This window comes from Xiphophorus hellerii, chromosome 8, assembly GCF_003331165.1.
Source record: "Xiphophorus hellerii strain 12219 chromosome 8, Xiphophorus_hellerii-4.1, whole genome shotgun sequence".
Taxonomy (NCBI): Eukaryota; Metazoa; Chordata; class Actinopteri; order Cyprinodontiformes; family Poeciliidae; genus Xiphophorus; species Xiphophorus hellerii.
Genome location: NC_045679.1, coordinates 28,513,576 through 28,782,787, shown reverse-complemented (window position 1 = coordinate 28,782,787; position 269,212 = coordinate 28,513,576). Strand labels below are relative to the sequence as shown.

At 39.9% G+C, this 269,212-nt stretch overlaps 11 protein-coding genes, 2 long non-coding RNA genes and 3 other non-coding genes across 22 annotated transcripts; 12 read left to right on the top strand and 4 right to left on the bottom strand.

The window, feature by feature from the left end:
* Positions 1–5,016: 5,016 nt before the first annotated feature.
* On the bottom strand, positions 5,017–47,002 carry ythdc2 (YTH domain containing 2). 2 transcript variants are annotated; one of them, XM_032569255.1, is made up of 31 exons: positions 46,904–47,002; positions 43,450–43,615; positions 41,550–41,640; positions 39,463–39,659; positions 39,004–39,206; positions 38,285–38,451; positions 37,363–37,465; positions 36,933–37,089; positions 33,222–33,329; positions 32,996–33,141; positions 29,615–29,750; positions 28,824–28,950; positions 28,532–28,597; positions 25,629–25,807; positions 23,341–23,437; positions 22,556–22,643; positions 22,242–22,322; positions 22,059–22,141; positions 18,722–18,827; positions 18,192–18,311; positions 17,786–18,058; positions 16,486–16,612; positions 15,667–15,872; positions 13,988–14,177; positions 12,016–12,107; positions 11,009–11,128; positions 10,763–10,914; positions 7,944–8,103; positions 7,375–7,584; positions 6,078–6,260; positions 5,017–5,619 (listed from the first exon to the last, which is right to left on the bottom strand). In XM_032569255.1, the coding sequence occupies exons 2-31, from the start codon at positions 43,607–43,609 to the stop codon at positions 5,548–5,550; spliced, it is 4,200 nt and encodes a 1,399-aa protein (XP_032425146.1). In that variant the 5' UTR covers positions 43,610–43,615; positions 46,904–47,002; the 3' UTR covers positions 5,017–5,547. The 2 variants fall into 2 exon arrangements, with proteins under 2 accessions (XP_032425146.1, XP_032425147.1); XM_032569256.1 differs by having other exon boundaries at positions 13,988–14,174.
* On the top strand, positions 8,112–32,388 carry LOC116723994 (uncharacterized). The gene is made up of 3 exons (XR_004340093.1): positions 8,112–8,973; positions 27,605–27,609; positions 32,198–32,388. It is a non-coding gene; the product is annotated as an uncharacterized LOC116723994 (long non-coding RNA).
* Positions 47,003–55,589: 8,587 nt separating the features above from the next.
* Positions 55,590–83,388, bottom strand: dcp2 (decapping mRNA 2). Of its 2 annotated transcripts, XM_032569253.1 has the most exons (11): positions 83,159–83,388; positions 68,800–68,951; positions 68,497–68,624; positions 67,656–67,754; positions 67,414–67,566; positions 67,213–67,325; positions 66,361–66,462; positions 65,083–65,191; positions 60,321–60,410; positions 57,946–57,997; positions 55,590–56,060 (listed from the first exon to the last, which is right to left on the bottom strand). In XM_032569253.1, exons 1-11 carry the CDS (start codon positions 83,224–83,226, stop codon positions 55,930–55,932), a joined length of 1,197 nt encoding a protein of 398 aa, XP_032425144.1. In that variant the 5' UTR covers positions 83,227–83,388; the 3' UTR covers positions 55,590–55,929. The 2 variants fall into 2 exon arrangements, with proteins under 2 accessions (XP_032425144.1, XP_032425145.1); XM_032569254.1 differs by lacking the exon at positions 60,321–60,410.
* A 3,568-nt stretch (positions 83,389–86,956) lies between these two features.
* On the bottom strand, positions 86,957–92,059 carry cenpa (histone H3-like centromeric protein A). Of its 2 annotated transcripts, XM_032568893.1 has the most exons (6): positions 91,925–92,059; positions 91,506–91,661; positions 90,287–90,424; positions 88,719–88,840; positions 88,204–88,278; positions 86,957–87,427 (listed from the first exon to the last, which is right to left on the bottom strand). In XM_032568893.1, exons 3-6 carry the CDS (start codon positions 90,417–90,419, stop codon positions 87,299–87,301), a joined length of 459 nt encoding a protein of 152 aa, XP_032424784.1. In that variant the 5' UTR covers positions 90,420–90,424; positions 91,506–91,661; positions 91,925–92,059; the 3' UTR covers positions 86,957–87,298. The 2 variants fall into 2 exon arrangements, with proteins under 2 accessions (XP_032424784.1, XP_032424783.1); XM_032568892.1 differs by lacking the exon at positions 91,506–91,661 and having other exon boundaries at positions 91,925–92,056.
* Positions 92,060–93,778: 1,719 nt separating this feature from the next.
* psmb10 (proteasome 20S subunit beta 10) lies at positions 93,779–101,178 on the top strand. The gene is made up of 8 exons (XM_032570993.1): positions 93,779–93,949; positions 94,067–94,160; positions 94,404–94,501; positions 95,126–95,266; positions 96,500–96,615; positions 98,110–98,168; positions 100,213–100,364; positions 100,996–101,178. Exons 1-8 carry the CDS (start codon positions 93,885–93,887, stop codon positions 101,105–101,107), a joined length of 837 nt encoding a protein of 278 aa, XP_032426884.1. The 5' UTR covers positions 93,779–93,884; the 3' UTR covers positions 101,108–101,178.
* Positions 101,179–101,741: 563 nt separating this feature from the next.
* Positions 101,742–104,517, bottom strand: LOC116724155 (uncharacterized). The gene is made up of 3 exons (XR_004340114.1): positions 104,171–104,517; positions 102,647–102,892; positions 101,742–102,565 (listed from the first exon to the last, which is right to left on the bottom strand). It is a non-coding gene; the product is annotated as an uncharacterized LOC116724155 (long non-coding RNA).
* Positions 104,518–104,743: 226 nt separating this feature from the next.
* Positions 104,744–121,977, top strand: il6st (interleukin 6 cytokine family signal transduce). Of its 2 annotated transcripts, XM_032569583.1 has the most exons (16): positions 104,744–104,887; positions 105,174–105,248; positions 109,220–109,525; positions 110,691–110,835; positions 111,632–111,789; positions 111,876–112,036; positions 112,345–112,507; positions 113,435–113,508; positions 113,968–114,208; positions 115,424–115,594; positions 116,840–116,941; positions 118,353–118,496; positions 118,575–118,718; positions 119,270–119,366; positions 119,635–119,716; positions 119,922–121,977. In XM_032569583.1, the coding sequence occupies exons 2-16, from the start codon at positions 105,182–105,184 to the stop codon at positions 120,528–120,530; spliced, it is 2,664 nt and encodes an 887-aa protein (XP_032425474.1). In that variant the 5' UTR covers positions 104,744–104,887; positions 105,174–105,181; the 3' UTR covers positions 120,531–121,977. The 2 variants fall into 2 exon arrangements, with proteins under 2 accessions (XP_032425474.1, XP_032425473.1); XM_032569582.1 differs by lacking the exon at positions 109,220–109,525 and having other exon boundaries at positions 104,777–104,887.
* A 1,543-nt stretch (positions 121,978–123,520) lies between these two features.
* purg (purine-rich element binding protein G) lies at positions 123,521–133,548 on the top strand. The gene has a single exon (XM_032570591.1). The coding sequence runs from the start codon at positions 124,066–124,068 to the stop codon at positions 125,101–125,103; it is 1,038 nt and encodes a 345-aa protein (XP_032426482.1). The 5' UTR covers positions 123,521–124,065; the 3' UTR covers positions 125,104–133,548.
* Positions 133,549–136,847: 3,299 nt separating this feature from the next.
* Positions 136,848–157,512, top strand: slc38a9 (solute carrier family 38 member 9). 2 transcript variants are annotated; one of them, XM_032570404.1, is made up of 15 exons: positions 136,848–136,946; positions 139,810–139,953; positions 141,204–141,333; positions 141,566–141,684; positions 141,772–141,835; positions 141,960–142,053; positions 143,575–143,745; positions 144,430–144,489; positions 146,573–146,779; positions 147,802–147,909; positions 148,351–148,457; positions 149,601–149,714; positions 151,276–151,424; positions 152,009–152,098; positions 154,274–157,512. In XM_032570404.1, exons 2-15 carry the CDS (start codon positions 139,856–139,858, stop codon positions 154,437–154,439), a joined length of 1,677 nt encoding a protein of 558 aa, XP_032426295.1. In that variant the 5' UTR covers positions 136,848–136,946; positions 139,810–139,855; the 3' UTR covers positions 154,440–157,512. The 2 variants fall into 2 exon arrangements, with proteins under 2 accessions (XP_032426295.1, XP_032426296.1); XM_032570405.1 differs by lacking the exon at positions 136,848–136,946 and adding an exon at positions 136,953–137,096.
* Positions 157,513–159,140: 1,628 nt separating this feature from the next.
* Positions 159,141–196,126, top strand: nrg1 (neuregulin 1). 2 transcript variants are annotated; one of them, XM_032570403.1, is made up of 8 exons: positions 159,141–161,196; positions 161,279–162,234; positions 179,638–179,776; positions 185,567–185,625; positions 188,141–188,243; positions 189,132–189,285; positions 189,367–189,482; positions 194,041–196,126. In XM_032570403.1, exons 2-8 carry the CDS (start codon positions 161,541–161,543, stop codon positions 194,636–194,638), a joined length of 1,863 nt encoding a protein of 620 aa, XP_032426294.1. In that variant the 5' UTR covers positions 159,141–161,196; positions 161,279–161,540; the 3' UTR covers positions 194,639–196,126. The 2 variants fall into 2 exon arrangements, with proteins under 2 accessions (XP_032426294.1, XP_032426293.1); XM_032570402.1 differs by lacking the exon at positions 185,567–185,625 and adding an exon at positions 184,793–184,860.
* An 871-nt stretch (positions 196,127–196,997) lies between these two features.
* Positions 196,998–223,511, top strand: mfhas1 (multifunctional ROCO family signaling regulator 1). The gene is made up of 3 exons (XM_032570401.1): positions 196,998–200,346; positions 220,279–220,575; positions 221,449–223,511. The coding sequence occupies exons 1-2, from the start codon at positions 197,382–197,384 to the stop codon at positions 220,401–220,403; spliced, it is 3,090 nt and encodes a 1,029-aa protein (XP_032426292.1). The 5' UTR covers positions 196,998–197,381; the 3' UTR covers positions 220,404–220,575; positions 221,449–223,511.
* Positions 223,512–225,539: 2,028 nt separating this feature from the next.
* Positions 225,540–230,527, top strand: rpl17 (ribosomal protein L17). Its single transcript, XM_032570650.1, has 7 exons — positions 225,540–225,606; positions 226,035–226,084; positions 226,266–226,306; positions 227,171–227,305; positions 227,477–227,575; positions 229,557–229,748; positions 230,449–230,527. The coding sequence occupies exons 2-7, from the start codon at positions 226,045–226,047 to the stop codon at positions 230,494–230,496; spliced, it is 555 nt and encodes a 184-aa protein (XP_032426541.1). The 5' UTR covers positions 225,540–225,606; positions 226,035–226,044; the 3' UTR covers positions 230,497–230,527.
* On the top strand, positions 226,130–226,195 carry LOC116725118 (small nucleolar RNA SNORD58). Its single transcript, XR_004340326.1, has one exon. It is a non-coding gene; the product is annotated as a small nucleolar RNA SNORD58 (small nucleolar RNA).
* LOC116725116 (small nucleolar RNA SNORD58) lies at positions 227,344–227,410 on the top strand. The gene has a single exon (XR_004340324.1). It is a non-coding gene; the product is annotated as a small nucleolar RNA SNORD58 (small nucleolar RNA).
* Positions 230,316–230,383, top strand: LOC116725117 (small nucleolar RNA SNORD58). The gene has a single exon (XR_004340325.1). It is a non-coding gene; the product is annotated as a small nucleolar RNA SNORD58 (small nucleolar RNA).
* A 3,355-nt stretch (positions 230,528–233,882) lies between the features above and the next one.
* nkx6.1 (NK6 homeobox 1) lies at positions 233,883–237,839 on the top strand. The gene is made up of 3 exons (XM_032570649.1): positions 233,883–236,265; positions 236,475–236,647; positions 237,094–237,839. The coding sequence occupies exons 1-3, from the start codon at positions 235,701–235,703 to the stop codon at positions 237,337–237,339; spliced, it is 984 nt and encodes a 327-aa protein (XP_032426540.1). The 5' UTR covers positions 233,883–235,700; the 3' UTR covers positions 237,340–237,839.
* Positions 237,840–269,212: the final 31,373 nt, after the last annotated feature.

Sequence of the window (269,212 nt, the reverse complement as noted above, 5' to 3'; positions counted from 1 at the left end):
CCATTAAGTCTAGCAGACTAATAAGACAGATACAGTATGAGACCTGTTCTTCAGAAGTGTCCAGGGGACTCACCTGATCACACAGACAGGATTTAACTAAACTGTTTAAAACTGTAGAAGAGAGAGGAAAAAAGAACAATAATAACAACTAGAAAATTCCTGAAGAAGTTTAACCGGGGCCTGCCAAAGTGTCTCCGTCGGTTTGGACCCAGCGTTCTGAAGCTAAAAATTAGCATCAATGCTAAAGAAAGCTGCAATAGTATGAGGAGAATCACAAGAATGTCGACCAACATGGACTTGCACCATTCAGTATAATAAAGTAAGTGTATCAGCTAAAATTAGCGAAAATGCTAATGTTAGCTTGAATGCTGTCAATAGCATGTGGGGCATCACTGGGAATGCCCCACATGCTGTCTATAATTGTCTATAATTGACTTCCTCCATTCAGTATATTAGACATGGCTAATAAGTCAGAAAAATAGCTAATAGCTTATGTAAGCTAAAAGGCTAGTGCTAATGAACTGCCTTGCTGCGCAAGCCAGTTCCCTAACCTGAGAGAAAAATATAATGCATTATATTTGCACTGCCTATGGCGGTGCATTAACCTGAGGGGGATATGGAGGCTTTTATTTTGAAAAAAAAAGAAGTAAACTTCATTTTAAATGGCCACACTAATCCAATGTCTAACAGTGTTTGGGTTAAATCCTTTATTTACTGGCCAAAACAGCCAGTAGTTCTAAATGGCAGCTCAGCCCTCTGTTTTAACTGAGTGTTAATTAGAACTACAGATATGGCGTATTTGTAGTCCTAACCAGCAGCCCAGCCCCTGCTGTGTTCCGTTGCTGTGGTTATCAATTCTCTGCTAATTGTCATGTGTGTGTGTGAGACAGAGAGGTGGAGATATAATTCTATCTTTGTGAGACACCCAGTCAGTTTATATTAAAAAAACAGTCCAAAAAACTCCTTCCCGTTCAGGAACCAAGAGATGTATTCGAAATCCATTTGAAATGTATTAGAGGGCTATTTGTCGTCTCCGATAGTACCGCGATTCATATCTCTACCTCACTCACAGTAATAGCAGTGATGAGAGAAAGATGGTGTGCGCTGAGCTCACAAATTTTTCAGAAATACATGGAAGTCAATCTGTGACTATCCTCAGAGGCATATAGAGGCTTTTATCTTGAAATTTTCAGTAAGCTTCATATAGAATTGTTGTTTGGGTTAAATGAGTTATTTACTACGGAGCCCCCTAGGGGACATGGGGAATTTTTTTTCTTTTGCGTTACCTCGCAATACTTTTGCGTTCCCTCGCAAAACTTTTGCGTTACCTCGCAATACTTTTGCGTTACCTCGCAAAACTTTTGCGTTACCTCGCAATACTGTACTGGTCAGTTATGCAGCATAATTAAATACTGCAAGCCTTTCTTACGGTGGGCGCCGTACTTTATGCTTTAATATAAGGTTATGTAAGGTTTTTCCGTGAATGTTAGTATCTTTTTGTGAAATATCTGAAGTTTTATATCTTTCTTTAGGAGTATTCAATTATGCTGCATAACTGACCAGTACAGTATTGCGAGGTAACGCAAAAGGTTTTGCGAGGGAACGCAAAAGTTTTGCGAGGTAACGCAACAGTATTGCGAGGTAACGCAAAAGTATTGTGAGGTAACGCAAAAGGTTTTGCGAGGTAACGCAAAAGTATTGCGAGGAAACGCAAAAGTATTGTGAGGTAACGCAAAAGGTTTTGCGAGGGAACGCAAAAGTTTTGCGAGGTAACGCAAAAGTATTGTGAGGGAACGCAAAACTTTTGCGAGGTAACGCAAAAGAAAAAAAATTCCCCATGTCCCCTAGAGGGCTCCGTAGGTTTTCGTCCTGGTCGTGGAACACTAGACCAGCTCTACACCCTCGGCAGGGCCCTGGAGGGTGCATGGGACCAACCGGTCTACATGTGTTTTGTGGACTTGGAGAAGGCGTTCGACCGTGTCCCTCGGGGAGCCCTGTGGGGGTTCTCCGGGAGTATGGGGTACCGGGCCCTTTGATATGGGCTGTCAGGTCCCTGTATGACCGGTGTCAGAGTCTGGTCCGCATTGCCGGCAGTAAGTCGGGCTCGTTTCCGGTGAGAGTTGGACTCCGTCAGGGCTGCCCTTTGTCACCGATTCTGTTCATCACTTTCATGGACAGAATTTCTAGGCACAGCCAAGGTGTTGAGGGGATCCGATTTGGTGGCCTTAGGATCTCATCTCTGCTTTTTGCAGACGATGTGGTCCTTTTGGCTTCATTGGGTCGTGATCTGCAGCTCTCGCTGGAGCGGTTCGCAGCCGAGTGTGAAGCGGTCGGGATGAGGATCAGTGCCTCCAAATCCGAGGCCATGGTCTTGAGCCGGAAAAGGGTAGAGTGCCTTCTCTGGGTCAGGGGGGGTGTCCTGCCCCAAGTGGAGGAGTTTAAGTATCTCGGGATCTTGTTCACGAATGGGGGAAGAAGGGAGCGGGAGATCGACAGGCGGATCAGCGCAGTGTCTGCCGTCAAGCGGGCGCTGTACCGGTCCGTCGTGGTGAAGAAAGAGCTGAGCCAAAAGCGAAGCTCTCAATTTACCGGTCGATCTACGTTCCCACCCTCATCTATGGTCATGAGCTTTGGGTCATGACCGAAAGAACGAGATCGCGGATACAAGCGGCCGAAATGGGTTTTCTCTGTAGGGTGGCTGGGCTCTCCCTTAGAGATAGGGTGAGAAGCTCAGTCATCCGGGAGGGACTCAGAGTAGAGCTGCTGCTCCTTCACATCGAGAGGAGCCAGTTGAGGTGGCTCGGGCATCTGGTCAGGATGCCTCCTGGACGCCTCCCTGGTGAGGTGTTCCGGGCACGTCCCACCGGGAGGAGGCCCCGGGGAAGACCCAGGACACGCTGGAGGGACTATGTCTCTCGGCTGACCTGGGAACGCCGTGCGATTCCCCCGGAAGAGCTGGAAGAAGTGGCCGGGGAGAGGGAAGTCTGGGCCTCCCTTCTGAAGCTGCTACCCCCACGACCCGACCCCGGATAAGCGGAAGAAGATGAAGATCCATTAGCATTAGGTCAAAGGCTAATGCTAATGCACTGGCGTGCTGCGCCAGTGCATTAGCATCTCAAACAGAGGACTGAGCTGGCCTATAGAACTACTTACTGGCCCCAAATGTTGCTATGGGCTGTATATAGCTGATTTACCTCAGTCACTGTTACACATGGGATTAGTTTGGCTCTTTGAAATTAAGCTTACTGAAAATTTCAAAATAAAAGCCTTGAATATTTTTACATCATGTAATTGCTCTTTTTGGCTTTATGTGACTGGTTTATCCAAAGCACTGTTACACATTGGATTAGTGTGGGCATTTAATATGAAGCTTACTGCAAATTTCAAAATAAAAGCCTCAATATGCCCCTCAGGTTAGTGCACTGCCACAGGCAGTGCAATAATATTGTTTTGCATTATCTTTTTCTCTCAGGTTAGGGAACTGCCTTGCTATGCAAGGCAGGATTAGCCTTTCAGCTTAAATAAGGTATTAGCTATTTTTCTGACTTATTAGCCATGTTTAGTATACTGAATGGAGTAAGACAATTATAGACAACATCCTAGTGATGCCCGACATGCTACTGACAGCATTCACGCTAACGTTAGCATTTTGGCTAATTTTAGCTGATACACTTACTTTATCATACTGAATGGTGCAAGTCCATGTTATTCAACATTCTTGTGATTCTCCTCATGCTATTGATTACATTGCAGCTTTTCTTTAGCATTGATGCTAATTTTTAGCATCAGAACGCTGGGTCCAAACCGACGGGCATACTTTGGCAGGCCCCGGTTAAACTTCTTCAGGAATTTTCTAGTTGTTATTAGTGTTCTTTTTTCCTCTCTCTTCTACAGTTGTGCATTTCTATCTGCCTAAGCACAGAGGGCCCCACAGCTTTGAAGTCAAGTGTATAGTAGTTTGAATTCATGACTGAGAAACTGAGTTTTTGAAAACAATGATGTCATGTGAAAATGTTTGTTCCTTCCCATGTTTGAGCGTGATCATGTAAAATGAACAGTGCTCCTATAAGCAGTGAAACAGATACTGGAGCAGCTATCTGAGTAGAACTGTAGAAGTTGTAAAGAAAGACTAACAGAGAAACACTGTAGCAGGTGTTGCTGTGACTGTGTACGTTAGTCTTTCTTTACAACTTCTACAGTTCTACTCAGATAGCTGCTCCAGTCTTCCAAATATCCTAAAACATAATCTCAATGCTTACAAGCTGTTCTTGGCCTTGATTCATGGATGAACCTGGCTGGGGTGGTTTTAGAAAAAGTAGGACAACAACTGCTAAAGATGTAACATGTTAGGAACAGTCTACTGACTCATTAACATTTACAGTCTTTTACCTGTCTCTTAAAAGACTTGATCAGCTGTGGTCATACAGGGCCAACTGATTACTGGGGGCGTATTTAGTCTATTTTGTTTCTTATTTTATTTTACAATCATCCATTCTCAGTCCCTAGAAGACAGTGTCATACCTAACGATAGGGTGAACCACACCTTTTCACTAAGATGGGAATGAATCAGTCTTAAGCCAGGACTTAATCAATGCTTAAGTCCTGGCTTAATCAATGCATTTTAATCAATGCATTTTAGCCATGTTTGGCTGAAATCTGGGCCCAAAATCTGGGCCCTGATTTTGAAGACATATTTGAATAAATTTGACATATTGCTTATGTTAATATTGTAGCGTTTCGCAAACAGAAATCATTTTCTTAATTCTAACTGAAGCTTACTCTGATTTCATTTCAGACAATGGAGAATAAAGGTGCATCTGTCTTAACTCAGTGAAAGTAAATCCTACGGATAATGCTTCCTTATACTTGTGATGGGATTCGAGGAGAGATTGAACATCAGCACAATTATGTATTATACTCTGGCTCTTGGGGATAAAAGGACATTCATTCAATATTAGGAAATCTCCAACAGGAAAGTTACATCTTTGAGGCAATAATAAGTCATAATTACAATAATGCATTTAAACAGATCTTTAATGAACAAATAAAGCAGACTTTGAGTATTCTCATAAAAATAAGTAATGTGCTTTAAATAGAAACAAGTCAGTTGGATAAAAACAGGGCAATTACACCAATTAGAATAAAGCATAACATTGAAAAACAACAGCAAGAATAAGGTTGCTGTCAGATGACCATGAATCCTGTTTACATCTACAGAGCCACATCCTTTTATTGTAAACTTATTGTATGGAGACCTTATACAACAAATCCCATTTCAAAAACACATTTAACAGAATGAGAAATTAATGAAGAGGTGAAAACTAAAGTTTGAACTGAGAGCAGCACAGAGGAGACATTTCTCTGGTTATCAGGTCTGAACTGGTGGTGGAGGGCACTTCAGGTGGAATACAAACAAAACATGGCACATGTGCAACATTGGTGCCCTGAGTGCCCAGTAAACATATTTTCTTCCATGGTCAGTAAGTTTGGGGGTTCCTAGCCAGTCACAGAGTTAGAATACCTGTTAAGTTAATGAGGAGTCCAACATTAATGAAGCTGATTCCCAGAATTCCTCTCCCACAGAGAAAGCAAGTGGCTGCCAGCCTGGGGCTCCAACTCCTACACAACACAAAATATCCACATAATCACAACATCAGTTTTCATTTTATTGGCATCTTTATGTTTGCTTCCTCTGATATAGCTGTCTCAAACTCCAGTCCTTGAGGGCCGCTGTCCTGGAACATTTACACGTGTCCCTTGTCCTAAACTCTTGAATTAAATGGATAAACAGCATCACTAGAATGCAGACAGGTTCTACAGAGCTCTGCTAATAAAATAATACTGGATCCTGGTGTGAAGAGGCAGAGACTCATCTAAATGTTGCAGGACATCAACTAGAGTTTGATACCACTGGTCTAACACAATGTAAGCCTTGGTACAGAGAAACTGAGTGGTGTTAACCACCTCATGATGTAAATCCCAACACTGCTTACTGTTTCTGGCAGTTCTGCCAGTCTGAGACGACAGAATCTGCAGCAAGCAGCTACAGTATGTTTGAGATTATGATGCAGTCTCACCTGTCCATCCCTGCTGACTTGAACTCTCTTGTTGTCATTCCATGGGTTGAGGATGTGCTGAGTGAAGGGGAAAGGAAGACTCTCTTTATGGATCCACTCTACACTGAAAACTCCTCCGAGGCCCATGAAGCCCCAGTCCTGGCAGCTCTCCTGGCTAACGACAGATGTCATGCGAGCGTAACCCTGCAAACCACACACCTTCAGTGGAATGCTTTTTATTAAAAAAGCTTATTGCAATGCCATCTTCATATATCACATTTCTGGGACAATCTTCACACTTATTTTTGACATGTAACAATAAAGTTGTTATTAATCTCTTTAAGTGACAGCATGCAGTCACTAAGACACTGGATACATTCCAGAAATGTTCCTGTTCTTCAAAAGTTTTGAAAATTAGAAAGCCTTAAAAGGGACATATCTTGCAAAATCCACATTTTTAGTCTTCGGTACATTTTTTGCATACTTTGAGCGTGTAAGAGTGTAAAAAATGTAAATTTACTCTTTCCCAGTGCTGCGTAGATATCTTTATACTCTTTTTGGGTTACATTTTTCAGTCTGTTCATTTTTCTCTTCTCCCTATTGCATTTTCTTGTCTGTATTGCATTTTCTTGCTAAACAAGAAAATGTTTAGCCCGAAGCAAGCATACTTCAGGCTAACCAATTTTGTGAATCCGCCATTTTTTTTCTTGCAGCAATTTTGTAGTCCAAGTTCAGTTATGCCAAAGTTGCAAGCAAACAAGTCAAATTGTTTGGTTGTAGCATGTATTAACGCACATGGCAGTAATAACACCACTGTGATGCATTTATGTGAATACGTGGTTCTGCAGGATGGTCGTCTTCATTCTCCTGCTCTGGGTCAGACTCTGGCTCCAACATGTAAGGTTGGATGGACAAGTTTTTCGTTGCTGACATCTTTAATAAACTTTGGTATAAAAAATTTCTCTTCTGGTAGATCATAGTATCCCTGCTATGATTTAAAAATGGCTCTGTGACCTGGAGGTGGGTGGGTCTTGAAATGTCTCATTCACATTTTTAAAAACCACAGAAAGCGAGTTGCTCTAAAACGCCTCAGAACAGAGGTAAACCAGGGGTCTGTGGAGCTACAATAGCAAAGAATTCAGGCCAAAGCATTGTAGTTCTACTTAATAGATCATAAGGAAGGATTTAAATCTTCAAACTCACTGGTGGCCTCTGTCTCCAACAAGCGGATCTTACCACAAACCTCTACACAACATGACAGTCTCATATTTAAAGACATGTACAGAGGAGACCAACAATGTCAACTAAAATCAGATACCTGGAAGTGTCCAGATCCCTGGACAGAGAAGATGAGAATTATGAAGCTATTTGCCAGGAAAGCTTGGGTGAGTTTGGTCTCGTTGCTTGGTGTAGTAGACCAGATGCCTTTCTGCTGAGAAATCTCTATGTTTCTGATGCTGTTGCTCTTCATAATGAAGTATCGGACTGATGACACAGTAGGCTTCTGAGACACAGACTTTAAGACCAGCTGGGAACAAAACAAGTAAAACAACTTCTTTAAGCTCACACAATCCTCCTTTTATTGAGTATACACTTTACATTAGTGAATGAGATTACAATGAGTAAAGTTTGTGTTGGAATATGGATAAAAATAAGATACTTTGTTTCAATTGGGGTAGGCAATTATCTCTGGGGCTACATAAACAACTGATGTCTTTTGGCAACAATAGACCTGTCCTCACGTCTTGCTCACTTAAATTCACACAGAATAAATACTTAACGCCTGCTTGATATCGAATTTTTATATCTGGGACACTGAAGGACATCTTAAAGGTCCAGATGAGACCCATGGGACATTAAATGTCCTATGTAGCGCCTATGTCCTACCTTTCCTGAGGGAGACTCGGGAGGCCCATCCAGAGTTACAGAGCAGGAAGAACTACTGGAGGAAGACGGATAATCCCACAGCTTCTTGATGGCCTGTGAGACTTCATCTCTGCTGTGGGAGTTAGTCTTCAGCAGGTCAGAAGACAGCATTCGACGAGGCCTGTGGGGAAGTAGTCAACTGTTGAAGAGGGCTAACCAAATGGTAGGCAACTGTAAGGCTTGATATTAATTGTAAATACTTTGAACATACTACTTTCTATCTGCCCTGGATATAGACTTTTATAAAAGTAAAAAAAGATCAGACACTGTAGAATACATGATGTGATCTCCAGCTGAATCAGACTGCTGCATTTTAGTAGTATGTTGAAAAATTGTATGACACATCTATCACCTGTACTTTAGTAAATACAGTAATATATTTATTGGTTTTTATGTTTATGCTGTCTAATTAGTGTAATTTTAGATGTTTGTTATAACACCTCCTCTTTTTCTCCTAGCTATTTGTCAGACCAAAGTTGTAAAAAAAAACAAAAACGTTCTTGATGTTTTTTTTACATGATTAATAATAACTGAAAATTGCTGAAGAAATTTGCAAATAAATAAAATGCTAAATGCGTCAGTTGCATGTGGCATATCACTATGATGTTGACTCCAAGAGTGAGTCAATGGACTCAGTCTTGTCCATTGACAGGATCTTTAGATAATTTTGAGAAGCAGATTACCTCTTTTGACCAAATATTTCTTCAATGAGTGCAAAACAAAGGAATATTGACCTTGACCCTTGACCTTTCATTTAATGTCTGATTGCATGTTGCTAGTGTCAGTGTAAAGTCCTGACTGAATGAAAATCATTATAACCTATTTATGTCACACGAAGAACAGCTGAAAAGTTACCGGGTTTATCAACTGCGGTAGCAATTTAGCTCCAACTCCTCCCCTTGTTATTTCTATATTCTTTGCATGTTGAATAAACATTAATGTTGTTTCCACATATCATCTCCAATGTCTGCTGGACTTCAGGTTGCATCGTGTCAGCTGTAATTTCCCCTCAGAAAACACGGAGGAGAATCCGCGCTTTCTGATTGGCTACCTGTCACATTCAACAGGCTGCGTTAACTCTCCCAGTCGGGGAAAACCCCTGATTTAGATCGGAGCGGGATGATCTACCATAACACACCACACAATCTTAGAAAGACCAAAGTTCTAAGATTGTTGTAAGGGGAAAAATAGGAGCAAAAAATCATGTAGTGTGAACTATTGGATCAGGTAGTCGATGTGACCATCTTCTTTATTTAAATCTAATTATTACTGAAGGGCAACATAATATACAGACTTCATAATCTGCACTCTTTTGGTTGAATGCAGTATTTATTTCCACTTTTACTTTATGTTGTTTAGTTGTTTTTTTTCAAGTGAGTTTTTTGTTAATGGAGACTGAGAATCCATTTTATTTTATTTTTGTTTTTGGTTGTTTTGTTTATTTTGTTTATCAGCTCAAGTGTTAAGTGTTCTTTTGAAAATAAAGTGTATCTATCTTTGGCAGGAAATCACATGCATTATTATGTCATTTTCATTAAATCAGTGTAAAAAGGTCTTCAAACAATATTATCGTTTATCGCAATAATTTTTGAGACAATTAATCGTTGAGCAAAATTTGCTATCGTGACAGGCCTAATAATAATGAACTGGAATCTGAACAAAATCCCCTTCTTAATAGACAAACATCCTTAATCTAAGATGACTCCCATCATGAATCCCATCATGAATAATTATTGTTATTTGAATTTTTTTGAAGCATCTGTATAAATTTGGACATAGTCGTAATATTTGTATTTAGATAAGATTGCACTGAATATGGGTCTGAAAGGTTTTTTACGTTTCTCCAACAAAGTGAAATTAACAATACTATTAGATAACAGAGATGGATGAACTGGTGATTCAGGAACTGTTTGACATTTATGTGAGATAATCAAAATCCTTTAAAAAGCCTCACTAGAATGCAGACTGGTCTGTAGGGCAAAACTACAGTCCAGCCAAAAGAATTTAATTTCTTTTTTTCCTTTTCCCATCTAGGTTTTAAAAACTCTTGACAAACTCAGCTTGCAGCAGGGCAACAGTGCAACCAACTGTGAAGCCCCCTGCACAATGGCATGCAATTCTTGTTTTAAAGCCTTTAGAGCAAATGTACATCATCATATAGGTATGATGAAGCCCCTACGTCCTACCATCCTAAATCAGTATGGAATATATGTAGATAATTGAGAGCCCATCATCCATCCATCCATCCATCCATCCATTTTCTGTTCACCCTTTGTCCCTAATGGGGTCGGGAGGGGTGCTGGTGTCTATCTCCAGCTACGTTCCGGGCGAGAGGCGGGGTACACCCTGGACAGGTCGCCATTCTGTCGCAGGGCAACACAGAGACATACAGGACAAACAACCATGCACACACACACTCACACCTAGGGAGAATTTAGAGAGACCAATTAACCTGACAGTCATGTTTTTGGACTGTGGGAGGAAGCCGGAGAACCCGGAGAGAACCCACGCAGGCACAGGGAGAACATGCAAACTCCATGCAGAAAGACCCCGGCCGGGAATCGAACCCAGAACCTTCTTGCTGCAAGGCAACAGTGCTACCAACTGCGCCCTGTGCAGCCCTGAGAGCCCATCATAAATCAGAAAATTGTATCTAAGGACCTACAGAATGATTAGGTCATTTTGTTACCATGAATAGAAAACTGAGAAAAAACAGAAAAATCAAAAGAAGAGAAACCAGCACAAGACACTACCATGAAACATGATAGTTATTGGCCTACTTGTCATTTGTGTTATGAGAGGGCAGCTGGGGGCTGGCCTTGGAGTTTCTCCCTGTTGACCTCGGCCCATCCTCTGATGTCATAGGCCTAGGCCTCTGACCAATCCCTGTAGGCTGCTGCAGGCCGGCTTCCTGCTCCTCAGCACCCAGCACCTGGAGGTAGTCAGCGTGAAATGCAGGCATTAAACACAGGAATAATTCCCATCCAGAGGCAAACTGCAGAGAAACGATGAAGCTGAGCACGTACAGACACTAAGGTCTGGATGACTGCCTCGTCCTGCTGAGACCAGGGTTTGGAAGGACAGCGGATCCTCTTTATAAACAAGTTCTGCCACTTCTGTCTGAGTTCAGATACCAGTGCTGCAGTCTGACAACAGTAGAGCCAACAGGAGATAAGCATAAGGACACGTCTGTCAGAGGCTGGGTAATCTAAACAAACATGAAGATTGTGTGATGAGTCAGTAACAAAGGAAAATCTTCACAGAATGTTCTGATAACATACATGAAGTTTGTCATCCTATGCACTGATTTCAAAATTTTAAAACAATAAGAAGAATTCACCATTATGCTGGGTCCCTTCTGCCACATTTACATTTTGATTCACCAGATAAAACGTTTAAGAACTGATGAAACGCATGAAAAACTCAAAGCTACATGTAAAAGTTTTAAAAACTGGTCTTAAGGCCTCGACATGCTTCATGTGAAGTGCTAAAACCACTTCTCATTAACATAAACGCGTGATGAAAATTGTGTGATTTTGTTTGCAGAAAGGCATCTGCCTGTTGAACTAGACATCAGGCTCAGGTCAAAGTATCTTCACAGAGCTCTGTGCGAAGTGTTGTCTGATTGTTCAGAAGTTTATTTGCTGTACTTACAGTATGCAAATTAGGTATATTTGTACTATTCTTCACTAAATTACTATGATAATAAGACTGGTGAATGGTTAATCACTCCTGGCTATGAACCATCCAGGAGTTAATAGCCAGGAAATCCGTTGTTCACGGAAGAGGCTACCTGGAGAAAAGTGTGGCGCAAGCTCGGTGACCATTTCCTAAAAGCAAAATAGAGAATGTATGGAGGGAGGAGAGACCTCCGCGGATAGAGGCGTGACGTGTACTGAAGTAGGAGGGCTGCCACAGGTGGTCTGCGCTGTTGCATGAAAGGTGTCTGAGAATACGAACAGTCCGAAACCACGTGACTGTGTGTCAGCTGTTCGGCTTTGGATAAAGTATGTCTGGGCCTTTATTTCTTCACCTCTCTCTCGAGCCCAAAGACAAGCCAGTCGTCAATCTTTATCTCCACTAATTCTTCTGTGTCACTGTCACTCATGTCATCCAGAGGATTTTCTGCAGAATAGAACACAGAAACCTGCTTAATTTGCAGAGGCAAGCTTTGTAAAACATCAGAACATTTGATCTTTTTAGGCTTAGGAAGAAATGTTGACGATTTCATGGAGTAATTAACAAATAGATACCAAATCTAATAGTTATTTTTGTTTCTCAGCAATTTGAGACAGAAAGTCGATCAATTAAAAGAAGTGATTTTTAGCACATGAAAAAAATCCTTAACTCAAGAAGAAGATGCAAAGTGATGGGACAGCATATTGATGAGAAGTTAATTTGTTGGTACAAACACCACAAACAGGACCGGTGACAACAAGCTGCCCAAATGGAGGTCCTTAGGTCTTATTTAGATTAGATGGGAACTAAACAGCCCTCACCACAGATCCTGGATTCATATAGTGGAGGAACCCCCACAAAGTCCCACACTGCTCAGAAACACAAAACACATGTGGATGGAACTATCAAAGTACCACAACCTCAGCAAAAACTCTACAAGGCAAACAGTTTGGTGTGCTATTCAAACACCTGGATGAAAATCATCATTTATGTTTCTGTTGGCCAATCAGAGACTTCCTTCTACCAGTAGATCTGTGTAGCTGTTTCAATCATCTATGCTACACTGAATAAGGTCAACCGTGACAGATACCTTCAGAGATACATAAAGACAATTACAAAGTCAATCACCTGAAGAACATTTTTAGGATTAGAGTACTAATGTTCCAGCAAGATCTAGAGATACTCATCCAGGTGTTTATCTTTTTATTACAACTTTCTTTGTTGAATTTTAACAGCTTAATGTGCAATATTAATCATTAGGACAGTGAAAACACAGTAATCATAAATGAGACAGATGTTATGTGCTCTCGTTTCCGGGTGCAGGTTAAAAGTCTAGTGGCATTTTGAATCATTTGGAGACGCTGTATCAAGCAGTAGAGTATGCTCAATTTGTTATTCAAAGTAGCTTAGTTTCTACTTAACTTTTTTTTTCTCGATTTTCATAACTTTATTTAAACATCACAACTTAACTTTTTAAACTAAATATGCTACAGCATCTATCAAGGGGAACAGGAAGATAAAATCCCATTTTGCTGGGAAGCTTTGTCCCTAAAAGTACAGAAAAGAAATTAGTTTCTTTTCTGTACTTTATGCAATTTATGCAATCTTGGACAGAAGAAAAACATATGACTTATGTCGCAAGGTGAGGTTTGACGTCTGTCACCTTGGTCTAGAATTGAAGGAAGCATTTTTAATTAATTGGATTTTGAAAACTGAACTTTCGTTGCTCTAAACTGTTCAAGCTGTAACCTAGCATATGGTGTACTTAGTTGTATGCTGAGAATCAGTGTGATTAAGACTGTACTGCACCTAATTCACCTACAAAGGCAGTTCTGATTTTACCAGATGAGGAAAGTTCAATCACCATTAGTGTTCCATAAATATTACAGGGGGGATTTCTGATTAGGCGTAAGAAATTGGTGGGTCAGCAGGGAAAGTTTTATCTTCTGGAAACAGTGATGTTAAACAGTGTCTAATATGAAAATGACCAAGTGAGAAGTTAGAAGGAGACAAGTTAGATTTTAAAGACAGCTCTGAAAAACTTTAAAAAAACATCTTTGTGAAAATCTCTCATACTTTTAATATCTTTCATGTCAAATCATACGTATGTGTATCATATTAAATTAAAGGATTTCCCAAACATGCATGAAAGAATGAAGGCGACTTTCAGGTATGTTTTTGATGATGGAATAACATTATAAAATGATGTAGAGCTCAAGTCAATTTTACATTCTGTAATTCTGCCCCTTTAAAAAGGCAAAGTGCTTGAAATATAAAAACTTAAATAAGAAAAAAAGATTTTAAAAAAGTCTGACTGATTTACTTACCATTTCTTTTTTGCACAGCACTTTCATGGAGTGTGGAGCTGAGAAGTTTGGTACCACCTCCAAACATGGCCACTGTGATGGAGGTCACCACGGAGCAACAGCGGACACTGGCCATCCTGTGACCTCTGCTCATCTCATCATAGATCAACCAGTCTGTGGGGAGGGTCTGACCTGATTTGGAGCTGTTGTTCTAAACACAATGAACACAAAGGATCATATGCCTAAGAATCCTTTCTTTAACACAGTTCATATCTCATAATCATAGAAAGAATGATTAACCAGTTTCAGACAAGCACATACTAACTCAAAAATGCAATCTGATTAAAACAGCTGAATATTAGGAGGAAAGGTTCACCATATCAAAGTCTTTCTTTGGACATTCCAATTTTGTATTCTTAGACAGCCAATGAATCATTCAGGTAACAAAAGGAAGTCTTGAATTTTACAAATGAATGGAGAGAAAGAGGGAAGGGTAGCTTTAACAAGAACAGTTGGAAGAGGATCTAATTGGCAGGTTGAATATTTTGATTTTTAAATTAATTTGGAGACGTCACTGACTGAGGGGAGTGTGAAAGTGAATTAGTAGGGGCAACTAGAAATGGAACATCTTATATTAAAGCAACAGTCAATAGAGGTTGCTAGTGGATATGTGCTATTTTTGAAGAAATAAATGACACAAGAATGTTACAAAAATCAGAGGGATACAGATGGGGAGGAAGTGAATCTAGTGGTTTTGTCAGTGGTGGGATGTACTTGATTACATTTTTCATGTATCTGTACTTTACTGGAGAGGATTTAATTGTCGGTACTTTTGATTTTTACTCCATTACATTTTACAGTACAGTAAGTACCTGTACTTTCAACTTAACTACATTTCTATGCAGCATTTCGTTACACATTACATCCAAGTCACATTGTGCTTTTTTTTATTTGTTCATTAGTTTGAAAGTGACCAACGGCGAGAGGGGAATTGGTGCTCTGAACCACTGCAAAGTGAGAAAGTATAGTTAGGCCCTCCTTCAAGAAGAGCAAGGCGGGTACGTGACACCTGCAGAATCATTAAAACCCAAAACGGAGTCCACCAATGGTAGTCCTCCAGGAGATCTGAGTCACCCATGGCCTTATTTAAAAGATTTATTCAAGTTAATTGGGTCAAAAAACAACTCCTGGAGATTCCAGTGCCCTCTTTGTCTCCCTGAAAGCATAAACTTCTAGTTTTCAAAAATCCACCGTCGAATCTGAAAAAACATATCGAGGTAAGTTAAGTTGCTAAACGCTGTCTGACTTTTGGGTGTGAAATTGATTTAGGTTAGTGAAGTTTTATGTAATTCTGAGTGTATGTCTGATGGGGCGGGTGGAAAATTTCTCAGTGTAGGAACAGAGCTGGTGAGTCATGCAGATGTAAGCTGATCTTATAATGCTCTGTCGCAGAGTACTGGAGCAGTGCTGTTGTTGGGTGATGGACAATTCAATTAATCTGAAAGTCATTTTTGCATGCATAGGGAGAACATGCCAATTCCATGCAGAACGAACCCAGACAGGGATTCTAACCCAGGACTTTCTTGCTGCAAGGCAACAGTGCTTTAAGCCTTAAACACATCAAAAACAGAGCGGCAGCTCCATGTGAACTTTCTCTCTCTGATTTTTGTGTTTCGGTGTTGGCAAAATTAAATTCCTACCTCCTTCAACTGCAGCTGGCTCAGGACTGATGTGGGATGGAAATGAACCTTCTTCTCTCTGTTACTGGAGAGCAAAGAGGTCTTCTTGTTGACATGAACCATGTTTGGATACATTCCAGCCACCAGGGCTGCTTTCACGACAGCCCAGTTTTCAGAGTTTAGATTAACATCACGGATGTCGCTGCCCCCACGGGCGCGCACAAAACCTGGCCGACCAAAGAAAAGGCTCCATTAGCAAAAATAACCTAAGTGCTTATAAAATTTATAAATATTGCATATGTCAACATGCCAGGGGCTAAAACACAAAGAAATGGACAGGAGGAACATTTCTAAGGCAAACTATTGCCAATTCTGAATTTTTGATGTCCCTTCTCAAGTAAAAAGTCCAAAATGCTTGAAAATTTAAAATTAATTATTTACTGTGTGAAACATCCATCCATCCATCCATTTTCTAACACTTGTCCCTTAGAGGGATCGGGAGGGCTGCTGGTGCCTATCTCCAGCTAACGTTCCGGGCGAGAGGCAGGGTACACCCTGGACAGGTCACCAGTCTGTCGCAGGGCAACTGTGTGAAACAGTTCCCCACAATAATACTACGACACCAAAGTTCAGATCAGACAGTTCGACATAAATGTCCACATACACCATTAACTTAAGATCACACAAAGTGTTCCTAGAGAAAAGATGCAAAAAACCTCAAATTACATTTTAAGTACCGTATTTTAAGTATTTTTGCTGTCACTGTTCAGTGGTTTTCATTTGATTCTAACACTTTGCAGAGTATGAATAAAATGAGAGGAAAATAAAAGTCAAACTCACCAATAGCACGAAGTTGTCCTAACAGTTGTGTCCTCATGCCAAGAATCATGTCCATGGTAGACTGGGACAGGAAGTTCCTTTCACAGAAGGATCTCTCCCAGCCTTCACTGCGAGCTTTCTGCCATGCCTAACACAAGGGAGGTTTAAATTTCTCCCACTGTGACATTCAGCTCAGCTTGACATATTTTCATCAAATTAGAGCAGAGATTGGAAAGACTACTAATAGTTGGTATGGTGGACCTCATCTCTTCTCAGGGTACGTCACTATTAATGTAACTGGATAACACGTCTGGGACAGTTTCTCTTTGCAACACACTTTTTGTTTGGTGTAAGAAATCGAGTCTTTTCAAGTTGAAGGGGTAAAATTACCATGAAGTCATGAGTCATTGGTAGAAATTAATGACTCATTCAAAATGACAATTTTATCAAGATTTTAGTTGAGTTTAACCATAATTTCAATTCAAAATGAAATTATCATTTTGAATTTTGATTTGATGAAGTTGACATTTTGAATTTTGATTTGGTGAAATTGAAATTTTGAATGTATCCCTCGACTCCAACGCACATGACCCAAGTCCACATCTGTGCTGTTTAGCACAAAAGTATTCTGGAGGCTTTTGTCACATCATAAATAACCTCACTGACCCTTTACTCTTTACTGGCTGCCTTCGCCACAGTAGATGAGGAGGATTAACACATTAGTTCCGTAAAACATTTGGCGATGTCCTGGTCAGCCATGTAGAGATGGAAAGCTGCAGCCTATCTGACATATTTAAAGGCTTTCAGGCATCATGTGTTGTTTTAGTTTGGAAAAGATTAACTGCTGTAAATCACTCTCAAGTATTTTTTATGAGATCTGTGGTCCATTGCTACTCTTCAGGTCAATAATATGTCTACTGTGATTTGATACATGTTGTGTTCGTTTGGTCATGTGTCTCCCAGCATGTGTCTTACAGCAGACTAAAGAAGTAAACTTCAGCTGTTTCATGATTTAAAAAAAAGAAAAAGCACAAATTTCTGACTTCTGTCCTAAGCTCAGCCAAAATCATTTGTTTTAGGTTGAATTTATTTACATTCTGAGTTTAAACACACTTTCAAAGTTGAAACACAAATTTCTAATAATAATAATAAAACTTACAATACATGACAACTTTAATGAGAGCATTCTTTTTAGCCAGAAAGAAAAAATTCTTTGTTTTTACTACATTGTTAATTTGTTGGTATTCCCCTTGTACTTTATTTTCAATTGTGAATAAGAAAAAGATTTAGCATCAGTAGTGAAAAAGGCAAACATCTGTACCTGGAAAGCTCTGAGCAGGGCCATGTGGTCACTGAAGGTGTTGGACGTGAAACGTTTGCGGCTCTGCAGAGCAGCTCTTTTCTGGGAGCTTTCAGCAGGGAGGGTAAAAGGGTCACGATAGGCCAGAGTACAGGCAATGGTGAGAATGGGGTCCAGACACTTGAGCACAACAGCACACAACACCATTTTGCCCAGGTGGGGCTCCACAGGTAGATCAGCCAGGTGGAAGCCCAGGTCGGTTAAGTCTTCATTCTGGTCCAGAGCATCTATTGTCTGAGAGAAAGGTTGGCAAAAGCAATGCACCTTTACAGGCTGGAATACATAAGTGGGCACACCGGCTCATTAGCATGCATTCACAGCCACTTCATTATCAGTAGAATGATAGATCTTGGGAAAAACATTTTACTTTTAGCATCTGGACAGCACTCTGGATTGCATGTGTGGGAGGTGGCTGTGGAGCTTTAGATAAGAATTCAGCAACGGGGCAGGATGAAGGAGCCAACAGCTTGGTCTGTAGACACAATTCCTGAAAAACACAATGATACCTTTCACTTAATGCCCTGTCTGTTCTAGAGCTTCTGAGTTTGCATGACCTGCGAACAACTGCTAAAATCCTCCAAACTCTCACTATCAGAGTTTATTCTTCATTTTTCATGACTCAGCTTTTCACATTTTCTAGTCATTTAGAGCACTTTTTACATCCTAGAAAAAATCTCTAGACATGACATTCCTTGTAAGGGGTCCGCTGTAAGAAAATATGTTTTAACCCTGCATTTTTCTGAAAATGTTCCTACTATAGACTTTTAATCTGCTGAGTAACCTGAATAGCAATCACAACAACATTTCACACTTCCACATGATTGTATCATATTAGGAGCAAATAAAAGCACTGCTCAGAGTTGTTGCTGTACTGATAAATATAAAGGTAGTGTGTACCTGTAGTGGCATCCGCAGCAGCTGTGGAACCTGAAACTCTTGCATATTGTTGAATCTGAGACGACTGAAGAGATGGAAGCAAACCCCAGGTCTACAGCGGCCAGCTCTGCACAGAGACCGAACTGAAACTGAGCTGGAATACTTTTTTAAATTAAAATGTTTACATAAAGTAAGATTACTATGCCTAGAAGCACTTATAGAAAGGCTGGATGATTTGTTGTGGTTTTGTATGACTCTTCTTGCTTCTGAATCCAGAACATCTGAGTGCAGGCACAGCAGCATGGGCGGGCATTGCAGACCCACAGAGTCAGCTTCCGGACTGGAAGCTGTTTGTTGTTTTTACCTTAAAGTGGCCAACTCTCTGTTATTCCTATATCGATTTGATACAGCAGGACAGTGGTGCCCAAAGTCAAGTCGAGGACCGGCATCCTACATGTTTTAGTTCTCTCCCTGGTTTAACACACCTGGATCAAATGATAGCTCATTACAGGCCTAAGAAGAACATTGACATGCTAAAAAGGTTGTTGCTACAACCAGGGAGGGAACTAAAACATGCAGGATGCCGGCCCTCGAGGACCGACTTTGGGCACCCCTGCAGTGGAAGCTTCCGCACTTCCCATATCTGTGCCTTCTGACACTTTTTTTCAGCAGTTAGCACTGTTTAATCTGTTGTTAACACATCGTAACATGTTTTTCCGAGCTGCCTTTAAACGCAACATGAGCGTTAAGACGCTCCTGCTGGGTTTATACTTGTGCGGTAGTGATGGGCTATCTGAAGCCAGGCTTCGAGGCGTGTACCAAGTAAAAAGGAGGCGTGTCAGATGAAGCCCCACTTCGATGCTTGTGTCGTCTTGCTGAAAACCACTTGACTGGCAACAAACGACGCTTCGCATTGCATGGGTAACATGACTGTTTCATTTTGCGTTTCGGTTTTCAAAATAAAAGCTTGATGAGCCGTGCTGCTTCATGACATGGGTTATTGTATTTGATCGCGCATCAGAGGAGTATTTGTCTTCAGCAGTGGCCGAAATAAAAGGAACCTTTTATAGATCATGTGTATTAATGATTTTGATGATGGCACTCATCAAAATGTAATGTTTGTTACCGGTTTTCTCAATTGTTGATTATGGTATAGTTTGTGACTTTATATTTGTGTGACTTTACTTTGAAACTGCATTGTTGCCAAAATGTGCTACACAAATAAACTTGATTGAAATGGAGCCAGCAAGAGGAAAAATCTGACACCTGGGAAGACTTTGAGATGATCACTTGCAATAAGATTCTTAAATAAAAATAATTAACCCCTTCACCTCCAAAATTATCACCTTTTTGAAATTTCCGCTATTTCGTTGTTCTACAAAGATATATCAGTCTTGCACAGCAGAAACAGACTTAAAGCTGTTGGAAGAGTAAAATTCTGGCCTGATAAATAAAAATATAAGGGATCAGAGAGCCAACTAGAAATCCAAGAAAAAGAGAATTTTTGAAGAATTTTAGTTTTTCAGGAGGCAAATCAAAACTCAAAGAATACTGTCTGCCCAACAAGCGCCGCACTCCAAATACACTAAAACAAATGTCTGTTGTCAAATCAGTCGATGACAAAAGAAAACAACCACTGACAGTCAACATACAGTACAGACCAAAAGTTTGGACACACCTTCTCATTGAATTCAATGAGAAAGTGTGTCCAAACTTTTGGTCTGTACTGTATATCAGGATTGGCTACAAATGATTTTAACAACTAAAAAAGATTAGTTAAATAGGATTTAATTGACTCTCCTGTTACTAAACATGAGTTTGACAAAAACTTTGTGACAATATTGCATTTACTAATTTTTTTAAGTATGTCCATCTGAGTGACAAGGCTGCCACAGTTTCAACAGCAGATGTTACTACTGAGAAATGAACCACCGAGTAATGAACCTTTGGGTGAAGCAAAGGGCTGGGATGCTTCATTGCTTCACGAGGCTTCATTTGACCATCACTATTGTGCGGCAGCGAAGGAGACCTGCTGTTACGGTCACTGACCTCTAGGGGCTCTCTTCATGAGAGAGCTCTCTCTTTGTGTTTCAGTTCTACCTGGCTGCCAAAGGTGCAATGTGTTGGAGCTCGTCAGCCATCCCATAAAGAGCTTCATACCAGAGATGTCAGGGCCCTTTTTTCCCTGGGAATTGATCTGAAGTGATCCTGTCTGTGAGCTGACTGTTTGTGGGGACTTAAATGATTTTGCTGTGAGCATATTGTGAAGAATCAAGTGTCTAACTAAAGTAGTGTTTCTATTCACAGTGGAAGCTGGTAGGGGTTCTCTGCCATTTTGTTTAACTGTTTTCTCCTGTTTCGTGGTTAGCCAGGGAGTTCAAGTTTTGTACTTTTTTTTTCAGTTCTCCTCTAAAAAGTGTTTATTATTTTATAATTAAAAGGGGGGTGTTTTGTTTGTTGTTTTGGCCTTGGAGACCCTGAAGCTTAAAGCTTCACTGTGTTTGCTGCCTCCTGTGATTGAGGTTTTACCTGAACTGTAAAATCTTTTGCTACTGAAACCAACTGTTTAGATTACTGATTTGTGTGTTACACCCAGTGCCAGAATTTACCCTTCGTGGTCTTGGCGAGGGGTTGTAATACTTGCTGCTGCTGTGCAGAGCTGCTCAGGTGTGTTAGAATCATGGCAGCAAACCAGCAACCAAACCAGACTTTGGAAAAAGTCAGTTAAAAAAATGATCTCATTATACTGGCTCTTAGCAAATTATTTTGATAATCCTAACTAGTCTGTTATCAATTATCAGAGACATGACCACCACTGAACAAGAAACTAAAGTTAAAACATTATATCCATGTTGGCTATAAAATATCTGAAGACAGATTTTTCTAAGGGTTTTATGGATTGATGAGAAAAGAGTTTGTTTTACTGGAAATCAGTTATCTGGTGAGGGCTGACCATTTTGGGAATGACTGGAAGCTCTCTAGTTGTTCAATCATAAAATCAACCCTAATTGTGCACACAGTGTACACACACACAATACACATAAGCATGCAAAAATAACATGGCAGGTTGTCCTGCCACAAATGACTAAACAAGAGCAGGTTGTAGCATAGAAATACAAATATGTGCATTTCCCTTGTTTCGTACTTTTATGGATGACGTAATAGTGATGCTAAATTTAATGTACAACTTTCAATCATAGTATTCCAGTGGTTAGTTTGCCACATGTCAAAGTCACCTAACACCAAGTTGCCCACTTATCAGGGTGTTGGTGTATGGTCTCACACAATGCCAATTTTTAAGATTAAGGCAAGGTTGAAATGGGATTCAGTCTAGGAAAAAGTAATATTCCAATCTTACCTTCCTTTTCTTTGCAAAACACTGGCTTTTGAGATCCAAACCGTCTTTAACATAGAAACCCGACTCAGTGTATCAAAGGACTTCTACAACAGAAAAACCCACACAAACAGAATTAAAACAAACTAAAACAACCTGGTTACCACTGGCTTATTATCTTTTTCAGTGTTTTTCTGGGACCAGTACCTCTTTGATCTTTCCTGAATCAATAACGAAGACCACATCATCAATAGTAATGCTTGTTTCAGCAATGTTAGTAGAGAGAATCTGAAAAGAAGAGCAGAAAGAAAGCTGGTTAATGCCCATTCATTTGTTTACTCAAAAGCATATATATACAGTATATATACTGTATATATATATATATAGATATATATCTATATATATATATATACTAATACAGTATAATATAAGCTAAATTAATCAGTAAGTATAGATAGATAAGTATAGATGTGCTTCCATTTTCCAGCATACAGCAGAGAGGAGTGAACAAAGTGACTCACTATCTTCCGGACACCAGATGGAGCTGGCTTCATGGCTCTTTTCTGATCCAGAGTCTGCATGTCAGAATGCAGAGTGAAAACCTGGTAACTGAGAGGTAAGACATATCAACCCCACAAGCAAGGCCTAGTGGTGCAGGTCAATACACTCAGAACAAACAGTGATAAAACACCTTATATAGAAAGATTTACAAATACAGAGAGTTAGTCCAATTCAGAGAAACTTGCCTTGTGCCACTAAATGTGTCTGGCTCTTGAGTCAAACATTGTTCAGAATAAAACTATATCCACAGTCCAGTATATAACAACTGGTAAAGAACTAAACAATTAACAAATGTATTCCCTAATCTGCAACAGTAAGTGGTAATGTCCTTTTTTCAAATGGTTTTGAGTTCATAAATCACAGCGGATTATAACCAGTTCAGCAGGTGATCAGTTGTTACTAAGTGAAGAAATGATCTTTACAGACCTGCACATTGCATTAGTTCAAGTCCCTAATAATCTCTGTATAGTTGCACTTCTCCTATATCCTTGATGTAGAGAGTGGGTGTGCTGCGAGTCCCTGAGGGAGTCCCAGTCTGTGTCAAGAGAGGCTACATGTACGAATCTCTGCAGCATTGCTGCTCATGCAACCATCAGAGCATTCATTTAATACTTATCACTGCCTGACTAAAATCACTATGATTAAATTTAGTTAAATTACAGTAATAACCTTTAACAGTTTTTGACAGGTTTTTACAGCTACAAGGTATTATTAGACCTTTGCGATGCTTTCTTTGCCTAATTACCTCTCAGGGTGAGTGGAGAACCTCTTATCATCAATGAGGATGCGATCCTTCAATGACACAATTTCATCATATCCAGGAAGAAATACGAGGACAGCACCTGCAGATCACAAGATAAATTTCACATTACTGCACAGTTTATGTTGTGGTGACTGAAGCTGAACACTAAAGATAACTCACAAACCAAGTATTCTTTACTACCAACAAAGAAAGAAAAAAAACTTCTAAGGGGAAGCGTTGAGAAAGAAAGTAAGCAGAACATAAAGTTAAATTGTCAGAATACTATGCATAACTCCCAAGGTCTTCTGAGTTCCCACAAACAATTGGAAAACTCAAAATCAGATTGAGGAAAAAACCAACTGGCTTAGACTGTGCCTCAGATTTGGGAGAAATTATGAACATTTTAGGAGTGCACCGATAATTTGGCCAGCAGAGAAATTTTCTCCAATTTCCTTAATTTTAGGAGCTTCGCAATAGGCTGATACATACTTACTAACACCTGGACAAGGAAAGTGGCACTGCCAGGGTTAGGCTCTCTTCCTGCAAAAACCTACCAGAATGAGAGAGGACTCCTGCCTGGTTGATTGGTTTTCCAGCTACCTCTCCGACAAACTACAATTTGTCCGGATAAAGGACATCATGTCTGACACTGTGGTCACCACCTGAGGGTACGATACTCTCACCCATCCTCTTCAACCTATACACCTGGGACTTCTGTAACAACTTTGAAATGTGTCACAACCAGAAGTATGCCAATGACACTGCCATCATAGGGCGCATCAAAGACAACAAAAAGACTAGAGGAGTCTGATGTGGAACTTTGTTGTCTGATGTCATACAAACAGCCTGCAGCTAAACACATCCAAGACAAACAAACTGGTCATTGACTTCAGGAGGGACAGAGGCAGCCCAAGACCGGTTCTGACAGGAGGGGAGGGAGTGGAGATCGTGCAGACCTATACATATCTTGGTCTGTGTTTGGACAACAAACTTGACTGGACAAGTAACACCAAGCAGCTACAGTATATAAGAAAGCCCAGACCAGGATGTACTACCTGAGGAGGCGGAGATCTTTCAACATCTGCAGAAAGATGTTGAGGTTGTTTTATTAATCTGATATTGCCAGCACCTTGTCATACACTGTTGTGTATGACCAAGCTTGGCCAGACTGGTCAACCAGCCAGTTTGGCTAAGCTTTTAATGCTCTAATGTTTTAAGTGTTTTTATGTATACCTAGGAGTGTTGTACATGGGAAACGGATGACAATTTTCCTGAGGGAAAATCTTAAATCTGTCTATCCATCTGTTTGTCTAGAGCAGGGGTGCCCAAAGTCGGTCCTCGAGGGCCGGCATCCTGCACGTTTTAGTTCTGTCCTTGGTAGTACTAACAACCTTTTCAGCATGTCAATGTTCTTCTTAGGCCTTCTAATGAGCCATCATTTGATCCAGGTGCGTTAAACCAGGGAGAGAACTAAAACATGCAGGACGCCGGCCCTTGAGGACCGACTTTTGACACCACTGGTCTAGAGCTTATCCATTGATCTTATAAAGGATCTGTAAGTAAGCAACTACCCAATTTTAAGAAGGCTGATTGACAAACCTGCCCACCAAGTCTCATCTGCATGTACTGTAAATATAGGCAACTATAGCTTGCAAACTTAGCAACTTTGTTGCTACATTTACTGGCTCTTCAGACAAAAAAATTGTAATCATAATCTCAAGGTCAGGCTTTTTAAAGATCTGTGTTCAGCCAAAAAACTGCAATCGGTGCACCCCTGAAAAATGTAATTGTGGTCATGAAGCAGATTAATGAATGCTGCCTTTGCGTAAAGAGTTTCAAGTTCCACCATCTCTAGACCGTATTATCGCTTTTGGTATATGATGAGCAAATTACCACTACAAAGCAATCAATACTTGAAAAGTGAAAACCTACAATTTTCATGTTTGTTTGATGAAAAAACAAAACTGTACAAAGAAAACTCAGAATAAAAACTGTAGTCATGAAATAAGTATATACTTCTTATCTTTTTTCAGACTGATTTCATCCTACCATTATTTTATGTATCCATAATCAGCTACTGCATATAGTAGTAGAGATTTTTCATTATGTGCATATTGTTCAGTTTTTCTGCAGTCACAGAACACAGAACAGTCTCAGGCATAACACGTTTTTACTAACTTGTAATACAGAGGTCCAAAAAGCAAGCTGTGAGATTGCAAATGAACCCAGAGTGTAAAAAAACTGTTCAAACTGGATGGAAGGGGTTTGTCTGCCTCAATGCTAAACCTCACCCTCATTAGTGGTGGTGCAGATGTTGTGGAGCAACGTCATGATGAGATCCAGGTCCACCCGCTGGTCATCAAAGCTGTAGTGGTACTGTTTGAGGAGCTCTTGTTCTTCACTGCTCAGCTCTGTAGGACTGTACTGTACCAACGCTGATTCCTCCAGGCTGCTCACTTCCCCCAAAGGTCTGCACAGAAACAAAATAACTTTTTTGCTTTTAACTGTTTATAGTATTTACAATTATCCTAAAAATATATATAAGTAAACATTCATGTACTTCTGCAGAAACCAGGCTTGTGTTTTGTTCATGTGCTGATGTAACTCCAGGAATCATCCCAGCAATATAAGAGGCAGATAGGGCAGCAGGCATGACTAGCGCAGATCAGGGATCTTCAGTTTCTTTGAAAATGGTGAAATACATGGTTGCTGAATTTGGTTTGTGATGGGGGAGGCAATTTTAGGAAAGGCCAGAAAACACACATCCCTTTCAGCCATTTTTAGGTTAACAACTAAAAAAGCTACAGTTGGCTCACAGGCTTAGTGCAAAACAGATAATCCCAATGTTTAGATTAGAACTGCTTTCTAATCTTGAGATTTCCAAAATCTCAAGATTTTACTTGAGATTTACTTGAGATCATATTCCTGCACAGTTTATGCAGGAAAAACTGCATAAACTATGAAGTTTTTTATTCCAGCGTTTTGTACCTGTGGCACATCTAAAAACTACAGGACAGTGGCCCTTGAGGACTGGAGTTTGACACCTGTGCTGTAGTTTAACCATTATTTTTGGTGTAGCAACCCAAGATCATCATTGACCCCCTTTTAGCCCTCTTTAAAAACTTTCTGGATTCACCCCTGCTCAATAGTTTTAACGGGGCATTTAATAAACATTAATATTCAAGCATTAATTCAAATTAAACCTTACTTAAAGGTTAAAAACAGTGGGTCTGATGCATCATAATAAATATCATTATTAATTTAATCTCTCGTATGAGTCTCTCTTTCTGATTTTTCTCACTTTTGTTCTGCAGTAGAGAAATCACTAGATATCTCAAATCCACAACCTGCCACTCTTGAGCGTCACCGCGATGTGCACAGCATTGATTGTGTTAATGTGACCAGAACCAGTTTGCTTTGCCCCTTAGTGTCACCAGAACCTGTTGCGCTAACTCCGACATATGTTTGCTTTTATCTTGCGCAGCAGTAGCAGCTTGCTCTGCTTCACGTTATGCTGCTTTTTTTAGTCCTGCCTTCAATGAGTGTGAGAAATTTTGATATCAAAGAGATATGATCCGTCAAAAAGCTGCATGCGGTTTGAGAGCCGCAAGTTCACCACCCCTGGACTAGCATTCCATTCTGGTAGAATTGGTTCCAGAATGGTTTATAATTCAGTTGGAAATTCACAGTGAAGAAACCCCTGAATTCTACAATCGGAGGCCAGTGTCAGACACCAGCAGCCAGTCTGAGGTAGCTTTTCAGAATAAAACATCTGTGCTGCGATCTTAATTAATGAGCCTCTAGGGTTAAAGGTCCAAACTCTGTTCCAAGAGCGGTGACACCAAAGTCCTATTCAGGACCAAAAGTGAATCCCTTTTCAGTTGTATTGTGTTAGTTCAAAGTGGCCAGAGCTATCGAACCAAAGGAGGCTATTTAGAGTTCATTCCCTTGTTTTCCTCTCCAAGCGTAAGGTCAGATGTTTAGATCTCCAAAATGTGCACTGAAAATCTCAAGAGTTCATTTCAGAAAAGTAGAAACACCAGTTCCATCTTTATGAAGCATATAAAGTCATTCTGAGTTCACTTCAGATTTTCTCTTTAACTGATTAGATTTCATGTCTGCTGATGCTGTTTAGGTTTCTTTCCTTAATTAATTAATTCAGTTAATTATTAAACATCAATCCATCCACTATAAAACACACTTGGGTCACAAGGAGAGCTGGTGCTCATCTCCAGCCATCAACTGGTGAGAGGCAGGATCCACTCAGATCAGGTCGCCAGTCCATCGCATAACATAACAGTATCATTTCTAATAAGATAATTAGTGATTCTATTAATCGCTGGTAGGCCTGTCATGATAAACAATAAATCAATAAGTGGCATTATAAATGAAAATTATCAACCTCATTTTAATTTATCGGTTTTATCATTTCTTCCTGCCTTTTTCTCTTTCTATTGATGACACTGAATGAAAAAAGGCTCAATTCCGGTGCTCTCCATGACCCCTCCTGTAAGTGAGTAGTGAACTGTTGCATCAGGTACTCTGATATGCCCATCTTCTCCATCTAAATCTAATGATTATTGAAGGGCAATATAGTATACATACTTCAAAATTGTACTCTTTTGGTTGAATGTAGTCTTTATTTCCACCTTGGTTTTATGTTGTGTTTAGTTTTTATTCAAGTAATTTTTTTGTTAACGGAGACAGAGTCCATTTTATTTTTGTTCCTGGTTGTTTTGTTTATTTTGTTTTCCAGTGTTAAGTGTTCTTTTGAATAAAAAATGTATTTATTTTTTGCAGACTGTGCTTGCATTATTATGTCATTACCATTACATCAGTCTAAAATTGTCTTCAATCATTTTTGAGACAATTAGTCGCTCAGCAAAATTTGTTATCGTGACAGGCCTAGTCACTACATCCATTATAATAATAAAACTCACTAATGAAGTCTCAATAATGTTATTCTGGCAATAAATATATTGTTAGGATACATTCATCCCATTCCTTCTGACAAAGTATGCAACTATGACTCATTGATGAAGTGGAAGGATGACTTTTCAGATCTGTGATCAAACATTTGAGACTGATTAGAATTTCTGATACATTATAGTTGAGTAGCTCCGCTGGTTGTGACCTCTAATGATCCACTGCTTATGGACCATTAGCTCCTGTCTACACTGTTCAATAGACTCACATTGAAGACTTGAGGATATCCATTGCTTCTGTCTGCTGGAAGTGTTTAGCAAAGTCTAAAGCAGTCCTGAAAAGAAATGTAAAAAAAGAGTCATATGTCTCTAACAGTTTTTAAATGTTTTCATCAAAGCAAAGTTAATAGACTATATTGTGACAACATCTACTCCATTATTCAAGTTATCCGTCTTTTGAGTTGGTACCATTGGCCTACTTTTAATTACAAATATTAAAACCCACTTTAATCTGTGTAATCAAAGCTTTGCGTTATAGGAAAGAAATGTGTGCCTTCCTACCACCCGTTAGATGCCTTCATGTTGATATCAGCACCCATACTGAGCAGCTGCTGCATTTGTGGAAGGAATCCCCGCGCTGCTGACACCATCAGCGCCGTGGAGCCGGTCTCACTGTGCATGATGTCCACTGAACCACAATTCAGGACAGAAGAGAGTTCCTTCACCCAAATCTGCTTTCATTATGCATTACTTTACGTATAAGAGTGTATGCATCTGTTTTGGTTTTGTACTGACATCCAAGCGTCATCTTTATTCTTCGGTATTAAGTCTCCATATTTACAATAAAGTTGGTATTTTTACAGACATAACCTACGGCTAATGGCATTCTTGAAATAAAATTTATCAGAGAACAGTACATTCATAGTTCAGCTTACACATTAGTTCACCCTATGTTGCTACTACTCTGATCGTTGTCACAAAAGCACTAAATAACATCCAGTTCTCTCTAGATTCCACCAATTTCAATGTTTCTAATTGAGATTTTATGTAATAATAATTAAGGCAAAATTTTCTATACATCAAGATCTGCTGTATGTGTGGACAGTCATGTCTTGAAAAGTATAGTCACTATGCAATACTGGTCCACTGCTCAGATGAAGGACTGACCAGAGCTATGTGAGACCGTTCAAAGTGTGGGATATAGTTTTAGAATCTAAATTTGCTTTAACCTTCCTTACTTCCTCCCTGATCTGTCTGCTGTGTTCTTTACATCATATGTAATGTTATTAAAGCTTCAAATTAAATGTAGATTAGTGTATGTAGACAAGTTAGATGTGAAGAGAGAATCTTACCAGGGACATTTTCATGAAGAATGAGGTTGAAGAGCTGACTGAAAGCCTTCTGGTCTTTATGCAGGAAAATGCTGGAAATGCAGGAGTCCATCTCCCGCAGCAGCCACGGTTCAAGCTGCTCTGTGTCATTTTCGTTCTGTGACACATAACAAAATGTTCACAGACAACGTGTTCTGCTGACAGCACTTCACTAAGATGGTGAAAAACATAAGAGAAATATGGAAAACTTGTTCCGGCTTTCTGGAGTTATTTCAAAGTTTTACATAGGAAGAACTCACTGTTTCTCTCATTTTCAGTCCAGTTTTAGGATCCATATTGTGCAATGTGCACATAAAGTGGACATATGCTTTTAAATCCTTCCTTTTCAAATGTGAGTCATTCACTTATGATCTGCAATGCTTTGGTCTGAATTCCTGGTTATGGTGGTTCCACGGACCCCTGGTTTACTCTGTTCTGAGGCGTTTTAGAGCAACTCGTTTTCTGCGTTTTTTGTTTTTTTTCTTAATAAGACTGAGACATTTCTCATTTCTATTTTATTTATTTTTTTGTTAAATCTAAAAGGTAGGTTTAAATACAGTCACACAAAATCCAGACATATCTGACACCTTTCAGTGTCAGATATGTCACCTTTCAGTGGATCATTAGCTGTTATTACCTAAAGGTTCATCTGAACTTTACCTTGTTTAAAAGCTGTTCATAAAACTGTGTTAAAGTTCTTTTAATAAACTGAATGAAAAAAATCTGAAAAAGTTGTGACTTTTCAAAAGGCTGCTATAATAACAAAACTTAGCTTTGATTAAAAGCTTGTTCCCTGCTAAATTGTAAACATTTTTAAACTTTTTACTTTCGCATTTAGCACCGACATATAGGCAGGTTGCAGTATTAAAGAAAATGGCTACAAGGACTGAGTGGAGAGCTGACAAGGCACAGGCAACTAATGATAAAAATCTCTTTAAAGTGTGAAAAACTTCTGGCTTCTTGAAAACAAAATATAAAGAAATGTTGCATCACAAAAAGGCCTTTGCAAAGTATTGTAAACATGTTGTTTTATGAAAAAAATGTGAGTAAAATCTTGTAAGTTCCATAGTATTTTGTAAACACCCCAAAAAGATTACACAAACCTTAAGTCTAAATGTTGTTTCTCTTACAGTCTCTTTTCGTCAGTGTGAAGAAAAAAATGTTAAAATTAAAATACATGAGGTGGCAGTAGGCCTGTCACGATAGCAAATTTTGCTCAACGATTAATTGTCTCAAAAATTATTGCGATAAACGATAATATTGTTTGAAGACCTTTTTACACTGATTTAATGAAAATGACGTAATAATGCATGTGATTTCTTGCCAAAGATAGATACACTTTATTTTCAAAAGAACACTAAACACTGGAACTGATAAACAAAATAAACAAAACAACCAAAAACAAAAATAAAATGGATTCTCAGTCTCCATTAACAAAAAATGTACTTGGAAAAAAAACTAAACAACATAAAGCCAAAGTGGAAATAAATACTGCATTCAACCCAAAGAGTGCAGATTATGAAGTCTGTATATTATGTTGCCCTTCAGTAATAATTAGATTTAAATAGAGAAGATGGGCACATCGACTACCTGATCCAATAGTTCACACTACATGATTTTTTGCTCCTATTTTTCCCCTTACAACAATCTTAGAACGTTGGTCTTTCTAAGATTGTGTGGTGTGTTATGGTAGATCGTCGTTGCCGCTCCGATCTAAATCAGGGGTTTTCCCCGACTGGGAGCTTTAAGGACACGCGGCAGGAACAAACCCGATCGAACAGTTATACCTAGGATTTCTGTCGGCTAATGAGTGGTCTCTCAGGTTTTGAAAATGGGCCGACAATCGGCCGACAGATCTAAGATCGTGTAAGATCGATCGATAATTAAAATGACGTCGATAGTTTTAATTTATCGTACGATTAATTGATTTACCGTTTATCGCGACAGGCCTACGTACGATAAATTAAAACTATCGACATCATTTTAATTATCGGCATTATCGTCTCTTCCGGCCTTTTTCTCTTTCTGCTAATGACACTGAATGAAAAAAGGCTCAACTCCGGTGCTCTCCACTGACCCCCCCTTCCTCATTTCCTTAGTGTAAAGCCCACCGCACACTATACGGTCTTAGAGTTGTCGGTCGATTGTCGGCCCATTTTCAAAACCTGACAGATCACACATTAGCCGACAGAAATCCTAGGTATAACGGTTCGATCAGGTTCGTTCCTGCCGTGTGGTGTCCAACAATGGGCACAAAATAATGGCTACAAGTTCAGTGAACTAATTTTAAAACCAGGCATTAATCAATGCTTTACAACAATCTACCTGCAATGCATGTGGCTAGTGTCAGCGTAAAGTCCTGACTGAATGAAAATCATTATAACCTATTTATGTCACGTTAACGAAGAACAGCTGAAAAGTTACCGGGTTTATCATCTGCGGTAGCAATTTTGCTCCAACTCCTCCCCTTGTCGTTTCTATATTCTTTGCATGTTGAATAAACATTAATGTTGTTTCCACATATCATCTCCAATGTCCGCTGGACTTCGGGTTGCATCGTGTCAGCTGTTAGAGATTCCCCTCTGTAATTTCCCCTCAGAAAGCTCGGAGGAGAATCCGCGCTTTCTGATTGGCTGCCTATCACATTCACCAGGCTGCGTTAACAAGCCCAGTCGGGGAAAACCCCGGATTTGGATCGGAGCGGCAACGATGATCTACCATAACACACCACACAATCTTAGAAAGACCGACATTCTAAGTTTGTTGTAAGGGGAAAAATAGCAGCAAAAAATCATGTAGTGTGAATTATTGCATCAAGTAGTCAATGTGACCATCTTCTCTATTTAAATCTAATTATTACTGAAGGGCAACATAATATACAGACTTCATAATCTTTTGGTTGAATGCAGTATTTATTTCCACTTTGGCTTTATGTTGTTTAGTTGTTTTTTTTCAAGTGAGTTTTTTGTTAATGGAGACTGAGAATCCATTTTATTTTTGTTTTTGGTTGTTTTGTTTATTTTGTTTATTAGCTCAAGTGTTAAATGTTCTTTTGAAAATAAAGTGTATCTATCTTTGGCAGGAAATCGCATACATTATTACGTCATTTCCATTAGATCAGTGTAAAATGGTCTTCAAGCAATATTATCGTTTATCGCAATAATTTTTGAGACAATTAATCGTTGAGCAAAATTTGCTATTGTGACAGGCCTAATCGTACGATTAATTGATTTATCGTTTATCGCGACAGGCCTAGGTGTCAAAATGCTAAAATGTTAAAACAATCATCAGATCATGTAGAAGAGGGAACAGAATGTGTGTTGTGGATGCTTCATAATGTATAATGTCGTGTGTTTGGCTTGCCAGCTTGATGGAGCCCTCATCTTCTCTGTCCCCACAGCTGCCAGAATGAAGGAAGCCTGGAGCCAACATGTGGGTCCGTTTCCCACCAACAGAACCGCTCTCCACCGTCTCACACCACTCTGTCAATCGTTTCTGCTTCCCCTCTCCTGAATATCACATGGACAGTGGAGCTTAACATGAAATCAGTGAGAAGGCTGGAGAAGGTTCAAAAAGAAAAGCTTCATACTTCTCTGAGTCTCTTCCTGATATTTCCAGATGTCCTTTCTATTAAAGCCCGTCTGCCGCAGGATATCCTCCAGAAAGAGCTCCTTCACTTCAAATAGTTTCCCTTTAACTACAAACAGAGTGATTTAGTGATTACTAACACATTGCCATGGTGAAAGGGATTCTCAAATAAATCAGATCAGGAGGTAATCTTCCCATTTTTATAAATTAACTTTAAAACTTTTAGAAAGGCTGTGAAAGTTCTGTTTTGACTGCTTGGAATATTTTTTCTTTCAATGATGACTAATGATTTTCTTAACAATAAGTAGTAAGTAAGTATTTCAGAGATCCAGAAACATGGGGAAACTACCAGGAGTTTCCCACAGTGGGAAAATTCAATGTATCAGCATCAAGTTAAAGACTTATTTTTTTTGGCGCCGGCACAGCTGGCTGCTTGCAGACGCAGCTCCGGTCGTGTGTGTTAATCTGTGTATATTTGCTGTAACCGATTAAGGATCCGTGCTTAAAGAACCCCTAGATCATCAGTTAAGCTTTCCACAATGGCTGGATGTGGTTTTGTCGCTGTTCTCCGCGTTCTTCTGCTACTTTTTCTACTCTTTGTTACGGAGAACCTCGCCGAACAGAGTAGCGGCATTGTTTACTCGCGTGAACAGCTGATTGCGCTGTGTAAGCCTCTGCTGCTGCCCGGAGACAGGCCTGTGGTCCCAGAGGAGTTATGGAGGAGACGCAGGGCTGCAGGTCTGGAGTTAAACGGAGGAAGAAGAGGAGACGGCACAAACCAGCGGTACCGGCGATTATTGTGGGGAACGTGAGGTCTTTGGGGAATAAGACGGACGAACTCACGGCGCTGGTGAGGACCCAGAAGGAGTACAGGGAGTGCAGTATCTTCTGCTTCACGGAAACCTGGCTACACTCGCTTATTCCGGACTACAGCGTGGAGGTCCCTGGACTTTCCTTGGTGCGGGGGGACAGGGACTTTTCCAAGACTTGGAAGAAGAAGGGCGGCGGGATTGAACTTTATGTGAGTGAGAGGTGGTGTAATCCCGGTCATGTTAACGTGAAGGAACAGATTTGTAGCCCGGACATTGAACTTCTGGCTGTGGGACTACGGCCGTATTATTTACCGAGGGAGTTTACGTCCGCCATTTTGATCGCTGTTTACATTCCCCCATCAGCTGATGCAGCGGTGGCCTGTGACGTCATCAGCTCTACCGCAGCCAAACTCCAGACTCAACACCCGGACGCCTTCATGGTCATCACAGGTGACTTTAACCATGCCTCATTGGACAAAACTCTACACAACTTCCAGCAGTATGTTGACTGTCCCACCAGGGAAAACAAAATGCTGGATCTCCTGTATGCTAATGCCAAAGATGCATATAGTGCCACAGCCCTGCCCCCCCTTGGCAGGTCGGACCACATCTTGGTAAGGATGACTCCCAAGTATGTCCCTCGAGTGAGTAGGCAGCCTGTGCGCATCAGGACGGTGAGGAGGTGGACACAGGAGGCAGCTGAGGCACTGCAGGACTGCTTTGGGTCGACAGACTGGGATGTGCTCTGTGGGCCTCATGGGGAGGACATCGACAACATGTCTGACTGCATCACGGAATACATCAGATTCTGTGAGGACACTGTCATGCCAGCCCGGACCGTGAGCTGCTTCTCCAACAACAAACCCTGGATTACCAGTGACCTGAAGGCACTTCTAAACAAAAAGAAGATGGCTTTCAGGTCTGGAGATAAGGAGGAGCAGAGGAGAGTCCAGCGTGAACTCAGAGAGACACTGAGGACATGCAAGGACAACTACAGGAGGAAGCTTGAGTTCAAACTCGAGCAGAGCAGTGTGAGAGATGTGTGGAAAGGAATGAAGCAAATCGCTGGGACACAGACATCTGGGAGCCTGGATAGAGCAAACCAGTTTAACCAGTTTTTCAACAGGTTTAGCTCACCTCCTGCTACTCCAGTATCACCACCATCCCCCCACACATCCACACTGCCCCAAGTTGTTCAAACCACCTACCGGCATTCTCCTACACACCACCTCTCCTTCAGCCCCCCATACCCCCTCCTCCCCCATCTCCACTGCAGACAACAACACCTACCCCCAGCTAACGGTGACTACAGGCCAGGTTAAGAGACAGTTGGAGCGATTACACCAGGGGAAGGCTGCAGGACCTGATGGCATTACACCACGGATCCTGAAGACCTGCTCAGGCCAGCTGTCCCCTGTACTGGCACACATGTACAACCTGAGCTTGAGGCTGGAGAGAGTCCCGCTGCGGTGGAAGACATCACATGTGGTTCCTGTTCCCAAGAAGCCAAGGCCATCCGACCCAGAGGACTACAGACCAGTTGCTCTCACATCTCATGTGATGAAGGTCATGGAGAGACTGGTTCTGGCCCCGCTGAGGCCTAGGGTGAGGACGTTTCTAGACCCCCTGCAATTTGCCTACAAGCCCCACTTAGGAGTGGACGATACCGTCATCTTCCTGCTGCAACGAGCACTTTCGCACCTGGATGGTGGAGGAGACACTGTGAGAATCACATTCTTTGATTTCTCCAGTGCCTTCAACACCATCCAGCCTCTGCTACTGGGTGAGAAGCTGCGGAGGATGGGTGTCAACGACTCAGTGATCTCCTGGGTTACTGACTACTTGACAGGAAGGCCACAGTTTGTCCGTCTGGGCAGTGTCCTGTCTGATGTGGTGGTCAGTGACGTAGGAGCTCCACAGGGAACTGTGCTTTTTCTCTTTCTCTTCACCCTGTACACCAGTGATTTCCAGTACAACTCTGAGTCATGTCACCTACAGAAGTTTTCTGATGACTCAGCGGTTGTCAGGTGTATAGGGGATGGAGGGAAGGGGGAGTACAGGACACTGGTGGACAGCTTTGTGGAGTGGTCTGAGCAGAATCACCTGAGGCTCAACATTAGTAAGACCAGAGAGATGGTGATTGACTTCAGAAGGAAGAAGACATCGTCACGGCCACTGAAGATCAAAGGGGAAGTGGTGGAGGAGGTGGAGGATTACAAATACCTGGGAGTTGTAATCGGCAACAGACTGGACTGGACATCTAACACTGACGCTGTGTGCAAGAAGGGGATGAGCAGACTCTATTTTTTAAGGAAGCTGAGATCCTTCAATGTGTGCAGCAAGATGTTGGAGACCTTTTATCACAGTGTTGTTGCCGGTGCCATCTTCTTTGCTGCTGTGTGTTGGGGAAGCAGCATCAGAGCCAGCGACTCTAATAGACTGGACAAAATCATCAGGAAAGCTGGCTCTGTACTGGGACTAAGGCTGGAGTCCCTGGAAACTGTGGTGGAGAGGAGGACACTGAAGAAGGTTCTGTCTATTATGGACAATAAACAGCACCCTCTCCACCACATAGTGGACAGACAGCGGAGCACCTTCTCACATAGACTGCTCCAGCTCCAGCAAGCTACTGGATTGAAACTAGGTTGCACATTTTTTGCGCCATCAGCCCTTTTGACCAAAACAAGCAGACAAGATGAAGTGTGATCCACCGATTGCAGGGCGAATGTTTTGTTTTACAGTGTGGAGATCAGCCTCTTCTAAGAGTTTTTACATCAGCTGCTATGAGCTCCATTCGGCAAGGTTTATTACGCAGGAAACAGGCACCAACCTTCTGTTACCATGCAGGTCTATGGATGGATGTTTAATTCCTAGAAAAATCAAACATTCACAGGACTTACGGTGGATCACAGGGCAGGAGCCAAAGTACTGGAGGAATAGATCTATATCCAGAGCTGCACTAGAGAGAATCAACTTCAGTGTGGGAATCCTCTGGACAACATCCCGCATCTTAGTAAGAAGGAAGTCAGTCAGACCATCACGCTCGTGAACCTCATCCTGTTTGGAAAGGACAAGCCACAAAATCATGATACCGTTTTACTACAAAACAGAAGCTACAAGTTAAAAATTATATTTTATCCCCACTACCAGAACTATAACTACTCTTAAATTTGTTGTGGAAATTTGAGAAATCAAAAATCTACATAAAACAGTATGTACTGTTCTTCAGATTCAAAATACTGGCCTCAGACTGGAATAAAGCATCAATGAAGTTGCTTCAGGCTACAATCATGAGCTTGAAGATGCTACATTTATAGAGCTAATGCTCACCACAATGACATGGGTAACAGTTGTGAGGCTGGTATCCCCAGCCATCAGTGTTCTGAGGAGGACTCCACTTGTGCAGAAGGTTAGCAGCGTCTTGGGCGAGACCCTGAGGTTTACAAAATAAAGAGCAGCTGCTAAACATTTTAAGAACTCAATAGGGGTTTCCAAAAGCTGACAGATGGCCTTTCGAACATTCTTCTCTCTGCATTATATCTGCAAATTAGCCTGCTTTAGGAAACAATTTGTTATTTCTATGGGCTCCTTTCATTTCAACATGTTTCAGAGTTTTATATGTAAAAAAAAGGGGGGGGGGGGGGAAGCATGAATCCCTTTTCTTCTACTTAACAATCATGGTACTTTGGGTTGGCTTATCACATGAAATTCTAATAATATGCAAAGAGCAAGTATAAAAATTGAAAAGGTTTGCAGTATCGTCCCGTCCAGCTTTTTAAAAAAAATCAATTTCTTTATTGAACTTTTGAGTATATTACAGAAAAAACTGAAGAAATACATTCCCTTGCGATCTTCCCCTTGCATACGAAAGCCACCAGTGAGAGATTCAAGTACAGTGTTAAACAGAGGAAGAATAAAAAACAAACAAAAAAAATTAAGGGTGTAAAAAAAACTAATGAAAACAAAAATTAAATAAATATAAAACAATATTTTGTCTATGCTGTAGCTTACTACCCAGCGACCACTGATCAGCTATATACAGTCAGAACATGAGGTTTTTATTCTATTCCAGATTACCTGGGAAGACCAGCTTCCCAGCATAATCAAGAAGAGCATCCAAAATCCCTTCAATAAAGTAGACATCAAAAGATGTCTACTTTTTCCCAATTTTCCTTCCAGGATTTTGCTCTAAACAGTTTTACAGCTCTTTGTTTTTTCCAAACAGAATCTGACTAGCTTAGGTTAAATGTACCTGCTTTCCAGTCTGATGTGATAACCAACTGTCTGGCCAACACTCTCGCCTCTCTCTGCTGCGACTCTCTCAGCCACAGCGATGGCAGCCAGGCGCCTGGGCTGAGTACAGAAAATCCTGCAGGGTTTTCCATTCCTGCTACAATCATCTAACAAAAACTGGGGAATCTAAACAGAAACATTCCAGAAGTAATTAGTATTTTAGAGACAGTTATGTCTACATTTCCTTACTGTCTGTTTATTGAATATGTGATTAAAATTATGTTTAGTTTATGTATTTTGAACAGAAATCCACCTCCTTTCACTAGTGAGCATGCTGTCAGGTTCTGTCATGAAGTATCATGTCATAGCTTATTAAGTCTTAAAATACAGAAATATTTTTCTTCCACATATGAACAAATCAAACGTAAAAAAAGCAGAAATGTATCATGTAACATTTACATACATGCTTTTCAAAAAGTCCAAATGGATAAAGATACAGATTCATTTAACTTGAAAACATCTATTGATTTGCAAAGACTAGTTTTGAACAGTTTCTATACTAGAGAAAAACCTGATCATCTATCATACGAGCAGAAACTTAAAACTGATGCTCCAGGACAAAAAGCTTTCAATGAAAAGAAACATATGAATGTCAAATATAGGAAGATTTTGAAGGGAGACGATAAGCCAAACAGAAAACTTTACTGACCATCTAAATCCGTCTGCATTAACACTCACCTGTGTAGTTTTTCCAGAGCCAGTCTCTCCCAAAACAAGTACCACCCTGTTTTCTCTGATCAGTCGGACAATCTCCTCCTGGTGCTCATGTACAGGCAGGGAGCTTCGGAAAATGTCCAGTTCTGATGGTGCTCTCTTTCTAGGAACCATAGGAATGCCATTGTTTAGGCGACCACTTGCTCTGTTCCTGTCAAAGCCGCTATCTAAAAGAGGAGCAAGACATGATATATCAGATACTATGTGACCAAACACACTGCACATGAGTTGAGTTACACTGCCTGTCAAATAATCCAAATTTGTCTAAAGTTTTCCAGTTATATTTTGGTGTTGGACAGATGACAAGGTTAAAGTCCTCTGTCCAACTCCAAATCCAAGGTGCATTTTACTCTCCTCTCATCTCTGTATAGTGCCCTCCACAACATCAAATACAGACACACACACACACACACAGATAATCACTAGTTTCTGTAGCCAGAGACATGCCACTTTTGATGTTGGGATGCATGTCTGCACGTTCCTTCTTGCTGGTGGGAAATCTCTGCAGCAGGCTGCGGATGAAATATAAGGAGCTGGGGCACAGATCGAGAGATGTACTGGGCCGAGGTTTGTCTGAAACATCTCTCTTCCTGACTGTCAGAAAACGATTGGAGCCTTTTCTGAAAAAGTGAAATAAAAACATTCGTATTTATTACATTGTACGCACGTACACACACACATACATGCTGTTGTGGTATATATATATATATATATATATATATATATATATATATATATACAGGTAAAAGCCAGTAAATTAGAATATTTTGAAAAACTTGATTTATTTCAGTAATTGCATTCAAAAGGTGTAACTTGTACATCATATTTATTCATTGCACACAGACTGATGCATTCAAATGTTTATTTCATTTGATTTTGATGATTTGAAGTGGCAACAAATGAAAATCCAAAATTCCGTGTGTCACAAAATTAGAATATTACTTAAGGCTAATACAAAAAAGGGATTATTTAGAAATGTTGGCCAACTGAAAAGTATGAAAATGAAAAATATGAGCATGTACAATACTCAATACTTGGTTGGAGCTCCTTTTGCCTCAATTACTGCATTAATGCGGCGTGGCATGGAGTCGATGAGTTTCTGGCACTGCTCAGGTGTTATGAGAGCCCAGGTTGCTCTGATAGTGGCCTTCAACTCTTCTGCGTTTTTGGGTCTGGCATTCTGCATCTTCCTTTTCACAATACCCCACAGATTTTCTATGGGGCTAAGGTCAGGGGAGTTGGCTGGCCAATTTAGAACAGAAATACCATGGTCCGTAAACCAGGCACGGGTAGATTTTGCGCTGTGTGCAGGCGCCAAGTCCTGTTGGAACCTGAAATCTCCATCTCCATAGAGCAGGTCAGCAGCAGGAAGCATGAAGTGCTCTAAAACTTGCTGGTAGACGGCTGCGTTGACCCTGGATCTCAGGAAACAGAGTGGACCGACACCAGCAGATGACATGGCACCCCAAACCATCACTGATGGTGGAAACTTTACACTAGACTTCAGGCAACGTGGATCCTGTGCCTCTCCTGTCTTCCTCCAGACTCTGGGACCTCGATTTCCAAAGGAAATGCAAAATTTGCTTTCGTCAGAAAACATGACCCAGGTGAGACGCTTTTCGCGCTGTTTCTTGGTCAACAGTGGTTTGACACGAGGTATGCGGCAGTTGAAACCCATGTCTTTCAAGCGTCTCTTGGTGGTGGATCTTGAAGCACTGACTCCAGCAGCTGTCCACTCCTTGTGAATCTCCCCCACATTTTTGAATGGGTTTTTTTTCACAATCTTGACTAGGGCGCGGTGATCCCTATCGCTTGTACACTTTTTCTGACCACAGTTTTTCCTTCCCTTTGCCTCTCTATTAATGTGTTTGGACACAGAGCTCTGAGAACAGCCAGCCTCTTCAGCAATAACCTTTTGTGTCTTTCCCTCCTTGTGCAATGTGTCGATGGTCGCCTTTTGGACAGCTGTCAAATCTGAAGTCTTCCCCATGTTTGTGTAGGCTTCAGAACTGGACTGAGAGACCATTTAAAGCCCTTTGCAGGTGTTTTGAGTTAATCAGCTGATTAGTTTGTGGCACCAGGTGTCTTCAAAATTTAACTCTTACACAATATTCTAATTTTGTGACACACGGAATTTTGGATTTTCATTTGTTGCCACTTCAAATCATCAAAATTAAATGAAATAAACATTTGAATGCATCAGTCTGTGTGCAATGAATAAATATGATGTACAAGTTACACCTTTTGAATGCAATTACTGAAATAAATCAAGTTTTTCAAAATATTCTAATTTACTGGCTTTTACCTGTATATATATATATATATATATACTGTATGTATATATGCTGTTGCGGTAGAATTCACCAATATTTTATTTTATAAAATTTTTATGTGATTACTGAATTAATCATCAGAATAATCTATAGAATACTCAATTACTAAAATAATATTTTTCAACAGCCCTAAGATTTTGCATCAGGAGCTGAAAGAGACTGAATAGTTGAACTCACCCTTTGCTTTTGGAAATGTAGCCCAGGGACTGGGCCAGTCGATGAATAAAGGCCCGCTCAGTGCTGGACAGTGAGGATGGGAATTCCATCTCTGTTCCACCAAAAGCCGAAAGGGCAAACGTTAGCATACTCCACATAAAACCTGACTCCTGATGCTTACAAGAGTATGATGGCAAAATCAACCATCTTGTGTTCTACCAAAAACTTCTTTTTATACCAAGAGCCACTCATAAAAGCCACAGCTCTTGCTCTGCAAGCTCAATGTGAACCACAAATATATTTCAACATGTATACACATTTTTAGAAGTTGACGTTAAGTGTGCTTTGAGACTGATACATGCACATGTCCTGGTGAACAAGAAATGATGTGCGGCCAGCCACCTCACACACACTTGCTCAATACATGTTCTGTCACATGATAATGTGTCTGCTCTGAAACTTGATCAAGTTAATGTAACCACAACAGTCAATCACAGATTGTTTTTTCATTCAGAATATTCCTTGCAAATATTGCCTTGACTTGGATAAATATCAATCAATCACAACCAGTAAAGTAAAATACTGCACCAAGCGGCAAACAGTAGTAAACAACAGTTTGGGTAATTCTAACTAAACAGTGTCAGACCCATCCTCTCTAAAACAAGAGAGGATGGGTCTGATTTAACTTCAGGCAGTGGAAAAGAGTGTGAACTTTTCTAACATTATTGAAATATTTTCTAATATTGTGCAGCCCGAGTAATAACTCAATTACAGACAAAAAAAACATTCTTGTAACATTCACATAAAGAAGTAAGATCAGTATAGGTTGATGATGGCAGGAGTCCAGGATAACTTAAGGTGCTGTTGGAGTCATAGCTCCTAAAGGTGACTTATGGTGCAACATCCTATTGAAACTTCCTGCATATTTTTATACCGCAATATAAACCACATTGTAAGAAAGAAAATCCCAACGACAGTTTGTTCCAGTACAGTGCAGCACTACTTCATATTATACATCATAAAGGGCAGGAGAAGTTCAAGTTTCAACACTTGAATGAGATCTTACAATTGTCAAAGAGAGGACATCAGTAAACAAAATTCAGAGTGCAAAAGACAAGCAACTAAATTTCACAGGCTTTTTGTCATTTATTTTTCTTAAATGGTGCATCATCTATTATGCTTATTATTTCAGATTTGATCTCCATCCCATCCAATGCACAACACACTGAACTTCAAACAGACTTAACTTGTACCTTAGTTTCTTATGAAAAACACATAAGAGAACAGAGCTGCTTGCACAAAGGGATGAATGATTGTTGGATAATTTGTATTTTTAGTAATTATCAAATATTTGTTATATCATGTAGTCTTGAAGTTACATTTAAATAATGTTTAATTATATGCTTTTCTCTTTTTCTACTATTTTAAGTAATGTTTTTGTGTGTTAAATAACTTTGATTCCTCCCTGTGACTTCCTTGAGATGCCATCAGCAAAGCCAGAGATAAGCGGGGACAACTCTTCTAGCAGAGTTTATTGCCCAGCAATAAACTCTGCTCTCCTGTGTGATATACAACTTGTTTTACTGGCCGTGTCTGGTATTTCAACTGGAACAAGAAGGATTTAGATTGTAGATAATATATGTCTAAACAGTAAAAGTTATTAGCGCTGCAGCTGTGTGTTGTCCCTCCCTTTTTGAAGCTGCAAGCGCCCAATGTATTAGAGTCCCCTAAAAAGCAATAAAATAGAGGGAGCGGGAGATGTGTTTCCAGAGTAGTTTGGAGATTTGTAACTGGAAACATCTCTCTGTCTGCTCTCCTCGCGAGTATAAAAGAATCTAACTCTCTTTGTCTTTCTTGTGTTTGTTTAAATTGTCTCTAATAGGTATTTAGACCTGACAATGATAAAAGTTTTTGTTGGTACCTTTTTCATCACTGTAGCGAAACCTCTCCAAAGAGAGGTTCACTGCTATTTTGACTTCTTCACCGATGTGAATTGTTTTCGAGTCACTGGAACTGGAGCCTTGAGGTGACATGTTCTGACGCCTGGACGGTTTTTGTGATGTCCCCATAGCATTAAACATGGTGAACTGCAACACAAAAAGACATCATCTTCACTAGTGTCAAGTGATCTAAACTAAATACCCAACTGTTCACTTTTTTAACCTCGTGTGATAGAAGGTTTTGTAAACAACAAAAAAAAAAAGAAATTGTTTCAAGTATGAGAACAGCAGAAAGTTAGACTTTTAGGTGAAAGCAGACAGTGATGTGCGCTGTAGTCCTCATTGCGGTGGTCTTGGGTTTGATTCCCGGTCTCAGACCATTTACAACATGTTTTCTCCTTCTCTTTCCTCCCTATTTCATGTCCAAATACTGTTAAATAGCCAAAAAAACATAAAGAAAAAAACAGATCTGTCTGCCTATAGGTTATGAGAAAATGTTGCTCATTATTGACTTTAAAGGAAGAACTTTCATAAAAATAACGCATTGTTTAATATATAATACCTGACTGTGTGCACAGCAATTGCATCATTCATGGAAAGAGAGCACAAGACATCATTCAGAGAGTGAGTACTTTTTCGCAGATTTTATGTGACAATTTTCCTGAGGTAAGACAAAAGTCAGGCTCTTTCAGAGAACTACTCAGTCTTAGTCATTTAATAACCCAGAAATTGGTCCAATTCCATACAAGAGCATTTAATTTTAATTAACAGATAAGTGAAAACGCAGATTTCTGGGTGGGTGGGTGGATGGATGGATGGATGGATGGACTTAAATCAGTTCACACACCTCTTCAATATTATATTAATGTCAGAAATATGGATAAACAGTGATAAAGACATGGATGTTGAACTTCCTGGTTGTAAACTGATCTGTATGAACAGAAAAAACTAAAAGGTTGTGGTCTAACCATCTACTGTATGTAGATGTGAATTAGTAGTGGTGGACAAAATATCAACTGTTGTATACAATGTGCATGAATGTCTTAAAATTAAAATAAATAGAGAAAAACTGAAAAATATAGTCATAGGTTCTATCTACAGCACACCGGGTTATGATATAAGCATACTTAAAAACTGGATAGAGGAACTCTTTACTAATGTGAAACATAGGATCATGATTATTGATGGTGACTTTAATATCAACTTAATAAATCTAAACAAACATAAGGTTACACCATGTTCAGCATTGGCTTATTTCCTAAAATCACACGACCTACTAGAATAACAGTTCACTGTGCCACATTGCTTGACAATATTTTTTTCAAATGATTTGGAAAGCAAATCATTTGAGCGACCACCTCCCAGTATTCACATTATATAACTATTAGAGCAGAAAAACAAATAAGAAAATAAACCATTTAATTTAAGAGTTAAGACTGATCAATGTAGACACTTGACTGGCAATTAATATACAAAGAAAATGTTGTGAATAAGGCTTATGAGTTTTTGAGAATATTTATGATTCCTTATGATAAAAATTGTCTTGTAAAACTGTACTGAAAAAAACAAGGGCAAAAAATAACCCATGGATGTCAAGGAGTAAATGCATGTAATAAAAGACACTGTATAAAAATTGTATACAACACAGGACTATTGAAGAAAAAGGTAAATATGAAATGTATAGAAATAAGTTAACTTCTATTATATGCAATTGCAAGAAGGAAAATATAAATTATTAGAGAACAATAAACATGACATAAAGGATGTGTGGAAAACCTTAAATACTGTAATTAGTAATAACTCTAAGACAACTCCTATACTGACTATTTATTGAAAATGATATGGTAATAAATAATATGCATAAACCATTTCTTTGTTCTTTCTTGTTGGTCCAAAACTAGCAAATAAAATACGATCCTGTGACATTAAATGATATTGTAATTGAAAGAAATGACAGTTCTATATTTGGTAAACCAGTTCATGAAAGTGAAGCTATAAATACTGTTAATGCTGAAAAAAAAACAACAACAAAAAACATCTTCTGATCATAATGACATTGACATGCTACTGGTAAAAAAAGTAATTAAGAGGATTTCTAAAATTATTACTCATATTTTTAATTTATCTTTATTAACTGGTCAGTTTCCCAGAAGTATGAAAATTGATGAAGTTATTCCACTGTACAAATCTGGAGATAAACACCACTTCACATATTACCACCCTGTTTCTCTTCTTCCACAATTTTCCAAAATCTTGGAAAAGCTATTCAACAGCAGACTGGACAATTTTATTGAAAAACATCAATTACTTGGGAATAGTCAATATGGCTTCCAAAGTAAATGATCAGTATCACGTGCACTAATTGAACAAATTGAGGATATTACTAACTCTACAGATAAAAAGAGATTTGCTGGAGGCATGTTCATTGTTCTCAAAAAAGCATTTGATACCATTAATCACATTTTAGTCAGTACATTGGAACAATATGGAATCAGGGGGACTACACTAAATTGGGTGAAAAGTTACTTAAAGTAACAATGTGTGAAGATAGAACAATTTCAGTCTGAATGTTTGAACATTGTATGTGGTGTTCCTCAAGGGTCAGTGTTAGGTCCCAAATTATTAATCTTATACATTAATGGCACATGTAAGGTATCATCAATGCTATCAATCCTAAGACTTATTTTATTTGCTGATGATACAAATGTTTTAGATTCTGGTGAGAATCTACACCTTTTGCATTCTATTACATCAGAATTTATTAAAATTAAAAGTTGGTTCATGGCATTTATTAACAACAAACAAAAGTGCCCAGACTGCATAAAATTTAGAGGGTGTTAACTTAGAAAGAGTGCATCAAACTTAATTTACAGAGGTTATAATAGATGATAGAATTTTCTGGAAACGTCATATTAAATACGTCTGTATTTAATGTCTTCTGTTCTCAATAAGAGTGTGTTTAAACCTTCCAGCCACATTAAAGTGTCTAGAAGGTTTAAACTGTAACGCCAACTTTTATTCACTGTTTTTCTTCTCGGAAGAAAGACAGGATTCTATAATAGAGCCTAGCTAGTAGTACAAAGGTAAAGGTAAAGGTAATTTTATTTATATAGCACATTTTCAGCAACAAGGCAATACAAAGTGCTTTACAGGAATTAAAAGAAATACAAACAAAATAACAAACCAAAGGAAAGAGCAAAAGAAGAAAAAGCTAATAATGTTGATCCAAAGTAAATAAACTAGATGATGCGTTTCATTTCACTGGTACCGAAACCTAAAACTAAACAAGCTAGCGTCAGGTGTGAGAGAAACGTGATTTAAAAATTAGCTAACTGTACGTTTAACCGAGGAATGAAGCCGTTTAAAAACGATTTTAAATTTTCCTTATAAAGAGACCGGCCTCCTATTTGCACTACGGTGTTTGGGAGGACGTACCTTGGAATTAAACGTCAGTGCACCTCCGAACTTCTGCCGGTTTGTTGCCACTACTTCACACCAGGTTAGCTAGTATCCGGTCAGTGAAAGATAAGCGACTACGCATCCGCTCTGACCTCTTCAGAATAAAAGACTCAAGCTGACGACTAGAACAGCACTAATACATGAATCAGTGCACGGGGACAAATAAAAAATAACTTGCTCCTATATTGTTTCGGACATCGGTTAAACTGGGATGCTGGTCTTGCCACTGAGTTCATGTGCCTTTCCCAAAGAACAGCTTAGTCTTTTTTCTGCCTTTCCTCTACTCTTTCCTTTTTGGGACAAAGCTGAAGTTGGTTTTCGATTGCAGCTTCCGATTCGGGAAATGGCTACAGGACGATTTCACCTAATTTTGCACTACTTTCAACATCTTTCATCTACGCCAATTAAAAAAAAAATTAAACTCTTCTGGACTAGATTATTGTCAATTAGTAGGAAAATATTTAAAACCAAGTTTGTGATTAATGAAACTTCAATAATGGACTATTTCAACACTTTTTATGCATTTCTATCACACTACAACTGCTTCAGTTCTGTAACTACAACACCTAAATAAATTTGTTCTCAACTCTCCTGGTTATATAAATCAGCAGTCAATAATCAGATGTGTGGTCAGTGTAAAGGAAGAAATATTTATTATTAACTTTGAACAAAACGTTTGGCTCGTATCTTCCTTAAAAGCCGGGTCCTCTCGGCGAGCAGCGGGGCAGCTGTAAAGCGAAACTACAACAAGGCGTGTTGACGTCACAGATCACAGAGTTTAATTCATACAAAGCCACGCATGTATCAGTTAACAAAGCTGCAGAGGTACAGAGATATGCATTTTATCACAAAATAAGACACACAAGGGAAGACACACGAACACAAAGACAGACAAAAGGGCGCCCACGTTTAGAAAAGATGGAAAAAACTCTCTGTTCGCTTGCTGACCTGTACTTTTAAATGAAAGAGGTGTTTCCCTATTTTATATATGCAAAAAAGGCGTTCCTCGTGCTGACCTATTAGAAACTCCCTCAGCACTCAGAGAACTTGAAAAAACTCCCCTCAGTGTGGCAAAGGTGTCTGTTTTTTGTCCAAGCAAAAGGGGGGGGACCACTTCGTCTTGGGCCGTGCCAGGTACGGGGAGAGGCGCCAAAGAGTCTCCTGCTCTATCGGAATGTAAATTTTATTGCTCTGTGTGTCAGTGGGGGAGGAAAAGGCCCTGCTTCCCCATGCTCAACAGAAAACTGTTCCAAACAAGAGCGTTGGCCATCCCTTTACACATGTCGCAAGACTAACTGTATTAAGCATTAAAATCAATCAATTTTTCTTAACATCAGGGACGAAGAAGGTCACTGGCAAAAAGGTAGCACTATGCAGGGGATCAATCCAATTCCAGACCTTAAAGAGATAAAATCTGTTGACTAACATACATATACATGCACTTTTTCTGAGGCAAAATCTAAGAAGTACAGAGGAATTATAGAATATAGTCCAAATATTCTGGGCTGGATAACCTGTTTACAGGTACCAGAAGGGGGTCGATTCCATGAAACATGTACGTTATATTAAGTAGTATATAAAGTAGTTCTCAGAAAAGGATTAGAGTAAATATCTATTTAGAGATTCAAAGCAATGCTAAATCCCCCAAGTAGTTTTCTTGTTATACAGAAAATATTAGCAAAGCAAAGAACAGACTGTTTTTAAACAGCCTAAAATTCATTTTTCCATAGTTTCTGTAAAATGAGAATGGGGTCAGATTTTCCTTATGTTTTGTTTTGTGTACCACAAGTACCATGTTGCCAATGTGTTTGAAAATGAATCCTTGCTTTTTTAAGGACACATCTATTATGTTTAACAGTGTATGTACCAGTGTATATGCTGGAAGTAAACCAGTTAATGTCAGAGTGAAAAACACTTTTATTAAATTCACCATTCAAAAATAAAAACAGTTTAAACCAAGTGCACTTGAGATAACATCCGTTACAAACAGCTTAACCATTCTAAGTCTCGTAAAACAATCACTAATGGTATGAACAGCACTTGCTCAGAGTCCAAAGTCACGTAGAAATAAATTTCAACATTAGGGTTTTTTTGTAGCGAAAGCATTGTTTTATGTATCACTATTTTCTCCTACGGAAATCAACCTGTGCCAGCTTAACAAGATAAATTGTGCGTCATGAACAACATGATTGGGAACGTCTAAAGTTTTTAAAGCAATACAGGATCACTTTGATCATACAAAACTTGTAAATCACAACAAACAGGAGTGAGACATATATCGAAGAAAAGAAACTAGACAGAGAACTCAATGTTTCTTATGTTTTCTTGAAATATTAGATGTGATTTTTAAAACATTATTTTTCAATTAGTGGACATTACACAAGTTCAAGTAAAGCATTTAAATTATGAACTTCCTTCCTGAAACACAATGGATGTAAAACTTACTATTTCAGTTTTTCTATAATTATTTTTATTTTGTATTATTTTTATTATTTTGAAACTCTTATTTTTCAATCTTAATTTAGTAATTTGTTTCTTCTTTAAACTAGAGAAGCTCCATGAATTCAGTAGCATGCTGTTTGCAAAACTCCAAATGCACATTGTTCTTCAAAATTAAACACATATTATAAGTCCCCCAAATAAAATCCTAATTTCAGAGAAAAGTGTTAAAAGCCAAACCCAATCACCAGAAAAATATGACAAAACAAGTGGCAAATTATGGCGTCAAACTAAGGACAAATAGTTTCAGAAAAGTGTTTGTAGTTTAAAATTTATGTCATTCACTGTGAGAAATATGTCTGAAAAATTCTGGTTTGTGGTTAGAACACAGTGGGACTGTCTGTAAAAGCAAATATATGAAGCAAAACAGTGTTTAGTGTAAAACAAACCGGAAGTTCTCTGGCAGACGTAAAGCAGGTTAACAAAACTATAAAACTACAAACTCCAGAATTAAATGTACCTTCTTTAATAAAATCTAAAAATCCAGATGTCAAGTAATAATACTGATAGTGATTCAACAGCCAAATTTAATATGCTATCATTTCTTTTCACGTTGTTTTACATTTAGAACTTTCCCAAAATATTAGGTTTAAAATCTGAAAGTTTTCAAAATGAGAAATATTTTAGCTCTACTGAATATATGCTAGCTTGAACAGTTGCCAGCCATTGGGTGCAGTCTCCTGTGGACTTAACTTGGTGCAGTAATGTGAAAAGTACGTGAAGTCCAGCTTGATGAAAGAACTGTTACATTAGGGGACTTCCGGTTTGAACGTCATCGTGATGGCCGCGCTGTGAACGGGCTCCCGAGAGAACCTAAGAAATTGAAAACCCAACCCCACTTAAACGACGAAAACATACCTATAAAGGTGAAAAAGAACTGGGGTGAGCGAAATACTTCAAAACCGATGCTTTATAACGCCAATAAGCGGACGTTTAAAGTCGAGAAAATATTGCTAGCATTTTAGCTAATGCCAACTGCTATTCATCTCAAACCTCCGGTTTGAAAAATTACCGCTGCACTTTTTGACTTGAACTAAACAAACAACAGTGATACTATGGCTGAATGGGAGACGGTATTGCAGGAATTAAGAGGCTTCCGACAGGAAAATAATGCGCATTTGGGGGAAATAAAAGAAGAAATTCGAAAGATGAACACCAGACTAGATGAGGCTGAGGACCGGATTGAAAAAGCGGAGGAGAGGATTTTAACCACGGAGGACGCCGTCACTGAAATAATAAAGCTACAGATAAAGCTGGAGGATAAACTAATGGACCTAGAAAGCCGTACACGAAGAGAGAACATACGCATTTATGGCGTACCCGAGGCGGCAGAACGGGACTCGGCATCAATGGGTGACTTTGTGGAGAAGTTGCTCCGTGAGGGCTTGGCGCTGTCCCAAGACGAGCTCGACATACACATTGAACGGGCTCACCGCTCTCTAGGCCCTCCGCCTCCAAGCGACGCTCCCCCGCGATCTATTGTTGTGAAATTCCTCAGTTTTAAAACCAAAGAACTTCTCCTTCGCAAGGCATGGCAGAAAAGAGGATTTACCTGGAACGGCAAGCAAGTGAATTTGGACCATGACTATCCCCCTCTGATTTTGAAAAAACGAAGAGAATACGCAGACGTGCGCAAGATTCTGAAGGAGCAGCAAATCCCCTTTCAGACTCTCTTTCCTGCCCGGCTGAGGGTGAAATATGGAGATGAAACAAAGATCTACAATACAGTGGTGGAAGCTACTGAAGACATGTCCAGTAGAGGCTACGCTGTGCGGGTCGTTAAGTCACCAGAAACGGCCCTGGAACATCTGAAGCAGCTGACCTGGAGCAGAGTACGCGGCGGACAGGGGAGTGGGCCAGCAAACAAGAGGCGGGACCCCGCAGCCGGCTACAAAGAAAAACTTAGAGCCTTCAAGAGGTCTTCTCCCACGCACAAGGAAAATTAAGGTTTATCCACTCTGTTACTAATAATCAAGACTTGTATTTGGTTTATGAAGTACAATAAGTAAATAAGGCAGGTTTCTCGCGGTGCTCTTTACACTGAGGCCATAGCCACCAAGGGCCCCTTCACTAACTGATGAAGAAGCTGCCTCTGGAGGTGAAGCAGGGTTCTCTTTGGAGACCCCCACCTTGGAAGTCAAGAGTTCAGTTTGAGTTTTGTTTGTTCTTAATGTTAACTTTTTTATATGTTCTATGTTCAGTGTTTTTAAGAGTGAGCGGGGAGCCCAATAATCTTTGTGATATAATTAAGAAATATAAGTTAGATGAGTAGCAGGTTGATAAAATTGGTGTCAAACAACATTAATGGTTTACATAGTCCAGTAAAAAGGCAGAAAGTCCTATCTAAATTTAAGAGAGACAAAACCCAAATTGTTTTATTGCAGGAAACACATCTACCGGATAGCGAGCATGTTAAATTAAACAAGATGGGTTTTAAACATGTGTTTTTTTCTTCCCACAGTTCTGGGAGGCGAAGGGGAGTGGCAATTTTGTTATCTGGAACTCTTAACTATGAACACATATCAGAGTACAAAGATAAAGAAGGTCGCTACATAATGATTACGGGCAGGATTGATGGTACCATGACCACCATCCTGAATATATACATTCCACCGGGCAGTGATTGGTCCCTGTATAGACAGGTTCTCGAAATTGCAACAACGAAGAGTCAGGGAACTTTAATATGCGGTGGTGACTTCAATATTTTATTAAACACCAAATTTGATTCTTCTAGTGGGAAAGGCGATGGACGAAATATTGGTAGGAGGATGGGACACCTCATGGACGATTTAGGATTAGTTGATGTATGGCGAGAACATCACCCAACTAATAGAGAATACACCCACTTCTCTCACCCTCATAACTTATATTCTAGGTTAGATTACATTCTTACGTTCAAGAATGATTTGTCTAAAATTAAAACCTGTGAAATCGGTCCATGTACAATCTCTGACCATAATCCAGTTTATGCTGATATTTGTCTGAACAGGAAAAATAGATCTACATTATGGAGGATGAACACAAATATTTTAAACTACCCAAACATTAAAGAGAATTTAAAAAAAGAAATAGAAAATTATTTAGCTCAAAATGATAATGAGGAGGTGTCACCAGGAATATTATGGGATGCAATGAAGGCAGTGATTAGAGGGAAAATAATTAGTATATCCACCCACTTAAAAAAAGAAAACATACAAAAACGTAAATACCTGGAAGATAAATTGTTAAAACTGCAACACGAACACTCTGTGACTATGAACGACAGCATTAAATCGGATATGGTAAAATTTAAAAAAGAATTAGATGACCTAAACATGGTTGAAGTACAGAAAAAAATAATTTTTAACAAACAGCAGTATTGTGATGTTGGCGGGAAATCATTAAAACTTCTTTCATATAAACTCAGAAAGCAGCAAGCAGAGAGGACTATACACAAAATAAGAAATCCTTTAGATGGCCAATTAGAAACCGAAGAGGAGAAAATTCAACAATGTTTTCAGAACTATTACAGAAAACTTTACTCCCAAACCCATGTAGATAATAATCAAGAAGTTAATACTTTTCTGTCTAAATTGGAGCTACCAACAGTGACGGAGGAACAAAATAAATTGTTAGTATCCACAATAACCAGTGAAGAAATTCACTCGGCAATTAAAAGACTAAAAGGGGGTAAAATGGCAGGGTCAGATGGATTTGGCCCAGAATGGTATAAAATAATGCAGGATCATTTGACTCCCACCTTGCAGAAAACATTTAATTGGGTAATGAAGGGAAAAATTGTACCCCCGTCATGGAAAGAAGCAATAATCTCTATAATTAAGAAAGAAGGAAAAGATAACCTAAATTGTAGCAACTACCGCCCAATCAGTGTATTAAATATTGATTATAAGCTGTTCACTTCCATCATCTCTAGGAGACTTGAAACTATCCTACCAGGACTAATACATAATGATCAAACAGGCTTTATTAAACATCGACAAACTCAAGATAACATTAGGAAAGTTTTACATATTATGAATCAGGTTCACAGACAAAAAATAGAGACTTTAGTGCTAAGTTTAGACGCCGAAAAGGCATTTGATTCTGTGAGGTGGTCCTTTTTATATCAGGTTCTTGAGAGATTTGGATTTGATAAATCTATAATAAATACTATATCTGGGTTGTATGATAAACCAACAGCCAAAATCAAAATTAATGGAGACCTTACTGAATCATTCATACTCGAGCGAGGTACCCGACAGGGTTGCTGTTTGTCGCCACTCCTCTTCGCCTTGTTTATAGAACCATTGAGCCAATGGATCAGACAAAGACGGGATATAATTGGAATAAGGACCATAGGAGGCGAGCAAAAATTGGCATTATTTGCTGATGACTTGTTGCTTGTTATGTCTCATCCTAATCTGGTTCTCCCCAAATTAATGAAAATCTTATCAGATTTCGGTTTATACTCAGGGTACAAGGTTAATGTGAACAAAACACAGGTACTAACGGTGAATTATGACCCACCAGCTGAAATTAAAAATTGGTATAAATGGGAATGGGAGGCAGATAGTATTAGGTATCTGGGGGTGGTGATCCATCGTGACCCTAATGAAATGTTTGAAGCCAATTATGCCCCCTTGAACATAGCCATAAAGTCAGATATCCAAAGATGGAACGCCATACCTTTCTTAGACCTACACTCCAGGATTGAGTCAGTTAAATTAAACATTCTCCCCCGATTTTTGTATTTATTTCAATCCCTACCAGTTCCCGTACCGTCAAAACAATTTGTAGAATGGGATAAGATGCTGTCCAAATACATTTGGAAAGGGAAAAAAGCCAGAGTCAAATACAAAACTCTACAATTAAAAAAGGAAAAAGGGGGTTGTGGGCTTCCATGTTTACGAGAATATTTTTGTGCAGCTCAGTTGAGACCTTTGATATGTTTGTGCTGTCCGGATTACACTGCAGGATGGAAAAATGTGGAAGGGGAAACGGTCAAAACAATGCCGATTAAAGCCATAATAGCTGACACAAAATTACAGAGTAAAATTAATTTGGCAGATGAACCTATATCACAAGTAATGATATCTGCATGGAATGAAGCAATTAGAATCTGTGGTTTAGAAAATGCCTCTAAACTCTTAAGATGGTGCGCTTATGATTCGGATTTCCTCCCAAATCAACATGACGATAGATTCAAGAAGTGGATTTCAAAAGGCCTAACTAATTACTATTCTTTTGTCCATAAAGGGACGTTCCAATGTTTTGAAACCCTGAAAAGAAAACATGATTTATGTGCAGATGACTTTTTTAGATTTTTACAGGTCAGAAATTATTTTAATAAAGAGCTAAAAGTACATTTACATAATTTGAGATTTGTGGAAACGTTTATATTACTAACTAAATCAAAACCAGGTAAAACTATTTCCAGGTTATATGACGCCATCCTGCGGTGTAAGAAAGACAGCACTGATTATATTAAAGTGAAGTGGGAAAAAGAAGCCAGCCTGACAATCTCAGAAGATGATTGGGGCCACATCTGTAAGATACCATGGACAACAACAAGATCGAAGGTTTGGCGTGAATTCTGCTGGAAAAATATTATAAGATTTTTCATAACCCCAAAGCAGAAACGATACCAGGGAAGGGGTTTTACCTGCTGGAGATGTGGAAGGGATGATGCCAATCATTTCCATATTTTCTGGGACTGCCAAACCATCCAGCAATATTGGTCTCAAATCCATAATCATTTACAGAACATCTTCACTGCTAATTTTCCTTTAACTTTTGAATGCATATTTTTATGTAACATACCGGTTGACAAACTGAACCACAACGATCAAAAACTTCTGTTCATTTTACTGGCCGGGAGCAAAAAGGCCCTTACAAGGAAATGGCTTAAACGGGAACCTCCAACAACTGATGACTGGATAAATGTAGTGAAAGAGATCTATGTACTGGAGAGACTATCTTTTTCCATTAATGTGCAGAGAGATACTTTCTACAAGATATGGTCAAAGTGGACAGAATATGTCAAACCTGTTGTGTCTGATTTTTCGTAAACCTTGCTGTCATTCAGATTTATGCTCTAATTTGATATGTCAATTATGGGTTGGTACTCAGGCCGCCCCGCCGCTCCCATTCAAATTTTGGTTTTTTGTTTGTTTTTTTTCTTTTCTTTTTTCTCTCTCTCTTGTCTAAATTAGAAAACAGAGGAAGCATGTAAAAATGTGAATGTAATCGGTGTAATTATATAATTGTATTGTAATGTGCTTTCTCAATAAAAATGTTAATATAAAAAAAAAAAAAAGAACTGTTACATTATGAACTGAGGTGAGAACAGTTGGACAGTAAAGGCAGGCAACATGAAACACTTTTCTACATGGTTAGAGAAATGTGGACAAACTTCAGATGGATATGTGGGCTCACAACAAGGATGGCAAAAAGGGAAACAGCTTGTTCAGAAACATCCTTGTCCATGAAGATTAAAAGTCACTGAATGTAGAGTTTGATGAACATCAGTAATCAAAACATTTCATGATGGCGTCTCTGTCAAATTTGAAATTCAGGAAAGCCTTGGAGGAAACCAACTGCTCAAAGTCTTTGTCTCCAGATGATAAATGGCAACTGGAACTGCTTGTGGCCATGTCTATAAAAACAAGAGAGATTTTTTTATTATTTAATATCTCAAACCATGAAAACAACACTAACATTTTAGAACTAAACTACTGTCACTGAAATAGCTAGTAGTAAATATAACCCATCTCAGTGTTTCACCACTAAATCCTTTTATTTGAACTTGTTCATATGAACAACTTACAAGTTTTCTCCTAGTGGTCATACTGTGCAGCATTAATAAACATTGGATTAATGCTTATTAGCATTAGACTTAAACATTAAGACTAATCAGAATTAGTATTTTAAATATCTTCCACTTCCAGGGTTCTTTTTAAAATTCAAGTTTATTAGTCTTTGAGATTGTGAACTTGCATTATCATGCCATTATTGAAATATTACTTGAAAGTGATCTCAAAGCAACAATATTATTATGTAACACTCAATTTATCATCCAGCAAAATCTGTTATGCCAGGTCTCATCAGCAGTCATTGAAGACTGAGTTTGGACAACATTGCTCTAATAAAAGAAATGAAAACCCTGTAAATGTGAAGATGTTTCCAGATCAGCACTGGGAGAATAGATGTCATTCAGACTGAACTGAGACAACTTAAATTTTGGTCTTTTTTAGTAGCAGATAAAGAGGTGTGGAGAATTTTGCTGTATTCATGGTGAGGTGCCCCTGCCCAGGTCCAGTCCTGAAGGCTACTATACTGTAACTTTTGGACACATCTGTGCTCCAACATACTTGTATGAATCGGATAGTTTAACTCCCTTTTCAAACAAAGAAAAAAAGTTTCATTGTTTGAAACTTTTCAGCAAAGTCCTTCAGTGGCATCTGGTGACCAAAAGTATGAAAACCAATATTATGACTGGTGTCATAAGGTTTAATTCTGCAAATCTGAGTGTGTAGGTTTCCAAAGTTCTCTTTCCAGGTCAAAGTAAAGGTTATACTTCATCTGGAAATCAGTCTCAGTTTGGAGGATGAGTGGAGAGGCACAGAATGCATGTTGCTTGAAGTTCAGTGTGAAGTTTCCTCAGTTGGCGTCATCTGCTGATGTTGGTCCACTGTTTTCTGAAGTGCCAAGTCAGTGCAGCCGTCTGCCAGGAAATATTAGAGTACTTCATGCTTCCTTCTGCTGACGGGCTTCATGGAGAAGCTGATTTTATTTTCCAGAAGGACTTCATACCTGCATAAATTAAAATGTACCAAAAAGCTGCTTCATTGAGCATGATGATATTGTTCTTGACTGGCCAGCAAACAGGAATCTACAGTTTTACAAAGTCAGGAGGAAGATGAGAGACACCAGAACCAACAATGCAGATGACATGAAGGTAGCTATAAAAGCAACCTGAGCTTCCTGAACACCTCAGCAGAATCACTGGCTCATAGCCTCCAGGCCATGCTGCATCGATGAAGTCATTCCAAAAAAAAGGAGGCCCAACATTCTTCACCTGGTTCTAGTCAAACCTGACTTGACAAACTCAGAGCTTGTCAGAGTCGAGCTCTGACACAATACTCATAATGCACTGTGTTGTTTTACTGACCCATTTGCTGGATCTTCAGCTGCAAGCAGACCACCACTACATTCAGTTCTGCCTAGCTGTAGGTAGAGGCCTGGTAACGAGCCATTCATTTGGTCCGGGTGTGCTGGGATGCATCTTCACATTGCAGAGCAGTAAGTCTGGAGGACTGGACTTGGAAAACTCTAAATTAAGGCATCTTAAAGCCCACCCAGATCATAGTCCCAGGACAACCACACAGTATGAGCCCCCCTGCCCATAATGGACTCTTTTGGTCCTATTCAAAACACGTAAGCCAGTGATTCCTGAGGACCTGGATGGGGTCCAGAGGCACAAGATACACATGTAGACAAAAATATCATCTGAATCAGGTTTTAGTCTTTATGCAGCCTACCTCTCTCAAACATATCTTGAAGTCGCCTGGGCTGAGTCCGTTTGTCCTCTTTCTGTTTAAGAGATGAAGGAAGGTTTGTAAAATAGGAGTCATTTCATGCCCACCCATACATGTTCCACCTCTGTATATCCATTAATGAAAGAAGAATGTTCAAATTTGAATTCTTTGAAAAATATTCAACATAAGAAGCAAACCAGTATGAAGTAGCAGTGCTGCAGTCCTGCTGTGTCACTGGGACTGCTAGGTTTTCCTTATTATCTACTCATGTTTCAACATTGTAAGTCCTGACAGAATGTTAGACAACATACTGCTGGAAGTAGAAAGTCTCACAGCCAGCAAGAAAAAAACCCCTTATTTTCAGAGTCTGTCTTAAACAAGTAAGAACCTCTATATGAGGTCATGAGAAACAAGGAAATCAGGACCATAAAAATGTGACTTACGACTTTAATATATTTTCTTGTGTAAATAGTTGAAAACCTGTTTATTGCTTTTATTATATGATGGGCACATAAAAACATATCTAATATGTAAAGGCATAAAAAGCAACACTGTATTAGCTACCTGTTTTCTGCTTAACTTCTGCAGTACACCAGCAGGTGGAATGGGATGTTAGTCCAATAGTTGATCATACTTATTGGCTTCTATTTCTCCACCTGCTTTGCTGCTGTATTGAATTGTTTCTCCCTTTGTTTGTTTTGTTAATATTACATAATATGTTTACCTGAGTGAAGTTAGCCCCCCACCTTCTTCAATTGAGACAAAATTGGCCTCAAACTTTTGTGACACATTTGTGCCGGTTTGCGCAGCAAAAGTTTTTGTGCTGCTTTGGCTTTGAAGATATTAATGAAAATTTAAAGGTCAAAAGGTCAACCACTCCCCTTGCCCTCCACTTTTACAAAATCCAAATTATCTTTAACTTTCATTAATATCTTCAAAGCCAAAGCAGCACAAACCAAAAAGTTTGCTGCACAAAAGTAGTCGAGTTGTTTGACACCAATTTTGTCTGATTCGAGGAAAGTGGTGGGCTGGTTGACCTTTCATGACCTCTGAAAACATTTCTTAATATCTTTAAAATGATAGCGGCACAAACGAAAATTTTTGCTCCACAAATCAGCAGATGTTAGACAAAAATTTGTCTAATTTGAAGAAGGTGGATGGGGGGCAACTTCACTCAGGTAATATATTTTTATCAAGTAAAGCACTTTGAACTGCAATGTCACTGAAATATGCTACACAAATAAACTTAAGTACTGACAACAAATTGTGAAGAGGCTCAGGGTCAAAAACCCTGCTGATTGGTAGGAAACAGGTCTGTGCTCCAGAAGTCTTATATTTCATTCAGGCAACCTGACAAACATAAGTAACTATACTGTTTTTTGCAGAAGATGTTTTCTTCTGTCAAACTATCAAATTGTCTTCAACCTTTTTCAAATTTCCTGTAAGTAACTTTAAATTCGAATATTTGAAACCTTAAAAATCTGAGCTGGGGTACCCAAATCTTTTTAAAACATTCCACAGTCTACCCATGAGGTGAATCTGTGTGAATATTGACACCTGGAATGATTGGCACACATCTTAGATGATTTCCACTTGTAAATAAATGTTCCCATCTCTAGAAAGACTAAATCATTTCAAAATACCTTCCTAACTCTTCCTAGATTCATGGGATGCAACAGTTGCTTTTCAGTAGTACAGTGCTGCTAAGATGTCAAGTATAGTGAAAGCACCTTAGGTTGACTTTACCTCTGTTTACCCTCATGAAGATGTATTTATTTTATTTATTTTTGCTCAGATAAATAATATCTTCAAAAAGGAAGGAAGTGGTGTTTAGTCTACATTCACACTGAAGCCTGAAGCGACCCAAATCAGATTTTTTTTGCCATGGGAGTCTGAACAACAGATCGGATTTTTTCTAACACAACCCAGGCCACTTGGATGTGTGAATGTCTATGATACTCGACAAATGTCACTATTCTGCATCTTGATACGCACAAGCAGGAAGAAAAACAACAACCATGGCGGACCATAACGAGGATTACGTTGCTAATATGCTGGCTCCGATTGGATACCAACTTTAAAATTGCATGATATGCTCCACCAGTAGCATCCATGTTTACTTCCGCAAACACTGAGCACTTCTTTTTTATGGCAGTTAACAAAACACTGAGCACGCTCTCTACATGTGCAATACTGCGCCCTCTTGTGCACATGCGGGACACTTTCAGGTCGTTAAGAGTTCGCACAGGAGATCATGTATGCATACACTTTGAAATGTGAATGACCATGCAAAGAAATTTTGATCTCACTAAAAATCGGAATCGTGAATTGTCACTGCAGTGTGAACGTAGCCTAAGTTTCAATGTGTCGCTACTAACCTGCTGGTTATTGGATCCATTTTCACCGGTTCCTCTCTTTACACAAGGAGAGTCCTGTCTTTTTTTGCCACTGCTTTTCAAAACCAGTTTCTGCAGAGAGAATACAGACCTTGAACAGCAGATAGTGGCTGTGGTCTGTTCTAAGCTGTGACAGATCAAGGACTAATTCTTTACAATTTACCACCATCATTTTTTAACTTTAAAAGAGTCATCAATAAAGTCAGACACAGCATAGTTGACTGATTACATATTATTAAGCTTCGCTGACTCTTATTTTATATTAATGACATTAGGACTGAAAGGTACATCGTTTTTATAAACATATGACCCTTCTGAACATCAACTAAATACTAATATTCTATCAGTGATGTGGTTTAGGACTGAAGGGTTTGGTTAGACCAACAGTTATTTTTTTCCCACACTGCCTGAGATGAAGTCAGATTAAATGTTTCCTGTTTTACGTCAGTTGGGAAACAAACATTGTTTCTATTTGCTAAAAGCCAGAATAATGTCAGAAAGAGTATTTTAAAACCATTCTTCAAAGTCAGAAGTTTGCATATATTTCTCCTAGTATTTGGTAGAACTGGCTTGTTGGAACTGACTGAAGGCTGCTTTGCTCACTCCCAGCTTTTCAGTTCAGTACTTCCTACGGGACTGAGATGAGGGCTTTGTAATGGCCAATTCAAAACACTTTATATGGTGCCCTCAAGCCACTTTATAACCAGCCTGACCACATGCTTAGTTTCATTGGCCATTAGTAAAACCCACTTGTGTGTATGTTTTAACTTCCTTTTTGAAGTCTTCTCCACCTGGCAGCATAGTGCCCACACATCATAATACTGCCACCAGCAAACCTGTTGTTGTTCTCAAGCTTGTAAGCTTGCTTTATCCTCACAAACTGATAATGGATGTGTTCGACGCATTCCGATGAGTTTCTTTAGTTTGGGATGCTGTCAGAACTTGAAACCTGTCGTTGGGACTTCCTACTTGCACTCCCATTCATAAAACTGCTGCTTTGTTACAGCAACACAGCCGGCAACATGTTGTTGCAACACATCCTAAGTGTCTGTTCTGCTCACTCAAGCCCAGGCTCGGCGACATGGGCGGGCATTGTCCGTCCACAGAGTCAGCCGTGCCCCCCCTGGACTGGAAGCTGTTTGTTGTTTTTACCTTAGAATGGTCAACTTTATGTTATTCCTATATCAATTTGATACAGTAGAGGCTTCCGCACTTCCCATATCTGTGTCCTCTGTCACTGATTTCAGCAGTTAAAACTGTTAAATCCGTTGTTAACACGTCGTAACCTGTTTCCGAGCCGCCTTTAAACGCAACATGTGCGCTACGACGCTCGCGCTGGGTTTACACCCGTGCGGCTGAGACGGAGACCTGCTGCTGCTGCGCAGAGCTCCGCAGGTGTGTGTTAGAATTATGCAGCAAACCAGCAAAACGCAAAGAACCTGGCACAGTTTTCCCCCCCAAACTAACCGACTGAGTTGAGTAATGCTGTTCAATACAGGTAATGTTAGCTAAAAGATGACTAGCTAATAACAATACAGCGCCTTAAGCTTGTTAAGTAGCCTTAGACTACTGATGTTGTTGTCTACGTTCAGCTACGTAGATTCACTTTGCCCCCCCAAAATAAGTCAATGCCCCCCCGTTAAACTTGTCTGCAGCCGGAGCTGCTCAAGCCTAACAAATCTTGGATGTTTGGTCTCAGATTTTTCAGTTTCAACATAACTACAGAAGGGTCAGCAATGGCTCGAACCCTGAGAGCCATTTTTGCCCCTGGTGGAGCTAAATAAAATGTGTTTCAAGCCACAACTTAGTTTTACAATATGTGCAACAGCAGACTTGTTTTATGGGAAAATCTCAAGGTATTACATCAAACGGAATGAACACATTATCTTCAATGTACCAGTCAAACAAATGTGAAGAAAAATCATGTAGTTTGCTACTAAAAATGATTAATTTTCTTAAGAAAAATATTCCTCACTCTATTAGTGTAATTCTTCAGGCTATGCATATGTTGAATGACAATGCTTCATAAAACTCCTAAAGCTAGCATTTACTATTACTTTTGCTTTTAAGAACATTTTTGGCCATTAGAAAGCAGTGCAGGGTCTAAAGAGCCAATGTATAACCTCAATTTCTCTGGGGACTTTAATCATGCTGATCTGAAATCAGTCCTCCCCAAATTCCATCAACACGTAAAGTGCACAACCAGGGGTGATAAAACTCTGGACAAGCTGTACACAAACATCAGACAAGCATACAGGGCTAAACCCTTAGCACACCTTGGCCAGTCTGATCACGTGTCCCTGCTACTGATCCCTGCTTACACCCCCCTGCGGAAACGTGTCCCCAGTACAACCCGGACTGTCACCATCTGGCCTGAGGATGCCTCTCACCAACTACAGGACTGCTTCCAGAGAACTGACTGGGAGGTTTTTGCACATCAGCACCTGGAGAACTACACCTCAGCAGTCTTGGACTACATCAGGTTCTGCACGGACAATGTCACCAGGAACAGACTCATGAGGATCTATCCGAATAGGAAACCCTGGATGACTAAGGAGGTCCGGGGCCTCTTGAAAGCCAGGAACGCTGCTTTCAGGTCTCGGGACAAAGCACTCTACAGTTCTGCCAGAGCCAACCTGAGAAGAGGCATCTGCCAATCTAAGGCATCATACAGAGGGAGAATAGAGAAGCAGCTCAGGAGCAACAACACCAGGCAGGTGTGGCAGGGTGTTCAGCACATTACAAACTACAGATCCAGCAACCAGCCATGCACGGAGGGAACCACTTCCCTGGCAGAGGAGATGAATATCTTCTTTGCCCGCTTTGAGGCGACACCTACCACAGCTCCATCACAGCTGCCTGTCCACAGCAGCTCTGCTCTCACAGTAGAGGAGTGTGAGGTGAGGCAGGTGATGAGGAAGGTGAACCCAAGGAAGGCTGCGGGACCTGACGGTGTGTCAGGACGGGTGCTTAAAGACTGTGCAGACCAACTGGCTGGAATCTTCACAAAGATTTTTAACCAGTCCCTGTCTGTCCCTCCCTGCCTAAAGTCCTTTACCATTGTCCCCCTGCCGAAAAGAACCAAAATCAACACCCTGAACGACTACCGTCCAGTGGCACTCACACCGATCATCATGAAGTGCTTCGAGAGACTGGTGCGGAGTCACATCCTCGCTGGCCTGCCTGCTGAGCTGGACCCTCTCCAATTTGCCTACAAAGCAAAGAGGTCCACAGAGGACGCTGTATCCACAGCACTTCATGCTGCCCTGACCCACTTAGAGAAGCAGGGGAGCTACGTCAGAATGCTCTTCGTGGACTTCAGCTCAGCATTTAATACTATACTTCCCCAACGTCTGGTGTCCAAGCTAGCAAACCTTGGGCTCCCATCAGCCACCTGCAGTTGGATCCTGGACTTCCTAACAGGTCGCTCCCAGAGGGTCAGACTGATCTCACTGCTCTGAGCCTGAACACCGGATCGCCACAGGGTTGCGTGCTCAGCCCACTTCTCTACACCCTCTACACTCATGACTGTGTCTCCAACCACCTCAGCAACAAGATCATAAAGTTTGCAGATGACACGACTGTTGTTGGTCTCATCTCAGGCGGGAAGGGGGAGCTAGAGTACAGGGATGAGGTGCAGCGGCTGTCAGAGTGGTGCAAAGTCAATAACCTGCTCCTCAACACCTCCAAAACAAAGTAGCTGGTGATCGACTTCAGGAAGAACAAAACGGACATCCAGCCTCTCACCATCAGTGGGACCTGTGTGGAGAGGGTCCCAGTGTTCAGGTTTCTGGGCATGGAGTTGGAGGACAAGCTAACCTGGAGCACCAACACCAAGGAGCTGTTGAAGAAGGCACAGCAGAGACTGTACTTTCTGAGAATACTCAAGAAGAACCGTCTCCCCTCAGACCTGCTGCAGGCCTTCTATCACTGCTCCATAGAGAGTGTGCTCACGTACAGTCTGTGTGTCTGGTACGGCAGCAGCACATCTGTGGACAAGAAGGCGCTCCAGAGGGTTGTTAGGGCAGCAGAGAGAACCATAGGCTGCCCCCTCCCCACTATGGAACAGATTTACACTTCCAGGCTCCACAAGAAAGTTTTGGACATTTTAAATGACTCTTCACACCCTGGCCATGGTCTCTTCCAGCTGCTGCCATCAGGCAAGAGATACAGAGCAATAAAAACCAGGACAAATCGCCTAAAAAACAGTTTTTACCCGATGGCAATCATGGCACTAAATTCAAAGGCATAAGAACTTCTGCTCTTGACACCACTTTGTTAAAAATGTAAATTCTGTTGCGACACCTCCAGGCGCTGCAACCATATTCTGATGTCTATTTATTTCTCATTTTGTACTATTTATTTCTTTATCTTTGTATATTATGTATATACACATAACCTGCATCTTAACTCGAGTCGAGCAAATCTCAATCTCGTAATCTGTTGATGACAATGACAATAAATCTTATCTTATCTTAATTTCCCTATGGGATTAATAAAGTTTAACCTAACCTAACCTAACCAATGGGTGAAGAGTCCTGCACTACCACACCAGGCTACTGTAGGTACTACGATCGGCCCTACTGCTCTCTTTAACTTTGGCTAGACTACAATTAATCCCATCAGTCCATGATAAGTAACTGCTGTGCTGGCTGATAGGTGTTTGCTAATGTGTGCTACAGCATCAGGGTAGATTTGAGGGAATGTTCTATAACAACAGAACAGTACTCTGCGTGTTTCTGACCTGGTTGGGATCATTCTGGTTCATCTGCCCCGGAGTCCTCTGCTGCTTATGTTTGTTCCAACCCTCTCCTGGATATACGTCAGTGAGTGCATTGTTTCGGCTCTTTGACCTTAGAGAGATACACAATAAAGAGTTTTGTGGAAGGTGGTACGTGGGAAGGAATGTGTTCTGAATGGATGGGTCAGGTCTGGATGCTTACATTAATCTAACCTAACACGAAAAACACAAAAACAGCAAACCAGACGATCATCCAATGCAAACCTCTGTATTGATTTGCAGACTTACTGAGATTTAACAGGTTGCCCTGCCCACAATTCACCACTGAGCATGTGACAACATCCTGACTACATATTTTTTCAGAATTAAACATTTGAACATTAAACTGCCTTATCACCGATATGCACAAGACTGAAATTACATAGAACATTTAGAATATGAATTAGATAATATTTTAACAACTGCACTTAATGGAAATAAAAGAACAAAAATATGACATTTCTATACAGACAGAGTGTGATGAAGAGAATGTTAATACTGCTACTTCACTACTTCATATGTTAGGACATATGAAGTAGTGCAGCAGGACAGTGGTCTCCAATTCAAATTCTAGAACATTTAGGTGAATACCTGTTCCAACACACCTGCATCATAGGAATGGCTCAGCAGGAGTCTGTGAGACAGGATTAACATGCAGAAGACGTCATTCAGCCTGATTCAGGTGTGTTATAAACAAGGCGCATTTGAAAATGGCTCTTAAACACTGGAGTTGGTGGATGTCAGGTTAATAATAATCATTTTTTTATAATGCCCATTTTATATCAAACTGAGACCTCAAAGGGCAGTAGTACACCTGCAAGTATGCTCACAGCAGGTATGTCTGTAAAAGTCTCATATTTGTGAACACATATTTCTAAAACAAAAACTAAGCCTCACAGTTTTGGAGGATTCTTATGAAAAAACAGCAGCAACCTCTGCACATCACTTTGCACTAGGAAAGTTAATTTTGTCATCTCTTCCTCATCATATTCCATACAGCATGGTAGATAAAACACCCAACTGTGCCACCTGTGTGCAGGTCTCAACTTGAGCTGGGATGGAGTCAAATATTGACTGCCTGCATTCAATTCAAACTGCATACAGCTGCCAAGGCTACTCAGACAATCCTCCTTCCTTCCAGTGGCTGTTCATGATGCTGCTTACGCCACTAAACTAAGTATTAATACTATTAGTTAGAGTAAGTTTTAGGTATTCTAAGAACAGGTGGTGATGTATTTTTACCGAATGCCATCTAAAGGTTTGGATGGAGTCATCCTGTTGTTTGCCAGCTCCTCATCACTATCTGATTCACCCTTGAGTCTGTTAATCCATTCACGCAGCGGTCTGTGAAAGAGCAGAGTTACATGAACAAGAGAGCAGGACACCAGTTATCTAGTGAAAACACACCTGAATAAGGCTGCCTGTGATGGACCTGTGGAGGTCTGAACTTCATCAATACTATCAGCCAATCAGATCAGGAATAACTACTATCCAAATGACATTTGACATTTTCTACAAAAGTAAAACTTTGTGGTCATAGTTGCACTCTAAAGAACACAAAATAAATAATTATGGGTCTGGACCCAAACTGGGTATAGAAATGTCCTTGTATTATATCAGACCAAAGAACACGAGACGTTGAAGAGGATGATTTTTATTGTTTTAATTTGTACTTTTATTGGCACCTAATTACAATAGTTATTTTATTTGGTTATAGATAAACTAAAACACATGCCATTTAACTTTGATACTGAAATTTTGAAAAAGGTGGACAAACGTCTGGCATGTACATTGACATATTCCTGAATTAAGAACCTGTTGTATGTTGTATTAATAGAACTACTTATAACAGGGGTCTCAAACTCCAGTCCTCGAGGGCCACTGTCCTGCAACTTTTAGATGTGCCTCTGCTGCACCACACCTGAATAGAATAATTAGGTCATTAGCAAGACTCTGGAGAACTGCTCTACACAAGGAGGAGGTAATGAAGCCATTTCATTCCAGCGTTTTGTACCTGTGGCACATCTAAAAACTGCAGGACTCCGGCCCTCGAGGACTGGAGTTTGAGACCGCTGACTTATAAATTGTTACTACCTGATGAATGGAATGGCCATGAAAAACCGATTGGGTGCTAGTCCCAGTTTAGACTTTGGGGTCATGTCATTCCTGTGGCAGGGCAGCTTCTCAATAGGGAACCATTCAATGTTCTGAAAAAAAGAAAACAAGATTTGTTTGGAAGAAGTATGTCTTAACAGTAGAAATCAAGCACTTCCAAATGTTGCAAAGTTTCTCTACCCTGATCTCTTTCCGTGTTTTGGGGTTGAACTTTGTATCCTTGGATACTCCTGGGATGATATAGAGTCGCACCAACTGGTCAGTTATCTTCTGCTCGATGTACACGTCTTTGCAGATGCGGTTCTTGATATCAAAACCTGTCTCCTCCAGCACCTGCAGAGCAGTTAGATGTTCTGCTTGAATCACACATCAGAGACAGTTATACTGCTTTAAACTCAGCCAACAAGACCTGGAAGACTCACTTCACGAACTGCACAGTCATGAGGAGCTTCATCCTCATTCACTTTCCCCTTTGGAAAACCCCAGCCGGACTTGGCCAGGTAGCCCTGAACAAGCAGCGCCTGGAAGGAAAAACTGTGCTAGTTACATATCACACACACATGCACACGCCCACACACACCGACACACTTTCACAGCCATGAGAAACACTGAATCCACTGATTTGATCAATGATTTAATCAAAACATATTTGTATCTTCACACAACAATACATTGTTTGGGCTAAATAGTGCAAATAAGAATGTTTGATAAACAGGTTTATTCTATGTGGAGAATATTTCTTTCAGAAATGTCAATTTGTTCAATTAAGATGATAGTTTGTATTATGCTCAGCTCATTAATGTCCATAATGTTATCTAGTTAAAGATAAAGAAAAATAAAACTAATTCAGTTCTCAGCTACCACTGTGTCCCAGTCAAACAAGGAGAAGCAGCATTCAGCTTCTATGCACCACAAATCTGGAATAAACTTCCAGAAAACTGCAAAACAGCTGAAACACTGAGTTCCTTTAAATCTAGACTAAAAACCTGCCTCTTTAGAGTTGCTTTTGAATCATAATCAATAAATCATTAAACAGTCAGCTGTCAAAGAGAATACTACTTATTTTTGTGTTTTTATGATGTAAAGCACTTTGAAATGCCTTGTTGCTGAAATGTGCTATACAAATAAACCTGATTGATTGATAAGCTTTTTAAAGTGAGCCTGCAATGTTTTTAGCTATTAAGTAAGAAACGACAGACTGACAACGGCCGAACTGAAGTAACTTCTTCCTGTGATTTATGTCTACATGCAACAAAAACTCACATTCTCCAGTGATTCATCTAGAATAATTGCCCCATATGTGGGTACACCCATCTTGTACTCCTTCCATTCCTCCAGAACCTTCTGCACATCCTCTCCATGTGGCAGCAGAAATGGACAATGATGGAAAAGTTTACAGTTGTCAAGAAAAATATTACCTATGGCCATGAGGATTTCCTACATTAGGTTTGTCCTGCAATTTATCAAACCCTAAAGGAGCCAAGAGAACACATCTGCACAAAGGTTGCACTAAAATGACTAGAAATGTCTTGAGAGCTGGTTGAACAACATCATATAAAAGGATATCGGCTTTGGCAAAGTCTCTGATTCCACACTGAGGTGCTCCTGGAGTGTTTTGAATGCAGAAGTCCAGATAAAACCAGTGAGCCAGCTCAATCTGGAAACACACACGAATAGCGTTGTCCCGCTCCTCGCTGGGGATGTGGAGGATGAACCGGCTACACAAACACAGACGAAAACAAATCCTATCAGGGTTCCCAAGCATTTTTCATTACCAAATACCACTGTTGTCCAGATTCAAACTAACAGAAGTTTCAGTCCATTTTTGACTTCCCCAAAATTTCAACATTCCCTGTGACCACACTTTAGATACTGAAACCAGATCTTAAATTAAAAACTTGTTTATGTTTATTTATCTGCCTTCCCTTAAAGCAGGATCATCATGTAACATCCAGATTAGCAGTGGTTGGCATCAGCTGGGAGAGATGTCTAAATATTCCTGGCACTGAAACTTTATTATGTAGAAGCATATAAAAGCTTCAGCTGTTAAGGAGTCATTTTAATTACCCATATTGAGCCGGTTTCCTCCACTGTCACCACATTTACTGAAATGGATGAAATTTCTGGACTTCTTTAGGTATAGAAATTAGGGCTGCACCGATTGCAGATATCTTGCAGATTACTGTTTACTGACAAAGCCTAATCTGCCCATTCCCATTTTGTCCAATACCATTTTTTCTCTGAAATGTTGCTAAATATAGCAGGAAAGTTGCTGAGTTGTTAGGAAAGTTGTTAGCAGTCACTCCACTGTTGTTAGCATTGTTAACTGCAAACATGCAAACATGACCTGGTGGGAGGTCAGTCTGGGTTTGTCAGTCAACCCTCTCACATGGCAGAGTAAAAGAGGACAGTGGCTGATTTTTAGACTTTTGCCGATGTAGGTAAAATTGGTGGATAAGATCGGCTTCACATAAGTATCAACTGATCACCGATTTACCAAAATTAAGGAAGTTGGGGCAGACTTATTGGCTGGACAATTTATTGGTACACCTTGAATAAAAATTTAGACCAATGAGCTTTGTAAACCAACCTTCTTTTTTTAAAGTATGAAGCCATCTACAGGGAGGGACAAGGCAAACCATACTTTGTCTGGCCGCTAAAGACCTTCAGTGCAGCTAAATGCTGCAGATCTGAGGTCTGTTGTGGAGACCACCTTCCCTGACACGATAAAGCCACTTACATGATTTAAAAGATTAACTACTGTACTTTCATTATGTGTACACAAAAACTTTTAATAATAAATATTTCTCACAAAATATTGTAAATGCAGTGTGTCGCTGTTTTTGTCTGTAGTAAAGAACCAGCGCCATTTGGGTGCAGAGTAATCAGGTTACAGTAAACCGTAAACAATTAGGCTGAGAAGACTGAAGTGGACGAAGTTGTAAGGATTTCAGTGAAGATTTGAGTTATCTGAAGTTTCGGAGGAAGAAGCTAGATGGAGTGATGAAGAAGAGGTAGCTGGTTCAACTGAAAGATCGCAACTATTTAGTTTAATTGTCCCCCCCCCCCTCTTTTATCAGACTGCCATACAGTGCGTCAGTCACAGACCTCTTCAGAGATCATACAAACCAACAGTCAAATAAACTGAAGTGAATTGTAAATACAGGAGGATGGAGTCACATGGAGGTACTCTGTTTACTTTCTCTATGTACTCTACTTTTCCAGACTCTGAAGAAACATTGGCATCAGAGCTGTTTCTTGAGTGATTGTGCAGCACTGAGGTCTGGCAGCGCACTTAGGGATTTTAGTGTTGAGAATGTGTAACATCTAGAGTTATTTAATCCCTGCCCTGTCCCGCCGGTGTTATGCCCAGAAATGCATGCCTGCCGAGAATTGCATCCCCTGTCGCGGGAGCGCGCATCTTTCTAAACTCTCGCATTTTAATGAGGAAATGGACTGAAATATGACCGAAGACGAAACTTTTAAAGATATTCGTAACAATATCACGTTTCTTAAACATGTCAGCCTTAAAACGGTGGGTTTTATATCGCAGATTAATTGAAATAAATACGGTTTTTACACATTTATTGAGACAAATGAGTCGAACGTTTTTCAGTCCGTGTCTGAAGAAAATGTTCTCCGCATTTGGTTTGAAATTTCCCGATTTTTCTTTTAACATCATATTAGCTTAAAGTATTACAAAACAGAGGCCCATTATGTAGAACATTTTATATCATGCTTAACTGTCTAGCATATTAATGTAGAGGGGATGCATTTTAATGACTGAGCCTGCCAATATTTGTATCCCCTGTCTATTGTTGATATGAAACGTATAGCAGTTGCACAGAGAATAAGTGTCATTACGTAGAAAAGGTGAAGTCCCTCTTAACTCTTCATTTCTTCAAGTTAGCAGAGGGATGCATTTTCTGGCATAGCAAATTATTACCTTGCCAATATATGTAGGCCTTATATATTTTCCACAAATATAATTCTACTGATACAAAATGTATACCAGCAGTTCATAAAACAAGTGTGATTGTATAGAAAAAGTAATTTCACTCTTGACTCTTTATTTCTCCATGTAAGCAGGGGATGCATGTACAGCAAAGCCTATTATTAGCCTGCCAAAATATGCATGGCCTCTCCATGTTCTTCAAATATTATCCTATCGATATAAAACCCATACCAGTAATTCATAGAACATCTCTGATTATGTAGAAAAGGTGAAATCCCTCTTTAATTCTTTATTTCTCCATGTTACCAGGGGAAGCATTTTTTTGGCAATATGGATGTCGAGCCTGCCAAAATATGCATGCCCTACCTATTTTCCTCAAATTTTATCCTATTGCTTTGAAATTCATACCAGCAGTTCATACAACTACTCTAATTATGTAGAAAAAGTTATTTCACTCTAAACTCTTTATTTATCCAAGTTAGCAGGGGATGCATTTTTTGGCAATATGGATGTCGAGCCTGCCAAAATATGCATGCCCTACCTATTTTCCTCAAATTTTATCCTATTGCTATGAAATTCATACCAGCAGTTCATACAACTACTCTGATTATGTAGAAAAAGCTATTTCACTCTAAACTCTTTATTTATCCAAGTTAGCAGGGGATGCATTTTTTGGCAATATGGATGTCGAGCCTGCCAAAATATGCATGCCCCCTCTATTTTTCTCAAATGTTATCCTACTGATATGAAACTTATACCAGTAGTTCATAGAACATGTGTGATTATGTAGAAAAATGTATTTCACTCTTAACTCTTTATTTCTCTATTTTAGCAGGGGATGCATTTTACGGCAGAGCCTATTATTAGCCTGCCAATATCTGCATGCCCCCTCTATTTTTCTCAAATATAATCCTATTGATATAAAACTCATCCCAGCAGTTCATAGAACATCTGTGATTATGTAGAAAAAGTTATTCCACTCTTAACTCTTTATTTCTCCATTTTAGCAGGGGATGCATTTTTTGGCAAAGCCTATTATTAGCCTGCCAAAATATGCATGCCCCCTCTATTTTTCTCAAATATTATCCTATTGATATGAAACTTATACCAGCAATTCATAGAACATCTGTGATTATGTAGAAAAAGTTATTCCACTCTTATCTCTTTATTTCTCCATTTTAGCAGGGGATGCATTTTACGGCAGAGCCTATTATTAGCCTGCCGATATCTGCATGCCCCCTCTATTTTTCTCAAATATAATCCTATTGATATAAAACTCATCCCAGTAGCTAAGAGGATAAGTGTAATTATGTAGAAAAGGTAAAATCCCTCTTGACTCTTTATTTTTTCAAGCTAGGAGGGGGATGCATTTTTTGGCAATATCGAATTTGAGCCTGCCGATATTTGCATGCCATACCTATTTTCCCCAAATATCATCCTATTGATATAAAACTCATACCAGCAGTTAAGGGAACAAATGTGATTATGTAGAAAATGTTATTTCTTTATTATCGCTATTGCAAGGATACTGAAGGAAATAAATCTGACAATGCATCTTTGCTAAATGTAAAGCATGCACAAACCATTTTTATTTTGGTTTAACATAAAAATTAAATCACTTTTTTTTCATTAATTTCAACAAAAGAATATTCATAACAAAAATCTTTGGAAAACCAATTAAGTCAACAAAAATTATGTCACATGTTTAAACTGAAAATCCACTGAACTGCAGTCATTAACGAATTAGATTGGTACAAACATAAAATCTATAAACACATTGCACAGCAGCAGTCTGTGTCGGTTTGTGGGACCTTAATGCAGCCTTGGTGGTACCACCAGTTGCATCTGTCACATGTGATCTGTAAATACATAATACAAAATGGTCAAATAACAACATAAAGAATGTTTTCTTTTAGCTCCTTATCTGTTTACTGAAGGTGATTTTGGGTTTTGTCAACATAAAGCTTCTTCTTAATTATCAATATATGATTGGTAGCCCTTTATTTGAGGAGATGACAGCATGTTCCTGACATGTATGGAGGTAAAAAAATTCTAGGACCACAAGCAACTGTGTTTAATGTTTTACGACTGTACTTAAAAAAAAAAAAAACTTAAGCTACTTCCCACTTACCTGCCTTGGGTGTTTATTTATTTTATTATGATTTATTTTTGTATATCTACATACTTTGCAACTATTTTAAGGATGGTATATGGTTTGCTTGAATTGATTTTTCACTGCATTACATTGTTGCCTTACCCACATGTGATCTTCTGTGTCCTCACTGTCACAGTGTCTGCAGAGTCTGTAGAGTCTCCACTGACAAACCGCATCTTTAAATTAATGTTATAAAATAATCTTAATGGTATTTTTTTGTGTTTTTTTTTTTCTTTTAAATAATTCCATTTGTTAGTGTTCTTTTGAAAGTGGAACAATAATCCTCTGTGTAGATCTCAGTTGTCTAATCATCCCTTTTTGATAATGTCTGGTCTCATAAACAAATACAAGTAATAGAAACTGTACATCATATTGGAATATTAGGCAGGCGCACATGGTGTCTGTCTATTCATGAATTGAAACACACATCTATTTAAGGTATTTCTGGGATTTATGGTAAAAGAAAGCATCACTTAGTGTTTACTTTTTTTATAATTTTCTCCAACTTAAGCCACTGAAAGTATAAAAATGGCATTCAGAAAATTTTAATATGTCTACATATATATGTGTGTACATCTTGTGAAATTTGTCATTTTGTAAATGTTAATTTTATGAAAACACAGTAATGAATATAATGGTTCACATAATACATCTCATTCCAGTTTTGTACTTTCACAAACTGCAAGTCCTTTTTGTTTATTAAGTTACATTAAAGCTACTCAAGAAAAGTGTACGTAATTGTATCCTAGAACAATTTTAAGTTTGTTGATTATGTTTTTTGCCTCAACAGCTATTGGGCTGTTATGTGTAATTTATTTATTAGAGATCAAGGCCAGGTGTATTGAAATGTTCTTCACTAATTGAATTTGACATAAACACTAGCATGATTGTACTTCACACATCTGCAAAGTTCAATATTTTAATATTTCTAATTAGATAAAATAGCTGACCTAACACAATTTTTTTGTGCGTGCATGATTTTACACACAACATAGTATCCCACCCACATAGGAACTGAATAAAAAATATGTCAAAAGACACCTGATTCTGAGAGAAGTGTGGAAGAAATGTTGAGTCGCATGGTATTAACAGCTTCTGCTGTTGATGGAAAGTTCAGGTCCTTGTTTTCCAGTATGCACTCTGCAAACTTTAAAGGCAAATATATTTTTTTGAAAAAAGAAAGAAGAGTAACAGCGGACTCATTACAAAGACAAAATATTTGTCAAAGTATTAGATTGTCATATAGAGGTCATGACATTGATGAATAATTTAACATTTTTGCTATACTTATTTCAGACTCTTTCCATTGTCATTAAAATAAATCAACCATGTAATAAAGCAATATAATTCATAAACTACATTATATTTCAGGCAGAAATGCACAGTTTAAGTTGTTTAGCCAAAGCTGTTCATCATCTTAAAAGTTCTACTCCTACAAAATAGCATTAGATTAATGGCAATGTGATTATTAGAAAACCACTTTCATATTAATCTTTTTTTCACAACATCAAAAACGTAAACAAGCATGTATACCAATATATTGATATATAATTCTATCTATCTTCAGACATAGATAGATATACATGTATGTGGAAAGAGACAGAACAGTACACATAAAGGTTATATAAATTGATTTGTAAACAGGCAATGTTCTACATTACATAAGAAATATAAGTAATCATAGTCAAGTATATACAGTACAGACCAAAAGTTTGGACACACAGTTGTGTCCAAACTTTTGGTCTGTACTGTATATATATATATACTGTATATAAAAACATAAAACCACGGCTGCCCAAATCACGGCAGAATTAAATGTGCACCTCAACTCCCCTGTTTCCACCAAAACTGTCCGTCGGGAGCTCCACAGGGTCAATATACACGGCCGGGCTGCTATAGCCAAACCTTTGGTCACTCGTGCCAATGCCAAACGTCGGTTTCAATGGTGCGAGAAACGCAAATCTTGGGCTGTGGACAATATGAAACATGTATTGTTCTCTGATGAGTCCACCTTTACTGTTTTCCCCACATCCGGGAGAGTTACAGTGTGGAGAAGCCCCAAAGAAGAGTACCACCCAGACTGTTGCATGCCCAGAGTGAAGCATGGGGGTGGATCAGTGATGGTTTGGGCTGCCATATCATGGCATTCCCTTGGCTCCATACTTGTGCTAGATGGGCGCGTCACTGCCAAGGACTACCGAACCATTCTGGAGGACCATGTGCATCCATGTATATATATATATATATATATATATATATATATATATATTTAAACAGCACTTACTTTAAGGGCAAACACACCACATGAAACCACATCTTGCTGGATGGCATGTTATACTGTTTCACATTTCCACATTGACACTTTCATCCCTTTGCTTCTCATAAATGTCCTTGTTGAGAGGATAAAATGTTAAATTAACATTCTAGTTATCCAATTATGACATTTTTTATTATAATAAACAATAATTGTTCTTGTTTTTCTCACCTTGTTACTTCCAAGCAACTCTTCACATCTTTTTGGGACTCTCCAAGTGAGTTAAGGAAACTTTTTGTTATGAATATTCTTTTGTTGAAATTAATGAAAAAAAAGTGATTTAATTTTTATGTTAAACCAAAATAAAAATGGTTTGTGCATGCTTTACATTTAGCAAAGATGCATTGTCAGATTTATTTCCTTCAGTATCCTTGCAATAGCGATAATAAGGAAATAACATTTTCTACATAATCACATTTGTTCCCTTAACTGCTGGTATGAGTTTTATATCAATAGGATGATATTTGGGGAAAATAGGTATGGCATGCAAATATCGGCAGGCTCAAATTCGATATTGCCAAAAAATGCATCCCCCTCCTAGCTTGAAAAAATAAAGAGTCAAGAGGGATTTTACCTTTTCTACATAATTACACTTATCCTCTTAGCTACTGGGATGAGTTTTATATCAATAGGATTATATTTGAGAAAAATAGAGGGGGCATGCAGATATCGGCAGGCTAATAATAGGCTCTGCCGTAAAATGCATCCCCTGCTAAAATGGAGAAATAAAGAGATAAGAGTGGATTAACTTTTTCTACATAATCACAGATGTTCTATGAATTGCTGGTATAAGTTTCATATCAATAGGATAATATTTGAGAAAAATAGAGGGGGCATGCATATTTTGGCAGGCTAATTATAGGCTTTGCCAAAAAATGCATCCCCTGCTAAAATGGAGAAATAAAGAGTTAAGAGTGGAATAACTTTTTCTACATAATCACAGATGTTCTATGAACTGCTGGGATGAGTTTTATATCAATAGGATTATATTTGAGAAAAATAGAGGGGGCATGCAGATATTGGCAGGCTAATAATAGGCTCTGCCGTAAAATGCATCCCCTGCTAAAATAGAGAAATAAAGAGTTAAGAGTGAAATACATTTTTCTACATAATCACACATGTTCTATGAACTACTGGTATAAGTTTCATATCAGTAGGATAACATTTGAGAAAAATAGAGGGGGCATGCATATTTTGGCAGGCTCGACATCCATATTGCCAAAAAATGCATCCCCTGCTAACTTGGATAAATAAAGAGTTTAGAGTGAAATAACTTTTTCTACAAAATCACACTTGTTCTATGAACTGCTGATATAAGTTTTAAATCAATAAGATAATATTTGAGGAAAATAGATAGGGCATGCATATTTTGGCAGGCTCGACATCCATATTGCCAAAAAATGCATCCCCTGCTAACTTGGATAAATAAAGAGTTTAGAGTGAAATAACTTTTTCTACATAATCAGAGTAGTTGTATGAACTGCTGGTATGAATTTCAAAGCAATAGGATAAAATTTGAGGAAAATAGATAGGGCATGCATATTTTGGCAGGCTCGACATCCATATTGCCAAAAAATGCATCCCCTGCTAACTTGGATAAATAAAGAGTTTAGAGTGAAATAACTTTTTCTACAAAATCACACTTGTTCTATGAACTGCTGATATAAGTTTTAAATCAATAAGATAATATTTGAGGAAAATAGATAGGGCATGCATATTTTGGCAGGCTCGACATCCATATTGCCAAAAAATGCATCCCCTGCTAACTTGGATAAATAAAGAGTTTAGAGTGAAATAGCTTTTTCTACATAATCAGAGTAGTTGTATGAACTGCTGGTATGAATTTCATAGCAATAGGATAAAATTTGAGGAAAATAGGTAGGGCATGCATATTTTGGCAGGCTCGACATCCATATTGCCAAAAAATGCATCCTCTGCTAACTTGGATAAATAAAGAGTTTAGAGTGAAATAACTTTTTCTACATAATCAGAGTAGTTGTATGAACTGCTGGTATGAATTTCAAAGCAATAGGATAAAATTTGAGGAAAATAGATAGGGCATGCATATTTTGGCAGGCTCGACATCCATATTGCCAAAAAATGCATCCCCTGCTAACTTGGATAAATAAAGAGTTTAGAGTGAAATAACTTTTTCTACAAAATCACACTTGTTCTATGAACTGCTGATATAAGTTTTAAATCAATAAGATAATATTTGAGGAAAATAGATAGGGCATGCATATTTTGGCAGGCTCGACATCCATATTGCCAAAAAATGCATCCCCTGCTAACTTGGATAAATAAAGAGTTTAGAGTGAAATAACTTTTTCTACAAAATCACACTTGTTCTATGAACTGCTGATATAAGTTTTAAATCAATAAGATAATATTTGAGGAAAATAGATAGGGCATGCATATTTTGGCAGGCTCGACATCCATATTGCCAAAAAATGCATCCCCTGCTAACTTGGATAAATAAAGAGTTTAGAGTGAAATAGCTTTTTCTACATAATCAGAGTAGTTGTATGAACTGCTGGTATGAATTTCATAGCAATAGGATAAAATTTGAGGAAAATAGGTAGGGCATGCATATTTTGGCAGGCTCGACATCCATATTGCCAAAAAATGCATCCCCTGCTAACTTGGATAAATAAAGAGTTTAGAGTGAAATAACTTTTTCTACATAATCAGAGTAGTTGTATGAACTGCTGGTATGAATTTCATAGCAATAGGATAAAATTTGAGGAAAATAGGTAGGGCATGCATATTTTGGCAGGCTCGACATCCATATTGCCAAAAAATGCATCCCCTGCTAACTTGGATAAATAAAGAGTTTAGAGTGAAATAACTTTTTCTACATAATCAGAGTAGTTGTATGAACTGCTGGTATGAATTTCAAAGCAATAGGATAAAATTTGAGGAAAATAGATAGGGCATGCATATTTTGGCAGGCTCGACATCCATATTGCCAAAAAATGCATCCCCTGCTAACTTGGATAAATAAAGAGTTTAGAGTGAAATAACTTTTTCTACAAAATCACACTTGTTCTATGAACTGCTGATATAAGTTTTAAATCAATAAGATAATATTTGAGGAAAATAGATAGGGCATGCATATTTTGGCAGGCTCGACATCCATATTGCCAAAAAATGCATCCCCTGCTAACTTGGATAAATAAAGAGTTTAGAGTGAAATAACTTTTTCTACAAAATCACACTTGTTCTATGAACTGCTGATATAAGTTTTAAATCAATAAGATAATATTTGAGGAAAATAGATAGGGCATGCATATTTTGGCAGGCTCGACATCCATATTGCCAAAAAATGCATCCCCTGCTAACTTGGATAAATAAAGAGTTTAGAGTGAAATAGCTTTTTCTACATAATCAGAGTAGTTGTATGAACTGCTGGTATGAATTTCATAGCAATAGGATAAAATTTGAGGAAAATAGGTAGGGCATGCATATTTTGGCAGGCTCGACATCCATATTGCCAAAAAATGCATCCCCTGCTAACTTGGATAAATAAAGAGTTTAGAGTGAAATAACTTTTTCTACATAATCAGAGTAGTTGTATGAACTGCTGGTATGAATTTCATAGCAATAGGATAAAATTTGAGGAAAATAGGTAGGGCATGCATATTTTGGCAGGCTCGACATCCATATTGCCAAAAAATGCATCCCCTGCTAACTTGGATAAATAAAGAGTTTAGAGTGAAATAACTTTTTCTACATAATCAGAGTAGTTGTATGAACTGCTGGTATGAATTTCAAAGCAATAGGATAAAATTTGAGGAAAATAGATAGGGCATGCATATTTTGGCAGGCTCGACATCCATATTGCCAAAAAATGCATCCCCTGCTAACTTGGATAAATAAAGAGTTTAGAGTGAAATAACTTTTTCTACAAAATCACACTTGTTCTATGAACTGCTGATATAAGTTTTAAATCAATAAGATAATATTTGAGGAAAATAGATAGGGCATGCATATTTTGGCAGGCTCGACATCCATATTGCCAAAAAATGCATCCCCTGCTAACTTGGATAAATAAAGAGTTTAGAGTGAAATAACTTTTTCTACATAATCAGAGTAGTTGTATGAACTGCTGGTATGAATTTCAAAGCAATAGGATAAAATTTGAGGAAAATAGATAGGGCATGCATATTTTGGCAGGCTCGACATCCATATTGCCAAAACATGCATCCCCTGCTAACTTGGATAAATAAAGAGTTTAGAGTGAAATAACTTTTTCTACAAAATCACACTTGTTCTATGAACTGCTGATATAAGTTTTAAATCAATAAGATAATATTTGAGGAAAATAGATAGGGCATGCATATTTTGGCAGGCTCGACATCCATATTGCCAAAAAATGCATCCCCTGCTAACTTGGATAAATAAAGAGTTTAGAGTGAAATAGCTTTTTCTACATAATCAGAGTAGTTGTATGAACTGCTGGTATGAATTTCATAGCAATAGGATAAAATTTGAGGAAAATAGGTAGGGCATGCATATTTTGGCAGGCTCGACATCCATATTGCCAAAAAATGCATCCCCTGCTAACTTGGATAAATAAAGAGTTTAGAGTGAAATAACTTTTTCTACATAATCAGAGTAGTTGTATGAACTGCTGGTATGAATTTCAAAGCAATAGGATAAAATTTGAGGAAAATAGATAGGGCATGCATATTTTGGCAGGCTCGACATCCATATTGCCAAAAAATGCATCCCCTGCTAACTTGGATAAATAAAGAGTTTAGAGTGAAATAACTTTTTCTACAAAATCACACTTGTTCTATGAACTGCTGATATAAGTTTTAAATCAATAAGATAATATTTGAGGAAAATAGATAGGGCATGCATATTTTGGCAGGCTCGACATCCATATTGCCAAAAAATGCATCCCCTGCTAACTTGGATAAATAAAGAGTTTAGAGTGAAATAACTTTTTCTACAAAATCACACTTGTTCTATGAACTGCTGATATAAGTTTTAAATCAATAAGATAATATTTGAGGAAAATAGATAGGGCATGCATATTTTGGCAGGCTCGACATCCATATTGCCAAAAAATGCATCCCCTGCTAACTTGGATAAATAAAGAGTTTAGAGTGAAATAGCTTTTTCTACATAATCAGAGTAGTTGTATGAACTGCTGGTATGAATTTCATAGCAATAGGATAAAATTTGAGGAAAATAGGTAGGGCATGCATATTTTGGCAGGCTCGACATCCATATTGCCAAAAAATGCATCCCCTGCTAACTTGGATAAATAAAGAGTTTAGAGTGAAATAACTTTTTCTACATAATCAGAGTAGTTGTATGAACTGCTGGTATGAATTTCATAGCAATAGGATAAAATTTGAGGAAAATAGGTAGGGCATGCATATTTTGGCAGGCTCGACATCCATATTGCCAAAAAATGCATCCCCTGCTAACTTGGATAAATAAAGAGTTTAGAGTGAAATAACTTTTTCTACATAATCAGAGTAGTTGTATGAACTGCTGGTATGAATTTCAAAGCAATAGGATAAAATTTGAGGAAAATAGATAGGGCATGCATATTTTGGCAGGCTCGACATCCATATTGCCAAAAAATGCATCCCCTGCTAACTTGGATAAATAAAGAGTTTAGAGTGAAATAACTTTTTCTACAAAATCACACTTGTTCTATGAACTGCTGATATAAGTTTTAAATCAATAAGATAATATTTGAGGAAAATAGATAGGGCATGCATATTTTGGCAGGCTCGACATCCATATTGCCAAAAAATGCATCCCCTGCTAACTTGGATAAATAAAGAGTTTAGAGTGAAATAACTTTTTCTACAAAATCACACTTGTTCTATGAACTGCTGATATAAGTTTTAAATCAATAAGATAATATTTGAGGAAAATAGATAGGGCATGCATATTTTGGCAGGCTCGACATCCATATTGCCAAAAAATGCATCCCCTGCTAACTTGGATAAATAAAGAGTTTAGAGTGAAATAGCTTTTTCTACATAATCAGAGTAGTTGTATGAACTGCTGGTATGAATTTCATAGCAATAGGATAAAATTTGAGGAAAATAGGTAGGGCATGCATATTTTGGCAGGCTCGACATCCATATTGCCAAAAAATGCATCCCCTGCTAACTTGGATAAATAAAGAGTTTAGAGTGAAATAACTTTTTCTACATAATTAGAGTAGTTGTATGAACTGCTGGTATGAATTTCAAAGCAATAGGATAAAATTTGAGGAAAATAGGTAGGGCATGCATATTTTGGCAGGCTCGACATCCATATTGCCAAAAAAATGCTTCCCCTGGTAACATGGAGAAATAAAGAATTAAAGAGGGATTTCACCTTTTCTACATAATCAGAGATGTTCTATGAATTACTGGTATGGGTTTTATATCGATAGGATAATATTTGAAGAACATGGAGAGGCCATGCATATTTTGGCAGGCTAATAATAGGCTTTGCTGTACATGCATCCCCTGCTTACATGGAGAAATAAAGAGTCAAGAGTGAAATTACTTTTTCTATACAATCACACTTGTTTTATGAACTGCTGGTATACATTTTGTATCAGTAGAATTATATTTGTGGAAAATATATAAGGCCTACATATATTGGTAAGGTAATAATTTGCTATGCCAGAAAATGCATCCCTCTGCTAACTTGAAGAAATGAAGAGTTAAGAGGGACTTCACCTTTTCTACGTAATGACACTTATTCTCTGTGCAACTGCTATACGTTTCATATCAACAATAGACAGGGGATACAAATATTGGCAGGCTCAGTCATTAAAATGCATCCCCTCTACATTAATATGCTAGACAGTTAAGCATGATATAAAATGTTCTACATAATGGGCCTCTGTTTTGTAATACTTTAAGCTAATATGATGTTAAAAGAAAAATCGGGAAATTTCAAACCAAATGCGGAGAGCATTTTCTTCAGACACGGACTGAAAAACGTTCGACTCATTTGTCTCAATAAATGTGTAAAAACCGTATTTATTTCAATTAATCTGCGATATAAAACCCACCGTTTTAAGGCTGACATGTTTAAGAAACGTGATATTGTTACGAATATCTTTAAAAGTTTCGTCTTCGGTCATATTTCAGTCCGTTTCCTCATTAAAATGCGAGAGTTTAGAAAGATGCGCGCTCCCGCGACAGGGGATGCAATTCTCGGCAGGCATGCATTTCTGGGCATAACACCGGCCTAGTTTGAATGAACAGGACAAGAGGACACCACAGAGGATGCAGGATACCGAGAAGAGGAAAACCCCTGCAGTTTCCTTCGGGCTCCAGCAGTGGTTCTCAGCACTTCATGCAGTTTCCGACAGAAACAATAATGGCTGCGCACTGAACGCAAACATGCCTACTCTGATTTAGGACTTAGACAAATTAATCCAGTGTAACACACTATACCAAACGGAAAGCATGTAACAACATTTGACTGCCTTCGAGTAGCAAACAGTCGTAGCCAGAGAACCGTCTCCTACCTGCACAGATCGTCTAGTACGCTGGTGGGAATTTCCACTCTTTTGGTTTCCATGCTGGCTGAAAACATCACGCTTCTGTCTCAGAGTACTTATGTAACAAACATAGTTCGGTTATATTCCTACTGTAGTTATAGTTCTGCCCTCCAACAGAAAACTAAAGAGACTGAGCTCCGATGTTCCCACCAGGAAAACAGACCGCTTCACCTAGAGGCTGCTAAGCATGCGCAAACCAAAACAGTGTTTTCTTCTGGTCTCCGGAAGTTTGGTGAACTTCACTGCCCCCCATAGGTGAATAATAAAAAAACTTTGGTATGACAAGCTTCTTAGGAGATCCAGTAGGAGTAAATAGGACATTTCTTCTCCACAATTTTCAAGTTTCTATTCACTCACGTACATTTGACAAACTGTCTATCCTGAATGTTAAAAATGGAAAATTAATCCACACATTACAGGCTTGTAGGCTAAATTTCTGTAAATCGTATTAAAAAATGTTCAAAAGCCTTCAGCACATCCCAAACACTGCAGCCAGAGTTCTAATGAGAATAAAGTTAAATATTTCACTAGTTTTAGCTTCTCTTAACATATTCTCTGTCAGCTACAGAGTACTACTTACTTTTTCTTCTTAAATATAAAGCCCCAAATAATCAAATTATTAAATATCTGATTGTTCCATATGTTCTAAAACTCTCAAACTGCAAGTTTAATGGTGGTTCCTAGAGGTTCTTAAAGTAGAATGGGAGGCAGATTCCTCATTTATCATGCTCCTCTCCTGTAAAACTAGCTCCCAGTTTTAGTCGGTGAGGCAGGCACCTTGCCTATACCTTTCAGGTTAATTGACTTTCATTTTAATGAATCTAATATTAGACTGGTCTTAGATGAGGAGATCTCTCTGTAGTATGGCATATGTATTGGAAAAAGTTTTATCCAATTTTTATTACACTTTTGTTTGTTGTTGAGAAATGCTGGTCACATGAGAAAGAGATATCTTCACAACAGATATTCAGTGTACTATGCTGTTTAAAGAACAATAGTGCTCTTGCCACAGAATGACGCTGTGATATTGTAATGCAGAACTTTACTGAGCAGATAAGCTTATTGGTTTGTAAAAGTAGTGTTAAAAGAGCTTAGGACCAACCTCTGATTGAGGGAGAAGTAAGTTCGACTGTGAAACCTTTGGAAATGATGATGCAAAGAAGGATTCTTTGCATCATCATTCTGAATGAATTAACAGCCCTAACCATCCTCTTCATGAGACTATGCAAATCTGAAGAAGTCAGAGGCTTCTTCAGATTCATTGTAATACAGACTACTACAAGAGACCTTTCCTGCCAACAGTCACCCTGCTGAAAAATAATATATTTAAGTATATTTTAAATATGCTGTATTTTTCTGAAATTCATTTTTAATGTTATCAAGTGGACATACTTATTAAAATTATATTAAAAATCTAAAATAAATATATATATATATTAAAAAGGCTCCTAAAAATGTAGTTTGGTACAATTTCTAAAAGTATTTTATTTTTCTCGAATATACTTTAAATTCTAATTAAATATATTACTAAAAAAGAAATAAATAATTTATTCATGCCTCAAAACAAACACATCACAAAAAAGCCTTATACTTGTGTACTAAGTCTACTAAGTATAATTTTAGTTATTCCCAAAAAGCATGTGACAGTACACTTCAAATTGTGATTTTTTTACAATTACAATTAACATACATTAAGACCAAATTAGTTGTTCCAAAATACCATACTTCAAGTTAAATAATCCTTAAATGTGAAGTACACTGCTCAAAAAAATAAAGAGAACACTTAAACAACACAATATAACTCCAAGTAAATCAAACTTCTGTGAAATCAAACTGTCCACTTAGGAAGCAACACTGATTGACAATCAATTTCACCTGCTGTTGTGCAAATGGAATAGACAACAGGTGGAAATTATTGGCAATTAGCAAGACACACTCAATAAAGGAGTGGTTCTGCAGTTGGGACCACAGACCACTTCTCAGTACCTATGCTGTCTGGCTGATGTTTTGGTCAGTTTTGAATGTTGGTGGTGCTTTCACACTAGTGGTAGCATGAGACGGACTCCACAACCCACACAAGTGGCTCAGGTAGTGCAGCTCATCCAGGATGGCACATCAATGCGAGCTGTGGCAAGAAGGTTTGCTGTGTCTGTCAGCGTAGTGTCCAGAAGCTGGAGGCGCTACCAGGAGACAGGCCAGTACACCAGGAGACGTGGAGGAGGCCGTAGGAGGGCAACAACCCAGCAGCAGGACCGCTACCTCTGCCTTCGTGCAAGCAGGAACAGGAGGAGCACTGCCAGAGCCCTGCAAAATGACCTCCAGCAGGCCACAAATGTGCATGTGTCTGCACAAACGGTTAGAAACCGACTCCATGAGGATGGTATGAGGGCCTGACGTCCACAGATGGGGGTTGTGCTCACAGCCCAACACCATGCAGGACGCTTGGCATTTGCCAGAGAACACCAGGATTGGCAAATTCGCCACTGGCGCCTTGTGCTCTTCACAGATGAAAGCAGGTTCACACTGAGCACATGTGACAGACGTGACAGAGTCTGGAGACGCCGTGGAGAGCGGTCTGCTGCCTGCAACATCCTTCAGCATGACCGGTTTGGCAGTGGGTCAGTAATGGTGTGGGGTGGCATTTCTTTGGAGGGCCGCACAGCCCTCCATGTGCTCACCAGAGGTAGCCTGACTGCCATTAGGTACCGAGATGAGATCCTCAGACCCCTTGTGAGACCATATGCTGGTGCGGTTGGCCCTGGGTTCCTCCTAATGCAGGACAATGCTAGACCTCATGTGGCTGGAGTGTGTCAGCAGTTCCTGCAAGATGAAGGCATTGAAGCTATGGACTGGCCAGCCCGTTCCCCAGACCTGAATCCGATTGAGCACATCTGGGACATCATGTCTCGCTCCATCCACCAACGTCACATTGCACCACAGACTGTCCAGGAGTTGGCGGATGCTTTAGTCCAGGTCTGGGAGGAGATCCCTCAGGAGACCATCCGCCACCTCATCAGGAGCATGCCCAGGCGTTGTAGGGAGGTCATACAGGCACGTGGAGGCCACACACAATACTGAGCCTCATTTTGACTTGTTTTAAGGACATTACATTAAAGTTGGATCAGCGTGTAGTGTTATTTCACTTTAATTTTGTGTGTGGCTCCAAATCCAGGCCTCCATTGGTTAATAAATTTGATTTCCATTGATGATTTTTGTGTGATTTTGTTAGCACATTCAACTTTGTACAGAACAAAGTATTCAATGAAAATATTTCTTTCATTCAGATCTAGGATGTGTTATTTGAGTGTTCCCTTTATTTTTTGAGCAGTGTATATTGATTAGTCTGGCTTCAAGTAGGCTAACATTTTATATTCTCAATATATTTATTTTTCATAAGGGCATCACTATCTATAATAACTCTTTTAAGAATCTGAATTGAGTTACATTTGATTTCCCTTTGGGATGAAAACAGTATTTTTGAGTTGAATTTGAAGAAAACACAGCGCCCGGTGGCGAGTCAGGAATTGTGAGGCGACTGGCGAGCATTGACCATAGAGTACTCAGGTTTACAAATGTTTGATTTATGCAATGTGGACACAGTGGAATAAGTCCACTGGGTGCTAGTGAAAGGATGGTGTTGAACGGATGACTGTCAGACTGACTGCAGTGCTGAGGAAGCTGGAGAAGCTAATGGCAGCTCTCAGTTTCTAAAAGGGCTAAAACAAGCGGAAAACTGAAAATCCACACAAAAAGTTAAAGATAACATATTGTAGACGAAATAAGTTTATTCTGATGAACAATAAAGATGTACACATTATTATACTTTTAGTAAAAGCCTTTAAAACAGTGAACTATGACTGAATCACAATTGCAAGAAACACATCAACAGTCTCTCTGTTGTATTTCTTTACAGAAATAATGTGTCCACTTTCCAACTGTTAAAAAAAAAAATCTGATTGAAAACTGTTTTGCTTTTAGAAGCCAACTAAAAACCAGTTTTTAAATTTCAACTGGGCACTGAATCAACGCAGCAAAAACAGATGTTGAAATGGGGACCAAGCCACTAGTATCCAGATGCTGCTGGAATTCTCTCAGCTGTTGTGGACTTTACATGTGATTAACCCCACGGAGCCTCTTGGCCAGCTGGATGTCCCGTGGGAACACTGTGACTCTCTTGGCATGGATGGCACACAAGTTGGCATCTGACAAGAGCAAGACAAGAAAGGCCTCTGCAGCCTGGAAGCACAGAGAGAGAAAGAGGCGGCAAGTGATTAAATACTAGTTGAAAGTTTACCATGATCTGTAATATCTAGAATTTCTCTGCATTTAACTGAGTACAACTTCTTTTTGGGTTCATACAACACCTACTGTAAATGTTAAAACTAAATATCAATTTGGAATACTAAGTTTAGATGCAAGGAAATCAATTACAAAGAAGAAGTGTCTTAGACCTGATGTCCCGAGGATAAATGAATATGACTCCTGACTGTTATACTGATGGACATTCTGTATGCTTCCATCCATCCATCCATTATCATACACCACTAGTGTGGTCACCAGGGGTGCTGGTGCCCATTTCCAGCAGTCAGTGGGCGAGAGGCGGAATCACTCTGGACAAGTCACCAGTCCATTGCAGTCCTTGTATAATTGTGTTAACATTTTTTGATGTTATTATACCAATAATAAAAATAAAAATCTTTTTGCTGGTATCTGCACATCTTGATTGTTTACACCGTTTTATTGACACTTAATAAAGAATAAATGCCCAAACAAGAAGATATGGTACATTTCTTACTCTACTCTGTTGCATATTCCTTTGAATCATGCTATTTTTAATAACTGCGCAGTATTTTGTGCTGTAATTTTCCCTTACTGAACAGCAAGTTATTCTTAATTCTATTTTTCCATTTCAATGAACCTACATGCTTTGAGTGCCTGTTACTTTGCTCCCACTGTAGGACAATACAGGGTATTTTTATTCTAGTCTGTGTGTGTTGGTATGGACAGCTTACCTCCTGCAGAGCCATGAGCGCATAGACCTGCCACCGGAAAGCGGTTATGGAATAACCTTGACACACCTCCCGAACCTGAGCCATGGAGAAACACCAGAATTGAAAGGAAACACACAGCAGAGACTTTTTCAGGCACCTTTAAAGATTCTGGAGTTACTTTATTTCACAAAATATCTCACATGTGTAGTACCATGTGTGTTTGAGGACCTGGTTGAGATTCTGTACTATCTTATTTGCATCAGGGTTTTGTTCTGGTTTTGGTTGAATAGCTTACACTTAGTCAGGCTAAAATAGTGTGACACAGGATGTTTAGTGTGGTTGAGTAATATGTCTGATCTACTGTCCCCCAACCCACTGTCTGCTGTGTGCACCTGAAATATTCTGTAAAAAAACTAAGCAAAAACCTGCAAATCTGGACTAAAAGAAAAATAACAGGCTAATGCCGATTTGAGGCCTACACACATTTAAAAAGTCATCAACAAAAAATAGCTTGACTTGAAGCATTCCCGATTCACCAGGCGGGCGAATGACGTCTTCCTAATGAGAAAATCAGTGCTCTTCTGGTACTTCCGGATCTCCATCAGGGCCCTGGTTCCTGGTCTGAACCTCCTCTTCTTGGGGGACCCCACAGCCCGACCTGAAGAAAATGCAGAGTGTTCTTTGGTCGGAAGTTGAATTTTAAATCCTCATATTCACCCCCCGGCCACTTTCAATAAATTTAAGAGTACCCTACATTTCTTCACAAATACGGGCAAGTCACAGATGGAAGTCACCACCAGAGCAAAAAAAAAAAAAAACCCAAAAAACCCCTAACTCTCTGTATAAACAGTTAAAGCTGTGTTCACTCTGAACTCTAAAGCCAGGGCTGCTTCTTGCCTTTTAGACTGATGTGTGAAACACCTCAGACAGAAAAAAAATGCTTAAATTAACTATCACAGTGATTGACTAACAGAAGATACTGTGAAAAAATTTTCACTGCTCTAGTAGAGATCATCAGATTTCTATTTTAAATATCCTGGTAATTCAAAGACAAAATAAGTGTTCAAATTAAGACTTATTCTTAGTACTTTCATCAGCAACCCGGTGAACGTACTTAAGTTTCTAGAACTTAAAGCGTCTCATCTTCAAGAGCCATCCACTCTAAGCATCTCATTAGAACACAAATCACTGCACTAGACAAAAATCGTTTTACCAAGATCAATTTTTATTTTCCAAATTTGAAAAAAGTAAAAGTTAATTTCCAAAACTGTAAAAATGTACATATGGAAAAATAATTTAAAATGACTTCATTACTGTGTTGGTTTCTGTTCCAGGTTTCCAGCCATTGTGGCAGGTAAACATAAAACCTATGTCAGCCAATCATAATCCCTCAAAACAATAACTTTAACTTTTAAATACCATATTAGGATATAAAATTAATAAAACACAAGACAGTGTTGACTAGGAATTGTGTTAAAGAAAGAATGTGGACCCAGGTGGAGGTTGAATGGCATTGTGCCTCGATTGGGAGGGACAGCTGGTGTAAAACTAGCTGTCCCTGGTTTTACACCAAAGTAGTAGGCTCCAAACTCTTTCTCCTTTGAAACTCAACATATTGGAGTAGTCAGGCTTATAAAAAAAAATAAAAAAACAAGTAAAAAGTGTATGAACAAACATAAGAATCAGCACCTAGCAGACATCTTTCATCCACTGCATGACCATTGTTATGGCCAAGCAAGCAATAACAATTGTAATCTACTGTATGTGACATCAGTGGTGCATCATTTGGTGCAGACTGTCATGTTTTTACTTCTAAAGATCCAGTTTCTAATGTCTAATGCAAAAAAGGAGAATTTGCAAATCTTCACTTTGGTTGGAGTTTTTATTATCATTTGTTTTTAGTGCTATTAGACAGAGGATACATAAATTATTAACGCAATGTAGCCACATTTTTATGTGATTTAGATAAAAGGAAAAAAATAAATAAATCACAAAAATCTAACTGGTTTATCATATAGTCGGCTACATGTGGACAAGGCATAAGAGTTCAAAGGACAAAGGAGACAAAGTATTCTGCACCAGTCACTAGTTCTCTCTCACTTACCTGACGGTTCAGATGAAGGTCCACTTCTCCTCGGGGAGACAACTGCTGACTTAGGTGTTCTAGGGGCTGGCACTGGGGGGCGGTGGACAGGGGTATGGCCCTTTCTGCGGCTGGCAGGTGTATGGCGAGGCATGCTCTCTGACACACAGGTGAAAGGCAGAACAGGAGAAGACCTCCTTCAGATGGTCTCATTCTACAAAATAAACTTTTCTTAAACTTTTTAAAAAAAGTTAAGATGACTAATTTTGTTATAAAATCTGAAAATAAAAACAAAGTCCAATTTACTTAGCTTCCAAAATAAAACATTCAATTTAGTACATATGTACAAAATCTTTTTGTGGATCTAGAGAAATTTTATTTTGTAGCAATGACAGTAAAAGTAGCTCTTTGAAAAGGTTGCTAACACCAAGTGTAGATGGGGGGCCATGTATTGGTAGGTTTGCAGTTGTGTGTGTACTTTGCTTTCAGAGGATGGATCGAACAGCAATCCATGACACGTTCAAGGTTTCTAAAATCTTGGGATTTTTGTAAGGGGAAAGGAGGGTAAAAAATATTTTGCCATTTCAGGCTGTAATGAGAGGAAATGTGAAAAGGTTCAAGTCCAGTTAATACTTTTGTCTGGCGCTTTCTTGAAATCATTACTTTATTAAAACTCTTCTTGGGCTGTCATCAGAAACTTGAGCTTGTATGAGGTCACTGCACAAGAGAAGTCACATTACATCTACTTCATTCAGAAGTGAGGTGAGTAGAGTAGTGCCAGCAGTGTGAACATAAATATCTTTAGATGACATAAAGAAAGACGTCCTGCTTAAAATGTTACTGGATATGCCTACATTCATTCAGTAAAACTGCAGCAGCTGGGCTCGAGAAAGAAAAATGTGCTTGCAGCTATATTGTTAATTCAATATCACAGTAACCAGTCTAAAATTTCATTCTAACAAGGTAACAGGTTCTATATGTAGGTGTTCTGTATGTAACAGGTTCAACATATAGAACCTTTTTTCTTTTCAACATTGGCACCACGGCCTGATGTTTGTATCAGCAGTTTTAATACATTCTTTTTATATAACATTTTATCCATTGTTATAGCAGTAGTTGGTGTTTTCCAAGTAAGACTATGCTAACAAACACTAGGGCATCATGAACTTTTTCAGTTTGTTGTTACATCAAGCAGAAACAAAAGAAAAAGAAAGAAATCAAGGAATGTATTTGCATTTACCTTTAAACTAATAAATATGTTTTCTGTCTAACCCAAGAGGAAGTGACAAAGAAGCATAGTTCTACAGGTTTCCATGTGCAGGTAAGCTATGGACAACATTCAGGGAGAAGAACTCGTATAGTACTCCAGAGAGGCGCTAGCAGTCCCCAAAAAGTTCTAAATCACAGAAACATATTTTAGTCTGGATGGTTCAATTTCTCAGCATGTAGCTGAACGCTTTGCTACGAAACATGATCTTTTAGCCATATGATGAATAAATGATTAGCTCTATGTCTGGTAGAAATATCATGACGTTTTTACACGAGTGGTGCATCGTCGGCTTCTTTGTTTGTTTGTTTTTTAAGAAAAAAAGCTAACAAGAAGCAGCATGAAAACATCAGGGTTAAACCATCATATTAAACCTAAAAACGTGTTCTTACCTTGTAAAACGGGTTGAAAAAATACCAGCGATGGACACTACTCCCGTTTTCTCCTTTGTTAAGTTCCACAGACAAGCAGCTTTCAATTCAAACGACGCTTCAATCTCTGCTCGACCAATCACGTTAGTCAAAAATAAAAACAATAGGGGCGGGACATCCTGTTAGTTAGTGAACTTCCTGTTTTTGCAGGGCAGACGACTGGATGACTTATTACTGCCATCTAATGTTCATTTACAAATCGATCGTGTACTTACAGTAGCTCACCTATCTGTACGTAAACTACAAACATGAAGCCAGACACAAACTGTGGATACTGTGGAGACGCTTTCCTCTCAGAGCCAGCCGAATTGTAAGGCTGCAATAAAAAAAGTGTGAATCTCGTAATGATAACCACTACGTTTTATCAATAAACAAATGCTTATATACTCTTATTTTGTTCTCTGTTAAAAAGAAAGCCTATCCATTAATATCACAATCTCGTATGTCATACGTATGATTTCCATTTAATCTGGGGATCCACACTGTTGTAGAAATCTGTTCTATCTCATGTTTCTACTTTGCTTCTGTTTTGCTTTCTTTATTGAAAAATTTTAAGTAAAGGAAATAGCCAGATTATTAATTTTACATTGATAACAACAATATGTAAATAGCATAGAAACAAAATAGGCCAAAGTCTCAGCAGGTGAATGATTCAAATTATTATCTTTTATAAATTACGTTCTGCACCGTCTTTTCAGAGAAGGCAGTGACAAAGCGAAGGTTCAGTTGCCTTCAATTTAAGCCTGCTGCAGCATCGTCCTTCAAACTCTGAAAACTTCACTACTTACATCAGGAAGCTATAATGTGGTATAGACAAAAAAATAAATAAATTAAAAATAGGAATTTTTACAAATTTTTAAAATGATTGATGTAAATAATGCATGAACCAAATTCAAAAGCTTTGGTTTTGTTTTATGGAGCTGTAATTGTAACTGTAATTGATTCAATATTTGACAATTTAACAAATTTGATTCTCAAAACAGCTACTGTAAATAAAAGGAATGTACTTTTATTTCTGAAGTCACAGATATGATTGGAAGTGCAAGAAAAGATCAACACATATGAAAGCACAGCATCGACATCAGAATGTAAAAAATCTTTACACTAAATTATAGAGCCAACATCATCCAGTTAGTGGGCTTCTTGTAAATGTCTATATAGTTTATAAAACTATATAATTGTTGACATGAACTATGTCAATACTGTCCAATTTTACTCATTAGCAAATATTTTGCTAGTGAGTGAAAAGGACAGACTCTTACTATCCACACTCTGGTGTCTTTTTTCAGTTTTGGATTTCCTAACAGAACTGATTGGAAAAGATAAGTTGCTTTTCACGATGCTTGTCATCTATCACTACCACTATCATTGTCAAAGGTGTGAAGAAATCCTCATGTGAAGTTAAGAACCCATTATTCAACAGCTATGAAGTTAATAGTCCTATTCATCTCATGTCTGACAATAAACAGAACTGAAAAGGAAGGAAGATATAATTTTGTCTCCATCTGTAGAGTGACAATATGGTTGATAACACCCTGAGTGAGCTGACTCACCAGGTTCCATCTTTCCAGGTCACATGGAATAAATACACTGTAAAAAGGTGTATTTATTCCATTGCTGTGTATTTACTCTGTTGCAGTTCCTGGCTTATTAATGTTTTGTTTGATAATGATCAGAGCCACATATATGGAATTTGTTTCTTTGTTCTAATATCTCCATAACTCTCTGCTGAAAGTTCATTTCAGCTGTGGAAGAACAAACAGTCATTCAGTTTGGTTCTCTTTTTACAGTGGTGCTCTGGAGGCTTGGCTTTCCTAAACAAGTGAAAGTAAAAGTAAAAACTGCTAAAAAGCACTGAGTCAGTCGGACCTGCATTGAGCCACAGCTTTGCTTTAAGTCTTCATCTCACAACCTACTGAACATGCTTCACAGTTTGAACCCCCATCAGCAGCAGAATGGAGGTTTCTCCTTCGAGAACAGCCGCAGGTAAAGAAGCTTTTCTCCTTTAATGCCAAGAAAAGTCCCGGAAGTTAATGCTAGGGTAGCTAAACAACACCAGTATGAACATTTCTGCTTTTCTGGGCACTTCTTGATCTTTTCCAGGAATGCGGTTTTGGAGTCCAGTTTGTTAGAGGGGTCATACAAAACTCCTAATCCCAGAAAGACAGGGACCACCATCGCTGGGATGGTTTATAAGGTAAGAGAGTTCTATTTAGATGTAAACTCCCCCGTTTTGGAGCTGTACTGTGTGTACTTAAAGTGATATTTCAAAACCTAATAAAATCCATAGAGAATTTGACAGATTGAATAAGGTGTTTTTGGTCAAATGAATGTTTGATGAAAGCCACATTCCTGGAGGCAACAGGTGACAGTATTAGTTTACTGTTCAGAAGTAAGCACTTCACGTCAGTCAGGTGGGGTTTCTCCTCCGTTGTTCCAGGATGGAGTGGTTCTGGGAGCAGATACCAGAGCTACTGATGACATGGTGGTGGCTGACAAAAACTGCATGAAGATTCACTACATCGCTCCAAAAATCTAGTGAGTACAGCTGCTGAATACAGTTGTTCTTCCCTTTTCAGACTGAGGTTGAAGGATTTCTTTTTGTTGGAGATAATATGAACATATTTTACATTACTCGTTTTTTACATAATTATTCAAGATGATTTGCTAGCCAGATAATTAATTAAACCTACTCACTTTGTACCTAATATCATACAGAATTACCTGAAAATGGTATTGTTAGTAAATGAAACTGAATTGAGATTAAACTGAACATTTCATTGGGTTGTGTTTCTGCGCTGAGCATCAATCCAGCCTTGATTCTTTACCCTCAAAAACACACTACTTTAAGAACACACTTAAAGTACTCATAAATGCATGTGTGAGTGCATGTGCACTCACACATGCATTTATGGATGAATAATCAAAATAGATATATGAATATTCACATTCCCAACCTTCTTCTGTTGTTGTCCTAATAATTATTCTGCAACTTTAAGGATTGTATATCTATAAAATCCCTTTTATTCCTCTGACTGTTCAACTTACATCTTTCTCTAAGTTGCATAAAACAATCTAAAGAGTAATAGAAACAAAAAGTGAATCTAAAGTATCAATTAGCTTCACCATATCAGCTGTTCCACTGTCCTCTACGTTCTGCAGCTGCTGTGGAGCTGGTGTGGCTGCAGATGCAGAGATGGCCACACAGATGATGGCATCTAACGTGGAGCTGCACATGCTCAACACTGGCCGACCCCCACTTGTTGCCATGGTAACCAGACAACTGAAACAAATGCTGTTCAGGTGAGGTCTTCTATGCTGAAAGGGGACCCAAAGACAAGATTAATAGAAAAACCAACTTTCTTGTCACTTTTCTTGAGTTTTGGTTCTTGTTTGTTTGATCATTTTGGGGGGTATTTTATGTAGTTTATTTTTTCATGTCTATTATTAATTATTATTATTATTATTATTATTATTATTATTATTATTATTATTAAGAGGATGTCAAATTAGTTCATTCCATGCTTAATTTCTTATTCATGGGCTCTGTATCTTCTATATTTGAATTTGTTTTTACTCTGTTTGTCATTTTTACTCCATTCTTCCTTCCTAAACTGTTCCAACTCTATCAGTGCCTTCTGCTGACAACCATCCTCAAAGCATATTGACGCTTTGTGTCACAATGGGTGAAACATGGTGTTGGTGGACTTCACCATTTTGATCTCATCAGACCTAAGAACTTTCTTCCACTTCACCATGGAGTTTCCCATGTGCCTTTAAGCAAACCCTAGTCAAGCCTTAATCTGAATTTCTTTAAAAGTCGTTTTCTCATTGACTGGTGAAGAACCAGGGCAACAGTTGTTGTCTGCAGAGTTTCTCCATCTCAGCTATTGAAGCTTGCAGGTCACCATGACTACTTAGTGTAGTCATGGAGGACTGGTGTCCTCTCTCACCAGTCTCCTTCTTGCACGTTCAGGGCCTTAGAGATTTTTGAGTTTCCATCCACTGACTTATACTTTTTATTAACCTTTTCTCTGACTTACTTTGAGTGTTGTTTAGTCTTCATGCTGTAATGGCAGCCAGGAATGTTGCTGGCCCAGTGAATGGATGGCACATTTTGGACCTTCTAAGCATAGATGTCTTTATACTACGATCTGGAGACACTGCATCCAGATTGCTCCCATCTGATCTCCACTTCACTCATTGTGAGAACACCAGCACCAATTGGCTGGATTCTCTGTTGAATTAGGTCACTTTACAGGGGGTGAATATTTGTGCAGTTAACTATTTAATGCTTCATATTTTAAAATTGCTAGAAATCTTTAGAAATCAGTTTTCACTTTAGCATTAAAAATATTTTTAAATTATTTTTGGCCTAAAAAAATCAAATTTTGTTTATGACGAATGCTTTATTAAAGCTGGAAGAGAGTAAAATATCCAAGTAGGTGAGTACTTTTTGTAGGCGCTGTATGTAGAGAAAATATCAGAAAAAAGATACATATGGTCTAAAATGATTTTTGATGTCTGATGTTTTAGGTACCAGGGACACATGGGCTCATCAGTGATTGTTGGAGGAGTTGATGTGACGGGAGCTCACCTATACAGTGTTTATCCACATGGCTCCTATGATAAACTGCCTTTCCTCACCATGGGTATGTTTTTTTTTCTGTTTGTTTTTTAAGCGATGGTGTAAATTAAATTGTCTGGGGAGATGAGAAACCTCCAAAGAGAAACATTCCGTGAAACAACTTAAATAATTAAATTATATCAACTATTGACTATTTCATATCTTGGAATGCACCATATTTTCTCTGCTACCTTCTTTCTCTGAATGCTTTAATGCTCTTACACATCCTAACACTAACTTTCTTTGTCTTCTCTAATCTGGACTGAAGTTATGCCACACTTTCCCAACAGTTTCATATCTGTCCTTTCCCGGTCGTCTAGGAGAGATTCAATACCCCCAAGAACTTTAACCTTAATCATCCCTGCACCTTCTCTAGCAATATGCCATGCTATGTTGCTTTGTTTCGCTTTGTTTCTCCAGCTTCATCTATCTCAGTTACTGTGTCTTTGGCCAAGACACTTCACCAACCTTACCTACCACCATCAGTGTGTGACTGGGTGAATGACTGAATATTGTGTGAAGAACTTTGGAGTCCATTTACCATTTAGATTTCTCCAGCTGTTCTTGTTCTTTCAAGATTCTCCCTATTCCCTAATCCATTTTTCTTTCTATCTGCACTATGATTGAACAGTTTGAAGTCACCTCTTCTTTGCTTTCCTTCCGTTTGTCTACTGTACACAAAGAATATCTACCATTCTTCTCTCCATCATGTCTGACAACTTTCAGCCTTTATCTGCTGTACAGTAGTCTACAGATTCAAATGCCCATCTCTAACCTCTACATTAAGATATTTCTTCTTCTCCTGCTGCCTTGGCATGCTTCCCTTCTGTCCTCTCATTGGTTGTAAGGAAAATTTCTAATTCCAGCTCAAGTTTAGCATCAGATGCTCTTCTTCACACAATCCTTACCAATTTATCTGAGCTTGAAACCAATACTGAGAGAGGCGACAGAATGTACCTATACCACATGTACATACATTACATTTTGTGCATCCATGTGGGGATTTGACTCTATAGCTTTCTTTCTTTTATACCAGCCAATGCAGACCATAGACAAGGTTGTTTGGCAATTAAAAAAGGTACAAGTGTTTATTGATCTGTGTTTCTTTCAAAGGGCAGAATTACTAAAATGCATTTATTGGTGAAGCTGCTGATCAAATGTCATTTTGTAGCCAAAGTATAAAAACTAAACTTGGCTTAAGCTTCATTTAAAAAGAAGGTACATATTTTGAAATGAGTAGCAACAATTTTTTAATAATAATAATAATGCATTTTATTTGACAGTGCCTTTTCAAAACACCTAAAGACACTTTACAACATTAAAAACACAAACTAAATAGTAAAGTAGCCACTCTGGTAATAATAAGTGCACATGGGGCTATTGTTGAGTGTTTTGATACAAAACTTAAAGCTCAAGATGGCAATAGAGATATTTATAATTAATTACTTTGTTAGTGGAACAGTGAAATGTTCTGAAAATGTCATGATCCTGTCTTGTGTTCTGTTGACTATTGCTTTAGGCTCTGGAGCCGCTGCTGCTGTTTCAGTGTTTGAGGACAGATTCAAACCCAACATGGAGGTACGATTGACAATCTGTTACCTTGTCAAAAAAGACATTATCTAACTTTTCATACATCATTAAGGTGACCATGGGAACAGTGCCACTATTAAACTGGATCAGGAAGCATGTATGCAGGAAGTTGTAATGTTGTTTTCTGATGGGTTGGACTGTCAAATGACTATCACTGATCATTCAGCAGGTCAACTGTGCCGAACCATTTGTAGGTCCTTAGAGAACTACTCACACCCATTGAACTTTTACAAATTTTGTGATGTTACAACTATGCACTTTAATGTTATGCAACAGACCAACTCTACAGTAGATATAAACCAAAGATGTAACATGGAATAAAAACAATAATTGTTTTAAAAAAATTTAAAGTGTATTTGTATTTAGTCCCCTTGGATGAATACTTTGTAGAATGGCAGGTAGCTGAAATTAAACCTGCAGGTATTCTGGGGTTTGTCTTCACCAGCTCTGCACATCTAGATACTTATATTGTATGTTTGCCCATTGTTATTTGCAAAGACGCTTGAGCTTAGTCAGATTGCATGGGAACCTGTTTTCAAGTCTTGCTGCATATTTTCTGTTGGATTTAGTTCTGGACTTTGGGTCATAATACATGAATGTGCCTGACTCTAAAATTCCCCTGCTGGGAAGTGAGTCTTCACCCCAGTCTCAAATCCTTTGCAGCCTCCTACATGTTTTCCTTCAGGATTCCCTTTGTTTAGCACCATTTATCTAGCACATCTACTGTGACCAGTTTCCCTGCACCTGCTGTGTCGTTGTGTGGAGGGTAAGATAGGCCTACTTTTTATGCTACATGTGATGAAGGCTGTAGGGGAGTAATTATTTCGGTTGTGCAGTTTTAGCCAGGAAGTGGATAAAACTAATGTTCTGGAAAGATTGTTTTTGTGTTTCATAGCAGGTCACCCTAATCTGAAAAATCAGGAGGGAGTTCAGATGTGGAAAGATAAGGAAATAACTTTCAAAGTGCTGTAAGCTGTCACATAGTCAGTTTTGAAATATCCCAGCTGTGGACAATTCCAGGAAACACTCGCAGAACTCCAGCATGAAACGAGCAGAGAAATCAGCACAAGTTGAAGGAAAGGACGCCATTGGTTAAAACATCCAAATACACACCACCAGATATGAAAGGTCTTGCAACCAATAGGAAATGGGAGTTTTTCTGTAAATGTGGAATTTGTAATGTGTATGCAGATGTGCTGAATAAATCTCCCCTCAGTTGACATGATTGGAGAAGAGAGATTAAAGTCCTCTGTGATGTTTGTTACTCCATAGGTTTGCCGCTTTTCAGCCCTAAGAAGGCCAGAGAGGTTTGGTTTGACCAGAGAACCTTCTTACACGTGTTTAGTGAAGCAAAAAGTTGTTCCCTCCACAGATGTTCCAACCTGAGCAATGAGTCTGTGCAGCTCCCTCAGTTACCACGGTCCATTTGACTGCTTCTCTGATCATTGCCTGAGCATTCGTCAGTTTACCTGGACCGTCATGTTTTAGTAGACTTTTTTAGTTGCATCAAGTGCTTTAAGTTTTCAGAGCAGAACTCTGAGATGTTTTTGTTGTGCTTTTTGATCTCTAATGTTTTCTAAAAAAAATAAAAAATTCCTCTGTGACCTGAAACAAAACAGCTGCGTTTGTACTCAGGGATTTTATTTAGGTGTCTGAGTAGTTTGTATAAAATGTTCGGGGTGGGCAATGAAACAGTCTTCACAGTTGTACACTAATTTAAGTTTATCTCTAACATAATGTCTTAATAAAATACATTACTACATTTCATCTCATTGCAACCATAGAAAACAAAGTTCAAATGGTATGAATACTTTCCTGATTCACTTTAATCTCTTGTGACTGCAAACAATCAATAAATTAGAGCTTGAGCAAATGTTAGCTTTATCTACTGTTTCTTAGATGTGGAAGAAGCATCACTACTATGTCCCTGCAGTACTATGCCATAACACTATCTCAAAGGACACTTACCTTTCCTCTTATTAATAGCAGCAATCATGAAAATGTTCTTCTTCTTTTCTTGTCTGCTCTTAAGTTGGAGGAAGCCAAGCAGCTTGTGAGGGATGCCATTGCTGCAGGAATCTTCTGTGACCTGGGCTCAGGCAGCAATGTGGATCTGTGTGTCATAACTGAAGCTGGAGTGCAATTTCTGAGAGGTTATGACAAGCCCACAGCAAAGGGTCAAAGGTGAGCTTACTAAGGCTGACTTCCTTTAAATCTCAACTAAAAACTCACCTGTTTAGAGTTGTATTTGAAACGTAATCAATTACGAATTTAATGATGGCACTTGACTTAATGTAATGTTTTTTGATTGTTGATTCTATGTTGCATGACTTTGTGTTTTTGTGTTTGTTATGATGTAAAGCACTTTGAAACGCTTTGCTGCTGAAATGTGCTATACAAATAAAATTTGATTGTTTGATTTGATAAGGGATCTCTTTTATGCAGAGAACCTATGGGTCCTTAAGGTCTGGTGTCCTGCAACTTTTAGATGTGTCCCTGGTCCAACACCCCTGAAACAAATAGCTCAATCACCTCCTCAGTATGCAGTCAGGTTCTCCAGAGTCCTGATGGTGACCTGATTATTTGACTCAGCTGTGTTGAAGCAGAGACACATCTAAAATCTACAGGACACTGGGCCTCCTGGACTGGAGTTGAAGACCCTTTCACTAACTACACTCTCAATAGAGAGTACAAGAATTTGACAATCAAAGCTCCATGAAACAGCTGAACTCAGATAAATTCGAAAGCTAATATTTTTTCATTCACAGATGAAAACTGACTCTTTTGTCTTGTTCTATTTCACTCTTTCCAACAGAGAGGGACAGTACCGCTATAAGCCTGGCACCACAGCCGTCCTGACCAAAACTGAGACTCCACTTTCTCTGGATGTTGTTGATGAATCTGTTCAGTTGATGGATACTGAATGATATGTTTGAAACATGTACTCTGGAGTATATTTGGTGTCAATCAAATAAACTGAATCAGTATACTAACTGAAGAAGTGTTTCTTATTTTTGTTACAATCATTTTGTCACCTTTCTGTAATAATGGCCCAAGTCTTTTTTTTTTTTTTATTTTACCTAAATTGTCTTTTGGCATATAAGAGATGTTGGTTTTCTTTTTCTAAAATCACTTTTGACAAAATGTGATTTAGGGCATAATTTTAGGAAGGTGATGATTTGGAATAGGGCTGCACAATGGCACAGTTGGTAGCACTGTTGCCTTGCAGCAAGTAGGTCCTGGGTTTGATTTCCAGCCCTGGGTCTTGTTCTTGCATGCGTGGGTTCTTTCCAGATTCCTCCCACAGTCCAAAATCATGACTTTTAGGTTAATTGGTCTCTAAATCCTCATTAGGTGTGTGTGTGTGTGTGGGGGTGTGGGTGTGGGGGTGGGTGTGCGTGTGTGTGTGTGTGTGTGTGCACCAGCACCCCTCCCAACCCCACTGGGGACAAAGGTATTAGAAAATGGATGGACAATTTGGAATAAATAATGAGGTTGCTTGGTAACACTATTACACATCTGGATTTGAGAAGTTTTTCTTTCCACTTTTTCTTCCAAAACTGGAACCATCTCAGCTCAGACTTTTGTACAAATAATTCTTTTCTAAAATGTTAAGATAATTTTCAAAACGTACCTGCTATATTCTTTGGCCTTTCTTTCCATGCACCACAGAGAAAACCTTTTCATTTTGAACTTGTCAGCCAAAAATGCTCCTGTTCTGGTGTTAGGATTTCTGCTGATATATAAAAAAAGATGGACATTCTTCCTTGCTAAATAGCTAAATCTCAGATCGGATGGAAAGCATCAGCTTTCAAGTCTTGCTATCGCTACAATACTAGAAGAGGAACCTCTACCCCAGTCTTTAGTAGCCTCTGACATGATCATCATGACCATCTTGTCTGTACGTCATGATTCTGTCACAGGTGGTTTTTCTTTATTTCTGCCTCACAGAGTTTACAAGACCAAAGGTCCAGTTAATGGTTTCAGCTGATGAGCACCTTCTTCCACGTTTGCTGTGTTCCTGATCCTCCCATCTGATCTGAGCTTCTCTGGAGCTTCTCTGCAGTCATCATGGGGGTCTTGGTTCTCTTTTGGTGTCAGTCATTTGAAGTAGAGTTTTTTTCTCTACTTTTAATAATACAATAAAATATAGAATCACTGTCATATCAAACCTGTGAGTTACATGTTGCTCTCTAAGCAATGTTTGATTTTGTGTCAAAACATTAATGTCATGGTTTTGGGTGTTCTTTGCCCACATGCAGAACAGACTCAGTAGGCAGGTGATAAAAGATAAGTGTATTGTACAAAGGTGATGATGAATGCGAGTCTTCAGTCTGGGAGATCGGGGAGCCGGGAGATCGGGGAGCCAGGAGTTTGGGACGGTACTGGAACAAAGTGGACAGTGGCAAGTGGCAGGAGACGACAGGGCAAAAAAAAAAGTGTAGAAACAAAAATGTGATTCTTACTGGTGGCGCGGAGAAAAAAATTTGTGGGGAGAGAAGGCAGACTGAGGCTGGAGCCGGCCCGTGTGGGGAAAAGTCTTAGCGCCGGGAAGATCTTGAGACTGTCCAGAGGGACAACCGCTGGGTGGTGAAGGACGGACAGGTTTGCAGGTATGAGGAAGTTGGATGTTTCCAGCCGTGGTATGTGATCTGGAGGTAAAGACCAGAGGGATTTGAAGAGAGGAATGCAGGAACTTCTTCAGAAGAAACCTTTAAAGAAGAACACTTAGAGGTGAGTCGCAGAGCTAATCAAACCTTCACACAGAGTAACAACAGATGAACACTGGAGGGCTCAGAGTACCATAAAGGCTAACACTCGGGGGTCAAGAGACTGACAACAACTCCTTATATCCTCTGACTGATGAGCCTGGATGAATCGCAGGTGTGCGAGATGTACAGCAGGTCCATCCTCCACAGTGGCTTATTGGCTTCCTCTGGAGGACACTGAGGAAGGCAAACCCCACACAGAACCCAAAATCCAGCCTCCTGACAATTAACTGCACCATCAAGTGTTTACTTGATGGTGCTTATGGGCCCTACACAAAGTTTATCTTGACTTAAATAAAGAAACAGACTTGTATAGTTCTTTTCAGGACCATCAAAGACTCTTTACAATGAAATCTGTAATTCCCATTCATGCACACATTGAAGATAGCAAGCTTCTGGATAGTAGCCACGGGCAGATTGCCATGGGGCAGTCTGACAGAAGTTGCTGGCAGGAAAGATCTTCTGCAGCGGTCTGTCCCACACTGACTGAAGATGCTCTGCTTTCCCAAGACTGTCTCGTGAAGAGGATAGTCAAGGTTGTCCATAATTTTCTTAATCCTATGAAGAATCCTTTTTTGCATAATCATCTCCAGAGGTTCCACAGTTGTCCCCAGAACAGAACCAGCCTTCTTTATCAGGTTGTAGAGCATTTTTAGGTCCCTGGTTCTGATGCTGCTTCCCCAACAGATCATAGCAGAAGAGATGATGCTCTCAGCAACAGACTGATAAAAGATCTGCAGCATCTTGGTGCAAACCTTGAAGAATCTTAGCTTCCTGAAGAGATACAGTCTGCTTTGTCCCTTCTTATAGACGGCTTCATTTAAAGGTTCCAGTACTAGAAAAGGTATTTTCAACTGTAAGAAGGTACAATACCTTAAAACTCATGCCATGAAGATGTAAACCAAAACTAAAGTAATAAGTAAATAAGCAGTAAGATGAAGAGCTTCAAAGTAGTGAAGCACATACAAAGATTTACACCATTAAGAAAAATGTTTTTGCCACAAAAGGAAACTTAACAGGTATGAGGTTTTCGCCCAGAGCGCCGCACTGACCACAATAACATAAGATTTCACTGATTCATGTAATTTTTTTCATCTTGTGTTTTATTTTAGCCCTTCTTGTTTTCTTTTGGAACATCTCATTTAAGTAGTCTCGCACAGAATGTTAAATCAGCGACTAATATTTGCATAAAGTTCCTGTAAATGAGAGGCGGGGACATACCGGAAAGTCGCAGTGGGTTTCTTCCATAACAGTCAGCCGGTGTGACACCAAGCTAGAAGTCGTCGCCAGTAAAGGACAACATCTCCCCCTAAATGGTGGGGCTTTCAGCATCTTACATGAGTGGCAATCTGTCAGATCCATAATTTCATCATGCCGTCACCTTTTGACAATATTATTATATCAAAAAACAAACTGCCGGAGGTAGGGTGCTGAATAATATAAAGAGTCAAATTATTTATGATCGATAGTATCTATAGATGGATATAAGCATAAAAATATTTTATATGTTTATTTTAACCACGGAACCATTGAAATTATCCAACGTAGGAGCTGCAACATGCGCGCAGCAGCTATGCCAGCGTGTAAATGGTGCAGAGCCCCGAAACACAAACGGCGCAGAGAAAGTACTGGGCTTTCATTTGTTGAGCATGTTTGACAGACAGTTATTTTGGCCAATAATGTGGCAGCATTTTCCAGCAGGTCTATTTCGCAGTTCTACCAGAAGTCTAGCGCCCCCCGGCTCTGATGTCGTTACGGCGTTAGGACGGGATAGAACCTGCAGCCTAACGGCGTTATTACGACACAGTCTGTTCCTTACGGGAAGTGGGCGGATCTCAACTAGAAGAACTGGAAGGGACGTGACAAACAGGGTGGCTACAAGTAGGGCATGTTTTTTCTTAACTGGTCAATTTCTGAAGCTCCTGTTTAGCAGCGGGGGTAAGTTGGATTTTCTTTCTGCCTAAACATAACCGTCGAGTTAACCGAAGGGACAGCGTTAGCTCGATATGCTAAACATGTGCTGAGAAGCTCTCGCGATCTCATACGATGCTATAAAAACTACCATGATCGTGATATCTGTATTCATATAGAGTAAAAAGCTTTAGACTCGGTATTTCACACAGCAAGTCAGGCGTCAGCTCCTAAACTATGATCCTCTATTCTACTGTGCGAACTAAAATTTGTGATTTTTTTTTGTCTTTTCCTGATCGTCATTTTCTTGCAGCTGTCGTCATGATGTCTTCGATGGTGCTCCAGTTGTTTGGACTGGCTTTCGTCACCTCAGTGCTCCATGGTCACGGTCAGTTTCGTTTCTCCAGTTCACCTCGGCTGCCAGCCCCCCTGTTTCCTAGCAATATTATCTTCCAGGAAGAGGACGCAGAGCTGGAACGGCACAGCGTTTCACTCCACAACAGAGCCGTGCAGATATTTGTAGGGGCCTGGCCTCCAAGTTAAAAATGGTCACATACAAAAAGATCTCAAAACACCACCACAACAACATAAGAATAGATATTAGTCAAGAATCTAATATAGAATCAAATCACTTTATGATTGTTATCATGTTGGAACAATGCAAAGTAAATGTAGTGTATGTTTCCCTGATGGGTTCAATGTTGTTGTAAGGGCTGCTGCTGCTCATAGTGCTGGAGAGCTGAATTAATCTGAGACTGTGGTTGTTAAAAAGACCGTAGGAGAGATGGATGCTAATTATGAAGTATATTATGATAGGATCTATTCTGACTTGCTACTGTCTTCCTAAATAAACCCCTAATAATATCTGACTGGTTAACCTGCATGACATAACTACACAGTTTTTCTATGTGTAGTTATTACCCTTCATAACTACACATAGTTAGTTATCAGCACCTCTGAGAGGTTTAAATCTGTAAAGTTGTGAGAGAAATTATATTAATGTGATCTTGACCTTCTTAACTAGATCTAGAGAAACTCATCCATGCGTTTATCTTTAGTTTCATTGATTATTGCAACCCTCACGGGTCAGCTTCAGCTGATCCAGAACACTGCTGCTGGTGTTCTGACTGAAACCAGGAAGTTGGAGAACATCACCCTGTTCTAAGTCCTTCTACTGAGAGAATAGACTTTAAACTACTGTTAGCTTAGAAATTACTGAAGGGCACCACAATTTATTAAAATGTCCTATAGGCAACAAATAACCTGCCTTTCCTTGGATTGTTCTCAGTCATGATGCAAAAATATTAATAACATATCAAATAACTTAAGTTTAATTACAAATTTTAAATATTCCTATGTTTATTTATCAGGGAAAATATAGTTTAATTTGTTTAACAAAGGAATCAAAACTTTTATTGAAGTTTCACATGTATAGATATCAATTTTGGGACACCTTGATTTATTAAATTGTCACAAGTCTGGCTTTTATGTAGTGGTCTAAATTGTTGGTACAGTATTTTCTACTGATTATGGAACAATTTATAAGTTCCAAATGCTGTGGACTGAACCTTTCTTTAGCAGTTAAGGTTCTGCAGTAACTTCTATTCACAGTTGCTCTCCTCCAGCAATGACTTGTCTGGTAGTAACGTTAGCTGAAGGAGGAGTGAACCGGGGGCAGGCTGATCAACTCAGACTCAGAGTTTTCTCTGTGGCCGAACCATTTCTGTGTTTGGGGAGGAGTTCGCTACCACAATGACAATAACTAAAGTAAATGAAATGTTTTTTCTTAACTTCAATATTGGGCTAGCATTTTGTCCGTAATTTCATAATTGGACGGCCCAGTTCCAGTCCGGTGTTCTGGCAGCAGAGGACATGGAGGCAGAAGCTCATCAAGGATGAGAATCAGTTCATAGTCATTGTTTGATTGAGGGCAACCAGATCCATTTGTTAAGCTTAATTGTTATTGTTACTTAAATATTATTGTTGACAGGACACAGGTAGGCCTCCAGACACACATAAGAAAATAAAAGTAAAAAAGTCCTCAACAAATGGCACTTGGGGCATCAAGGACGAAAAGGGCTGGTGCTCAAGACCTTTCCACTCCTAGCACATGCCTGACTCCACAAATATAATGTTAGGAAAATAACGTGTCAGCTCACAGTCACTATAGTTCTTTTGGATAAGTTTAAAAATGGCTGATGCTGTTAGCTCTTCCAGTTGCAGTCATGCAGAGTTTTCTGGTGGTCATGACTACACTGCTTGCTTGAAAGTCAGGCAGTTTTTTCTTTATCTTACCTTTGAGTCTCAGGGAACACCATGGTAACCCATACTCTGACCAGTATTTGTAAAACCACAAACATTTGTCAGAAGCTGTATTGTGTATCTACCTAACTCCCAATAAGCCGAGGTTTTAATGAGCAGCTGTTTCCAGAGAGTCTTCTCTGCTTTTTGGTCTGAACTCACTCGTGATTCTCTGAAGTGAGAGTGCTGTGATTGCTGTTTGTGTTAGATGTTTATGAGAGGCCCCATGGGCCAAAACTTATGGGATAATATTCCCCAGGTTTATGTTTGATTCACACTTTAAGTTTACACTACATGCATCCATACATATCTACATACATGATCACAGCTCTGCCTGTTATAAACTGACTCAATTTTCTGTTTCTTCTTCTAATTTTAGACTCAGTTTAAGTTGAGTTGAATAGCAGAAGTGGGTTTACAAATTATGTGGGATGCGTCTAAAAGAAATATCACTTCAGCATTTTTCTGAAGTGACATGTTGTAAATATTAGAATTGTATGACATGAGAAAAACATGTATTTGCAGCACTATTGCTGAACATTGCAATAACAGTATCGATTATGATTCTATTAGTGCAAATAACTGCAGTGATGTTGATATCAAGATGACAAATGCTAGTTGATGTATTTGCAGCTTCAATACACACACAGTTAGCTTGGAAAGGCATTGTTTTTGTCCTGTCTTGTCCATATAAATGTAATCATATTAATAGTTTTTACTTTTAGCTGAAATGAAAATGCAAATGGGTAGTTACCACTATCGAGGTACTGTATACCAAGATTTAACAGTTACTGTTTCAAAAGCTCTACAATCCCAACTAGAAAGTTCACTGGAACTACAGTGTGTTTTATGAGATGCCCGAGTATATTATGAAAAAATGACTGCAGTTTTTCCTCAATGTGGTCAGCGTAGAGTTGTGCAGCAGGCCTCTTCCCCTATCTGTAGCTGTGCACTGAGGGGCAGCTGGCTGAAGGGAGCCTACTGCACTTTTTATTCTCATACAGCAAAGACAGATTTGTCTGATTCCATTTGGTTGCAAATAAATTATTAATAAACCGCCAAAGGTTGTCATTCATATAACCTTTTTTACAAAATGCAGGTGACATATAAAGCGGCAAAGGAGCGGAGTGCAGGCAGCCAGAGCTTGGAGCCCAGCTAAATATCCAGCTATTATGAGCTCGTTCCACTGATTTATTTTTTTTAAAACAGAACATAAAAACAATCATGTTGTGCACATTAAGCTGATTTATTCTAGATATACTGCTAAATTTAGCAGGTATATATTTTATGATTGTGCCTATGTCTAATCAAAAAAGAAAACACCTTATCAATGACATTATTGTATCTAAAATGATCAATATATTGTTTTAGCAGCACTAGTAAGAATTGTTATAGTTTTATTTTTAGATGAAAATAAGTGGATTATTTTGTTGTGAATACTGTGAAACCTTGGCATTGGGTTTGAAGATTACTATATCAGAATCTTGTGCTGGCCTCCCTTCAGATGCAACCCAGTAATTTAGTATATCATCAGAAATTGAGTTTGCTAAATATGGCTTTCAATTTATGAAGACCAAAATATAAGAACATTTATAAAGTTAAAAAGTTTCTAAGAAAATTAGACTGTTATTAAAAACAACCTGGCCTCTTATTGCATCCATGCTGCACTGCATGGATGCAATAATTTATGCCAAAAGACTGTGCTGTACATAGACATGGCCATATTCTGTATTAAAACTTTTCTTTCCTTGCTATGATGTCATAGTAATATTTTGTGAGAAATCAATATTTGGTTTTTTTATTATCTGAGCAGAAGTAAAAGTTTGACATATTTCTTTTAAACTAACATCAGCCTTCAGCCATGTGTCTGGCAGTTCTTTCCAACAGACTGCTGTAGTCATGCTTTTTAGGTTTTCAAAAGTCATTTGGAGAAACCTTTTGTTGTATTTTTTCTGAAAACACAGTGCACCGTGGAATTAATAATCTTACAGTTCAGAAATGACCTCACAGGCCTTCATGTATTGACCATGATTTCAATGTCGTTTTTTCCTTCTGCAGAATTTAGCACCCACCTGGTGACTGCTCCTGATCTTCCAGTGGTGGAGATCGGGACTAACTTCACGGCTACATGCGTGATCGTCAACACGGTTGAAGCCACTGCCGACAATCTCTACTGGAATCTATCAGAATCATCCGTTGTACCTGAAAAAAACTACATCAAGATCAATGAATCAGCACTAGCTGTGACCATCCTCATCAGCGGTGAAGAATCTGAGTGGCTTTTCTGTATCTGCAAGAAAAACTCCCCCTATGTTTCTCTGAATAAAAGCAAATTTATTCATGGGATCTACCTGAAGAAAGCCTGTAAGTTTGCTCTGCTCAATATGAAACGTGTCACATGTTTTTTAATCCTACATGGAAAGGGGTCAAGTTTTTTTAATCAAAGAAAATTTGATTACCAAATTTGATTTGGTAATCAAATTTTCTTATAATTTGATTACCAGTCGATGTGTGTGTAGTTGTGGGGCAGCTAATGGTTGACAGTATAGTGGTGCACATTTATTATCACAATATCACTGTAAGCAATATGCATGTCAAAAAAACCTATGGATTGCAATAATGATAGCTACCAATTTAATTGTATAATGGTCACAGTCTCTGTGGCTGTAGTATATTAGTGACATTTGTTTTATGCAGGATTAACATGTTGATGAAGCCAATAAGGAACTGATATGAAGTTGGTTCTTTATTAAAAAAGATTTTTCCAGACAAAAAACTGTACCCAGTTTTCCTACAGTAACAGGACAGACTGCCTGTGAAATGTTATTAATATTTTTGCATCATGACTGAGAACACACCAAGGTAAAGCAGGTTGTTTGTTGCCTATAGGACATTTTAATAAATTGTGGTGCCAAACCATTCAGTGATTTATAAACTTTAAAATACTAATAGTATATTAAATTAAGACTTCCACTGAGTCCTTCTCTCAGTGGAAGGACTTAGAACTGGGTGATGTTCTCTAATTTCTTGTTTTAGTCAGAACACCAGCAGCAGCTGTTGTGCAATACAACCATGGCAGATGAACGCAACTAAAGATGCGTTTGTCGCATTGATGAGTTCATAATTAGCGTCCATCTCTCCTACGGTCTTTTTAACAACCACAGTCTCAGATTAATTCAGCTCTCCAGCACTATGAGCAGCAGCAGCCCTTACAACAACAACATTGAACCCATCATGGAAACATACACTACATTTACTCTGCAGATTCTTGACTAATATCTGTTTTTACATTGTTGTTGTGGTGTTTTAAGACCTTTTTGTATGTGACCATTTTTAACTTGGAGCCCCAGCCCCTACAAAGGTCTTTGCTTGATCATGTGATTATCACAACATTTCCAAATATTCTCACATATAACCTCCTTTTCTAGTACTGTGCAGTCCTAATTTGTAGTTCTGTTTTTCTGACTATAAACAAGGTGAACTGTAGTTGGTTCCTAATCTGAGGTCTCTCTTCTTGGCCCAACACCAGATCCACCTCGGAGAGTGGAGAACCTGTCCTGTGTGGCAGAGCAGGCTGGGAAAATGGTCTCCAACACTTTAAACTGCAAGTGGGACGTGGTTGGTGGTCAGACTGAAGATGCCAAAACAAACTACACGGTGATGGTGCAACATGAGTGAGTCTTGCAATGATGCTGCATGCCAGCATTATTCATTACATCTGGTAGCATGATTGTTTTGGAGAATTAAAAGGTTTTGAATGTTTTTTTTAATCTGTATGCAGATCTAATGATGATCTGAATATGTTCTGCATGTTTTATTTTTACTTTACTGTATTTGATAGGGACAGATAGAAGAAACAGATCAAGGCAAGGCAACTTAATGCCAGCATCAGTGTTCATAACATAACTACTTCACAACAGCCACCAAACCTGACCATGCACCATGCTCCATCATACCACAACATGCGCCATCATATCCCATCATACCCCATCATACCCCATGTTGCCCCACCATGCTCCATCATACTCCCCCATATTCCACCATGCCCCACCATGCTCCATCATACTCCAACATACCCCACCATGCCCCACCATACTCCAACATACCCCACCATGCCCCACCATGCTCCAACATACCCCACCATGCCACACCATACTCCAACATACCCCACCACGCTCCATCATACTCCAACATACCCCACCATGCCCCACCATGCTCCATCATACTCCAACATACCCCACCATGCTCCATCAGGCAGTGAAGTCATTGCTCTGGTATTCCTAGATTGTGGGTGGAAGTTGCTTTTGGACATTTTGATCCCAGTATTTCATCATGATTTCATATTTCATGCTTTTGGGAAGAATTGCGAGTAAGTGAGAGTGAGAGAGGTCAGGAACTGAACATGTTCTGCAGTACAACTTATTTCATATTCTAAGTTTTCTAAAAATGCTTTCTAAAAAATGTATCCAGTTCAGGCACATATAAAAGCAGCACAACAATCCTCAACACAACCTTCGTGGATCTGGGACTCTTTCCCCATTACATGCAACTGGAGGTTTGGGTGGTGGCTCATAATTTACTGGGAACAGTGGAGTCTGAGCATCTGAAACAGGACGCCAATGAGTTTGGTAAGTAAATGTTTGACCATCTTCATTTTTGAAGGTTTTTATTTTTGTTGTATTCTGAAATGGACTCTTGTGTTTCTGTGTTCCAGTGAAAACACATCCTCCATCCAAAGTGACTGCGATTCCAGAGGAGCCTTTCTCTAACTCCCTTTTAATCAAATGGCAGCATCCTATTGATGATGTACGAATAAAACTGACTTATCAAATCCGATACTGCCAAAGTGGATCCCATGCCTGGAGCAATGTAAGTGTATGTGATCTAAGCACTTTATTTATCAAAAATGTTTCTGAGCCCATTCTGGTTGAAATGCTGAATATTTTGATCACCTGGGGGACAGCAGACGTTCTGCTGCCTTTGAGACAGTTCTGTTTCATCCCAACTGATGCATGTCGGACCAAATGGCAGCTGTTCACCCTCTGGCTCGCTGATTCTTAAAGAATATATTTTGAATAAAAATCCAGTCAGATAAATCAATTCTTGGTTTATCTGGTTCTTGGTTTATTATTGATATTGATATTGAGTTTGTCTAAATTGACACTGGGGCTTTGGTTTTACAGATACCTCCTGGAGACACCGACAAGGTCATAACTTCCTTCAGACTGCAGAATCTTCAGCCATACAGCGCTTATGTCATTCAGATGCGCTGCAGAAATCGAGACGGGAACTCGGGTCGCTGGAGCAACTGGAGTGCCAATGAAACTAAGACAACACCAGAGGATCGTAAGTGTTATTGTTTCATACTTTGACTGTTGACACAGATATGGAGTTATATGTGTGCCCAGAACATTAAGCAGAATCCAGTCTGTGCCTGACTTGGCACAGATGGAACGTTGGTTGCGACGGTTGTAGGAGTTCGTCCCATAATGGGCAGGTTGCTGGCTCAATCCCCACTCCATTCGCCTCTGATGTTGTGTTCACCCAGCTCGCCTGCTACTGGTGGTCAGAGGGCTTGTGGCTCGGTGTGCCACAGGGCAGCTCTGGCCACTATTTATTAGCTTACCGCCGTCAGTGTGTGAACAGGCTTCTGTACTTTTTGGACATCACCTGCGCTGCGGTTTGAACGTAATTTCATTCACTGTTTCTGCCAATTTCTTCCACTTTTTCGTCTTCCATTTTCTTTTCTATGGGGCTTCCATTTTTTACAAAAGTATTTCTGGAAACAGTTCCACTCTCTCTCCTCTTCTGTTCACCTCTCCTCCACCACAGCAGCACAGGAGAAACCCTGAAATTATTTTACTGTTGTTGACAAAAAAAAATGTAGCAAAGCATTATTTTACATGTAGCTTTTTACAACTGAAGCAACAGTTCTGCCTGCTACACCCTATTTTTATTAATTGACAGCATTAAACATTTAGAACTCATTTCTTAACTCAGTTAATTAATCGTGATTAATTCAGAGCAACTCCGATTAATCAGATTAAAAATTTTAATCGTTCAACAGCCCTATGTGTATGCATGTGTGTATATGTGTATACGCATAGTAAATTGTTTTTCTTTCCATGTTAATGATCAATTATCATGGGCTCAAAAAGCCCAGATGGTCCATCTCTTAATGATGCTATAAACCTGCACATGTCTTCGTTCACTGTGCAGCTGAAGACATGAGTCATGGTGTGATGCTTCCTGTGTTTTCTACCTCTGATTCAGGACCTAGAAGTAAACCAGATTTGTGGCAGTTGTCTGGGGGTGACCATGGTGAAGAAGTGCAGATCATTTGTAAGGTAAAGTTTCATAATGATGTAAACAAAACAGTTTAATAAAAAAATATCCAAATCAAACATTACCAGATTGGAAAACATCAGAGAACAGCTTATATTCACTCACTAGACATGTTATTGGGTCCAACTTGCTTACATGTACACTGGGCTGAACAGTCATTTGCTCAGGTTCTGGCTTCGTTGGTTCTGGTCTAGATTCAGGGAGGTGTCTGAAATATTCATTTGGGCTGAGATCCGGCGACTGAGGAGGGCATTGGACTACACTGATCTCATTGTTACTTCTGAATAGCAGTTTGAGTTTAAACTTTGGAATGGCGTTGTAAGGATGAAGCCGAGTTTGTTGACAGCAGAATGACTCACCTAGTGTGCAGGGGATGAACAGCTCAATCTACGCTGAACAGATTCTCCCACTGATGGAGACTGCTTTTTCATCCTGTGTGTGTATATGACTTTGACTTTCAGGATCCCAAGCATGCCAATGGAAGGATAACGTCATTCGGCTTAATTCCCTACACCAAGAATGGACGTTTGGAGCAGGAGATCATCCTGGCCGACCAGAACCAGAACTCCAGTGAGAGCAGAGTCACTCTGCTGAAGAAGATTTCCTTGGCTGATAAACAGCTTGTAAAAGTGTGTGTGAATGCCAACAATTCCAAGGGGACTTCTCCAGAGGCGTGTTTGGGCATCCCTGTCAGATCATCTGGTATGAAACATAGCAGCTAGTGCATATGGAAGCCTTATGTTGAATGTTCAGTGAAAGATCAACACTAAAGCTAACCTACACGTGCAGTCAGTGTCAGCAGAATAAACCCAGAGCCTTATTAGGACTGCAGTACAGAAAAGGAATACAACTAATACCTTTATACTCATGTGGACTGGTGAGGTACAGTAGAAAACACAGTGCAACTGTGCTCTTGCCATTATGCATACTTAGTAAGTTAAAGAACCAGAGTATTTAAAAAGTCTGGTGAGGTTGAAAAGATTTCAGCTCTGCTGTTGTTTCACAGTAACTGTCTGAACATAAATCTTTTGACATCATAGCAAGGGATGGTAACACAATAGCAACTTTTTAACAAGCATGTTAGCATACTTGTTAAAAAGATGTCAGAGATGCACCATGAAAGCAGTTGAGGATTGGTTCATTCTTCAACTCAACCAACCCTGAGCAGTGATTGGCCGGTTGGAAACTAAGAAATCCAATCTTTTTCAATACCTAAATACAACATACTAAACTACCTTCTAGTGTTATAGTCAAAGCTACTTAATCTGAGACCAAGTCAAGTCCAAGACCAGTGGAGAGAGACTCAGACCACCATAAACATAATGTAGTTACTGCTGTAAATGCTTAAAGAAAATCTGGCTGTGATGTATCATTAGCAGGACTCCAGTCTGACTGGTGGCTCTGCTGCGCCTAACGGTTTCAGATAGGTGCTCTGACACATAGCTGAACTCAAACCTGGCTGCCATCTACAGGCTTACATTGACAGGCTGACATTGACAGTCACATTACATTTGTCAATCTAATGTGACTGGAAAACATTTCTACTAATATTCTTCTAACCCTAGTAACTCTCTGTCATAGGGTGTAGCGTCACCTTTTCTCCCATCATTCTTACTGTCTGCTCAATGCAGGAAGGCTTAAAATATCCCTATGGCTCTTAGATTTTCTTATGATATATAGTTCTTAAAGACAATTCAGAATTGGCTAAGATCAGTATGAGCTGGTCAGAGCTTTACAGAGTCTTGAGTGCTGCTTCTCTAACGTTGAGCAGCATTTTTGAAAGCATAAATAATGTCCTGTAGAGGTGACTGGATGATTATTATTGTTACAAATGTTCAAAGAAAAAGAGATTTAATTAGTCCTTTAGTTGGTGTAAAGCTATCTATGTGTTGCCAACAGTGTGTGTTTCTCTTTCAGAACGACCAACGGTGGAAGAGTTGAAGGTGTGGACCCAGGAGGGTCAGATGTTTGTGGAATGGAAACGGCCAAATAACACTGCTGTAACTGAATATGTAGTTGAGTGGGCAAGGCCTGGAAAAACAGACTGGCAGAGAGAAAACAAAACCACCACGAGGACCGCAATTAAAGGTTATATTCCGTTTTTGACCATTTAATTTTGTTGTTGTTGTTGTTGATCTACTGATAGTCCAAATAAAGGAGCAGGCAGTTACCTGATTGAGTAAAAATGGAGCTGGTAGATATTAAACAAAAGTAAGAAATGGGAAAAGTAACACTGTTTACTCAAATAATTCTCTAAAAATGAAATCAGTCAAATCTTAAATAAAATAAGGTGTCCAGCTTAATTCAGCCTAAGGTATCTAAAGTTAATCCGTTGGGTTAAATTGGGCTCAGACATAACATCTGCGGGCTTGGTCCTGTCCGGTTGGATTTTTTGTGCTCAATCTAAACTTTAGCACAGATTTCTCCTTCAGATGTGGACCAGGGGGAAGTTATGAGGCTGTGTGTTCAGATAACAGCAGGTGAAGCGCTCATGAGCCGAGTAGTTTAATATCATGTGTTATATGTAGTTATTGGGACCACAGTCAGTGTTTTTGTCACTGCAGAGAATAAGCTAGATGTGTTTATCTGTATGATGCGTGATGGAATCCGGATTCTCTGTTCAACTTGTTGAATGTTAATCAAACCACACAAAAATTAAATGCGACGAAACAGTCTATGTCAATATCATTTAAAAATTTACGGATAAAAATAGAATATGACAGAATTTTTTTGATGCCGTCAGTCAAAATGACGGACAACAAAAAAAGCCTAATGCAACCGCTGGCTGGGATGCTCATAAGTGCTGCTAAATCTCAACTGTTTTATATTTTTTGTGTTTGGTCTCGCTTGTAAATGAGCCAATGAGTCTTGAGATTTTTCCTGTATAAAAAATGGATTATATATAACTAAATATTAAGTTTTGATTGAAGGTTGTAAACTGGCACTTGTGGTTTTGAACAGGTCATATTTTTAAAAAGCAGAATCCTCTTCATGCTTTCAGAAAGTTTCTTTATGTTTCTGAGCTGTGTTAAAATCTCCTCCAGAACATTGAGCTGTTGCTCACCAGGAGATTGAAACTGCATCAGAGCAGCTCCTGCAGGCCAAAATGGCTCCTTTCGCAGGCCCTGGCTTGGTTTTCATGTAGAGATTTATTGGCAGCATCCAAGTTCCTTGCTATGGATGGACTTCCATATGTCCACACCTCATTCAGCTCTTTGTGAGCAGTGTGGTGGAACAATGCAGCAATAATTCTGTCATCCTTATAATCTGCAGCCCTACTGTTCATCTTTATTTGATCAAACTGTTTATTTTGTTTTCTGATGTGAAATCCAGGGAGCCTTGAGAAGTTTGTTCGCTACAACGTGTCAATTTATGTCATTCAGTCTGGAAGGATCAGGAAGCTGGTTCATAGAGAAGCCTATCTGGAGCAAGGAGGTAAGACGAACTGGATGATGCTCTAGTTCTTGCTTTCTTCCATGTCTTCTTTTATCTGTTTACCTTTATTTACTCAGGGGAACCCTGCGCTCTGCAGTTGGTATTGGTATGTTAGTGTGAAGAGCTCTGGTTGGTTGTTCAGGTCTTCTGTAGCCTCTACAGCTTTTCCTCCAGTTGTGCTCTGTATTCAGTTCCATTCATCTTCCCATCATACCTTACCAGGATTTTCAGTTTTGTAAAATCGCTTCACTTCTTACCTGGATTTGTCACCATGGAAATCAATCTGTGTCCTGAGAAAATGGTTCTCCTCACTGAGTTAGACTGTTGTGCTTTGTTAGTTAGAGATTTTCTCAGTAGAGTTGGTCCTGATCTACCTAAAAGACTGATTACTGTCAGACTGCTTTCCGGGTAGTCACCATCTTCCTGTGCTAAAATGACTTCCTTATGATAAGCCCACCGCACATCATACTCTCCAAATGACTACATGTGGCATCTGTACGGTCTGTTCACAATCAGATCACTTGCAGACTGTCATCACATGTTTTAACCTGGATAACTAGGATATCTCTGTTGGTTAAACTTGCTTCACTCTGCAGGGTCCAGCTACCCAGACTACAGGTGCACCCATAAATTGGCCCCAGACTTCCTTAATTTTGGTAGAAGGGTGATCGGTTGATACTTACATGTGAAGCTGATCTTATCCACTAATCTCATCTACCTCAGCAAAGATCTAAAAATCAACCGCTGTCCTCTGCTGCTTTGGAGAGAGAACTTTGACTGACAGACCGGCCCACCAGGTCATGTCTGCAGATTTGCAGTTAACAATAGTCACCCCACTGTTACCAACTTAGCGACTGTCTTGCTATATTTAACAACATTTCAGACAAAAATATCAGTATCGGCCAAAATTGGAATGGGCAGGTCAGAGTTTGTAAAGATCAGTGATTGGCCAGAAAACTGCAGTCGGTGCAGCCCTAACCCGGACAGAAACATCCCCACAGTATGATGCTGCTCCCGCCTTCTTTCAGAGAGCAGATGATGTGTTCAGTCATTTCTCACTTGTTTTGCACTGAAATCAAAACATTTCATTTTGGTCTCAACTGACCAGAGCACCTTCCTGGCAGCAACGGGGACTTCAAATTTGATCATGATATTTTGTGGTAATATTGTCATAACAATAAAAGCAAAGATATGAAAACAACTAATTAATTCTCAGGGGTCATATTTTTTTATTATCTTAAATCAGGAAGCTTGTCATTTGGCCAGCACCCTCACCACTAAGGGTGGTGGTTCTGGTTCTTTTACGATTAGGGAAGTTCCTGAGCGGATTCGAGTAGTGGTGGTTCTGTTTACCTGACTTGGGTGCAGTCTGGTGTGATCATCTCTAATAATGTTTCTGCTTGGGTTCCAGCTCCAGAACAGGGCCCTACTATTAACAAGAGCTACCCAGCATATGATAATGCTCGGCTGGTATGGGATGAGATTCCACTGGACAAGAGGCGGGGCTTCATCACAAACTACAACATATCCTACAGAAAGGAGAACGAGGCCCCGAGTACGTTCCTAGCTGTCAGAACTGGCTCTTAAAAAGCTGTTACCGTCTTCTCAACCTAACTTGTTTGGTTCTGTTCAGAATCGATTCCTGTTCCAGCTAACAAAACCTCTTACACTCTGACTGGACTGCTGGGCAACACCAAGTATGAAGTCTGGATCAGCGCTTCAACCGTGGCAGGCTCAAAAAACAGCAACCCTCACTCATTCACCACATTGAGATACGGTGAGTCTGTTTGCAGGGAGCTTCTTCACATCAGCTAAACAAACAGGACATATTCATTCAAAGCCCTAATAAAATAACAGCAGCAGAATGTGAGCGAAGGCAGAAAGATGTTGAAGGCAGCTAGATAAACTGCAAAGCACTTGGGAAGAGATGAGTGTGTCTGTGCATAAGTTTGCTTTTAAGCTGCACTGGAGGAGGGGAAATAAGTGATTGATGATGGAAAATAAAACATGGTGTTGACTTTCTGAGAGATGGACAGGTCACCAGTCCATCAGGACAGACATGTCCAACTCATTCCCAGTGTACCAGCTATGGTTAGGACTGGTTCACAAGCCGGAGTTTTGCTTTTTGGAAGGCCACAGGAAGCAGAATCCTGTTGTCGAGTTTTTCATCTAGAATGTGGGTTTGCAGAACAACAAAAAACTATCTGGTATTAATAGCTTGTCAGCATTAATAAACCTTTATTCATTAGCTAAAAACTGAGTGGAAATAAAGGAAAACGTGGTGGTGATGTGAAGTGTTGCTGATCTGTTGTGCTGTCTTCCTGTCAGCTCCAGGAACGATTGAGGGCATCGTGGTGGGAGTCAGCCTGGGGTTCCTGTTCTTCGTTCTCATGGCTCTCCTGCTGTGCTTCCTGAAGAAGGATGTGTAGGTGGAACTGTCCTGTCTCTCTCCTTCCTTTCTCTACAAGATGTAACTTCATAGTGTGTCAGCATGTCAACACATAGTTTATGAAGAGCATTCATGCTGTAAAGTTGCTCCAAGAAAGCTCAGTGGAGGTGGGGCTGCTCCAGTTTCTGCTCTGTAGTTAGGCCAGATCAGACTCCGTTAAGGTCTTGTGTTAGAGACGTGATGTGTGTTGTTGTTGGTTTCCTGACAGATAGCTGTGTAATGTCAGAGTTCTCTTTCCTTTCAGATTAAAGGAGAACTTCTGGCCCCAGATTCCCAACCCTGGAGAGAGCACCATTGGAAACTGGTCTCCTGATTATCCTCCGAAGGTAAACCTGCAGTACTTCTGCCCTGTCTTTCGTTTTCTGTGGGTTCCATATTAAAGCTCTGACTCTTGGTGTCAGGATTAGGTTTTAAATTCAAAGTGAACTTTTGTATTTATATTTAATATAGGCCTGACAAAACCTTGAATTTTGTATTGGGGTGAAATTCTTTTGGTCTGAGATGTGAAAGTGATCTTTTGTTCCTCTGCAGGAAGAGACCCCAAAGGAGAACTGTGTGTCTGGTGTGTCTGTGCTTGATGTTGGGGTGTGTGAGGTAAAGCTTGGCTTTGAAGAGGATAAGACCAGTCTGTCGCTGAAGAAGGGCAAATACCTGTCTGAGGAGCACAGCAGCGGGATCGGCGGCTCCTCCTGCATGTCCTCGCCGCGCCAGAGCGTTTCCGACAGCGATGAGGGCCCTGACCTCGCTGACTCCACGGCCAGCACCGTTCAGTACTCCTCTGTTGTGGCATCCAGCGGTTACAAGGGCCAGACACCCAGCTCCCATTCGCAGCATTCCATCTTTTCGCGGTCCGAGTCCACGCAGCCACTCCTGGACTCAGAGGAGCACCCAGACGTGTCGCTGCAGGAGGGATGCAGACAGGTCCAGCATCCTCCCAGGCCGTCACTGTTTACTGGTGCAGAGAACCAGAACAGCATGGAGTCTGATGACTTCAGGCTGCTGGGGGTGGAGCATCATGACTTCTGTCCCCTCAGAGAGGACACTGAGCTGACCACCGAGCCAGACAGCCTGTCTGCTGACACAGAGTCAGCAGCAGTGTCCAGCTACATGCCACAGTTGGGAGGTTACAGACCGCAGTAAGAACATGTCGCACTGTATCATTTTATTTTATTTTAAGCCTTTGACACAGTGATTTTAAAATTGTCTCACTCATTTCCACTTCAACGCATGTTTACATGTGCGGCTGTATAATTCTTTGTAAAGTATTATGTGAATGACGGCCTGTAGCAATAATGCTTGGCAGTCAGAGTATACCTCTCTGTTCCTCACCAGACTGATGGACCTGCAAGCTTTGAGTTCTAACTGCCAAGACATTCAGACTGAATTTGTCTTCTCAGAACATTAATGGAGGAAGATTTTGTCAAGTATTTTCTGCCGAGAGTTAAAGTTGCCTGGTAGCGTAGCAGTTAACTAACTCAATCTGAAAACTGATTTAACTGTGTTTAGTTTGACCACAGCAAGGCTGTCCCACATATCAAACATGTGACCTGTGGAAGGACGGAGGTCAGGTCTGTCTCCTTAGTGCATACTCTCAACATTTCTTGCAGAGGGTGTGAACCCTTATTAGACAAAACACACTGTCATCAGCATGTTTGCAGATAATTAGTCATTTTCTACAGTAGACTGCAGGACCACAGAAAGATGGAAGAGAAACTATCTTTACAGTCAGCTTGTTCTGAGCTGCAGGCTGATCTCCAGAGGAACAGAAACCTGTTCCTGAGAGCAGACTGCTGTGACAGTGGCCTGCAGCTTGTCTGTAGCACCAGAGCTCAAATGGAGGCTCCACAGGGCAGAGTGTTCGGTCCTTCTGGAAACAAAAATGGTATTAGGTGATATGAAACTGACAAATATATTGCAGACAGAAGATGGTGCTTGTTTATCACGCAACGCCAGTTAGAATGGAGATGTGTTACTTTGATATTGTAATAGAAACAGAACTACTGCTTTTTGGAGCACTCCAAAAAGTGCTATTTATGGCCCAACAGTTTGTTGCTGACAGAAAAGTGCTGAGTGGATGTATGTCTCCACTTCTGCTTTATACCCATTACTATTTTTTTCTTTTTCTCGTCTTATTACCTCAATTCTGACTCTACGTAGTTCATCCTGTGTTCATTTCAGTTCAGTTTCTTTATATAACAATTCACAACATGTTCTCTCAATGAACTGGTTCAGTTAATATCCAATTCAGTTTAGCTCAATCCAGTTCTTTCATTTTTCTCATTTGAATTCTAGATTAAGACATGCTGTACACATTGACGTGTTGAGGTTACATTTAGCAGAACCTGGTGAAGAGTTTGGCTCTATGGGATGGAGAGCTCAGTTTGGGTTTGTCCTTCCTCTTCTTGTTCTTCTTGCATTCAGCTCTGCAGAAATGGGATGTGCATTGCTAGGCATTATCATTTATTACATAATGTCTTTTTTTAGCTTTAGTATATATGCTGCACTTGAATGTAACCAAGTTATCCTTGTTAAAGTTAACCTGTATTGTGTATCAATAAAGTTTCTTTGAGATGCCTTAAAAATCTGAGCTACATGTGGTCTGTGGGTTAAAACAGCTCAAGTGACTTCTTGACAGACATTTAACCTTTTTCCTTAATTCAGGAGTTTTGTGTCAAATTGGCCTGACACTAAATTGTCTGCAAAAATGTGGAGTCACCTTTCTTGGTAAGTATTTTTTCAGACGTTTTTTTTTTTTTTTTTTTTAAAGAGGGAGGGACAGGAGTGACTTGTAAGCTATTTGAAGTAGAATGGAAGATTTTTCCTTCAATGAAAACTATACAATTTCTAACTGATTATAATAAACAGTTTTTAATTTAGGTTAATATTTAGGTTTCTGCCATATAAATATGTATATTGGTAACAATGGGTCAGCAGTTAGAGATTTACTTTACTGTTACTGTTCAACAAAGAAAAATAAAGTTGAAGAGGATTAATGAGAATCAGCCACAGTCTTGACCCAAAAGGTTTGGTGACTTGAAATGTAGCTTTGTGTCATCTACTCCCTCCAAATCAAGAAGGAGGTCAAGAACAGGATGTACTGTCTAAGAAGGGTGGCATCTTTTGGGGTCTGCTAAGTTGTTGTATATGTTGTACTGGTTCATTGTGTCCATTGTGCTGTTCTGGTGGTGTGTGTTGGGGAGTGGGGCACCATTAAGAATACTGAATTGGCTCATTAAGAATACAGGCTCTGAGGTGGGACTGGGCCTGCACTCTGTGGAGAAGGTGGTGCAGCAGGGGACGATCTCCAAGATCAGAGCGATCTTGTCCAATCAGAGTCACCCACTGACGGTGTGGTGCTCCACTGAGAGACTAGGGAACTTGTGTGTCTCTCGCCACACTGTGCTATTTATTTCTTAATACTCAGTGTTTTTATCTGTTGGGTTTTTGGTGCTTATTGTTTGTATAAGTGGGAGCGATGGTCTGCCACACAATTTTCTTTCGGTGATTAATAAAGTATCCATTTATCTTGTGTAATGGAAGGAAGCAACAGATGATGAAATGGTGGGTTGGAGCCTTGTGTGTTGTAAAGTGAATGCGCTGAACTGTTGTGGTGAACAAAGATCTCAGCCACAAGAAATTCTAAAGTTCGCCATTTAGCCGTTTGACCTTCATTCCTGGCAGATGCTGATGGGGAGAAGCTGTAATGTAGCAGAGAGCAAGAAGAGGGTGTGAGCAGCTCATACACTAGCCTCATGGACAGACCCTCTTCCTGGCTCTGATTGATTGGCTGTTTCTGATCAAGTCATTTCTGTAGTTAGCACTGCGACCAAGCAGAGGAGCTTGACTTTTTTTTCAAATTATCTGTCTCATCTCTCATAACACAGTGACAGTTTTAACAAATATGTTAAAAAAAAACACATTTTGTTTTATAAAAGTTACATTTTCAGTGCTGATGATGTTAACCCATTGGAGAAGAAACGGCAAGTCAGTCTTACAAGCTAGTAAACCAATTTGCAGTCAATTAATGTCTTTTGACCATGGCTATTTTTTTTTTATAAATATGTCTTTATGATTGAAATAATTCTGCCATCAGGAGGACTGTGAAATGATGAAGATAATGATGATGATGATGATGATGATGATGATGATGATGATGGGATTTTTCTGAAGAATAATGTCTCTTGTCGCAGAGGAAGAAAATCAGCCTCCTGCTTCACATGTTCTCTTCAGGAACATGATGTTCGTCTGAATGGAGGGCAGGAGTCGGTGGATCCCGCATTACGCCGCCATAAATCCGCGCAGTGGAGAAGAGCTGCAGTGAATGCAGCCTTCAGTCACTGCTGACGTCGCGTCTCTTTAACGGAGGGCTTCTCAGGACGGGAGGGGCGGGGGGTGAACGGGTTCATCGAGTTCATTCCTGTATAGCAGGTCGGCTGTTCCCGGTTCCCTGTGTTAACGAGAGGCTGCGGCACAAATCGCTGATGAAACATGGAAGCAGTCCGCATCGGAGACCGGATACATGGTGTTTATTCTGGACACTGACTGGATGAGTTGATAGCTTTAAAGCACGCAGCCATTTTCAGGTGAACCTGTGCTCTTCCAGCCAGCTGTAGCCTATATGTTGGGAATGGAGAGGTCGCTTTTTCCTGTGCAGGCTGCTGCTGCTGGAATATAAATGATGATGATGATGGCTGATGGGTGCTGCAGGGGAACGGAAAGAAGCAGGGGTAAGATCCAGTCCGATTCTCTGTCCAGACACGCGTATCCCCAGCAGTACATCCAGGCTGGAGCAGCGCAGCAGGGAAGTGACATTCAGGAACTGGCCTCAAAACGCGTTGACATCCAGAAGAAACGCTTCTATCTGGACGTGAAGCAGAGTGTGCGCGGTCGCTTCCTGAAGATAGCCGAGGTGTGGATCGGGAGAGGGCGTCATGATAACATCAGGAAGAGCAAGCTGACCCTGTCCATGTCAATGGCTCCGGCTCTGCGATACTGCCTGGGAGATTTCATCGATTATTACGCCCGAATCGGACTGCGGGGGAGCCTGGCCCAGACTCCCCAGCTGGCAGAGGAACACGGCAGCAACGGGCAGGGCCGCGGGCATGATGCTCGCAGAAAAGCGCGGGAGCAGCATGCATCTCCCACCGGCTCGGTAGGCTCCGATGATCATGCCCACCGAGTTCTCAAGAGCGAGTTCATTGAGAGAGACAACAGGAAGTACTTTCTGGACCTCAAGGAGAACCAGAGAGGTAGGTTCCTCCGCATACGACAGACCGTCAGCAAAGGCCACGGCTCCATGGGCTACTATGGCCAGGGCATCGAGCAGACCATCGTTCTGCCCGCACAGGGGCTCATCGAGTTCAGAGACGCCCTGTCCCAGCTCATTGAGGACTACGGGGACGAAGAGGTGGACGAGCATGGCCGACTGGGCTCCAGGACTCGCCTCGATAACCCCGAGCTACCGGAGGCAGCGTCCTTCCGAGTGGACAACAAACGCTTTTACTTCGATGTGGGCTCAAACCGCTACGGGGTTTTCTTAAAAATAAGTGAAGTGCGCCAGCCGTACAGGAACACCATCACGGTCCCGTTGAAAGCCTGGGCTCGGTTCGGAGAAAACTTCATCAGGTATGAGGAGGAAATGCGGAGGATCTTCTCATGCCACAAGGAGAAGAGGACAGAAGACCGACAGGACAGCATAGAGCAGGAGGACTGACCTCTGCACCCTCCAGACACATGGCCCAAACTTCCACATGCCATGTACTGTCTCCACAAGTAGGCTGATTTACCAAGGGCTGGTAAACATCTACCCTGCCAAGAAGTGATCCATTCATAGCCTTATAGCAACACCTGATTCATCTACTGCTGCTGATGCACTTTAACCAGGAGCAGCCTGGGAATGATTTGGGGCTCTGTGGACTTTAACCCACATTTGCCTTTTAAATTTAACAATGCACTGTACAGATGGTTATTAATCAAAAAAAGTTACAGTGATGTGGTATTGCTGGTAATAGATGAGCTTTAGAGTTGACCATTGTTAATGTTGGCACCCTAAATATTACCTAATATTTTTGTGGCAAGCAGAAGTGCAGAGAAGTGCAAACTGCAGCAAATCAAAAGGGTCATTATAAACATAGGATGAATATCTATATTTGAGTCAAATCAAAAGTTGAGGTGAGTTGCCTGAGAAATTTGCTGGGTTGTTGGGATATCCTGATGGTTGGGGCCGTAGGTAGTCCCATAAGTGCAATAAATACCAGTCAATGCTTACAGCCTCACTGACCTGGGGAAAAGTATGTTGTAGTGAGCTGTAGGTGTTGATCCAATGGAATAATATATTTATAACTGTCACAACAACTAGGCAAGAGAAACATTGGTGTGCCGATGCATGCTGCCAGTGAAATGGTTATGCTGGTGTTGTGACTTGTTTTGTTTTCTGATGTAGAGTTTAGTCCTTCAGTTTACTGTTCAAGTGTACATGGACAACAGAATCCTGGCTTTGACCTTGTGTTTCTCCTTAGATCCAGTTATGTTCCAGTATTTTTACGTACTGTTATCAGTGAAGACATGATCTGGTCTTTGCCTTCTCATGTGCACTCGAGAATTGCAGGGTGTGTTGTGTTCTCCAGATTATTAAAAGCAGAGTTCAACACCAGAACAGTTCCAACATACAAGGATTCATGTGTGCATGCAGACATAGCAGCAGTTCATTGCTGCTATGTGCACTGGCAGTTTAGGATCCATCAAAAGATACCAAAACTGCACAGTAGATGTTAGATCTTCACATTAGCAAGCTCTGGGTCAGTTTAGAGACAACTTTTGCAGTGATGCAAACCTGCAAAGCAGTCTATCGAGTGCAGAACCACTGACCAGATGTCATACCCTGCTACACGTAAAATCCATTGGTGCTTAGAGTTGCACCACTAGTCAGTTTCAGAAAGAGAACTGAACTTGTGAGCGGTCCAGAGTGTGGTTTTTAATGAGCCAAACTATCAGTGCAGTTGTTGCTGAAAGCGCAAACAAGACTTAAAGGAGGCAAAACAAATCTATAACTGTGAGGCTTGAGTAGGTTTCTTGCAGTTAGTTTATGGAACGCAGTGTAGTCTTTGGATGATGCTAGTCTGATCCAACTTTGGGTGTCGTTGGGCAAGGCTAAATCCATGCATATTGATATTTGAGACATTTTTTTGCCATGAAGCATAAAACTGTGAAAGAAGGAATTACTTAGCTGAATGTGGATTCAAAAAACACAACTTTAAACATAAAAATGTCATGAGAGATGGCACAAAAAGACGTAGCCCAAGCAGCTACATATTGTCTTTTCAGATGTGAATTCTGCAGTTTTTCTACATGTCTTCTGCTAGGCACGCAAACATGATCAACTGGAAGCAAATGTAAAAACAGCCCTGGAAAACAAAAGGGAACCCACACCTTTCTGCTGAAGGCATATTTAGGCATGGTTCATTCATTTAAAAGATGAAAATGATGCATGATAGAGGAAAGATTTTTTTAGGTAATCTGCTTCCACTTCTAATGTCCAGACTGCAAATAATTAGTATAAGAGACTTCATGCCACCTGGTGCAGTGACACCTTTAATTACAACTCTGTGTTATTTTACCCTCAAAGCCTCTCCTTATTGGATTTTACAAGCATTTTTAGGTCACATCCATTCATTGTTCGACTGATGCTTCACACACACAGGAATGCTCAGACTGAATAAGTTCTTCTTGTCATGTGGAAGATGTGTATAGAGTGGCGATGCAGACTGATGGCTACTGCATTGAACAGCCCACACGCTGCGAACAAGAAGACATGTTTTATTTTGATCTAATTATTCTGATTCTGGTTTAATCAAGGTGAATTTACATTAGTCAGCTTTTTTATACGATAATTGAAGTAGCAGTAGTGGAAAGGAGGCTAGCGCTGGATTAGACAGAAAAAAATATTGCTTTTTATTTTCCATCTACCTGAATACATTCAGTCTCTTGCATCATGAGGACACAAATTTACAAATTTGTTGTACCTCAAAAAACCCTCATCGGTCACATTATTAGATATACCTTGCTAGTACTAGGAGTTCATCTTGTAATCTGTTTGTTGCCTGTTCGAATCCCTGCTCCGTCTATCTCAGTCGTTGTGTCCTTGGGGAAGATGCCTCACCTACTGAGTGGGCTTTTGAACTTTTGTCGCTTGCTTATCTTCCTTACCAGGAAGGTATTTTCATCCATGCAATTGCTGCTCACTGAATATTACTTTTTGTTCCCTGACAATTTTTTATAAACACAAGAGATGGTTATATGGGAAAATCCCAGTAAACTGGTCGGTAATACTCAGACCAGTCTGTCACCAACAGCATGTCCCTCTCCTTTCTTCCCCATCCTGGTGCCCTCTTTGATCTTCAGCAAGTCATTTTAATAGCATCTAAAATGCAATGAGTTACTGCCATGTGGCTGGCTCATTCATGACTTGTGTTTCAAGCATTCAAACAGGTCTATCTAATAATGTGGCTAATGAGTGTATGCTCTTCATGCTGCAGTGGATTATGTATTCTACTGTTCACATTGTGTTTCCTGTGTAAATGTATTTGGTTGCTGGACATTTTCATGATATAGTATATATAGTATATACTGTATTTTCATGATATAGTATATATCATGAAAATATACTATATCACTATAGTGTAGAGTGAGTAAATCTTTTCTTTACATCTAAAGTAAAGGAAGAATCTTTTTAGCTCTCTAATTTTCCACAGTCCAGCATCTTATAATTTAAACAAGGAATCTAAAAAACACTTAGCTTTTAAAATGAGGTGAAGGACGTTTGGCAGAAGGTAAAAATGAATGTGGTTTTGTCATAACATTAAGCTCTTTTTAATTTAGTGCATTAGATCAACTTGTTCTGTGTGGTCTTACTCTATGTTTTGTTATTGAAACACTTGTAAGGTTTTTCACCACACACACTAACCCAGCGCTGGAGCTGGAGCTAGAGTCAAGTCTTACCAGGTTCTATAAAAAAACATGGCAAAGAACCTGCTTGGTAGCCAGAGAGCTTCTTTAGAGCCACATCATTACATCACTGAAAGCAACTCTTCCAGTAAATTTTGGATTGTGAAATTCTTCAAAAACATCAGCATTCTGACTTTGGAGCTTTCCAGTAGATTTTCTTTCCAAATTGGACCATGTAAATTGTAAAAGATGTTGCACTTAAAATCCAGACAGACATTTCTGAAGGAAGCAGCAACGCAAACAGAACTTAGGCAAGATGTCTCAACCCCCTTTTTTAAAATCAGTATCAGCTGAGAATATTGATAAAACCCAACAATTTTGATTAAATGGAGGGCCAACTGGTGTTAAAAACCTGGCTGACTGCTAAAGTAGCTCTATGCAGTGCTATGATCTCATTATATTACATGTAGGAAGCGGTTAAACAGAGAGAGAAAAGAAACACTGAGCTTTGCTGTTAGATGAACCAGAGTAAATGCAGAATTACTTCAGTGCTTTGGAACATAATTTTGTTTGCTTGTTGGTTTCCATGAACCCACCTTGGCTGCTGAAAAACATTCTCTTTTCCACTGGGCCCAGTAGTTGTTGGAGTCAGTGTTGGAGCTCTGATGGAAACAAAAAGAACTGGTGGTATGAAACCACTGTCAGTAAATCTGCTCTGGATCAAGTATTGTGGATGGAACAGAGCCATGTTGATGGTTAGGCTCACATGTTCAGACCAATCAAAAATGTCTACTGTGCAAAATATCTTCTGATGTAGTTCATTCAGATACATAACAAACTAATAGGCACTTTTCATTTTAAAGATTAAGTTATTTTATTGGGCTAGTTCCTGTTGATCCCTTTAGTCAATAAAAACTGAGGAATATTTAATGTTTGCTGCCCTTTTAGGAGGGTCTGGTGAAGACTGTCAACTTATTTTCAGTAACTTGTTTTACTTTTTTACACAGAGACATACGAGATATATCATACTTTGTATAAATCAAAGCACAATCTATTTTAGAAATTAGAAATGAATTTTCCCCCAAATAATTCTTGTCTAAGCTAAAGTTTAATATAAGGGATGTGAAGTGTACACTGTAAAAAAATAAATGTCTCTAATTTACGGTAAAATACCAGCAGCTGTGGTTCACAGAATTTTACCATATTTATACAGTAAAATCAATTTATCCTGTGATTTCATTTTCTCCGAAGTTGGAGCTGGAAATGAAGGTTTGACAACTGTAATCTAGCAACTTTCACTACATTCTATATGAGTGTAGCCGTAGTAGATAGTGAACGATGGTTGCTCTGCAAATGTTCCAGTCAGACTTTTGAAAATCCGACTTCTGAGTAATAGGGGATCACATCAGTAGTAAAGTCCTGTAAAGGCAGGACAGTCATCAGTTTGGTAAAATGAGTTTTATAGAAAACACTTTAAAGAAAATCTGCACTTTTGGTGAAATTATTTCTGGCAGAAGGACCACTGATAATTCTAATATTAGCCTAAATTGACAATCACTGATCACAGCGACTATAAACTGCACCTCTCCCCCATGATATTCTGCGTCTTTATTAAGGTTGTGCCTGAAAGTGTCAACCTGCAGATAAATTCAGCCCACACACAACCTGCAAAGTCTTAAAGTTTTCAAAGAACCAGTCTTAAAGTTTTCAAAGAACCAGTTGAACCAATTAAGGGGGGCTAGTTAAACTAGCAGGCACATCTAGAGCTGATGTAAGCTTTCAGAAATAAAGCCACCCTTAGAACCACAAGACTGAAGCAGAACTCTATGGTTAACATAGAGAACTCCATCTGTTTCAGACATCTCACATACCAAAGGTTACAATAAATAAGAGGCATACTGTGTTATTTCCAATGAAGGGTAAGGCGCGGGTCGGTGGGGTTCAGTATGCTATTTTGTCTGTTTCCATTGTAAAAGCGGCACATACAACCAACCCATACAGCACTGTTCCTGGGCAGTCTTCAGTTGTAGGTCTATAGGAAAATGGTACAGTACAGATATGGTGTTACACTGCACAGTCCATTGATTGGGTGAGGGCACTGACCCTTCCATCACAACCTGAACCTGTGAAGCTGGTTTAAACTTTTATCACTATATCATTTTGCAGCTCATAAGCCAGCAGCCCTTCTTGCCTCCTTGGTCCTTTCAAAACTCAAACCAGAAAATGCTCAGTCCTTGACTTCAATTATTTTGTAAAAGGGACTTTAGTTGTAGATTGAGTACACACTTTAAAAGAAGTGTTTCATAATGGGAGTGGTCCCTTTCAGCAGTATAACGTCTCTATGAAGAAATGGAACGTGGTTGGTTTAAGGAAAACAAGTTTGAGGAGTTAAGCCTGAACACCCATGACTTTTAGCTTCTACGACTTTAAATATTTACCTTAGATTCACTGAAGACAAGAGACTGAGACTGAGTCCAAAAAGATCAGATGCCTTTAGATTGAAAAAAAACCCACCTCAATGTTAGGCTATTGGCCGTAATGTTGTGGCTGATTAGTTTAAAATAAGGTATTGTTTTCAGTTTTGAACAATTTGTAGATCGTTTGATTATAAACAAGAGAATTGCACTTAATCTGAAATGTATACAGCTGATTAAGACATATGTTAGTCTGAGTTGATGTATCCTGTTCAACAGCATATACAGCACAATCCTAGTTCATGGAATAAAAAGAATGTGTTTGGAGTCAACTGAAAATATTGAATTAAATGACTGAAGAAGGGAATGTGAAAATATGTTCCTGTAAAATGTTTTTTTTTTTTACATCACTTAAAAGAGAGACCCAAAAAGTTAGAGACCTAACTTTTTAGAAATATTTGTTGCTCAAACAGAGCAGGTCTTGGTCAGCCTGTCTTTAGATCTGTTGGTTTTTAACAATGGGAAGAATACGCAAAAACCTAGATTCTAAATTTGAAAGAAGTTTATTAAACCAAACCATGTGCATGTCTAGGGCTAACACTGATATCACAGCTGAAGGTTCAACTCTGGCCAAAACTGCTAAGACCTTCTATGTGATCCATCAACTATGTGATCCATCCTACTTATCAGTCTCTAAATACAACGGACAAAATTTTATATTTTTATAAAGTCTTATTATTCACATTTATTATTCATATTTTAATCAAAGGCACTTCCCCTTATAAGCTTCCTAAATAAATAACAACAGTGCAAGTACCAGAAGTCAAATTCTGTAATCTATCTAAAGATTAAAAATGTCCCTGTAACCATCTGGTTCTTGTTTTCAGTGGACATGACATGGATGGCTTCAGGATTCTGAACCCTGAACTGCTGATCTAATATTTTCTAGTTTTGATGCCTTAAAGGTCCTTTTGAATTCATCTCTGCTCACTTTCATTTTGTGCTTTTTATTTTTAGCTGACTGAAACAAATTTAAAATAGCCAAAGGCAAAATAAAAAAGGATCTCTAATCAATATATGTGCCATTTGTCACATCTAGAAGGAAAATGCAGATTTATTTAAAGGAAAACTTTAACCTGACAAAGTGTTTGTGTTCATGTGCGGTTGTGCAGAGTGATGTGAACATAGGCGTACTGAAGAAGACATTCTGCTTGTCCTGTTGTATTATGCATCTGGTTGTAAACTGGAAAATGTAGAGATGTTGATGTTTGGCCTTCTTTAAAAAAGCAACTAAGAAAAATAAAGAAAAGATGAAAAGGTATACATTTAGATAAATGTAAGACACTGGTGTGTTTTGTAGTTCTGTAAACTAAGACTTCTGAAACAAGGAAATGTTGTACTCTAGCACTTTCTTTAATGTGTACTGTATTCAGTTCAAATTTACATGTAAAGTACTGTATGAATAGTCATTACTTGCCTTGTGACATTTTAATCAATGCTACATTTAGAAATGTTATCTAAGAACATGATTTTAGAGTGTATGCATGCTAGTGGTTGGGTACCAGTGTAAAAGGATAACTATGAAAAATGGTGCTATGTAATAATGGTGCTTCTATGGACCCCAGCCAAATGCATGCACAGAGGATCTATTAAAGGATGGAAAAAAGAGAACATGTCCTACTGCTGTCCTCAAGTAGTGCTGCTTCCCAAAGATGTTCCAAGGATTGGAAAAATCCAACTGTCTCTTAAAGTGCAACAACCCTTCAACACTGGCTCACAGTCGGACTTCTGACAATGTGTCAAAGTTCTCTGCAAACACCCAGTGTTTTCTCTGCTTCTTATCCTTCCAACATGTGTTCATAGTCCTCTTACTCTGTAGGCAGGTATTTTACCTAAGCAGAGAACGTTTGTGTTGTACAGATTTTTGTTTATCTGAGCCTCTTTACTGAAAGCCATTGAAGGCAGGTATTTCAAATCTTATTCATATGGCATAGTATTTTTGAAACATATAGCAGTGGCAATTCTAGGCTAAATTAACCAGGGAAACTATGGTGGGGCCAAAAAATAAATAAATTAGGGCAGTATTTAATAGCACTTTTGGCTCTGGAGCTGTAGTTTGCAGACCCCTGATCTGGCATATGAAAAGTTGGTCCAAGGAACCAATACATTCTGGTTACGCTAACACATATCATAAGACATTGATCTAGTATTGTATCTCAGTACAGAGATCATTACATGGGCCAGAACCAATTCTCCAGGGTCACTGGCTCCTGTTGGCCTCTATCTAGAACCACCTATATCCATAGTAAGGGGTAACTAACTTCTAGGATTGCTTAAATAAGGTCTGCCTCTAACTGCCATTTCAAACTTCCTCCCGTTCTTAGCAAAACCAGAACCAGGATTAGCTCAACCAGTCTGAGTCACTGAACGTTAGTAAGTACTGTAAACCAAGAGGCCCTCAAACTGTTGGGCCACCCAGTTATGAAGTGCCAAAATCCATCAGGTCTAATTATAGATGAATAAGATCCATAGACAATCTGATGACATCATTTTGTACTTTCCATCCTTCAGGTCGTGTGATCAAAACACAATTTTTATGTAGCACAGTTACTGAACTACAAACATTGCAGTGTTTAAAAAGTAAAACATGTTTGAGCTTGGAAACCTTTGTGTTGATTATTGATGTAACTTGTTTGAAAGAAGAAAATGTGTACATTTGTTAGCTGTACTAATCAGTGCTCCCTTTCTGTTTCTCAGTAATTAAACGGTATCCAGCATTATCGCTACTGGTGCCACACTACTGTGTGCATCTGTTGTGTGTACTTCATGCTTTTGCTGTGAGCTGTGCCAACTGCAATGTTGAAGAAGGTTTTCATTTGTTTGTGTGTTTAAAGGAAGATTTTGATGCTATTATTCATCAATTATTCAGAACTGAGTGAAAGGGAAAGAAAACAATTTTTATTGTTTTGCTGCATCAATTTCTCATTAGAATGGCCAATCAAATCATCTCAGAATAAGAATATTTTCTTACCTCACAAACTCCGCTTCACTGAAATTATGCTTAATACCTGCTTTAAGTTTGTTGTTTTCAAAAGATACTTTTAATCTGGGAAATTAGCATTTTTAGGACATATATTTGTATTTGAATGACTGCATACAAATTCATAGTGCACTGTATTCACATAAGGAGTTTAATGCCATTCTCTGTTGGTTATTAGTTTTCCAGTTGAATGAACTACTTCCCATTAAAGTTCTGCAAATTTTCTTAACTAAATTTCTCTACTGGCAGAAAATAAAGGCTATTTCTACTCTATTTTATTACTCTACATAAATGGTATCATATAGGTAAAACTTGAGATGGAAAGTGCAAGATGTTGTATTTTTATGAGCCGAGAATATCTAACTAATTTAAAGTCAGTCCAAATCAGACCAGTTTTAAATTTATTCACATTCAGTGCAAATAAACCACTATAAGCTACAGCTTACAGTTTTTTCCAGCTGGACTTCTAGTTGACCACAACATTAAAGAAATGTTGGAGACCAGTCAGCACAGACGAATGAACGGATGGATTCTTTTGTAGCTATAGTGATCTTTATTCACAGTTGTCAAACAGGAAATGGCCAGAGAGAAGTGAGGAAGACCTTCAAAGGTCCAGCGGTTGTGAGTAGATCCCTAGAGACTGTGACAAGGACCAACAGCCAACATGCTAAACCCTGTGACACAACAAGCTCCATTTTAATATCAAAGACACCTACAGAGAAATATTACTTTTAAGACATTTTAAGCCAAATATGACCTGGTTAAGTTAAGCTGAAAATAATATTTGAAAAATGGCTTACAGAGAAACTCTGACCACCTGATTGAGACTGAGAACATCTTACCTGCACTTGTTATCTTCCACAAAGACATAATCAGTAAGTTAGAATTATCTTTTCAAAATACGAATAATCATGCTTGGTAAATGGAATGGTAAGTACAGCTTTGCTGCACAAGTATCTGTCTTATTCTGTTTTTTTTCCACTGCTGACCTCCATCTCAATTTTCAGTGTTTACTGTGAGCATCAGGGCATATAAATCAAATCATGGCAATTTACAACACATTGGAAATGCATGAAAACTTTATTAACCAAATCAAGGCATAAACGACATGAGCTACAAAATTGATCATCTTTAGTTTGGATTCATTAGATTATAAATGCTATGTAGGAATAGTGATTTGAATCCATATGGATTTTTGACAAGGCCTCTACATTCCTGACTGTTTTGAAACTGCAGTTTTATTGTACTTTAAGTAAGCATGTATTGTGTGGTGTTGTAGACTTTAGTTACCGTTTCGCTTTATAAACCCTAGTTCCTGTTTTCATGTGGGGTTATCCTCTTGATAGAAAAAGATAATAACATAGATAATTCTCCTTTAAAATATGTCCTCATAAAACAGCTCAGATTTACCCAAAGGCAAAAACGGAGAGCTTATCTAGTCTGGATCCAAACCGCAGAAGATTCTTCCCACTTTGTAACACCACCAACCTCAAAAACATTATGGCAATATGCTTACAATCTTTCATAGACTTGTTGTTAAACTTACAGTAAATTACTCAATCCAGTACTCAATGCTTAAGATAGCATTCAATGAGACACACATTCTCTGCAAAACATGGTGTGTGTGACACATGAATCACTATCTGATACAAAAGTAATTTGGTGTAGAAGACAAAAATTTAATGGTGGTTCGAATGAATGTTGCACTTAATTTCATATTGCTTTAAGACAAGCATGCACTAAAAACACTGTGGTGCAGCAAATCATCTGATGTGCATTGGCAGCATGAATAGGACTGAGTAGCACTGAAGTTCATCAGATCAACCCAGTAAAACGGCTCCCAGAAGGCCTGATGGTGCTGTGCTACTGTTGACAAATGGACATCCAGAAGCAGCACCTGGATGCCCAGGTTCTAACAACCAGTGATGTTTGATGAAATCGTAGGTCAGACAGGTAAGACGTCAATGTGGAAGAAGACCAAGGAGACCAAGGAGATGGTGGTGGATTTCAGAAGGGAAAAGGATCCTCTTCCTCCCCTATATAGTGGAGCATCAGCTGTGGAGTTGGTCTCTAGCTGCAGGAACCTGGGTGTGCATATTTCTAGTGACCTCAGCTGGAGTGCCAACACTTCCTGTCTGGTCAACAAAGCTCACTAGCGTCTCTACTTCCTCAGGAAGCTGCGGAGAGCTGGACTTGGGTGCTCAGTCCTGAGGAGTTTCTATCACAGCTGTGCTGCTGCTGAGAGGATGGCTCTGCAGAGGCTGGTTAAGGCTGCTCAGAGGACTGTGGGGAATAGTCTTCCCTCCACCACTCTACACATCACAATGCAGGAGAAGGACGCTCCACATCATGAAGGACTCCACTCATCCTATAGACAGACTGTTTCACCTCCTCCCCTCAGACAGGAGGCTGAGGAGTATCCAGAACAAGACCACCAGGCTGAGAAACTGTTTACTGCAGCTGTCAGGCTGCTGAACTCAAGCTGCACTTAATTCAGCTTCATCTCATTGAATTAAGATTGGCTCTATCTATCTATCTATCTATCTATCTATCTATCTATCTATCTATCTATCTATCTATCTATCTATCTATCTATCTATCTATCTATCTATCTATCTATCTATCTATCTATCTATCTATCTATCTATCTATATATATATATATATATATATATATATATATATATATATATATATATATATATATATATGTATATCCAGAGCACAACTTATTTATCATTATATTTCTACAAATAAAATTCATATTTTATCTACTTTTGAGCTGATCTCATTGCAAGCCTCTAGTGTGGAACTGTACCAAACTGGAAAGACGCTCGGCTTTAGAAAGTAAGAAACGACCAGCAATGGATAAATCTTTCTGTATCCACATATTAAATTTCTTCTGGATTAAAGCAACAATGGGTTTTAAATTTTTATTTGACCTTTGGTTTTCTTTTTTCGTAATGGAAATACCAAGATTTGTGCCTTTATATTTGACTAGGGAGTCTGCAATATTTACTTATGCGGCCCTGCGTGTGACGTCATTGCACGTGCTTGACAATGAATTTGATTGGATGACGCGGAAAAGAGCTCAGCATTTTCGGAGTGTTGTGTAGCTTTGGAGCTAACGCGACTTCATTTCCTCTACGCTGGCCCACAGGTTAGTAACTGTCTCAGCTGGTTGGCCCTTTCCGGAACGTTTCGCTGTGTTTACACTACCGGAGACAGGAGGCCGCGGCTCCTTCGACGTTTCACTAGCAGAAAAACTTTCAATTGGAAGCTTTAGCTGTGGCAGTAGAGTCGAAGTCAGGTAAAAACACAGGGAGCTGCAGTGTGTGTTACCCATACATTCCAATATTGTTGGCACTTCAGAGCGCAACGACTGCGCTAATATTCGCGGGGAGGAATAGCGATGAGAAGCAGGTCCAGGCCACCTCAGTTCTTGCCAACTGGTTCTGCGGTTCGGTAAGGGGGCGATTTGGGGCTTGAGATGATAATAAGAGAACATTTGGTTCCAGAAGCTGCTGCCTGGGAGCGCGCGCATCCAGCTGGTCACACGGATAAGCAGATTGCGGATATTTGTTTAAGTAAATCAATAGTCTTGTGAATTATTCTGAACTAGAAGTTTATTCTAATTATTATTTTAGATCTAAAATAAAAGTATTGGTTTTAGGTAACAAAATCTAAAGCCAGTTAAATTTTGTTATGCAAGTTTTAGATAAAAGCATCTAAAAGTAATTTTTAATATAGGGGCGGTCACTGAGGGTTTCTAAACTCCTCTGATTATATCAGCACAGAGTAAAGACCTAACCTTTGTTGTTCTTGCTCCATCTTAGGATGAGAATTGCTCTGTTTCTTAACAGTCACTGTATAATAGATTACTATTTATAGAGAAATGGAAACCTTTCACAGTGCTTTCACTAAGGATCACTGATTATGACTCTTCATATTTTTACTTTAACGCCTTTTCTGTTTGATATTTTATTGTTAATAATCTAATCATGCACAAAAGATTACCATCACAGCTTCAGATCTTCATGTTAAATGCTGATGTTGGCTAATTGGATGACTAAATATCTCAAAATTTGAATGGGTTGTTCTGTAGTTCCCTCTTTTTTTGGACTTCCTTATTTTAAACTATCTGAGTAAGACAGTTTCAGTGTGGTTGTAGACACTGAAAAGTTTATTTATTTTTTAAAACTTTAACTTGAATAGCCTTCTCAGAAGTGATGCAGAGTCCAACTCACTTAATCAAATCAGGCTATTGTGCCGATCAAGCCATGTTTAAAGAAAATTATTCAATACTTAGATAGTACAATGTGTGTTTTAGCATAAAAACTGTGATGTACTGTAGTTTCTACCTTAATGGAATAAAAGCATTAGGTGCATTAGATGCATGCATAAATCAGCCAGCCTCCAAATCAGCCCAGATTTTCTCCTTTTGAGAGACTGGTCATCCATCTCATCTGTCTCAGCAAAGGTCTATAAATCAGCCACTGTTCTCTTTTACTCTGATGTGAGAGGTTTGACTGCCAGACCGGCCCATCAGGTCATGTCTGCATATTTACAGTTATCAATAGTCACTCCACTGTTACCAACTCAGTGACTTTCTTGTTATATTTATCAACATTCAGACAGAAAAAAAAAGAAAGGGCCAAAATCGGAATCCAAAGGTCAGGCTTTTTAAAGATCGGCAATCGGCCAAAAAACTGCAATCAGTGCAGCCCTACAAGCATGGCCTCTTTGGTAGTTTTCAACATGAAATCTCCCTAAAACTAGCAGTGTGAACACAGATATTCCTCTTTTTGCACAGCCTCTTTGTTTGGTTAAGAAAATTCGTCCCCAGAAATGTGAAGGTGTACAGTTTGCTGATAAAACACACTCTTGCACTGTTGGAATACGTTTTCAGTGGAGCTGTTTCAGTTGACTGTGATTTGTGCTGAAGAGCCTCATTTGGTCAGCTGATGCATGACCATTTCATCTCATCTCTCCAAAATATGTTTGCTGTATCTTGGGTTTACTGCAGACACAATACAAGGGAAATAATTGTGACTATGTTGTTAAGGCACTGATCTGATTACAATGTTTTTTTGGCCCTGTTCTTTATCATTAAGTAATGTTCCCTTAATTCTTTAAGCCTTGCTATTTCATACTTATTTTATAGAATCCAAAAATAATTCTTCTACCTTTATCTGAATTATTTACTCTGCTTAGTTTACATGTGTTGCAGATGTCATAGTTAGGATAACAATGAAATATTGCCTTGGTGGAGGTAGACAAAGCTAATTTTAGATATGAAGTTACACATTTTTCATCCAGTTTTAGAGTTTGCATAAGCTCCTCCTTTAAGCTCTTTAGAGCCACATGAGTGGAAGATGTGTGTCAGTGAAACAAACTGAGTACTGGGCAGGGAATATTATTTTTGACCTAATTTTGCCTTTCTGTTGTTCCATCATAAAATATAATACAGATACTGAAGTAGTGCAGCGTCCAGTGAATGTCTAAAGACACTGTTGGATAAACTCTGGACACGGCTTTGAGTCCATTACTTTGTAGAGCCTGATGTTAGAAGCTGCTTCTGTAATTGACAAAGTTTCTGTGATGTTTAGCTTGGTAACAACAGCACTGCTGATGAGTGGATGGGTTGGGAAACATCTCTGGTTTAAACTTGTCTAAGTCACATTAGATAAGTTTAAACCAGCCAGCAGGCTCTCTCTTCCCAGCATAGACCTAGAAATAAACTAGAATAGAAATATCCTTTGTTGCCTCACACAGAGGAAATCCAGGTGTAAAAGCAGCATCAGATCTGTAGTTTCACATAAACTTGTGTCCCACATCACTCATAGAGAATTGAATGAACTTTACTATGATGGGGAAAAAAATTCTGGTAAATTGCAGTCAATAACTTCTGTGCAATATTCAGCAATAATATTGTATTGTTATGCTTCAAAATATAATTTCTTTGACATTCTGTTGTTGAAGTACTGGTTCTTCTTAACGTGAATCTTCCTCTGTCTTTCCAGACAGGTGATGAGTTGAAGACTGAAGGCTGGCTGATTGTTAGGGACCATGGAGGATGACTGCAGGCCTCTGCTGGGCCCAGATCCCACTGGGGACAGCCCCTCCCACAGAGGCTCAGCTGGGTCACTGGACATCAGAACTAAACGGTAGAGACCCCAGAACCTCTGTACATCACAAACAGATGGTGTGCTGCAGAAGCTCTGAATACCAAAATTGGCTATTAGTGATGAAATATCAAAGACTTCACAAGTTTGTTAAAATGGCTGAATGTACTGAAGCAAACAGTGGTCCATTCTGAGATGAGGGGATAGTTTTGCTTTCCAGATGGATTTGTTTTTTTTTAGAAAAGTTCTCTGCAGTTTAGAATGGACAACAAATTTCTTCATGAGTTATATAATTCATTTTAATATTCAAGTCCAATTATTTATAATGAAACTAATTGGAACATTGGGGACCATAAACTGTTCAGCTGTGCTTTCCACCAGGGGGAGGAGTGTAAGGCTCCTGGCCCGACCCTTAGCCAGATATCCTGTTTGGTCATCTGGTAGACGTACCTGAAATAAGGCTTTAGTCACATCTGTTCATAAGCTCAGTTACTTTTCTATTTTAACATATTTTTTCTGTCTTGTGTAAAATGAAATGAAATAAAATTTTAAATGCCAATATCTGGAAATTCAGAGGCATTTAGGATTTTCAGTATAAAAGCCACCTAGTTCAGTTTTGGAATGCTTTTAGTGCATGTGTTTTTTCCTTGAGGGTATTGCATGATAATAAACAAACATGGTGCTTTTCTAGGAAGCTAACTCTATGATGGACTTGTGAGTTTGGCACCGCCTTGGCATAATTCCTCTCTCTGTTAGCAGTTTGTGTCAGTTTTAATCCAGTTAGGTATTTCACAGGGACCAACAAGTTTCTAGCACATTAAAGATTACAAACACTCCCTTTCACAGCACACAAACATACTTTGTTTGTACTCAGGGAATTTCTGCAGAAGAGCAGTACAGCATAGTATGGTATGAATGTGATCAGTTGGATACTGTTCACTGTTCTGACTGCAAGAAGCTGAGCTGTTAGGCAGCCCAGGTTGCCTTAATAGTGGCCTTGCTGGGCCTCCTCTCTCTTCTTTTAATCTTGACGCATAGACTCTGTGTGGTTCTGGTCAGACCAGTTTACCTGCACATCTGTGATTGGGATCCATGGTGATTAAAGCAGGTACTGGTACTTGTAGCAACAGGCACCAAGTCCTGCTGGAAAATGAAGTCAGCATGAGGTGCTGTAAGATGTTCTAGCATATTCTTTGCTGACTTTGGACTTGATAAATATTCTGAACTAACACCAAGTTGTTTTGGGGAATTTAAATTAAAACTAAACGTGGCAATGTTGTGTGGTGTTGCAGGCCTTTCTATGTGGAGCCCAGGAACATTGTAAGTAATGACCCTCAGGAGAGGATCTCTGCTGAGGCTGCCATCCTGAACAGTAGAGTCCATTACTACAGCAGACTGACAGGGTCCTCTGACACAATGCTGGTAGGTCAAGTCACTTTGTCGCTATAGCAAAGAATGATTTTAATTTACATTTAATTTTCTGGCTTACTGTATGCCAATAAAATTGGAGAAATGATAATAAAATGGTTGTTTTATGTTTTTCATTTGGTTATCATTGCATCCAGCTGTGAATTAAAACTATGTGAATGTTTGTCTTTATTTCTCTGAAGATGTCATTGATTAGAAAGCGTTGGTGTTTATTTTGCTCCTCCAGAGTCCTCCAAACCATGTGATCCCCACTCCAGAGGAGATGTACGTCTACAGCCCTCTCGGGATGGCTTTCAAGGTTCCAGACAGCGAGCAGGCTGCTAAGAACCCCAGCATTGTCACCATGTAAGGCCTCACTGCTTCAGTCAGCGTCACTGAACATGAAGCCATCATCTTCAGGGCTTTGATTCTCTTGTGTGCGTTTCTTTGTAGCTTTGCCATATGGAACACCATGATGGGGACATCCATACTCAGCATACCGTGGGGTATTAAGCAGGTTGCCTACCTTTTACTGTTTTCCTCAGTTTATGGCTTTATGCTAACATTAAGTCAGCTGTTGCTGGACATAGATTTTTTCCTGAAAATTGAATAGTCTTATTTTATTCACCTAATTTCTTCAGGCTGGTTTCACTCTGGGAATTATCATCCTCATCTTCACTGGCCTGCTAATGCTGTACTGCTGTTACATTGTCATCAAATCACCAAAGGCAATTAGTAAGTCCAGCAGCATCTCTTCTGCTTGTCCTCTCCTTGTTTTGCTTTAATGAAGTAAGGGGTGATATTGTATTGTACAGGATAGATGTTCTTATTGTTTTGAATCTGAAGAAACTTGGTCTGTACCATCCTTGATTAGGAAAACAACATTATCATTTAGGACTTTATCACTTTGCTATTATTCAGCAGTAAGCGGTGGCTTAATGAACTGTGAAGAGGTGACTATAAGAGCTTAAAGAAATTATTTAGTGTTGTTTTGAAGCATAATTAAAGTCCAGTCTTGACATTCTGTGAGAACTATGGATGATGAGTAAAATTGTGAGGCCTCTTATCTGTTTATGCCTTCATTTTATGTCGTGGTGTGGTAGTTTCACAGGTTCTGGTTCTGGTTTCACTAGTTTCCACATATGATGTGACAAGACCCTGTAACATTATGCTATCACTGATATGAAAGGTTACACAATACATTATCATGGAAATATCAGTGTGTGCAACATTCATATCAAAAGGACTGCTAGGAGTAGGCTAATATATTCCAGGTTCTGTTGACTTGTGTTTTTCATGTTAGCATAATATTTAGCCAGTTGGACAGATATCATGACTAACTAGCACATCATATCTGTGCCAGATGTATATAATATTCCACTGACACTCTGAACAGAGTGTCAGTGGAATGAAGTAAGGGAACATCTGCTGCACTGACACTCTGAACAGAGTGTCAGTGCAGCAGATGTTCACATCAGACACTAATGACCTTGTCCAAAATGTTAAAGGTCACAGAGTGATGGAAGGACAGATGATGGATAGAGGAAAAAAGAAAATATACTCTACTTGATATCAGCTACACAATTTCCTCACATCATGCAGCTCTACTGATATTAATAAATTCATGTTATGGAAACTTAAATGTAGAATCTGTTTCTTAATGGTCTGAAGAGTGCAGTCACTGGTGAGAACAAAGAAAAGCGTGAAGAGTGATCTGGTACAAGTCATTCTTTCTCTTCACATTCTCACATTAGTTTTTCTGACAGAGTATTTCTCAGGTTGATGATTTTATGTACTACTTAATTATAACAAAATGGTGCAGGAATCTAGAGAGAGCCATATCTCTGTAGATTTGCTAGGTAAATAGATTCCTGGTGTGGTTTTCACCAAACTTTTTTTTTAGCACCATCCTTCCATTTCTAACATTTCTCATGAGCTTTATTGAAGATGAGTGCAGGTCTTTCCATGAAACTCTTCATCCACTATGGACATAGTGCTACCACCTGTTTGTGACTATGTCCTACTTTGAGATTTTCCCAACCTATTATTCTGTACTGTTCAGACATGCTGGTTTTGAGATTCATTTTAAAATTCCTTGTTTGCTAACTTGTTCCTTGTGTGTAAGCTCATCACATTCTTTGTGTTTTTAATATCCAGCAATGAGGTATATGTCAGGGGTCATAACCAACAAGGGAATATTCCTCTGGAAAGGAAAATTAACTGATATTCTCTAAAATACTGTTCTGTTCTGCTCAGGGGGTGTGGACACATCCAGCTGGGAATTCCCTGATGTTTGCAGGTTCTACTTTGGAAAGCTTGGCCAGTGGTCCAGCTTGGTCTTCTCCATGGTCTCTCTTGTTGGAGCCATGGTGGTATACTGGGTCCTAATGTCCAACTTCCTCTACAACACTGGGCAGTTCATCTACAGTAAGTTTAAATATGACCGTAATGTTCCATGTTTACTCTGCTGTCTTGAATCTTGTCTGGTATGTGCTGTTGTGTGCAAGTTTTCAAATGATCTACCAAAGTGCAACATTGCTGCTCATAAACATGTAATTCCAAAGTCTGACAGCAGTTTTAGTTTACGGGGTTGTTCGTGAAGTCATGTGGGCCATGTCCACTTCAGATTGCTAGCTTCCATTTTTGCCTCAACGCTTGCTTCAGCAAATCTAAAATGCTGACTCAGCTCTGATTGTTCAGCTCTTACATCCTGTTGGAAGTGGCTCATTCATTTAAACTGGAACCAGAAACGTCTTTAAGGGCTGACTCTTTATTGTATTTGAAGCTATAGGTAGGTAGTTGCTTTGATCATGCAGCTATCAAGTCACATTAATGTCATGCGACCATTTTTATCAATGCTAAAAAATGTTATCTTGGGCATGTCTGTACTCAGAAGTTGGAGCTGTTCACACATTCCCTCATTAAAACATTTGAAAAGATTTATTCATTGGGGATGTCTAGGCATTTGACTGAACTCAAACACCCTGGTCCTGTATAAATATGCAGTTAACTGTCCAGCAGTGCTTTGAAATAATAAAAAATAATTGTACATTGTGAAAGTGAATTCATAAATGAGTGTTTTAAATTCTTCTTATTTCTTCACGTCTACAGACCATGCTCACAACGTCAGCACATCCGATTCAGAGTATGGAACCAACGGCTCTGATAGAGGTGAGGAACCTGCATCAGGAAACCTTTACTTGTAACATTTCTGAGTAGTTTTAAAGACTGTTCTTCACCAACAACCATAATATTTTTTCAATTAGTTTTAAAAAGAGCTAATAACCCTTCATTTTTATGAATGCAGATAAGAAAAGACAACAATTTTCATTTGTGCTATCTCTATTTCTCTTTCTTATTATTAGATATAATTTTGGTGCGTTGCAAGAGATTCCTAAACCTGGCAAAAGTGATGAGTCTGAGAACTTTAAAAAATATATATATATTTTTCATTTTGGGTCAATAGATTTTGTTTTTACAACCAGACTGGAGCCTGGTTACATGACATTACATTTGATTTGATGTAGTGTTTTAAACCCCAAAGTTATATTTATTAACAGGTTCAGCTTATCTCAAAAGGTTATTCTTCACTATCTAGTCAAAATGCATGATAAAATAATTGTGCGAAATTAAAAATGAAATATTTTGTGGATTTTAGCATTTTAAGAGCAAATTATTTATAAATAATTCACACATCTGGATGTATAATGAACCAGAGTTACATTCACCAATCCCACTTCAGACTTTGCTGTGGTTAAATCAGTTCTATTTGAAGCAGGCTCTGGCTCAGGGATGTGTTGGTTAGGCTTACACACTCAGGCCAACAGCATGGAATGAACAGAGTAGCAGTGGTGTTGGTGCTAAAAGTTTTCTGCAGCACACCTGTATGTATTCTCTGGTGATGTGTGAACGAGGCTGTTAATTCAGATCTTTTGCCTAAAAGGAATTCTGTGTGTTTTGGAGCAAAGAGGATCGTTCACAGCCATCCAGGTTAAAGGCCAGGCTCTGTGATGGCGATAGGTTTTTATTTCACCTGTCAAACCTTGTTACACATTCTCCTTCTTCACAACCTGCTTTCTTGTCTGACCATTTTCAGATCAAAAAAACTTAAAAACAAACAAAAGAACATTAATAATGATGTAAACAATGACATGCAAAGTAATTATGCTCAAATTTGCATAAATGTTAGCTCATACATTACACAAATCCAAAAATCAAATGTTTCCAATCTCTACTAGTTCATAAGATTACCCAAGTAAAAGTAAAAAGTACTGTGCAGTAAAACTACTCTAAGTACCTTTTTTTTCAAAATGTTACTAAAGTAACTGAACCAGAACTTGATCAGTCAAATAAAATTTAATTGATTGATTTGATTTGGTTGATTGATTGAGAACTACCCACCTCTGAACATGGATAACAAATTTATTAGCTTGTTTTTGTTAATAAGCTTAGTGTGACATACTAGAATGTATTATCTAGTTATGGTTTTGCTAACATCATCAACATCCAACAACATTACTCAACTCATTCAGCTTGTTTGGAAAAAACTGTACAAAGTTTTTTGCCTGTTGCTGGTTTGCTCCAAGATTCTAACACACACAATGTGCAAGTTGGCACAGCAGCATGTCTCCATCTGTAAAACCTCCGCAGGCATCTTGACGCTCATGCTATGTATAAAGGAGACTTGGAAAACTACTTTCCGACATATTAACAGATTAAACAGTTGTAACAGCTGAAAAATATGTGGAGGATAGAGGACACAACTGCGGTGTGGGAGTCCATATTTTATCAAATCAAGATGAGAATAATAGAGGTACGAGGTTAAAAATACCCCAATCACAGTCAAATAAAATAAATTGCTTCTATCCCAAGGCAGGCGTGGCTTACTCTGTGGGTAGAGCGTGTAGAGAGTAGGACTGTGCATCTCTTGTCTGTGTTGTTCTTTAGGTACCATCTTAGAGAGAATATTTATGAATATGGACCCCCAAATAAAACTATGGCCACCCTCTGGCCATCCCTGGTATAACAGCCTAGTTCCACCACTGACCCTATCCCACGCTTCAGGAATGAAACAGATGTTAACTGAAATGCGGGTGACTCGACTAAATGTAAAATATGTGAGGTTTGTGCTGTGAGGTGAAAAGTAAAACCCAAATTAAAGTGTAGGTATCTGAATCTTTCTAATTGTGTATTGTTAATAGTGTAATTGTTTTTAATTATGTGTGTGGTGATGTCTTGTTGATGTGTTTGCCAGTTATCTGCCCATACCCTAAAACTCACCCTGGAAGAAATGACTCCATGACCAGTCTGTGTGGCAGCTCCTCTGGGAATGACTCGTCTGGGAGCAGCTTTGATCACTACTGGAGTAAAACCGGCACCATCCCTCTCTACCTCATCGTCCTGCTGCTGCCACTGCTCTGCTTTCGCTCTGCCTCTTTCTTTGCCAGGTTCACTTTCTTTGGTAAGTGGAGCCCAAGCTGCTGGAATGCAAGTATTGGCATTTTTCCAAAAATTTGGGACTCAATGAGCGAATAGTTTGTTCTTCAGCTACCTAGCTTAGACTTTCATTAGAAAGATTAGAACTCAGCATTTTACCACATGGGAAGTGTTCAACACATTCTTTGGTCCATAAGTCAGTGACCACAAGTCAGTGACCAGACCTGTCACTGACTTATATGCTGTAAGTGTTGACAAAGCCACCCTCTTCCTCCTATGATAATAAATGGAACACAGTCTGCTTAAAGTCAGGACTTAAAGTTCAGAATATAATATTGTGTTGTAGCATCAGTCTGAGGCCTCTGTTGGCTAGTATATGACAATATGGCTGTTGCGCAATTAGCTGGTTCTGTGATGACCGCTTGCTCTTTTAGGCAGACACCAGCACAGAGCCTCAGTAACTTGTGAGTCTGGATGAATGAGTCAGAAGAAGGAACTGCATTCCACAGGCATGGTGTCAGCCTTCCACTGAACAGCGTCATGGAATAGTTGTGCATTGATGTGAGAGGGAGAACAATTGAGATGTAATTTGATAAACGGCATAAAAAAGGTGCGAGACAGTCGTTTTAAAATGACTATTTCCCTTAGCATGACCTGACATTGACGTAAACCTCTGGAACATCCACTCCTGGGAAGGTTGGCAGCCTTCTCAAATGTTTCCAGCTGTTTCTGTTAAATAACAAACTTCCAACTGTTTAGAAATGATCTTATTGCACCTTGCAAATTGATGTGAAGCAAACTATGCTTTTACATACCTGGTCACAGCTGCTGATGTTGATTTCATCAGGTACCTTAATGTGCATCATCTGACCCATTGATGGACTCCATGGCTTTATCAATAGCTACTAGCTTACTGTCAGTTTATTCTTCACTTCTGTAGCATTTATATAATTACATAGTAATTAGTAGTTGTATTCAGTGTAATTAATGGTTTATGCAATCTACTTGTTCTTCACTAATTCCGAAGAATGGTTTTGTTTCTTCTAGGCACTATATCAGTCATCTATCTGATTGTGCTGGTCACAATCAAAGCTTCCCGCCTTGGCTTCCATCTAAAGTTCCACTGGTTTGATCCGTCCAAGTTCTACGTTCCAGGTAGATCTGCCTGTCCTCTGTCCTGTTCTGCCACAGCCCTGAGAAATGCTCACACTTTTGTCAACACTGTATTAAAAATGTCCCATGTACCTGGTAACCATGTTGAATGAATTTTTTTTTGGATCTTTTAGGTGAACATGGGCGGGGGAAATTACTGTAGAGGATGCTTTTTTTTATACTACTACTTTTACAAATAAAAAAACTCTAAAAGGTCTATCTGGCTGTTATATCACTTTGATCTTGTGTTCTTTTTAACCTAAAAGTAAAAACAAGTCTTTCAAATGTTTTAGATGTAGTGTTTACTAAGACTGAGTAGAGCACTAAATATATGACCATACCAGCACACTGACCTTTGTTTTGGTGAAATCTGTCTCATTCATAAAGATCTTGGTTGTGATGCTTATATTTCCTCTAAGACTTGTGGTTTTCCTCTTCTTTCAGAGTTCAGGCTGTTTTTTCCTCAGCTGACTGGTGTGCTCACCCTGGCCTTCTTCATTCACAACTGCATCATCACATTGATGAAGAGCAACAAAAACCAAGAAAATAATGTGAGTCTGTGCTCAGTTACTGTTGCTCACAAAATTAGCGGGACAAGCTTTTCAGTGGTTCTGGCTAGACCAACAGGTTCATCAGGAATTTGGAGGAGAATGACCTTGAAATTGATTAGACTTAATTTTCTGTCTTTATCTCCTTTATTTGCCTTACTATTTCAACAAATGCAGATGGAAGACTTAGTGAAGAAATTGGTTTGTTAAATATTTTAGGTCTTTTCAACCTGGGCCCACTAATTTTATTACAATTCATTTTATTAAATATCTAAAGTATAACAGAATGTTAGGTTAGGATACTACCACATCTGGTAATGTTCCCTTTTACACTGAGACAATTCCTTTAAAAATATGAATGACCGTCTAGCTCCAGATGTTTAGTGGGTTCCATTTTAAATAGACCATACTGCTGCTAGAACCTGTTGTTCAGGCAGTATTTCATTAATCCTAATGCACTTCAGTGGAACAGTGCAAAGGTTTTAATCTTCCTTCTGGAATTCAAATATATTGGCCCAACAGTGAAGAACATTTTACATCTTTGCAATCTATTTGAATCAACTCCATAAATTACATAAAGTAATTTGTGTAGATCAGATTGTGTAGAAACTGTCCTCCAGCAGAATCTGTTCAAGGTGGAAAATAACAGTAGTTTACCCACCAGGTCAACTACTTTTCATCTGAACCTAGTTTTGGTTCAAACTGAGTTCAGGCTCAAATATTCCACATATACAGTACAGACCAAAAGTTTGGACACACCTTCTAATTCAATGGGTTTCCTTTATTTTCATGACTATTTATAAGGCAAGAAATCCCACTTATTAACCTGACAGGGCACACCTATGAAGTGAAAACCATTTCAGGTGACGACCTCTTGAAGCTCATCAAGAAAATGCAGAGTGTGTGCAAAGCAGTAATCACAGCAAAAGGTTGCTACTTTGAAGAAACTAGAATATAAGGGCTATTTTCAGTTGTTTTACACTTTTTTGTTTAGTGCATATTTCCACATGTTATTCATAGTTTTGATGCCTTCAGTGTGAATCTACAATGTCAATAGTCATGAAAATAAAGGAAACTCATTGAATTAAAAGGTGTGTCCAAACTTTTGGTCTGTACTGTATGCTTTACAGTTTTTCTTCTATGCAGGTAAGGGACCTGTCCTTGGCTTATCTTCTTGTTGGAGGGACATATATGTATGTGGGCGTGTTGATCTTTGCTGCCTTTCCCTCACCTCCTCTCTCCAAAGACTGCATTGAACCAGTAAGACATAAACTTGTTTGCCTATTTTTTTATATATATCTTTTTGAATTCTTTTTCCAAACTTTATACATTATGTACAGAAAGGTCACTTTTCTATATACTGTAGCATTAAAGCTAAATCACCACATCATAAACATAGTACTGTTTTATCTCATCTTGCCAACATCCAGGTATGCATTTAGTTATTCTCATGTGTTTCTCCATTAGCAATATTTCTTTAGATACCAATGAAGGTGCTGTTCGTTACTGTATTAAATTCTGATGTAATATATGGAAAGCCAGTTCTCATGTATACATTGTTAAGCATTCAGAAGACATGAGGTTATAATGGGTCAGATGAAATTCAATTCAGTTTATTTATGTAGCACCAAATCACAACAAATGTGGTCTTAAGGCATTTTACAAAAACATAATTTCAGTTCAATAATATATACATTCCAATTAATACTGGTAATCTAACAGTACAGTAGGATGTAGTACAGTACAGTACATGTAAGATTATTTTGATGTTCTTGAAAGTAAAAAGTTCAAAGGAGGGCAGGTGATGGCAGCATTATGTCAGCCGATGTCCTCCTCCAGGAAGGAACCACAGCCAATCAGTACGCCAGACCAAGTGTAGCTTCAATGGAGAGAAAATAACAGATAAAACAAATTTAACAGTTGAAAAAACAGCAAATAATGCAAATTGGAGAATAGAAAAAAGTGAGAAAGTGAACAGTTTATCCTCTAGCAGCCTAAGTCTATAACATCATAAGTACAGAAATATATCAGGATAACTCAAGCTGGTCCAACTACAAGCTTTATCAAAAAGGAAAATTTCAAGCCTTGTCTTAAAAGTAGATGAGTTCTGGGATGCGTGAAAATGGAGGAAATATATGTTGTTGCTTCCTAGTCGTCTTAGTCTGAAAAATTTAAATGGCCTAAAACATTTCCCCTATTATTGACTCTTTGTTTGGTCCTAAACAATATGTACTTGTACCCAAATTGCATCTATCAAGTCATCAAAAATATTTCCATCTCCATCTCCCATTGGATCTCCTCAGGTACAAAAATATTATGTAGCTGTGGACTAAATGTTACAAGGTGTGACTACCCAGTACTTTTGCTCATCTGCAGATTGAATGTTTGAAGTCAGGACATCATTTCAAGTGTTTGTAACTTTGGAATTTTATTGTAAAACTCCTGTCCTTATTTAAGGACTTTTTTCCTCACTTAGAAATTTTTTTTTTGATAAATTGTTTTATTAAAGTGTAAACTAGTTCAACTAGTTTCCTCAAATTGCGGTCCCTCAACTACGGGTAGTCAGCGGGCGACCCCTAGTGGTTAGCAAGGCACTGCATATATTCCACTGTTTATTTTCTGCCTACAGCATTAGCTTTTTTGCAGTTTATGTTGTTAGGAGTTTTCAATTGGACCTGGAGGTGAGAATGATTTATCTCAGCTATATAAATGAAGCTTAGTGATAAATAAGTAATAGTAAAATGCAGGTTGGTATTGCACTAGCTTTTAATTGTATTTACACTCTGCTTGAAGTTGCAACTCTGCTCTTCCCCTTTTCCAGAACTTTTTAGATAACTTCCCCAGCAGTGATGTGATGGTGTTTGTGGCTCGAGTGTGCTTGCTGTTCCAAATGATTACTGTCTATCCTCTGCTGGGTTATTTGGTACGAGTCCAGATTATGGGTCAGCTGTTTGGAAATCATTATCCCGGGTAGGAGAATACTAATTTTATTTATAGTTCATATTTGGAGATTTACGGTAGTTCTTTTGTTTGTTTTTTTCATTTATAGCCATGAAAATTTAGGGTCAATATCAGTTTTGTTTACTTTCAAAGCAATATAATAAAATTTATTTGATATGACTGGTTAACTCAAATCTAGTTAATAACTTTAAATTCTAGTTTGTACCGACTGTTTAGTTTACCAACCATGACTTGTCAATATGTTAAAGTTTTTAGATTGCATCTTTTGAGCTTTGTCAACATTAATTTCCTGCATCAGAAATGTTCAATTTAAATAGCTATTCAATCTATTTGATGATATTCCATTATTAATGCATTTCACTGAGTGCTTGATACAGTGACTGATCTGGTAAAGCTGAGCCAGTTCAATGGAGCATCAGATCAGTTTTTCCTCCTGTTGCTGTCAGTGTTGAACTTGCCTGGTCATGACACAGCAGTTTACCCATTTCAAGTCTTACTGGATCACCCAGGCATCAGAACTTGATCATTTCTTGGAAACTCTTGAACAATGTTTCTGCTAACGGAATGCTGTTTGTCCCATTGTCTCTACTCAGTTTCATTCACATTCTTGTGCTGAATATTCTCGTTGTTGGAGCTGGAGTTCTAATGGCCATGTTTTATCCCAACATTGGATCTATAATACGGTATGTATAGAGTTATGTTGTTAACTGTTTATGAAAGAAATATTCAGTAATGTTAGCTGGGAGATTCTTCTTCAATAAACTTGTTTAAAGCTATTAATTTTTCAACTACTGTTAGGGAATGATTATCTTTTTTTGTAGAAACATTCTTCTATTAACAAGTAGCACACTGGTTTTACTCATCCTGGAACTTTGCTTCAGAGAGCCATCTAGTGTCCCTACAAAGGTTGAATTAATTCAAATTTTTAATTTAAATGAATAGCATTTTAAGAAGAACAGATGTACAAAGATTGGACCAGCAATTATATCATTGTAGCAGAATGAATTTGATTGTTCAGTCCTATGGTATGTTTGGTTTAAAGCCAACCCCTGCCAACTAGTATGTCAGTCATTATCAAAACTTTACAGTTTCAGCAAATCTCTAAAGCTATTTTATATAAACATGCATTAAAGATAAAGATAATCATTTTCAAGTTTGAAGTATTTTGGGAATGTGCAAGGGACCCTGAATCTTAAAAAGTGAAGCAGGGGTCACCAACACGGTGACCGGGCACCCGGTCACCCTAGGGGACATTGTCAGTCGCCGTGGAGTTCTAAAAATAGCCATTGTTATTAGGGAGCACAGCCAAAACAAATTATTGGATTAAATGTTTTTACATTGAAGTAATAACATTTGTTTATATTTAGAATTAAAAAAGGTAAATTATAAACCTGTTTAAAATAAATTGCTTTATGTATAAAACTCTTTTCTAGGGTTAAAGTTCAGAATTATGCGCAGAAGCCTGCAGGATATTATCAGAGGGCAGCAGCGCCTGCAGCTGTATGGCTGTACCCACTCTGGTACCTTGAGATTTTCCTTTTAAAAAAAAGAAAATAATAATTTCTGGGATTTTTATTATCTAATCCTCTTTACTATTAACAAAATTGTGGAGAAAAACAAAGATCTTTTGTGTCGAAACATCTTCTACGTAGTGCACACATTTCTGTGGGGTGGGCATGCCGAAGCCTAAAGCTTATCGGTCAGTTTGCTTTTGTTTATTTGGCGGCTTGGCCCTTTTTCTGCAAGCTAAAAATGAATGAACGGAGTTTGAACCTCCCGTAGTTCTAAGAGGAAGTTTGGATCCCAGTCGAGCATCTCAGACTGCGGGTTAAACAATTGAATCTAGTCGAAACATTCCCCAAAAGAGTGGAAATTAAGCAAACATTGTTGCTTCACCTTCTCTACCCTGAACTTGCGATCAACATCGCATCTGATGAAGTGAAGCCTACCCGTGAATCACACAGGTAGGCTTAACTTTCATGTCTTTATTATTTAGCAATGTTTGTAAAAAAAAAAAAAAAAAAAGGTGCACTGCTTTTGTGGTTTAGGTTTGTGCTGGTTTTGTGCTACGGGTGCATGATGCATTGCTAATACTAAAGAGGCTTAGATAATTAAAAAAATACAATAACTGTTCTTTTCTTTTTTTATTTAAAGGAAAATTTAATGGTACGCACAGTGCGTACAGCTGAAGGGGCTGCTGCAACAATCTTCAGTCGCACTTGTTGGCAATTTAGAATCACACAGAAGAGCTCCAAAAGGGAATCAAAGTTAAAACTCTGTCAACTAAGAACTTCTGATCACATAATAGCAATTAACCATATCTGCCATGGTAAATCATTACTGATTGTGAGTAGTCCCTAACATTAATATGATCAGGCAGCATGTAATCATATATATGTAAATGTATTATTGTTACATAGGCTGGGCTAAGAAAATTTATATCTGTATCAAACAAGTAGCCCTTTGTGTTTCTCTGAACCCATGAAGTAGCTCCCAGACTCAAAAAGGTTGGTGACCCCTGGCCTACAGTAACTTGGAAAGCACTTATACACCTTCTAACAATATTAAATCTGTGCATGTTACAACCCCAAACATTAATATATTCCAGTGGGACATGTAATGAACAAACAGAAAGATTGTGAAGTGGAAGAAAAAAAAAAACATACACATTATCTTCTTGCATAAAAATAGAAACCTGAACCTACTGAGTAGCAGTCTCTTCTCTTCATATCTCCAAAAAGGGAAAGACAGCCAAAGTCTTGTTCAGTTTTCTTGAATTATTAAAATATAGTAAATTTTCCTCTGCGGCCCATATCTGCTTTCTCATTCACTGATCATAAATCTATTTCTCTCTGCAGATTTTCTGGAGCAATATGTGGACTGGCCTTAGTGTTTCTACTTCCTACTTTAGTCCACATGTTCTCCCTGAGAGAGCAGGGGAGACTCACCTGGCAGTCAGTTCTTTTCCACAGTTTCCTCATCGTTCTGGGTGTGGCCAACCTGATGGCTCAGTTTTTTATGTAGAAAACAACTAGGCAATAATTTAAAGATGAGAAAATGTAATGGAAGATTTAGCTGCTACCACCTAACTGGTGTGGTTTAAATATCTGCACAACAGGCTCCAAACATACAGTATGCAAGCATTTACATACATATTTATTTCAATATGTACTTCATATTCAAATAAATGTATAACCATTAGTTGTTTGAACTTACATTGAGTAAAGAATGTTTTGAACATGTCAATATTTTCTCTGTTTAAATATTTCTAAAATGGCCATTGGCAGAGTTTAGGAATAGCCCAAGTAATCCACACATATGAAGAAATCAAACAAATTAGTCCACAAAGTCAGTTATGAGTAAACAAATGGATTGAAACGGGGAACATGTGAAGAATAGCATCTTCTACATATCTCTTCTACAGATATCTCTCTTCTACAGAGAGATGTAGAAGGCCAAGAAAGTAGCTCAAATCTGTGAATATTTAGGAAAGATTTCTGCTGCTGTGTACAAATCTACGTATATCAGATGATTAACTGGTAGCCTTCAAAAAGTTTTTTTATAATGAAAATATTTTACAGTTGCTATCTGGAGATTACACACAGTTGCACAGGAGAGAGGTGGGGTCACCTTGAACAGGTCACCAGTCCAGCACAGTACAAACAATCATGCACACATTCATACCTCATGAGAATTTAGACAGACCAGTCAACCTAAACATCATGATTTTGGACTGTGGGAGGAACCCAGAGTACCCCGAGAGAACCTACGCATGGACAGGGAGAACAGGAAGAGTCCATGCCGGGAATCGAACCCAGGACCTTCTTTCTGCAAGGCAGCAATGATACGAACTGCTCACACACAACAAAAAGCATACTGTTCCTAAACATAGTCATGGCAGTCAGTGGTTACAACTGCATCCCCCCCCAAAGGTTTTATTGGCTCTAGTGGCCTTTATTTGACAGTAAATTGGGTATTTAGAGAAGGGGGAAGACATGCAGCACCGGGAATCGAACCTGCGACAGCCGCATCGAGGGCTAAAGCCTCTATATGAAGGTTGTGCTTAATCCCTGTGCCATCTCAACATCCCACAGCTGCATTTTTAAACTTCTTAAACTTCCTAGTGAGCGCTGTTGGAATTATTATCCGAAAGTGGAACAAACATGACTTCACCACAAACCAGCCAGGCGGCCCATTTAAGGTTTCTGAAAGAGGAGTCAAAAGAATAACTAGAATTGTCCAAGAGCCAAGAACCACTTGCAGAAAGTTGCAGGTGCATTTTCTCCAGGTAAGCATAAGTAATGCCTTTATAGCAATGGCTTCTATGCACAGTGACTGCACAAGACGTCACCCCGGAAGAACGTCTGCTGCAGAAGATTTGGACAAGTGTGCAAAATTCTGAGAAGACAGTCTGGTCTAATGAGGCCAATGTAATCGCTCACATCAAGTTTAAAGAAAGAATGGTTCTGTACATCACTCTGGAAACACCATGCAAAGGTGACATTAGCAGGTGGAAACATCACAGTGTGGGCTCTGTTACAGCACCTGGTTCTGGGAGGCTTCATATCATGCAAGGAAAGATAGATAGATTTACTAGGAAATTTTTGATAAGAATGTGAGAATGAAACAAATGTTAATTTGAAGCAAGTTTCAAACACAGCCAAGGAAACTCTTAACTCATTTCTGAGAAATAAAGTAAAACTGTTGGGATGGCTCAGTCACCTATCTTAAATGAAAATATATGGAAATAGCTGAATGTGCAATTAAAGGAACCCTGAAAACCTTTAAGATTTGGAGACATTTTGTCTGAGACAATAGGTTCCATTCCATGTTTCATTCTATTTTTTTAGTCATTAAATTCACTGGTGGATTTATTTGCTCTGATTATGTTAGTGGATTGCTTGGGTGGGGGTTGATGCTGATGGTGGTCTGGTGTTAATTTTATCTCAGTGTCCCCATTAGAACATTTAAGCTGAGAAAAATGTTGACATGTTTAATACTAATTTTACCAGCCTCATTTTAATTCAGGCCAACCTTTGTTTATTTGACTTTGCTTATGGTGACATTGGAATGAGATTTGTTATGTGTCAGCTGATTCTGACTATCACCAAACTTTTTGTAGAGTGATCTTCATACAGCAAAGTGCCACACAAAGCGCTATACAGAGATTAAAAACAGACAGATGGACATGAAGGCACAAGAGACTCGTACATTAGAAAATATCAAACTAATCAGACAAATATAATAAAGATAAAGACTCCAGGGAATATGGACCTCAGGGGAAGCAGTTGTGTAGATTAGCAGGAAAAGAAAATGTATAAATATACATAAAATAATCATAAACTAAATGGTAAACTGATTTGAGAAAATACCAATATAGACAAAAACATTACAATAACTGCAAAAATGTTAACTTATATAGAAACAACAAAGAACATATAGATACTTGTAATGTACTTGCAATAATTAAAAATAATAAACTTTAAGAGATGACAAATATAAGCCAAAACCACCAAACTGAATAGATGTCTTTAGAATGCTGTTCAAGACGTCCAAGCTCTCAGCTGGCCTCTGATCTTCAGGCTTGGCCCACAGTAGACGGCCATAACGATGCCTCACCTTGTGATTTAGTTCTCACTGTAGGTACCAGCAGACGACCGTTTTCAGAAGACAGAAGCAGTTCTCATAAGTGGGGTGGACTACAACATTACGGCCATTACGTTTTAAATACCACTAAGAATACCTTAAAATCAATTCCAAAATGCACACCAACTTTAATTGCAGACTTTAAAGTTGCCGTGATGTGAGCTCAGCTTCTGGTCCTCGACTAGCAGAGTTCTGAATTAGCTGTAATAGAGCTATTATTTTTCCAGCAAGATCAGGAAGCAGAGTATTACTATAATTGATTATACCAGCTGTAAAAGTGTGAATCAAAGTTTCTGTATTGGATTATTAGAGAAATAGTTACAGTCTTGCAATGTTCCTCAAATGATAAAAATGTGTTTCTGGTGACATTCTTGATATGGTTTCTGAAACCATAGTTTGAATCAAATATGTTTTTCAATTTTGATGAAGGAAATTCTCATAATTTAATATGAAAAAAAAACAACAAAACTGCTTCAAAGTGCCTGGATGGATGTGGGCTCATAAACGCACTAATAAACGGAGGTGTTTGTCATCAGCATAACTATGAAAGTTAATGCCATGTTTCCTAATGATGTATGCCAACAGTTGCTGGGTGGCATATAAGGATTCAAAATATTGGGACTCAATGCTGAGCCTTGGTGGACACAGATTACTTGTGTAAAACTGGGATGCTGTTACTTTAGTTGATTAAGGAAAAGCTTCTCCACATTTAGCTAAAAACACAGCAGATTAGAATAAAGACATTGAGTTCACAACAGCAGACTTAAAGACAGTTGTGAAACCCACTGTCCCGCTCCATATAAAAAGAATAGTTAATATTAAGAGCATAATTTTGAAAAAGATATGGTTCTAAAGAGTCTAAAGATATTTTTCTGTTTTAAGTGAGAAATAATTCTGCTTAGCAGTTCATCAACCATTCTCCAATGTTTCCCCACCATTTAACAATGACTCAGAGGTGATATTTTTATGCTGGCATTGAGATAAATTATATCTTATATTTTTTATGTTTCCTCTGAAGTAGGCTGCGAAATCTCCACACTTTGTAATTGTGGAGTTACTGGTGGATACTGGGGAGGGCTGGTTAGATTAGTCTGTCAAAAAACTGAGAACAGGATTCTTTGATTATTTTTAGTATCAGATATTAATTTTAATAAATATGAATAGTTCACTTGCTTGACTGTAAATGATCTAATTCTGGAAATTGTGGTAATTTATTTGCTGATCTTTTCTTTCTGATTTTCCTCATGTCTTTCCTAGAAGATTTTATATTTTGTATTTCTTAATTCACTGTTGGATTTTTTCCAACCATGAAATGTAAAAATTCTATTTATGAAAAAGTATTTTATCAAGCAATGTATGATTGTTGTTAATACCGACCAAAGTGAAACCAAATGTTTCCTGGCCTCAGCTTCATGAAGTATTGTGGTTTGCTGTCTCTATAGAGCAGTTTTTCTGCATCCTTCAGTTTTACAGCCTGGTCTCACTTTTTGGGTTGCAGCTGATTTCTATGGCAGAGCTCTTAAAATGGCTGCTCAGCAGAGAAAACACAGCAGCACTCAGCAGTTAGACAGTGCTCTCAGGCATTGGTTTTAATCAGACAATAACATTTGGAGCAGTCTGAACGAAGAGCAGAGTTGCTTTTCCTTCCATCCTGGACTTAAACCATCCTGGTTTAAGTCCAGGATGTTTGCTGTCAGGTTTAATTCAAGTTAAACATATTATGAACTTTATAGTTCTGAAAACTTTGTTCTTACAAAAGATACAGTGTGTTGACATTTTTGGAAGAACTTCAGTAGCATTTAAAGCTGTACTAAACAACTGACCAGTATTTGACATGTTAAGATGATGTCTGTACCCAGCAGATTGTATTGGCCCAGTAATGATGGACAAAGGGAATACTTGTGTGAAGATGTAGGATCTGTATGTTTGTTAACTTTTATTAAACTTCTTGTTGATTGTATCCTTTGCAGTTTGAATTTATTGGACTTTAGATTCTATTGCCTTGCTTCCTAAGATCCAAGTGGGAATAAATAAGCTAGAATACAATATTCATGAGCTTTAAATTTGGTTTTATCTTCTCTTTTGAGTGGAGAGATAAACTGTTCTATAGATGTGAAGCAGCCACTGAAAAAAATGTCCTTTATATTCATCTGAATCTAAGACAAGCTGATTGACCAGCAAGCAGAGGTTTAAACATGTGTGGCTGATTTTAGTCTATAATTATGTTATTATGTTCAGCAGAAATGAAAACATTACCTGAAGTTTTCTGAGCTTTTAGTGGCAGTTAATAGATGAGCCCCTCTGTAACCTGTAAACAATTCAGATAATAATTTAATAGGCTTTTTAAAATCTCCTTCACTAAGTGTCTTCATTTTGGCATTGAGTTCTTGGAGAAGCTTTAATGCAGAAATTGCTTAACAAAAGTGTTACTCCAGTTTTGACCAGTAAGTGTTAACAGGGACAAGGCGTAAATGTTTGATGGAAGTCTGACACTGCTTTTAATTTACCGTGACTTTATCAAATTCTTATGCTACAGCCAAAATTTTTTCTTTGTTTTATTGTAGGAATGAGTTATGAGTTTTCATTTGTAAATGCAAATATACAAGCCTAGACCATGAAAATAACATTAAAAACATTCATAATTACCTGTTAAAAGTATAATTTTTAATTCTTATGCTGTATGTAGTTGATCATTTATCTAATGAAACATTTGCTAGCTTAGGTCTTATTGTCTTATGGTCTAAAGAGACTAAATAACACTGTGATAGTAATAGACCTAAACTCCACAGATATTTATTATTCTGCACTTCCTGTGTCAGATTATGTATCCCGAGAAGTTAATCAATATTCAGGTCACTAATTCAGAGGCCTGACAGGAAGTGCTCCCCCACAGATACCATTACTGGTATTAACTCTGTCTGAGGATGGGATAGGGTCACAGGAGTGTCAGTGCTCAGTATGGTGATAAACTGACCTTTTAGATGCTCCTCATCTTGTTGAGGTCTTCTCCCCCTCCCAAACTCCACCTTGGATTTTTCTTTTATCCTATTTATAAGTCTGCAGTGCTAGTGGGGGGTGGGGCTTGAGCATTAATTGGCTTAATGAGGATCCGGTGGCTTTATATCACTCTTGCAGCTTCTTTTTTTGAGAACAGTGAGCACATGGGTAATATTAGGAACCATTTCCTGAAACATTTATCCAACTGTTTCCCGTCGTAACTGTGGGAAACATTCTAAAGTTGTATGTTGATGAGCATCAATAATTTATTTCCCATGAAGTTATTCGTTTGTTTTAGTTTCTGACCCATTAGCAGCTAGTAGACTGCTGAGATAAAACTATGCAGTGATCAACCAGTGATTACTATTTCCAGTCAGAAAGTTCTGCTGATGTTTGAATATTAAACATTGTATTAAAAATAAGACCTGGAAAGTTGTTCTCTAAAGATTGTGTACATTGAATATGTTAAGATCTTGAAGATTTTTTTTTTAACTTCAATATATTTCAGATGCAATAATTTATTAACTAAACTTTTATGCCATTCATTTCTCCATGTGTATCCTATGTCTGCTTGGCTGTTCGTTCCCCAGTCTTGCGGTAGAGTCATTGGGGAGTGGTGCTGGGAGGGCTGGCTACAGCAGTTCGGCTGTCTGTGATTCGCTGACATGCACTCTAATTGGATCATGTAGGAACTTGCTTAGCTGGATGCTTTGTGCTTGGATTGGGAGCAGCCTGCAAAGACAGAGGAAGTGAGGCAGAGAGGGAGGAGGCCAGAGGCTGCTGTGCACACCAGTTGGAGAGAAACAACAGCGAGAGGAGGAGTAAGAGAGGAGAGAAGGAGAAGGGGAGTATCCATCCTCCTCTGACCCACTGTGCTACTGCAGCCCCCCTCCCTCTCTAGGATTCTCTTTCTTTCCCTTTTCTCCTTACTCATCTGTTTCTTTGGCTGCACTGAGAGGAAGGACACCTGCCGCTCCCTGATGATTCAGCCTTTCAGCTGCTTGGAGCACTTTAGACAAGGCAGCATGTCCGTCCTGCCACTGCAGTGCCCGGCCAGCATGTCCTTGACGATCCAGTTACTGCAGCCGGCCCATCACGTCGACACCGCCCCTTCTCTTTCCCCTGCCAAAGTGTTCAGGTGAGTCACAACTACTTTTCTACCGTCGCTCACGACTCAACCAGATACAACATTAATATATGTGTATGTATTTTGCCTGCAGATAAATTGACTGCAGTACAACTCCCTGACTGTTTAAAGCATGTGTAAAGAGCTGGCTATCCTTGGATGCAGGTCGTCCTGCTACCTCGTGGACCACTGTCAAGCTTTCAGTCGCTGAAGGGCATTTTGCTTTTTCGTCCTCTGACTCTACAGCCTCATGTTGGGAAGCCTTCTCATAGACTCTCGTGGCAGACCACTCTTGTGTGATGCCCTGTTTTAATGGTTGAAGCTTTCAGAGACTCTTCCTCCAGCAGTTTAAAAGGATGACTGAGGGAATGGAGGACTACTCTGCAGGACCGGCTCCATCTCCTGAAACGGCCTCCCCCACTGGCCCGCCTCCTGATACTGGACCAGTCCCAGAGGAGAAACCAGAGGAGACGGAGGCAGCTGGTGAGAGTGGGGATGAGGGTGTAAAGGGAATTACAGAGGAAGGCCGAGGTGATGGGGAGCATGACGGTGCTTTGGGAATTGTGCCTTTGCCTGCGACCTGCTGTGTGTGCATAGAGATGGAACAGATTAATCGTTGCCTCCACTCTGAAAAAATCTGCATTCTGCCCATCCTGGCCTGCCTTCTTAGTTTAGCTCTTTGCACTGCTGGACTTAAATGGGTCTTTGTGGATAAGATCTTTGAATATGAACCGCCCACCCACTTAGATCCTAAACCCATTGGCCAGGATCCCATCATTATATCGGTTAACCCCACGCTTGGAATCACCGTCTCTATTCCTCATTCTGCTCCCTCTACTGTCTCCCTGACCACTACCATCGCCATTACACCTGGACACCCGGACGTTTTTGGGAAAGAGAAATCTACAGTCGGGCCATTTGTGCCTCAATCTCCACAAGTGACATATCCTTCTGTGACCCTGAAGTACAACGCTGAACGTTCTACTGTTCCAAAGCAAAACTCCAACCCACAGACAACCCTGGACTCAGGCAAACTCTTTCAAACTATATGTAAGTATCCCAACATTCTCATCAACAGGTTCTCTCCTTCTCTCCTTGTTTTCTCTTTAAAAATAGGTCTTTAAAACTAACGTTTGGGATTGTATTAACGAGCTTAGTGACACAGTGTAACGTGAAAAAGAAATTTCATTTACAGCAGTCTAAGCAGAGCACACTTTAAAAAAATTTTAATCCTTGTATTTGTTCTCGGAACACCTGATTTTCTCTTTAAATGGCAGGTTGGTTATTGTAGGGTTGCTGAATTTGGTCTGGTCCTGGGGTCTGCGGCTCCTGGTCCAGACCAAAGAGGATTCTTTCAAACTCAGCTCCTTGTTCTGTGGATGTGTTCTGTCAGCTGTTTACAGAATTTCCTTTGAATGATAACATGCTGTGACATGCAGAGTGTAGCAATCGCCCACTTTGCCAACTGTTGCTACACAGGTAGGCGTGTTGGAAGCAACAAATGAACTTGTTCCAATTTCTGTTCCAATCTTTTATTCCACCCGTGATTCAGGTCAATTTCTGGAAGCAAATATTATCAAAAATACTATGGAATTGGGATCACAGTAGCTCAGTTTCTTTCTTTGGAAGCTTCTGAGTTCAGAGAAATGAGATGGAAGTATCCACAGAGCGGATCAGAGTGGATTTCCAGAACACAAAGGAAAAAATTGTGTGTTTCATTTCTGAACTCAATCAGCATAGGAGAAGCTGAAGCAGACTTTATGAAGGGAAAGCAGATTTCTTCACATCATTTCTTCTCCAAGTCAAACAAATTAGCTAAAGATTTTCTCTTATCACAAATTTGGCTTGGAAAGTCAGAGGCTTCTCAACCTCGACCTCAAAATCCAAGATGTCTGCCTCATGTGTTAAATGTTAAAACCTAGTACCATATTGTACATGGTACTGTACAATATATATCCAACATTCTTTTCTATGCTTGAATGAATAAAATAGATAAAAACACTGTTTTCACTTTGTAATTCTAATAGATTTAGCAAACATCCAAAACACAAACCATCAAGAATGTATAAAAGGGCGATTTTCAGCAAGGTTTGTATGTCTCAGCTGTACTGGTCTCTGGTGAAAACCGCTTACTTTCCAATCAGAATATCAACTTCAGCACACTTTCCAGTTGCTATTTACAGTTATGAACAGAACACACAGAATAGGTTTTTCCTTTTTTATTGATTTTCTATGATATTTCAAATTAATTTGAGAAATGTAGAGGAGCTTATTTGAAAGGAAATGTGATTAAAATTAGAATAAGTTTCTTGTTTGTTTATGCTCATCAGAGCTTAGTGTTAGCTGGGTTCCATTAGCTGAAATGCCATTGTGTGTTTTTCTAGATATTCATCAGAAAGATAAATGAGACAAAAAAGATTTTTTTTCCAACAATGGGTTATTACTATCAATATTTCAAAAGTCAACGATTGAACAGTAAAAACATTGGCAGTGAATAAAGACCACTATATGGTTTGCTGCTCCACAGATCTGATTGATCTGTCTTCTTCATACACTTTAGACACATTGGTCCACTTTTTATAGTTTTGACTTATACATTCGTTGTTTCCATATTTCATCTCAAACTACCTCAAATCTTAATTTGATATGTTTTCTTATCCACATTCAAATTGTTCTTTGTTCTGAGGTTGACATAAATATCTGAGCTGTTACTTTAAAAAAAAAAAAACAAAAAAAAAACAGCAGCAACAATAAGCTTTCATTTTTAAAGAAAGCAATGTTTATGTAACGGGTACCGTAGCGACAGCACCGCTGTTGACAGATATACTCCTGAAGAACAGGAGAAAGACGAGGAAACGGCTTGTTAACCTCAAGTGTCATGCAGCAATTTATTCAAGTTTTACCTCCAAACATACTTGTTGTATTGAGTTTCTTTCTTTACAGTTCATATATTCAAAGTTCAACCTTTTTAATACATTTCAGTGTCCATAAGTGACAAAAACAAACATCTTTTAGCGACAAAACAAACATCTCTTTCCTAAACACATATCCACTCATTCTTCTTCTTAGCTTTCTAGCTGTTTATCCCAAATGAAACGCATTAGACAGTGGTTACATTAACCAGCTACTTTTTAACTTAAGACAGTACTGCATTTGACCTTCAATAAACTAAAGTCCTTAATAGAACCAAACATCATTTTTAAAGTCGCTTTTTTTCCATCCTGAATCCTAATGGTAAAAGAACTATTTTAACACCGGTGGTGGGGACCTTACAAAAGCCAAAACAGAAAAATAGACAGAGTTCTTCAGTTTCTAACGGTTATTCCAGCATAACCTGAAGTGGGTGAAGCGCATAACAGACTTGGCTAATGGCTAATATTAGCATGTACACCGTGCGTAGTTACTTTCTTCGAACACAACGACACAAAGTCAAAAACTGAATAACTAATACAGTACATAACTATTCCAAATACGTTCACAAATATTCCAAATACGTTCCAGCATGTCTAATTACTGGATTAAAAACCTATCCGCATATTTACCCACCTGAAGAACAGGAGAAAGACGAGGAAACGGCTTGTTAACCTCAAGTGTCATGCAGCAATGAGGGAAAATACAAGCAGGACACCAAAACCGCCACCCGCCCCCTGCTGGCGTGGAGTAAATGTTACAGAGCACATTAAAAAAAATATAGAAAAACTCTTCTCCAAAATAAAGTACAGAACTTGTATTAACAATTTCAAGTCATAAACACAAATGTCACACTTTTGTGGTCGCCACACACTCCCCGGCAAAAATAAATGGGTCCCACCATTTCTACTCAACTCTTTTTAACAGGTGACAGGAACAGGTAAGATGTATGGGTGTGATGGTAAGTGATAAGGCATGTATGTAAAGGGGAGATACGGAGTGGAATAAGGGCTGGAAGAGTATGTTGGTGTTGTATAGGGAATGAGTGGGTGTAGGGGTTGTATAGTGTGAGGTGCAGAATGTAAGCTTGCATTTGCCATGTTAACTCTAGCTGTTGTTGTCAGCGTGGGTTGACCAAGTCTCTCATATGTAAGGATCTGTCGAGGTTGTCTGTCCCGGTTTGACCTTCTGACCTCTACTCGTCGGTCTGGCATTACATTGACCAGAGGCTGTGCAGCTGGAATGAGCTCTGGAGCCTCAGCATAGCCATCCTTCTCCTCAGGTCTCGCATCATCAGACTGGCCTTCATCCTGTTCCAGTTCTCCAATCCCTATTTGTCTTATAGGTACCGGGTCAACTGAAGGTAAGTAGTCGGAGTCAACTGTCATATTCTCCGGTACAGGTACTGGAATTTGGCGACTCACAGGGATGGCCGGTTGTTGTGGTGGGGCAACCGTGAGTATCTCCTGCGTCCTGTTAGCTGGTACCCTCAACCAGTAACGAGGACCTTCAGAGTCGGACTCAGAGTCGGAGTCTGAATCTGCTCCTTGCGGTGGGTCCATACACTCTGGGATGGTACGTCGGGCTTCGCGTTTACTTTTCTGGGTTCTTTTCTCAGGGCGAACCTGGCCTGCTGGTTCTTCAACTGGTAGGTCATTAACGAGCAAAAGCAAATTGCGATGGAGTGTTCTTGTCTTTTTCTGATCCCCAGACTCCGGATAGACTACGTACACTGGGTTATCAGCAAACTGTTCTTTCACAATGTAGATGGCCTTCTCCCAATATGACCTTAGTTTTCCTGGCCCACCACGCTCGCTGAGGTTCCTGAGTAAGACTCGATCGCCAGGCTGTAGCACCACTCCTCTTGCCCTCTTGTCATAGAGGACTTTGCCTTTGGCACTGGCCCGTTTGCTGTTCTCACTGGCAATTCTATAGGCCTCAGACATCTGCTTTGCCCACTTCTTTGCATATCCTTTCGGCGAGTCAGGTTCTGTGTCTTCCAGCAACCCGAACAGTATATCAATGGGCAGACGAGGGTGACGGCCGTAGAGGAGAAAGAAGGGTGAGAAACCCGTTGACTCATGTCGGGTACAATTGTACGCATGTACCACCCTCGGTATCTGATCCTTCCATCTTTCTTTGTCTTTGTCAGTCAACGTCCTCAACATTTGCAAGATCGTCCGATTGAACCGTTCCGCCGGGTTTCCCTGGGGATGGTAGGGTGATGTTCTGGAATGACGGATACCTGACAGCTGTTGGAGGGTTTGGAATAATTCATTTTCGAATTCGCGGCCCTGATCATGGTGTAACTTGGACGGATATCCAAAACGAAGGACGAAGTCATTAAAGATACGCTCAGCGGCTGTCTTTGCACTCTTATTTTTGGTCGGGTAAGCTTGAGCGAACCTTGTAAAATGATCTACGACCACTAGGATATACTCGTAGCCACCACGGCTGGTCTCCAGGTGCAAGTAATCAATACACACCAACTCTAGTGGTGAGCTCGATTTGATACTGCCCATCGGCGCGCGAACATGGGTAACTGGCTTCTTTGACTTGATGCATGGGCATTTCTTAGTTATATGGTCCTCAATCTCTTTCGCCATGAAGGGCCAATAGAACCTTTCTCTGGCGAGGTTTAGGACCCGTTCTGTGCCAACATGAGCCATGTCATTGTGAAGCTTCTTCAAAACAAGGTCTCTGTACTTGGTAGGGAGTACCAACTGCTTTCTTCCATTGGCACGCCTGTACAGGAGACCATTTTCCCATACTAGCTTAGTCCATTCATGGAACAGTCTTTTAGTAGCTCCACCGGCGGCTTTACGTATCTCATCAGTCAACGGTGTTCCGGTCTCCTTGAGCTTGATCACCTCACTGATGGCTTCATCCACATGCTGTGCTTCCACAAGCTCATCATGACTTATGGCGTTCAAGTGATGAAAGGTAGGAGACAAATCAGCCTGGGAGGAGATATTCAGAGCCGCCACCCAAGCCACATCTTTGTGTTTGGCTACTTTACTCCCATCCCACACAGCACGGACCACATTGTCAGAGCAGTCTTTGGTGCAGGACTCACAGTACGCTGTAATGTCCAAAGGGAGACGTGATAGTGTGTCAGCGTCTATGTTGGACTTTCCAGGTCTGTACTTAATATCGAATCTGAAGTCAGAGAGTTCCCCAACCCACCGATGACCTACAGCATTCAGCTTTGCGGTGGTCATTACATACGTGAGTGGATTGTTGTCCGTGTATATTGTGAAGTGAGGTGCATAAAACAGGTAATCCCTGAATTTCTCACACACCGCCCACTTCAAGGCAAGGAACTCCAGCTTCCCACTATGCAGATGGTAGTTCCGCTCGGCTGCAGTTAAGGTCCTAGACCCGTACCCGATAACTCTCAACTTGCCATCCTGGTGTTGGTAAAGGATTGCGCCCAGTCCCTGGTCTGAAGCATCTGTGTGCAAGATAAACGGTGCATTGAAATTGGGGTATGCTAATACAGGGGGGCTAACAAGAAGAGAAACGAGCCGGTCAAGGGCTTGCTGGTGTTCAGCGGTCCACTCTACAGGTGTTCTAGAGGGTAGTTGTGGACCTTTGTTCTTACCACGCTCTACAGCTGCTTGCCCAGGCTTGGTTTGTAGTAGCTCATAGATGGGCTTTGCTATCCTTGAAAAGTCCTGGATGTAAGAGCGGTAATAGCCCAAAAACCCAGTGAGTTTTCTCACATCTCCAACCGTCTGTGGCGTTCTGCTGGCTAATGATCGCACTGCATCCAAATCTTTGGGGTCAATCCTCACTCCCTGAGCTGACACAAGGCGTCCCACGTATCTCACCTCCCGTCGAAACAGCTCGCACTTTTCAGGTCTTAGCTTCACCCCGTGTCTCTGAAGTGCCTGAAGTACTCCGCGGACCCCTTCTATGTGCTCGTCAAAGGTTTTCGCATAACATAGTACGTCGTCGAGATACGGGAGACAGCAGTCATCTCTCAAGGGACCTAACATCTCCTCCATACTCCGCTGGAAGGCCGCGGGGGCGTTTGACAGGCCAAATGGGATATGAACCCATTCATACAGTCCCCAGGGTGTAATGAAAGCAGTAAGATGTTGGGCGTCTTTGGCAACAAAACCTTGGTGGTAGGCTTTCCCTTGGTCAAGGATACTGAACCAGGAATAACCACCAAGAGTGTCAGTCAGGTCTTGTATCCTAGGTAAAGGATGTCGGTCAGGGATGGTTTTCTGATTCAAGAGACGATAATCTATGCAGAGGCGGAGCGTACCGTCCTTTTTCCGGACGCAGACCACTGGTGCAGCATAAGAGGACTTGGACTTAACAATCCAGCCCTTCATCAGCAAGTCTTGCACATATTCCTTCACCTCTTTGAACAGTGGTTTGGGGACAGACGCGTAAGCTCTCTGCACTGGAATGTCATCCTTGAGGTTAATTGACATCTGCAAACTGGGAATACAGCCAATATCATGACTATCTCGGGCGAAAGCAGCTGATTCTTCCCACAGCATTTTCTTTACTTTGTCTTGTTCTTCTCCACTAAGGTGGCTGAGATCCACGGGGGGTTGCCACAAGCCAGAAGCAGTTTGAGCAGCTGATGTGGCTGCAACATTGGCTACAATTCTGGGTCTGGGCGGCTCCTGTGGGTTGGCCTCAATCACCCTAGCAACAGCTTGGATGCTCCCCAGAACAGTCTTTCTTGGTATAGTGACTGGATGCTTTGTGCTATTTCTTATTGGTATTGTGGTGTAGGGTCGCTTCGCTGATTGTATTTCAACCAGGCCCTCCCCTATCTCAAGTTCTTCGAGATGAGCATTGTTTTCTTCGGGTTCGAACAAGAGAAGAGGATCTGACAGATCTACAGTCGGCGGAATCTGGCACTTGACCCAGGCAACTTGTCCAGCTGGGACTGCAATGACATAATTGCCAGTTCTCAACAGTCTCGGATGCATAGGGGGTTTATCTGCCTGAAGGAAGTTCACCAGCATCTCCACCTGATCCATAGAGGCAGATATGGAGTCAGAGAGGAGTGTGGTGAGAGCTGGAAGGAGTTCTGCTGGTCTACTCTGAACCACCTCCTCTAGCACATTGAATCCAAGGATTGGCCGTTCAAGCGTGATACCGCTGATGAGGAAAGGCACCATTATGGGTTGGCTAAGGACAGAATTTCCAGCAAAACTGACTGTGATGAGGACCCAGCCATCAAAAGGAAGGGCTTCTCCGTTCACAGCTTGTATCTCCAGCTCTTCGTCATCAAAGATTTCACTGAGGGGTCTCACTGGTGCATCCGGTAAGTACTTCTTCTTCCAGCTCCGATCAATCATGCTCACCTGAGCTCCGCTGTCTAACAGCGCATTGACTGTCAAGCCATTCAAGTCACATCGTGCAAGGGCTTTAGCACCTATGAACTTGGCTAGGCGCCTGCTTGTTTGGGTAGGTAGGGAAAGAGGAGATTTGGGGTCACTTTCATTGTTTACTTTAGGTCTTTTATTCAGTAAACTCTCCTTGGCACCATTCTCTGACATTAACACATTGCACTTAACACTGAGGGACTGGATATGAGATCCGGTCACTGGTTGTCCCGCTGCAGCGACCGGTTCCAGTTTTCCTGACGCTTCGGCTTCTTCAGGCAGCCTACGGCTCTATGGCCGTCTTCACCGCAGTAAAAACAGTGAGTGCAGCGTGGAAGGTTCTGTGCCAGGCAGTTAGTACAGCTATTTGACTTGGGTCTCTTTTGTTCCACATGAGTTTTGCAATGGTGGCAGGGCTCAAAGCTGTGAGTATGCTGTGGTTTTTGCAGTAGCTCAACTTTAGCCATTAACTCTGTTACTTTCTCAGTTAACTGCTGGAGTACATTGGCATTCTGCTGTTTATCTGGGGCATCCTTCTTCGCTCCACTGCCTTGTGCAACTGCAACTCCAACCTCCACTAATTCAGTGCTATGCACGTTTACTTGTTTTTGTTTCACAGCTGGCCCCAGACGTCTTTGTCGCTCATTCTCTGTGCTTGTTATTTTCATCATTTGCTTCAAGATTGCCTCATCAGACACACTGCTATCAGAGAGCAATGTTTTAAGTTCTCTGCGTATGTCGTTATGTTTTTGACTGAGACCTTGATATATGGTGTGAAGGAAAATATCCTGAACTGTGCTAGCATTGTATTTCACTCCTGCGTCGCCGTGTTTTGAAGCAAACAGGATCTTTTGTTTCAAACTTATGACACGGTACAAGAACTGTTGGGGGGTTTCGTTGTCATTCTGTTTTGTACACATTAACTCTTGGAAGAGTTCTGTGTTGCTTCGCCCGCCTAGGTGGGATTGCAGGAAGCCCTTCAGCTCTTCTATAGTCAGATCGTCTTTGTGCATTAACATGTCTTTAAAGTGCCCTGGTTTGATGATTCTGAGAACACCTCTCAGTATTTCAGTCTCACTGAACCGGTCTTTCACTCCATCATCAATTTGTCTGCATATATTATTGTAACTTAGATCCGAGCTCTGATCGCAGATCTGGCCACCTTGAACCTTGAACTCACGTCGCAGCCTTGAGAAGTCTCCAAGGGGCACAACTCGGTCGTGTCTGTCATATATTTCTTGTCCCGGTGTATGTTCGGTTGCATATTTGGGATCTGGTGGTAGTGTAGGGTGCAATGGTGTAGGGTGTTCTGGCGTGACTCGGACAGTGGGTGGTGATGTGGGGTTGTTGATATATTGCAGTAAACTGGTGAACATTTTCTGTAACTCTACTGTCTCTGGGTTCTGTGTAGCTGTGAAAGAGTGTGCAAGTGGTGAAATGGTAGTTGGTAGGACGGTAGCCGGGCTAACCTCAACTGTGTGTATTTTATTAGTGTTAGGAACCCTGTCCGCCACATCTTCAATATCTACATTCGGCTGATCTGTTACCATGTTTTCACTCTGCTCTGCAGTTTTCATTACATTGTGCCTATTAACATGTGCTACAGGTTCAGACCGAACATTCCGACTTAAGATGAGATTGCTCACAGTGTCATTAAGCTCCAACAACACTGCCATACCTGAATCCTCAGATTGAATGAGAGTGTCACTGTTCATGAAGCCCAGGATGTGCTCAAAGCAGTTTTCTTCCTCGCCAACCTGAAGCGTGGATGCATCTTTTCCCGGCACAGGACCAACACTCCGAGCCAGTTGGAAAAGTTCATCGGCCGTCAGAGTGAGCAGACTCTTCTTGATGTCCCACACCAAGCCTTTTCTCTCACTGTCCGCCATGACTGCTTTTCCGTCTCCCTCGCCGTTGATCACTTCTCCGAGCTCCAGCTCCTTCACCCGTGGCTTCAGGTCCGGTTGCAGCTACGTAGCACTGCCACTGTTTCACAAGTACACGTTGTGGTGAATGCACAGTGTCATGGATATAAGGTCCAATCTTCCTCCAGGTCCATAGGCTGAAAGGTCCTTAGCTGCCGGAATGCTTCACACAGCTGGTCCTAATTGTGCTTGTCGCCTGTGCATCTGACGCCGCTCCCCGTACGGGCCACCAAAAATCTGTAACGGGTACCGTAGCGACAGCACCGCTGTTGACAGATATACTCCTGAAGAACAGGAGAAAGACGAGGAAACGGCTTGTTAACCTCAAGTGTCATGCAGCAATTTATTCAAGTTTTACCTCCAAACATACTTGTTGTATTGAGTTTCTTTCTTTACAGTTCATATATTCAAAGTTCAACCTTTTTAATACATTTCAGTGTCCATAAGTGACAAAAACAAACATCTTTTAGCGACAAAACAAACATCTCTTTCCTAAACACATATCCACTCATTCTTCTTCTTAGCTTTCTAGCTGTTTATCCCAAATGAAACGCATTAGACAGTGGTTACATTAACCAGCTACTTTTTAACTTAAGACAGTACTGCATTTGACCTTCAACAAACTAAAGTCCTTAATAGAACCAAACATCATTTTTAAAGTCGCTTTTTTTCCATCCTGAATCCTAATGGTAAAAGAACTATTTTAACACCGGTGGTGGGGACCTTACAAAAGCCAAAACAGAAAAATAGACAGAGTTCTTCAGTTTCTAACGGTTATTCCAGCATAACCTGAAGTGGGTGAAGCGCATAACAGACTTGGCTAATGGCTAATATTAGCATGTACACCGTGCGTAGTTACTTTCTTCGAACACAACGACACAAAGTCAAAAACTGAATAACTAATACAGTACATAACTATTCCAAATACGTTCACAAATATTCCAAATACGTTCCAGCATGTCTAATTACTGGATTAAAAACCTATCCGCATATTTACCCACCTGAAGAACAGGAGAAAGACGAGGAAACGGCTTGTTAACCTCAAGTGTCATGCAGCAATGAGGGAAAATACAAGCAGGACACCAAAACCGCCACCCGCCCCCTGCTGGCGTGGAGTAAATGTTACAGAGCACATTAAAAAATATATAGAAAAACTCTTCTCCAAAATAAAGTACAGAACTTGTATTAACAATTTCAAGTCATAAACACAAATGTCACACTTTTGTGGTCGCCACATTTAGCAGTGATAGAATATAAACCTGCTAATAATGTAATGTGTATGACTATGCAATGTTTTCATAAGATAACTAATAATATGGTGACAGTGATGATTTTCTCTAAATAAAACATGTTGTAATCAGTATGTTTAATGCTAGATAAGAAGTGAAATCTTGCTGGTTCCATTTGCCTTTTGCTCCAGCATTGTGTCAACATGAGGTGTTTCCTGCACAAATGACTCCAAATCAACAGAGATGCTCTGCATTGCTTCCAATGTTTTAAAATTTGCTCATGCAGATTAAATTGGTCATGCATACCTATAAAATAAACTACGAACTTTATCAATTTGAACAATCCCTTTCCCCCAGTGACATGTCTGTAATTAGAACAATTATAAGAATTATACTAACTACAATTGTATCTATAATTATATATATATATATATATATACACTGCTCAAAAAAATAAAGGGAACACTTAAACAACACAATATAACTCCAAGTAAATCAAACTTCTGTGAAATCAAACTGTCCACTTAGGAAGCAACACTGATTGACAATCAATTTCACCTGCTGTTGTGCAAATGGAATAGACAACAGGTGGAAATTATTGGCAATTAGCAAGACACACTCAATAAAGGAGTGGTTCTGCAGTTGGGACCACAGACCACTTCTCAGTACCTATGCTGTCTGGCTGATGTTTTGGTCAGTTTTGAATGTTGGTGGTGCTTTCACACTCGTGGTAGCATGAGACGGACTCCACAACCCACACAAGTGGCTCAGGTAGTGCAGCTCATCCAGGATGGCACATCAATGCGAGCTGTGGCAAGAAGGTTTGCTGTGTCTGTCAGCGTAGTGTCCAGAGGCTGGAGGCGCTACCAGGAGACAGGCCAGTACACCAGGAGACGTGGAGGAGGCCGTAGGAGGGCAACAACCCAGCAGCAGGACCGCTACCTCTGCCTTTGTGCAAGAAGGAGGAGCACTGCCATAGCCCTGCAAAATGACCTCCAGCAGGCCACAAATGTGCATGTGTCTGCACAAACGGTTAGAAACCGACTCCATGAGGATGGTATGAGGGCCCGACGTCCACAGATGGGGGTTGTGCTCACAGCCCAACACCGTGCAGGACGCTTGGCATTTGCCAGAGAACACCAGGATTGGCAAATTCGCCACTGGCGCCTTGTGCTCTTCACAGATGAAAGCAGGTTCACACTGCTTTCATCAGCAGTGTGTGTGACAGACGTGACAGAGTCTGGAGACGCCGTGGAGAGCGGTCTGCTGCCTGCAACATCCTTCAGCATGACCGGTTTGGCAGTGGGTCAGTAATGGTGTGGGGTGGCATTTCTTTGGAGGGCCGCACAGCCCTCCATGTGCTCACCAGAGGTAGCCTGACTGCCATTAGGTACCGAGATGAGATCCTCAGACCCCTTGTGAGACCATATGCTGGTTCGGTTGGCCCTGGGTTCCTCCTAATGCAGGACAATGCTAGACCTCATGTGGCTGGAGTGTGTCAGCAGTTCCTGCAAGATGAAGGCATTGAAGCTATGGACTGGCCAGCCCGTTCCCCAGACCTGAATCCGATTGAGCACATCTGGGACATCATGTCTCGCTCCATCCACCAACGTCACGTTGCACCACAGACTGTCCAGGAGTTGGCGGATGCTTTAGTCCAGGTCTGGGAGGAGATCCCTCAGGAGACCATCCGCCACCTCATCAGGAGCATGCCCAGGCGTTGTAGGGAGGTCATACAGGCACGTGGAGGCCACACACAATACTGAGCCTCATTTTGACTTGTTTTAAGGACATTACATTAAAGTTGGATCAGAGTGTAGTGTTATTTCACTTTAATTTTGTGTGTGGCTCCAAATCCAGGCCTCCATTGGTTAATAAATTTGATTTCCATTGATGATTTTTGTGTGATTTTGTTGTCAGCACATTCAACTTTGTACAGAACAAAGTATTCAATGAGAATATTTCTTTCATTCAGATCTAGGATGTGTTATTTGAGTGTTCCCTTTATTTTTTTGAGCAGTGTATATAGCGCTGATCATTGATATCAGTGCTGATATCCGTGATCAGCACTGATATATATATATATATATATATTTACACAGTATATATATACATATAGTGGTGTGTGCTTGGTAACTCCACTCTAAGACTAAAAGCACCACAAACCTCCTTATTCTATCTGCACTGAAGATGTGGCAGCTGAAAAGGTCCTGCACAACTGTAAGCAATGTGCAACTCCCTGAAATGTGTGGATGAATAGTTCTAGTCTTATGAATAAGTAAAAATCAATAAATGATTCATGACACTAACCGAAACCCTGGGCTCTGATATGGAGACACTTCCTGTTTTCTGCCTGTGCTCCATTTCAAGGTCAGAGCCTGCTGGAAGCTAATTGATGCTGCCGCCAGAAAACCCAGCACAGTAATACTGTCTGTCTGCCTGTGGCTCGCCACCATGATGCTTCTGTTGTGATCACCTCACTTTCTGATTTATTGCCCTGTGAGTGTGTTAGATCATCTCCACTGATGATGGCAGAGGTATTTTCTTTATGACTCAATCAAGGTGAAGGAAGGAAACATGCCACAAATATTTTCGAACTTTGATCTGGGACTAACTAATATGTGAGGTTGTCCTATTAAAAAATGACATTGGGCTTGATTGTCATAGCCTACAATTTTATAATATTAATTTAGATACTTAATTTAACCATGGAAGACCGATTGAAATTTCAATAAGGATTCCCTGTCAAGGTTATACACTGAGGGAAAGCATATTGGATAATGATAATGTAGAAACATTGAGACTGTTTCAAGGCATTATTTCTGTTAATTATATCAGCCCACAAAAAATTTTTTTTATTACCAAAACATGGACTTAATGAAAATGATCTTTAAAGGTTACTTTCAAAATGAAATGAGTCTCATTGGACCACACATTCTTTTTTTGTTGAATATGGCTAAGTATCAATCTAAGAAATTTATTTCTTGATGTTTATGTTAATAGAAAAGATAGCCTATATTTTTAGAAATTAGATTTTAATCTTACCCAGTTGCTTCTTTTTCTATAGTATTTAGATACATTTTAGCTTAGATTGGAATGGCAATGTGTTGCAGTAGTATTGACAATGATGTCAACGTGTATGCCATCAGACTTTAGACATTATCAGCACTGATGAAGAATGATCAAATGTTTCCTGGTTGAGAGTGCCTGACTTTGCACCATTCCTGTTTCCATTCATGATAACATTTGTAAGTGTGAAAACTTACAAATGTGCTTCCAATTCACTTGATGATGATGGCAGTAGCTGCCCCATGTGATAGATACTGATCCAGTCTTTTGGATTTAACTAAACACTAAGCCAAGAAAAGCATTGGTTTTGCTAAAATTGTTAGCATTCTTGTATAATCTTAGCTGTCCCATTTTGCTTTGTGTATTTAAAATTGTTAATTAAAAATAAGAGGCCTACCACTGTAATGACTACTTAATTCACAAAAGTTCTGTTAATCTGATTACAAAATGACTCTTGTTTTTAGTTATGGCTCAAAGTTATGTGGTTTAATAAACAAGCAAATCTTCCTGTAAAATTGAAAGACATCCAGAAAGCCTGAAGAACTAAAGCTAATCTCTTTTAGGGCTTACCAAAGGTCTGGTTTCTGAAAAGCAACATAAAGAAATCAGAGATGAGTCAAGAGTGGTTAAGCTAAAGGGATGTGAGGTTCTAAACTACAAAGGTTGGCAATATTGTATACAGTCAAAAGCCAGTAAAAGCAGGAACCCATAGCAAAGCAACCAATGATGCCATGTTAGAAAAGAAACTGTCTGCAAGGCTGTCTAAGCAAAACGTCATCTGAAGGCTGACCAGTGGCCTCAGACAACCTTATAATCTAGTTTTATGATTAATATTAAGACAACTTTGATTGTTTTTCATGTCTTTGTATTTAACATTTTTTGTCTATGTTTTGAGAGTTGTGCATGTCTGAGAGGAGTTTGATCCACATTAAAAACTAAAACCCTGTTCTACTCTAAGTCAATATGCCAATGAGTAAAACAACAGCTGTTGTAGGTAAAGGACTGCAGTCAAGTACAGAGCAAGGACAAAGACATCTTAACCATTTCTGATTGCTATGGGGAATGGGGAGCCTCCGGTGAATTAAAAGCATGAGCTTGGAGCGTCGCCGAGGACAAATTGCAAATGAAATATTGTATGTTTCAAGGAGACTTGTCTCCAGTGATCTATTCTCTGGCTCACTGTTGTTTTCAGGATTTGTGGGCAGACGGACCCTGCAGTCAGTGCAGTAGTGAGTGAAGCCCTCGGTAGCAGCTGATGGTGAAATGCTATTTTTTTTTTAATATATATTTAGTGGTGGGGGTTTTGCTTGTCATTTTTTAGTAGCAGTGTGGAATTTAGCTGCTTACCCACAGTGCACCCTGCCTCTAGCCTGTCATACCCATCACAGCTATGAGTAACTTTAATCTGATTACTGGATTGGAAATAGTAACACATTAGATTACTTGTTAATGAAAAAAGGGATGAGATTAGAATTGCGGGTTACTAAGTAACACGTTACCGACATCACTTTCCAATATACAGATCGGTACAAAACTTTGGATTAAGTGCCTTGTCCAGGGGCACAGCAGCATGTGGCAGGAGGGAGCTGGAATCAAACCCACAACTTTCAGATTGTGCGGCAACTGCTTTTTCCTCTGTGCAATCTTTGTTAGAAATATACTTTTTGTGTTGAAACACTGATAGACAGGGAGGACAGACTATCAAAAATGTTTTTTTCAGGACCAAGATAACAATCTTGACAAATTAAGTTATGCCAAGCTGAAAATTCTGCTGTGTCTGTGGTGTAATAGTGTGCTTTAGTAACAAACATGCAGAAGAAAAGGTTTACCTAGAGGTAATGTAAAGTTTAACATGCAATTACGTTTTATATATATACAGTATATAAGATATAATTTGAGTAAAATCCTAAAATTCGTACACAGTCTTTCAATAAAGGCAGGCAGTAAAATAAAAAAAAAGTTCATATTTTCAGTTTTTTTGTACATTATGTATGTGATGGACCGAGTTAAAAACAGGAGGAGTCACAGGACATATTAGGGTTTTTTATTTTAACCCAAAGATTATAAATAACAAAGGATAAACTGAGCTCATTAAAGACGTCAAAGAAACAAAACTGAACTCAGGCAAAAAATGTAAATAAACTGGCTGCACAAACAAACATAACTGACCTAACAAAGAAATGACACACAGGGGTTTATATACTGGCTGATCAGACCAATTAAGACACAATAGGGGTAAATAAACAGAATACAATTACAAATAACACAAAACAAATAACAGTACAGCTAAGTTTGGCTAAACTAAAGACCCAAAACTGAAAATCAAAAATATTAAACTTTAAATACTAATATTTACTTAAATACAAAACTTATCTAAACAAAGAAACTACAAATTCCCCCTGCCAGCAGGAACTAGTGGTGCAGTCCAATCAGCATGTAAGCCTGCTGAGCCCTGGCCCCCATCCTTTGTTTGGCAACTCCAAGGCAGGCAAGTACCGGCGGGAAAACAAACAGAATTAATCTAGTGATGGTGAGATGAAGCCTCATGAGGCATTGAACCACTTGAGCCAACTGGTTCGAGAAAGGGTTCATTTCTTGAAGCTTCATGTGCACACGAAACCACCTACTGGCCAGGTGTATAATCACAGCCAGCTGTATCTTAACACGTGTGATGCATTGAATTTTTGTCTATTATGGCTCTTGGGAATGACTTCACAAAAGGTGTAGGACGAAATCATTTGTCTACATAAATTATGTATACACATGTGTGTATAATAAAATATTGTTTGAATGTATCCTCTGTGTGTAATTATTCCCAAAATAGTAGTGTCATGTGATATGGCATGTTGTGTAATAATGTTTTTCTGTGACTCTAGAAAAATGGCCTGGGCTTAATCAGGCAGAGGACAGTGAAAGTGCTTGTGGAACTAGGGAGGGGGTAGTGAATAGGCTAATGCTTGTGTAACTTGGATGATTTCATGCATTTTTATTAAGAAACAACAATTTCTCCACAGTTTTTGGTTTCAAACGATTTCTCTTTTTTGACACTACATGGATGAGGTGTTATTATTGTACCCCAACTCCTTGGAGCACAATAAACACCTCACCTTTACAGAAAATAAGAAACAGTGAAAAATACAGTTGCTCATAAGCAAACCTAATGCATCTGCAAATGTTCAGTTCACCTTACCTTGTTAGGGCTTATCAAATCGAAATGTTCCCACATAGGGGAAATCCTCCTCTTTCTCGCCGGCTCCATCCTACTCCTATCCTGTCCTCGCGCTCCTAAATCTCCTATCTATCTCTCTCCTAAACTCTCCAAACACCAAACTAACTGTCTCAAACTAAATAACCACTATCCAAACTCTGCTATCCAAACTATCAAAACTCTATCCACTCTCTCAACTGACCGCAACTCGCCTACAACAACCCACATTTTGAATGGAGCCTGTGGGGTTTTTAAAGCTGTCAAACCCCGCGCCAAACTCTGAGCCACTTCCCGAAGCAGTCACGTGGTACAGCCGGGCAGCGAGGCTTCGGACGTCATCGTTTTCGGCTCCTCCCCTAAATGAAGCAAGCTTCGATACGCGCTTTACGGAAACGCCCCCTCCATTACTCGACACACGCCTCGAAGCCTCGGCACATCACGTAACATCACTAAATTAATCTTAAGCAAACAAAATTAACTTTAAGTTGATATAAATACATATGCTAACTAAATGTGCGTGCTAACAAATAGAACAAATGTATCCAAATCAACTAATAAATGTTTATTGAAACTAAAGTGTAGTTGTGTTTGTATGAAAAAATAAACTGTGCATAAAAAAAGAGTTACCGACATCAGAGTGTGGCCATGGATTTGGCCATCACAATGTATTTATTTATTACTTGCGGTTAGAAAACTGACTGTATTTGATTCTATTTATTGTCCTTCAAGCAATAACCCTGGTTGTCATCCTGCAGCTACCACCAGCACCTCCACTCCAACCAAGGCTTCCAGCCACATCATGCGTTGCAGTGACAGGCAGAAGAACTACTGCGTTAATGGAGGAGAATGCTTCACACTTGAAATTATGCCTGGCAGTACAAAGTTTCTATGCAGGTATGAGACAGACTTCTGCTTATGTGTTGGAATTGCTAGTGGACAACTTTTAACCTCCGGTTATAATTAGTTACCAGAGTTACCGGGTTAAAGGGCTTTCATTACTATGTTTACAACTTTTCCTTTTAATTTTGTTTGGTCTTGTAATTCATAATATCGTCTCTATGTCAATAACTCTAAAAAGGAGTGGAAGAAAGAAATGAATGTTTATGTTGAAACACTGATAGAGTCTGATGAATCAATTGATTGATCAATCAATCAATAAATGAAAGAAAGTACCGGTTAGACTAAAACACAGCCTAATGTTACCAAAGAGTGATGACAATAGGTAAGTAACACTGAATCAACTGTACACAATGCAGTGCCTACTAAATACAAAAGTAGGAATAGTAAAGTTTTCATCTTGAATGTTAACTACTACTAACTACTAATTACTTAAAGAATTATACAGTGATTTGTCCAATGAAGAGAAAGAAGTCTTGAGGATTGCTGTCTGAGAGCAGCAAGTTGGAGATCTTACAGACAGGCTCCTTTCTGGGGGTTTAAAAGTGGTCTGTGATGATCTACGGAGGCAGCTGACCCCCTGTGACAAAATCAGGAAATTGGAAAGCAAGAATTCTGGTAGCATCATGTTTGATGCAGACACGCTGATTTCTGTTTCTGCTGGTGTGTGCTCACCGTTGATAGGCCTGTTACTGGACTGGACATCATGTGACTACCGTGTGTCATGTGCAGCATTGTTTTGTACTGAGTCAATAATATCTGTTATCAGGAAAATGACAGTAATGCAATGGATCTGAAAAAGTGTGCAATGTTTTACAATTAATTGTCAACCATATGACAATTAGATAACGTCCAAGGGTATCTTATTTCACAGTTCTAGAAAAAGTAGTAATAAAACCAAAAAGTGTTAGTTGCCATGGCAACCATGTGCCGGTGGAGGAAAGCTGACAGTGACACAAAGGAAGAATACAAGTGGTTTTGAGTTTTTCACCTGTTTTTCAGCAATTTTTCCCTTTGCCATGGTGCACTGCAGCTGAAAGTTGAATAAGCGCCAAAACCTGGACTGCCTGACAGACTCCTGCATTGGAACAGTATGGTTTTGTGGACATGATGTCGCCTGCAGATGCGTGCCACTAACTATGGCGACTACTTGGCACTCTCCGATCTAGTAATCTACATCGATGGTGCTCACCTCACCATGCTTGCAGGACTTACTGCTGTGGTCATTAACAAATCAATGAGAAGTGCAGGCTGTCTGGCACACGTTGGTGCTCAGGAATCTCTGTGGAATGAGTATGGTTGAAGTAATTTCCACTCAGGTTTTTGTTAGACAACGCTTTTCTCTGAAGAATTGTGTCACCAGTATACTTTGTGTCTGATGTGCTTTTATTGTGTAGCATAACAACAGTCAGGATAAAAGTTACAATTTATGGCACATAAATTGGTCTAGCAGCCAATTGGAGCCTCATAATAGGTAATGAATTTTACTGATATACCATCACTCTGTCATCTGACTCAAACACTGAGGAAAATGAAATTCATTCAATTAGCTACAGCTAATTATTATGGGTAAACATACAGGGGGCTGTTAGAGACCATGAGGTGTTTGTTGATTATTTCATAAAATAATCCATGGACATCAGCAAACAAAAAAGTTAAAGTACTGTGTTGTGTTCTCATCCTGGTGGTTCCCTCCTATGAAGGTGTTTAAAATGGAGGGACTGTTTATGATGGATGAGAAGAAATTTACCCTAAAAAATCTCATCTTGCCTTTAATCCCAGTTAGTAGATGATTTAATGAGAGTGGAATTACATTTTCACACAAGACCAGATTGGTTTGGATGACTTCTTAATACATCATTAGAAAATAATCATTTGAAATCTGCATTTATTCACATTAGTTTAGTCTGTTATTAAAATGTGTTTGATGATCTGAAGTGTGGCGAAAAAAAAAAGCAAAAACAGATGATCTTACATCTGTTTTTGTAAAACAGATTTTCAAAATCGCAAATTTGCGATTCCTTTCTGAGATCGTAAATCTGCATAAACACAACCATAAGCCTCCCTTACAGATTACTTTAAATGTGTGTTCTTTTAGAACATACAGCTGAGATTGCAGATTCAAAGGGGCGTGGCCTATTACTCAGCAAAATTCCCCTGAGCTGATGTGGTTGAACTCTGTCACTGTTCTCCTGCAGGCAGTCTAAATGAATCGAATGCTTTAAGAAGCAAAGCTGTTGATCAGCCATATTATCTGCAAGAGGTTTTACTGAATAAAGTACTTGTGAGATTTAAAAGGCACTGGATGATGAGCTGTTGGTTCTGCTCTGTTTGCAGTGGCAGATTGTAGCATTACGGCTAATAGTTTTGCTGTGTGTCATATCTCTATGTCATATCTGTTCTTCAATCCTGTCTTAGTCTTGCAGCTCATGCGTCTGCAGCTCTGTGATGAACTGCAGTGGGAATCAAAGCAGAGGTGTGATATAAATTCTGTCCTCAAAACTTTCCAGCTGATGGAGAGGCATAAAGTGTGCAGTTAGATCATGAGTCCATGATCTACATGGATCATGGACCCATGAGTGAAAGTGAGCATTTCCACTCCACAATGTGAAGGGACCTCAAAAGGAACAGGACTATAGGTCATCTTAGTATGACCTATAGCAAGCTACTATTAATTTTTTTCTATAGTCTATTACAGCATATGCTCACTCAGAGGGGAAATTGAGTGATCATGAATTCAATATAAGGAAGAAGTAGAAATTGAATTAGAAAACAATATTTTCACTGGTATGTGTGATATGAAAGTTTGTCTCTTCACCTAAGACATCAGCTCTAAATGAAGCAGCAGCTCATTTCCAACCCAGTGTCAGTGATCAAAAGTTGTCTAGCTAAAGTCCATGTGATGTAATATGGACTCTGCCTCCAGTGGTCAGCCTTCTGACTCCCTCTGCTCCCCCTCAACTGGCAGTTTATCCATTCAGAGTAATTTTCCCCACCTCTTCCCACTGAGCAGCTAGCACAGAGGTTTCCTAGTCATGTACCTAACCTCAGAGTTGGCATGTTGTTGGGTTTCCATTGAGCACTTTAGCTGCTGCCTGCTGAATATCAAGGTCCGAACCCTACAAGGGTTTAGAACCTTAACTTTACTCTAGATTTCACTGTCTTCCTTAACTCACATATTCAATCAATCTCAAAGGCCACCTTTTTGTCAAATCACAAACATTTCAGGACTCCAGTCTTTAGTTCCTATTTATTGGGTTGAAACTACCAGATGCTCCTCTGAACATATGCAACATGGTTATGTTTGTGGTATATATATATATATATATATATATATATATATATATATATATATATATATATATATATATATATATACGTATATATATATTACACACTTGCACACGGATGATCATTACTGCACAAATGATTATGTTTTAGCTGGCAACAAGAATATTCACCATAAACAAATGCAGTAAGCAGCCTTTCCTTTGTGTTTGGTTTTTGATTATATATACTGAATAAAGAAATATAAGGTCATTTTTTCAGAATAAAAAAACAACTTGTCTCAAGAAACTTACCTTTATAATCTTTACAATCTTTACTGGATATGTATAAAATCTGTTTTATTTTAAACTTAAATAGAGTAAAGTAATTATTTGGTTTTATTGTGTTCTCAGAAATATGAGGTCATAAGATAGATCCAGTTGTGGAAAAGATGTTCATCTGTTTTAGAAGAGCCACGTTATTGGCATTCATCAAGCAGAGAAAACATCTAATGGGATTGTTGAAACTATGAAGATTAGGTTAAGAACTTTCCAACTTGTTTTTAAAAACTAGAAGGAATGTGGGAGCCACCATCACTATGGTCGAGATGTGGTCAGAAAAATATGTTGAATGGTTGTGATCAGCAATCACATAAACGTCTGGTGAAATAAAATCATAGAAAACATCAGCAGAACTCAGATGTGTTTAAAAGTGAAAGTGAGCATTTCCACTCCACAATGTGAAGGGACCTCAAAAGGAACAGGACTGAAGAGCTTCCACAGATCAGTGAGGCTAATCTGTTGGGGAGCATCAGACTGGACTCTGGAGCAGTGGAAGGTCAGTTTTGCCTGATGAGTCCAGATTTAAACACTGAAGACCAGGTTAGTCCATCTGTGAATTTCCTCTTTGCTGGTGGCATGACTACATTCCAAAATGACAATGCCAGAATTCATCAGACTCAAGCTGTCTAAAAGTGCTTCAGTGATCATGAGTCATCATGGATTGACCACCACGGACTCCAGAGTTCAAACTGCACATCGCTGGAACTCTCCCATCATCTCTGCAAGATCATGGCACAAATCAATTCAACACTGGATGGAAATAAAGATTTTGACATTACAAAGCTTATTGAAATGATGATTGAGGTAATGTATTCTGTTTTGGTCCAGGTAAATATTACAGTGTGAGACACTTTTTTTTGACTGGTAGTGGTTTCTCAGCTTCACTTGCTTCTAATTCATTTTCATCCATCCCAAAATGAACTGTTTCAGACTTCAGCCTTCACAACATCAAGCTCATCAGATGCTTGTTTGGATTTTGGTTATATATGTCCTCAGGGAATCTTACCTTAATAATCTTTACAATCTTTATTGGATATGTATAAAATCTATTTTATTTTAAACTTCATTGAATAAAGTCATTATTTGGTTTTATTGTGTTCTCAGAAATGTGAGGTCATTTTTTCAGAATAAAAAAAACTACTTGTCTAACGAATTTCAAGAGCCTGACGGTAAAGTAATACATATAATGGGAATCTATTATGGCCACCAAAATAAAACTTCCAGGTCTCAGTGAAAGTAATGCTCTGTAACTTGAGTTCTTAAATTATTGGACTTTTGTTTGGCCATACAACGATTCTCCTGGGTCTCCGTGTTTTTATTGGTGCTCACTGTGCTGTCAATTAGTGTGTGTTTGTGTGTAACACATAGCCGTTGTGTTTCTCCTCTCCCTTCTATCATCACCCAGGTGCTTGGCTGGATTCACTGGGCACCGATGTGAACAGGCTGTGCTTAAGAAAGTCTCAGACCCAAAACGTATGTGAACACAGATGTCTTCAGTCCCACATGTCATTACTGGTGTCTCACCCTGTCATGTTTTCTTCAAGACATGGTGGGGAAATCCACATTTTCCTGGTAACCTCTAACTAAAATCATGAGATGCAATGATCTTTTAAAAAATAAAATCTGACGCAGCCAAACAGGGAAGCATCTTAAGAGTCCTGCCCACTCTCCCTGCAGAGCACTGCACTGAATTTTGCATGTACTTCACATCTCATCACATGTCATCTGTGTTGTAACCCATCACGTCAAAGGGCTGAGTTGTTTCCAAGAGGCAGAAATACGTGTATGACTTAATGTTGTCTGAATTCACACTAACATTCTTCCCCTGTGACTCCCAATCTATACTATTATGCTAGTGACAGTCTGGACTCAGTGGCCACAGAAGTACATGCAAATTCCAGTTTGTTGCAAAGAGACAAGTTTAACTGGCTTGCTGGCGATGCAAACCCCAACAGTGTGTCATGTAATCTCTGCATGACTACAGACAAACTAAAACACACAGGAAGGTCTGAGAAAAATCACATAACTCAGATTCTCAGATGTAAAAAAGTGACAGCTATATTTTTGGTCTTATTGGACCTGTCCTCCTAACACCAGTGATGACTGTTGTGGGTTTTACACAGATCTTTGGTAACTAACAGCCTCTCGTTCTTGTTTGTTTCTTGTCTTTCATGCTTAGGTGTCCAAGTGAATTTACTGGTGATCGCTGCCAAAACTATGTAATGGCCAGCTTTTACAGTATGTGTCCTGTTCTTCTGTCCTATCATCCAGATTAAAGCATGCATCACTAACAATCACTCACATTTTTCCTTCATATCAATAATTTTGTCACATTTTTTTGCATGCTAGCAAATCTCTCTGGCATGATTTGAAATTGGTTCTTAGCTTTTAACTTGAAGGAATGGTTTTACTGTTATCTAGAGGAGTTACAATAAAATAGAATAGAATTTGCATTGTTGTTTCTTGAAAGTTGGAAAAATAAAAATGTAAAAGATGAGCATTAGAAACCATATCAGGCTGCATGCACGTTGGCACATGCACGAAGTGCATGCAGCCTGTGCATGACCCGGCAACTACATGCACTCCCACTGGATTTCTGACCATTACCACCCATCACTAACCTTAACATTTGCACACAATATTTCCATTCACTGATGCCTTTCCCTCGGTTTGTACTGATACATTGGTTTAGTTAAGTAGGGTTTTGTAAAGTACTTCAAAGTAGGCAATGTCTTACTTGCAGTAGACAGCTGATTAAGAGACTAATGAGGCCAGTCAAGACAGCATCAGATGCCAGCATTTGAAAAAAAAGCGGATTTTATCATCTGAACTCAAACACCATATATGTATAATATTTTATAGTGCAATATAGTGGAGATTTACATTGGTTAATTTCAGTCTCCTTTGTTAAATTAGACACTGCAGGATTTTTGGTAAAGTACTGCACAGGTAGTCCTCATGCTAAACACCATCAGTACAGTAAACTAGCTGTAGATTTACTCACATCACAGCTGACGCTGTGAAGGATGTTCATAAATCAGAATTCCTTCAAACTGCTGTGAGGTCAGAAGGTTTGAGGTGTATGGATTTCTTCTTCTCAGCCTAATCTGAAACCTTTTGTTTGATCACAACTTTTCCTCACCATAGAAAAATGCTCTTGTTCTTAAAGCCAAGCTAAAAACGGCTTTTCATCAGATGGGATTTGACCAATTTTCTCCATGTATTTATTTTACTCCATCACAGAGGTTCACTTCGCTCATGACAACATGACGCTATAGTAGGTCAGGTTCCAGGCTTTAGTTAGGACACAGTTATAAAGATAAGAGGAACATTAGCTTTACTTTGGGTTGGTCCATTATGAAATAACATATAGTTAGTGTTATTTTGGTCAGTGTTGAAATTGTAATGATTTAAAATGATTATTCTTTAGGTTGGTTAAAAAAAAACAACACAATGCAATTATTGCAGTTAAAGAACAGAGAATTTCTATGAAACCTGATATTTTCCCTGATACCTCTGTGATAATTCATGCCTTAAAATATTTATTCAAATTCAGAGTAATATATGAAAATAAACAAATGACATTAGAAAATTTTCTGGTATCCAGCAATAAAGTGAAACTAATCTTATTAAATAGGCGTCCTCAAAAAACAGCATATGCCAAAAACCACAATGTTATTAAAACAATGTTTTTCCATTTCTTTTGAGCCCAAGTTGAAATTGAATGATAAATTTATCATTTGCACATTTCCTTCTCATAATTATATGTATAAGTGTGTGTTGCCATAATGTCAGCTCTACATATTCTACATCTGCTAATGCTGTATGTTTCTGTGGAGATTGGAGGAATTGTGTTTGTCCCTCCAGTTTCACTTCAGTGTTTGTGTTTTCTAACACACCTGCTTCCATTTAGTGCGTCCGATCATATTTATTTCATCTGTCTATTTCATCTCTTCTAATACTGTATAAAGATGAGCAAAAAGCAGCAAACCAATGCAAATGGATAGTGTAGCTGCTCCCCTGCACTTGAATTAATCAGCCAGTCTCGACGGGTGAATTTGGCGTTTTTATTTTTCTTTTACGGGTGATTCAGATCCACCATGATCACCTCAATCACCACAGTCACCGTGAAAACTAAAACGTATACAAATATTAGAATACAAGCATAAACCTACAATACAAACAAAACAAAACGTACCTCGCTGCTTTCACTGGGGAACACTAAGTGTTGATTTCTTCATACCAAACAGCTTGACAGTTCAAGTCATTGATTGACACAATGATTCTACCAGCCTTTATAGGACCTGTCCCCATCACCTACGGCAGCCCGTGAGGTACATACAAAACCCCAAAACATTACAAAGTGTAAATACCATTAAACAAAACAAAATAAAAAAACCAACAAAATGCTAATCAAAACAGAGATTGGAGATCTCTTTACATCTCCAATGTAAAGAGATGTAATAAACAATCTGCAACATTCTTAATTTAAAAAATTCACTTTGAATAATTTACAATAAATAGTCTACAAATATAAATTATTTGGGCAATTTATTTTAAATAGTTCACTATCCATTACAGATAGTTTGGCGTTTTTATCAATGGTGAGATTTGATCATCTAACATTTCTCAGTGTTATACTGTACATAATGCAGTGTTGCATGCACAATACTCTCTTTCTGTTTGCTTTTACTGGTGTGTTTGTGATTGAGTGTTACTTTGATGTTATAAAGAATTTTCTCTTCTCTTTCAGAAGCCGAGGAGCTGTATCAAAAGCGCATTTTAACAATAACAGGGATCTGCATAGCACTCCTAGTTGTTGGAATCATGTGCGTGGTTGCCTACTGCAAAACAAAGTAATTTCTGCCATTTTTTTCTCTTTTAGCATAAATGTTTTGAATTTTCACACCAAAATCCGCAAATCTCTCCAATGGGGCGAATCTCAGTGTCTCATCCCAGACTGCAGATTTATCAATTAAATTAAGCCTGAAAATTACATGCTGTGCACCTCAGCAGACCTGAAGTAAAGAGATCTGTTTGGGGAGGTTGAGGTATTATTTTGATCCTGTCTTGTGTTGATGAAAAGAATACAAGAATAAATAAAATTGAATTGTTCTTATAATTCAGATGGGTTTTGGATGTATTCTAAAAGTAATGTTTTTTGTGTATTTTTGTGCATGGTCAATTGAATGCTGAAAACACTAATATGATAAGCAAATTTACAGACTATCCCCATGTCAAAAACACATGTACAAAATACCAAAGAATCTAAGCAATGATCCCATGATAACACCACTTATTGTCATGCAACACGTTGGACCTGCTTCAAGGTTCTAGCAGGTCTTTGTGCACCAGACGCAGCAGAGAAATACGATGTAAAGAACGTCCCTTTAAATTTTGCTGCATTCACTGCAACTTTCACTGCAACTTTCACTGCAGTTCTCTATATAAAAAGTGGATGTCAATACAGATATCATCTTTTATCTAACCACTGATATTTTCAAATTGGTAGTGAAGGTAGTGCAAGTCTTATAAAAATCTTAACTAAAACGTTTGACTTTATAATTGTTACAATTTAGATGTTTTTAATGTATATAGTATTTTGTAATAATGATTACTTCTGTGTTTACAGTCAGTTGTGCAAATGCTTGTAAAGGAGAAGCAGGTGTGGTTTTTGACTCCCTGTGAATATTTGTAATGCCCTCTGGAAATATTGTGACTCTCCTTTCTTTCTCGCCAACCAGCAAGCAAAGGAAGAAACTACGTGAACGCCTGAGACAGAGCCAGAAGAAGAAGAGAAAGAACAATTCAAATCCCGTTGTTGGCTCCTGTACGGAAAGCTCTGCGGCAGGACGTCCCAGTGCTGCTGTGCCTCTGCAGGATTTGAAGATTGTCAATGTAAGCTGTCGGTTTTACATTAAAAGTATGAGAACTTATATCTGTAGAATCAATTCTCATCCTGGTTCTGCCTACTTCCAGCCATGTAATGGTTCCATGAGGCAGCTTGTAACAGAGGAGACAGAAACAAGTTTTCCCACAAGCAAATATGCGACTGCTAATCAGCCCACCACACTCACCAACATCTCCAGCCAAAGGTAAAAACAGACATTTCATTAGATGCTCTCTTTGGTTTGAATTTGTTCATGTGAATTTATGTGTTACTAATTAGATTGAAAATGTGCACATGGTTGGCGTAAGTGAAAGAATAGATTTTGTTCTGTCTGCCTCCAGGCTCTTCAGATGGTGACGAAGCTCACATAGTGTACACATTGTTCCTCACCACTGTTTTAATTTAGCTGCCCAAGCAGCTACAGTTCTGTAAAGGCCTGTTGTAATTCAAAAATTATCATTTTCTTTACCAAAATGAAGTTCCATCTTGGAGGCTTCAACACTCTCCATATTTCACACATCCATTATTCATGCAGATATTTTAAGGGTTGCAGCACAAACAGCTCAACAGCGCCCCCCAGTAACTTAATAATAATGATAATAGTAATAAAACAGTAAAGAGACTGGGATTTAAAATGACAACACTCCCTTACATAACTGTACATGTATTCTGGTCCCTGAGTGTAAAGAGGAGAAGTCTTTTCTGAAGTCCTGAACAAACCCGGGTTGGGAACACTGCGACCTTTGACCCGACACTGAGAACATGGACTCAGGTGTGCTTTTACTGATTATACAGAGTTTTGTGATGTCCTGACACAAACTTCAGATATTAAACATGAAAACTAAATCCAAGTGTGGTCTTTATAGAGGTGCAGTCTTGATGAGCTCCATACATCCTCCAGTCTCATTTTGGGATGTTTTCTGATCTGACATCCTGTTCCTGTTTTCTGATTTCCCTTGTTGCTTCTCCTGTGCAGTGAGAATAAATATCAAAAATAAGAAGAACGTACATATTTAGGTGATTTAGTAAGGAGCCTCTGTCCTTTAGCCTCTGTCTAAACACCTGCTATGTGACATGGGTTAAACAGACTGTGGGCAGAAGACATAGCAGTATATGGTCCCCATGTAAATAACTGCCTCCCTGTCTCTGCAGCTGGAGTGAGGACTGGAGCAACAATGTTCTGTCTGATACTGAGTCTTACTCTGTGATGTCATTGGTGGAGAATAGCCAACGTGCCACACAGGGCGTCCGGGGTCGTCTGAATGCCACAAGTGGCACCACTGACTTAAGTTCTAATTCAGCAAAGTGCCGAGACACCAAACTCCAACAGGAGTTGCCTTAAAGTTCCAGGTAACTGATAAACGAATCTTAAATTTGACAAATGAACAGAACTATACAGATAAGAAAAATGACAACACTTTAGGGGAAAATCGTCTACAACTATCAGTTTAAAATAATCAAAAGGAAGCACTTAATCTGCAAATAATGGGTAATGGGGTTCATTTCTCCATGTAATAAATTTATCAAAGGTACATTTAGATATGTTTAATTTAATCATTTTCATGTCTTAATTTAATGATAGAATTTGGAAATCCCTGCTCATTGTGTAGATTTCAGTTTCCAGTAGAGAAGCTGTTTCATGAACATGTGTGGACTGTTTCTTTTATTATCTCCCCATCAGTTAGTAAATATGGAATTAGTTTTTCAATCAATTAAATTAGAGCATAATTAATGCAATTATTTAACATATAAATTGCCCTGAAGTGCAACGTGTCCATATTTAAAAAAATAAAAAAATCATCTTAATGGAAAAGATGGACAGGAGAAATATGCCCTCAGATTGGTCAGACCTCAGAGGTTGACATGCACTCATTATGGTGTGAATGTCGTCACTTTGAGCTCTTTATGTTGAATTTAAACATGAAACAACTTCATTATTTGATGCAGAATTTGATGTTTCCTATTAAATTACCTGTCAACTGCTGGTTCTTACACCAATATAGAAATTCCTTTAAAGTTGGGCAATAGGATGTATTTATTTTTCTTTAATTTCTTATTTTATAACTATGCTTGGTTGAAGCCAAAAGATGCAGCCCAAGAAGAAATAAGACATAAAGTAGCTTTATTTTACACAAATCCTTCCAGATGAAAGCAAAGCTTTTATTTTTTCCCCAGAGTGCAGCGGTGATTTATTTACCCAAACTTATAACACAACAAAATGGCTGTAGCCTATTCAGAAACTTCATTAATTGGAATAACAAAAAATATTGGGGAGGGAAACAAACAAAAACTTTTTTTTCAAGCTTAGTAGTGTTGAGCTATCTTCCAGACTCAGCTAAATATGAGATAACATCTACAAAATTAAACATTAACTAAAATAAACACAATCTTCTCCAATGAACGTGTGTTTCCATAAAACAATCTCAACCTCAGTTTGAAGTCTTTTTGAGCGATTTTGCTCATTCAGCATAAACAAATGAATGTCTGCTCTCACTGAGCTGCTGGAACGTTGACCTGTCCCCAGGTTCTATACATTGAGCTGATGAGTTGAGACTTAAAGTGGAAGAATTTGGCAGTAGTCCTCTGTCTTCATTTTGCAATGTGTCTCTAAGACCCACATCACGATGCTATCACCACCACTTGGGCATTTCTTTTCTCATTGTGAATAAATAGTTCAATCTTTGTCTCATCTGACTATCAAACGTTTCTCCTGTCTAATCCAGGTAATAAAGTCTTTGACATGTCTTCAAGACTTTAAGATGTCTTTGACATGTTAATGATAACTTCTCTAGTCATGTCCTCTCTGTCCATGATGATTGAGGTTAAAGCTTGGGTGTCTGGGTTGTTCTTGAACATCCTCACCAGTCTCCTGTCTAAGGACAACACTTGGGGTAAACTTCTTGAAATTTTAATAGTGGTGATTGTCACACTAGGACATTGGTTATAAACACACACTACAACTGGTTCAGACGCATTCTAAAAGGACAAAGATAAATCTGATGTTCAGGTCCATTGTGTGTGAAAGTAAACTGTTTTTATATCCTGTTTCTAGAATGTGCAGCTGTCATTAGGCCTAATCTGGGTGAGTTGGTCACTGTGAACTCTGCACTCAGTGTGAGATCCAGCATCAGCATCATAAAAATATATCAAAATATACATCTGACCTAAGATATTATCTCAGCCCATAACAATGGATCTGTAATACAATCTAAAAATCAGCCTTTCCTTCATGACAGTTAACATCTTGTGCTGTTGCTAATAAGATGGAGCTGCACAGTCAGCACATTTTGTCTTTGTCTTTGGTTTCTGGTTGTAGATTGTAGAAATGCTTTAGCTAAGCTAAATTTAATTGTATTATATATTTTTCAACAGTGAAGTTAAAAAATGGAGAACACTTGTGACAAATAGTATACCAATTGACAAAACCTTAGAAATGCTAAAAAGAAAAAATACAACAGAACAAAATTATGTCCTGAAGCATTACAACCAAACTTAACTGGTTTCATTAACTTTGTCACGTTGTTTGGATTTGCTTCAAATTGTATGGATGGGTGACAACAATAATCATTATGTCCCAATGTTTAATCTCTTCTGACTGGAATGATCTGTTTCCAGTTAGGGTGCACCGATTGCAGTTTTTTGTCCGATTGCCGATCTTTTAAAAAGCCTGAGCTGCTGATTCCGATTTCCTTTGTTTTTGTCTGAAATGTTGCTAAATACAGCAAGGAAGTTGCTGAGTTGGTAACATTGGGGTGACTATTGTTAACAGCAAACATGTAGAGATGACCTGGTGGACCGGTCTGTCAGTCAAACATCTCTCACTGGAGAGCAGCAGAGGACAGTGACTGACTTGTAAACCTTTGCTGAGGTACCGGTACATGTGGATAAGATCGACTTCACATGTTAAGTATCGGATGATCATAGAACACACAGAACTCCCCAAATAACGGAAATCTGCTGGCTGATAAATCGGTGCAACTCTATTTTCCAGAATAGCAGCAGTACGTCGCCTTTATTGTATCTGGATGTTTTGACTTGCACTGTGTTCTTTTATTGGTGATGTCTGTGTTATGAAGCCATAATTCTCCACTTATGACTAAAATGATTTGGTATTTGATCTTTTTTCAAATTTAAACACAGAAGAAAAATGTAAAAACTTGAAATTCTGTATGTGGATGTAAGAAGAGTCTGTCTGCTGACCATGTGTTGTTGTTGCTCATCTTAAATATTTGAAGTCAGAGGGCTGACTGATGAAGTGAGTTTCTGCAGATGTGTGGCACAATAGTTTCTGTTGGAGAGCTTCTGAAATCCTAACAGGAAATATTACCTTAGGAAATGCTGCACTGCTATGGTAGACATTAGAAGACTTTACCAGCCAATGTCCGAGATATTTGACAGAAATTAGTTAAAAATATAATAATTGAAAAAATTATCCTAGTGCTATCAGAAATAAAGAGGTCTCTCTGTTAGCTGTAAGGAGGTTAGCTGGAAACAGCACCCCTAGTGAACATTCGGTTTAAGGCATGTGGGCCTTTATGACTGATGTGATTTTTCAGCTAATTTTTATTGTTGCATTTGGTGAAAAAAAAAATCTCATCTTGAACTTGCACATTTATTTTATTTTACTTTGTGTTTGTAATAAAGACTTCATGGGTTGAATCTTAAATATTTGTATTCTATTTTCATTTTTCAGGTCAGTCCTGCAATATGGATTTTTGAACTAAGTTGTTTCCAATATCTCTGTTCTGACTGTGTTTGTGCAGATTTGCCTCTCCCATGAGAAGCCTGTCCCAGCTGTCTCCGGACCCAAAGACAGCTCTGAGCACTCCTGTGTCTCCTCCATCAGAGATGTCTGCTCCTTTGTCCAGCCTGGCCCTTTCTGTCCCCTCAGTGGCTCTAAGTCCCTCTGTTGAGGAGGAGTGCCCGCTGCTGCTGTCAAAGAAGAGCCAGCAGCAGCTGTCCTCAAGACTGACCGATCAGAAGAGAAGCTTCTCCCACTATAATCACGGCCTGGTAGCACACAGCTTACCTCCCAGCCCAGCCCTCGTTGCAAAGAATGTTACGTACGGAGTCACGGGGGACTGTGGGACTGACGCTGCCAGCTACAGCTTTTTAGAGTTGCCAGAGAAACTAATGAATCGGAACTGCAGCACCAAAAGTGCTGCATGTCATGTACTGTATTCCACAGAGTCCAGTGACAGCATGCTATTCAGTGAAACAGACGAGCCTCATGGAGGAGACGCACCCTTCCGTACTGCAGACAGCAGCACAGCCCTTTGGGACGTGGAGAGCAGCAGGACTAACCCAGCATCACCAAGCCCTGTCCTGCTGGTTAAACCTTACAATCCCATTGCTGTGTAACATTAACAGAAATACCTTCTACAGAGACATATTCACTTAAAATGTAACTTTCAACAAGCTAACTGCTGTATAAAGACTTTTGAAAAAGAAAAAAAGAAACCTATTTTAGTGAAGTAGCAAATAAAGAGTTTTATAAAAGAAGACACAGCTGTATAAAGATGTTCATGAGCTGCAGGTTAAGTGCCATATGCTCGTATGTAGCAAAGGTTCCCAGTAGATTTCAGAGCAGAAAAATATCAACGGTGCCTTTCTGTTTGGTGTGGTTGAGCTGGAGTAGCGTTGCATACTGAGCTATGGATCACCGTCCCAACACTTGGTTGGGTCCAGACGCATGCTTTGATCAAATAGTGAGCATGTTGTGGTTTAATTTCCAGGGTTTTCCTTTGACAGGTCACTCCTTTCATACCCTCGTCTGATTGGTCCACTCAACGGCTTACGGGAATGTGTCACTGAACTAGCACACCTGGACTCATACTCAGTAAACATTTTAAAATGGCTTGTTATCTGCATTTGATGAGAGATAGAGAAAATGTTAGCAAAAATCAGACTTTTGTTGGTCACTATCTGTCCTAGTAACCTGTCACTGAATTAATATAACTGTGAGATAAATGTGCAATCACTAAAACCTGCTTTGTAGGTGTTGCTAATGCTGTCACATCTATACCTAACATAACCATGTAGATTTATTTCAGTTCTATATTGGCTTCTATTCTGTATTAAAGTTCTAATGTTGTTACCGGCAGCGCTGCTGTTGCTCCGGAAAGCCGATACACATTCCCACTTCAGGCTGGGGATTTTCCAGAAAGGCTGCATAAGAAGGCCAGTGTCTGCAAGCTAAACTCTGAACTGTTTGCCAAGCGGATTTAAAAAGCTGTCCTGTGAGATATAATATGAGTAAATAATGAATATCTATAACAAAGACATGAAGAGAAAGATGGAGATGCTTTCTCTGCGTTTGTTTTTTTTTTTTTTTGCTGACTTCCAGCAAATCACTGGAGACAAAATGGCTGCTAAAATGGAAACAGCAGTGGTCAAATACACTGACTTTATGTTCATTCAAGCAAAATATGTTGTTACATCTTCTGACAAAGATATCGTTTTAAAAAGTAACGTTTCATTCATTTCTACAAGAAACTGTTTACTTTGTTTCACAAGTTGTAGAAAAACCCAGTCAGGGTTGTTCCCCCGAAGGACAGTGATGGAAATACAGAATAAATGGAGCATTGTTCCTTTAATGAAGGCTTTCATGTTGTACAGACTGGCCACAAATTATGCTTTAACTACACATAGTGGTTAACTGCTTTAACTCTTACATGGAGTTGTAAGTGTGTTTGTGTGTTTGGACTTTTAAATTCAACAACTCACAAACTTCTAAAGACTTGTTTGCACTTCTGTTCTCAAATGTTTCAGTTTGTAACTTATGTGTGTGGTGTCATTGTAAATGTAATTTAAAAGAAATGAATAAACAAAAACCTGAAATGGTTTAACCATCCAGTCTATTATTTGAACAGAGTCGTCTGCTGAATCACTGTGGAATGAACAGACCCGTTTTGTCATGTTACAACCACAAACTTTATCATATTTTATTGGAATTATATGTGACAAACCGACTTAAAGGAACGGTGAAGGGCAGATGAAGAATAAAACAAGAGAAATGCTAGAAGTAAGATTTTTTTTATTTTTATATTTAAATACGTTTATCAGGTATTCATGATTTTTGACTAGTGTTGAAAAGTCTCCTACATCTTCCCCTTTACTCTGCAGTCACTGTTAGTCGATCTTCTACACTCCGTCCACTAGGTGGAGGAAGAGCCATGTAGGCGTTTTCATGTTTTCTCCATAAGAATCAAAAAGACGTGAAAAATCTGCTTGTTCTTATATTAATTATAAGAAAATTATTTATATTTAATATGGTGTATATAAAAGTTGGGACTTATTGTGTCTCTTTTGGCAAACGTATTTTAAAATGTAATTTATTACACACCATTCCAAGAAAAAGAATAATTCCATGATTGGAACATGAAAAGGTGGCTGACTGAAACTACCAGCTGTTTACTGATATTTGTTCTATTAAAAATCACCTGAACATTTAAATCTGGTCATGAATGTCTACAAAATATCTTCGTTCCCTTCAATCAACGGGACCTACAGTCTCCACCGCTACCCTACATGTTTTTATTCGCATTATAACAACATTTCTGCTCTGGAATCTCATACAGTAGTGAGTTTTGCAGCAGGGAAACGATGGGACGATGACCACTTTCCCTCCTCCTCTCTCCGGACTACAGGAAGGAGGAGAAAGGGAGGAGGAGCGCAGAGATCTGACGCAGTGTGCGCTGCTGTTGCTGCTGCTGCCTCACTTCCACTCCGCTCCCCGGAGGACTCACGGCGGCGCTGCAGCCATCACAAACACTCGGCTCCTCCCGGACTCTGGGAGCCTCAGGGCGGTTTCTGTGGGCGACGATGTTGATTGTGATGATCAGAGGGCAGGCGGAGCCCCGGGCCTCTGGCTCGGGGTTGAAGCAGAAGCTGTAATCGCGGAGGTCTGCTCTCATTGTGTGCTGAGTGGCGCAGGAGAAGAGGATGTCTCCGCGGCCGCAGGAACCCCTCCCATTCCTGCCACAACACTTGATTATTAGCCGACACCGAGGGGCTGTTGTCCCCCTTCTGACCGAGGGCTTGTTCATCGGAGGAGCGCTGGTTTTTGAGGGACTTTGTCCACCATGCTGCCCGCTCAGGAATCATGAAAACTCTCAATGAAAACAACGAGGAGGAGGAGGAGGAGGAGAAGGAGAAGGAGGGATCTGGGTGCAACGCCATGGAGGAAACGGAGAACAATCTGAAAACGGCCAGGTTGTGGAGGGATGCCGCCCTCCGCTCCAGGAAGCTGCGGAGCAACCTCCGCCAGCTGACCCTCTGCTCCAAAAACAACCAGATCATCCTGCCCGACGATATATCCGACATAGAGGTGCTCAATCTGGGAAACAACTCCCTCCAGGAGCTGCCGGACGGACTGCAGTCCACCCTCAACAACCTGCGCATCCTCATCCTCCGCAGGAACAGGTTCTCCGCTGTGCCCAGGGTGGTGCTTGAGCTGGGGCAGTTGGTAGAGCTTGACATGAGTCACAACTGTGTGAGAAGCCTGCCTGATGGTGTGGGGCAGCTGAGAGGACTGAAGAAGCTCTGCATCAGTCACAACAAACTCCAGAACCTTCCAGCTCAGATTGGAGCGCTTCAGACTCTGGAGGAACTTGACATCAGTTTTAACGACCTGCACGACTTCCCCAGGTCCTTCACCAGCCTTTGCAAGCTGCGAACTCTGGATGCAGATCACAACAAGCTGAACCAGTTCCCTGCTGAGATCTTGGCCCTGGGGGAGCTGGAGGAGCTTGACCTCTCTGGGAACAAGTTTCAGGCTTTGCCAGCTGACATTTTGAGGCTGAAGTCCACCAAGATCCTGTGGCTCAGCAGTCTGCACATGTCCTCCTTACATGACACTTTCTGTCACCTGCACAACTTGGAGAGCCTGATGCTGGATGGAAACAACCTCACAGTGCTGCCTTCATCCTTTGCTCAGCTGCAAAGCCTGAAAATGATAAATTTGTCCTCCAACGAGTTTAACGAATTTCCACAGGCTGTTTTAAGCATTACGGGATTAGAGGAACTCTACCTGAGCAGGAATAAACTGACTAATATTCCAGAGGGAATTGGTCAGCTGGTGAAGCTGGTAAATCTCTGGCTGGACAACAACAACATCACTCATCTACCTGATTCCATTGTGGAGCTGGAGAAATTGGAGGAACTTGTTTTACAGGGTAACCAAATAGCCATTCTTCCAGATCATTTTGGCAAACTGTCCAGGGTTAACATTTGGAAGGTGAAAGATAACCCTCTCATCCAGCCTCCATATGAGGTGTGCATGAAGGGAATCCCATACATTGCTGTCTACCAGAAGGAACTTGCACAGTCTCAGCTTGCTGTGAAGCCATGGCTCAAACTGGTTCTGATGGGGACAAAAAATGCTGGTAAGACCAAGCTGAGACAGAGCTTGGTACCAACTGAGGAGGACATCAGAGGAACCCAGGGAAATAAAGGAATAGAAGTCACTAATTGGGTGGCAGACTCTGATCGCCATCTAATGTTCTTAGTGTACGACTTGTCAGGGAACCTAAACTATGACCTCATCAAACCCTTTTTTCTCTCCCCCGGTGCTCTCTATGTTCTCGTTGTCAATCTTAGAGCTTACTCGCCCAAGAACTTTTATGCCCACATCGGGTATTTCCTTCACCTGCTGTGCGCTAAAGTCCCCCATGCTGTTGTGTGCTTGGTGGGGACACATGCAGACCTGTGTGGAGAGATGGAGTTGGAGGAGAAAACTCTGGACATACACAGACAGATCGGCCTCCAGGAGAGGAGTGACATTCAATGTCTAAGTAGCCTGGTCCAGCAGGTAGACCTCGCTCTGGAGCAAGGCTACAAGGTCCGCACCTCCAGCCCACACGTTCTCTTCTATGGTGTCAGCGACAAGAACCTGAGGCGCAAGAAAGCCCAGTTGCAGTACATGCTAAACCAGCGATTGCAGATCCTGTCCCCGGTCCTGAGCATTAGCTGCACAAAGACCCAGAAGAACATCCAGAGGCTGAGGGAGAAGCTCATGTCTGTTGCAGACCACAGGGAGATTTTCCCCAACCTTCACCGTGTGCTGCCAAAGTCCTGGCAGATGTTGGAGGAGTTGCACTTTAAATCCAAAGATCTGTGGCTGTCATGGTGGAGCTCAGCCCGTCTGGGCCTACAGGCGGGACTCACAGAGGACCGACTGCAGAGCGCCTTGTCCTACCTGCATGAGAGTGGGAAGCTGCTCTACTTTGAGGACAGCATCACACTGAAGGAGTATGTTTTCCACAATCTTCCACGTTTTATTGCAATTCTTAATGTCTTCTTTCAGAGGGACAAGTTCACTCTATTGGACCGGCTGCTGTCTGAAGGGGAGAGGGGTGACAAGGGGAGAGTGAGTCTAGTTATTGAGGATGAGAAGGGAGAGAACCTCAGGGTCACTCATCTTCAGCAGCACCTGGAGGGCTTCCTCCATGATGGCCTCCTGCCCTCCAATGTCATCCGCCTGCTCCTCAGACCACACATTGAGACACAGCGGGACCTCCACCTCATTATGGAGCTCCTGGAGAAGATGGGTGTCTGCTACTGCATCAACAAACCTCGTACCAAGCCCTTGAACGGCGCCACAGTGTGGTACAAGTTTCCCAGCTATGTCAGCAGCGAGGAGGCTCGGTTTGAAGACTCAGTGGAAGGAAACTCTCTGAATCTTAGCCCCTTGTTCTCAGTGGAGCAGCTCTACATCCAGTACAGCTTCCCTTTCCTGTTTCCTCCTGGACTTTTTGCACGCTTCAGTGTGCAGATCAACAACCATGTGGTCCAGCGGTCAGATGGCAGGCATCAGATATTTGCCTATCGGGGGAAGGTCCCAGTGGTGATCAGCCACCAGCCCGCTAAGGGGAAGCTGTTCTTGGAGACTTTGTCCATCGCCAGCCACGCCTCACTGCCTAACATCTGGACCGCCTGGCAGGCTGTCACTCCACTGGTGGAGGAGCTGAACATGCTGCTGCAGGAATGGCCTGGCCTGCACTATAATGTACATATTCTCTGTTCCAAGTGCCTCAAGAGAGGGTCGTCCAACCCGCATGCCTTCCCAGGTAAGTCCTGTTTGATGAGCTCATCCAGGTGAGCGTCTTTAATCCAGGCTTATTAACACAGCTCAGACATGTGAACCACACTGAACTGGGCGTGGTGCAGGAAATATTCAGTCTATTTAGTAAAAAGCAACATTACAAAGTTGAACACCTCTGAAAGCTACCAGCAGAGCTAACGGTTAGTGTTTGACCTGAGTGGACACAATCTGGAAAAGCTGTCAGAAGACTATATTACTTCCTTATTTGGAGAATACTCTGGTTGCTACATGCAGTTCACCAACATGGTTCTTTATTTTCTTTTTCCAGTAAGAAATTCTTCTGTTGGTTTCAGAACATAAATGATCTGTTGAAGTGCAGACTGGAACCATCTGATCTAACACTGATGCTTGAATCATGATGGATCCTTTTTCTTCATCATCTTGTTTTACTACAAAATATAACAAAAATCATAATTCAGTATAATCTAAGGCTTGGTGTCATTATGTGTGGTTTTGGTTAGATTTCAAAGCTGTGTCCCCTTTAACATCCAGGACACTTGATGTTCCATCCTTAGCAGTTTGCTGTTCCTGAACAGGTTGCTACTGGACGGGCACAAGCAGATGATGATGATGATGGTGTCTGAGTGAAGAAGGCTGACCTGTGAAATTAGATGGAGTTCTGTCTTTGTCCTTGTCTGCCTCTTCTGTGAGAGGAAGATTTGTGTTGATATGAGCTGAACCACTGCAGCTGTCAGTAATCAGATTCAGCCACACCCTGATTCTGAATGCAGCTCCATGGAAGATGGAGACAGATGCCTCCATCAGTGGGGGATGGAGGTGGAACAAAGCTGCTGCCTCTTCCCCCTTGCTCAGGGACAGAAATAATCCTCAGTGCTGGTCAGGCTGCAGCTGCATCATGACCTGCTTTTAATGCTGGACTCTGGTTCTGCTGGCTGCAGACTGCAGGGGTAGAACTGGTCAGCTGCTGCTGTCATGTGATCTAATGTAATGCTGGATATTCTCAAGCTTTCAGGACTCTTGTTTTACAAGATTTCCACTAATTAGATGATCAGTTTTAGCTCCCAATAACTTTACATACGTTGACACATTTTACAGAGGAGCTCTGACACATCTTTCTTCGCACTGTACATAAACCCAGTCATCTGTTATTGCAACAGGAGGCGGTATTGTGGTGACGGTTTCCATCTTGGCTTGAAATGTTGACATGCCATGTTTTTGACAAGTCTGGGATGCTTTCTGACATGAAGGTTTCTCTGTGGACTGTTCACTATCTGAACTTAAAGTACAGAATCTTTTTGATCATATTCAATGAGTGTTTGGATGTCAAACTGCAAACGCACATTTTGAAGGTCTGTGAAACATTTTTTAAAGTTTTGCAGTTTACACTCCCGGTGGCCAGAGCACAAAAAGATTCTCAAGAAACTGGAAGTGGGAGATCATCCAGTCTCTGTTCCTGTAGATCTGCACAGAATCATTTCCACTAAACATAGTTTTGTTTCAACCAATGATTCATTTTCCGCCTCAGTGGTCAGGGCTTAGGAATTGGCTTTCTGCAGTGTTCATGTCTGGCATGGTGTAAAATGTTGGCCAGTATTAGGGTCTGATCCGAATAGCTTGAGTGTGACAGCAGAGTGATCACAGTGCTGATGTTTAACAAGTTGTTTTCTGCTGCAGTCATCCTGATAAAAGACGGAAATTCCTCCTGCAGGACTCATTTTGCTCCTGCACATCAGCAAGCTTTTCACTTTGTCTTTGAAGCAGAACACATAGAAAAGACTCAGACTTTTATGGCACATTGTGTGCTGGCAGCTGTGCAGGTATTTCCTCCTGCTTATTATATTTAGAAAAAGCAGCTGGATCAGTTTTTGGGTAAAGTTCAGCTGTGCTCAGAGGAAACAGGCTGCAGGTCTGCTGGGAGGAAAGAGTCATGTGGACGAAGGCTGAAAGATTTACTGTTTCAGGATTGAAAGGGACGTTTCAATTCTGGTCAGAGGAAAACAGCAAGGCACACTCCATAAAAATCAAAAGATTCAAAACGGAAGAAGTGATTATTGAAAGCCTGAAGTTCAAAGAGACACAGGAGTAGGTAAAATAGCTATGGTGTGTAAGGAGATCTGCTTCATCTGGCCTTTTATGGACATGATCCTCGTGGCTGCAGTGTGTTGATGCAGTTTGGACCAACAGAGACTAAACACACTTTGTCCTCAGATGATCCGCTCCGTTTGAGAACAAAGGCCTGGGTTGATTGAGTGTATTAGACTATTAGCATCTTCTCCTTTTTCTTCGTCCTGTGATCCATGTCACAGGTCTTCTCTGTTCTCTTTTCCGAGTTTGTTGCGTTCATATTTAGTGTAAATCTGCTGAATTGTTTTCACCTTGGTATTTTGTTTTTATCATATCACAAGTTTTTCTTCTTTTTTAAATCATTTTTACTCACATGTACAACTACAAACCTTACGTTTATGTATTGAGGAAGTGACAAATATTGTGTGTGTGTGAGGGTGTGTAGGGGTGTGTGTGTGTGTGTGTTTTTATTATTATTTAATTTAATTCCAATATTTAAAACATCAGGAGCCCTGTAGATGGCTCTTGGTCATTGTATTTAATTTGGGCAAAAGTAGTTTTTATATCTGACCATTTATGGAAGATGAAACAGAACTTTGATTATTTTCTTTGGAAAGGCTGAAAAAACTTGTTTGTTGCTTCTTCTTCAGAGGTTCAGATCAATAAGTTAGAAAATTATTAAAAGTTAATTTATTTCAGCCAGTTTACTTTGTGAAATACAAACTGATGTTTTCAACCCTTTATTTCTGTTAAAATATTTTTCCTCTTGCAGCACATTTAAGATTTGAATATTACATCAGACCAATAAAATTATTTAATACAAAAATGTGAATTTAATGGCAAGTGTGTTTATTACCTGCTTAACAGTTTTTATTTAAAAAAATACCATTAATCTTACAAACAAGCCTTGTTAGAACACAGATTCTAGTCATTTGCTGAGACGTAGCTGTGGATATAGAGAGTGCAACACTGTGCTGCTCACCCTGCAAAAATACTCATACCCCTTCATCTTTTTCACATTTTGTCACAATGACAAACATGAGTGTATTTTTTATTTTGGGGTTTTATGTGACAGGTCCACACAACACAGTGTTTATTTCTGAAGTGGAGGAAAAATTATGCTTGATTTTCAACATTTTTTACAAATAAAATTGTAAAATAAATTTGGCCTGTGATTGTGTTCAGACCTCCCATAAACCCATAAATTAGGGATTAGTTTATGCCCTTAAATAAACTAAACTCTATTTTATGAGTCAGCCAGCAACACCAGGATGACCTGCAGATGCAGGTTTGGTGTAAACATGTCATGTTGCTGCTAACTAAGATCCTAACTCTTTTGGTAGGTAGTTTATTTTTTGGCACAGTTACACAGTACATTGAATGAAAATCACATCAGTCAGTTTTTGCAAAGTTGTAATCACAGTTTGGATGTAATGTTTGGTAGAATATTATAATCAAAGTGTCATGCATTAATAATGTCTCTGTCCTGTTGGATGGACAGTCACTGGTGATGCTGAAGCTCAAAGAAGGATGGGTCATTGTGACGGTGTTAACAGGAAGAAATTGACTCATTGTCATGACAACATTTAGCAATACTATCACAATGACATGTTTCCTGATGTCGTGCTGCCCTATTATTTAGTCTGGTTAGGGTTTTATTGTGAAAGTCAGCAGAACATGCTGTTTATGGCTTTGTCTTCTTCAGAGGACCACAGTTTCCACATGGACTAACTTCTCTTTTGATGGAGGGAATAACATCACTGTATCGAGCCCAGGGGTCAGATACAGGTCAGACTGAGATCAGGGGCTAAGACTTCTCAGAACATAAACAGGAAGGAAGAATGTCTGGATTCTCTAGTCCTGTAAGTTCTTCTTCTCTTCATTAGCTGCTCGTACAACTGACAGTCAGCCTTTAGCGGCGAGGCCTGGTGACTGCAGCCCATCGGTGGTGAACACCTTCACTAAGCTTCACAAGGAACTTAAGGTTCAAAATTAGACAAACATAAAAATAGATGAACAGGTCAGAGTTCATCCTGACCTGGAGGCTCAGACTCATCAGAGCTGCAGGAGCTGACAGTGAAGGATTACTGCTGGAGCAGGCAGCAGGAGCTCTGGTCTATTTGAAGCACAGAGGCTTCCTCATGGCTACAGGGATACCATGTGACTGGAAGAAAAACACACCAGTCATCACTAGTTCCAAATGATGAGCGCCTGTATCTGTGTTTGGGAGGTTGTTCATCCTCTATGGTTCTTGTCTTCAATAGCATAGAAATTCCTGATGCTCCTGAACTCATCGTTACATTAGTTTGAGTTGAAGCGGTCGGCGTCAGTGAGCATCCTGAGCTAGCTGCTGCAGGGCACCGACATAAGACCAAAGCACCAGACTGAAGACTTAGCATCCAGTTTTTGAGAGAAATGATAAATCATGCAAATAAAAACTATTGAATTTATTTTAAAGTATCAAGCTATTAATTGATTTATTGCATATTGCGACAGGCTCAGTGTGTGTCTGTACATTTGTGGTCTAACTCAAAACCTTTTTTCACGTCTTTGGTTAAAAATTATGTTTTTACCAAGTTCAAACATTATTTCAATCACACCTGAAGTATGCATAAACACATAGGAGACCACACACCCTTATTTTTTTAAAATGAAAATGAATCTGAAATTAAAAGCTGTAAAAAGTAAACACACCCCTTGCGTGATGTAGCACCTTTGGCAGTAAACCCTTACAGTGCTTGGTTTCTCCATGACTCTTATTTGCAGTGATACAGATTTGTGTTCCTCTACAGCTCTGTTTATTCCCCAGCACATTGTTTTATTCAGCTTGTGGTCTAGACTTTGACTGGACCATTGCAATACCTTGGCTCCTTTCTGTTGTGGAAAGGAAATGGTGACCAAACGGTGATGTTTGGGGTCATTGTCCTGTTGATGATCCAGTTTGAACCAGTCTTCAGCGGTTAGACAGATGGTTTCATGTTTGACTCCAGAATACTTTGATAAACAGGAGTTCATCATAAACTCATGTGGCTGTAAAACAAGCCTAAATAATCCCCCCTCCCTCCACCGTGCTTGACTGTTGGTGTGAGATGTTTGTACTTTATACACTGTGTTTGGTTTTCTCCAGACATGCTGCTGGGATTCATGGTCTTTGTCTAAACAACATTGTTCCGGGAGCCTTGTGGTACGACTAATGCAGCTCTGCACACCAAAGTCTCACCATCATATGGTTTATATGGGGAACAAACTTTCTCGACTTTCTGGGCAGCCTTTCCCAACAGACCAAACATGTTCAGGTCATTTCTGATGTCTTTCTCTCTTGACTTTGTGCTGTAGATACATAAATGCTCCAGACGAGCTAACTGCCAGAAGAACTGCTTTTCTACAGGTGGTCCCATTCGATTCCCTGATAATCAGCCATGTGCCTGATAATCAGCCATGTGGCTGATTATCAGGGAATCGAATGGGTTTGATGAGGCACGCTTTGTTGTTACTTCCCTTTTGAATTCGGTAAAAATAGCAAGCGGGTGTATATATTTTTTTTTACTTTTGTTTTTAGATTTGATTTATTTTTAGGGGTGGAAGTTGATTAAGATTTTTAATTGAATTAAGTGCAGGGAATATAATTAATCAAAATTTATCACATTTTATTTGAAAACTATATGGCAACAAAATAAGAAACATTTTGTGTTCAAATTATTAAGTATATGAGCTCAATAACAAAGATTTTTATTGTTTTTATTCACATTGGTGCCAAAAGCTGTTCTGGCCATTCAGCTCTCCAGAGTTTCAGGAGATATGATCATTTATGGAACTTCTGTAGAAATGTGAATGAAATGAAATGCTGACATTAGCATTGGGATGTCTGAGCCGCTGCTACATATTTAGCATTGAGATGCTATTTTAGGCTAGAAGAGCTTCACTGATAAGCTAATTTGTTTTAGCACAACTTGAACACAACAATAGTTTTTTACAGTGTTCCTTCAAGTTTGTTTTTTGAAGCAAAATGAAAATACTAGTATTTATCTGCTATATAATTTTTTTTACATACAGTATATACATTTGTTAAAACTACCACTCTTTTTACAGTGCAAAATGAAACAGATTATCAGTGAAAAAGCCAAGTGACTTCTCCTTATAGACCTGCTGCCACCTCACAGATACACCGCTCCATCAGAAACAACCAATCAGAGCCAGGAGGAGGGTCTTGGGGCTGTCAGTCATCATCGTGTATGAGCTGCTCACACCCTCCCTTTTGCTCTCTGCTATGCTACATCTTGTTACCCACAGTGAATGCTCAGGCTCGTCAGCTTGCCACAGATGATGATGAATAAACTGTTTTCCTGGAATGATAAACTGTTTCTCCACCATTAACACATTGAGCAGCATCGACATAAGGGTGACTGACAGTGCTAAGCCCCTCCCCCTGATTCTGACTTGTTGTTTCTGACCGGAGTTAATTTATCTAGATGCCAATTGGTCAGGGAGAAGACGGAGGAGTTTGATCTTTTCATAGATTATCTGTCTCCTAAAATACTGCCATGACATAGTCAGAGTTTTAACAAATAAATAAAAATATATTTTTTATAAAAGTCACATACTGGAGCTTTAACCACTGGCTGTTTGCTGAGGTTGCTTGTGCGTCAGGTTTACTGCTGTTCCAGAAACGCGCTAATACAAGATTATTTTACAACTTGGTTTAGATCATTTTTATTATGTCCAGCGTCATAAAACGTGACATTTTGTTCCCCAAATAGGTTAATTATCTAAAATATTGTAAAGATGTATATATCTGAATACAATCATCATGTTAAATGGACAAGTAAACAAGAAATCTTTTGTAGTAAAATGATTTAGATTCAGATGGTAAAATTTTTCCCTTGAACCAGATAGAGAGAAAGGCTTCAGTAGATCTGTTAAATGATTAACAAGCTGTTTGCTCTATGTACTTTAGGTGGTAAAATGTGTATGTGTGTGTGTGTATGTGTGTGTGTGTCCTCTACCCCTGAAGACACGTGTGGCTGCAGCTGCTTGTCACAGGACTTTCACTCTTGCTGTAGATCTTGGTCGGACTCTTAATCCAGTTACAGGATCTGCTGGGATTATCCTGAGGTTCTGAGCAGCAGGGCACTCAGACGCAGCCGATCTTATTTAAATGACTCTGGAGTGGCAGCCTGTGCATCAGAGAGCAGAGCAGAGCAGAGGAGAGGAGGCCTGTCCTCTCAGCTGTGGCGCAGCTTTAGCCTCAGGCTGCTCCGGCACTCATTTGTTTCACATGTATATTTGTGATGAACCTGAGCCAGGTAGCAGTTTGAACATGTTCAGGCTGAAGGCTCATGTTTCTGCCTCAAGCTTAAGTTTAGCAACTGAAGCAACATGGATGACTTATTAAATCATCCCCATGCCAAAATCCTCCTGGGAACACATTTTACTGAAACATTAACAATTTTATGGTTGTTTTCCTTTTTCTGTTTTAAACATTAGATCAGAGACACTTTAGTCACTTCCAACAACTTCATAATTTATTTATTTATTTTTTCTTTAACTGACTGCATGCAGCCTGAGTAGAATGCTGTCCTCCTGTTTGGTTATTAGACATTTATAGAAGATTTACTGTAGCACGACTGTTACATTTCAACACCAAACATGTATTAACTGTTTTTCTGAGATTTTAGAAGAAAAATAAATAAAATAAATATGCAAGTCTGGGTAAGTTCCACAATATCATGTTTTTTCCAAATATTCCCAGCAGCAGCAGCAGTGACAGAGTGAATGTTGAATGAAGCAGAGCTGCTGTTTGTCCTGATTGGCTCCCACATTCCTGCTGCTCAGTCTTCAGACTGCCACTGCCCTCCAACTTGATAAGGAGATTTTTCATTTTGAGGAAGCAGAGCTTTTAACTATTAGCTTCAAAACCACTTTTATTGAATTACAAATATGAAGATGAAGATGTGAAAAAAGTCAAAGTTGGCGTTTCCATTTTTAGTTCTTCATTTTATCGTCTGAAAGTATCAATAATGAGGAAGAGACTAAAACCAACTGAACATTGAAATAAAACATTTAACATGAGACAAGTGCTAATTATGATTAGAACTATGCAATCATAATTCTAATCATGATTGCATGATTAGAATTATCATGCAATCATGATAATTGCATGATTATCCCACGAACTGATCAGTGAATTTTAATCACAAAGAGGCATGAAGTCATTTATTGGTGAGTTCAGAAGGAAGCAGCTTGTTCTCCTCTGCTGTGGCTCAGATCAGCTGACAGGTTTCAGAGTAGTACATGGATTGCCATGGATACAGTGTCATTTTGGGATCAGAGTAGCAGGCTTTTGTGAAGAGACAAAGAGTTCCAAAAGTTGCATCTAAAGTCAATTAAAGAGGAAATACTGGCCATACAGGACCTGGAGGTCATCACAGATGTGAGATAAAGGCCAGAACAAGTCACTGAACTGTAAGAGACACCAACACCAGCCTCAAGTACCAAACAGGAAGGATTACAAAATCCAGTTCAGTTCAGTTATATAGAATCAGTTCACAATAAATCATCCCAGATGTTCACACAGTGGCACTGCAGGCTGCGTTCATGGTTCTGCCGTAACACTTTCTGTCTTCACAGAAACTTTCCATTGACTTCCATTCATTTCTATAGCATGACCCTAACCCTTAACCTAACCTCAGCTTAATTCACACCTTAGTCGTCAAACTAACCCATAACTCAAAACAGCTGCCCTTCTCCTGGTAAGGAACATGATGGAGACAGAATCTTGATGTCATCACCTATGTGGGTCCATCTGTTTGTCCTTCAGAACCAGAACATCTTGTAATCTGTTAGATGAAATAGAGAGAGAAAACATGAGATCAGTTGTTTCATTTAAGGTGCCAGTAAGTGTTTTCTTGCTTTGGTTGTGAATCTTCATGCTGGCCTTGAGGTCGTTGCCATGGTAACTCGCAGATCCTGAAGTGGAGCGAGGCAAGATGTTTTGTCTGAAGATAAAACAGATTAGATTATTTCCTCTTGACTAATTCTAAAGGGTTATAGCAACACCATCTGGACCAAAAACGGGAAGAAAAACCTTTTTTTCCAATAGATTTAGTTATTTTAAACAGTTCAGTCTGGAAAAAAGTCATTTATTTTCAAATCAATTTAATGCCATTCTATGCTAAATGTTACACAGGCTGATAACTCTTTAATACACAAAACGTAGGTCCAGTCAGTTTAACTCCTATATTTTCTGTCCTGTAAATGAAGAGACCATAAACTCTAAAAGTTGTAACTTAAACATCTGTACTGATGTTCCAGCTTTTTCCAGATGCTTTTTTTCCCACCCATAGTGAGGAAGAGGTGCATGTCATGTTAATTAGAGATCACTCTCAGCTCTGTATAGGGAATTGCAGACTGGTGTAGTAAGTGACTGGATGGATGGAAGGTGCATCGCTGCATTGTATCAGCTCTGGGCTTTTTGATGAGCTGTAAGGTTTCTTTGTGTGTGAATGAAGCCATGCTCTCTCATAGGGAAACTGCAAATCATCTGCAGTTCCTTCTTTTAAAAAAAACCAAAGTGTGTGAGCAGCAGTCTGAGGGGAGAACATGCTGTGGTTTCTCTGTGTGCCGGAGACGCTCCTCACAGGATGGGTGTGTCAGAGAGGGAGGGGACGGGTGACGGTCTCTGCTGGGAAACCTGAGGATGGTTATTGTTGGAGAATATGCAACAGGTCTGAACAGATCCCTTTACTCCCTTTGAGTCACTGAAGGAGGAACTTCTGAGTGGACTAAGACTTTCTGGTTTCATTACTTTAACCATGCTAATTAGCTAGAAACCTAGCACTGCTTCCATCCTGTGTGTTGTTTGAGAACATTCCCCAGTATTCCATGTTCCTCATGTTTGTCACAGTGAAGTGCTAAAACATGTCTGTTCCAGTTTGGAACTCCAGGCTCAGATATGAGCTCTGTACTAGTCCGGTGGATGCAGAGCACTTTGTTTGTTGGTGGATGTAAAAACCTCTGAGTAAATGGATAGTATCACATCCCTCTATAGTCTTCATTTGGATGTTTTATTTAGGAAATTAATCTGCAGACGAATCATGACTGTAGAGCTCAGTGTGGGTTCAAACAGATTAAGATCAGCACCATGGCGATTGGGTTCCTCAGTCCAAGAAAGAATTCATGACGTCTTCTTCAGTGACAAAGCTCCGTCCTGCAGAGTTAAAATGTTAGAACTTGATTAAAGCAGATTTTAGCATCTGTTAATGCTGAAGTAAGTTGATGCCTTAAAGGATTCATGCCAACAAACCAACATGAGCTCCAACAAAGTTCATTTGATTAATTTGTGAGGTAAAAAGCAACCATAAATACCATTTATTACATTTTCCTTCATCAATTAACTCTTGAGAGTTAATTGATAAAAGGAGGTTTGTTTCATATCTTGGCAGGTGAGTAATGTGTCGGCAGAGAGACGATCCTGTTACGTCACCCTGCAGTAATCCTGCTCTTTCCTCACATGAGTCAGGCTGCAGCTTACTCAGTCAGGTGTGTGTGAACCTTAGTACACACAGGTTTGATCATGAATGAGTTTGGAAACCTGGAGAGCTTCTCACCCACTCCGGTCACCGAGACACCAAGACAAACTGGTGCAACTCATAATTTGCTGATTATTAGTTGTATTTTATTCAGTTTGGAGCAAATTTAGTTCAAATCAGTTGAGTTCATTCCAGTAATATTCAGTCATTCATGGCTGTAAACTAGCCACTGACCTGTCTCAGTCTGAGAAGGGTTGTAAAGGAATTTCAAAGCTTTGGGGCTGCAAAGAGCCACAACGTGAAGTGGAGACGGTTTAGGAATATAAATACCTCAGTGTTCACAAGGACAGCAGTCTGGACTGGAGACAAAACAGTGACGCATCTTTAAGAAGGGACAGAGCATACTAGACTTCAAGGTTTGCTGCAAGATGCTCCAGATCTTCTATCAGTCTATTGAGAGCGTCATCTCTTCTGCTGTCATCTGTTGGGGTAGCAGCAACAGAGCAAATCCTCAAGAATCCTTCTGGTTAAATAAATACTCAATAAATACAAATAAATTGTAAATAGTTTTTAAACTTATTAAGTTAAATCCTCGTAATCAGTTTTTGTATTTACTCAGGATAGTGTTGTCTCATCCTGAGGAAGCATGGGGTGACAGTGGAGAAGAGGCACTTTTCTTTAGCAGGTAGAGCCCATCAGAGGATCAGGCTCGGGGTGAAAGGTCATCCGGGCATTTGGAGGAGAGGAAGAGACAGAGTATAAACACAGAAGCAGTCAGTTGTGGTCGTGCAGTAAAGATGTCTGCCCTAAACAATCAGGATACAGTTGGATCAGAACACTTTACTACTTCACTGCTCTCTGCTGTGGCTGAAAAGCCCAATTTGGATCTAACATGAGACTCTTTGTGGCTGCTTGTTTTCACAGCTAAACAGCAGAGTAACTGAAGCCAAGATGGCGGCTGCTGCTGCTCACCACAAGCAACCACCAATTTGTCAGAACACAAATGTTAACAGATCCTCAGGCCACCACTGCTCTCTGCTCTCTGCTATTTTAGGGCTGAAGGTTTTAATCTGCTCTTTCATTTGGATCCCAGCAAAGACTGTTTGACCTCCATGGTTCTGCTGCTATGATTCAGAACAGAACCTTTGCCCTCAGCCAGGACGCTGTACTCATTATGAGCTCTTTCACTTTACTGTGCAGATAGCCTAAGAGCATGATAAAACTAAAAGTGTGAGCAACAGAGAAGCTCAGTAGATTCTGAGATCATTCAGTCATTTAGTCGCAGGATTCTGCCTCATTTCATTTTTATTTAGCTTTCCATTGACCATGACTTAAATCAGGTCAGACCAGCCTCAGATGGGCAGTGCTCATCAACTAGTACTGTCAAATAAAAGTTCAAGGATAACTGGAAAACTGCAGTTATCTGGAAGGCTGGAAAACTGCACCGATTGAAGTTTTCCAGCCGATTACCGATCTTTAAAAAGCCTGACCTGCTGATTCCAGTTTTGGTCGATACCAAATATTTTTGTTTGAAATGTTGCTAAATATAAGAAGAAAGTCGCTGAGTTAAGAACAGTGGGGTGACTGTTGTTAACTGTAAACCTGCAGACATGACCTGGTGGGCCGGTCTGTCAGTCTAACCTCCCTCTGCAGAGCAAAGAGGACAGTGGCTGATTTGTAGGCTTTGCTGAGGTAGATAAGATCGGAGGATAAGATCGGCTTTACATGTAAGTATCGACCGATCACTGATTTACCAAAATCAAGGAAATTGGTGCTGATAAATCTGCTGAACGATAGATCGGTGCACCTCAAGGTGTTCACAGTAGCCATGTCTTGTTAATGAAATGTATCTATGAACTCATCTACATTATCAACACTGTGACTGCCTCTGAAAAGCAATGTCTGACCATTCTGGTGTGTGTTTATACATCACCAAGGAAAAAAAAGTTATTGTTGGTTCCCATCAATCTGAAAAGGGTTACAATTTCATTTTCAAACAATCTGAAGTCCACAATTTGACCTTGAAAGAAAATATTTCAAAACAAGCAACATGTAACGTAGTTTCCACTCCCCAGAGGACTGGACAGCTCGGCTGGATTCCCTCTTTTCTCCGTCCCTGTCTGTGTCTTCACACTCTGCTGCTCTGCAGCTGCAGTGATGCCTTGCTGTGCTGCTCAGATCCATCTGCAACACTGAGTGCAGCTGTTCCAGCCACCATGCATGGATCTGCTTTAATGATTTCTCTCCAGACAGGACAGCAGTGTTGGCATAATAACAGGGATGAGGGCCAGCCATGGAGCTTCAGGCTGAACAGTTTTCATTATGAAAAAGACCTTAAATCATCACTCTATAAACATCCATAAAAAAGCAAATAACTGCCACTCATTTGCAAAATCTGGTCTCTAAAACAATGTTGAAATATATAGCACTGACATGTAATTAATTCTGACAGATAAAAGAGTTTATGACCAGAAGTTACTCCTGTAGAGCTGGTTAACGAAGCTCTCTGATTCCCCTGAAAAATGCAGCTCTGCTAGCTGTGTGAGTGGGTGTGTGTGTGTGTGTGTGGGGGGTGTGTGTGTGTGTGTGTGGGTGCATGTGCGTGTGTGTGTGTGTGTGTGTGTGTGTGTGTGTGTGTGTGTGTGTGTGTGTGTGTGTGTGAGAGAGAGAGAGAGAGAAAGAGATAGAGAATAGTGAGAGAGAGAGACCAGCCATTAACACCTGGTCTATGATGACATGTTTTCCCATTCCAGCTGACAGTGATCCACAGTGTATCATCCTGACCGAGTGTGAGTTTATCTGAAGCAGACTCTCTGTAGCCACATTAGCCTTAAGTATGAAGCTTTGGATATTACTTTTAGATAAATAATCTGTTTTTGTCCCTGAAATGTGGCAAAAACAGATGTGATGTGTTAGGGAGTTGAACCAGGACTGAACTGTGGGTTCAGATCCTAGTCTGGAGCCTTTCTGCAGGCCGTTTGCATGTTTTCCTGGTGGGTTCTCTCCTGGTACTCCGTCTTCCTTCCACAGTCCAAAAATATGCAGGTTAGCCTAAGTGGTCTCCACATTCCCCTCAGCAGCAGTGGGAGCAGCATGGTGCATCTGGCCCCTTGCAGCTCTGTAAATAGAAACATGGATAGAAATGATTTGATGAATGGATGGAAAACTGACTTTCAGTTTGCTTTGAGAATAATTATTTCAGAGGAATAATTGTGTAACAAATAAAGTAAAAAGTGAGTTAGTGGAGGGATACTAGAGTGATGAGCCTCACTGCTGTATGCTGAGGAACAATCTGTCTAACTGAGTTAGACTTCAGCTTGGTTTCTGTAAGCAGCATCTGCAGTCATGTTTCTGGCTTTCCGGGCCAAACATTCCTGAAGATGATGCTGAGTTCATCAGAAGTAGCTGAACTGCCAGTGTGGGCCGGTTCTCTGAGCCCATCCTCCCCGCTCATTCCGCTCCATTTCACACATCCTGCGTTCATCCAGTGCAGCTAGCAAAGGCTTGCAGAGCTTCTTAGAGCTGCTACAGTTTCTGTTGCAGCCCAAAACTGTCACTACTGGCAGCCCAGGTTATTGTTCATTTTATCAAAAAGGATCGAAAGAGATAAAAAGAAGCAGCTGAGATCATCAGCCTGGCAGCTTCTGCAGGACTCAGTTTCCTTAGTTCCACATTTTTATATCAGATGTTAGTTTTCCAACTTATTCTCTTATGTTTGGATGAGGAGAACTTTTCTAAAATAAGGTACATCACTTCTTGAGACAGAGGTGTGCCATAGAGTTTCCAGTGTACTTTTTCAACCTTCAGCATTTTGTGTGTGTGTGTGTGTGTGTTTGGTTGATCCACCCTTTTAACACAGTTCTGTGTTAATCCTCCATCTGAGCCAGCGGCCTCTGCCAGCCTCCCAGCAGCTGCTGTGAACCCATTCATCCTCTACACACAGCGACCTCATTATGAGGGGCAGTCGTGCCGCCCAGCTTGCAGACTTGTGCAGCCTTGCAACCTGAACTGACGGCTATTTGCAGTCGCTGTGGGAGATGGCGCTGCTCTGGTTTCTGCTGGAAAGGTCACATCACACCTGAAGCTCCTGAAGCTTAGGAGGGTTCTGATGGCTGAGCTCCATGTTGGGCCTGAATCCTGAAGTCAGCTCTGTGTAGTCAGGCTGGGTTTTCTAAAATCCCTATCAAAATGAATTCTCGTCTGTTGAACTCTGATCCTGGCCTAAAATGAAGTTTCTTTCCTGTGTTGACCCAAACTGCTGCAATAAAGCCAGTGTTGTCCGTGATGTAAGAGAATACGTGGCCAGTGATTGGCTCCGCCCCATTCCGTTTCCCTTCCCTCCCTGTATTCTCTTTGCTTTTTGCCAACGATGTTGCAGTTTCCATCCAGGAGGTGTCCGCCATTTGACAGTCAGTTATTGTTATAGTAGTTATTTAATGAAGAGTCATACAAATGTACATAATTCTTCACCGCCTTAGATAAACATTCCTCGGAAGTATTTATGTCCCCTGCAGACACAAAAACCGGATAGTGGAAGTGGACTAGTTAACGTGAAATATGAACTTTGCTGATTTAGCAGAGTGGTACTCTCATCCTGCAGAGTCACGGTAAGCACTGGAAGCATATTGGTGGAGGTCTCTGACAGGCTGTGTCAGAATCTCAGCATGTATACTTTAGTCTGAGAGAAAACACATTGTTCATTGTTCTCTGCTACTGTGGGACTCGGTGATAAAGAAATCCTGAAAGTCCAGCCATTCTTCCTTACAACACACACTCACAATGGAAGAGGATGTTTAATAGGAAGTCTGAGTTGTTGTGCTAAAGCTTGTGAATGAAGCAGACCCTCGAAACTCACCATGACATCCCAGTGGGAGTTTCCTGGAGACAGGAAAACTTTTGCTGCTCAGGCAGAAGTGTCCGTTTCCTTTTATGGCTGCGATTGGAAACCATTTAGGAGAAGCCAAGGAGGGTGGTTGGGGGGGAACAGTAAGAGCCAAAGAAAGTCATTCCTCTACCTGCAGTGTTTGTGGAGGGAGGTGTGTGTATAGGGGTGTGTGTGTGTGGATGCATTGTGTATTTTGCAGTCGACGTGAGCATTCCTGTGTTTTGAAATCAGGCCTGTGATGGTCACAGTGTGACTCTTCTCAGTCAGACAGAGGAAGTGGAGGAGGAGCTGATTCAGCTGGAGGCTCCGGCCCTCAGCTGCTCTCATTCTGCCTCTGTTCCTCCTGTTGACACCTGCAGATATGTGATATTTATACACGTGATCTCATGTATTCTCTAATATCAATGTTGGTGCTATGAGCTCACAGTACTGTAGGTTTTTTTTTGTCCAAAATTTGTGTTTTGAAATCTTGCCTAACAATTCACCAATTTCTGACCCCTTGTTCTTTTCACCACAACTAGGTTTGGAAAAGTCAGACTTTGTTTTTTTGTTTTTTTTTTACATATAGGTTATATGTATATATATATTTTTTAAACTGTCATTATGTCCCAACAGTTTAGTACAGACAGATGAACTGAAAGAAAATCAAGCTCCTCTGTCTCCTCCCAGTGATCAGAAACAACCAATCAAGGACAGGGGGAGGGTCTTAGCTTTGTCAGTCACACCCTCCTGCTTGATATCTGCTAGGCTACAAATATGTAAAGAGTATATTGTTTATTACATACTGTAGTTTTAAGAGCTACAACAACCAACTGTCTTTGCAGGGCGACTGAAGGCTGATTGTCCTTCAAACATGAACAAAGACATTTATAGTTTTCCTGAAAATAAAATAGACACAACATGCCTAAAGAGTATCAATATTTTTATTTCCAAGAATGTATTCTTTTGTATAATAATTTGTTTTGGGTGGTAAATTTAAACTCTGGAGTATTAATGACCCCAGAAAACTACCCTGGTTCCTGAAGTAGAAATCTTTTATTTTCTAAGCACATCATTGATACTGAAAACAACAAACTTTGACTTTTTCTCTCGGTGATATGGTTCTTAAAGAAGACTGGAGTAGTACAAAGGTGTGCTGCCTTAACTGATTGGAAAAAGATCAGATTTCTGAGTTTCCAACCGGCAGGTCATTAGTCATATGACTAATGATATGAAAAGTAATTTTGTACTGCCTGTGAGCCTGATTTTAGTCTCAACACTCTGAGCAGAGAAGTTGAGCGCGTGAGGCTTCATTGGTAAACAATGTGGGCTTACTTCCTTCTTCACTTTGTTAGCTTAGTACAAAGCAAACAGAGCAGCAGCCTGTCCGGCCCAAACCTGTCAACAGTTTGCAGAGCTGCATATTCCATTAGCATGAATAAGAGCGTATTGATTTCCACTGTGAGCTCCGTGCTGATAACGGCTGACGGCATATCCAGCCCTTTTACCTGGAACTTGTTTCTGTTTGATCTGGAAGGCTGCCTGATAAGATGAGATCAACTTTAAGGTGGCCCTACAACAAACAGATCATCTTGTCTTTTCAACTCATTAATATCTTTATTCAAAGTCAAAATGGCTGAAAAACACAGAATGACCTTTAAATAAATTACATATCTTAGAATATTAAATTAAAATGTAATTCAGACTTGTTTACTTTTATCATTGCCATATGAGAACAGCACTAATATGAAAGCTTGTGAAAGTTTGCTGTTCCCTGTTAGAGCTGACTGAGCTCCTGGGCTGGAATCCTTTTCATAAGCTCAATAGGATTGCCAGGAATTATTCAGACCATCCTGGGTTTTCTGCATCGATTATCTCACCATCTGGCAGGTCATCAGATGCTGCAGCATGTGTTAGATCCTTCCTGCTGGAATGTTTAAACATGACCCTCTGGGCTTCCTAAGCTGCTGGGTTACTGTTTTCTATCTTTTCCTTCCATTTAGAACTCATTACATGGTTCTAAATGTGAGGAATCACATGGCAGGACAGTCTGAGGTGATGGATGAAGAACCGGCATTTTGCTGCCTCAGGACCGGATCTGTTGTGTTTGCTCTGACGTCATTGTGTCATTATATTTTATTTCCATATTTACAGAATCACTGACCATCTAGGGAAGACATAGCTATGCTCTGTAAATGCCTGCAAGAGGACAAATAATTATTTACTGAATTAGTTAGAACCTTAGCCGGACTCCTGGCAGTTGGATCCCAAGTGAGCATTTGACATGCAGAGGTGAGTGAATCCTCCCCAGAGCAGACAGTGTTTGTGCATAACTTATCAAAAGATGAGATTATTGGGTCATTTAAATATCTCTTGCATAACTTCTATAGCTGTGGCAAATATGGCCAGTATTTCTGATGAAGGCATGAGATTTCCTGTCCTCCAGCTGATTGGCATGTTGCTGGGGCAGGATATGGTATTTACCAGATAAACCAGACCATCGGATCAATGCTGAGCTGCAGGATGAAGTGGAGACCCAGGCTTCGGATCGTAACACAGACATCTTCAGGTGACTGAGAAACAGCGCTCATGAAGCTGTTAGTCAACTACCGTGGAAGAGCAGGAATGGTTTTCATGGCTCCTCCGCCATGTTGAGTGATGCTGTGGTTTTGTTTGTTCCTACCTGCTGTCATGGTGACATGAGCCCAGAGCTGGCTGTACTTCTTTTTCAGAACATTCTTGTCTTATCATTCAACTTGTTCAGAGCTCAGTTGGATCATACTCTGCTCCTCAGGGTAATGAACTGAATGAGATGTTGAAATCCAGACAACAGAAAGGAATTTGTGGGGGGTGAAGAGTGATGGGGGTGGCCCCTTTCCGGATAAAAATGTGAACATATGCAGAAATATTCCTCCTAATGGCCAACTCATATTAAAGTCTATTGTTCAGAACAGGCAGTTGCGCCTGCATTCAGCAGGTTAGAATGGAAACTGCACTCAGCTCAATATCCTGACTACAGTAACTGCAAAACATTAAACTCTGTTCTATTCCTGTTCGCTTGTTTTCTTCTTCTCCTTCTAGAGAAGACAGAATGTTTCTATCAAAACCTGACAGTATTCATAGAAGTGATCCAATAACACCTTCTTTCATGGACGGCACACTGTTGTCCTGCCATGCACACATAACAGTAGATACATTTCAATAGTATTTTTTAAAAGAAAACTTGTTTTCATATACAAAATAGAACAAACTCAGTCTATACGTGTCTTTAGAAAAGTTTTTTTGTGTGTTTTTTAACAAACAAAATAAAGATGATCAGAATCTCAATGATCTGCCAGATGCTGTCAGGACGAAGACGTCGCTCTTCAGGTTAAATCCAGTTTTTCTTACAGCTTTGACTTTGAATAGGAATACAGTTACTACATTACACTTTCCAACATGCTGTATGTCACTAAGTACCTGATGCTTCCTGCTATATTCAGGTGTGAATCAGCTGAATGGTTACATTTTAATGGAAGTTGCTTCCATTTGGGTGGAAAAAGTGCTTTAATTTGAAAGCTTAAGGGGATATTCCTCTGCTCCACTTTAATCTGCTCAGGGCTGATTATCAGACAAGGAGGAAAAATACTGGAAACAGTCACATTGTGCTGATCTCTGTTGATCCCTCAGGCTGCAGCTTGTTTTTGTTTTTAGCCCGTAGGAGAAACGGGCATGGGATCAGTGCATCTGTACTGTGTGTGTGTGTTTGGATAAAAATTTTCCCTTATTGTAATCTCTTCAAGCGCAAAATTGCCAAGGGGATCATAAAAATAGCCCCAAGCAGGAACAATGGTTGGTGGTGCAGGAAAATGGAAAAACTTGTGCCCTGAATTCAGACTGGCAGGCTTGACCTCACACCAATATGTCTAGGAAGAAAAATGAGACGTTCTGTCGTGAGACAGTAAAGGTGTTTCATATTTCCTGTAATTTTGTCATCACTTTGTGTATTATTGTTGTATTTTTGCTTTAGTGGACCATTCCAACACTGAGAATAATGGTTTCTCTGGTTTTGTTTTCTACAACAATCTTTACTTCCTGTTAGCTCACCAGTGGCTTCTGAAAAAGAGAATCAGTGAGAAGGTTTAAGCTTCTTTAAGCTGCCGGGGGAAGGCTCAGGGTGAAGGCCTTCAGGCCTTCAGGCTCTGTAGAGCGTATCTGGATCTGTTCATCAGTCACAAACACACATGCATGACTGACCTTCATCTCAGCACAGTCACAGAGATATTTTGCTGCCACCTAGTGGAGAAATTGCACTACTGCTTACCAGTTTGAGCCAACAAAATGAGTGACATCACAGATTTAACGTTCTAATTTCTTCAGGAGTCTGAGCTGGAAAAATATCCCCAACAGTTTACAGAGTCGGGTTTACTGTGTGTAAATGTTCTGTGTACTGGGCGTACTGGGTGTACTGGTGTTGACCTGTACTCTCGTCCTGTTCCAGGTGAGCTGCTGAGCCAGCCGCGGCCCGACGGTCTGACTGAGATCATCTGTCCAAAGAACGGCTCGGAGCGGGTCGACGTGGCCCTGGTTTACCCCCCCACTCCCACAGCTACGAGCCCCAAGTGACTCCACTGCCCCCCCCCTCACCGCAACCCTCACACCCATCTACACAAAAACATGGCTGCCCTGGCTCGTCATGCCGTGTCTCCAGACACCACGTCCCCAACCTCTCCTGCTGTCCTCCTCCATCATCATCACCGCTTCTTCTGCCAACACTGGAGCTCACATCAACGTTTAGGTAGAAAACATTTTCTGCTGTTCCTTCATGTGCCTCATCCTGTTTGGACCTCAGACTGCTTCCTGTCAGAACTGGCAGGCCTCGTGTAAATCTGTGGGTTTTATGAAACAGTCTACAAAATACCAACAGAGCTGAGATCCAATTCCAGAAGTTTAATGCAAATTTGCTTTGGTCTGTTACCTGAACTAATTTTGCTGGATGATAAATTTTCCCAGTAATTTTTGCAAAAAATATTGTTGTTTTGAGACCATTTTCAAGTAATATTTTGATAATGGTATAATGATGCAAGCTCACTCTCTTAAAGACCAAGAAAGCATAAGGTATACAGAGTATCCAAAATAAAACACAACAACCAAAAACAATAAATAAAACCAAAATAAAAACCTCACAAAACCATAAATAAAATGGATTATGGTGTCTCAATAAACCAAATTTCTTTTGAAAAAATTCATCATTAGAATGGAAAATATGAAACTCATTTTAAGTCATGGTTGAGACAAATCAGTAAAAGTCCCATTTACCATAATGATGCGTGTCACTGTGCTGTGGCCTCCTTCTAATGTGTTCATGAAGGATCTTCTGCACCTGCTGACCTTTGATTTGTTTGACTCTATCAGACTGTCAGTCTCTATGTGGACCAAAGTCTGTCCAGACCAGGACACTCCTGGTGTCTGGCTCGGTCTCTGGGAATGCCTCATAAAACTTATTATGAAGGAGTTAACATCTTAAATGTTCCAGATTAACTGTCAACTCTTCCACTTTTCCTTCAAATTGAAGTTTCATGTCTAATAGTTGGGAAAGTGTAAGTTAATGTTTTCATAAAACTGCTGTTTGGCATTTCTGTTTTTACCTGAGTATTTCTGTGTGTTGCAGGTTTGTGGCTCTGCCTGTTGGAGTCAGCCTGGTGCAGACTGAGGAGGGTCTCAGCATTCTGTAGCATCAACCACAAACGCTGTTTCAGAAGTTTCTCCCTGGATTCTGAGATGAAACGGTGAATCGGAATCGCAGTCTCAAACTCATGGTGCATTTATTTGGTCATTTATCAACAGAAACTTGTGAAGCAGAGACTGTTCTCTTCCCCCTGAGGAAAACCTGCTGAGCGGTGGGAGCCAGGTGAAGAAGGCTCCCATCCTGAAGCTGCAGACCTGCAGGGCAGCGTGGAGGAGAGCAGGAGCAGGGTGTCTTTACTCTCACATGCAGCTATTCAGTGCAGACCACAAGTCACAGTCATTCATCACAGACATCTCAGTCAGGTCCTAACTAAATGTAACTGCAGAAGACAGGCCAGTAGGTGGAGCCAAAGACGCAGGAGGATCATTTAAATATCAGAGAAGCAGCCTGAAGGTTGAGCTGGTCTGGACGTTCCAATCACTTCATGTCATTTCTCACCCAAATCAAAGCTGTTTCTGGGCGGGGCTTCAGGAATTATCTGGAAAACTACATTTTATTTTACCATCAGACGATCCGTGAAGCTGAGGACTAGACAGCAGCAGAGACACCATGGGTTCTGAAGCCTTTCAGAAAGTTTAGGGATTGCAGTGAAACATTTCCAGACTTTTCCCCCAAATTCAATTTTCTAAAAGATAGCTTAAAATATCTGCTGGAAATGTATTGTAAACAGCTTTACTGAGATATCAGAGAATGAAAAATTATGTGATTTTGAAAATGAAACATTTGTAGCAACCCTGTGCATAATGTACAGGTAACGACAGAAATAAGTTTCCCCTCCCAGGACAGTGAATGCATCAGGGTTTAAGGGTGACTACAGATATGTCTTATGTAATAGTACAATGAAGGTTTCCGGTCCTCAGGCTTGTTGTTGACCTGAGGACAGAAAGGCTGGCCACTAGATGGCGCCACAAAAAAAACAACAATACAAAGGTTTTGCAAAGGTGCCTCGTTGTAATTGTTGCAGCTGAAACTGCTCCCACAGAACTTTGCAAGAGCCTTTCCTGTTTGTTACTTTCATGTTTTCTCTCCACATGCAGTTAGTTTTAATATTCCAGAATTTCCTACATCTGGATCTGATTGACATCTTGGAGAAGACAGCCTAGCTGTGGGACTGGATCCACATTATTCACTCATAACATTCCTCTCAAAATCCAGATTTCTCAAACACTGACTACTAAAGAAAGCTTGATTGTTATTATAAGTGAACTCAGACATTTACAAGTGTGTGTGTCCATAAATTAGAACATTATTGAAAAGTTCATTCATTACAGCTATTAATTCACACAGAAATGTGAGCCTTAGGCAAAAATATTTTTAGTACCTGTTTAAAGGGTATTTAATGTTACAAATGAGCCTCATTAGAACATCAGAAGACATTCTATGTTCTGATGAGGCGCTGGGATGTAGATCCTTGCTGCTGCCCAACGGGATCCATCAGAGCTGTGGAAATGTGACATGAAGTGACATGAAGTGCAGAATGGAACAGACCGAATGTGAAACAAAAAAAAACAATCTACCATTCAGAAGCTGAAGAACGTTTCAACACTAAGCAGAAAGTTTCTTGGACACCGCTCATCATGGCCTTGTGGTCTTGCACTTCATCAGACCCTGAATGACGGCTAGTGATCCACTAATCTCCTCTTTCTTACATGCCCTTCAACAGGCCACATGTTAGCAGAGCAGAGTGTTCACATTTTTCTCTCCACTGCCACCTCTGGCTGAACAACTGAACCGTTCAGAACAGTGACTGCTTTGAAAGGGTGAGATCTGGTTGTTCCCACTCTAAAGAGCTTTTCTGCAGGATTAAACTAAAGACTGTTTTCTTTCATGTAAATAATATCTTTATTTTTCTACTTAGACACAACGTGTCAAGCTGTGGCATATTTACAGTGCAATGCTGTGCATGACTCGAGGGACATGCACAAAAGGTTTTATATGTAGCTGGTTTCAATATGAATACCAAATAAATCGATATCTGGCTTTAATGTGTGCTCCAGTGTGTGTTGTTCTTTATTTCTTTTAATTATACATTTTTCTTCCAGTTCTAATCTGGAAGGAAAATGATGCATTGTTCCCAACATTTTAAAGTGTGATGTGTGTTTGTATTCAGCCTGTGAGTCGGTAGGTGGAGCCTCCTTTCAGTTCCAGCTGCAGGTCTGTGTCTGTAGATTTACACATCTAGAGACTGAAAGGTTTGTCCAGCAGCTCAAGCTCATTCAAACTGGATATGGAGATTTGTAGACATCAATTTTCAAGACTTACCACTTTGGGTCTGGACTTTGAATAGGCCATCCTAATACATTATAATGCTTTAATTTAAACATTTTCCTAATTCTGGCTCTAAATTTAGAGTTATTGTCCTGCTGGAAAGTAAATCTACATTCCTGTATCATATTTTACAGGCTATCAGACTTTCCTGATCCTGGCCTGTATTTAGCTCCATTGATCTTTCCATCAACTTTCTGTAGACAGAAACACATGCTGCCACCACCCCAATTCACTTGGGGATGCTGTGTTCAGGGGCCATGCACCGTCAGATTTCTACTACTCTTACCGTTTTTCTTGTAACTCAGAAAGTTTCATTTTGATCTCATTTGATCAGGGGCCCCTTCTACCTTTTTGATGTGTCCTACAGTACTTGTAGCAAACTGCAACGTTGACCTTCTTCCTGCTTTTGTTCCGGAAAGCCCAGCTCCTCCACAGCTTCCATGGGAGTCTTGTCTGCTTAATGTTCTCCTTGGTCAGTCTGTCACTGACCAATGACAGACTGTCTTCATAGTTTTGTTGTTGTTCCATGATTTCTCCATGTTCAGATGATGGACTGACCAGAACTCTGTGAGATACTGCTGCTACGATAGCAAATAATAACAGATCGTTGAATGCAGAATTAGCCCAAAATATATATTTCTAGACCATTTTATACTGTCATATTAAAATCTGACATTTGCTCAAATAAGCAACTTTAATCTAATAAATGAACAGTGGAAGTCAGTGTCATAGTGTGTGAATCTGACAGCAGATTCTCACACATTTTGCATGTTACTCTGTTTTGTTCCACATCTTACTGATAAACAAACACAACAGATCAAGATTAAGTGTAAGAACATTTTGAAGTATGTGGATAAAATGTTGACTATGTGCAAATGACTTACTAATAACTTAGAAGGTATAAGAGCTATATATAATTAGTTTTAACTATGGTTAACATCCTGTTTGAGTGGTGATGCCTTTGTTTTGAAGGGACAATTTCCTGCTTTACTGGAAAGGCAGATTAATGGCAATCAAGACAAAAGATAAATTGTAACAGAGCTTATAAAATGAATCTATTAGCAGCCTCCTTAATAAAAACAAAATGTATAGTTACTATGTAAATAAGTACTTGTTTTAAATATTTGTAATTTAAACTGCGCATTTCTTTATCAAAATATCAACTAAAGTTAACTTACATTGTAAGAAAAAAAAACGCAAGCTGTGTTAAAATTCATCTGTAAAGTATGCTGCATCTAATATGGCATCACTTGATTAAAATATCTTTGTTTCTTTATGACCCATGTATCTAACACTGCAATAGCCTAAAGGCCTTTCTGTCAAACTAGAACAACGTTCTTCAGAAACACAATCGAACAGAAACAGAGTGAGTTTGTTTTCAAATTTATTGTGGTATTTTCTAGTACTACAACGTTAAATAATAACAGGACTTGACTGAATACCAAGATAAATTAGTTGCATTTAAATGCAGAGTAATCAAAAAGACAAAACGAGACAGAAGAAAACGGAATCATGGACAAAACTCGTTGGTTCCTGAGGGCGTGAACGCTGACTGAACAGATCAGGCTCCAGCCAGGATTAACTGAGCCTAGCTGAACAGGATATCGCCATAGTTTATGTGTTACCGCTTTTAAGAAACCAAATCGATGCTTAATTAAGACAGGACATTCGGAAAACCCCGACTTAATCCACTTATCTAACAGCCCTCTGATCAATGCCTCCTCCTGACCAGCAGGGGACTGTAAACTAAGAGGACGCAGAAGAAGAGGAGCGCAGGCTACGGTACTTCCTCTTCCCACTGCGGCCTCAGAGGTGAGGATCTTAGTTTTTATTTCAAGGAGCAGAATCTGCTCTTAATCTCTTTTAAATTTCCTCCATCTAATGTTTTAACGCACTGGGTTTCATTTATTGATAACAAACAACCAATCTGGCGTCATATGTCTGAGTTGGAAGGCGTAGATTATAGATTATATGTTAAATAGTGTGAGGACGCCGGGTTAGGTCGCTACTGTAGCTCTCCGCCATGTTGGCTACATGTGATGATACACACTTAAAGCCTGTTTTTAAAAGAATATTAACAACATATTCTTTTCTCAAGACAGCGCCGAATTTATATTTTTGCTGGTTTTGTTGCCATTTGTTTTAGAAAAATGAGTTGGCGTTAGCAACTAAGACTAGCGTGTTTTCTTGCTGAGGTGAAGGAGGGGGCTCGATGAACCCTGACCGTGTTTGTGTTGCAGGTATCTGAAAATGGTCCGCTACTCTCTCGACCCCGAGAACCCTACTAAATGTGAGTAAAACCTGCAGCAGGGTCTGGGTTCGGGGCTTCGTTCGGTGGCTGTGATGACTCTTAGGACACCTTTGGATTAATCGTGAAAAGAACTTATTAAACCTGAGCTACACAGTACTGAGGCAGTGATCGTTGAGTTAGCTGCTGGGCTGTTGTTACATGTCTCCATTTTTCGTTTCAGCATGCAAGGCGAGGGGCTCCAACCTCCGGGTTCACTTCAAGGTAAGCTGTCCACATGTTGGAGCAGACTGTCCCTTTAAGATGCTTTACCTTATTTTATGTGCCTTTATAAAATTGCTGATAAGGCAAGAGACCTACTGCCTTTTAAAGTATTTAGCTTTTTAATATGACATTCTGTTACACAATAATATTTTTTTCTTTAAGTTGTAGAAATTGTTGAAATGCTTCATCAATCCTTAAACCTCTGAGTGTCTGCCAGAAACTCAGTGATCCTGGTAGACAATGAGTTTCTGGTTTTAGGTGTTTCAAACTTAGTCTTCCTCCTGATTTGGTCTAATGCCACAGCCCTATATATGCTAAGTAGCAGTAGGTTGTTAGAAGTTGCTTTTCTGCAGTGAGATCATGTGAAGCAGTTTTATATACTGTGATGGTCAAACAGGTCTAGCTTTAGCTGCTGTGTTTTGGAGGCATTTGGATTTGTTGGTTTGGTGGTGGTGCATTCAGTGCAATTTTTTTTGTCTCCATCTTAATTTTGTTTTCATTATGAAAAGAATAATGGTAATAAAGGATGATCAAATGTACTTGGATGCTGTTACAGTTCAGAGCTCTACATTGAGTTAAACTGTCTTAAACCACGCCTAGGAAATGTAGTTCAAGTTGAATCAGGGGCCCTACATGTGTTAGTTCTGCATCTTTTCCTAGAGTCATATCAGGTCTAGTGTTTAAATTTAGACTTTTTAAAATTTACACAGCTGACCAAGGGACTCGTCTCTGTACAAAGTTGGAAGGTTGTGACATTGTTGAACTTTTGCTTGTTTCAACTCTGTTTAATCTCACCAGGTTTTTCTCCAGTCTCTAAACAAATTAGTGTTACTCAACTGCTGTGCTTTTTGTTTTCCCCAACAGAACACCCGTGAGACAGCCCAGGCCATCAAGGGCATGCACATCCGCAAAGCCAACAAGTACCTGAGGGACGTCATCGTCAAGCACCAGTGTGTCCCCTTCCGTCGCTACAATGGTGGAGTGGGCCGCTGTGCTCAGGTTAGACCCAGCACCAACACCTGGGGAGGTCGTACAGGCTGCCATGATGACCTTCTTAGGACACCTTTGGATTAATGATGAAAACAAACTCTTAGTCTGAGCAGTGATGGGGGAAACTTTGATACTGAATGGGGAGGATTGCGCCTCTTCTAATTGGTTTGTTGTTTCCAGGCCAAGCAGTTCGACTGGACTCAGGGTCGCTGGCCCAAGAAAAGCGCAGAGTTCCTGCTGCACATGCTTAAGAATGCAGAGAGCAACGCTGAGCTGAAGGTGAGTCCAGGTCCGGCATCAGACGGGCCATACAGCATTGGCACAAATGTACAAAACACCAGTATGTCTCCATTAGTTCTGTCATGCATTGTTAGTTTCTGAGAACATTTCTCTCCAATTCCATTAAAAATGATATTTAGCTGCATATCTTGATGTCAACTGAACTTATAATACCATTGAAAAATAAATCCAGTACCAATTTATTACAATGATTTATTTTCTACATTGCTTTCTGTTTATCTTAATTGGCTGATTACAACTCTGTTATGATCTCAGAAAATCAGAATATTCAATAAAATCTATATATGTAACAGAATTATGTTATGCACTCATAGAAAGCTTTAGGTTGCTTTTCTTTTCCATAGAAGTTTAAACGCAGAGACTCTAAAGGACACTTTTTATGTCCACAAACTGAAAAGGCAGTTTTCAATTTTAATGCATTGAATGAAAGCATTAATTTAGATTTTTGTTCTGCAGATAATCAGTTAGCTAAATAAAGAAACCTGTCCAGTGTTTCCCATCGGGACTTGAACTTTGCAACCCTTTTGATATATTGAGCACAGAAACGAATCGCAACAGGCCAAAATCAGTCAGGCTTTTTAAATATTGTGATCAGCCAGAAAATTGCAATCGGTGCATCCCCACTTTCTTTTAACAACAGCAATAATAACTTTCTCCTGCTAATTGCAGGAGAGCAAACTGCCGCCATTAAAACACCACCAAACATGTTTAACCCTCCCTCAGTCTTAAGAGACGGGGTCATTAGGACCCCACAAGTTTTTTGGTCCAGCAGGGTCGCACAGGTGTGTGTGTGCATTTACAAGGTTTTTTGTGTGTGTGTGTGGTTAGGCCGTGACATTTGCCACACTCCTCCAGAGTTTTATCAACACTGATATCCTTGTGACTGTTTTTCTATGTTCACTCTCTGTCTGATGGAGCGAGTGCATGTTCACCGGCGTGTGAGCTCGCCTGACTCAGGGTGTGTGAGGATCAGTGATGAGAACATGTTTTTCAGTCAGTACCCTAAACTGGTGTGAGACTTGAGGCCTGACTTGGGATTGTAGGGAAAACACTGGGAAACATCAAATGGTTTTCTGGCAGCTTCATGTAGGCTTGAGTTGAGGTATAATCACCTAAATATAGGGAAGTTTCATTGTTTCGTACTGAATTTGTGTATGATTTTGTGGTATAATAATTAAATTAAAAATATATCTATATATAAACACAGTAACTTTATGAAATCCTGGTTTTTCTTCCCAGTGTTGTGACTGGAACTTGATACCAGCTGCATGCTGGTATTCAAGCACATTCTTCATTTTAAGGTGGTAAAACAAACTGCTCATATTTCAGGAAGTGTCACCTCACACACTTTGTAGATGACCTTTTTCTACTCCTGGTCTGTTTAACCCTCCATTGGTCTTAAAAGAACCGAGTCATTTAGACCCCAGTGGTTTTTAGTCAGTGCAGTCCGGTGGGGTTGCACTGACCCCTCGTGTTCTTTTACAAGGTTTATTCTTTGCTGTCTGTGATATCTGCCACACTCCTGAGCATTGTGCTAAGAGCGCTGAAGGTGAACCAACTCCAGATAATCAACATTTTGCACGGCCTTTTTAACCAGCTCTTCCCTTCTCAGCCAGCCGATTACATCAACAAGCGTTACTGCGGTTAGCCGGTAGACTACAGAACTCTATCGTAGACCAAATCTCTACTGTTTCTACCATATACATCGCACATTCCTATTAGCTAGTTAGTCAGGCTATCTGCTCTGGTAGGACTTCAGTGTTTACTCCATAAATATCAGTTTAATATTTCTGCTCATGCCATCTCTTCCAACAGTCAGTGGTTTTGAGACAGTGTTCTTTTAAAACCTTTGTGTGCCTTGACATCTAATTTCTTATTTTAATCACATATTCAGTCTGGTTTTATATATTATTTATGATTTGTGATAACTTCTCAGATTTTACCCAATCTATGGTTTCAGGGTCTGGACGTGGACTCTCTGGTAATCGAACACATCCAGGTCAACAAGGCCCCCAAGATGAGGAGACGCACATACCGCGCCCACGGCCGCATCAACCCCTACATGAGCTCACCGTGCCACATCGAGATGATCCTCACCGAGAAGGAGCAGATCGTCCCCAAGCCAGAGGAGGAGGTGGCCCAGAAGAAAAAGGTTCAGTACAAACGTTGACGGAAGAGCTTAGACCAGCAGGATACAGCTCAGGCTCCTGAAGCCCCTTCTCCACAGCCGAGGTTTTAACCGGTTCTTACCCAGAATGCCTCAGCCCCACCCATGTCATTGCCAGATCCTTCACTTCCTTCCTGTTTTCTGTGCCACTATAGAGGTGGTACTAACCAGAACTAACCAGGTAACCAGGCAAGCATCTTGATTGCCTGGTTACCTGGCAATCAAGGTAACAATGCACAGTGAGACTGCAGTAGATGGTGAGCTGCAAGTCAATAATTCCATGGTCAAATCTTTAGGTCCAAACCTTTTTATCAATTGTAGCATCAACTGGACGGAGCAACAGACAAAATATACCGAGAGATTTCAGACAAGCTGCCTGCCCAAGGGGACAGAGTGACCCCACCAGAGCGGGGACACATTCTGAGAAACGCACCCAACCAGACCAGAACCAAAGCAGACCATATAGAGGGAGACTGGACAATGGAGAAGGGGCTTCAGACTGAACCAGCTGTATGACTGAACACAGCCACTCACTGAGGCACTCTTTAATGGTTGCCATGATGACTACTTAGGACACCTTTGGATTCTCCATGAAAATAAATGGTTACATTCTGAGCAACTAAGCAGTAAAGTTTTCCTTCCTGTCATCACAGAGTCTGTATTAACAGAGTGTCTCTGTCTGCAGGTTTCACAGAAGAAGCTGAAGAAGCAGAAGCTGATGGCTCGCGAGTAAATTCTAATAAAAAGCTGTCTTGTAATATGAATCCAGACTCTGGATCTTTATTCTTCTTTATCTACTGAATACCTCAGGTTTGTCCCATAAAGGCTGTTAATCCAGAGAGATTAGCAGCAGAGCATAAACTGAGGAAGTCTGTTTAGAAGTTTCTTCAGTCACATGAATGCTTCCTGCTTGATCAGCTGCTGTAAACATGCAGCAGATGATTAAAATATAGCCTCTTCCCAAACTATACAGCTTAGTTTACCAATTGAATTGTCTGACATATTAGTTCCAGTTTGTTTTATTGAACTGGACAAACTGCCAAGAGTTTTAGTGATCAGGACATGGTAAACCTGGAGCAGAGAAAACTAGTTTTCTAAAACTAGTTTGAAAACATTTTGAGTCATCCTGTGAAGATAGGGGAGACTGAGGTGTTTTTCATATTTAGGATTACTACATCAATGCAACTTTGATTTGGCTGCAACATATCTGCTTATATTATGACAAAAAAAACAAAAAACCTCATGGCTCAACTTACCCCAAAATGGGACAAGTTGTGTCGCGTATCTAAAAACACATCATCCTCTCCTCAACTCGGTCCCACCCTCACTGACCACCTTCTCTAAATGTCACTTTTCAAGCACATTCTATTTGTTATACACATTTCATGGGGTACAACAACTTTTTGTAGTAGAGTTCTGCTAAACAGGTGTTTGGCTAAAAAAGCCCTGCAGAATGCTTTTTAGCCTTGGGAAGCAAAAGTTAGCATTTGGAAAGAAATATTAAAACTGAATCCTTGTTGCAGAATCATAGTTTAATATGTTTGGCAAGTTGAGACTCCAAGGCAACTAAGAAACTCCTTTTAGCCTCTGCTTCTCCATCAGAACCTGTCTTTCTCAAAAGTACTTTTTATTTGGTACTTTTTTTTTGGTCTCTGTATCTCTACAGTGTCATTCTGCCTATTTCTGCATCTTTTGCTTCTGCTCAAACAGACTAACTCTGGTGGCTCCCCTACTTGTTCAGCACTTGTATACAAGCTCCATCCATCCATTATGCAATGCTTCTCCTTGTCGGGTCTCCAGGGGGGCTGGTGCCGATGTCCAGCGGGTGAGAGCTGCGGCCCACCCTGGACAGGTCTAGCACAAGCCATATATAGAACAAATTTAAAACGATTATTGTGGACTAAACACAAAGTTCAATTTCAAGAGTGAAAAACATTTTTAAAGAAATGTCAAGTCATCTTTACAAACGTAATTGAATGAGACCTTCTAACTAGCACAATTGCTTTTATTGGGTCACGTTATCAGTTTTTTTTAACCATTTCCTAGGGGTGGCTCAATTTACCCCTGATAAACGTTCTAAGTCTAAGTATATTGAATAATAATAATGAACTGTAGCTTAGATTACAGTCTGACTAAAAACTGAAGATCTGTTTTAAAATCCCAGACAGATCTTAAGATGATTTCAGATTTTTCGTAATAGTTCTTTGATTTAATTTAGAAATACTAGATTTTCATAGAAAAGTATTTGCTGTTACAGGTGGTGTCCACACGGGGGCCCTCGTGGATCGTCAGCTGTCAGGCGTTTGATAGAACAGATGTCCTGTTTTCACTAGATGGTTCTTTGCTACTAAAACTTGAATTCTTCCATTTTCACCTGCGCAGACTGCTAACCTGGTTCAGCTGTATGCAGAAAGAAGAGTTTAACTGGGTTTCCAGAAAAAAACTAGTATTTTTTAATACAATATACAGTGAAAATAAGAAACTTTCTGTCCAGCCTGAAATGAAATGTTAGAGCCAAGTTTTTTCCTGATTAAAGACGTGTACGAAATGTACGTGTTTCCCCCACAACTTGTAGGAAGAGAAACTCTTAACATGAACATGTGACTGTAGATCCTGAGAGCTCCAATCCCTTCTGTCCATATCGTCTAATAATCCACCAATGGTTGCATGAACAAAAACCTGATCCACTCACTTTATTCAATATTTTTACAATATTTTCCTTGCCAGGTTTTACAATGTGATATACAAGAGTAGGTCAAACTATCAAATAATTAACCTTAGGCTGAGGCAAAACAACCAGCAGCTGCTGCACAGGAAGTTCACGTTTCATCCAAGATAAAGTTCCTGACTGATGCAGTGGCGATGCCCAGATGATGCGGCTGGAGTGTGAGCTCTTTGGTTCTGTGCTTCATGGACAAACGTCTCTCATTGGACTACAGAACATCCTTTCTATCCAGGCAATACGAGACAAATGTATTGAAGCCTTTTCTGACACGGTGGGCAACACGTGTAGAGGCTGGTAAAATCAGAGATCCAGAGTTTTCTAATTTCTCTGAGTATTAAGCAGCATGAACCTTGTGGCTCATCCACTCCTGGAATTAAAGTTTTCTACTGGTTAATGATGGTCATTTTTGAGTCGTTTAGTTGCTTCTATAAGGTTACTGCACATTTGTACTATGCTTTCTGTTAACACACAGATGGTCACCGTGATGAGGATCAGTCGATGGGGAATTTTTCTTGAGCATCATATTTACACTTGATCAATTTGATAAGTAGAATCTCCAAAAACTGGCTGGGATTTCAAAGATTAATACGATGAATTATGAATGTGATAAATTTTAAAGCCTTTAATCTTCTGCCTGTTCCTTTATGTAAAACTTTTAAATTCCAAACAAAGATGACCACAAACTAGATAAATTCTTATGAGTCGTTGTATTATTAATATTGTTAGTAAAACAGTATTGGTTGTGCAATGATATTAGGATGATAAATTATACAGAACTGTATCTTTTACTCACTTTTTAATGACATCTGACATTTAAGGAATTTGTTTTCATTTGTACAGAATGAACCACAAACCAAACCTAATAATTAAATACTCACAATTAAGATTGAAGCATGAAAGGTAAAAAATAAAATTGGTAAATTTAATAAATAAATATATCTTTTCTGAATATACTATAGCCATTATCTAAAATTTGTTTGAATATTTGATCAAATATGCCAAGAAATATTTACAGGTTAGGAAAGATCATTTTAAATTTGTAAAAAAAAAAGAAAAAAAAAAAAGAGAGAGAACAGGATTAAATCAAATCCTCAGTGCAAACCAAACTCTTTTCTATCTTTTCCGCTCAACATAAATACCTCAGCTTGTCTCACTCTTAGAGCTTAACGCTCCTCTGCAAAACAAAGCAGCGCACTGACGCAAAAAGGCACGTTCAAGGAACACATGTAAACACCGGCGCTAAATGACATCTCATTGAAATAGAAACATTTCTGTTTTATCACCTCAAGTTAAAAATTAAAGGTCTGCTCTGAGGATTTAAAAGTCACATATTTGGCTGATTTAATGTGGACATTTCCTCTTTAGTAACCTAGAAGATGCGTTGTGAGAAAAGCTGCTGGAGTTTTTCCACACCAACTTCCTGCTACAGGCTCTCAGCAGGCCTGGCTCTGCTGGAGCTCTCTTCCTAATTTAGAGGAATTCTTTCTTCCCTCTGTCCCCACATGCTTTATCAGTAGGACAAACTGTTGCAGTCAGTAACTTGATACAATCAGCTGGACTTTAACTCCCACCAAATGCCATTCAACCAAATCAAAGCACTGCGTTGTACAACTGGATTGATCTGGATGTATTTTATAGTTGAATCGAAAACTGAATAGCACTAATAGTGAATTCTGCAAGTCGATGCAGTCTGCAGGGTTTCCTAGATAGAAACTTCTTTAAATCTTTGAACAATTAATTGAGCATTATGTAATTTAGTATCAATTGATACTAAATTGATAATTAGTATAAATTTGAATTGAAGTGAAATTATTATTTTTTTGTTTTGTCTTGGGATCATATTTGTTGTGAATTGGCGCTATAGAAATAGCGCCAATTTCTATAGCGCCAATTCAATTCTAGAATTGAATTGAATTGTGTGGTAAATCAGATTGGAATAGCTGAACGAATTTGAAAACTTGCACATATATGTGATTGAAGATTAACTGTTTTTTTTTTGTTGTAAAGAGCCTTGAGATCACATTTGTTTGTTTATTTCCTTATTTATTTATTCCTGGCGCCATGGAAATAAACACAATTTAATCAAATGAATTATTTTCTTAGTAATTATTAGAGCACGTGATAGATTATAGACCTCTACAGAAATATTTTACTTACTTGTCCGAAGAGTTTGGGGAGACGCTTTGTGTGTGCGCGCGCGCGTGTGTGTGTTCCGATCACATGAACATCTCCCAATCGGAATATAAGTGCTTTGGTCTCCGCCCCCTCTCTGGCTGAAGCATTCTCGGGAATTAAACTGGAACCCCGCTGGTCACCGGTATGTGATTAAAAAGTCAACATGAACAGAAACCTTACGGAAGCCTGTGGGAGACACTTAAAGACCAATCTAGTCAGATGATGCTCAAAATCATAAAAGTACAAGTACATAGAAATAATACTGGAATATTTCATGTAATAAAATTTCTATATGTATAATAATTAACCTTCAGCTTCAGGATGCTCTTAGTGACTCATTTTATTGTGTAAAAACCTAAAACCAAATGGAAGAGATTCAGCTGCTGTCTGTTCCTCTTTACTCTCTCAGCCTCCTTATTGCAGCCTGTTGCTCATCCTGCAGCAATCATCGATCTGCAGGTGAAATATACACTTTTTACCTTATTTATATGTTGAATCATTATAATCATTATCATCAAATGTGATTATGTTTCTCTTCAGTTTTTTTCCTGGTCTCGTGTCGCGGTTCTTGTCCCCTCTTTCATTTCTGCTCATTAAATCAGAGCATCGCTGAACCAATCAGAAGCCGTTCTGAATCTTGGTGGACTGCATCACGGTCTGGTCACCCAATCAAAACAAAGACCCCCAGCTCCATTCACACACGCTCACTCCCCACCCCACACTTCGGCTCTTCGTCTCCTCTCAAAGTTTGGTTCGCAGCTGATGAAGATGCTGAGCTGATGATCACTTTTGATGGTCTCCTCCAGCCTGCCGGACTGACCAGAGCGGCTCCCGGACCTGAACCGGACCCGAACACAAACGGAACTTCGTCCTGCTTTCCTGGAGCATTTGGGATTTGGATTCTGCCCGCTGACTGAGATGGGCTTTGAGTCCAGAAAGAAAGTGAAGCTGTTTTAGTTGAAATCTGGAGATTGGCCCCCGCAGCCCCCGCAGCCCCATCCCCAGTCCTCCCGGGCCTCCCTCCCTCAGAGGCGGTAATGCTAGCGGTGGGTCAGATGGACGGGTCCCGACAGAGCGCCTTCCTCCTCAGCACTCCACCTCTGGCAGCTCTGCACAGCATGACCGAGATGAAGACCCCCCTGTACCCGGCCTATCCCCTCTCCACCTGTCCCAACTCCTCCACCTCTCCCGCCACCACATCTCCCAACCCAGGCGGCATGGCCGTGTCTTCCCCCGGGATCAAGAGTTCCACCGGGCTGTCCTCGGGCCTCGGCTCCCCGCAGCAGTGCTCCTCTGCAACTCCGCACGGAATTAACGACATCCTCAACCGGCCGGTCGTCTCCTCAGCTGGCACCACGGCGGTCGTAGCTGCTGCAGCCGCCGCCGCCTCCTCATCTGCTGGGATTCTGTCAGGACTGCCCAGGTTCAGCAGCCTCAGCCCGCCGCCACCTCCCGGACTTTACTTCAGCCCCAGCGCGGCGGCTGTGGCCGTGGCCCGGTACCCGAAGCCGCTGGCAGACCTCCCGGGAAGGACGCCGATCTTTTGGCCAGGAGTTATGCAAAGTCCGCACTGGAGAGACGCCAGGTTCGCTTGTTCACCCCGTAAGTGATACATAAATACATGAATAAAAAATATATAATGTTACAATATCACTACTTAATTTTCCTTTACATATACGGATAGAATTAACTTATCGGAAAGTTGTGATATTGCAGCATTTTATAACTCGCTTTGAATTATTTTCTAATTTGTGTTCCTTAAGAACTATGAAATAATTAGTTCCAAAATTGTTTCCATGTTTGTGTTGCAGATCAGAACTCAGTGCTACTGGACAAAGATGGGAAAAGGAAGCACACTCGGCCCACTTTCTCTGGGCAGCAGATCTTTGCGCTGGAAAAGACTTTTGAACAAACCAAATATCTGGCGGGGCCAGAGAGAGCGCGGCTGGCCTACTCTCTGGGGATGACCGAGAGCCAAGTGAAGGTAACTCAGAAAGAGAGCCGGAGAGCGGGCAGCCAACACACACACAGATACACGCACACACAGACACACACACACCCCGGCACACTCTCGGGTTTATTCTCTACTCTGAGAAGAATCTAAATAATTCTTTTTGACACTTTCAGATGACCAAAATTGAATCGATATAAATTATGGCAGATGATTAAGATTTTGAATAAATTAGTTGTTGATATTTTCTGGTTTTATTTTTCTTTGGTTTAGAAAATGACTGAATTCATTAACGGAGCTGAAACTGTAATCTCTTCAACATTTTCTGCAATTTCTAGTAATATTTTCCACTCAATTATTCCGATTATGCGGCGGTGCTAACATTACATAGAAGATATAAAACACATGGAAGGACTGAAACGGGTGTGTGTGTGCGCCTGTGTGTGTGTGTGTGTGTGTGTGTGTCTGTCCCCGGCCAGGTGTGGTTCCAGAACAGAAGGACCAAGTGGAGGAAGAAGCACGCAGCGGAAATGGCCTCCGCGAAAAAGAAGCAGGACTCGGAGACGGAGCGGCTCAAAGGAACGTCGGACAACGAGGAGGAGGACGACGACTACAACAAACCTCTGGACCCGAACTCGGACGATGAAAAGATCACACAGCTGCTGAAAAAACACAAACCGGGCTCTGCGCTGCTGATGCACACATCTGAAAACGACAGCTCTTAATTCACTTCTATTTCCTGTTCCGAGGAGGATCTGGCAGGACGAACTCATGGATTCGGTTCACTTTGTGAATGTTTCTCTGCGTGGCTAAAGAGGATACACACTTCCGGTTCACAGAGAAGACTTTAGCTGTAAATAGAAGCGTGAGTTGTATGAATAGAAATTGCTATTGAATCATTGCTGTGAATAATTTATGTGTAGTTTTTTTTTCTTATTTGTTTTGTACAGAAACGATTCTCCCAGATCAGCGGTAAACACGTTTTTGTTTTGATCTGACAGCAGAGGTATTTTTTCTGTCTGTCCCTGAACGCCTCTTGATCTGTCAGATAAAACCGCAGCTGCACCTGAGGTCGCTCACACACACACACACACACACACCCCCACACCCCCCCACACACACACCCACACACACACACCCCACTGGTGAACCCTGTGAAGCTGTGGAAGCGGCCTGCAGCAGCTTCATGTAAAGCACTTTTATTTAATAAAAACTCTAAAGTTGGCTCGTTGTTTCCAACCGATGCATTCAATCAAAGCTGGAGTTTTATAAATTTGTCGCCATTTTAACCTATCACAGCCTGTTTATTATTTATATTAATGTTGTTATTATCAGGGCCTTTTAAATATGTTTGAGATTAAATGAAAGGCTATTTTAAAAAAGTTTTTTATTCTTAAAAAATGCTTCCGAATGGTGACCATTCCTTCCTGAAGAGCAGAGTGAATTGGGTTTTATTCGGTGCGGGTCCACTGCCCTCTGGAGGCTCTGATCAGGGCCTGAACACGGGCGAGGTCAAGCTGAGGTCCAGACCGGAAAACCGAGGCTCCTCAGCGGGCAGCAGGCTGTTCTCTGTCGGCTTCAAACTCAGCTGCTCCGCGGGGTTTATTAGGACACACTGCATAGGACGCCTCCATAACATTTTTCTAATAAAATATGTATTTTAAACTAAATATACCTGGGAATGCACTATGTTTCACCTAGTTTGGTGTATTAAAATCAACACATTCTCTCATATTAATTGAATTTTTGTGCTGTGCGAAATTATTAATTGTAATCATTAATTACGCTGAATATCTATTTAATTTCTCTAACTCTTAAATATATTTGTGCAAAAATATTCCTACACTACTGAAGTGGCGCGGCCCTTATTTGTCTATTCAACGGGTTTTGTGGCAGTTATGATTATTACATCAAATCAAAGCGAGTTGCTGCTGTCAGGTAGATCCGAAACTATATATATATATATATATATATATATATATATATATATATATATATATATATATATATATATATATATATATATATATATATATATATATTCATTGAATTCTACCCGAGTTTTTTATATCTTCCAGATGTATATTTATAGAAATCAATCTATAAATTTTGTTTCTCTGAGAACCCAAAATCCATTTTCTAGCTTTAACTGGATGTTATGGACAGTTGGGTTTCGTTCTAAACAGGGCGTTAAATATAATAATAATAATAATAATAATAATAATACAGTTATTATTATTACTATTATTACTATTATTATTATTATTATTATTATTATTATTATTATTATTATCGAAAAATTCACAACGCATGTCGTCTCAAGGTCCTTTACAAAAAATTGTAAGGGCTTTATTATTATTATTATTATTATTATTATTATTATTATTATTATTATTATTGTTAATATATGAGTTTTGACTCGTGTTTTTGTTTGGAGGGATTTGAACCCTCGACTCGAGGGTTCAAATCCAACGATGAAGTGAATTCAGTGTTTTAATGAATGATTAACAGAAACAGGAATCCGGCCCAATCATTGGTCAGTTTGACCTGACTCCACACTCTCCGCTGGCCTTCCTCCTGTGGTTCCATCTTCCTCTTCCTCACACTGAAGCTGTTCGGTCAGTCTGCTCCAGTGAAACAAAAGCTGCTGGTGGCGGCGGGCCCGGTTCGGTGGGGTCCGTTCTGACCCAGAACAACCCGCGGGGACACAGACTGACTTCCTCCCGTCTGCTGGACAGACCACGCTGAGTTGTGGACTGGGTCGCGGTTCTCGCGTTTCTTCCTTTTGAACAATTATTTTGTGTTTAAGCTGCAAAGGCCAGAGTCACCAATGATTATTCCATCAAGATGTCCTTACGCATCTTACGTGGACTGAGCTTCATGCGATATTGTATTTATGATGATAATGGATAAGGGGAGAATGTTAAAAAGCAAAATAAATGTTTTATTTCTGCAGTGTGTGGGCCTCTGCTCACACTCCGCAGGGGCCAAACTCCGAGCAGGTCTTCTGCCCGTAATGCGGCTCTCACCTGCCGCTTTGAGCCCCCGGTTCCGCTCCGGAGGCTGAGGCGGTCATCTCACGGATCCTTCCTCAGTTAAATAATGTTCACTGCAAGAAAGTGAAGGAGCTGTGGATCACAAAACGAGTAAAACAACGAGAGAAACAGAGAAAGAAACAAACAGGAGAAAACATTCCTTAATTTTAAGGAAAAGTTGACCTGTTTCTATATGTTGCTCTCTAACAGTTTTATTCTTTTTGATATTTAAACTTTTTTTTTGTTTGCTTGTGTGTGTTAAACCTGCCCTCCTGGTGTCTGGTTTACCATTAAACAGAATTAGCTCCACATCACAGAGAGCTGATGACTGTGTGGAACTGGGACAGAACCATCCATCCTGCTTGGGCCAGCACTGACCCCCCCGTGACGTCACAGCACCAGTGCCTACAGCCAGGACGGAGGTCGACCTGAGGTAACACCTGTGTCTCCATGTGGATCAGTGACAGGTGGGTCTGCCCTGCGGGTCTCCATTCAGCTTCAGGTATTATTAAAGGTTTCAGGTCGATATGAGGGAATAATTGTTCTGAGCTAAAACTGCAGCTTGTTGGTTTGGGCCTGATTTTACTTCTTCACCCATTCATGATCAGTTCAGAGCCTCTCCTCCACTCAGCTGCTAAAAAAATAACTTTGTGCTGCATGAGGAATAAAAATAGTAATAATAAAAATAAGCCCCCACAATAGTAAGGGGAGAATGTTATTTTATTTTAACAGGCGAGCTGTATTTTAAAAATCTGTTGCTGTTTTTTCAGGAGGTAACTAATTCCTCTTCTGCAGACATTATAATAAATCCCCACATAATATAATAAAATGGTTTCCTGGAAAAAACAAAAGAGCAAAACATATTGCCCACAACATTTGATTAATCTTCTTCTTAGGTTTGAATCCTTCTGCGTATTTATTAAAATGAAGACACTCACCTAAAATATTAAAAATATTATCAGCATTGGTTATGCTGGGTATTTATCTGCCCTTTAGATCAACAGCACAAAATCATCTCGTAAATCTTCATCTTAATGCTTTATGGCCCAAAATGAATCTTATCAACAGTCTTTGTTTAACTGACAGGTGAATGTCACACCTTCAGGATGTTCATTCTGTTTGAAATTTAAGAAAAAAGCCAGACTGATTCTGGCTTTACAAAAGGAACTTTAAGATTGTAATAAAAACATTTTTATTGATTCCTTTTGAAAGGAATGAGTCCATCAACAAAGAACAGCAAGACTGAGAGGAGAAGGCTTCAAAAGCCACTGCACTGAAAACCTGGCAAATCAGGTCCAAACAGAAAGCTAATATGAAAATGCCATAAAGTGTAAATTATATAATAAAACAAATCAAAAACAAAATGAAACTCCAAAAATGTGTTGCTAAATATTTGGTGCTCCCAGCTTCTGAGATATGAAGGTTTATGTCTTTGTGGTTTTAGTCAATAGATTTGACTTCTTAATCAAACAGTGAAGGCTAAAGATGAAGAAATGATACTTTAGCTAAATGTCTAAATGTTTAATGGAGGCTCCATGGACTGATTCAATGTAGAATACAAGTTCATGAAAGATTAACTTGAACACATTAATATCCTGCTAATGCTACTAAAAGCTAGTTTTGTACCTAAGTGGTACAAAACCTTTAAACTAGAGTGAGGAGAGCACAAAGCTGGTTGGACCGGTTGGAAATGTGAGGCTGTGAATCTGGGCTGAGGCATCCAACTTTGTCAGCATGGCTTTTCTTTTCACAGTGATGGATGGATGGGTGGATGGTTTGAGGGGAATATTTAGATTAATTTCGAAAAAGGAATATCTCTTGATATATTTATAGCCATGTTTCTGTTCCTGCAAAAATCTATTCTTTAGGTCATCACGTCTTTTTATCTGAAATGTTTATTTCCCTGCAGGTGTCTGATGATGAAATTTGCCTTAATCATAATTTTAGGCAATTCATTATTAATTATGAACAATTTAACAGTACAGTGGAACAACATGAACACAGACATAAAAAAGTAGAACTACAATAGGAGGAATAAAACACTATCCAATTGTGATCAGACTGATCATTTCAGGTTATTTATTTTTCTCTGTGTGAATGTTGGAACATTTATTCCATATAAACACCTTCAGAGCAAAACTCAGAATTTTCTGGGAGTTTGTTGGTTTTTATGGAGAGGAAAAACATCTGGGCTGTATTGCAGATGAAAAATAATCAGTTATAAAAAAACAACATATTTTCAGTATGTGTGTGTGGATTTAATGTGTAGGCGTGTGTGTGTGTGTGTGTGTGGGCGTGTGTGTGTGTGTGTGTGAGCTATCAAGTACTTTGAGATTCCAGTCCTTATCACAGTTTTAGGGTCTGCCATGTTGGAATCTCAAACTGCTGCTTTAATGTAATATTTGGTAGCTTATATTGTTTTAGGTGCATTGCATTCAAACACACACTGGGCCGATTAGACGTTTAGATGGGATTCCACTGGATTTTATGCCCCACCTGATAAAACTCAGAGAGTGGGAGGGTGATGAGGGGGTTATCACAATCAACCTAATCACAATAATCAACAAAATGTTACAAATCTTTCTGATCTTTTTCCTCAATATTTTGCAGCTGTAATATATATTTATAAGCTGATAGAAAAAGAGCAACAAATACACCAGCATACTTTTCATGGAAATTTATAGAACATGAATCAGCTAATGTAACAGATATACAGTCAGATGATTCAGCTTCAATTACTTTTTTATTAGCATTAAAATGACAGCATTAGAATATAGAAGTTGTAAGAATAAAACAAACTGTCACTCATGCACACAATCCTTAGGCATGCTTAGTCTTCTAATGAACCCATGTCAGATTTATAATTTTTACCTGTTTTGCTGGTGACTGAAAAGCTGCCAACTGTTATCCACAGATGTGCCACAGCGATTCATTGGCAGAATTTTTGTTTCATCACACGGTGTAAGATGTTTGACAGCAGCAGCACTATAAAGATCCAGGAGGCCATGAGCCCCCTGTTGACCCCAGGTGGGGAAACACTGCCTTTATGGAGTCCAGGTGTGGTGAACATGGCCCTGGTCCTCAGAGACCCTCTGCAGCAGCTGTTTCCTCACTTCCTCTGCTAGCTTACCTGCTGTTCTGATTGCATACATTCTCCTTCCTACGAGCTACATAATCATATGTTATAATGCAACGTTCCAGTTTAAATGAAAGGATGCACTGGGTTAAATGTTTCTGTTAATTTAGAGATTTAGCTGCACTCATGTCAACAATATAGAAAATCTAATGATATCTGCAGAACAAATATACAGTACAATATTCAGCTACACAAAATATCTGCATGTTTCACATGTACAGTAGTTCTGATCAGATTAGCAACCAGCTGAAGTAGAACTTAAAGAAGCAGCATGAAGCAGTAGGAGCATGAAGATCTACGCCGGCGCTGCAGCTAGCACAGCCTGACTCCAACCTGTTAACAGCCATTCAGTAAGCAGCTCTACCTGTTGACTCCCACTAAATCTTTCCCTGTGTGCCAGTGTGACTAATGTGTCAGTCAACCTTTATAAAGAGCCTATTGATGCTCACTCAGTTGACCATGTTCTACAAGAGATTATACACAAGGACATGTGTCATGGGAGTCGCCAGCTCCCACAGACATGAATGGCGGTCTTATCTGGTTCCAAGCTGCCTGTGCTCCTGTGATAAGGAGCGCCTGGGGATGCTGCATTATGAGAAGGTGGTGCGCTGCAGCGACTCTCTAACCAATACATTCATGGTTGAGTGAAAACATTGTGTCTTCAGAGGATGACGGTCGTTTCTGCAGCAGTACGCTGCTAAGCGGCACAGGCCATATGGAAATAAAGTCACTTTTAATTGTTCTGTCTGCTTGAGCAACCTAACGACAGATTATGTGAATCATTAACTGAATGCGTTTCTGCGTTTGTGTGTGTGTAAGCAGATCCTCCTTAAGAGCTCACCTGCTGGCTTGCTGATGTGAATAAGGTGTGATAGCAGAGTGTGATCAGGAGTTCTGAGCAGGCAGCAGCATTGTCCATGTTTTCATTCCCAGATAATCTTACATAGTGAGGAGTCACTTCTCTCTCTGCAGCACCGTGTTTAGTTTAAGCAGCATGTTTGCATGTATAGGTCAGCAGGCATGAGCTGACACTTCTGATGTTTCTGGCAGGGCAGAAACATCAGAATATTTTAACTTGGTTAAATATTTGAACTTGGCATACTTAATGCTGTGTATTTCTTATTCAACTCTGTTGTTTCAGTTTATTTTGAATATCAGGTTTAGTTTATATACAGATATTTAAACAAAACACTGTGACTCTACATAGACCCATGTGACATCACATTATTCCAGTAATCCTGTCTTTAGAGTTCAGATTTATCGTTTACAGAACAAAGTGTTAGTGCTTTGATCCCTACAGCATGCTCAGGCCTTCCTAATGATCACTTGAAGTTGATTGGAGCAAATGTAGCACAGAGATCTAACAAGACAAGTCCAGACATGAGTCCATTATGGGAGAACATGAGCGACTGGTTCAGCGCTACGATGAAAACTGACTGAAACTCTTCTAACATGTTTTTGCTGTATAAACTCTAACGCATTTGAGGAACATTTTCTTCAAGAATTCTAAACTCAAAATGTAATAAGAATGTCTGACTTGACTGGGTTGTTCATGCAATTTATTCACACTCATTCATTCACACTCAATGCAGTAAGCAATTTATATAAAGAATGTATTTAATGAGTTTTACTTTTTGAATTCATTTGCAGAATAAATTAACTTTTTGTTGATTGTTAATTTAATGAAGATAATCTTTTATGTTTTAGAAAACCAAAATGTTTCTTAAAATCCAGATTTCTCAGCTTTTAAAAGATAGAATATTTGAAAAACAATGCAAATATTGTTTATCAATATTTGGAGAACAATATTCACATGAAAGGTCACTGTAAAACGTCTTTGGTTTGGTTTGTGTCAGTGAACATTTGGAAGCGTGTTGTAATGGTGCTGAGGAAGTTTCACTTAACCTGACCAGTCAACTTGTACAGCCTGAACCAGAACACAGCTTTAAAATAAAAAGGAAAGAAATCATTATATTCAGTTCAAAACCTGTTGTTGCCTCCTGAAGAATGGACAGCAGTGAGAAGAATCCTGGTCTGAAGATGAAGAGATGAGAAGAAGGAGGAGGGACTTGGCTGTGGTAAGTAATGACAAAATGAGCGCCCTCAGTAGACTCTGACAATGAAAAACCCTGCCCTCATCACCTGGGCCTTTTGTTCTGAATTTTATTAGCACTAGCCACGCTAAAATAACCTGTTAACACGTATCATAGTGCAGCAATAATAACCTCCTCAATCATATTTTAAAAGTCACGTCAAGGCGGCCGGCCGTAACTCATCTCTATGCAAATACTCCTGTGTCAGCCCATTAGCGGGTTGCTACAGGGGTTTTATTAAAATGCATTTGGCTTCTCTTTCTTCCTGCTCAGGACTAATAAAACACGAGCCCTGCTGCACAAGAATTATGGCAACTATTAGATTAACATATGGACAGCATGCAGTGTGAAAATAAAAACCAACAGATAAAGTGGCAGGGTCAGGCGGGGGAGCAAACACTTAGGAAATGGCAGTAAAGTAATAGATTGTTCTGGATCAGGCTGATGCAGACGTGCAAATCAAACTCTAGTTATTCATTCATTTGGAGGGAGGAAGAGTTGTATAAGTCTACAACACTCAGTCCCTTGTAACACTATGTTATATCTTTAGACAGTAGATCTGTGCTGTAGATAGCAGTGTTTGCTAATACTAAATACATTCCTTAAAAGTGGATAATTTGACTTTTTTGAGCTCTACATCATGTTATAATGTTATTCCCTCATCACAAACACACCTGGAGTGTTGCTGGAGTGAAATCCTTCAATCTCCTTACCTAAATACTTTCTCCAACAGAGCTCCTCCTGGGAGCTGCAGTCTCCAGCTGAGCTTCCACCTCCCATAGCATCCCTCCCCCCAAATCCCCCACTCAGCTCCTTCAGACTAGCGGCAGCGTACCACCATGTGGTGTGCATTGTTGTGCTAAAGGCCAAGTGTCAGAGCTTCTTAAAGCAACAGAGCCTCAATTTCAAGGGGTGAAATTACAAAGTCAAATTTCTTTTAAATCATGCCAGATACATATGTAGCATTTTTGTAACAACTAACGGTAACATATTTACTTGATTGTGCTATTTAATATCATATATCACATAACACTGTCCCTTTAAACAGGAATAGTGATCAGGATAAGCAGAAAGACTTGTTAGCATATAACAAAATAAACCTTTTTTGGAAGGACACTGAGGAAGGAGACACAGATAAACAAATTAAGAATCAATATTTGCAATATTAATATTCAAACTATCTATATCACTTAGAGGAGCTGATTTATGCTGCTCCCTCCCTGCTTCAGTTTCATGGAAACTGTACATTTATGCAGAATTTGAATGAAATGACATCAGACTTGTATAGCGCTTTTCAAGACACTCAAATATGCTTTACATTATATCAGTAATTCCCTCACACATTCTGATGTTAACTACTTACTTCTGCAACCCATCTGACCTTACACAGCAGACAACAACACATCAAAGTTTCATGAAAAAAACCCTAAAAATACAGATACTGCTATTCTTTATTTTTTGTCACTTTGGTTTAAGATAAAAGTCTTGCCGCGGGAATCTCCACTTCATGTATGTAGCACACATGAGGGCTCACCCTTCAGCTGCCTCTCCAACGGATGAGCTCCCACCATTCTGATTATGTCATTTAATGGTTTATCAAAGTCAGAGCATCCTGCCATGCTTGTGTGAACAGAAGATTTTTCTGTTTTATTAAGTCATTAATTTCTCGTGGGTCATTAGTTGCCTTATAGATTCTTTCTTTGATAAATGCGGCTGGTAAATTATGCACACAATGTGCTTCCTCCTCGTCCTGTGAGTGACAAACAGGGGGACCCCCGTCACATGACCCAGATGTGTTGTGGGGGCGTCCATCACTCCATCACAGAGGAAAGCGCTCAGTCACTACAGCGAGTGGATGACACACGATGTGACCGTCAACGAACTTCACTGAGAAGGCCAGGGCAACTGAGCAAAACCAGAATGTTTTGACACGAAAGACCATTTTTATTTTATTCCACAGTTTTGTTTATAGTAAAAAAGTTAAAATAATAAAATGTCAAATAACTAATAAAAAAATTCATCAAAGGAAAATCTCAAGGTATGCACAATACCTTGAGAAAATATAGCTACTGCTGGCATTCACCTTCCACCACTGAGCCAGGTGAATACCAGGTGAATACCAGGTGAATACCAGGTGACTACCACTTTCATTGTTATGGATAATTACAGATAATTAAGCCTTAAAGTCATGTGTGAGGAGTGTTGCTCTGCAAGTGTTGGGAGGTTTGCTGATGAAAACTGATAAATGCGGCTGGTAAATTAAGACCACATTTATTGTTCAGATAGTTCTGCAGTAGCCAGTACAGAAACAAGTTAAAACCAAAAACAGGAAGTAAAGGTGAACTACTGGTATGCTTAAAACAATAATCTTGATCACTACCAGCTTTAAGAAAACATATGATCATATCTTAGCTACTGTCCAGATCTTTGTGTCTTTTATTTGAGCCACTGCCTTTTTGATACAAAGTTTTAAAAGCTGTTGGCTGGTCCAGAGTTGGATATAAAAGGTTTTAACTTTAGCAGGTAACTCAGTGAGAAGAAGCATATTGATAACCTGGCTTGTCCTTTGTGTCTGGGGCGTTTCTATAGTTGACCTTGTTGTCTGTGCTGGATGCTTGCTCATGCTGATCCCATCTGCCCACCATGTTGTTTGGTTTATTGACTGACGCTCTGCTGCATCTGCATCAGCCTAAATAGGTTTTCATTTTTTATTGGCAGCTCAGTAATGATGGCTGTCCTGTTGAGGCTTTCTATACTATTACAAGTCAAGGTATCAAACTATGTTGTCTGGCTCTGGAGAAGTCACCAAGAGGAGTCATGCAGAGGCTGAGCTCTACTAAAACAAGTTGGGCATTAAGGAAAGCTTTTGGTGAAATGATTTAGTGAATATCAGTAAGAGACAACTAGATGGTTAATTAGAGCATCTAATTGGTCTAATCAACTAGATGATTAGATCAACTAGTCTAATTCAATCTCTGACCACAATCAAAAGAAGTAAATATTGGTTTAGATGCAGCCCAACGGTATGGAGAAAACTGCCTGCATTCTATTTTCCTGAGGTTTTATTTTTTATTCCATTAAACCTTCCTTAAATTGTTCCACAGAACATTCTTACAATCTGTCTTTAATTGTATTTAATGTTAGCTACGTAATTTAACTGATGCCATTCAGACGGCTTTTAAGATACTTTTAGAGATGCATTTAATTTATTTGAACAAAAGTAGATAAAAATACAATTACAAATAAAAAACTTATGAAATGAACAAAATTGTAATAGTACAAAATCCACATATGTGACAAGTGAAATAAGGAACATGGCTGCCTTGGCCCATTTCCAAAGCCTTGCAGCTTCCAAAGCTTTCCAGGCGAGCTAAGAACTGATCCTTAAGTCAGTCACACCAGTCAGTACCTAAAGTCAACTTTATTTATGTTTTCTCACAGGATTCTCTGCCCTCCAGTATCGTGAGAGTTTACAAAACTGAAACATTTGTGACTCATACTATCATCAGGATGAAAGTTCCATGAATCCATAAAAATGTAGGTTTAACAAAGAGGCATCGTGTGTGCATAAAGTTTTTTTATTGACTTCAAAATATATATTATAAGATACTTAAATTCCAATACAACCCTTTGTTTGCTGTTAGCATTTGTTTAGGTAATGGACCCATCCAGGAGAAAGTCTGGGCTGTTTTGGGCGCAGGCAGCCCCCTGCCTGCTGTCTGTGAACAGACTGGTGAAGGAATCAGTAATTTCTCTCTTTCTTTAGATGAATAATACACTTAAAAATTTAGAAATTAGAAAGGTAAGTCACAAATCTCGTCACAAACATATTTCAGAGAACAGTGAAAAAAAGTTTTTTTCTGTCTCTGATTTTAGTTGTGATATTGGATGAACAGTCAGCAGTCTGCTCAGCTCAGAGCAGTCATTCACCTTGCTTTAGATAAATGTTCACTAACTGATGTCACTTCCTGGACGTAACAGTATCGTCTGAAAACTGAATTTGTGTTTGTTTTGACAAGCTAATCTGTCAACCACTTATTCAAAAGAAAGATTTTAGGGATTATTCACATGAAATCTGATAAAAATTCAGATGTGTATGAATCTCTAAATCTAGATTTCACTTTTCATATAGTGGTTTTCAGAAGCCTGCTCAGAATATACGTGCTTATTCCAGTTCGTGTGTAGTTGTCATGACCATGTCCCACAAAACAGCAAGAATAAACAGAAATGGTTGATGGTTTGCAACGGGAATTTTTATCAGATCAGAAATATTTTCGGCCAGTCTTCCTTTGGGAGAAACAGCTATGAGGCAGAACAAGACTGCACCAATGAAAAACTTGGCATGCTGTTTATTTTCTACATAAAATAGTTATCACAACGGCAACATCTAAAATCCTATTTCTATTTCAAATTCTTTTTATGCTTAAAAAATATTGTCATTTCAACTTGCTTTAAAAAAATAGACAAATAACCATCATGTAAGAGCAGAATCTGGAATGTTATTAAAACTGAGCAGCAGTGTCAAATGGAATGAATGTGTGTAATCAGTGTTGGTTCCATCGTAAATAAAACCTAAACCCAAACTCTAAGAGGCACAGGAAGTTCTATTACAAATCATATTATTTATATGGATTGTGCTCTATGTCCATTGTGTTGTGATGGAAACAGAACTTATTAGTTCAGTTATCTGTATTATTATGAGGAAGATTTATGGTTATATGAAAGGACCACAGTCCTCAGCAGGACTGTCTCTCCTGTTTAAATACAACCCTGATGTAAATGCTGATGGTGTTTTAGCCCCAGCAGAAGTGGAGGTGTGGGTCAGAGCAGCAGTGGTGATCAGACGGTGACCTCAGCAGGAAAACGCTGCTGCTGCCCTGCTGAACGCCACTATTTCCTCCTCTGACAGACACCCTGACAATAAATAACTCTATGAAAAATGAGGAAGGAGAGAAAGCACAGTAACCTGATGAACTTGAGAACCTCTTCCCATTGATTATGGAAATCTCTCTGGCGCTGACCTGGGCTATTATGAGTCTTAAGCTTTGGTTAAATGTGCAGAGGAAAATACTTTGGCAGTTAAATCAGCCGCTCATTTAGCTTCTCCTTAAAACCATTCAAGATCTGCTGCAGTTTAAAAGGATTACGTTTTTGTGTAGAAAGATGTGTTGTCTGAAAACAGAATTAATTCTGGCGCAATGTTAATGCTGAGTGACCCTGGGCGGGAAGATAACCCCTGACCTCTGACCCAGCAGAGCGTCTGGTCATAAGAAAAGTAACAGTGAGGTATAGCCCCCCCCCCCACACACACTTAAGCCCCTCTTTTCCCTGTGATTTGGCTCAGACGCATCAAATCATCCATCGCCGGATCGATCCCTCCTTATGAGGCGGCTTCATAAGTAAGTCAAGGGAAACTCTGTAGATGAAACCAGGCTGACTAGAGTTCACGCTTCAGTCTGGGCCTTAAGAAGCGATGCCAGACCAGAACCGAGCCCACATGTTATCTGGACACTTCATCAGTATCACCAGATGTTGATAACTTTGTCTGAACCTGGGATGTTAACAGCAGAGCTGCTCTTCCACACACTCCCAGCAGCTTTGTTTAATAGAGGTCTCAGATTAGTTCACCCCCACCGGCAGTGAGAACGAGACACACAGCAGATCAGAAACTAAAAGCGATCCAGAAGGATGGATGTGGAAGACAACTCTTCCTGCTCACAGTGTAGAAACAAATCAGGATAGAAAATATCCAGGACAGCTGTTGACTACCTGGTACGCCCCATGACTGGACCTTCTATACTACAATAACCAGCACCAGTTGGGTTGACCTGTGTTCAATAAAGTCAGACACTTTAAAGTGTCTGACTTTAAAGTGTCTGACTTTAAATATTTATGCAGTCACTTTTTTGTTGAATAACTGTATTTAGTTGTGATTGTTTTGTAGAAATCAGTTTGCATTTTGATGTTAATGAATTATTTGTCATTCTTTTGTCAGAAAAGCCACAATTTGTTGATCTTGATTGATTTTTAAATGCAATAAAAAGCATCAGACATGCAGGGGGTGAATACCTTTCATAGGAACTGTAAATACTTGGTTTCTTTGCCACATTTATACAAAGACGTTGTTGTGAATTTTAGTCTTACGTTTGATTCAGCTTACGCTCGGTTTAGTTTCTTTTAGTGTCACCAAAGAAAGTTAAATGTTATTGTGTCACACTCAAAACTGGAAATTGTTATTCATTATTTTTTTTCACATCTGGAATGTAGGAGTTTGTTGTTACATTGTCTCCTCGGAACACATGACAACATCCATCCATCCATCCATCCATCCATCCATCCATCCATCCATCCATCCATCCATCCATCCATCCATCCATCCATCCATCCATCCATCCATCCATCCATCCATCCATCCATCCATCAATTTTCTTACACCCTTGTCCCGGGTGGGTCTAGAGGGGTGCTGATGCCTATCTCCAGTGAGACATTTCGGGCGAGAGGATGGGTCACCCTGGACAGGTCGCCAGTCCATCGCAGCACCTGACAACATGTTGCAGTTATTTCAGACTGATCTCAGGTGGATAGGGGTAACAACCCTCAGTCCACCTGAGATCAGTTATTGGGCTGAAATCAGAAACATCATCCACCAGTGAACTCTGGAGCTCTCCCCCCCCTGAGCTGCTGCCAGGGACTCAAATATCCTCTTCTGAAACTCACACTGCCATTATTTTATTTCATTAGTTTTCATCTTTCTGTTTTATTGTGAAGAACTGTGATTTTTATTTTGAAAGGTGCTTTACATCTACAGGGCCTGTAATATTAAATAAAATATAATTCCCTGCTTTCTTTTTTCTTTTCTCTGCTTCTTATGCTAGCACATATTTGCAGCATATCTCTCATTGTGCTTATTAGCTCTATAGTGTAAGAGTAAAATAATTCAATGTGCAAAATATCTTTTGTAAACGTTTATTTGCTTCTAACTACGCATATACAAAAATCTCCGTTTCTGTTTTGCAGGGTTCTTCCCACAGCAAAATTATTTATTTAAATTGGGTTTCTAAATCATTTAATGTCCGATGTCACAGTTGCAACGCCGGCCCTTATTTTTATGAAAAGGTTTCATTGAGAGATTCATAAAAAGTCTGGTTAGGCTAGTCCTGCTCCGGACTGCGGATCACAGTCGATTCTCAGAGGTCGTGTTTTGCTGTGGTGAAATTTGATTAGATTTGCAAGATTAGAAGCAAACCACAGTATTTTCCCATGAACAAAATGACAAGTCAAAGAATGTTAAAGCTTCAATAAACACTTACAATTATCATAACTCACGCCTCAGGCTCTCTCTCATATCTGGTGGATCTTTCCCTGTAATCAATTGCACTGGCAGATATGTTTCCTCAGACTACCAAGACAGTGACAACAGAACCAGTGTCAACACTATGTCGCTGCCAGCGGTGAGGTGCAGGACAGACATGACCCTGCTGCTCTGATTTATGAGCCCAGACACAGGAAAAGGCCCTTTTATGGTGCTGGTCCTGCCTGGGAAAGTTGGCATACATGAGAGAAAGTTGTCAACTGTGTGTAGACAGAGGCAGAGATGGACTGCTCCACACAAGGCAGAGATTGTGCCTATTCTCCTCATCCAATTCACCACAGGACTATAATGCTGTTTTCCCATGCTCACCAAGGCCCCATGTTTGCCTAGTGAAGTCATAAGTAGGTGTTAATGCCTCTTTAGTTATGTCAGCCTGAGCTGCTGAGGAGGAACCTCTGTCTCCTCACGCAGAAGCTGAATGCTCTCTACTAACCCCATCACTTCCACCTGATGAGAAGCAGCTCCATCCTAAGCCACAGATGAAGAATTCACATCCCAGTTTTTAACTTTCCATGAATTCCACCAGAAATGTTTTTTCTAGCAGAGCTAGTTTTCAACATCCCAGTGCTAAAGCCTGAATAGGGACCAGAGTCTCACCACACTGAAGTATAAATAGTCATCAGAACTCTGCAGCACTGACCCAAACAGATGCTGAGGTCCAGGAACACAAACACATCAAGAAAGCTCTTCAAACCTCTGGATAACCAGACAACTCTGAGGTTTGAAGGATGGATATGGAAGAGAATCCTTCTTGGTCAATGTTGAGGCATCCAGGGTTTCAAGAAAACATTTATCTCAGTCCACTGAAGGACAAAACAAGAGATGGAAGAACATCATCATTCCATGTGTGGCTGGAATGTTTGAAAACACTCAATAATTCTGGTGGATTTGAAACTTGCCAACTCTCAGACAGAGATTGGTTCATATTAATGCTAAAACAACCAACCACCAGCTCAGCAGTGGAGTGAGGAGTATGCAGACCTCTGCATTGGGGAATCTAAACAGAAAAAACACAATATCCTGGCTGTTCATTTACCTGAAAATGAACAGGTACAAGAATCTCTGATTTGAAGGTACCAGTGAACAACTAGGACAAGGATGGCGTCACATTTATTGCTCTGCTTTTAGAGGAGTTTTTCTTTTAGCTCCAAGAAACACAAGAAATCCAGGTTACCTGCAGATGGCTAGCATCGTTTTCAGGTGTAAACAATCTGTCCTGGTTGACAGTTATGTTATCTGTTGGATTGTTTACAGTCACTTCATTCAGCACATTAAACAACAAAGGATGCTATAACATTCTCAATTTATTCCTAATAGACGTGTAATCAAAAAGGACAGAGTTTAGGTCCATGCTGTAAATTCTCTCATTGTAATGTAAATAAACAATTGTTTATTTGCATAAACATCTAAGCAAATAAAAATGTAAGTTATAAAATTATACCAGTCAGGTGTGTTTCATTGCACTAATCCAATTTAATGGCCACCAAAACACAAAACACTCAAAATGAGAAGTGACAAAAATTAATTTCACTTTCATTTAAAAAAATCATCAAAAATTCAAAGCTAGTTGTGAATGACTGTTGGGAGGAGTCCAAAGAAGCATGACACCTGAAGAGTGAAGCATTCTGGGTAAAGAACCATAATGCTGCGAGACAAACTGTTACAAATGACCAGTTTTCTACTTCATGGGGGATCAGGGTTTTGTGACAGAGTTGGATTGTTGGGTGAGGATAAAACGAGAATCGCAGTGAGACAGTTATGGTTCTACCCTCCCTGTGAGGGTCAAGCTTCAGTTTGACACTATGCAGATATTAATTCATTCATGGCTGATTTTACTGAGAGCAGACTTTCTATTTCAAATTGTCAGATGTCTGTATTCAGTTCAGGTGAACAGCATCATTCAGATTTCTGCCAGCTTCATTAATGTAGGCTTAACTGATGAGTTCTGAAGGAAGTAAATGTGTAGTACTACTTATAAGTATTGTCATGGAACTATAGATAAAAGCAAATATTATTATTAATGAGCATCTCTGGGATTTTAAAGTAGAATCCCCAAAAATCTATCAGTCTCACTGAATTCCACAACTTTTCTGCAAACTAAATAATTTACTGCCGATTCATAAAACTGATTATTGGTTATCATGTAGCCATTAAACAATTCTGTATTTAGTGTGAAAATCTGCATAGTTCATCTTGAACTGAAGGAATGCTTTGTAACCAAAACTGTCACAAATGTTTCATTTCTAGTTCATGTGAAATTTATTGAAAAGGAACTAAAATATGTAAAGTTTTTTTTTTGTCTGACATAGGCAGATTTAGCACACATTACTTTGAAGAAATTCAAATAACTGCTATAAATTGGCATCAGCCCACCACTGTCTTTAAGTGTTAGCATGATGTTCTTTTTCAAAAATGCTGTGTAGGTTTTATACCAGATTTGATCAGACACCCGTCCTACAAAATCTCCCTTTGTTGTTTTTTCAGCTCTTTTTGCAAGAGTTTTAGAGATTCTCAAAATGTTTTTGGGGAAAATGAGACAGGCTTGGTCATTTGAGGTTTTTACCTTCTCTGGATGTGTTTATGTCCAGTCTCTTTTTCTCACTGACCTTAACTGAGGCAGATGAGGCCTTCAGTGCTTCGGATGTTGTTCTGAGTTCATTTGTGACAAATCATTGATGAATTATTCACTGTAAAACATTTGAAGGTGGTTAAACATGAAAATGAAAGTCCACCTGCTGCCTTGAAAATGGAATTTAAGTCAAGAAGAAAATTGTTTTGGTTTTAACTCAGAAATTAATGTTCATAAGGTTGATTTAACCTTATGAACGAGAGACAAAGGTGTCTAAACATTGTTTTTTAAGCTCATTAATCTTGAATTGTGAGTTTTAACTTAATGCTACAATTTAAACCAAATAATTATTTCACAATGTGCAAGAAAAAACTACTGCCCTCACCTCGTTGAAGAGCACACACTTCTCTATTATTTTTACTCACAATATCAAGTTAAAATAACTACATGTTTTACTTAAGAATAATTTAAGTTCGTATTTGAAATTGCATGAACAAATTTTCTGATCTGATAATGAATTTTATTAATCATCACATTGAATTCTGCTCAGAAACATTTAGTGTAAACAGAACATTATCCTCAAGCTTCGCAAACTGTCAGATGCATTAAATAAACATTTGCCTTAATAACACAAGAGTCAAATCAATGTAACACACTTTCATCTTAGGAAACAAAAACATGCTGCTAAGCACTTTGGGAAATAATTCAAACTCTTGTCTCTTTCTTTTTTCAGTTTTGATTTGATTCTGACCACTGGTTCATCTCTGTCTGGATGACCTTTCTCTCTGTGGTTCTCTGGAATTCTACAACTTTAGAAATATTGTAAACATTTAAAGGCTGAAATCTTTTTCACCTTTTCATTAAGTTTAGGGCATGATGTGTTGATTTTTCTTTTAGCCAACGTCATATTGTCAGATAGATCTTCTTGATTCATCTGCTCAGGCAGTAACCAGGTGGGTTCTGATAGAACTCTGGGTTTTTTTAAAATAAACTATAAATTTTAAATTTTGCTTATTTTTGTTTGGTATTAAAACCTTTGTTTTAATTAAAACGTATTTGATGATCAGAAACTTTTAAGTGCAGAAAAAAAGGGAGATAATTTGTTACAGAAAAATGCTTTCTCAAAGCTTACAAAATAGTAAATTCTGTTTAGGTTGAATTTTTTCAGATAAAGTTGCTGATAAAGACACCCGTGTGGTTCCTATCATGTGATTCCTAATCTGCTTGGATAACTCAGTTTGGTTAAGAGTAATGCTGATCTTCACACATTCCCAGCTATTTGGATCCCATCGCTCTCTCCCAGCCACATTCTAATGGCTCTATAAAGTCTGGTGACCTCAGCCTCTCACATTTACAGCCAATGACTTTAAGTGTGTCCAATCCAATCTGCAGGTATTTATTGACAGAGAAGTGCACAGCCTCCCACTAAGTAAATTGAAATTGCTCGCCTCCCGTGGGACGCCATTTCAGCTGCGGCCAGCTTCAGGGGCAATGGGAGTTGGGTTGCAATCACTAGGGGATATGAGCATATTTATGCATCACTCATGATGTTATTCCTTCTTATTCCATCAATAATGTTGTGTCCTGTTGCAGCTCTGTCCCTCACAAACGACTTTTATGTTCTTCTAATTCAAACAGGACATGAGGGGACGATGTGGTGAGGGATTGCTGAGCTGCAGGGCTAATGTAACGCTCTGCAGAAGGCCTGTGTTGGGTTAAGCTGGTGAACATGTGGTGACTACAACACTAGCTGTGCAGATGACCTGTAGCCTGCTGGTCAGTGCAGCCGCAGCAGGGTCAGTCACAAAAAAACTGTGATGTAATACACCCATAAGCCCCACCCCCTGCAGCCTCAGCTCATTCTGAGATACATGCTTCATTATATCATTATTCACATGGACACTTGAACCCCATGTAGCTCAGCGATGATGCATAAATCAAAGAATGATGAATGCAGTGGATTGGTCTTTGTTCTGAATGTGCATCATGGTGTGTTCTAATGCAGAAAGATAGATTCTTATGTAAAAATCAATAAAGGATATTCTCCCGAAAGGTGTCAGCATTTAGTGTTATGGATCTTTTTTGACAGAGAAGCAGCTGCAGCTTTAAGCTGAAAATGTTATCGTTTTGTCAATCGATAAACGAGCTACTTCTTTCACCATCTTCACTCTTCAAGAAGCATCCATCTCCTCAAGTACACTTCCATAGCTGATGATAAGGGCCAAGATTTCCTTGTCATTATTCTAAGTCCCAGGTATCCTTTTCATGCTGATCAAGTGAGTTTGGGTTGTCTTAAACATTAAAACAGGATGACTGTTTTTAACCACCTGATCATGTTATTTGTAAAATGTGAGAAAATAATGACAAAAAGTGAATCCTCTAAATCTTTGGACATTGTTTCCAAACTCTAGAAAGACTGAACTAAGAACATAAACCACATTATCAAAAGAATAATAATCCTCCTGAGTTTAAAATGCTTAAATTCAAAAGTACAGCTCTACTCCAAGGTGCTGCCACCCTGAGAGGCGCAATTAAGTTAACTAAATTTGCACTTATATTTCTACAGTGTCTCCTTTTTTGATCTGGGTTTTATTCTGTTTTATTCTATATTATTTATTTATTCTTTTTATATTTTTTTATTGTTTATCCAGCTGGTTTCTGTTTCTGACCTAATATCGACCATAATTTGGTTCAGCAGTGATCCCTGATGTTATGTTGAATGAAAATAAAGATAATCTGAATCTTTTAAAACAGAGTGAGAGACTGAATATGTTTGTGATTTATGATCTGCAGATGGTGAGATGTTTGTTCAGCTCTTCATTCATGTTGCAGCAGCACTGCATCTGTTAACCTGGAAAAAGGTTAACAGATGCATATTACACAAAGCACCATGGAATGTAGGCTATATGTAGGTTATATTCCATAAATAAAATATGTGTTCTGATAAGAATAGTTTATCAGATTAAAAATGACTAATAATATGCAGGTATTAAACATAGTTTTTGTTAAGCTCACATTAGTATATTGTTTTTTTATTGTTCTGATGTAATAGTAGTTTTCCATCAGCTGTAGGAATAAAATGATCATAATTAACACAAATAAAGGCTTGAAACATCAGTCTGTGTGGAATTTGTCCATGTAGTAAATTTACTCATTAAAATAAATTAACCTTTATTAATATTCTGATTGACTACATATGACTACTTATAAGGTAGACTCAGTTCAGAAATTGAATTTATGTCAGGGATTTTGACAAGATAATTAAGTTCAGAAGTTTGGAACCAGAAAAGTCAGAAAAAAAATCCTGAAACTGCTTCAGTCCAGAAGCAGCTCCAGTCAGAAGTTTGATCGGTTAGTTCATGTTTTGAGAAATATTTACTGCACTTCAGAGTAAAGTAAAAAAAATTATTTTTGAACTGTTTTCAGAGTATCATGTGCTGGATCCCAGTTTTTGGACCTTCAGCGTCTAACATGCTTCTTTCTACTGCTGCTGCTGTTTGACCCAGAGGGAGTGAAAGGCTCTCCTCCGTCAGAAAGTCTGAGGGATGCAGATACTGATGAAGACATTAATGGTGCAAAACTGTCCTCCTCCCCACTCCTTATTGTTTTATGAAGCCTGAACACAGACACACAGTCCAATCTCAGATTGATTATGCTGCTCCTCTCCATTGATTGTGCTGCATGTGGTTCTGCTGTCAAGTGTGCAGACAAGAGAAACGCACTGGGGGAGAAAAACAGACCAAAACAGTCTGATTTTTATTTATGTTTATTCTCCTCACCATGACGAGCAGAAGAATAGTGTTTTTTATTATTAATTTCATGGATTATTTGCTCATTATGCATTAATCATGGTGCCCCATCTGAAAGGTGCAGGCGCCACAGTGTGAGAAACAGCCATTCTGATCTCAATTAGATTCTGCCTCTGCTCTCCGTCTGCCCATAAATCACCTTTCTAAAGTGAAATTAACAGTTACTGGAGCGCATTAATATCCCAAGTCAGGCATGAGGGGGAGGCAGTGAGTGGAACCAGCCATCTCTCACATTATGAAAACCTCCATTTGTTTGTAAAATATCAACATCACACTCCTCTTCCTCCTCTTCCTCCTCCTCACCGTACTGGGATCCAGTTACTGCCCTCTGAACAGAAACTCCTTCAGAACCTTTCCACATATCACCAAATCAACAAATCAACCGTCATTATGATCAGCTTCTTCATTCTGCAGATGGTGACTAATTGCAATAAATACAGAGGCTATAAAAAATATTCATCCTCATCTTTTATTGCATTTACAAATCAATAATGATCAATTTGATGGTAACTTAATCAAAATAAAGTTGCAAAAACAACCAATAAGGTGAAAACGAATTTCAATTATACAAATGAGTCAGACTCAGACCCGTCTGCAGGTCTGGCCAGCCATAGTTATTATTGGGGCCTATTAGAGTTTAGAGCGCCACAGAAATAGAACATCAAGATAAGAGTAAATAATATTAAATTAAATGTTATTGTGTTAGTCAAACTATCTCAATTTTCACTTTTATAGTCCAAAATTACACCAATGTGGGAAGATATAATAGCTCTGTCGTTGAATGTTGACAAAGCTGTTACATTTTAGCAATTTTTTAGTAGGTAGTTTTATCAGCGAAGCTGGAATACCTGGAGAGAACCCAGACATGCACAGGATTTGAACCCAGGACCTTCTTGCTACCAGCTACAAAGGAAAACAATGTTATGATTTTCCTATTACATCCGGAGTCTAAGGTAGCAGCTTAGCTTCAGTTACAAATATAAATAACATATTATACAGACTTTTTTCAGTGTGAAATAGAGAAATGAAATAAGTGTGTTTTAAGTGTCAAAATTATATTTTAACTTTGACATACATGAAAAGACAGGTTGGGATTTTTGTTTTTACACTTTTAGGTATTCTGGCACTAAATCAGGATGATATTTGACCTGCAGGAAAACACTGGGCAGTTCTTCCTCCATCCTCTCTGTCAGCTCCTCAGTAACGCTGTGGTCTATCAAAGGTCAAAGGTCACCCAGCATTCTCTTGTCAGGTCTCCCCTGAGTCATTACCATTTTAATGTCACACTTCCATCTATCAGTCCTGTGAAGGACAGCACACAGAGGCTGCAAGCCTGCGTCCCGAGGGCTTCATTCGTTCTGTCTGCTGACAGTCAGAGATGAAACCTTGCTGCTGCTGTACGGTTCCTCTTCCACTCGTCCCTTTGCTTCTCTTGTTTCTGTTCTTGCTGAGACTCACATTCCAGGACATTTCAGCCGGGGGCAATGATTCAACAGACAGAACTCTGAATGTAGTCACAGCAAAAAGATGCTTGTGTCAGTTGATGCTAAGCAGTCCAGTAAAAGTTACTACCAGATGGCCCTGGATGACTACATCACCAAATACATATTAATGTGATCAGATTAAAACAGCTTGAGGATCAGTGTGTAGGGTATCGCTGGTAAAGAGCTGAATGGAGGACAGGTTAGAGAAAGAACTGAGTCAGAGCTGATTTTGAGGTGAGATGAATGTGAATGGAGCTTCCAGCTTGGCGTCTCAGCGTGGAGGAGTAAACTGGAGGCAGGCGTTTTGTGAGCTGATGAGGATCTCGTCTTTTCTTCTGAACAGAAACATAGGAGGGCAGGCAGGAGGAGAAGGAGCCGAGGACAACGAGGAGGTTAGAGCACTAAGGCGACTCAAAAGGGAGCCAGACTGGAGAACTGGTGTGGTATGGAAACCATTCCCATCGTTAGACCTGACTTAAAGGCAAGCACAGAGAGGCTTCAGTGGTTTAACTCTATGTCAGAGTTCCGGTGTGAGAGCGTGTGCATGAGAGTGTGAGTGCGAGTGTTGCATCTTCTTTCAGCAAGGATCTTCGTGAGGAGTCTGTGGAGCCAGCGCAGGTGAAGCTGATCTGCCTCATCAGCGTGCTGGAATATAGGAGCGGCAGAACCCTTCAGTCTTCGCTAGATGGTTAACGCATACCGGTAGTCACTCTGGCCTCACCTCTTGTTTCTAGAACTTTGTTGTGCAACTCGTAGCGACTAGCTCTCTGTGTCCTGTTCGTTTGTTTAAAGAATTTTTTGTCTTCTCTTTTTTCAAGAACTTGCCGAGAATACCTGCCTGCCTGCTCCGCCGTTTCCACCGACCCCATCTCGCTCCAACCACCCGCGATTCCGCCTCGCACCCGCCCTAGGCACCGTAGCACTCCCTCGCACCGGACCCTGGCACCTCTCCCCCACGCTCTGAAAGATCCACGCCTAATGTAAGAAAGTTCCTGATTCCTCCTCCACACTCTCTCACTCCGAGCCCATTATAATTCAGCTCTCGTTTCAGGCCACCTGGTCGGGCGACCCTCGCTCTCCTGCCGAAGTCCGGAGAACTGAATATAAATTTGTCCTGTTATAAATAAATCACTTACCTTTTCCATCCAGCGTGTGGTTTCTGCATGTGGGTCCGCAAGCTAAATCAAACCATGACAGAACCATCTAGCCAGTCAGACCCAGCAGAACCACCACATAACACCAGTCTGGATCACGCACTCATCGCTCGCCACGATTCCATGCTCAACGCACTAGTTGATCAACAACGAAGTACTAACCAGCGATTGGAGCAATTATCTGATATTCTCACAGCCCTGCACCAAAGAATTGTTCCAGCAGACCCGCCACCAGTCGCTGCTCCGCCCGCCTCCTTTCAGACTGGCGTCTCCGCTGCTCCAGAACAAGCGCCCCCCGCTTCGGCTCGTCTCAGAGAGGTTTCACCGCCCATGCCAGAACCATATACAGGTGAGATCGACAGATGCAGGGGATTTTTGCTACAGTGCTCCTTAGTATTTTCTTCCTCACCTCAGAGTTTTCAGACTGACGGTGCTAAGATTTCTTTTGTGGTGGGGAACCTCAGAGGAAGAGCACTAAAGTGGGCAGAGGCTAGGTCGGCCCAGCACAATCTTTTTCACCGAACCTATGATTCGTTTGTACTAGAGTTTACACAGACTTTTGGTTATTCCGAGTCACCGGCTGACATTTCTCGCAGTTTATTGAGTTTAAAGCAGGGTAATCAATCTGTAGCAGACTTTGCTATTGATTTTAGAACCCTGGCCGCGGCTTCCACATGGAACGCTGGGGCATTAACAGGGGCGTTCCTTCAGGCCCTAAACGAAGATCTGAAGGATGAACTGGCCCTCAGGGATGAACCCGGTTCCTTGGAGGAACTCGTTGCCTTGGCAATTCGGATCGACAATAGAATCCGAGACAGGGCCCGGGCCAAGAAGGAGCCGAGTTTCGCTCCAAGAAGGACCGACTTCAATCCTATCCCAGCCAATCAGACCGGAGAAGAACCTATGCAGATAGGGAGGACCAGACTCCCGCCTGAGGAGCGCCAACGTCGCTTAAGGTCTGGAGCCTGCCTATACTGTGGCCAGGTCGGGCATTATGTTGCTAACTGCCCGAGTCTGTTAAAAGCCAGAGCCCGCCACTAGCTACGGGAACGGTGGTGGGTGGCTCAAAAACTATATCCCGTTTCACGCTACCTTGTTCATTACTCACTGCCAACCGGTCCTTTCAGACTTTTGTTTTTGTGGACTCAGGTTGTGAGCAGAACCTTGTCGATAATAACCTGGTTGATCAACTACAATTACCCACTGTTCTCCTTCCAGCTCCAGTTCCGGTCGTAGCCCTGGATGGGAAGGCTCTACCTGCCATCACACATCGAACAACTCCTATTGAACTGTTAGTTTCAGGAAATCACCGGGAGACCATTACCTTTTTTGTGTTCCCTACCCCTCAGTCTCCAGTGGTTTTGGGTTATCCCTGGTTGCTCCGTCACAATCCACACCTCAATTGGAGGACTGGTCGGGTAGAGTCTTGGAGCAATTACTGTTTATCTACATGTCTTCAATCTGCTCAACCTCCAGCCGTCTCTAGGTCTACAGAGGAACCCGCTCCAGCCGACTTGGCCAGAGTACCGTCGGATTACCACGACCTTCACCAGGTATTCAGTAAGTCTAAAGCTCTCTCTCTTCCACCTCACCGTCCGTACGATTGTGCTATAGATCTACTTTCAGGAGCCCCATTACCCACCAGCCGATTGTACAATATATCTAAACCGGAACGAGAGAGCATGGAGAAATACATCAGCGAGTCCCTGGCTGCTGGATTAATCCGGTCATCCACCTCACCTGTAGGAGCGGGGTTCTTCTTTGTAGGTAAGAAAGATGGGACACTTCGACCATGCATTGACTATCGGGCCCTAAACCAGATTACCGTGAAGAACAAATATCCCCTACCATTACTCGCTTCAGCATTTGAACTCGTTCAGGGAGCCACCGTATTTACTAAGCTGGACCTCCGCAACGCATATCATCTGGTCAGAATGCGAGAGGGGGACGAGTGGAAGACAGCTTTCAGGACACCACTCGGTCACTTTGAATATTTGGTGATGCCATTTGGTCTTACGAATGCTCCTGCAGTATTTCAGTCTCTAGTCAATGATGTTCTCCGGGATTATTTAAATCAGTTTGTTTTCGTTTATTTAGACGACATCCTTATTTTTTCAAGAACCCTTGCCGAACACAAGAGACATGTACGCCTAGTTTTGGAACGACTGTTGGAGAACCAACTGTTCGTCAAGGCAGAGAAATGTGAGTTTCACGTCTCATCTGTCGCCTTTTTGGGTTTTGTGTTGGGGAGCGGGCAGGTGAAGACGGATCTGGCCAAGGTCCAAGCAGTCTTAGATTGGCCCACGCCCACTTCACGAAAGGAGCTACAACGCTTTCTGGGCTTTGCTAATTTCTATCGACGTTTTATTAGGAACTATAGCCAGACAGTTCTTCCCTTGACCAGCCTTACCTCCTCCAAGGCTAGTTTTTGTTGGCCGCCGGCAGCAGAGCAAAGTTTTCTTGAGCTTAAGAGAAAGTTTGCTGCAGCGCCCATCCTCATGCAGCCTGATCCGTTGAAACAGTTTGTAGTTGAGGTGGACGCATCTGACACTGGGGCAGGGGCTGTCCTGTCACAGATTTCATCCAGTGATGATAAGTTGCATCCATGTGCCTTCTTCTCTCGCCGTTTTTCCCCTGCCGAACGCAACTACGACGTCGGTGATAGAGAGTTTTTAGCCATCAAACTGGCTTTTGAGGAATGGCGTCACTGGTTGGAAGGGGCCGAGCACCCGATTGTTGTATGGACTGATCATAAGAACCTGGCCTACCTCCAACAGGCCAGGAGACTTAACCCCAGACAGTCTCGCTGGTCCCTTTTCTTCTCCCGGTTTAATTTTACCATCTCTTACAGACCGGGATCCAAGAACACTAAGCCTGACGCACTATCCCGACAGTTTTCCTTGGAACAAGAGACTCCACCCGCAACCATCGTTCCACCTACCTGTGTTGTTGGCGCCCTTTCCTGGGGGATCAGGGAAGAAGTACTGGCGGCGCAACAGTCGGAACCCGGTCCAGCCACTAGACCGCCTAACCGGCTGTACGTTCCATCGACCGTCAGGGCTCGCCTCATCCATTGGGCCCACACTGCAAAGTTCTCATGCCATCCTGGAGTGAATAGGACTATTTCCTTGATCAGGCGGCACTTTTGGTGGCCATCCTTGTACAAAGATGTCAAGGACTATGTGCTAGCCTGTCCGAATTGTGCTCGCAATAAGACTGGTAATCAGCACCCCAGTGGCCTACTACAACCTCTCCCTGTTCCCAAACGCCCATGGTCTCACATTGCACTGGATTTTGTTACTGGGTTACCGCCTTCGAGGGGCTTCACTACTATATTGTCTATCATAGACCGTTTCTCTAAGGCCTGTCATTTGGTTCCACTACGCAAACTGCCCACTGCTATGCAGACAGCCCATCTCCTCACTAAACATGTCTTTCGTCTGCACGGCATACCCTCAGAGATCCTATCGGACAGAGGTCCTCAGTTTGTGTCCAAAGTATGGAAAGAGTTCGGAGGCGCTCTAGGAGCTAAGGTGACTCTCAGCTCGGGGTTCCACCCCCAAACCAACGGCCAAACTGAGCGACTGAACCAGGAGTTGGAGGCGACCCTCCGATGTCTCTGTTCCTCGCACCCCTCCTCCTGGAGTATACACCTGCCATGGGTGGAGTATGCCCACAACTCTCACACCTCTGCTGCCACAGGTCTGTCTCCATTTGAATCATCTCTCGGTTACCAGCCTCCCCTGTTCCCGTCAGACGACCAGCAGGCATCTGTCACCTCGGTCCAGCATCACCTCCGCCGCTGCAGGCACATCTGGACGCAGACCATAACCGCCCTCAACCGGACGGCAGAGGGTAATCGGAGATGGGCGGACCGAAAGAGACGGCCAGCACCATTGTACTCATCGGGGCAGAAGGTTTGGCTCTCCACTCGAGATATCAACCTTAAGTCTTCTAACCGCAAATTGTCTCCCCGCTTCATTGGTCCTTTTGAGATCACTTCTGTTCACAGCCCCTCCGCAGTTCGTCTCCGGCTTCCTGTGGGGTTGCGGATCCACCCTGTTTTCCATGTTTCCCTCATCAAGCCAGTCCGTTCTAGTTCCCTTTGCCCTCCTTCCGAGCCCCCGCCGCCCGCCCGGGATATAGATGGTCATCCGGCATACGACGTTTCGGCTATCCTGGATGTTCGCCGACGTGGGCGAGGGGTTCAGTATCTGGTGGACTGGCGGGGTTATGGTCCTGAGGAGCGGTTATGGGTTCCCCGTTCCTTTATTTTGGATCCCGAACTTATTAGGGACTTCGAGGCATCTCGTGGCTCGTCATCTTCCCGACCGCCGGGTGGCGGTCTTTGAAGGGGGGGTAGTGTCAGAGTTCCGGTGTGAGAGCGTGTGCATGAGAGTGTGAGTGCGAGTGTTGCATCTTCTTTCAGCAAGGATCTTCGTGAGGAGTCTGTGGAGCCAGCGCAGGTGAAGCTGATCTGCCTCATCAGCGTGCTGGAATATAGGAGCGGCAGAACCCTTCAGTCTTCGCTAGATGGTTAACGCATACCGGTAGTCACTCTGGCCTCACCTCTTGTTTCTAGAACTTTGTTGTGCAACTCGTAGCGACTAGCTCTCTGTGTCCTGTTCGTTTGTTTAAAGAATTTTTTGTCTTCTCTTTTTTCAAGAACTTGCCGAGAATACCTGCCTGCCTGCTCTGCCGTTTCCACCGACCCCATCTCGCTCCAACCACCCGCGATTCCGCCTCGCACCCGCCCTAGGCACCGTAGCACTCCCTCGCACCGGACCCTGGCACCTCTCCCCCACGCTCTGAAAGATCCACGCCTAATGTAAGAAAGTTCCTGATTCCTCCTCCACACTCTCTCACTCCGAGCCCATTATAATTCAGCTCTCGTTTCAGGCCACCTGGTCGGGCGACCCTCGCTCTCCTGCCGAAGTCCGGAGAACTGAATATAAATTTGTCCTGTTATAAATAAATCACTTACCTTTTCCATCCAGCGTGTGGTTTCTGCATGTGGGTCCGCAAGCTAAATCAAACCATGACACTCTACCTGATATGGCAATCATCAGGATCTGATTGGTGGTGCAGACGCTCCTTAAGAAGCCACAGCAACAAAAGGCCAAATTGTTGCCAGGTGTGGTTGCTGCTTCCAGAGGATCATATCCTCCTACAGAGCCTCTGTTCAGGGAAGACTCACAACACACAACACACACGAATCCTAAAACAAAAAGTTCAGTCTGTCTATCAATGCTTACTTTTGTTTTGTTTTCTAATTAATCGTGCAAAGCACTTTGAATCGTCTTGCTGCTGAAAATGTGAAACACAAATAAAATTGCCTTGGCAATTGAAGGCAATTTGGTCACTTTAAAAATGAGTCATTTCTGGTCAAAATCAAAACAAGCCTTATCATGATAAGGCTGCAGAAAAGACATGGCTTTGATGGCTGATGGAGACGGAGAAGCTAAAAAAGGTTTTTTCTTCAGGAGGAACAAAAACTAAAGAACTGCTGCTGAAGATGAAAAGTTATTTAAGTAGGAAAAAGAAAGAGAAAGAAGTAGAAACATGAAGAGGAGATAAAGAGTCTGAAAATGGAGCTGGAGATGGATTGTTCCCTAAACGCTGATGATTCCTGCTCTTCCATCTGTCAGGATGTGAACCGCAGCAGCAGCAAGCTGAGCAGGAGAAAGAATCTCCATTCATAATTAATGACATCATTTCAGCTACACTATTGACTAAACAAATGCATAAATCACACAGACCTGAGTCAATAGACATGAAATGTTTAATCATGTTCTTAGTAATGACTACAGTTCCCATAATGCCATAATAGTTTTGAACTGCTGATGTGGATTAATGTGTTGTCAGATGAAGATTGGAGTGAGAGGAGACATGCTGCAGCGATCAGCCGCCTGAGCTGGACTGACAGCGACAGAGGGGGGAAAACGCTGCGCTTTATGTGGAGTGGCAGGCGAAAAGTGGCTGTCAAAAAATGCACTGGATATTTGCTGTTTTGTTTATCAGCCGGCTGGCGCTGAATAAAAGTGCAGGAACATGTAGAGGCTGTCCTCCTGCCTTTTCATCTGCTCTCTAAATGGGTCTGGGGATTGGAGAGTGCAGTTTATCCCCTCCATTCTGCCTGACAGAGAAACCATTTAAAGCTGGCTGCCGAGGAGACAGCAGTCTGTCACCAGAGACAGCGCTCAAATCAACTCTTCACATGCTGCTGCCTGCTGCGCCTCCTGCCTTCACATCAGCACGCTCAGCCTCAAGCTGCCAGCTGTGTACAAATGTGCCTCTCACACAAGCAGCCGTGTTTTCTGTCAAAATCACAATATGCTCCAATCTTTGTGGTTTTAGGTCAGTAATAGATGTAACATTGTAGCAACAAAGCTAAATTCTGACAAACACACAAAAGAATCTCATCAGAACTTTTTAGGTTTCTGAGAGATCTGCAGGATTCTTCCTTCCTTCCTTCCTTCCTTCCTTCCTTCCTTCCTTCCTTCCATGTATGAATGTTCTCAGCCAGCTTCAGTATCACAGTGAAGTGATTCTGCTCTGATGGGTCCATCTCCTTGTGACACGTTGAAGCTGAACAGCCCCCCCCCCCCCATCAGTTTGGGTCGCAGGTTAATGACTTTGTGTATAACGTCCAGCAGACTCTTTGATAACTTGTCGTCCGGCCCCTCCCTCCATGTGTCCACTGTGAGGACGATGAAGACGCGGTGTAGCAACAGGAGGAGAGGAATGTGACGGCTTTGTGGGAGAACAAGCAGCCAGGCCTGCACACTGAGAACCACCAATATTTATTCATGATAGAGAGAAAGTACTGGTTTGTTGGCACAGGCTACTTCATTTACATTCTGTTATGGACTGTTTGCTCCAGCGTGGGAGCTGTGTCTGTCTCCAAATAGATGAACCTGTCCCAGTCACTCCTTTTCTCTGTCATCCAGTCAAGAAAACTCTTAAGTTTTTCACAGAAGCTCCCTTCATGTTAAAGTACAAGCTGGCTTCTGTTCTCAATAACCTGTAAAACCTATTAGAATAAACCAAAATTGATCGTTCATTAGGATATTTTCAAAACGTTCAGTGGGTTTGGAGTCATGGACTTCTGCTTTATGTTTTAATAAGAAATTATGCATTTCTGTATTCAGTTCCTAAGTAGTTTAAGTTTATGATGAGTCTTCCAAACATCTGCCACTAGCTGGATTTCAGCGCTCTGTGTCAATTTCTAACATAGAATAAACAAACATCTGATATGAAGTTGAGGACAATTTTCTTTTACAGCAGGCAAGGATTAACTGAAGGAAGGAAAAAAGAAAGATAGACAGGATTTAATGATCGATGTGGAAAAGAAAGAGAATAAACAAGGGGAGCTATGACTGTAGTAAAGACAGAAGAAATGAAGAAAAGATTGCAGCACAAGAATGGAGGACAAAAGTAATGAAAGGAAGTAGGACAAAAGGATGAAAATGTGCAAAGAGGGAAGGGAAGAAGGGAAAAAGAAAGGAAAGAAGGTGACAAGGAATGGTTTTAATAGGACACAAAGCAGAGAGGAGGGTTACAGAAAGAAAGGGAAGAAACAAAAAGGCAATGAGCGAAATAAGTCAGGACACAGGAAAGGAAGGAGGGACATAAAAGAGGGAGCAAGGAATGTTGAAGGGAAGTTAGGACACCAGGAAAGAAGAAAGGAAGGAAGAATGGAAAGAATATTGAAGCTTTTAGACAATAAGAAATGGAGTATAATCTGGAAAAGTGAATATTTTTCCAGACTTATTTTCTCTTTCCACAGTCTTCCAAACCTGGAAAACATTGAAATCAAATTTCAATAAATCCCAGATTAACCAAACCTGTAGGTGATAAAATACCCGTGCTGTGGCTGTGATTGGGACATGTCCAATCATAATGCTACTTATGAACAGACCATCTCAGATTATTACTTCATATTT

Bases quoted from the DNA above. Each gene is read 5' to 3' on its own strand.
- ythdc2 (XM_032569255.1), bottom strand. From the start codon at position 43,609: ATGTTTAATGCTATGGGGACATCACAAAAACCGTCCAGGCGTCAGAAC. The intron at 22,142-22,241 runs GTACTGGTCCCA...TTTCTGTTGTAG, and splicing joins ATTCAGGAAAGATCAAAGAG to AAGTCCTTTGATACACTGAG. The intron at 5,620-6,077 runs GTGAGACTGCAT...TGTGTTGTGTAG, and splicing joins AAGTCAGCAGGGATGGACAG to GAGTTGGAGCCCCAGGCTGG.
- dcp2 (XM_032569253.1), bottom strand. From the start codon at position 83,226: ATGTTTTCAGCCAGCATGGAAACCAAAAGAGTGGAAATTCCCACCAGC. The intron at 68,625-68,799 runs ATATCCTTTTAT...ACAACTGTAAAC, and splicing joins CAGAGACTTTGCCAAAGCCG to TTTTCCATCATTGTCCATTT. The intron at 57,998-60,320 runs GTTAGTAGCGAC...TCTCTTAAACAG, and splicing joins ATGGATCCAATAACCAGCAG to AAAGAGGACAAACGGACTCA.
- cenpa (XM_032568893.1), bottom strand. From the start codon at position 90,419: ATGCCTCGCCATACACCTGCCAGCCGCAGAAAGGGCCATACCCCTGTC. The intron at 88,279-88,718 runs GTGAATCGGGAA...TCCATGGCTCAG, and splicing joins AGACGTCATTCGCCCGCCTG to GTTCGGGAGGTGTGTCAAGG. The intron at 87,428-88,203 runs GTAAGCTGTCCA...CTGTGCTTCCAG, and splicing joins CGCTCATGGCTCTGCAGGAG to GCTGCAGAGGCCTTTCTTGT.
- psmb10 (XM_032570993.1), top strand. From the start codon at position 93,885: ATGCTTCACAGTTTGAACCCCCATCAGCAGCAGAATGGAGGTTTCTCC. The intron at 98,169-100,212 runs GTACGATTGACA...TCTGCTCTTAAG, and splicing joins GATTCAAACCCAACATGGAG to TTGGAGGAAGCCAAGCAGCT. The intron at 100,365-100,995 runs GTGAGCTTACTA...TCTTTCCAACAG, and splicing joins CCCACAGCAAAGGGTCAAAG to AGAGGGACAGTACCGCTATA.
- il6st (XM_032569583.1), top strand. From the start codon at position 105,182: ATGATGTCTTCGATGGTGCTCCAGTTGTTTGGACTGGCTTTCGTCACC. The intron at 111,790-111,875 runs GTAAGTAAATGT...TCTGTGTTCCAG, and splicing joins ACAGGACGCCAATGAGTTTG to TGAAAACACATCCTCCATCC. The intron at 119,367-119,634 runs GTAGGTGGAACT...CTTTCCTTTCAG, and splicing joins TGCTTCCTGAAGAAGGATGT to ATTAAAGGAGAACTTCTGGC.
- purg (XM_032570591.1), top strand. From the start codon at position 124,066: ATGATGATGATGATGGCTGATGGGTGCTGCAGGGGAACGGAAAGAAGC.
- slc38a9 (XM_032570404.1), top strand. From the start codon at position 139,856: ATGGAGGATGACTGCAGGCCTCTGCTGGGCCCAGATCCCACTGGGGAC. The intron at 143,746-144,429 runs GTAAGTTTAAAT...TCACGTCTACAG, and splicing joins CACTGGGCAGTTCATCTACA to ACCATGCTCACAACGTCAGC. The intron at 146,780-147,801 runs GTAAGTGGAGCC...TGTTTCTTCTAG, and splicing joins TGCCAGGTTCACTTTCTTTG to GCACTATATCAGTCATCTAT.
- nrg1 (XM_032570402.1), top strand. From the start codon at position 161,541: ATGACTGAGGGAATGGAGGACTACTCTGCAGGACCGGCTCCATCTCCT. The intron at 179,777-184,792 runs GTATGAGACAGA...ATCATCACCCAG, and splicing joins AGTACAAAGTTTCTATGCAG to GTGCTTGGCTGGATTCACTG. The intron at 189,286-189,366 runs GTAAGCTGTCGG...GCCTACTTCCAG, and splicing joins AGGATTTGAAGATTGTCAAT to CCATGTAATGGTTCCATGAG.
- mfhas1 (XM_032570401.1), top strand. From the start codon at position 197,382: ATGAAAACTCTCAATGAAAACAACGAGGAGGAGGAGGAGGAGGAGAAG. The intron at 200,347-220,278 runs GTAAGTCCTGTT...GTCCTGTTCCAG, and splicing joins CAACCCGCATGCCTTCCCAG to GTGAGCTGCTGAGCCAGCCG.
- rpl17 (XM_032570650.1), top strand. From the start codon at position 226,045: ATGGTCCGCTACTCTCTCGACCCCGAGAACCCTACTAAAT. The intron at 226,307-227,170 runs GTAAGCTGTCCA...TTTCCCCAACAG, and splicing joins ACCTCCGGGTTCACTTCAAG to AACACCCGTGAGACAGCCCA. The intron at 227,576-229,556 runs GTGAGTCCAGGT...CTATGGTTTCAG, and splicing joins AGAGCAACGCTGAGCTGAAG to GGTCTGGACGTGGACTCTCT.
- nkx6.1 (XM_032570649.1), top strand. From the start codon at position 235,701: ATGCTAGCGGTGGGTCAGATGGACGGGTCCCGACAGAGCGCCTTCCTC. The intron at 236,266-236,474 runs GTAAGTGATACA...TTTGTGTTGCAG, and splicing joins CAGGTTCGCTTGTTCACCCC to ATCAGAACTCAGTGCTACTG. The intron at 236,648-237,093 runs GTAACTCAGAAA...GTCCCCGGCCAG, and splicing joins TGACCGAGAGCCAAGTGAAG to GTGTGGTTCCAGAACAGAAG.